The 235,936-nt window shown below is 44.1% G+C and overlaps 3 protein-coding genes across 12 annotated transcripts; all 3 read left to right on the top strand.

Moving 5' to 3' along the window:
* Positions 1-36,886: 36,886 nt before the first annotated feature.
* FAR2 (fatty acyl-CoA reductase 2) lies at positions 36,887-160,312 on the top strand. Of its 4 annotated transcripts, none has more exons than XM_039570903.1 (12): positions 36,887-36,985; positions 97,260-97,485; positions 131,125-131,300; positions 134,157-134,336; positions 138,989-139,166; positions 140,290-140,334; positions 145,045-145,163; positions 146,224-146,291; positions 149,604-149,775; positions 153,598-153,727; positions 154,587-154,714; positions 155,689-160,312. In XM_039570903.1, the coding sequence occupies exons 2-12, from the start codon at positions 97,297-97,299 to the stop codon at positions 155,849-155,851; spliced, it is 1,548 nt and encodes a 515-aa protein (XP_039426837.1). In that variant the 5' UTR covers positions 36,887-36,985; positions 97,260-97,296; the 3' UTR covers positions 155,852-160,312. The 4 variants fall into 4 exon arrangements, with proteins under 4 accessions (XP_039426837.1, XP_039426839.1, XP_039426838.1 ...); XM_039570905.1 differs by lacking the exon at positions 36,887-36,985 and adding an exon at positions 37,387-37,453; XM_039570904.1 differs by lacking the exon at positions 36,887-36,985 and adding an exon at positions 37,597-37,618.
* Positions 160,313-168,894: 8,582 nt separating this feature from the next.
* Positions 168,895-175,895, top strand: LOC104696466 (zinc finger protein 572-like). 3 transcript variants are annotated; one of them, XM_019292402.3, is made up of 5 exons: positions 168,895-169,082; positions 169,230-169,302; positions 171,050-171,676; positions 173,109-173,210; positions 173,286-175,894. In XM_019292402.3, exons 2-5 carry the CDS (start codon positions 169,230-169,232, stop codon positions 173,624-173,626), a joined length of 1,143 nt encoding a protein of 380 aa, XP_019147947.1. In that variant the 5' UTR covers positions 168,895-169,082; the 3' UTR covers positions 173,627-175,894. The 3 variants fall into 3 exon arrangements, with proteins under 3 accessions (XP_019147947.1, XP_019147946.1, XP_019147945.1); XM_019292401.3 differs by having other exon boundaries at positions 168,895-169,302; XM_019292400.3 differs by lacking the exons at positions 168,895-169,082; positions 169,230-169,302 and adding an exon at positions 169,318-169,528 and having other exon boundaries at positions 173,286-175,895.
* A 23,831-nt stretch (positions 175,896-199,726) lies between these two features.
* Positions 199,727-233,210, top strand: ARHGEF5 (Rho guanine nucleotide exchange factor 5). Of its 5 annotated transcripts, XM_010410247.4 has the most exons (16): positions 200,867-201,497; positions 218,521-221,394; positions 221,698-222,064; positions 223,406-223,487; positions 223,854-223,918; positions 224,198-224,457; positions 225,367-225,527; positions 226,391-226,543; positions 227,189-227,318; positions 228,268-228,342; positions 229,152-229,241; positions 229,544-229,698; positions 230,374-230,535; positions 230,917-230,987; positions 231,317-231,421; positions 231,627-233,210. In XM_010410247.4, exons 1-16 carry the CDS (start codon positions 201,495-201,497, stop codon positions 231,779-231,781), a joined length of 4,908 nt encoding a protein of 1,635 aa, XP_010408549.3. In that variant the 5' UTR covers positions 200,867-201,494; the 3' UTR covers positions 231,782-233,210. The 5 variants fall into 5 exon arrangements, with proteins under 5 accessions (XP_039426268.1, XP_039426269.1, XP_010408547.3 ...); XM_039570334.1 differs by lacking the exon at positions 200,867-201,497 and adding an exon at positions 199,727-199,817 and having other exon boundaries at positions 218,521-222,064; XM_039570335.1 differs by lacking the exon at positions 200,867-201,497 and adding an exon at positions 199,728-199,817 and having other exon boundaries at positions 218,524-222,064.
* The last annotated feature ends 2,726 nt before the right edge of the window (positions 233,211-235,936 follow it).

The following is a 235,936-nucleotide window of genomic DNA, read 5'->3' as shown; positions in this document are numbered from 1 at the left end:
GCATCGCAAGGGACTCGCTGGGAGAGCAAAGATCACTCAAGGCATTTGATGTGATTTTTGCCAACTTTATTTTGTTTTACCTTGTTTTACCTTGTTTTACTGTGTTTTACCTTGTTTTACCGTGTTTTACCGTGTTTTACCTTGTTTTACCGTGTTTTACCGTGTTTTACCTTGTTTTACCGTGTTTTACCTTGTTTTACCGTGTTTTACCTTGTTTTACCGTGTTTTACCTTGTTTTACTGTGTTTTACCGTTGTTTTACCGTGTTTTACCGTGTTTTACCTTGTTTTACCTTGTTTTACCGTGTTTTACCTTGTTTTACCGTTTTACCTTGTTGTGTTTACCTTGTTTTACTTGTTTTACCGTTTTTACCTTGTTTTGTTCCTTGTTTACCTTGTTTACTGTGTTTTACCTTGTTTACCTTGTTTTTACTGTTTTACCTTGTTTTACCTTGTTTTACCGTGTTCCATGTTTTACCTTGTTTTACCATTGTTTCCGTGTTTTACCTTGTTTTACCGTGTTTACCTGTTTTACCTGTTTACCTTGTTTTACCTTTGGCAGGCTGCGGTGCCCGAACTCACTGGGTCTGGACCGCAGCTGAGGCCCTGCCACCGCCGCCGCCTTATATAGGCAGCCTAAGCCCCGCCCCCTGGCGGCAGCCAATGGGAATCGAGCGCCAAGGTTCCACATTGTGAGGAAACAATGAGGGGCGGGGCCAGAAACGTAGCGGAGCGATCTGATTGGTCGAGAGGCAGTGGGTCAATGACATCACACCCCGGGCATTACCAAAACTCAGCGACCCTATCAAATATAAAAATTAAATAAAAAACGCCACCGGTGTGGCATTCAGCAGTGGCCGCTCTTGATTGGGGCCAGGTGACCAGGGATTTCTCCTGAATCCTCTGTGCCGAGGGCTCCAAAGCTCCTGTTCACACGCTGTGCTTTGCATCCTTTTGCATTGATATCATTCGATTCAACGCTGCCCTTAACTCCCCTGGCGCTGCAAAGAGCGGTCTCAGAGCTCCGACAGCCCTCGGCTCTCGAGTGGTTATTCGGAAGCGTTGTCACCGGGAACCTCACGGAACCCAGCGTCCATTGTGACCCAGCGCGGCCTCGACAAAGCAAATATCAGCCAAGGCATTTAGTGTGCTGTTACGTTTGATTTCTGCCACTTTTATTGTGTCCAGGCACCCGGGGGACACTCGAGGGGTGTCCGTCCTCTCGCCCTGGGAAATGCTGTGGGCCTGGGGGCCAGGGGGTCTCTGTCCCTCTCAGCCCTGGGGACCACCCCGAGCATCCCCCGGCATGACAGGGACAGAGATCCCCCACTCCCGATCGTTCCCCGACAGGAGAGGCCTGAAGACACCACAGGACCGCCGAGGACGGGAGGGACGGAGACAGTCCCGGGCCATGCGTGCTCCTCCCCCAGCTGGGGCCGGGGGGCTCCGGCCTCCCCCCCATGGCGGAGGCGGGGGCTTTGGGATTTGTTTGCATCGCAAGGGACTCGCTGGGAGAGCAAAGATCACTCAAGGCATTTGATGTGATTTTTGCCAACTTTATTTTGTTTTACCTTGTTTTACCTTGTTTTACCTTGTTTTACCGTGTTTTACCTTGTTTTACCGTGTTTTACCGTGTTTTACCTTGTTTTACCTTGTTTACCTTGTTTTACCTTTGGCAGGCTGCGGATGGTGCCCGAACTCACTGGGTCTGGACCGCAGCTGAGGCCCTGCCACCGCCGCCGCCTTATATAGGCAGCCTAAGCCCCGCCCCCGGGCGGCAGCCAATGGGAATCGAGCGCCAAGGTTCCACATTGTGAGGAAACAATGAGGGGCGGGGCCAGAACGTAGCGGAGCGATCTGATTGGTCGAGAGGCGTGGGTCAATGACATCACACCCGGGCATTACCAAAACTCAGCGACAATGGAACCCTATCAAATATAAAAATTAAATAAAAACGCCACCGGAGTGTGGCATTCAGCAGTGGCCGCTCTTGACTTGGGCCAGGTGCACCAGGGCATTTCTCCTCCGAAATATCCTGCCTGCCCAGGGCACCAAAGCTCCTGTTCACACGCTGTGCTTTGCATCCTTTTGCATTGATATCATTCGATTCAACGCTGCCCTTAACTCCCCGCTGGACGCTGCAAAGAGCGGTCTCAGAGCTCCGACAGCCCTCGGCTCTCGAGTGGTTATTCGGAAGCGTTGTCACCCAAGGGGAACCTCACGGAACCCAGCGTCCATTGTGACCCAGCGCGGCCTCGACAAAGCAAATATCAGCCAAGGCATTTAGTGTGCTGTTACGTTTGATTTCTGCCACTTTTATTGTGTCCAGGCACCCGGGGGACACTCGAGGGGTGTCCGTCCCTCTCGCCCTGGGAAATGCGTGTGGGGCCTGGGGGCCAGGGGGTCTCTGTCCCTCTCAGCCCTGGGCTGACCACCCCGAGCATCCCCCGGCATGACAGGGACAGAGATCCCCCACTCCCGATCGTTCCCCGACAGGAGAGGCCTGAAGACACCACAGGACCGCCGAGGACGGGGAGGGACGGAGACAGTCCCGGGCCATGCGTGCTCCTCGCCCCAGCTGGGGCCGGGGGGGCTCCGGCCTCCTCCCCCATGGCGGAGGGCGGGGGCTTTGGGATTTGTTTGCATCGCAAGGGACTCGCTGGGAGAGCAAAGATCACTCAAGGCATTTGATGTGATTTTTGCCAACTTTATTTTGTTTTACCTTGTTTTACCTTGTTTTACCGTGTTTTACCTTGTTTTACCGTGTTTTACCGTGTTTTACCGTGTTTTACCTTGTTTACCTTGTTTTACCTTTGGCAGGCTGCGGATGGTGCCCGAACTCACTGGGTCTGGACCGCAGCTGAGGCCCTGCCACCGCCGCCGCCTTATATAGGCAGCCTAAGCCCCGCCCCCCTGGGCGGCAGCCAATGGGAATCGAGCGCCAAGGTTCCACATTGTGAGGAAACAATGAGGGGCGGGGCCAGAACGTAGCGGAGCGATCTGATTGGTCGAGAGGCGGTGGGTCAATGACATCACACCCCGGGCATTACCAAAACTCAGCGACAATGGAACCCTATCAAATATAAAAATTAAATAAAAAACGCCACCGGAGTGTGGCATTCAGCAGTGGCCGCTCTTGATTGGGGCCAGGTGAACCAGGGGATTTCTCCTCTGAAATCTCCTCTGTGCCGAGGGCTCCAAAGCTCCTGTTCACACGCTGTGCTTTGCATCCTTTTGCATTGATATCATTCGATTCAACGCTGCCCTTAACTCCCCGCTGGACGCTGCAAAGAGCGGTCTCAGAGCTCCGACAGCCCTCGGCTCTCGAGTGGTTATTCGGAAGCGTTGTCACCCAAGGGGAACCTCACGGAACCCAGCGTCCATTGTGACCCAGCGCGGCCTCGACAAAGCAAATATCAGCCAAGGCATTTAGTGTGCTGTTACGTTTGATTTCTGCCACTTTTATTGTGTCCAGGCACCCGGGGGACACTCGAGGGGTGTCCGTCCCTCTCGCCCTGGGAAATGCGTGTGGGGCCTGGGGGCCAGGGGGTCTCTGTCCCTCTCAGCCCTGGGGGGACCACCCCGAGCATCCCCCGGCATGACAGGGACAGAGATCCCCCCACTCCCGATCGTTCCCCGACAGGAGAGGCCTGAAGACACCACAGGACCGCCGAGGACGGGGAGGGACGGAGACAGTCCCGGGCCATGCGTGCTCCTCGCCCCAGCTGGGGCCGGGGGGCTCCGGCCTCCTCCCCCATGGCGGAGGGCGGGGGCTTTGGGATTTGTTTGCATCGCAAGGGACTCGCTGGGAGAGCAAAGATCACTCAAGGCATTTGATGTGATTTTTGCCAACTTTATTTTGTTTTACCTTGTTTTACCTTGTTTTACTGTTTTACCTTGTTTTACCGTGTTTTACCGTGTTTTACCTGTTTTACCTTGTTTTACCGTGTTTTACCTTGTTTTACCGTTTTACCTTGTTTTACCGTGTTTTACCTTGTTTTACCTGTGTTTTACCGTGTTTTACCTTGTTTTACCTGTTTTACCTTGTTTTACCTGTTTTACTGTGTTTTACCTTGTTTTACCTTGTTTTACCTTGTTTTACCTGTTTTACCTTGTTTTACCGTGTTTTACCTTTTTACCTTGTTTTACCTTGTTTGTTTTACCTGTTTTACCTTGTTTTTTTACCTTGTTGTTTACCTTGTTTTACCTTTGGCAGGCTGCGGATGGTGCCCGAACTCACTGGGTCTGGACCGCAGCTGAGGCCCTGCCGCCGCCGCCTTATATAGGCAGCCTAAGCCCCGCCCCCCTGGGCGGCAGCCAATGGGAATCGAGCGCCAAGGTTCCACATTGTGAGGAAACAATGAGGGGCGGGGCCAGAACGTAGCGGAGCGATCTGATTGGTCGAGAGGCAGTGGGTCAATGACATCACACCCCGGGCATTACCAAAACTCAGCGACAATGGAACCCTATCAAATATAAAAATTAAATAAAAAACGCCACCGGAGTGTGGCATTCAGCAGTGGCCGCTCTTGATTGGGGCCAGGTGAACCAGGGGATTTCTCCTCTGAAATCTCCTCTGTGCCGAGGGCTCCAAAGCTCCTGTTCACACGCTGTGCTTTGCATCCTTTTGCATTGATATCATTCGATTCAACGCTGCCCTTAACTCCCCGCTGGACGCTGCAAAGAGTCTCAGAGCTCCGACAGCCCTCGGCTCTCGAGTGGTTATTCGGAAGCGTTGTCACCCAAGGGGAACCTCACGGAACCCAGCGTCCATTGTGACCCAGCGCGGCCTCGACAAAGCAAATATCAGCCAAGGCATTTAGTGTGCTGTTACGTTTGATTTCTGCCACTTTTATTGTGTCCAGGCACCCGGGGGACACTCGAGGGGTGTCCGTCCCTCTCGCCCTGGGAAATGCGTGTGGGGCCTGGGGGCCAGGGGTCTCTGTCCCTCTCAGCCCTGGGGACCACCCCGAGCATCCCCCGGCATGACAGGGACAGAGATCCCCCCACTCCCGATCGTTCCCCGACAGGAGAGGCCTGAAGACACCACAGGACCGCCGAGGACGGGGAGGACGGAGACAGTCCCGGGCCATGCGTGCTCCTCGCCCCAGCTGGGGCCGGGGGGGCTCCGGCCTCCTCCCCCATGGCGGAGGGCGGGGGCTTTGGGATTTGTTTGCATCGCAAGGGACTCGCTGGGAGAGCAAAGATCACTCAAGGCATTTGATGTGATTTTTGCCAACTTTATTTTTTGTTTTTTACCTTGTTTTACCTTGTTTACCGTGTTTTACCTTGTTTTACCGTGTTTTACCGTGTTTTACCTTGTTTTACCTGTTTACCTGTTTTACCGTGTTTTACCTTGTTTTACCTGTTTTACCTTGTTTTACCTTGTTTTACCTTGTTTTACCTGTTTACCTTGTTTTACCTTGTTTTACCTGTTTACCTTTTTTTACCTCGTTTACCTTGTTTTACCTTTGGCAGGCTGCGGATGGTGCCCGAACTCACTGGTCTGGACCGCAGCTGAGGCCCTGCCACCGCCGCCGCCTTATATAGGCAGCCTAAGCCCCGCCCCCTGGGCGGCAGCCAATGGGAATCGAGCGCCAAGGTTCCACATTGTGAGGAAACAATGAGGGGGGGCCAGAACGTAGCGGAGCGATCTGATTGGTCGAGAGGCAGTGGGTCAATGACATCACACCCCGGGCATTACCAAAACTCAGCGACAATGGAACCCTATCAAATATAAAAATTAAATAAAAAACGCCACCGGAGTGTGGCATTCAGCAGTGGCCGCTCTTGATTGGGGCCAGTGAACCAGGGGATTTCTCCTCTGAAATCTCCTCTGTGCCGAGGGCTCCAAAGCTCCTGTTCACACGCTGTGCTTTGCATCCTTTTGCATTGATATCATTCGATTCAACGCTGCCCTTAAACTCCCCGCTGGACGCTGCAAAGAGCGGTCTCAGAGCTCCGACAGCCCTCGGCTCTCGAGTGGTTATTCGGAAGCGTTGTCACCCAAGGGGAACCTCACGGAACCCAGCGTCCATTGTGACCCAGCGCGGCCTCGACAAAGCAAATATCAGCCAAGGCATTTAGTGTGCTGTTACGTTTGATTTCTGCCACTTTTATTGTCCAGGCACCCGGGGGACACTCGAGGGGTGTCCGTCCCTCTCGCCCTGGGAAATGCGTGTGGGCCTGGGCCAGGGGGTCTCTGTCCCTCTCAGCCCTGGGCTGACCACCCCGAGCATCCCCCGGCATGACAGGGACAGAGATCCCCCCACTCCCGATCGTTCCCCGACAGGAGAGGCCTGAAGACACCACAGGACCGCCGAGGACGGGGAGGGACGGAGACAGTCCCGGGCCTGCGTGCTCTCGCCCCAGCTGGGCCGGGGGGGCCTCCGGCCTCCTCCCGCATGGCGGAGGGCGGGGGCTTTGGGATTTGTTTGCATCGCAAGGGACTCGCTGGGAGAGCAAAGATCACTCAAGGCATTTGATGTGATTTTTGCCAACTTTATTTGTTTTTACCTTGTTTTACCCTTGTTTTACGTTTTTACCGTTGTTTTACCTGTTTTACCGTGTTTTACCGTTTTTACCGTGTTTTACCTTGTTTTACCTGTTTTACCTTTTTACCTTGTTTTACCGTTTGTTTTACCTGTTTACCTTGCTTTACCTGTTTTACTCTGTTTTACCGTGTTTTACCTTGTTTTACCAGTGTTTTTACCTTGTTTTACCTTGTTTTACCTTGTTTACCTTGTTTTACCTTTGGCAGGCTGCGGATGGTGCCCGAACTCACTAGGTCTGGACCGCAGCTGAGGCCCTGCCACCGCCGCCGCCTTATATAGGCAGCCTAAGCCCCGCCCCCCTGGGCGGCAGCCAATGGGAATCGAGCGCCAAGGTTCCACATTGTGAGGAAACAATGAGGGGCGGGGCCAGAACGTAGCGGAGCGATCTGATTGGTCGAGAGGCGGTGGGTCAATGACATCACACCCCGGGCATTACCAAAACTCAGCGACAATGGAACCCTATCAAATATAAAAATTAAATAAAAAACGCCACCGGAGTGTGGCATTCAGCAAGTGGCCGCTCTTGATTGGGGCCAGGTGAACCAGGGGATTTCTCCTCTGAAATCTCCTCTGTGCCGAGGGCTCCAAAGCTCCTGTTCACACCGCTGTGCTTTGCATCCTTTTGCATTGATATCATTCGATTCAACGCTGCCCTTAACTCCCCGCTGGACGCCTGCAAAGAGCGGTCCTCAGAGCTTCCGACAGCCCTCGGCTCTCGAGTGGTTATTCGAAGCGTTGTCACCCAAGGGAACCTCACGGAACCCCAGCGTCCATTGTGACCCCAGCGCGGCCTCGACAAAGCAAATATCAGCCAAGGCATTTAGTGTGCTGTTACGTTTGATTTCTGCCACTTTTATTGTGTCCAGGCACCCGGGGGACACTCGAGGGGTGTCCGTCCCTCTCGCCCTGGGAAATGCGTGTGGGGCCTGGGGGCCGGGGGGTCTCTGTCCCTCTCAGCCCTGGGCTGACCACCCCGAGCATCCCGCGGCATGACAGGGACAGAGATCCCCCCACCCCTGATCGTTCCCTGACAGGAGAGGCATGAAAACTCCCCAGGGCCCCCCAGGATCCCCAAGGACGGAGAGGGATGGAGACAGTCCCGGGCCATGCGTGCTCCTCACCCCAGCTGAGGCTGGGGGAGCTCCAGCCTCCTCTCCCACGGGGAGGGCGGGGGCTTTGGGATTTGTTTGCATCGCAAGCGACTCGCTGGGAAAGCAAAGATCACTCAAGGCATTTGATGTAATTTTTGCCAATTTTATTTTGGTTTACCCTGTTTTACCTTTTGCGGGCTGTGGGTGTTGTCCAAACTCTTCCGATTTATTCCCGCATTGCCCCAGCGCTGCTCAGGCCCTACCTTTGCTGAGCCGGGGTTGCTGTCCCTCGTTGCCCCGGAGCTGCTCGGGCCCTACCTTAACCCCGGAAAGTGCTGCCACCGAACCAAACGGGGGTTGCTGTCCCACGCGGCCGCGCTGCGTTAAACAAGTGTCCTCCAGCCCCTCCGTGCCCTGCCTCCCACAGCTGCAGGGCAGCGCTTAGCGCTGGCCACCGCAGGGCCACGTCCAGCTGCTGCCAAGTCTCTGGCCACTGCTGAGTGTACTAGTTTGAAAACAAACCAGTGGGAGGCACCAAGTCAGAATAACAATTTAATGGAAATTAAAGAAAAGGGAAAAAAATGGTAAAAGAAAACACTGTCAAACTGACAGAGTCAAGGTACAACCTGACACCCTGTTAGGCAGGGTGGTGGTAGCAGTCTGGTAGAATGGTGGCTGCAGTCCTCTGAAGCAGTGATCCTGTAGTAAAAGAGTCTGCTCTTCCTCAGAAAGTCCAATGGTGGCTGTGTAGCTCCTGTCCTCTGGAAATCCAGTGGGAAGGGGTGTCTCTGGTGGTCAGAGTCCCAGATTTATATCCACGATGGGATGCTTGGTTCCTCCCTCTGGGTGGAGCATCTCACAATGGGGTAATGAGTCATGAGGCAAAGTGTTGATTAGGCTCATTAACAGAAGATAGTCCGGAGGGAGTTACCTCTGAGTCAGGCGGCAGGACAATGATGGGCAATAAACAGAAAGGTAGTCTGGGGGGAGGAGGCAAGGAAACACTACCCCACCTGGTTTCAACAGCTCCTGAGGATGGTAATAGAATATACTGCAACCCAGGACACTGAGCCGCTACGAGCAGGCCTCCTGTGACCATGCCTGGCAGTGCTGGCCACAAAGTTTCTGTGAAAACAGAGCGTCCTGCAGCTGTATCCAACGCGCCTGCACAGCCATCACAAAAACGCTCGCCCAAGGCAGACACGCTATCACAGGCGGCCGATCCACGCCTAAGCATCATGCCTGGAAATAGCGGCTGGCCAGGAAGTGCTAATGTCGCCACTGCCACAGCAGCAGCAGCAGACACACCGCTATTAGCGGGGCTGGAGCTGTCCCCAGCTTGTATAACAACAAAGGACGCGAGAGAGACCAGAAGAGAGACCCAGAGCCGTCGCTCCCCTTCGGAACACCGCAATATCGTCACCGTCCCTACACTGCTGACCGCCCTGCCTGGACGGCCCCACAACCAGACACACTTGCACAAGCCAAAGCCTTGCACGCCTTCTTCCATCAAGGTGTTGGAGCTCTAAGTTTCCCATGGTTCTAAAGTTTCCCGTTCCTAGAGTTAAGTGGTTAAGTTGTAACTTTTAAGTTAAGAAGCCTGCCGCATGCCACTTTGAGAGTTTGGATCGCTGGTAATCCCATTTGACAGCTTTTGGATAGGATTGTTACATCGCCAATGATACAATGGGATCCATCTCTGGCTGAAAGGGCCTCGGCCTGTTGGGCTGTGTTTGTAAGCCTGTCTCCAAGGGCCCTGCAGACAGGATGACAGATGCTGCTTTCATATTTAAAAAAAAAGGGGGGATTTTTGTGGTGGTCAGCAGCTGGCCTGAAGGCCTCACAATAAGAATTAATCCCATTTTATAACTCCCTGTTTTATAACTGAAATAATTAAGACAGAACTGAAATCTTAGCGTTGCAGTTGCGGCTGGCTTTGGCCTTTGAGCTCACCGTGGCATTTGGTTTAGGGCTGAGCAGTTAGGAAGGGGCTGGAATTGGGACTGGCCTCGGCGTTAGGGCTGGGTTTTACATTAGAGCTGCCATTGGCGTGAAGGCTAAATGTGGCATTTGCCTTCGGCCCGGCCTTGGCATTGGGTCTGAAGCTGCACGGGTCTGCCACTGGCATGGGATGAAATCCGGGGCTGTGAGCGTGTCTAAACATGGAGTGAGACTGAGATCAGGATGGGCGTGCCGTTTGGGACCGAGCGCACGTCCAGCAGAACAGGGGAGACGTCACTGCGGGATGTCCCTGGCATCGTCCCCGCCCTGCTCAGGCACCACCAAACCTGGCGGCAGCTGGCTGGGCCAAGATGCAGGTGCTGCCAGCTCTGGCTGCTCCCGGTGCCGGGTTCTCCCGCTTCCGGGTGCTCCCAGCCCCCCTCCAGCTCTGCGGGAGCCCCTTTAGGCACTGCAAGGGTGATTGGCCCCAAACCAAGCCAAGAGACACTTCTGAGACAAAGTCCAAGAAGCGGGTATTTGCTGTATTCAGCGCGCGGGCCGTGCGGGGATGGCTCCTCCGAACACGCACGCACCCCAGGCACGCAGCAGTTTGCAAGATATGGTTGCAATTTATGCATCTTCATCCTTTTCCCCAGAAAAGGTGTGGTTATGCAAACTATGTCTTAGAACTTGTTATCAGCACTAGCATAGGCGGAGCGCAGGCGCGCTGCTCCCTGGTGCTCGCGCTGAGGAAGGCTCGGTGCTGGTTTGGATGAAGGCTGAACGTCTTCCTCGCTTTGCGCTTTCCACCTTTCTTTCCTGGGCATGCGCAGTCTCTTGCTACCTGTTTCAGCGTTTTCTTCACTGGATCTAGCAAGCTTCTGTTCCCTATCTTTTGCCAAGTTCTTCAGCGAGCTTCTACACTGCTTCCAGTGTATCTAATTCTAGCCTCAGGATACTAAAGCATGCCTAAGTTTTAACCCTTTCACCCGTGACCCAGGGTCCATCTTCAGTGTAGCCTTTTGACTGCCCAGTGTGTACCTTTGAAGGGCCTTCAAATAAATACATCCTTTCATTCTCTTATTCTTGTCTAGTCTCTGTGGTTTAGGTGGCCCCCTCTGGCATCACCCCTGCCACAGCTGGGCAGAGGAGAGAAAAATTTAATGAAGACTTCCTTAGTTGAGATAAGGACTGGGAAAAAATACTCCAAGGGCAAAGCAGGCTCAACTTAGAAGTAGAAAGTGAATTTATTACTAAGAAAATCAGAGGAGGATAATGAGAAGAAAAAGAAGCCCTTAAAATCACCTTTTTTTTCCCACAACCCTTTCCTCTTTCCAACCGACAGTGCAGGGAGTCAGGGCATGGGAGTTTGTTGGCTGTTCGTCACCCGAGATCTTCCTCCACTGTTCAGGGAGAGAAGTCCTTCCCCTGCTGTCCCGTGAGGTCCCTCCCACAGGAGACAGTTCTCTGTTAGTTTTATTTCTCCTGAATTTATTATCAATCAAATCAGATTAGGATAATGACAAAACCAAATTTTCTAAACACCTTACTCCCACCCCTCCCTTCTTCCCTGGCTCAGTGACTCCTGATCTTCTCTAGCTCCTTGGCTGCCGCAGTATAGGGAGATGAGGAAAGAACATTGTGGTTAGTCCATCACATGGTTGTCTCTGCCACTCCTTCCTCCTCAGGGCAAGGATTCCTCACACTCTTCCTCTGCTCCAGTGCAAGGGAGAAGACTGTGTCCCAAGGGAGACAGTCCTCCAGGAAATTCTCCAATGTGAGTCCTTCCCAATGGTTGCAGTTCTACACAAACTGCTTCAGTGTGGGTCTCTTCCACAGGGTCAGTCCCTCAGGAACAGGCTGCTCCAGAGTGGGTCCCTCACAGGGTCACAAGTCCTGCCAACAAACCTGCTCCAGTGTGGGCTCCTCTCTCTACAGGAGTCTACTCCAGTGTGGGCTTCACACACGGTCACAGCATCCTTTGGGCATTCACCTGCTCCAGTCTGGGTTCCTCCATGGGCTGCAGGTGGATCTCTGCACCCCTGTGCCCTCCATGGACTGCAGGGACACAGCTGCCTCACCATGGGCTGCCCCGCAGGCAGAAACTCAGCTATTGCGCCTGGAGCAACTCCTGCCCCTCCTTCTGCCCAGACCTGGGTGTCTGCAGGGCTGCTCCTCTCACATGTTCTCACTCCTCTTTCTGGCTGCAATTGATGTTGCACAGCAACTTCTTTCTCCTTCTAAGTGCGTCATCACACCATCCCTGATGGGCTCAGCCTTGGCTAGCGGTGGGTCCATCCTGGAGCCAGCTGAAATTGACTCTGCTGGACAAGCAGCTCCACACAGAAGCCACCGCTGCAGTCTCACTGCTACCAAAACCTGGCCACGCAAACCCAATGCAATACATCATAAAAGCATCAGTTTTCTTTGGCAAATTGGGTGCCCCAGCTGAGTGCTATCAGTTGGAGTTGAGTCTCTGCTCATGCTGTGCAAAGAGTGTGTCTCCCCTGAGCTGGACGCACACCTCTACCCTGATGGCTCTTGTGGAGATCTGTTTAACCACTGCTTTTCTGATCCCATACTGTTCCCCCCACTTTCCCCTGCCCCTAGCCCTGGCCACTCCCTTGGGCTCTCCCTATTGGTTCCTGTACCCCAACTCTGCCCATGTGTTAGGGACCGAGTCCGGAGAGCTGGCCAGATAAACGACACGTACACCGATACAATTAAGCACCGTTCTCCCTTTATTGTTCAACTATGCAAGCTTATATCTACTTTTGCAAAGATTCATGCCCAGTCCCGCTAGATGGCCTCTAATCAACGGGGGAGGTGACCAGTGTATACCTTGCAAAGGACTCTCAGGGCTGCCTGCAGCCAGGTGCTTTCCAAGCCTGCCTGTAGCCAGGGGCCTGTTCAGGGGCTTTTCCTCAGCAACCCTGGGTTGTCCAATCTTTCCAGGGGTATCATATGCCCCTATTCCATAAGGAATCCCTCTACACCCATGTACCGCCCCTGAGCAAACCCCCTGCGCCTGAATCAGGAGGTCTGTCTGCCTCTGGAGATCATCAGGATGGGATGTAACCTTTAAAGGTCCTCTGAAACCCTCAGGGAGGGACCCTTCTTGCCTCCTTCGCCATCACTGTGTTGTAGAGCTGATAGCTGGCCGGACCAAAAGTGCAGGGCCATCCGAAAAGGACTCCTGGAGGACAGAATGGCTGCCCTGCCCTAAGCAGCCCCGCTGAGCTCCCAGGGAAAGCTGCAGCTTGCTAAACTGAACCTAGCACTGCAACAAATGGCATCCCAAAGTGAGGCATCTGAGAAGAAGTGCCCTGGAGAGCCTAGTCACATTTGGGAAGCCATTTCCCCGACATGAAGCTTGCGTTTCAGTGAGACAACCGAAGGGACAGCTGGTAGCCCCTTGAGAAAAGTAGTGCTTTTAAAAAGGGGTCAGCTGGACAGTGACGGATCACACCAAGTGCCTTAAGTTGATTCCCCATTCTGGAAAGCCCTGAAGAGGAGCCTGGCAGGACTGGTAAGAGAGTGGGAGACTCTTTGTGCTGGTAAGCCTCAAAAGGGAGCCGGGAAAGGCCTGGTTCGGAGGATGGTTTTTTTCTTTTTAGTTTTATCCTTTTGCCTCGGTTTGGGTGGAGGGTTGGGGGTGGGTTCTTGTCGAGGTGAAGGAGGTCGCGCCTCATGTGAAGCCCCTGGCAAGAAAAAAACCCATCCCTAACAAGAGAAGATGCAAATTCAGTGCCCCCAGTTTGGGTTTTTTAAGATTAGCAGTGCGTGGGAGGCCCTTGCGCGCGAGAGATAAAAAGAACTAACCTTTGTTTTGTTTCACTCAGTCATCTGGAAACAGAAACCTCTGGTTCTCTCCCTCTGACCCTCAGGAGAGATCGGGAAATGTTCTGACCCTTCTCTATCTCCCCTGTCCCCTCACCGAGCTACGGCTGATCACCCCGGCCCGGGAGCCCTCCCTAAACCCTTATCCCGACCTCCCAAACTCCTGCCGTGTCGACTCTAAACAGAAGCCAGGATGGTGGCAACACATAGCAAGCCACGCCACGCTTCTTTCTTCTTGTACTCCGTATCTTCCCGTGCGTGCGAAAACCCTTGGCCCCTCCTTAGCCCTGCCCCATGTGTCGCTCGGTGTTCCTGCGTCGGTCTCCTTCCCGCCCAAGACGCAGAGTCCCCTCCCCGGAGCGGTGTGTGTGCCCCCGGAAGCCCCTCCCCCCGTCACTGGGTTTCCCATTCTGACCGCGGCCCCCCCTCCTTCCCCGGGCCGCCCGGGCTGCCGTGGAAGCCTCTTCCCTGCCAGCAGCAGGCAGCGCCCATGTTTACGCCCCTGTTCACCCGCGAGCCCTTCCCGTTCCATCCCTATCTCAGCCCCTCCCTCCCATATCCGCTGGTTTCCTCACTTCCCGAACCTGGAAGTGCGTGTGGCGCTGGCCCGGCGCGAGACCCCCTGGCCCCCGCTGGCACTGCTCCGCCAGGGCCGTGCAGCCTGCTGCAGTCCTGCCCCGGGCCACCCTCCCTCCCCCTCTGCTGGCCAGCTCGGGACTGTGGCACAAGAGCAGCGCCAGCGCCGAAAGTAAGGAAAAAAAAAAGTGGCAGTGGCTTGGCGAGAGATGCCCCAGCCTGCCTCCCTGCCGGCCCCGGCCCCAGGACTGCGGACTGCGCGGGGCGGGCCCAGCCACAAGGAGTAAGTATTGGTGCGGGAGCGGCGGCTGCGCCAGGGAAAAGGGCCTGGCCTGGGGACCGTGCGACCCAGCCTTCCCCGAGGATCAGCATGGACCAGAAGTGAAACAAAGAGAAACCAAAAAGATGCCGCCCCAGCAGAAGAAAGAACGCAATAAGCTACAAAAGCAGCTGCTGTGTGAGAACTCAACCAGCACCAATCTCCAAAGTCAACAATAACCAGCCGCCTCATCATTTTAAATTTAACTATTTTGCATTGTTTTACCATTTTTTCTGTTGTATAAAAATTATGCCTTTCCCTTTTCAATTTAATATGAAAGGGGGAGATGTGGTGATCTGTTTACCCACTGCTTTTCTCATCCCATATTGTTCCCCCCACTTTCCCCTGCCCCTAGCCCTGGCCACTCCCTTGGGCTCTCCCTACTGTTCCTGTACCCCAACTCCGCCCATGTACCACCCCTGAGCCCCTGAGCAAACCCCCTGCGCCTGAATCAGGAGGTCTCTCTGCCTTTGGGGATCACCAGGATGGGATGTAACCTTTAAAGGTCCTCTGAAACCCTCAGGGAGGGACCCTTCTTGCCTCCTTCACCATCACTGGGTTGTAGAGCTGATAGCTGGCCAGAGCAAAAGTGCGGGGCCATCCAAAAATGAAAAGGACAGAATGGCTGCCCTGCCCTAAGCAGCCCCGCTGAGCTCCCAGGGAAAGCTGCAGCTTGCTAAACTAAACCTAGCACTGCTCCAGGCTCTGGAAATGAAGGACAACTGCAGAAGAACAAGGTCTTTGAGAGAGAGAGACGTTTAAACACTCAAAGAGAGATGCAGGGACTTTTATTGTTTATGGTAGTTGACAGCAGTGATGATGTGTTGGCTTATCCAACAGAGTGCCAGGTTGAGTGACATAAAGAGACTGTAAAAATCTCTGGCTGAACATATGGATTTCATCAGGTTTTGTGGCTTCTTGTTTCATGTCTTAGTCTTTTTCTTTTTTTTTCAAGTACCATTACTAGGCTATGAATTAATGACAGATGTACTTGGTTTTGCAGATTCTGATGATTATTTAGTGTTTATTATTTTTATAGCTCCTCGAGGCATCAGGGTCAGGCCTCTTCTTTCACTTACACATGACTTTAAGGAATAGTATTTCACCCACTGGTTACACTGGAATCATATCTAAAAGGAATAATTTCATGCTCAAATTAGAATTTCTATGATTTTTTTTCTCCAGAAAATGAGTGTGTTGCTTAGTGTTTCAGCAGGCAGCACTTTAGTTATTTACAATCATCGGGGATTTAATTTTCCATTTCCATTTATAAGATTAGTATTTGAATCAATTGACTCTGATTGCCAGTGGCAGGGAAACTGAGATGGTTTTGCAGAAACAAGGATACTTGAAGCAGGAAAGTCTTTATCTCACATTTTTTTGTAGTGGTTTGGCCCAAAATACTCATTACTGTTTATCTTCTGTGGGATAAGAATTAGGAGAAATGCAAAGCAGGCACCAACTTTGCAAGAATGTAAAGAAGTTTATTAACAGACCTAAAAGAAGGGAAAAAAAAAAATTATACCACACCTTCAGAACTCTCCTCCTCCCCCAACCTTCCTCTCTTCGCCCACTGACAATGTAAAAAGACAACCCTTAAGATGTTCAGTCTGTTTACCACTTCCATAATAACCTTGTTCAGTCCATTTAGAAAGATAAGTCTCTTCTTGCTCGTGCTATGAAAACAGTATCACAACGAGACAGCCGCCCACTTCCAAATATTGTTCAGTCCATTTAGGAAGAGGAGTCTCTCTGCCTGCGTGTGAGTCCCTTCCCCCGACTTGCAGCTTTTCCCGCAACTGCTTTCAAGGGTCCACTCTTGAAGGTTTTTGGGGTACAATTTTAAGGTTGAGCCGTTCAGAAACAAAAACAGAGGCCCTTCTCCTTCCCTGGGAGCAAAGGGTCTTCCTCATCTTCATCTTTAGGACTATCTCTGGGAGCATCTCTAGGAACTGATGTTTCTCCTTTCCCATTTGGAGCAAAAGTCCTCATCTGGTCCATCTCTCCCAGTCCAAACTTCTCATGAAATTACAGCTGTGTCAGCATCTGCCTATCTCAGCACAGGTACTTTTGCTTGCGAGTTGAACACTCTACCCCCCATATCTTCATGAAATTATAATGGGATATTCTGATATATCATAGCTTCACAACAGAATTTCAGCCTTAAGCATCTCCTCTTTCTCTTCCCTCAGGTTTTCAGCTCTTCACAGCAATAAAAGGGTTAATCTCACCTCGGCCTTGCAGCTGTGTGGCTTATCGCTGTTGGTCACCTGACCTCTGCTGGACAGAGGTGCCGCTTTGCTGAAATCTTGGCCGCAGTGGAGGGGTCATCCTGGAGCTGTGGCCTGAGCAGGGCCTAGCCTGAGCAGGGCCTGGCCGGGCCCGCTGGCCCCCGCTCGGGCCCCGCAGCCACCTGTCCCAGCGCCGGAAACGAGAGAGAGCTGTGGGGGGTTTGTCTATTCTCAAGTGTGTATCACAGAGGCGGTCACAACTTTAAGTGGCTTAAAGAATTGTCCATATTCAAACTGGCCAGCTGATAGGTTCTATCAGGTCCCAGAGGAAGCTCATCAAGGACATCCCTTCCGGGACTATGCTTGCTAACCTATGACATCATTTAGCAGCTTTTTGTTTCTCACACCTCCTTGTTTTTTTCTCCCCCCTTTTTCTGACAAGGGAGTTCATGCAATCTTCAGCATGACTCTGTTGTGCTTGCCCTGGCATCTGCATTTCAGAGCTACTTATCCCTTGCAAGGAGAAGGTTGTTCCTGGGTACCTTTCCAAGGAAACGCATGCTGAAGCTATTCTGAGAGCAGCTGGCACTTTTTGGCTTTCGGCTCTGTGTCAGGGCTTGTCTGTTAGCATCCACCAGGGATGTGCAAATCATCACTGATGTAATTGTGTTGGTTTCACTTCCAGAGCTTTTACAGGTGATTATTGTAAGAGGTGGTGCCTGTTACTCATCTTGTTCATCACTTGTTACATGGTGGGGTAGGGGTGGGTGTGGAACACTGTTATTAAAAGCAGATCTAGATCTGTCACTGAAATTTCACTAGTTGTCCAGTTTCTTTCAGTTAATACTGCAGCTTGGACTTTTTATAACAAAGGGTAAAAGTAATATCTGTCTTTGTTTAATGTACATCTTTTGCTTTACATAAGCACAAGCCTAATGTTTATTTCTGCTGTATTGGCTTAGACTATTTTTCTAATATTCCCAAAAGCACGAAGATAAAGAATAGCCATCTAATTATCAGACTAATGAGCTCAAAACTCACTTTTATGCTCCAATATGTTTCTTTCCATACTATTTGGTGGTATAAAATTTTATTTTGTCTTCTGTATATCTATAAACTAAACAGAAGAAGATAGTACACTACATGATACTACTAATTTCCATTAAAAAACCCCAAACAAACATATCTTTTTTTTATTGTTGTTCCAAAGGCAATTTTAGGAGTCTTCCTGTAAAAGCAAGGTCCCGTATGTATCTCCACAGATCTGGAAGTTGTTGTGTACTAGACACTTGTGCCAAGACAGCAGACCTGGCATTCTCCAGCCTTGCAGTTGAAAACATTACCTGTCTGCTGCCAGCATGGTTTTATTTCAATCACTGCACTGAGGTTGTGCAGAGGAAGTGTGACTTACTCTGGAGTACAAGCTGGCTTTCTTTGAGACTTATTCCCCGCTGTTAATTCACCTGGCCTGAGGGTCAGGCAGGTCCTGAATGTCAAGGTTCACTCAGCAGGAATCCTGGTTTTTCTCCTGCCCCCACCTTCTGTGCAGTTCCTCTTCCAGGGCTTCGTTCCGACTCTAGACCTTTCCTGAACTAGGAAAAGTGCCGTGGTGCCCTTTCTTCTTGCAGTCCCTCACTGGGTGACAATTTCTTTGGTCAGCATCACACTCTATTGCTCCTGCCCTAAAACTGCATCAGGATCCTCTTGTATTTTTCTAGCCCCTCTACAGCTCATGGACAGTGGCCATATGAAAATATTCTCTCAGCTTTCCAGTGATCTCAGGTCAACACCTTATAGGCCTACAGAGAGATCAGGAAGCCACTTTCTCCCAAGATGAGGTGTGCTGGTTTGGCCAAATTTAGAAATATATCCTCCGAGAGAAGGCACAACCACCCCTCCCCCACCAGGTTCAGGAAAAAAAAAGAAACTTTTTCCTCGAAGGAAAGCAAAAGAGATAAAAACTATTTATTTAACAAACACACGGGAAAAGGATAATAATGCTAAATAATAAAACCTGTCACTGTGGAGAAAAACCTGGGAAAATGTTAGAGTCCTCCCTTTGGTCTCCCTCCTCCTCGAAGCTGGGGCTTGGCCCAGGGCCAGGCCCTCTGTGCTCGGTGGAAAGTCCTCCCGATGTGCTCTGATATTGAAACAATCCAGCAGAAAAAGGGAAAAAATCTGAAATTCCGGGAAAAACAAAGTTCAACTCTGGAGGGAGAAAAACCCAAAAAAATGGCTGAACAAGCAAGCAGGGTGCTTTCTCCACTCCCGCTCTCCCAGCGGCAGAATGCAGAAGCAAAAAAAAATTGCAGAGACCGAGAGTGTGTTATCTCTGTCTGCAACCTTGAGGGTTTTTTTCTTCTCTCTCCACTCAGGCTCAGTTTAAAAGCATAGAAAGGTGTATATACTAATTTCTGGGCATAGTGCAGCGATAGGGAATACAACATCAAGTCACCCCAAGACATGAGGGCACTGAGGAACATCTGGAGGCGCCTCTGGGATCTGGCCAGGATCTGTCTCTGTGCTCTGCATTGGAATCGCTCATCTGATCCACCTTCTGAGCATCTGTTGAGCTGCCAGAAAGTCCTAAACCTGGCGCATTCCATGTCCGTCTCCAGCCCTGGACTCCAAAGGCAGCTCTGGAGAAAGGCTGTGGAGCTCCTGTGGCTCTGGGGACCCCCAGGAGCAAAGTAGAGATCCTGCAGTGAGGGATAAAAGTCTAATGAGATCTGACAGCAGCACTTGTGCATTAGTCAGCCACCTGTGGTGTGACCTGATGCAGGAGAAGAGAGACCACAGCACATCCCTTACAGAACACCTTTTCTTGTGTGTCAGCTTTTCCTTCACAGGTTGCATGGAGTCTGCGTGTTGTGCAACACTCTCCTCCTGCCAGTCCCTGGGCAATTCATGCTTGTTAACCATCTTCCCTTTTCCTGTTTCGCTGAGGGCTTTTCTGGATGCTTTGTGGGGCTTTTCTGTCTTTATAATTTTGTGGGCTTTTTGTCATTCCCTCTTTCCTCCTCTTGCCCTCCTCACACACAAATCCTATAAAGAAGCTGGTCATGTCTGTCTTCTTTTATGCTGCACGTACGACGCTCAAATCAGGAAAGTAAAGAAGTTCATCAGCCTACTGAGATGTCTGAGAGCTTTCTTTCTGGAACTCCCTCCGGAGTCTATTGTGGGATATCACCAACCAGGGTGATACAACAGGTCTAGATGATGACAAGCATCCTCTTTGCACAGAATGTCCCTGCTAAGAAAGGAACATACCAGATAAACTGAAACTACTGATTTAAGTAAGCTAAAAAAAAAAAGGTTGGAAGGGAGAGTACCCTTTACACCCCTTCCTAAAATAATTTTTTAACTCTTCAAGTTCCTTGTCACTCAAAGCCAGTCATTTCAAAACCAGTTACTTGTCATTGGTGCTGCTTAGTGATAGCATGCATCAAATCCATTCCTGGTAATCATAAAACAGGCAATACAGCCAGCACATGTGATACAGCTCTCTTGCTATTCCTGTTCTTTAGACTGAGAGTTATTGTTGAAAAAAACTACAGACTCCTGAATATCATTTTAGAGAACTGATAAGAGGCACAACCTCCTCTCTCACCAGCCATCAACCACATCAAATTGATTATGACAGCTCAAGCTTTTAACCCCTGATAAAACAGGAGTTGCCTGATCCCCATCATTTAACATGAGCTGGCTACTAAGCCATGGAGCATGAACACCTCCTGTTTCTGTTTGGGGCTGTTTTTTGGTTGGGTGGATGGTTTCTCAAGCAGCCATACCCTGAAACACTCATTCATCCTCTTGCCTGCACAGAACAAGCCACAGCCACCATGCAGGGCTGTTCTGATATGCTTGGTGTTCTGCAAACACACACCCAGCAAGGGGAAAGGTGCCTTTGTTTCCTCGACTGATGTATTTTGTTACAGCTTAATCAGAGCTCACTGCAAAAACTGGCAGAGCCAGCTGTGCTGCTGATGGATGAGTGAGCTGGAAGGTTGCTGATCTGTCTGGGCTGGGACTGAGTTAACCAGAGTCAGGGAGTTGTTACACCCTTTTCATCCCTCATTAGCATTTCCTGGGTGCACCTTCAGCACCTCAGGATGGAGAAAGCAGTTCACTGGTGAATCCCTTGCCTACACTGTGTCTCCACTCCTCCCTGGTGAATAAGGTGACTTAACCCCTCTGATATATTTTCCTTAGCTTCAGGAAGAAATAGAGATCTTGACATGCACAGACATTCTCCTTCATTATCAACAAAATAAATTTGAATACGCAACAAAGCAAAATGGAAAATAAATCTCCCCAAACCCAACTGCAGAACACCACTATAAATTGTCATAGATTTCAAAGGTGCTGTGCCCTGCTCCAGGACTTTCCAAAACCCCTTTCTGATGAACTATGCAGCAGCAGTATGGTCACCTCAGTGTTCTGCTGAAAGAATTTGACTGTCATTAAAAGATGTTCAAGAAAAGAAAAAGAACAGAGAAATACCTCATACAGTTGCTTTGCACCTTACTCAAGTGAAGGTTGAGTGTTACTATTCTGCTTCAGTAGCATTTTGTGCTGCTGTGATTGACTGTGCCAAGTAGATGGCAGCAAAGAACCCTTTCGAAAGGAGAAATAAAAGGAGACAATGTGCCAAAGCAGTGCAGGGCAATAAGCTGAAATCAGAGTACAGAGTAAGGCATTGGTAATTGGGTGCATCCTAGAACTGCTATGTAAGTGTGTCAGACCACGCAGTGCAATGCTGCAGGAAGATCTAAGCTTTCACAGAGCTAATTCAGTGGATTAAATCTCACATGTTTGCACAGCTTTGAAAATGGAAAACAGCATATAACGCTTTTTCACAGCAGCTAACTTTAGATCCACAAGGACAATCTTATTAGGCTGCATCTAGAGCAGTGATTTTCAATTTCTTTTTGTTGCAGTGCTTAAAAATTTCTTACTGCAGGTGAAAAATCCTGTAAGCAGAATTCAAATACACTGTGAAAAGGTTTGCTGCTCTGAGGTAAACCTTGCAGCACCCTTAGAGGTACCCGTGCATTACAGGATAAGATTATTGCTGTATGTTTGAGGAGGAATGGAGAAGTTGTCCCAGTGTGCCTTTCAGGACTGAAGGGATGCGCTGTGCCAGCCTCTGGACAAGCCTCCCTCTTTTCAGGGACTGCAGAAGGGCTCTGTGAAGACAGGTCTGCTCTGGCTGAAGCTGCCCACTGGAGAAGGAGGAAGCCTAACTATATTAATTACTGTCCTAATCATTCACTCTAATCACGATGTGAACTTCACAGAAATTTAATAGACACACACACCCCCTACTGCCCCCATCCTTCTCCTTTCCTGAGAATGAACAACATGCTCACAGATTATCTCAGTGCAAATTCTTATTTATCTAATTAATACTGGCAGAGATGAGGGCTATCCTACCCTGTTTTTCTCATTTGTTTGTTCTCTTTCATCTGGCCTTACTCAGATCAGACACAGGACACCACAATCACCACATGAGCTGTTCTCTGGACTCATCATCTTTTGTAACACACTTTAAGCACCTCTGAACTCTGAACTATGTGTAGTTAAAGTGACCTTGCTGTTTCCTCAGTGCTCTGTAAGTGACAAATTTATTTCCTTATGAAGTCAGTGTGTGTTAAGAGGCATCAGGAGTGGCTGAAGGGAAATGTGGAGATGAGATCAGGTGGCTGCAGATGGAGGCCAGGACTCCAACTCATGTTACTGCTTCCTTACTTGGAAGACACATTTGGCAATTGTGTGAATCCAGGTGAGAATGCCATGCACCCCAGCTAAAGAAACTTTCTGAGCTAGGAGTGAAAGGGATGAATGATCAGTGTCTTTCAAGAGGATTGGGAAGATCACATAAAGAGGAAAAGTGTTTATTTCAAAAGTTGTCTATAAATAGCTTCGGGGCTTATGCATGGGGTTTTATTTTTTGCATGATTTGTATCTTCATGATGTATTGCATCATTTCAGTGTCTTCTTACAATACTGAAATATTCCTTTTCTTCACAAGATAATTATATACAGTAGCTAATTTGTACCAGGTAAAATATCCCCTCCTCAAAAACTTTAACATTTATGCTGTAGTAATACAAGTAACACTCAGTCTAATATACTAAAGAAGGTATCTCAATTATCATTAAGAAACAACTGTCCATAATACTTTAAAAACCCTCGAATGTTTTATTTCATACTAAAGTAGACTACTGGCAATATTATTACTCTAATGTTACTGTTACTAATGAAAAATCATTAAAGAATAACTTTTTTTAAAAAAAATGCAAAGTTCTGGTTGACACTTCATATTTCAAAGTACAATTTAAAAATGGCAAATTCCCTAAAGCAATTTTCTTCAGTGACATTTTATGAGCTCTGCAAAACAAAACCAAAGGAAAACTGGTTTCCACAAACTGATTTTCATTCGTCTTTTAACCAAAGACAAATTTCAAAACTTAACCAAAAAATAGGAATAAAAACTTCAATCAGCTCTACTAATGAATCTCTGCTCTATTTTATAGCTAGATTATATAACAGAAACATATTCTATTGGAAGGGACCTTAAAGCTCACCTTGTTCCAACCATCTCCCTGCCATGGGCAGGGACATCTTCCATTTTCCCAGGTTGCTCAGAGCCCCATCCAACCTGGCCTGCAACACTTCCAGGGATGGGGCAGCCACAGCTTCTCTGGGCAAAAGAAGCAGACAGGATGGGATCCCTTCTGGCTTTTTTGTAAAAGAAGGGCTGCAATAACTTTATCATTTATAAAATGTTCCTGTGCTGGAATTTATTATGATAAGAGATAAAGTACAAGCCACCTTTAGAAACTTAATAACAGCCACAGAGTTTGTATAAATTGCTTTAAATATCTGAAAATTTTATCACCTCTTCCCTCTCTGCTGAGGAAATTGAAACAGCAGGGAGTGCTAGGAGAATGACAGAGCTGGGCACAGAGAGCAGGCATCATAACTTCCAGGTCTTTGTGTTCCTTGGCCCAGTGGTTAAAGTACAGGTAGTAAAATGAAATGGACCATGAGGAAGCTTTTATTTAAACACAATAGCTCAAGAAATGAATAGGAAACATATTCCAATTTAGAGAAGGTGCTTTAGAGTTGAATTGATTCAGGAGCGATGCACGTGAAATCTTTTCTCTTTAAAAAGATTTGTGTTCATGGTATTGAGCTTTTAGAACTCATGTCACAGTACTAATAACCCTGACTGGGATCCAAGGCTTTAGTGGTAAAAATAAACTGTGTTCAACACAGTGCCATGAAACCATTTGTTAGATGAACAAGGGGAAAAAAAATAGAGCTAAATCAAGCAGACATTAATCTGGCATTTAAAGCACGTCAGACAAAGCAATGCATTTTATTTTTATATTTTATTCATGCTACTTCCTTCCCCTCTCTCCACCTCTGTTTAGAATATACAAATGATTAAATCACACAAATTTTGCTTCCAGGCAATCTAACTCACAGCAACAAGCAGAACAATTAGGAAAAAAGCCATTAAGATATTAATCTAGAGTAGGAGAGTGCCCTTCTTACAGAATCCAGAAGAATGGGGCTCCAAGGACAGAAGATGCCCCAGCACAAAATATTAAATTAGACTCTGAGAATGTGATGCAGTTTGTGGTAGCTGGAAGTTGCCAAAATGTATGGCTAAATATCACCCCTCAAGTGGTGTGTTTAATTTGCTCTGCTAACTGTTCCTTTGAACTCACAGCAACATTTCAAAATCATCTTTATCTGGTACTTCCTTTTGGGGCCTGTTTCAAGACATTTGGGCATCTTGAGCCCAATGATGCTTTTTCAAGCCTCTTTAAAAAAATTTATTTAAATGATGTACATATTTTTTTCCTTGATCCCTTTAATAATGAGTTTGAAGCAGATTTTACGAGCTCCTTTTTCAAGCTGCCAAAGCTACCACTAGGCAGAGATGTCAAAGTCCTAGTTTTAAAAATCATGTTCAAGATTTAATTAATATTTTAGTTAAGATAAATATTTAGTTAAGATTTTGTTAATATTTCCACTGAAATCATAAGACCATTTTTATGTAGCTTTACTTAGAGCCCTGCTGGGACGTGCATGTCCACAAAGGTGTACTGTCTCCTGGGGAAATTCCTTGGAGTTTCAGAAAGAATGATGTAAAAAAGATATTTCACACTTTTTGCAAAATGCTGAAAATCTGCTTGGTCAGGTATATGCACAGATCTACTTCTTACAAAATGGAGGGAGTCTTGCTTATTTATAGCAACACCTGTTTTCAAAAAGAATGTGGACCTTGATTGAACAGACCTTTAAATCCTCATGATTTAAATTGTACCCAGGTGTGCAGTTTTAGCTAATACACTGGTAAAGGCTCACAGTTTTTATTTGTCAGGAAAAGTGCACATCAGAAAAATGTCTGCAAGCCTTCATGTATATTTTTACATCATTCCTGAAGTGCTATGGCTTTAGTAAATACAGCTAAGAAAACAAACTTTGAGGGACTATATTCACACATTGAGAGTATTTTTAGAATTTTCATCTGCTTTAAATGATCTGCAACTTTAAAAAAGTTTCTGAAAAGCTGGAGCAACATATTTGAAAAATGGTAGGCAGCTGAAGAAGAAAAACGTTTCTGGAAGTAAACAGTTTCAAAAACTCCTAGTCTCTCAGGATTCTTGTAAAATCAGATTGATTAGTCCTCCTGCCACATTTATGAGGATGATATATTTTAATATATTCATTTTCCATTGGGAGAAACTGAGGTTTGACTAAAACAAAGTGAAGAGATCATAGTTAATGTACAACAGTCAAAAATAAACAACTGGGTACTTTACCTCATCATTCACCACATAAAAGATTCTTCAGCACTCAAGAATGATCAAAGCTCTGGCTAATAGTCAGAAAATACATATGAGGAGCAATTAATTATGTGAGCACACTAACCCCCAAAGGTATATTTTCATCACAGCACAAAGTCAGTGTCACTTTGCAGCCCCCAACATTGGCAGCACATCACCTGAGAAAGACATGCTCCATCCCCTGTAAGAAGTGCTGCTTTGGAAACAGCAGAAAGCTTGAGAGGTGTATCTCCCCCAGAGAACTGATGCTGGCAGAACCCTTACTAAACAGAGTTAATGCTGCACCACCTGATGCACAATTGCAAGCCAGTGTTGTGTACATGCATTTTTGCTTTTCTGTAGAACAATGAATAATGCTCTTTTATATGCAGAAGGTTTTACATCTCTTTTTCATACGTCTTGGAACTTTGCAGTGATTAATAGACAGCATATATTTTCACTACAGTTCAAAGTCATGGCAGGAGTGCTTTTTTTTTTCCCCTCAGAAGTCGCAGGAGCATTATGTTAGTTTTTCCTTCCTTTCCTCCTCGGGCTGCAATATTCCATATATGTCCCCTGAACGCTGACATTTTTACTGAAGCAAAGGTAGTAATAAGTGTTTAGCAGTGGGATCGTTTCTTGCATGTGAATTCAATCTTGAAAGTAGTAAGAACGAGGGAAGACAAATTCCATTCTAAACATTTTAACAGCCTTCCTCTCAGTTACCCATGTCTTCCATTGTCAGCATGATACTAATTCTCTAGTCCTCCACATTAACATTTCAAGATGCTAGGATAATCTTTTAGTAAAGTAGATAAAGACACTTTTTAAATATAAAATCTAGAGCTATTTTTATTGTTTGATTTTTGTTTTATTCCTTTCTGTTTTCGCCAGGAGTTCAATTGTTCAATTTCTTTTTTTTTTATTTTCCCCAGTTCCCTTCAGAAAAATCTTATTAACACTCATAAAAAAACCCCAATAACATGCCACAGAAGCCATATGAAATTCTGCTGAAGAAAATGTCATGCTAGGAATACAGTGAATAATGATGACTGGAGGTTTCAAAGCCAGATGACTGGTATGGATGAGGATTGCAAGGAGTTCAGGAAAAGAGAGGCTCCTGCTGCCAAGTAAATCTCCCCCTCAGGGTGGAAAGCTGTCATCCTGCCTCCATTAGGACTTCCCTTCTCTTCTGCCTAACGTTGATGAGCGCTCAAACAATGCTTTTTAAACAACTTTGCAGGTCCACTAATTGTCAGACATTTGCATTTGTCCTGAAGACTCAGAACTCGCTGCTACAAGCAGGGTTTGAATGACACCTGTGGGGCTGCTCAATACCCATTTTTCTTTTCTTCAGTGTCGCTGCCTTCAGATCCAAACTGCTCTAAACAGGGAGGCTGAATCATGCAATGCATTTTCCATCTGAAGGGGAGGGCAATTGTTTTCTCCAGCTTCTTTCAAAGCTGGATGATAAATAACCCTCCTTTTTGCATCAGAACTCCTAACTTCAGCAAGGAGAGCGCTCGGCCTCCTGCATTGCAGATTTCAAGGGGGGCAATTTCTAAGCCATGTATTGCAAAGCTTAGCCTAGGTGTTGTTTGAGAAAGGAGTGGATAGAGATGGGATGCTCTGTCCACATCGGATAATCCACAAATCCACCAGCCATCCCCGGTGTTGTCTAGCATCTTCTATGGGTCTCTCCCCCCATTAAATCATTTAATTAAACTAAGCCTTTGCCTTTCCTACTCCACACTCAAACAGTGTTTCCTGGGGGTGTTGGTGATACTTTTTTTCTCCCTGCATCCTTTTAGACATGATGGAATAATTCAGCTCACGTACTGTCTCTCTTCCCAAAATTTGTACACATATTCATCGTTGCTATGAAATCTGATCTTCTTACCAAACTTAATTCAGAAGTAGGAAAAGTAATCCTTCAAAAAGCCTGGATTGCTGAAACTACTTCTGGTGTCCAGAATCCATTATATAAGGACTTCTAAACTCAAAAAGAGCTGCAAATAGCAACAAATCTTCTTCAAGTGTAATTTCAAATATAATTTTTCTTTATAATTTTGTTTAACCACATGAGTAGTGAAATCAGTAGAAGATTATGACTTTGTTAGTTTCATTGCTTTCTATACTTGTTATTTGTAATTTCTGAAAGTTAATTTCCTCTCTCTGTTTTTCTGTCTAATGATAGACAAGCAAATTTACCATTCTCTCAAGCTTTCTTTCTTTTCCACACTAACAAATAACTTTTTATATGAGAAAAATGAGCATTCGCAGTGACCAATCACAAAATCGCACAGGCAGCTTGGAGTTCCTTTTTGTTTTATTTTGCTTTGATTTTTTTTTTTTTTTAACATTTTTAAGTGCTAAAACTCAATCCAAATTCACCCACTCAGAAACCTCCTGAGGGCCGTGCTTGCAGGGCCAAAATGGTAGAGCCTGACAAGCACCACAATTATCAGTGAAGGTGTTTCCAGTTGTGCAAGAGGCCAACATACTGATTGTCCAAAAAGCACTTGCTAAGAGAGTATTTATGCATAGAGGAGGTTGATGCATTTCTCTTCTCTTGCCTTATGAAAATGGCTTTATGGAAGTACCTTGCTGTATTGCCCACAAGATTTAACTGGATGTGCCATCCTATCAGCTTCTGTTGTAGCAGAACATTTCAACACAGGGTAGTGAAAATGAGGGCTTGAGAAACAAAGGTCATCACAAATCTGATCACATCACTGGAAGCTGAAGAGGTGGAAGGATTTAGTAGACAATGGAATTACTGAAAATCCATGCACACACATGACCTTCTCAGGTATTTTGGGCTCAATGCTCTGTTACTTCATGTGTGCACATGGCAGCCTGAGATGGAAATGAATAACATCATCTCATGCTTCAATAAATTGTTATTGTTTATTCCAAATGCAGTATTACCCCAGGTAATGCCATTCTGTAGTAATTAAATACAGTGGCATAGAAGAGAATGAAGCAGCTTGTTGGAAATGAACTATCACTGTAAGCTATCAGTGAGATTTTCTGAAGGCAAAATAATGATTTGTTGATATGATATTTTTCTGGTTTGGCCAAATTTAGAAATACGTCCTCTGAGAGAAGGCAGGCTACAACCACCCCTCCCCCACCAGGTTTGGGGGCAAAAAAATTTTCCTCGAAGGAAAGTGAAAGAGATAAAAACTATTTATTTAACAAACACACAGGAAAAGGATGATAATGCTAAATGATAAAACCTCCCGCTCTGCTGAGAGAAACCTGGGGAAAAATTCAGAGTCCTTCCGTAGATCTCTCTCTCCCTCCTTGGAGCTGGGACGAGGTGGTGGGCCCACCTCCAGGGCCAAGGCCTCGGTGGAAAGTCCTCCCAATGTATTCTGATGTTGAAAGAGTCCAGCAGATAGAAAAGAAAAAAACCCGAAGTCCCAGGAAAACAAAAGTTCAAGTCTCCGGAGGAAAAGGAGCTGGGGAAAAAAAAACTGCCGAAAGCTGGCTGGAAAGGAACCAAGCCGGGTGCTTCCCTTCCCTCTCACTCTCCTCCCGCAGCTGGAAAAAAAAGGTCTCTATCTCTGTGTGACCTTGAACAAGCTGCAAACTGCTTTGAAAAAGTTTTGCTCATGTTTTTCCTCTCCCCTCTCAGGCTCAGTTTAAAGGCATAGAAAGGCACAACATTAATTCTTGGGCATAGGGCAGCGATATGGGATATATATCACAAAGTCACCCCAAGACATTCCACCCCTTATCCCATATTGTTGGCTCAATGCCCGAACTAATATATTCTAACTCTACACACACACATCAATACATACATATATATATACACAGCTATGTACAAACAGTGACACTCAGCAAGCGGGGGTATACAAGCATTTCACACTACAGATGGTTTTCACACAACAATCAGATCTCCCTGTGGTCACAACGTGTTGTTCCATCTTTCTGCATCACCCACCATGTGCAACCAGGTCCCTGAGCAAAGACAACCCCACGGATGGGTTTGTCTGTACTCGAGGCAGAATTCATCCACACAGTCTTTCCTAACAGACCCCTGGCATGCACTACTGGGACCTTATCTCCATCTACTGTATGCAGGGATTCACATTGGGCTGGACCAGCTCTATTGGTGGAACCTCGGGTGTTAACTAACCAGGTGGCCTTTGCTAGATGCTGTTCCCAATTTTTGAAAGTTCCCCCACCCAGTGCCTTCAGGGTGGTTTTCAACAATCCATTGCACCGTTCCACTTTGCCTGCAGCTGGTGCATGGTAAGGGATATGGTACACCCACTCAACGCCATGTTCTCTAGCCCAGGTATTAATAAGGTTATTCTTAAAATGAGTCCCATTGTCAGACTCAGTTCTCTCAGGGGTGCCATGCCTCCAAAGGACTTGCTTTTCAAGGCCCAGGATGGTGTTCCGGGCAGTAGCGTGAGGCACAGGGTAGGTCTCCAGCCACCCAGTGGTGGCTTCTACCATTGTGAGCACATAGCGCTTGCCTTGGCGGGTTTGAGGCAGTGTGATGTAATCAATCTGCCAGGCCTCCCCATACTTGTATTTGGACCATCGCCCGCCATACCACAGAGGCTTCACCCGCTTGGCCTGCTTGATCGCAGCGCATGTCTCACAATCATGGATCACCTGGGAGATACTGTCCATGGTTAGATCCACCCCTCGGTCTCGGGCCCACCTATAGGTGGCATCTCTGCCCTGATGGCCTGAGGCACCATGGGCCCATCGAGCTAGGAACAACTCCCCCTTGTGTTTCCAGTCCAAGTCTACCTGTGACACTTCTATCTTTGCAGCCTGATCTACCTGCTTGTTGTTTTGGTGTTCCTCATTAGCCCTACTCTTGGGGACATGGGCATCTACATGGCAGACTCTCACAACCAGCTTTCTTACTCGGGCAGCGATGTTTTTCCATTCTTCAGCAGCCCAGATTGGTTTTCCCCTACGCTGCCAATTAGCTTTTTCCCACTTTTCCAGCCATCCCCACAGAGCATTGGCTACCATCCATGAATCAGTGTAGAGGTAGAGCTTTGCCCACTTCTCTGTTTCAGCAATGTCCAGGGCTAGTTGAACAGCTTTGAGTTCAGTGAGTTGGCTTGATCCACCTTCTCCTTCAGTAGCTTCTGCAACCTGTCGTGTGGGACTTCATACGGCTGCTTTCCACTTTCGTTTCATCCCTACGATGGGACAAGAACCGTCGGTGAAAAGAGCGTAGCGTGTGTCTTCTGATGGCAGTTGGCTGTATTCCTACCAGACTGAAAGAAAATAGATCCTGGGTCAAATGTGAGAAATAAATATTAATATCTAGCTATTGTCCCTTTGTACTTAGAAGGTCGTGTCTGTGTTTAAATGTTTTTACATACATATTTTCTCTGTGTTGCTGTTATGTGGTAGTTAACAGGACAGAACAAAACCATCCAGTCATCTTTCAACATCTTAGTCCAACTGCCTAGATTACCACAGGTACTTGAACTCTTTGATCTTTGTCTCAGTTGCACTATTGATTGGATGTGGTGTCTTCTTCTTGTTGTGGTTCTCATTTTTATTTTTGCCAGCTCACAATCAGAGGTCTTTGAAAGAGGAATAGCTAAAATAGCTGAGAATTGAAAACTGAAAAACCTTTGGTCTCGATTTCTTCTGACCATTCATTTCTGCAGTCCTGCATAATTAGTAATGTAAGGTTCATTTTTGTTGAACTATGGCTATCTTAATTCAGCTGTGTTTACTGTGATCTGCATAAGGATTGAGTATCTTCCTGCAGTGAAAACAATGCATGAAGGGAGCTCATCAGGGCAATTCAGGCTGCCCAAAAATTTGATTCCTTAGGTTGAATCATTTGCTATTAAAGGGTTCTATTTTGTTAAATTCTCCACACAGCCTGAGGATTTGACTGTTGGGAAGTGCAGCTTTCATAAAACATAAACCACACATCTTTTCACTCATTTAGATTACTTTTAAACAAAAGGATGATGATCTGCTCAAAGATGCTCCTTTCTTCTTACTGATGAATTAGATTGGGCAAATGCTGGGAATAGAGATCTCCAGAGGCAAAGGAATCCTATAGATCTTCTTGAGAAGGCTACCCCACAGGTTCTGCCTTTCCTAAAAGCCTGCCACCCCCATGCACACAGATCTTGGGCCTGCTGGCTAGGCAGCTGGCAATCCATTGGGAAACTATTGCCCTGTGCTATTTAAACAGGATCATCCTAATTCTTGCTGAGTTGACTTCTGACTTTACAATGTTATAGCTTGAGGTTATTTTCCATGTTGTTATTTTTAATCTTGATCCTCTTTTTCGCTTGTTGTCGCTGTCTCAATTTCACTTCAGTCTTTTCTTACATTGTGCGAGATGTAACAAAAGCTCAGCAAAAAAAATCTTTCAGAGCTAAGCCCCTCTACAGTAAATCATGGCACAGTCATTTGTTCTGGAACTTTGTGTTTTGGAGCCCAAAATTTAATAATTAATTAATAATATTTAGCAGCTGTTTGAGGTTTAAGTCTGCTTCTAATGATCTACTAAAAGTTTGTCACACTGAATGTTTTGCTGAAATGGTGAAACTTCCTACTCATGCAAAGACAGTCTATGGCAAGGATTATCTCAGGAAGAAATGTCAGTAAGGAATTGAAAATATATGAAGGAAGAGCCTGTGCTATCAAACTGCAGAAAGAAAAAACATCTGCACTTGTAAAAAATTAATACTACCAAATGAGACACAGAAATGAGAATCAGAATATTGTAGCTGATATTATGATGATACAGTTCTGTAGTAATTTTATTAATAAACTGGGTTTGTACTTTCTTTAGAGGGGTTGCCAAGGTGTCTGCACTCTCTCTAGTACTCTCAAGGAATATCTGGAATATCATAGACCAGACATCAGTAGGGAATAATGGATAGCATGATCTCATACAAAAAAAAAAATTGAGTGCCTTCAGAAAATGTAGTGTAAATTTCTGACTGTCTGCAAAACACCACTAGGTATTCTACCATAGTAATATTTCTTTAATTAATTTCTTGTATTTAATTTAATTTCTTGTATTCAGGGATGGGAAAATCCAGTAAAATGAAAAAGTCTTGTAAGTGCATACCCCAGAATTGGTTTTTGCCCTGACTTCTGAAAGGAAGCTCAGTTTCATATCTGAAACACAGGAAATACTGGGACATTGTCAGCTCACATTTCTGTCCTGATTTCCAGATCCAACTGTTTTGGATACAGATCAAAATAACAAAAAATTTGTCATAGCAGCAAACTGCTCACACACATAGATTTACAGGTTTAGAGATCAGCCAATCAGGAAATAACCAATCTACCTTTGGATTCCTATTAAAAAGTTGCAAGATTACAGTACAAACATTGTAAGGTCTCTGGTTAAAAAAGCAAGATTAAGGCTCGTGTGACAAGGAGCCTATTTTGTGCCTGGCATCAATCACTTAATGCAAAGTGGCTTGGCATTTTGTGATGTGAGGCACTTCAGACATGCACAGACTGTTATTTGTTTAGGCATAATTCGACCTGAAAACGTGAGGTATTTAATTAATTATTTGCAGCACTATGACATTTCACTGCTGGTTACTCATCACTCAGTGCTGCCACTAAATCGGTGAAAAGCAGCAACGAATTTCAAACCACAGAATTATGGAACTGGTTTGGATGGGAAGGACCTGTAAGATCACCAAGTCCAACCCTTAACCCAGCACTACCAAGTCCACCACTAACCCACGTCCTCAAGTGCCACATCTACATGTTTTTTAACACTCCCAGGGATGGTGACTCCACCACGGCCCCAGGCAGCCTGTGCCAATGCTCGATAACCATTTCAGTGAAGAAATTTTCCCTACTATCCAATCTAAACCTCCCCTGGTGCAGCTGGAGGCTGTCTCCTCTTGCCTGTCCCTTGTTCCCTGGGGGCAGAGCACGACCCCCTCTGTGCACTGCAGTTCTTGCACACGTAGGATCCTTTTTAAAAAAAATCAACATCTGTAGGTTTTTTTTTTTATTTGCACTCAACAACTTGCCGCCTTCTCTTTCTCCTCAGGTATTATGTCCAGGAAGCTGTAAGCGGGTTAAATTACTGTTATTTAAGAAATCAACCTGTCCAAAGTCTCTTTGGCAGCTTTTCATGCATAGCCGTTATTTTCCTTCATCATAAACACCAGGTTTGAATACAACTCAATCAGGCTGAAAGGTGACAAGATCTGTTAATAACATCTTCTTCCTTTTAAACATCAATTGCATTAATTGTAGGCTTAATTTTTAAATTTTCTTCTCAGAGTCCCTAATCTTCACCTGTACTTTGGCTGAAGGCTAACACATCATTGGAAAAAAGTGAAAGTGAGAAATGCGAATTCCTTGTATTAAGAAAATAAAAATAACATTACTTAAATTAATTAATTCCCTCCCTCTCACAAGGAAAAAGAAATAAATATATATCAGTAGCAATAGGATTTTTCAAAACATGTTTACAATATGTGGCAATTAATATTCTGTTCACCATTTGACTCCTTTGTGACTCTTCAACACATGTTACTCCATTAATCAGAATTTTAGCAGTTGTCTAATAGATGATTTGAAAATCATCAACATCTTCCATTATGTTTCAGTTTGCTTCACTTGGTCTGTATTACAGAATCATGGAATCATTTAGTCCGGGCTGTCTAAAAACTGCAGAAGGTAGACCCTTTCCAAATCCCAAGTAACAATCAAGTTGGAGAAAAGTTTAGAGGGCAAGCTGACTTGCTAAATCAGAAATATAAGAAGTGTGTACTGGGAGCCATAGAGATAACAGGTGTCCATTTAACATTTTGTTGCTAAATAAGCATTATGTAAAAAAGATTTCAATTCAACCCCTCAGATCATTTAAGCTGGAGTGAATGGCAGGTAAAAATTATTTTAATAGAGACATGATTTTTTAAAAATAAACTTAATAGTTATTGCATTTGTCTTTTGCTTTTTTTTTTGGTCAGCCTTGAAGCAACACAAATATCATAGGTCAAGGTGCTACTTTGTAAAGCTACAGGTAGAAATTTCTGGGGGAAAAACCAAGGTTAATTACTTTTGCACGTTTTCTGTTATACTTCTTTTCCCCTCTGGATGCTTAATGGAAAAATGATTGCTTTGCTCAGAGTGAGTACCTCACCAAGATTGAATCGCTTGCATTGGCAAGAATTTAGAGAAAAACTGACATCTGGGAAGGAGCCAAGGAAAGCTTATCTTTTAATTAAATGAAATAAAAGCAACCAAAAAAAATAGATGCTCCAGAGTGAGTTTTGAGGACCTGTAGCATATTTTCCAGTGTATCAAACTACTTGCAGTCCTCTTTAGAGGAAACTGCAGATGTTTTGACTCCGTTCTGTTCTCACGCAGTTCATCCTTGTCCATCTCATTCCAAAAAAGCATGTAACACTTTTTTCCTACACTTTCCCACAAGACTTCAGACAGATTATTATTGCTTCTCGAGCTGAAGCCTCCACATTCTCCCCAGGCCTTGACACATTTGAGATCTTCAAATGCTACCTTCAACTCCTGGGTTCAAAGGGCAGCCTCCTCTGGTTGGCACAATTCCCTGTTGTTTCATCATCTCCTTAATAAAATTATGCTCTCAGCATTTTCTTTCTAGAGATTTCTGGGAAGCTCTCATGACCTGACTCTGACACGCGAGCAATTTAATGTCCTAATTGGTTCTTACTTGGGAACAGTTCTTCTAGCCTGCCTGCTTTTTGGAAACTTCCCAAAGGAATTTTGCTAAGTTTGCAGATTTGTATGTCTCCTATACAATGTCTCTTGGAAGAGTTTCTGCAGGAACTGATGCTTACCAAGCTCTCTATTCAATGTCCTGAAAGATAATACTAGCAATAGCTCTCTCTCATTCTGTGCTTCTGAAAAACTTTCCTTCTGGTTAGTTTTCAAACTGCAAGATCATGGTCTTTGAACAAGCCACCCCTCACTGACTATTCTATTAATTCACTTCCTTGTCTACTTGTTCCTCATTTTGGTGTCAAACAGTCATCATCAGTTCAGGTATGGCTTTCTCAGTTTAGACAGAGGCCGGGCCAGCCTGTCAAGGCAGATGGTTATGTTAAAGAATATGCCTGTGATGGAGACAACCAAACCCCTGTTTACTCAGAATCATCCCAGCAACCATCAGTCACTTTCTGCAGACAGCTGGGGCCTCCTCTGGTAGAATCACTTCCTGTGGTTTCTTTCCTTGCAAGTTTCCTCCTGCTACATTTCCAGTGAATGAATCTGAAACTCCTTTGCTGGAATCACAGAATCACTGAGGTTGGAAAAGACCCTTAGGATCACCAAGTCAAACCGTAAAGGAAGTTGTAGATTGTTTTAAATGCAAAAATGAAATTGAAACAAAGCTTCCACTCTTCTGTTGACCATTGTGACAACACCTGGGTATTGGAGAAGGCAGCAGCTTTTCTTCCATCTCTATGAATTATGAAGGCAAGGTGCTCTGCATCCCACCCATTTCTGGGGGATGAATTGCCTGCACAACTCTGTATAACCTTACTCCAATCCCATCGGTGTAATGTAGAGAGCAGTTGACAGAGATCTTGTGTCCTGGGCAATTTGGATTTTTATGGTCCACCTGGGTCTTAGAGCCCTGTGCCCTGTGTCCACATGAAGGGGAGTGGCACGTGTACTGCAAGGACACCTAGCAGATGAGGAAATGGGAAGGTTTTGGAGACTCCTCCTAGACTTAGATCGTGCTGAGATGTGCCAAGAGGCACTGGTAGGTCTCATGTGGAAGTGGCAGGCACCTGTAGCCTATAAGCTCCCCAAGGAAGGAGCTAGAGGTGGGAGAGCTGTAGCTGTGGGTGCAGTACCTAATCCCTTTGTGTGGGGTGTTCTGCTGACAGCTCTCATACCGATTCAGTCATCAGTGGGCAGCCTACCCAATCTCTCTGGGGCTGGCTTTTCCCCAGCACTAATAAACTGAGGCAATAATGAGATAAATGCAACCTTGTAAAATTAATTAATGCTCATACATGCTGTAAGTGTAATAAGAGGATATAAAAATGTCACGTCTTGCTGATTCTGATCTTGAGTTGAAAAGGTCTGAGGGTGTATCTTCTATTGCCAAAGTGAGAAAATTAATATTGGTGGAAAAGGTAGATATTCCTGGCTGAGTAGGTATGTTGCATATCTCGGGTTTCCCCTAACGCTTGTAAGACAAATTACGCAATTAACTTAATATGCCTATTTTATAACTCTGTTTCTGTGCACGATATTCTTCCTGATCATTTTAATCGCAGCCGTTAATTTTGCTGTAAACTGAAGACAGTAAGGAGGTGGAATAACCTTGGAGGACACTCGAGAGACCACTCGCCCTGCCCCTTTGCCACGCATTTAGGAGCTTTCGGGCCCCCCCCTCCCCTGAATGCCTGGGGGGGCTCCAGCACAGCCCGGCCCGCTTCCCGCATTCCCGGCCACCGGCTTACGCCGGCGCAGGCGGAGCGGGGGAGGACGAGGGTGGGGAAGGGGCTCGGGGAGGCGCTGAGGAGGAGCCGCCGCCGCCGCCGCCACTCGCCCCGGCCCCAGCAAACCCGGAGGCGGCAGAAGAGCCCCGGCAGCCCGGTAAGGAGGGGAGACCTCGGGGAGGGAGGAGGGAAGGGAGAAAGGGAGCCTTTTCTCTCCTGCCCTGCTGGTTCCTGCAGGGCTGGCGTGGCGTGGCGTGCCCGCAACCCCTGCGGCACGGCCACGGCGGGGAGCGGCCGGGCCGCCGAAAGCGCCGGTGCCCCACAGCTGAGGGGCGATGCTGGCAGCGGCGAGGGCTGCGGAGGAAGGGGCGTGAGCCTGCGGCGGGGGTTCACGGGCACACGCGGGGCTGAGTGCTGCCGGGGGTGGCCCGCTCTCCCGCCCCGGCGGTGCCCGGCGGCTCCTGCTGCAGAGCCCGCGGCGCTCAGCCGGCCGGCCCCGGCCCGCACCCCGGGCGGGCGCGCATCCTCCCCCGGTCCGGGCTCGGAGCGGCGGGGCAGGCGCTGCTGCTCCCCGCCTCCCTCCCCCGGCCGGATACACACTGGCACACCCGGAGAGCCACGAGAGGTTTGTTAATTTTATTTGGTTGGGTTTTGTTTTTTTTTTTTTTTCTCCCTTGCTTTTTCTCTTTTCCTCCTTCTCCTTTTCTTTGCCGGGAGTTGCTTGCGTGCTGGGGAGGGTGGGGGGCAGCGCTTTGGAAACAGGAATTGGTCGGAAAAGCGGCGATTGAAGGTAACAACCCGCTAGGGCACGGCGGAGGGAAGCAAAGGAAAAAAACCCCACACCATCCAAAAAGCACCCAGGAAGGTGGTGTGGGGGCGAGGGAGAGGAGCAGGCGACGCTGGAGAGGGAGGATGCGCGGGAGGCGGCGGGGCCGGGCCGGCTGCAGCGGCTGCCGCGGGGCCGTGAGGCTCCGGCGGGGCCGTGCCGGGCAGGTACCGCGGCCGGGGAGCCGCGAGCGGCCGGGGCGGGCCCCTGGCACCGCGCGGTGGCCCGGGGGCAGCGGCGGACCCGGCCCCGCCGGCGCTTCGGCTCTTCCTTGGTGAGTTGAAGCCGGGGTGCGACCCTGCGAACCAGGAGAGGATGTGGCGAGCGGCTCCCGCCCTGCCTCACCGCAGGGTTGGCTCCGGGTACGGGTAAATCATCAGTGCGATGCTATTGAAAATAAAGGAAGATCTGATCTAATTGTAGGGGAGGGTTGCCTTTTTGTTTTCCTGCTGTTAGGCCCATACGTTGTTTTTGGTTTCTTTAATAGAAGTGTGCTATTAGACAGCAATAGAGTTTTAATCATATGAGGAAAGTGCCTTACTCGGAGCCTTGGTGCTGTTTTCTGTCTCTTGACCGGGAAATGACTGGATATCCCTACTGCCCCGCACCCGCAGGGCACCACAAAGATTTAACGCAAATTTTGGTACAGGATCTTGCGAGGATATCCTCAGTTCTCTGGAAACTAGACACATGTGACCTTGCCTTGTCTTATATAGTCCTTTACAGTAATGTTGTTACTCAGAACAATTTGCTTTTACGTGTTTGCCTCGGAGCCTTTTAAGGGCATAACTAGGGAAACAACTAATGACAGACCATTATCTTGCGGGGGGATGCAATAAAACTAAATTTCTGTGTTTTCACCCAGAACTATTGCGCTATAAATTCAGTCAAAAGGCTAGTTTTGCATCTTTATTTAGACTGACAGTTTGCTATCTCTGAAGGTCATTACTAGGCTAGAAAAATGTGTTTCAAAATCCGTATCATCTCTAATGCTGGTTCACTTGAATTTGGAATTTGTATTAAAACAAGTGTATGTATTCGATGATCCCAGAAACATAACAAAATTAAAGGCCTCTCAGAAGCTTCCCATACCAAAGCTCACGCTATCTCGGCTTGTTAGTTTGGAGTGTAACTTTCTGTGTGTGCTGGCATTCTGGGAACCTTCATCCCCACTTGTTAAGAAGCTGGTGGCACAGAGATCTGCTACTGGAGTTTGTTTTGATTTGCACTGCAGTATCAAAAACATCATTGCTTCCTGCTTACCTGTAATGTTCTTGACTAGAAAAGTGCAAGTTCTGTTCATTACTGAGTTAGGTACTCATCTTCTGTTTGAAGGAACTGCATAGTTAAAAAATTGTACTGATAATTGACGTAGTAAAGTTATAAAATCCTTGTTGCAATTGAGTGCTTTAATCTCTACATCTATTGTTTTGTTCTGACAACTTGTTTCTGCATAACTATAGTGTTTTAAAACACTTCCTCTGTGTTTTGGGGTGTTTGTCTAAGTGAAAGCCACCATCAGTTTCAGTACATAGGTGATAAGAGCCGGGGATAATAAAACTGGGGGGATGGGGATGCATTCACGCAAAGGTATCTGAATTAAACATGAAGCAATAGCAGATTTAGGCCAGCCTTCTACTCTATTTAGAGTATGTTTGAGGATGCATCTGATATTGTAACAAAGCTGCAAATTCTCCAGTTCTTCCAATTCAGGATTCAAGTCTAATCCCTAGGCTTGTTTAAATTATTGGTCGGGAAATGTAGTTTTAAAACATCTTGAAGACCATGTGAGAAAAGGCTGAGTAAATTGAACCCATAGGTTGTCATTTGGGAAAAAAAAAAAAGGAGAAAAAATAAAGAAGAATAATCTAGATATCAACTGCTAGAAAAGTAATAGGAAGTGGACTGTTAACAGAGCACAAAGTTTGTGGCTCTGTTACAGGAGGCAGCTTTGACTGATCAACTTCCTATACCTTCCCCAAAGTCAGTTCAGATCTAACAAACCTGAATCTTGGGGAGTTGGGTGAGTGGGTGATTTGGGAAGGTGTGGGAGTGCTGGCAGGGAGAACATGGATGATGACAGGGCAGAAGGATTGGGACAGGGACTGTTGGCAATAGGACCAAGGGCACAGAAACTGTCATTTGTCTGCATGGTGCAGTACAGAAGATGAACAAGTGGATACTTCTGGATACTGATGATTTCAAGTCAGTGGCAGAGTGTAGATCCTTGCTCCAGAGGAGCGGTCTGCAGAATTAGACTGTCACTGGAAAAAAACTTTTCTGTTTTGGTTTTTTTCCCCCTACATTTCACGTAGAAAGCTCCTAATTCTGAAGAGTTTGCCAGGTTTTTCCCCAATAGCAAGTCATTTTGACCTATACAAGGGACACAGACCATGTGAATAACTCAGTGAGGTGGAGAAAACTGTACTGAGTACCTGACTCATCTCGGGACTATTGCTTATCTTACTGTGTTTTTTGGTTTTGCTGTTTTTGGAAGAAAAGATTGGGAATAACAGCTGCAGGGAATAATGTTAGCATTGTCCCATAGTTGCATTATTTCCCATTATTACTATGAGAAATTACAGCATTCTGTTTACCTGAGGGTCCTGAGTCCACAAAGGAGGCTTAAGAAATGGAAGTTTGAATATTGTCCAATGAGATTAACATGATCTAAATTACTAGGAGTAGTAGTAGAAAGAGACAGGCATCACCAGATGTACCTGGAAATAAGGATAATCTGAAGGACGTTTACTTGCCTGGCTCAGGCAGCTGTTTCACAAAGGCAGCCCTTGTTTTGTGAGCTCTTCACCTGTGCTCATGTGGAGCAGCTAAATGTGGGCTCCTGCCTGACCAGGGGGTCAGCCTGCCTGCCTGCCTCACCTCTGGCTACGCATTCCCGACCTCCTGCTTAGGATGGGACTGTCACTCCTGGCCGAATGGAAATCTGCTCTTGTTGTTGCTCTTGGCCTGGTTTTCAGTTGGATGAGTTCCTGGGTCTGACTCAACGCCTGACTAAAACGCGCCGAGGAATCAGCGGAGATCGTGCACTTGGGGGAAGAGCGGGCTGCTCCCCCTCGCAGCGGGGGATGTTCAGCCTCACGAGCTTGCTTGGTGCTGTGCTGATGCTTCTGCACGGCCTCCAGATTTCATTTGGCTCCTGTGTGGCCAATTTGGAGAGGGAGGTGCGGTGCCTGCCTGTCTCCAGTCACCTGTGTAGACATACCCTTCAAGGGTCTGATGAGCTGAGTCAAAGAGGAAAGTGTATGTCCTTCAAGATAGAACTACAGCAGATGCTTTTTCTTTTTTCTTTACTACAGTTCTTTTCCATTTAGTTTTTGAATGGTAAGCCTCTCTTTCCCATTTTTTAACGCCATCTGAGGTAGACTGCCTGTGGTGTTTTTTGTATTTCTTTTTAAATTCTTTTTCGTAGTTCTTTAAGGCTTTCTTTAGAAAATGGAGCTGTCTTTGAGTGACATGCAGCATTAAAATTGCAGCTAACTAGATCTTTACATAACGAAATAGTAATAGTAGGCATGTAATTAATGTTCTGTTGATAATTATTGAAAACTTTCTCCCTCAAATCTGTGGCTACATTTGTTGTTAAAGCATGAGGCATATTGAAGGTTTGGCAAAAATACCTGTAATTCAGCTATAATTGTGTTCTGTTCCAAGCTTATATTAGCTGTGTTTTGCAAGAGTTGCTTGAATGTGTTTCTCTTTGTGTGTACCTCTGCTTAGGCAGTTTTAAGTGGCTGGAAATTATATGGGGCTCTGTTCTTCCACCCATGCTCACAGAAAAAGGTATCTTGTGCCTCAAAAATGCGCTGTTGTGTTTGACTCCCAAAGTCTTCTCCCTCCCAAATGTAATTGTGGTGCAGCTCTGCCCATAAAACGTGTATAATAGGTTTTCCTCATACTTCATTTAATTTTTAGCCTTTATACCAGTATCCATCTTCCAAATCTGCTCTGAGAAGCAGGTGCTTGTCCTCTGTGGTTAACAGAACAAATACAAAGCTTGAGGACTGGTTAATGCATTCAAGAATGGCAGCACTGGTTGCACACCTGGATACTTGCAATGTGATTTCTAAAGCCATCTTTTGGCCTTGCCTTAATCCAAGCCCAGATCCGTGTTTTATTGTGTCCAAAGGTAAGAGGCAGTTTTACCATGGGGTGTTCTCTGGAAACAAATACAAGGTTTTGATTCCAGTTTTGAATGGCCTGTGTTTACCCTTGTAGCAGACTGCTGTTTCTGCAGTGCTGTATGAAATTGGGACTGGCTGGACTGACAGGTCCTTTTTTTGTTTTTTATTTGTTTGTTTTCTGTTTTAGCTTCCTGAAAGAAACGATAAACCTAATTGTTTAAAGGAAAGAAAGATTCCCTATTTCATGTAAAGAATAGGGATTTATTTCGCTGTAGATAGTTCAAAAGGACCTTTTCTTATTCAGGGGATGCTGAATATAATTACACTGTAGTGTTACAACCCTCTCTAGAATATTCCTTCAAAAACTACCTTGATAGTGTGAGTGAAATTATAAAAATGTTAATTGACTGCAATTTTGTAAGCAGTGCAATAGATAACAAGAGAAAGGTTCTTACAAAGCTATGCAGTTGTACTGTTTACAGAAATGTAAAACAAGAATAAGTGTTATGTTGATATTGAGTTAATCACTCCTGTTTCTGAGGAAAATCTGAAAAATGGAGATGCTGTGTAGGAAAAGTACCAGCCCTTTTCAGGAGTGTAGCTCCTACCCTACACTTCAGTAAATCCTGAAAGAGGGATTCTTAATTTACTCACAAAATGTGTGGGTATTAACAGAGCAGAGCAGTGTTCTGAAAGGTTCTTTGGAATGGATGTACTGTGGAGTTAATGGCTAAGGTGGTTATAGGTGGTTTTGACAGTAGCCAGAGGTGGCACCATGTAATGATTCATTGGCAGAATAAGAAGTTGTCTGAGTCATCTTTATAGGTGTGCAGTGATAACTCAGAGGAGAGTTACAGCTGACTGGAGCTGGTGCTGTGCTCCAGCTGAGGCAGCATCCCCAAAATGACAGCATGACGCTCGTGGTGTCTCTTTGTCATTAGTGGGTCCTTGCTTCCTGAGCATAAATAGCAATAACTTGGAGAAGGTTGTATCTGTAGAAATCAACATTGCTTTGGCCAAACACACAACACTCATTGGAATTATATTTTTCTGTTACTGCTGTTGTTTACACAAGAAATAATGGTTTTTTGCCCACTTTCTCTGTTTTGAGATGTAATGTGTGTGGTTACGCTTCCCTGAGCTTTGCTCCCATTGCAGTATCGCTCTATGATTAATTGACAGGAAGTTATTCACCATTTGTCAAAGTTTGGCTGGGCAGGGTTGCAGCATCTGAGATGCCTCCTTCATCACTAGGGCCTTCAGAAACAGGTGCTGGTGCTTTGAGCAGAGCTCTGGCCTGCAGGCAGGTGTGCATGCCGGGGTTCAGCATTGGAGCGTGCTGCGATGCTCTCTCTTAGGTACCATCCTCCGGTGTGGTCAGAAGCAAAGTGGTTGTGGTCTGTGGTGAGTGACTGCAAAACCCAGGAGCTCTGCCCACTCTGGTCCTGGCTGGGACCAGCAAACATGGGGGTGGGTTATATCTCGTGTCAGATGGGCACCTGGCTGCTCAGCCTAGTTCTACCGCTTGCGTTCAGCTGGGCTTCTGCAGAGAGGCAAAACCAGTTTGGAGGTGGGACAAAGAACATGAGTGAGTGAGTTTTGCCTGTCCTTTCCTGCCTTTGTGGCAACCAGTGAGATCAGCTGCTGGTTTTCTGGAGTAAGGAAAGAAAAGGAAGGGAACAACTTCTTCTGCCAGTAGCCTGTGGAGCTCCTAGGATGGTGGAGCCAGGGACTGCCGCAAATCTTTTCAAAACCATCTGCTTTTACCACCTGTCACTGCTTATTCACTAACTCGTGGTCATATTGGGCATTAGTATTAAAAATGGTTCTCTGTAAGTACAGAAATTAATAGGTTTCTTCTACAGTCCCCTACTTGGGCTATGGATATATAATGGAGGAGTTTCAGAAGTGCTCTGTTGTGAGGGAGAGTGGTGGGAGAAAAAGATAAAAGGACTTGCCTGCCTGACATAAAGCACTTTCTGATGTAGTACATGCACACAGAGCTCTTTTATTTTTGTTATCAGTTGGTCTGAAATCCATGGCATGATTCTGTTTAAACCCAATTTTAAGGACAATTTTGAGGGTGAAATTTTGTTACAGAAGGAGCCCTTAGCAAAACTATTGCATATACTGACATCAGCTTATTCATTGCTTCTAGCTTTAAGTTAAGGAGAACATCAGAGTCCAGGACTGCTTCTAGATTTCCTTTGGCTATTGAATTAAATGTCGTTGCTGTTAAGGACCCAACTCCTTTGTTGGACAAAAAATTTTTGAAGAGGCTGAGGCTATTGGTCCCCAGGCCATTAATAAGACACCCAAACTCTCATGTATTCACTTTCCTAAATTGAATGTGACAGACAGAATTATACCCTTAGTTAACCCTCAACTCATCCTCGGTGCTTTACTTGTGACCCTGCAGACTGCAAAGAAGCAACCTGCTTGCTTTTCTGATAAAAGATCTGTATAAGCAGCCTTGGAGCTCTGATAGCCATGCAGTATGTGCAGTAGATTCTTCTTTATTCCTGTGACTGCAGCTGGAACTTCTCAGCCTAGCTCTTTACATGCCCTGTGATCCTTTCTCCAGTAATGTACATTATTACTTTGATGTAGTTCTGCTTCTACTTCCCTGTGGAGCCCTGCTGCAGGAAGAAATGAAATCTCAGGTCAAGATGTTACAGACACTGAATGACGCTGGCTTCTACCAGTGACCTCCTTTGAGTCCTCATTGCTGGTATCTTCATTAGATACTCCAGAGCAATACATTCCTAGTACGGAACAAAATGTCAGTGATCCCCTCTGCACTTCTTTGTGCCTTTCTTTGCATCTGAAATAAAGTTGATGACACTTGCAGAGAGGAGAGGGCGAAGAGCCCAGGGGGTACCAGGGTGTTTATGTCATGCTCTGTTGTGTGTAGCAAAGCAACCATCAAATCTTGCACCTAGATGTGCTCAAACCTTCCAGCTCAGTGGAAAACCTCTGTGGTTTTGCAGATAACCAGTAACATTTGCCATGATACTGTCTAGCTATGGTTTTAATTTTTCCGTATTCTTACATTTATGTTCAGTGGCTACTGCCTTGTCCTGTGCATCCTCAAAGCAGCCAGTGGGTTTCTGCTATACTTGAATTCAAGGTTTCAAGGTACCCCAAACAATACATTGATTTGAAGGGAAATTCTGGATCTTGATTCATTTCTCAGTTAATATTTTTTTTCATTTCCCCTGTTTCCTAATCTCTGTGTCCTTTCTCAGGCATTTTGTTTTGTTCCTTTGCCTAGTTCTGCTATCACTTTACTCAGCTGAGAGAGCTCAGACTGTGTCCACAAAGACTCATTTCCTGCCTGAGATGTATCCCTTCACCTTTGTTTTGGCCTATTCCTGACCCCTCATTCTTCTGTAGTGTCAAGCAGACTGCTAGCTGTGTATTAATCTCTTTGGCTCAGTGTAGAATTGAACCCATCTCCACCGAGTTCTAAAGCTCTCTGTATTTACACTAAAATAAGTGCTTTACAGGCTCCTGTCTCAAATCCTGCTGTTTGCTACAGGGTCCAAATCAAGAGATGGTGAGATGTTGAGTTCCTGGTACTAGAATGCTCCATACATGGGGCCTCAGGTGTTTTGGCCCAGCATTTTTTTTTCTGCTGGATGTTTGTATTGGCCCATATACAGCTGAGATTGTTTTTCTGCCACTGGAAGCACTGAATTTTCCACTGAGAGAAAGCCTATCGCTTTAGTTGGCTTAGGGGTTTTCAAGAACTGATTAGGCATTGCTTGCTGCTGATGAACTTGTCCACAGAGAGTTCCCAGCAAGCAGATCGAGGAGAAGGTGGAAGTGTGTGCTTCCAAGATGATGTGATGACAACCCACCCATATTTTAAAGATGAGATCTCTGGACTCTGCCAACACAGTAATACTGTTGAACCAACCACATACGCAAAGCTAAACTGTGATCTGGCAGCAAGTCAGTCACAGCCTACAGATGCATTCGCTGCTCATACTATTCCACTTGGACAGGGGGTGTGTGTCTTAATTCTCAGGTTCCTCTTGGAAACCTTTGCCTGTCAATGCTACATTTACTGCAGCATTGGTTTTCAAGTAATGAATATTTGTGCTTCAGTAGTCACCCCTCTGCTGGTGAATCATCAACAGGCTGAAATTGCATTAATACTGAACACATTTCTGTCACCTTTTCTGGAAGGATATACACAGGAGGACCGATTGCTTTGTTCTTGAAGTTCAATATGATTTTAAACTTCCAGTCTTAAAGGTTATAGGTTGGTACATTTAGCTGTTGGTATTTAACCTTAAAAATTAGATAAGCTTGTTGAAAAAAAGAAAAAAAATAATATGCAATGCCAGAGATTCCATTGCTGGCAATAGATTGCATCTTTAAAGATGGGGAAGTTCTTGCCTTCTGAAGTGACATAATCTGCATTTATCAAAACCCAACTCCTCTGCTTGTCACTAACATTTAATTTCCCTGGCAGCCTAGGTAAGTCTTGTTCTGGGAGATGAAGTAAGGTGATCTGGAGTCCTTCATAGGAACTTGTTTCTGATCTGAGATTCGTGTGTTCAAAATGTTAGAACAGTCACAATACTGTCTTTCGTTAAATGACAGGGTGCCTTCAAAGAGAGTAGTTCTCTTATTTTTCTACATACGCCTACACTGAGTGTGACTAATGTGATTGTGACTGTGAGCCCTTAAATAAAAAGTGGAATTCTAGAAGTAGGTCTCATAGCATTCCTAGATACAGAGCAGGAAACTTGTGCCTTGTCTCCTGGGTAAGAAGAGTAAGCTGAATTTATTACATCTGATTGTTGGAATTTAAGACAGTAGGATTTGGGTTTGTGAGATGCATGCAAGTCCTCATGTGGATTTTTACTCTAAACGTATCATTTTCAGTGTGTTGTCTGTATTATCACTCTAGAGTAGCATTGGTAGCATTTGGTGCTTTGCTCCATGCAGCTTTGTAAAAATATCACCCAGTACTGCTGACTCATTTATAAAATAAAACGGGCACGTCCTTGCACTTATTTTTTCTTTTTTTCTGTCTTTCAGACTTCAAAAATCTTACCTGCTATGTGCAACCTTATGTCCTTTCCATGCAAAATATAGTGCCCAAAATATCCTGTGTGAGATGCTTTTTATCTAAAGTGCTCATAATTGCTAGCAGTAGCTTCCTTTAAATCATGTACAGAGTTTTCACTGGAGTGTCCCATAGGTAGATGGGTTTTTATTCTCTACAGTGCTGTGCAAAAATCTTAGAAAACAAGAAAGTTCCACTTGCACTAATAGAGATATTGCATCTCTTTGGTAATTGTTATGAAAATTCAGGAAGATTAAGGCCAGGAAAATACAGTAAGGATAACTAATTTCGTGATGAAAAGGTCATACTTCATTGCCTTACCTTTTTAAAATGCCATGTTTTTCATACTTTATGGAAATTTACCTTCGTTCCTTTAAAAAGCAAATTCTGATGGAATCTGAGTGCACTAGTAGGATAAAATATATAAATTTTCTATTTTCATTGTCCTCCTATTCGTAAGTTGTAAACCTACAACTGTAGAACTCTTTTTTTTTTTTTTTTTTTGTTGCCTGTGTTTAGTGTTTCTTCTTTGATTAAATAATTTCTTTAATAATAAATATCTGGTGTAGTGTTAGCAAGGGAACATATGTTCTGATGTTTTAGCATAAACATGAAAGTTCTACTAATATTTCTCCACCAGAACTTCATGCTACAAGAACAAGATATGCTGGGCCACGGGTGCCGTGGTCTCTATCCTCTTGAGAATGTTTTCTGCCAGAACGCGGTGATTTTACTGGTCCAGTAAGTCTGCACTTCTTGTTTACTCATACACTCGTTGGAGATGTGCATTTTCTGCATAAGAGTGTGGCATTAGTACTTGAAAGCAAAGGGAACATAGCAAAGCACACGAGTGATGCTCCGTGGTACAAAGTATGTGGAAATTAGGTAAATGTGGTAGATTTGAAATCAGATACCAAGGTCTGCCAGTGTGCCACAGGCTGAATGAAGAGGAGCAGGGTAGTGCTTTGTGCTTGTGTTTTCCACTTCACTGTTAACAAAGAACATGAAATTAACTCTGCTCTGCCCTGTGATGCACATCTCCGATGCTGTGTGCAGTTCTGGGCTCCTGGAGCGGGGCCAGCAGAGGCTGAGGAGATGATTTAGGGCCTGGAGCATCCCTGACAGGGAAAGGCTGAGGGAGCTGGGGCTGTCCAGCCTGGAGAGGAGCCCCAGCTGAGAGGGGCCCTCAGCCCTGGGTGTCCCTGTGTGCAGGGAGGGCTCCGAGCAGGGCCCAGGCTCTGCTCCGTGGGGCCCAGCCATGGCACCAGAGGAACGGGCAGGGACTGATGCCCAGGAAATTCCACCTGGACAGGAGGCAGAACTTCTTCCCTGGGCAGTGACTGAGCCCTGAACAGAGACCAGAGAGGGTGTGGAGTCTCCTCACTGGGGATATTCCAGACCCCTCTGGACACAATCCTGTGCTGTGTGCTCTGGGATGGCCCTGCTGGAGCAGGGAGGTGGGACCAGCTGCCCCTCTGTGGTCCGTTCCAGCCTGACCCATCCTGGGATTCTGTAACAGAGTATATGGAGTAGGGAGCAGTGTTCAAAAACTGTATACGGTGGAAATGGCTTCCCTCCTTTTGTTCTGAATGCTGAGAATTGGCAATAGCACAGTGGGCTTTGTCTGAAGAGCTCTGGAAATGCTGCCATTAGACAGCATTTGGGTCCTCTTGTTTCTCAACTCAGAAACAAGTAGTGACAAGTCTGCAGCAGATTGTAGGTCCCTGATAGAGTCAGAGGAAAGGGTAGGTAGCAGTCTTGCACTGAGCATTCAGGAAGGTAACCTGGCTGATCTGTCAAGACAGCAGTGAGATTCTTTAATGTCAGTGAAGGGGAGTCTCACTGGGTCTCCATTGTTCCCCTGGAGGAACCACATCCTAGCAGAATCCATATGGAATCTAGTAATTTTAATCCTGTTAAGTAAGTATAAGGTCATGTGTCAGAAAGGTGAGTTACTCTTTTTCTTCATTCCTTCAGTTACTTTGGAGATACTATGAAGGGAAGGGTTGAAAATTTTCTTTGTCCTGTGGGCATTTCTCAGCTCTCTGTTCTTCTCCCTTAATCAGTGTTTGGAGGCCTAGTACTCTGAATGTTTAGGTTCTCTTCTTTTTCATATCACTGGCTACTTGTGAGAAGCACTTTTTGGTAGATGGCTGCTCATGGAGCTTGAGGGTAGAGCCCTTCCCTGTTTTATAAGGGTGAGGTGAGTATAAATATTGTGTCCTCAGAGCCCAAGCAGTGTGGGATTGAGCTCATGGGCAAGAGGTGGCCTGTCTTGCAATTTGACCCACCAAGCAAGAGGCATGATATGTTCTTATTCCAAATACGGTTTTGTACAAAAGCGAAGATTGACTAGGAGATCTTAAATAAGCAGTGCAGCACAGGAAACAGAATATTTTATTGCTCAGAACTGCTTTAAAAAGCTGGTTATGTTCAAATCCATCAGGCTGGATGGGATTGATGCCAGGGTGCTGGAAGACATAGGTGATGCAGTTGCAATTCTGCAGTTGCAATTCTCTATGAAAATAAATCAGAGAGGTCCCTGAAAACTAGGGAAAGGCTCTATTATTACACCCATCTTTAAGAAGAGAAAGAAGGGTAGTTCAGGGATAGTCAGCCTTCCACGATCCCTGGAAATATTATGTATCATGTCTTCTGGGAATTTGTTTCCAAATATGAGAAGAATGAGAAGGTAGTCAAGAATAGTTGACCCAGGTGTACCAGGCACAAGAAGTATTTGACAAACCTGAATGCCTTTTGTAATTAAATGACCAAATATGTAGATATGGGCATATTGGTCGCTAAATTCTTTGCTGTGAGGGTGGTGAGGCACTGGCATGGGTTGCCCAGAGAAGTTATGGATGCCCCATCCCAGGGATGGAACTCTAGCAACCTGGTCTAGGGGAAGGTGTCCCTGCCCATGGCAGGGGGGTTTGGAACTAGCTGATCTTTAAGGGCCTTCCAAACCAAACTATTCTGTGACTCCAGTGAGGTTTTTGTTATCATCTCTCATTGAGGAAGCTGTGCAAGTATATGGATTGTTAGATTAATTGAAAATTGTGTGGGTATCAGAGTTCAAGGTGTAGTCTCCAATGGCTCAGTGTCTCATTGGAGACAAATAGCAAGTGGCCTGTGAGGGATTGGGCTAGCAATGTCACCTCTCTGTTAATTATCTAGATGGTGAGATGGAATGCGAAGAGAAAAGTCACAGATCACATTAAATTGGCAGGAGAGAGAGTTCAGTACACCAAGTGGTAGAAATGCAATTCAGCTGGATCTTGGGAAGCCTGAGATTTGGCCAACAGAAACCTATTGAAGTTCAGTGAGGATAAACATGAAGTTCTGTGCCCATGCAGATCATCTCCTTGCAGCAACATAGTCTGGGAAGCAACTGGCTGAACAGAACATTTGTGGGAAAGCTATGGGATATGATGATTGCTGCCAAGTTGGAAACGAGTTAGTGATGGATTTTCATTGCAAATAAGGCAAACAGCATAGTGGTCTCCGTGGCCAGCAGGTTAGGGCAAGTAATTGTCCTTCCCAGCACTGCTGAGTACTCTGGTTCTTCAGTCAGTCAGTTCCTCAAATGAAAACACAATGTTTAGAAGATGGAGAAAGGACTACCAAGATGATTCTGAGCCATGGGAGCCATAAGTAATGAGGAGAGATTAGGGTCCTTGGGCTGTTTTAGTCTGGCAAAAAAAGAGGCAAAGGGGCAATCTTACAGAAGCCTGTAGCTTCTTGAAGACAAGTTCTGATGACTATGGAGCTTGTTAGTAGCAGATCGTAGAAACAAGGAACAACTGTCACAAATTGCAGCTCAGACTGGCCATTAGGAAAAAGTTTTTCACCACTGAGTAGCACAAGAGTTTTAACATGCTACCCAGACAGGTGGCAGAATCTTTCCTTTGAGGTTTTCAAAGACTCAGCTGGACCAAGCTGTGAGAGACCTCATGTAGCACTGATGAGAGTCCTTCTCCAAGCAGAGAACCTAACTGCTGATCTGCAAAGAATCACAGTGGGGGGTTTTGTGTTTTTCTATGATTCTGCCCAGGACATCAGGGCTGTGCAATGCAGAGGAAGAATTTTGTATGGCTGTGACGTTTCCTGTGTGCACAAGCGTGAATCTGGAATGGTGGACAATGGAAGTCCTTCTATAAAGATTTCCTCCTTACTGTCAGCTTGAAATGTGCCCATGTACTCTGAATGCACCCATGTGCTCATACAGAGTCCTTAAGTATGAGATGTGGGTTTATATTGCTTAGCCATTTTCAGATTTTCTGTTCTTTTGACATGCCTTGGGAATAAATACCACAATGTTCACATGACTATAGGAAGCCAGGTAATTTGTATTTAATCTGAATTATTTCATTTGAATTATTTATTGAGCGTTGCATTTATTGTAGTCGTTGCTTCTCTCTCTGTAGGTGTTCTAGGAGCTGTAGAAATGTATAGAAATCTGGTTTTGAAACTTAATTTGCCAAAAGTAAGAGAGAGAGACGTGAGAAAATCAGCTGTCAGAATCATAATAGATCTGTTTTTACAGATCAGTGTTGATGATTGAGTTGATCCTTGTTTTAAGGACTGACTGTGATTGATTGCAAGTGCTGCAAGATTTAATTGAAGAGGCCAACTCATGGAAAGGTGAAAAAGCAGTCAGCTAAAAGACAGGATAATTGGAAGCATGATTTTATCAGTAATCCAAGGTAGGAGAGGAGACAGACAGAATGGGGTCAACCTTTGACAAGCTAGAAAGAAACACCCAAAGTCCTGGTTCCCCAAACCCACAGCCCAAGTCCCATTGCCAGAAACCTGTGGGTGGGAATTCCCTCCCTTGAGGCTGGCCAGGAAAAAGGTGTTGCAATGGTATCTTGTTCACCCTTCGTGACTCTCAGATAAACACTGATGCCAGCTGCATCAGGGGTAGGAACATGTAAATGTGCCTGTATCACTTCAGGAATGATTCCAGTCCCAAACCAGTTTTATTGCTTTCACTTACTGCCTGAGCCAAGAAACCTTGCAGACCTAAGTCAAGCCAGTTTAAGGAGGATCAGATCTCATTTAGGTTGCTTGGGATTATATAGAGAACCAGGGGGGGAAAAAAAGCCAACCCCTAAATATTTAGTGTTCTGAATCCAGAAGTTGGCTTAGAAAATAAACTCTTGACTTCAGTTGACTTAAACTGAATGAAAGTAGTAAACTGAACAAAACCTTACTTGATGTGTGGTCATAATTTCCTCATTCAGGATATTTCTGTGAAATACTTTCCCAGACTATGTCTATGTGATTAAAATTGGTGTTACTCTTGATTTACTGCACTCATCTGTGCTAAAGGGCTGTGCTATAAAAATAATGCAATGTAGAAATGCTGCTCTGAGTAGATGTGGATTTCCTTCCTATGGTTGGTATTGCTATAGCAACATTTCCCTCCAAACCATGACTGTAATTACAAAAGTTGCCATTGGTCTTATATGTAGTAAATTATATCTGTATTTAGCAATGAACTCCTAATGTTAAATTAAATAAATACCTGCTTTTTCTATTCATCCCTCACCAAGCCTCAATTTTCAACAAAATAACTTTATTTTAGGAGTTCAGTTTTCCAGTAAGTTGTCTTTAGATGTGAACACAGTTTTTCAGTTTCTGGATTTCAGATGTTTATTGTAGCTGAATTTAAGCATCAGTGTTCACTGTGCCAGTTTTACTGGAAAGATTCTTGTTAGGAATGTCTCTGCCTCTGCTGGATGTATTGGGGGGATAATTACGACCTAATATAGATCTCAGAGGAGGCATACAAAAAAAAGGAAATTATTTACATGTGGAGTATCTTGATAATATATTTCAAACAGAAGATGTTCCTGATAAACATTTCTTGTGTAAATCACATTATTCATGTAATAGGAATATGTCTATGTTCATACTTCTGTTTCCAGTCTAGAAGTAGGAGCAGCAATCAGAAATAAGGGCATGCACAGCAAGGGGTGCCCAAGGAGACAGGATGGGAAGGTCTGTACCTATCTTCTTGGGTATGCTGCCTGAAAGTGAACTGTGTTTGACTGGAGCCAGCAAATCTCATTGTTAGACTACATGCATAAACCCACAAGCCCTTGGGAATTAGAATATACAAACCTGATTCTGGTTAAACCCTGTACATTATGCAAGAGCATTTGTGAAATGAACTTAAGAACTGCAGAATGACAGCAGCCAAGGTAAGAGTGCAATCAATCACGTGTAATCATACTTTGCTCAAGAAGCTGAGGGGTCATTGTTATGAAAACAAAAGCATAAATCAGTTTCAATACCTTGGATATGATCTGCTCTTTATTCTCTGAGCAGCCCAACTGGGAATTCTGAACTGAGTTTGCAGTTACATAGCTTTGAAATAAATTGTAGCTTTACCTGGATTTCTTGGTTCTGTTTGTCTTGTAGTAAGTGGCTTGTTCATTTTAAATTCTGCGTTGTGCTTAGACTTTAGACTGGGTTTTGAGAGATTCAGGGCTCTTGAGGTGTGGTATAAATACAGTTTACTGCAGGGCCTTTGTCTCCATGGAACAAGTGAGAAGTGTTTTTGGGCCCCTTGTACCAAAGTCATGGTATTAATATGATCCCACCCTTTTTGTTTTTCAGTGAGTTCTGAGAACAGGCTCATCTCTACCTCAGGCTGTAACTTGGTTGCCCCTCTCCTGAAATTGCCTGTGCAGAAGAGCCCTGCTAATACCTCTCTTTGGGTGGTTGGTGTCCTAAACTGAAAGGAATGAAGAGACTGTTGTTATGCCATAAAAATATGCAGGGTAGAGGTAAAAACACTTGTGTTGCTGGAGAGAAGGAGAGGGAGTGAAGGGTATGGCTAAAGGTTTATCATCAGGGAGCATCACATTGCACAGATGATTTTTTTGAACCTAGACACGTTTAAAACAAAGCTGGTTGATGTGTGACTACTGTCATCACCCTGTGTGGGCATCCAGGAGTTATTGGAAACACACCAGTGCCTCTAAATCTTGTAGTTAAGCTGGTTACAAGCTACTTTACCCAGGAGTCAGCATGAACTTTATACATACAACAAACATACAGTCTGTTCTGGTTTTGGAATGCTGTTCCTAGTGGAAATTTTATATGAACACCAGCATGAGATTACGAAGTATAACATGGTGTTTGTAGGCAAAACTTTTTCTGTTGCAAAGGGGTTCCAAAGGCTGTGAGCCACTTCTGGCACAGGCCTGTTGAGTCTCATGCTTCACATGTAAGATTCAGTCCATTGGCCTCTCTTCTCTAAAATTCTGTGTTTGTGGATGGTTTCTCCCTGGCTCCAAGCTGCTGCTGATGGTGAATTGGCCAGGTTGGGGAGGCACCATTACACAGGACAAGCCAGGTTTTGCATCCCAGCCAAGCCTACCTGTGAGATGTGGGGCATGGAATGCTCACTTTCTTCATGACCTGGAAGCATAACATGTGCCCTCAAGACGCTGATCTGTCACATCTTTCTGCTATGCTAGTGTGGAGTCTGTCTTTCCCATTGGTGCTGGAATAAGCTGGATGGTGTCATTTAATATTTTGGTGTTATTTTTAGATTATTATTATTACAGATTAGATCTGCAGTGGAAGTCCAGCAGAATGTGCATTGGTTTATGAAGATTTTGGTTTACTTTTGTTTACTTTTTTCATGATTAAAAAAGGTGTTTAAGTAAACTGGAGTTGCAGAGGACTTGGTAACCAGCAGAAGCCTTTTTTTGTGCATTGGTGCAGGATAACTTAGGGGAACAAAAAAGTGTCAGGGTTTGTTCTGATTTCCTACTAGGCAATACATTATTTGTAACCTTAATATCATGACTACAGCAGCTTTCTTTTTAAGGCTTAGCTGGTACTTCAAAAGATAGGGCTCTATATATAAGTTTTGCTCTGCTCACCACGTTTCTTGGTCATGAATTCTGACCTTGTCAAGTGGATTGTTTTCATAACTGCTAAGCAACAGCAAAAACCCAAACCACAAGGCATTACCAGAGCAGCAGTCTGCATTTCTGTGGCATCCTGCCATGGGATGGAGTCATGCTGCAAGTGCAACAAACTGCAGAAACACAGTTTGGCCAAGTTTGAAGGCAAAGCTTTCTCTAGTTTTCTGTGTTATGCCATCTTACTAAATCTCCTAATTGTGAAGGCATTCAGTTTTTATGAACCAGAGTAATTCAAAGGCTCAGTAAAGGGGCTGTACTGTCCTACATGGTAGTTACTTGGGTAGATCTAACGCCTCAAAACTGCCTTGTGTATCCTCCAAATGCCAGAGGGTATTAGTTCCTGTATGCTGCAGACTGAAAGGGAAATGCATTATAATGCTGAATGTAAGTTTATTAAATGACTCAAGTAAATGGTTTTCATTCAGGTATTAGGCTTGTTAACTGTATTAGTTTAGGGGTTTTTAAAGTTGTTGAAAATGCTTCATTTTCCTGCTAAAAAGTGTTATCAAATGCTGCGTACATACAACTGGGCAGTGAAGTGTCACTTTTCTTTTTAAATTTGCCCACTGTAAATTTAGTTTTGTTTAATGAAGCCTATAAACTGAGCAGATGAGTTGGCTGTGCGTAACCTTGGAACCCTTCCTCTGTGCCTGACTCATAGACATTTTGATTTAGCTTCAGGGATGATTCTCCTTAGATTCTGTTATCCTCAAATGGCACTAGTTTTGCCAAGCTTGCCTATTTAGGAAACATAAATCATGTCCTCAAAAACCATGAGAAAGCACTGAGTGAGAAAACAATCAGACAAATGAGCAAATCTATTTGAATTCATGAGCTTTAGTCTTCTCTCTGCAGTAATTGAGGCTAGAAGAGCAGAATTCACATGTAATCAGAGAGTCCAGGAGCCGGCTGTTCAACAAAAATATTACTGCAAGTATTGTTCTGGTATTGCTAAGGATGGGAATACTGTAATATGGGCATAGTCTGTAACAGATTTTAGCCACAGTTAAAACCAATATATGATGTGTTGAATGATGTCTACTGGTTCTTCCATATTCAACTTTTTTCCATAAGCTGTCAATTCATTTTGCTTACAGGCAGGGCAGTGTTTCTTTCTTTTACTTAGTTGAAGGCATAAGCCACTGAAATCACATAGGGGTTTATTTATGGCAAAAATTGTTGTGCTATGGGTACAAAACTTGCCAGAAAATGTAGCTGTTTTAATCTTCTCCATTCTTCTTGATGCGAAATATAAACACAGCTCACCCAAAAAGATCATGACAAGGTTTAGTTGAACTCTGTGTAGTTCTCCTTTTGATCTTTCTGGTTTGTTTGGTTTAGGGACATTTAAGCACCTTGTTTCCTTTGGGCACAGTGTGCTTTGCATCGATGGTGTCAGCTCAAAGCTTTTACCAGAATACCAAATTTTTGGTGATATGCAGTCCAGTTGCTCCCTAGACTTTGGGTGCTTGTATGTTAGAAGTAGAAAGGGATGAGGACTGGCTCATGCATGAGCAAGAATTTTAATTTATCAGTCATCTTACAACCCCTTGTTTTCCTCAGTTTTCATTTTGAGTTTGTCTTTTGATGTTGCTGAAGATAGAAAGGGAAATACAACAAGTTTTCCCTCAGCCTCATGTGGCAATCATCTGTAAACTTCAGATTTTAGTAGTATATGTCCAAAGAGTTTAGCAAATTTTGTCTGGGTAGTTAGCATTTCAAACGAGATTAACTTTATGTGGCTTTATGTGTGGGTTTGTGGGCATTGTGCAGTTTTATTATCTAATAAACACCATTTAACTGCTGGTGATTTAACCTTAATTAATGTTACAGCTCCTGGAATTGGGTTTCAACACAGTCATCGTGAACTTAAGTGAAGATCTAGCAGTCCTATACATAAGCATCTCCTAAGGGGTTTGTTTGGTTGGTTTTTGTTCTCTTGAGTAGGGAATGTTTATTGTCTCTGTTCCCAGGACTTCCACGTCTAATATGTAGCATTTTGATTTACAAAACAATTCACTTGCATTTGAATTTTCATTAAAAGGATCGTGGAGGGTAATGGTTTTTAGTTGCAAATTTGGACAGGCGTGTAGTGCTGTAATCTTTCTTTTGACTATTTGCCACAGCCCAAGTGAAATGAAATATTTTGGAACATCTTAATTTTGCTGTCTGACAAATTTCCTCTAAGTGAAAGCAGATGGGTGTTCTTCAGGAGGAAGGGAAAGGAAACATGGCATGCACAACAACAACAACAACCCAGTGAGTGTCTGTCTTTTCATGCAGACTTGTGCAGGTACTTACAGTCTGTATCTGATAGTGAAGTGAAAAGATCTGAAGTTCACTTAAGGTGTGAATTCTCATAGGAGTTAAAGACAGTGTTGTGTTCTATTTATTAATATTTTGCATTTCAGCATCTTGGACTTTTGGATATTTTTTCTGTGATTTGAATTCAGCTGAAGTCCTGTTATCTAAACAGGTACATGTAGTCCTAAACCTCTTTGAAGTGGTAACCTTTTAGAACATTGTAAGCTGTTTCCAGTTGAAAGAAACACTTCACATGCTGTCCTGAACCCGAACACTTTCCAAATTCATGGATTTAATGAGGTCAGCCTGTCTTATTCTTTACTATGTTATGGCATGCATTATGTCCTTGTAATTCTCTTACGAGCTCATTCATTATGAAACTCTTAACAATGATTTTTCGAATGAGGCCAATAAAATTAAGCCCATTTGTAATTTAAGAAATGTAGTCAAGCAAACAGAGTATGTTCCAAAAATGAGTGTTACGAAATTTCTCTGTAATTGTTTTGAAGAGGTTTCCTAACAACAGATTCATTTATGTAATGTTTTTTTAAACTCTTTATGCTCATAGAAAGCTTAAAAAATTATGCTCTAGCATGAATTCTAGATGTAAGAAATTCAGATTCATTGTTTCTTTTAAAAGAAATTAGTTCAGAAAATAGTACTTGAAGTGAAAAGCCATCCTGACAGTTAAGGAGCATTTACAGCAGGTGTAGGTAACATCACCTGTCTTATAGATTATTGTGGTCTGCCCAGAAATAATTAAAGGACATGCACTCCTAGGAGAAAGAAGGTAAAGCCAAGCTGACTTAGGGATGCTACAATTCTGGTGCAGCAGCTGTGGGAATTCAGTACTACTCAGAACATGGACCACCAAGGGCTTTATTCCCATATAAATGGCCTTATTTCCTCATCTTCTACTCATAAGAGCTTTTAATAGCGCTGAGCTTACGACTTCATGATGCACTTGGAAAAATCCTTGCACTTCATGCCCCAAGGCCTTCACCAGCCTGCCTGAGAGAAGCTTGCTGCTGCTCACCCCTTTGCTTCTGCAGGGATCTTCCAGTGGAAACAGAGTTAACCTGATGATATTTTTCTGGTTAGGTTTGGTTTTACTCTTAAGAAGTGGCATGTTCTTTGTTATGTAGGGTATGGCATGCTTGAATTACTTACAGGACTTGATTTGGTAGTTGGCAGATTTGGAAGACTTCTCAAAAAACCATTAATTTAGATGACGTATAAATGCATAATTTCTTTTCCTGTAATTGTGGTCAACAGTGTGCTTAAATAAAACCACAAAACAAAACCTATGTTTCACTCCAGGAGGGGTGATACACATTGCACCCTAAAGTACAGAAAACAGTGTCATTAATTACAAAATTAGGTATCTTGGGGAGTCTTTGGTGAACCATTGAATCTCCTCTCGAGTTGTGGCTATACTAAGTGCTGCTCACTTGTCCTTGCTAATTTGCAATTAAATCTAATTTTGGATGTGGTTGGCGTTTTGGTTGTTTATAGGGGTTTTTTTCCCCTTGCTAAGCAGTATGTTAAAGTAAAATCTCTTTTATCCCAGTCATGCTGAACATGCTTCAGTGTGATCTGAGTCAGACAAATACTTGACAACCAAGAGGAATTTTTGCTCCATGCTTGTGGGGCTGCTAAACTTCGGGTGCCACCGACCACATTGTGGAATGGTGTTAAAAGAAACCAGTTTCCACTGAGCATTTCCCTCTGAGGCCGAAGTTCTCACTGTGAGAAGATGCCTTCCAGTTGTGCCCTAAAAATCCTACCAGAGCACAAGTGGCTCTTCTCCTAAGCCACTGCAGATCTTTGCAGCTATTTCTGGATACTGCTCTGAGATGAGAGGAGCTGGGCGGGTCGAGAGCATCAGTTGCGCTCCTGTCAGCAGCGTCTTCTGTGGCTGGGTGCTGGAAGCTGAGCCTCAACCCAAAGTGGTTGGCAGGAAGCAGAGCAGCTTGTGGGGAGCTGCCTATGCCAAGAAGTGATTCTTTCTTTTGAGGTTTGGCTGGGGATGCAGCTCCTGGAGGGCAGTACTGCCAACACGGCGAATACTGAGCTGCTATTCAAAGCCGAACAGCTGATAAAAATGGGGGATGAGAGCGCAGCCCTCTGCAAAATCCATGTGCTTAACTCTCAAAGCTGTTTTTGAGAAGATAAGAAAACAGAGACTGAAGCTGCCACTTCCACTAAGCTGTATGTCTGTATCTTTTAGAAGTAAAGCTTCACTAGACTGTAATAGGCCCACAAGACCTGATAAATGTGCATTTGAAAATTGGAAAGGGCAGTACCATCTCCATGATTCCTAACTGGCTTTTGAGCTGAGCACTCCTGTATCATTTCTTTGATTCATGAGAACAGCTAAAACCTAATAACATTATGGAACATAGTCCTCTCTCTAACAGGCTTCCTTTCAGACAACTCAGAAGTTTTTTAAAGCTACTGTTAAAAATTCATTTCACAAGTCAGGCTCTGAATAGAGATGGAAAAGTTAGGAATTTGTATTTTGCTAATTCTGAGTGGAGCTGTGAAGAAGGAAAAATTCCTTGGGAAAGTAAATTTTCAGGCTTGCTTGAGAATATATTAACTTGGTTTGTCATGCTGTCTTTCTGATTTTTAACTCTGAACTGTTTCTGAATTTATGAACATCAGATAATTTTTTTGTCCTGCATTTCATCTGACCAAGACCTGCTCCCTGTAAGTGCCAGGGAGAATCAAAACAACCACCTTGTCACTGTTATTCAAAATTGTGTCTTTGAAACTGTTTCGACACTTGGCCAGGCACCCAGGCACTGGGTTTCACAGCCTCAGCCAATCCATTTACATATATGGCAAAAGGAGATCTGATAATCAGATCTAGTTGGAAAAATTCCAATACAACAACTTTTGCAAATGTTGTGCTCTGGGACATTTCTGCCTGCCTCTGAAGGATCTGCAGCATCCCAACACTGCTGCTCTGTGGGCAGTGCCTGGCCCAGGACAGTAGGCTGTTTGTCATGGAGAGGGAAAGGGATAAAACCCTGGGAGCCACAGCTCGTGGGAGGCTGTGACCTCAAGCCCTCAAGGTTCTCTGGAGCAGACAGCTGTGAGGGTCATTCCTGAGGATCCTTGACCTGTGTATTAAGATATTTGTGGGTTTTTTGTGGGAAGGGCATAGTGTCAAAAGCTGAAATAACAGGTTTTACAATCATTTAAGAAGTTTTTGTGGTTATTGTTGTCCTTTTTAAAATTATTTAAAAGGATTTTGGGGGTTGTTTTACTCCTGGTACAGTGTGTTAGTCTTCCTGGAAGGGTACTGCAGCCAAGAGCTGCTGGGTGTTTCCTACATCTTGCTGTGAATATACAGTAGCATCTTTGAATACCAGTACTGATAAAAATAGTAATTACAAATAATTTAAGAAGTTCCTAGGAATTACTGACTATCCACCTACAGCAGCACAGTAGTGCTGCAAACTTGAGTAGAGAATCTGGAGTCCCCAACACAGGGAGGACATGGACCTGTTGGTGCAAGTCCAGAGGAGGAACCAAGGTGACCAGAGGGATGGAGCAGCTCTGTTGTGAGGAAAGGCTGAGAGAATTGGGATTGTTGTGTGTGGAGAAGAGAGGGCTTTGGGGTGACCTTAGTGTGGCCTTGCAGTGTCTGAAGGGAGCCCACAGGAAAGATGGAGAGAGACTCTTGACAAGGGCCTGGAGTGACAGGACAAGGGGCAGTGGCTTCACACTGACAGAGAGGAGGGTTAGACTGGATATTGGGAAGAAATTCTTCCCTGTGAGGGTGCTGAGGCCGTGGCACAGGTTGCCCAGAGAAGCTGTGGCTGCCCCATCCCTGGAAGTGTTCCAGGCCAGGTTGGATGGGGCTCTGAGCAACCTGGGTTAGTGGAAGGTGTCCCTGCCCATGGCAGGGGGATGGAATGAGATGAGCTTTAAGGTCTCTTCCAACCCAAACCATTCTGTGAGTTTATGACCATACAGTGTGTATGTGTCCTGCATGTAAGATAAATACCTCTTTCCTGATTTGTCTAACATCTGTAAGAGGATGGAAGGTGGGGTTTTTTTCCATCCCTGCCATGGCACTAACCTTTTTTTTTTAAACTCTAAAGGTTTTTGTCTCAGTTGAACAGTTGTTCAAATTAATGATCTTTGGAATTAGGGGTAAATGTACTGCTTAACCACCGTGCAGTCATGACTCTGTGTGCAGGCTGACTTACTACGTTTGTCTTCTTTCACACATACTGCTTTGTCTTTCTTTTTAAAAATCCTGATAAAACTTTAATTGTCCCATTATCCTTCCACATGTTTTGCCCTCTAGCAGGTCTCAGGGATGGCAATATACTTGCTGCAAAGTCAAAGATTAATCAGCTAGGAAAGTTGTATACACATTTTTTCATTTGGGTTTGTTCCATATTTTTATATGTCATGTGTTTCATGAAACATTTTATTTATTTATTTAGGGGTTATCTTGTTAGTACTGGTAAGCGTAAGAAAAGATGATGATGAATGCCTTCTTTTGCCATCTTTTGAAGAATTTTCACCACAGAAAAGGAAAGAAGAGAAGGAATATCTTACTTTTTTTCTTGTATTCAAGTATTAGGCAGTAAGAACTGTCTTGGCTTCTACCTGACATGGTATTTTACCTTTCTGGTGGAAGGCAGTAGTTCTTAATGTGTATGCAGCATCCTAGCACGACGGGCTCAAAGAAAAGTACACCCCATGTGGCAACAGGAGCACCACAGGAACTTCATCTTGTGTCTCAGTGGTGCTAATATATCAAGGTTGTTGTGACCTCTCTGTCAGAGAGCCTAAACAGCTAACTGTGTTTATATTTATTGGTAGCTGTTTGTTTGGCTTTCTGGGGGGTTTTTCTTTCATCTTGAACTCTGTTTGATTTTATGTTTTTCTTTAAACTGTGTATCTACAAATATAGAAAAATTAGAATATTTTCTTTTTTTATTTATTACTAAATGCTGGCGTGAAAGCTTCAAGGGGTGAGGCTAGGTTTAGATAAGAGTATGTAGGAGTGGTAACGTGAGAGCAATCTTGAATTACAGCATCAAACCTAAGGGCAAAGACATGGAAAATTCAAATAAGTACCAGGACTTGTCATCTTCTCAATTTACTGACTGTTTTATGTATTTCATATTGCCCCAAGCTAGGATGATGTGGAAAACAGCAGAAGGTACCAGCATCTATAAAATCTTCAGCTTGGGACCTGATGTTCTGGGCCTTCCAGTCTGAGCACCTGGTGTGGTACACAGTATAAACTCCTTCCTTTCCCAAGCAGTAAATTGAGGGAATTGGCATAAGCAGTGTTTCTGAACCTTTTTTGATTTGTGGAAATTAAAATATATTTGTGGAAATTACAATATATTACCTGTATTACAATATATTTCTCTCTGTCTGTTCTACCTGCAGTGATTCAGAGACTCCCATAGGAGTCTTTGTGTGTGTGGCCACAGTCAGGGACCTGGATCAGTGGCAGGAAATCAAAGATGTCAGGAAAATATAATAGAGTTTGTTACCTGCTAATTTGATAGTGTCAGGCTGAGAACATCTTTATTGTAAACTAGGCAAAGAGTGATTTCCAGCAGAGAAAACTGAGCAGCTTCTCCTTTCCTGGCTCTCCTTCCTTCAAAGCCACTGATTTTGCAGGTCAGATGCTACTACCTGGAGTTTTATTATCATTCACGTGCAGTATGTGCAGCTACCAAGTCCCCTTGCTGGAGATGGTAAGAATTCAACTGTTTCTGTCACCTATCCTGTCTGCCCACCAGCAGGAAGGGAAAAGGAGTGAGGGCTTTTTAAACTTGAGAGAAAAACTAAGTTCCTTTTCCATAGTAGCTGGAAAGATGAAAACTAAAAAGCAGCCAGACAGGGACAGCTGGAGGCATTTGCTCAATGGTGTTTAAAGATGTTTCATAGAAATACCATGGAAGAGTGGGAAGCTTAATTAGAAGTTCTTAACAAGTCCTAAATCTTTCTTAAAAATAGCTCTTAATTTGGCTTCCTAGAAGCATTTCAAGGTATTTGAGAAATGGCAGGAATCCTGCTGCGATTGGCTTTTTATGTAATGCCACATTTTCCATAAATAAGATCTACAGAAAGTTTTTCCTTTGCTTCCCCCTCCACTCCAATATCCTAAAATAAGCAGAAGATGATATATTGTAGATTGCTAGTTTGTGCCTCTTTTTAAATTTTTGAACAGCAAATATTAGAACAGATTCTTCATTTCTGTGCATGTTTTCCTACTAGCAAAAGAAGATTACAAATACATGCATGAAATTTAGAGGTATGCTTCTTTTTTTTTTCCCCAGGTAGCTTATTATAAAAGCTCATGAGATCCTGTGTCACGCTGGGTGTGTCAGGTACACATAATTAATTACAAAACTGCCACACATAAATTATTGTTCCTGCCATACTGTGTTGAGCTAATTGGAATATATTTTCTTCCAGATATGCATACTTTCACTGTCAAAACTTCTTCCTTCCAGGTACTGCTTTAAACAGTTGGGCTTTTTTGGTCAAGAGCTGTTTCGTTGCTTTATGTTGGTGCAGACTTAAATGAGGAGTTCTGGGCCCATGGCTGCAATTTAGCTATGTCAATTGGAAAATGGGGTTTTCTGTAGCTTTCTGAACCAAGCAGATAAACTTTCTGAAATAGATTAACAGAATGAAAAACACTGTTTCTCTGATAAAAACCAGGTTGGTTTTTTTCTGCCAGCCCTGATGTCGCCTCCTTGTTTTTTAGATTTGCGTGGATTCTTAGACTGAGAATTGCACCTTTTCACACCTGGGAGGGATAGTTTTGCTCCTATAAATGTACCTATAAGGAAATTGCAGTCTTAAATCACACAGAGGAAATTACCTGATTCACTGTTATCTCCATTTGTTAGGCACTGAAGCCCAAATACCTACAGAATGCCAACCTGTAGGAATACCAAGGAGAACTTCTTAAATCACTGATAAAATTAGTAGCACCAAAGTTGGAACTGTAAGTCGTTCCTCTTTCTTCCAAGGAAGAGCTACAATTTAAAGGTCCTCACGGGGAAAAAGTACATTTATGTTTAACGAACTTTGTGTGCACTTAGTTTACATTTTTCCTGTTGTTTTCTTTGTCCTTTTTTTCTTAAAATATCAGTAGATATGTGTTAGTATAAAAACCTCTGCCTGCTGACTCTTTTTCTTCTTGCTTTCCAACGTGATCAATCTAATAGTAAGACTGTAATTAAAAATTAAGTTTGTAGGGGCTGTAAAGTGGGAAGGGCTATGCCTCTTGTATCAGAGATCTGTAATACATTCTTCCACCCTTTTTTTCCTCCTCCTGATGTCAGGCAACAGCAATAACAAACCCTTCATAATAAACCCTTCATCTTGTCATCCTCCGCCTTTGTTAAGATCTGATTATTAAGGTTCTTTTGAAATTCTTTTGCCCAAATTAAGGTGCAAACGAGACCATATGCCAGTGGCAATAGTAAGGGCTTTATTTGATGAGAGAGAGAGAGAGAGAGAGAGAGAGAGAAGAAGAGAAAGAAATAGAAAATAGGTGGGGAGGACAGAAAGAGAGTGAAGGAAAATATAAATATCACCACTCCATGGATCCCAATGATGTTCTGTTGATCCTCTCCAGCTGGTCTTCTTGGTGGTGAAGGTCCCCCCAAAAAGCATAGAATCCCATGGCTTAATATACCCTCGAGCCAGGTGGAAATGTCCAGGCATGTCCCCCTGGGGGAGGGGGCAGTCTCCTACAGCAGACTGGGGATCTGTTGCATCCGGTGGTGCAAAACCTCTGGGGAGCACTTTGGGGGGCTGTGACTCCCCCTCAGCTGTCTCTCACATGAAAGTCCCGTGGCCTGTGGGATTGGGGGGTTCCACAGCTGGGCTGGTGTGTGTAATTGGAGGATGGGTGTTTACTGCCTCTCACCGGAAGTTGTGCAATGCCCTCAAAACCTCCTCCCACCCCAAACTCAGCCGGGGACCATCAAAGCTGGTGGCATTGGCCCTTTGTGGATGCATACCTTTCCCTCAGCCTGAGATGACTGAACAATGCATTTCCCTTTATCTAACCAACGGTTTGACTTTCAGTCCAAAGTCCCAGTCTTCAGGGAAGCTTCTTTGGCTGTAGCTTCTTTATAATGAGCAAAACTTTATATCAGTGTTTGAGGCATGAAGCATTTTCAGTCTCTGACAGCCCTTCTGTAGGAATCACTGGTTGCTATGCATGCTCTTACCACTCTACGGCTTTGTCAGCTGCTATCATCACAGCCATTATATCAGCCTCAAAATGGTAATCTGCAGCTTTGATGTTGTACTGGTCGCTTATGTTTTCCATGGTACAGTGCCTTCCTTTTGCCAAGTGAATTCTGCAGTAGAATAGAGCTTGGTAGAATAGGTGAAGGTAAGAGCTGTTCTTGAGGCAAGAGCCCCAAGGCAGCTCTTGAATAGGAGCCACAATCCTTGTATGATGCAGGGGTTTGTTATCTTGCTTTTCCATGAAGAGAGAAAGTGATCTAGATGTAGCTGTCACAAAGAAACTGCTCATCCTTGCACACCAGCCAGACAAGGATGTCTTCACTGGGCAGTGCACTATAAACTACATTACAAAGATGCTGATGCATGGATTCAGTCCACCTTGGGATTGCTTGGAAAAAAAAAAATTACCTTTCCGTCTATCCACATTCTGTGGGTGCAGCAGCACACACCCATGATAAGGCAAAGTTCCTAACATAATTTGGGGCACTTGTGAAACACGGGAGGATGTAACAAATACTGCGAGATAGGTGCAGGCCAAACAAGTTACATGAACTGCAGGTGAGCTCTGGAGCACTCCCTGTGCCTCTCTGGGACTTTTGAGGGCAGTGTCACAATCATTCCCTTGCTCATGTAATGTGAAGGTTTCAACCATGTTTGTGTCAAAGGTGTGATGGCATGGGGAAGCAATGCAACCAGGGAACCTGCTTCCAGCAGCCCCTTTTTCCTGCAGCTTCCTGGGGAAACACTGCTTTTGTTACCAAATCTCGGTTGTGGAGTCCTGTATGCCAAGTGAGGAAAACTATTGGGAGAACTGTATCATTCTGAGGGTCTCTAGCCAGCCGTCTGCTCTGCTCAGCAGATGCTTCCCAGATGTTGGATATGGAATCATAGAATCCCAGAATGGTTTCAGCTGGAAGGGACCTTAAAGATCATCTTGTTCCAATCCCCTGCCGTGGGCAGGGGCACCTTCCACTAGACCAGGTTCTCCAAGCCCCACGAACATGGCCTTGAACATTTCCAGGGATAGAGCAGCTTCTCTTGACAACCTGTTCCAGGGCCTCACCACCTTCACAGGGAAGAATTTTTTCTTAATATCCAATATAAAACTCTTCTCTGTCAATTTGAAGCCATTCCCCCTTGTCCTGTCACTCCAGGCCCTTGTCAAGAGTCTCTCTCCATCTTTTCCTGTGGGCTCCTTCAGGTACCAGAAGCCTCCACTGAGGTCACCCCAAAGCCTTCCCTTCTCCAGGCTGAAAAATCCCAATTCTCCCAGCCTTTCCTCATAGGAGGCTAAGAGAATTTGAATAATATAACAGTTGGGAGCAGATAGTTCATCTTTCAACAGCCCTGTCAGTGAAAGATACATGAAAAATGAGTTTCTTCTGCGGCGTGTGCAGTCACGGGCTGCAGTGTAAAAGGCAAAATGAGTGTCTGTAGATAGGTACCTGTAGCACTTCATCTTGTTCCAGTGAAGGGAAGTCTTGTCCTTCTTTTCTCTGATTATTTATGTGCAGCAGGAAATGTCACTGAGGCTGTATTAATAATACTTAAGAATAATATTTTTGAAATCAAGAGGGTTTTTAAAATTATTACTAAAATGGTTGCATCCTTGGAGTCTCCATGGTCTTAAACTAGAGTTGAAGGCACATATGTAATATAAGCATGTTATTCCAAGAAACTAAAGTAGCAGAAGCAATAGTATCATTTCTAAATTTCCCATTGGTTAAAGGAATGTTCAATTGACATAGGACATACAGAAAGGGAGAGTCCTGCTCTTGATAGCATTTTGCAAAGATTGCAGAAAATAGCACATTTATTGAGTGTCCTCCACCTTGTTACACCACAACACATGCGCTGGCAGGTAAGAAAAGCCTGGAGATCAATGAAGAGGCTGCATTCCTTTATGGATTGGGAGGGAGAAGCTAGAGCCCGAGCAGTTACTCCACGTTTTGGTTTTTCACACCCATCTGGCGAGGGGGAGGAGGTAGCACATTGCAACTCAGATACTGAAAACATTTCTATCCCTCATTCTGGGCCAGCTTCCGCAGTTCTGCTCCTGAATTTTGTCTGTGCGTGCAGGTGGGAGCTGGGCAGAACAAAAAGAAACTCCTTATACAAGTTCTCCTTCTCTTTTCCTTTCCTAAGCAAGAATTAGTTGGTTTTCTACAATACTTTGAAACGTAAAATAAAACAAATCATCTCTGGGCATATTACACTGGTGAAGGTGCAGTTGTTGGATAAGGATTATTTGCCAATAGAATTCAGTGCTATCTCTGAAAAATCAGAGAGCAAAAATCACTGGTCTTTGAATTTGAGGAGGAAAACTGTTCTGGTTAAACTGTCCAGGTTGTCAACCCACCTTCCCCCAAGTGATAAACTGAAGTGATAATACTTAAAGCAAAGCTGTTTCACTTTTTAAATTTTGAAATAAAAGAGTTACTGTTCTCTGTCCTTTTGAAAATCCACTCATCACCCTGGAGTACTAAACCTATGACATATATATATATGTCATATTATATATGACATATAATTAAGATAGTTTTGAGAATATTTGTTCATTTTACAGAGATTGCAGTGACAGTTTAGGTGCTTTTCTGTCTTGGTTTTGCAAGTGAGATTGTGACTCTCTAAGATCTTCTCTGGTTTGCTTCTCAGTTTCTGCTCGAGGAGCAGATACCAAGCCTTGTGGGAGCATCATGTGTTGGGCTGTCTTCCTTCCACACCAGGACAATGCTGTGGCTGCTCGAGTAAACACATTTGCCCAGGTTTTGCATTAAATCAAGCCTGTAGACCTGACTCATCCTAGCAGGTAATAAGGAGCACCAGTTCTGTTCTTTGGTCAGTCCTGGAAAAGTTCTCACCTTAGGAGAGCTTCCTATATAGCCAGCTCCTTTTGAAACAGTCCTGAGCCTCAGGGCTGGAAACACGTTTGTCAGCCAGCTGGGAGTGGGAGCATATGTCTCACTTCCTGCACCTCAGTGATGTTTCATTACAGAGTGCCTTCCTGCATCACAGATGCCTCCCTGCTCCTACACTCTTTTTTCTTGCAAAACTTCATCTCCCTCTCACTTCTGCTTGGGATTCCTCCTGCTCTGTTGTTAGGAGAGCACTGGTTCCTGTTAAAGGAACCAATCTAGGAGGAAGGTCCTAGGTCCGTTTCAGTGAAGTATTAGTTTGCAATGGGTACAAAGCTCGTTAATCTCTGTAGCCAAAAGCAGATCAGACACAATAGCTGAGATACCTGTTTCCAGGTGGGTCAAGTTGGGGAGAGCCCTCAGGATGAGAGCTGACCTGTAATGACAAGCTTTACTTCCCCTTGTCACCGTGCCCTTGATAATACAGTAAATAGACATTATCTTAGGCTTAACACACTAACACTGCTCACACTGCTGCCAACTGGAATGCAGCCTTTAGGATGGGAAAACTCCCCCTAAGTATATATTCCAGTAATGAAACAAACCTTCTACCTTTCATTTTGTTATGAGAAAATCACCAAAATTCTAACAGATTTATCTAAAAATATCATAAACTTTGAAAAAGGAAATGGCAGGTTTTCCAAGACCCTTCAAGTATCAGCACTGAGTAAAACTCAATTGTTTGGCAATTTCTTATAATATTAATGCTATGGATTTGATCTTTTCTCCTGGTTGCATTTCTCCTAACCAAGCTGCATTTGTTCTCCTTGGGAGAATCTTATGTTGCTGTCCCATTGCCATGGTACCCATGTGGAAAGACTTCTAGTAGGCAGAATTTACTCCTGTAGTCACACACTCTTCCTCATCAGAACATTGATTCAAATAAAGTTGTGACAAAGCAAAAAGAAGTATTGTTATTTAAACTTTCTCTGAATTGCTGACAAAATCTGTTCTGACAATGCAAAGAGGAGAAAACACACACCACCCCCTCCCCCCCTCTTATTGGCTTGGCAAGTTCCTGGCAGAATCTGACAAGTTTTGGGGTGTTTTTCTGGTGTGTGTTAGTGGGTTTTTGAGCTGTCCTCACAGAACTCTGCTCTTTGGTGTTGCTGGTGCATAGGTCAAGCTGACAATCAACAGGTAGGCACAGGAAAAGGCAGAGGCATGAATTCTGATTTGAAACCTTCATCCTGTAACAGCTTCATCTAGTCAAAATACGGTTTGACTGATTAAAAATTAAGAGTCTTCCTGGTGAGGAAGAGGAATTGTCTCCCTGTTGCAAAGACCCATTGCCCTGAATGTAAAATGGTCAAAATACGAAGGTACTGCCCACAGCTCTGAAGTCTTTTGCAGCCCTAAACATTCACATTTGTGTTTTCCCTTTCAAATCACATAGGGTTCTTCTTCACGCAGATCCAAAATGACTGCCCCAGCATTCAACTCCACTGCTCCGCTTGACTTCGGGCAAGCAGCGGGATCAGTTTGCTCCAAGCCTATTACTTTTGCTGGGTGAGGTGCTGCCTTTCCCTTCTTCAAGGAGATTGCTGTTAGATGGAGATGTTAAAAGAAAGAGGGCCAAGAGGTTGTGTTAGCTAAGGGCACGTGTGTGCTGCGCCTCGTCTGGCAGCGCCGTGGCACCGTGTGAGCTGAGAGCTTCAAAGGGACATCCAAAGTGTCAGCTGGCACATGGCTTAAACAAGCAGTGTTAATTAATTGAGGAACAGTGCTGTCTGGAGTGGATTTTAGCGCTCCTGGTGCTGGAAGCAGCTTGATCACAGTTAGACCAGGTTATCCCTGCAGTCCTCTGCTGCTGCAGGGTAATTTCAGGATGTTCTCCCCTTGGCTGGTGGTTTGGATGCTAAAAGTGAAAGGGTTTGGTAAACACATCTCTGTCTGTTCTGCTTTGGTGAGTGTATCATGTCTTTAGAGCACTAACAATGTTGGAATTGCCTTTGGGCATTTTTGTTGTGTTGTGGGAAGAAGGGATTGTTTTTTTGATTTGGTCTGTTGTTTTCTTACACTGCTGTTTTGTTTTTTTATTAGTAAAAACAAAGGATCTGGTTTTTGTGTGTGACAGAAGAGCATTGTGTGAAGAATGCTATTAAGGATGGTAGTTGCCTTTTATTGTTTTGAAAACAAACATGCCCCTCCTCTCTAGCTGCAATCTGCTGATTCAGTTGAAGAAGCAAGGTCAGTTTTTATCTCTCTCTGTTCCTTTCTTCCTATAATCTAGAAATACTTTAGAATATTCATTGTTCAGTGCCAGAGAGCTTTGTGCTTTCCTTCTTAGCTCTGCAGTCATCCAGGACTCCTGCGTGCTTCCTGCTGCTTCGGCTCCACACCCCACCACATTTTGAGCTGAAGCAGATAAAAAAAGCCTGATAGCTGGGAGAGAAGGAGGAAGGTTACAGGTATCTAGTCAGAAGAGGCAGGAATGCCAGCAGCAAGGGGACAGATTGAATTAATTTGTATTTGTGTGAAAGATTTTAAAACTGGCCAGTGGCCCAATGGTGGACATGACGGTCACTCCCATGCAGTGACACGGGACTTGCCTTACCCTGCTCTGGGAGGGACCGCAGAGATTCACGGCAGAGAATGGCAGCAATTCAGTCATTTTTGGTGACCTCAGATTTCTGAAGAGCGCAGCTGGTGCTCGGCAAAACAAGTGCGTCCTCTGACAGGAAGAGTCAAAGACGTGCGTGGAGGGAAGGCCACTGTCCCCTGGACCAAGGAGGGAGATGAAGGTGTTACCTTCTTTTGATGAAGAGAAGGAGGTAATGCCTTCCATACCACATAGCTGTCTTGGGCAACAAAGATTTCAATTCCTTTCCCAATTAGATGACTGTTGCAATTGAAAACAGGCAAATCCACGCCTTTTTTTCCCAGCCTATTATGAAAAAATGAGGAGGTGTTTCTGATGGTGATAGGATGGTCAGGTGGCTTGGAGATACAGCCTGAATCCTTGGTTCTGTTGGAAGGAGCTGTCCTTCACCAGTGTCTGCATTGGTGACAGGATTTGGGGCGTTTTGTGTATTTTACCATCCGTTAATCTCGGGAGCGGACTGGGAAAGAAAGCATCGCTGATATTTGCAGTTACAGCTGAGAATTGCCAATGAGCAGCTGTAAAATAAGAACAATTTTCCCTCATGAACTTCCTGGTCGTTTGCAGCTTTGGTGGCAGGTTACGGATGGCAGTGTAGCTGTTAGGGCAGCCAGACAGACGAGCAAATGGGGAAAGCCGCCCTGCCGGAACAGACGTTCCTTTGCACAAACAAGTTTGGAAAGATCCTCTGACTGGAGTGTATAACTAGATCACCGTGTTTAATGGCTCTGACTTCCATGTCAGAGAAATCAATAATTTTGAGAATGGAAAACTTCTTAAAGTTACTTTTACTGTTGTTCTAATTTAATCAATTAGAAATACAAAAAGCACCCTACTATGAAATAATTAAAAGTGACAGGCCTGTCATAGGATTTTATTCTATTTCTGTCTCTTTCAAGATACAGCAAGAAGATTATTTTAATGAAGTAATGAGTATTTTACTTTGTAGTGATGTTTGGAATAGAAAAGTTCAATGAAAGATTGAGAATATATGCTCAAGTGAAATTGAAATGATAAATATTGCACCATTATGAAATAAGTCAATTTTTAAGCTTTCCAACCTTTGACGTATTTCTTTAAAAGCTGATTTTTTTTTGTCTCTGAAAGTAGTTGTAAAGGCAGTACCTCACTAGCTTGAACATGCTGTTGCCACCCGAACCCTTGCAGTGAATTCTAACTCCAGCTGTCATCCTCTGCATCCCACGGGTGTCTGTGTGTGGGTTTAACCTCTGCTGATGTGCATGTCTATTGCTCTCTTTGAATGTGCTTGCTAAACACCTGGCCTGTGGAGGAGTTCCTTTGTTTTCTTAGGAATGAGCACAGAATTTTGTAATTTCTGTTGCTGCCTTTGGTAGATGCTAAGCTTGAGAGCAGAGGAGCAAGGTCCAAAGGATTTACTTAAGGATTAAATATTTATATTGTATCAGGTTTTTCAAAGAGCTCCCTACTTAACTGTTCCCATATAAAACAATAAACGAACCTGGCCTTAAAGAAAACATGTTCCCTTAACACTGCCAAAAGATTAAAACCAGTATTTTTAGTATATACTTGGTGACAGAGAAAAAGCCTGGCTCCTCAGCATGTGTGAAGACAGTCTGAGGCTTGTACAGGTTCTGCCAGTGGTTATCCAGCAAATTTTATTTCTAAATAGATGCCTTTCTGACTTGTGAATTAGAGGAACTGTAAGTCTAGGCTTGGATTAGTTGGACTGATTGACTCAGAACTGTTCCTAGGCCTGCCTGGAGCTTAGCTCTGGGTGGAGTTTGGTGCCTCCAGAGCAGCTTCACTGACAGTAAACGTCAGGCTTTTCAACCTTCTTGAGCTTCCAGGTGAATGCTGTTAACCACCCTTATTTTCTGTCTGTTGTGTGTCTCCTCAGCATGTATCCTGTGTTCCCCACCCTTCCATGCTTCCTGCCCCTCCCTGGCTTTAATGCAGTATCAGTGCTTAATTCTGCACAGTGCAGCAAGCTTCCCTTCCCAATGCCCAGCCAAATTCATCCCATCACCCCTCACTGAAGAGAGAGGCAGCCTAAGAACAGATTTGATGCTGCGTGAGGGATTTGAAGGAAACATCACTCTGGTGTTACTGTGCTTTAATATTATTTTTAAGATGTACAGATTTTTCTTTTGCCACTCTTAAGCTGGGTGAAATCTGTGTACCAGCTCTCTGGGAGTAGCAACAGCCAAGAAGCCGGAGGTAAGGGCTTTTTTTGATGGCTTTAAGTGTGCCTTAACCAGGACAGGTGAGGAAGTCCTGTTTCAGATGATAATGATGAAGTGTAGATTGCACTTTAACAGTGATTTCTATTACCTTTCTAAATTAACTGTGGTTTTGGAGAAAGAATGGACAAACCAGTTCACACTGTGTGCAGCTGCACTGGCAATTTTGGCTGCTTCAGTTTTGGAGTTGGAAGAAGGTGTTTACACAAGTCTCAGCCACTACAGCTACAGAATTGTCATACCTAATAGTGGAAAGTCATGAGTCTTATTATCATCCTCTTCCATTTTTCTGCTTCCAAAGAGATCTAACACTTTTAGAAGCTGGGTGCTTAGTGATGTCCTTTGAGCTTATTAAGTTTGCAGGACAGGCTCTTTTAAGTGGTCATTCTGGTACAATTAGAAAATCAGTACTTTGAGTGCACAGAAAAATGCTTTTTTTTCTGAAGACCCCTCAGAGGTCAGTGCCTTTACTTGTCCTCTCTTAACCCACGAGCTCCTTTTAGTACTCAGCAAGCTCTGGCTGCACTTGTAGTCACCCTCTCTTTTCCTCTCCGCTCACCATGTGGCCTCCTGCACTCTGTTCACAAGTTTCCTGGAGGACACAGCTGGTGTGTTAAACTGTCTGCTTGGTTAACAATGCCTTGTCCTCTGTTTCTCACTCCAGATTTGTTCCTCCTTCAGTCTTCTCTGGAATCCCTCCTTAGAACCATAGAATTGTAGAATATCCGAAGTTGGAAGGGACCCACAAGGATCATTGAGTCCAGCTCCTGGCTCTGCACAGACACCCCAGCAATCCCACCCTGTGCATCCCTGAGAGCGGTGTCCAAACACTCCTGGAGCTCTGGCAGCCTTGGGGCCGTGCCCATTCCCTGGGGAGCCTGTTCAGTGCCCCTGCACCCTCTGGGGAAAGAACCTTTTCTTGATGCCCAGCCTCACCCTCCCTGACACAGCTCCAGCCTGCAGGATGCAGTCTGATTTTTATTAATTGCCACAGCAACTTTACTCAGCAATTGCTCAGCATCTTCAGCAACTCCAACCGCTGCTTTCAGTTTCTCTATTTGAGCAGCTAAAAACAAGGTTTTTCTCATAGCTGGGCAGCAACTAGAATTGTTTTGCATATGGTTTGCTAGAAGTTTCTTGCCTTACAGTGTTCCTGTTATGTCAGAGGGAATGCACCCAAACCCAGGTGCATCCACATTCCAGCCTGAATTACTAAGCACTGAATGAACACTGTAGAAGAATGAAATCCACCAGAGTGGATTTTTTCTGCTCCTTTTTTCCCCCCATGTGATTTCTGACTGTCTCCTTTGATCAGAGTTCTTACTCTTTTATTAGATTAAGCAATCTAAATAAAATACAACACTATTTCTCTACCTTACAGTGATGCAGTGAGCTGGAAACTGCTGTGTATGGCTTGGATTAGAAAAGAATAAAAGGCAGGAGAAGTTAGTAAAAATCATAAAGCTTTTTTGGGTTTGACTTTGTGGAAGGTTGTCCAGAAAGAGTGCAATGACTAGAAATAGAGTCCAGTTGTTGTTGGGTGTATTGTTGTTGGGTCTAGTCTACCAGAGGCCATTCTTGAACTAAAAGCCCTATCATGAAGTTAAATTAATTATTATAGTGCATATTGTAATAAATACTGCCAGCTGCCTTGCACCTTTAACAGTTCTGAAAGTAGATGGACGTACTGTCCCTTATTCCTTAACTGTGCTTTTATGTAGGAAAGTCAGAGGATGAAAATCAAAAGCTGCAGGGTGATATGAAATAACTTTCTTAGCAGCAAAGATGCATTTTGTACATTTTAAAGTAAATTAATTCAAATCTACCATAGCTATTCAGGCAGCTATATTATGGTACAATTTCTCTGCAGTCTTTTACAGAGAACCCAAGAATTCTGAGTTTTAGCTATGCAGGTTTCCCACTTCACAGGGCTTTTAAATATTGCGTGTTTTCTAGTTTGATTTCATGAAGAAAAGTAAAAAAAGGCTAGATCAGGCGGATTACCCAGGAAGCAGCATTGCCTTGAAAGTCCTTTACAGCTGCCTCTGGGAATGCTCTAGGGAAGCAGCAGTTCCTCTATATTTATTTTAAAAGTGAAGTATTTCAGAGCTAAGGGAAAAAGCACTCAGGAGAGGGAAAGAGATCTGCAGAGGAGGAGAAAAAAGCCCAGAGCAGCATGAGTGTGATGGAAAGACAGAGAATGATCGAGACAAGTAATATTTCACAAAACAAAGACAAAATTTATTTTTATTTATCTTTTGGTGGTCAGGAAAATATTTTCCCTTAAAGAACTTTTCAAAACACCCTCTCAAAAACCAATTTGCTAACCAATGCCTTTTTATTTTTGTTTTGTTGACACACCAGAATATCTTCAATTAAACAGTCTTTTCTTTATATGGTATGTATTTGAAACTCTCATTCATCTCTTATCTAGGTGCTGATTTATTTCTTACTTTGTGTACTCTTTCCTTTTCACTTTTTGGCCCTTTTGGGGCTAGTGTCAGTAACAGTAAAGTAGTATTACATAGTCACTCTGCTCTTGCATTTGAGACCTCAGAGCTAAGGGCCAAATACTTCTTGCTCCTCATGTTTTCAGTGGGCAGAGGGAGGAGTGTCCAACAAGGAGAGTCGGAGTCTCTTTCCATTGTTTTTTTGCTGTCTTATTTTTCTTTTTTTTTTTTTTGTATTTTGGGCTCTCCCCATTACTGACTTTGAGTGACAGCAGCAGCCAAAAGGAAGAGCACTTGGCTGTGCATGGGAAAGAGCCACTTCTCATCCTGGTTTCCCACAGAAACCTTCATGGAAGTATCACTGGAGTGGTTAGGTTACATTTGGGGTTTTCATTCTGATAAAACAACACTTCAAAAAGATGTAAAAGTCTGCTCCCAGGGTGAAAGGAATAGAGCAAGCCAGCTCACAGGCTGTGGCTTCCAGAGAGCAGAGACAAAGCCTTTTTTTCTGAATCAGTCTCCCTGCTCGGACACTCCCTGGTTTTAGTCATTCAGTAGCTATTTGGAGGCTTTCCCAATGCTGGAAAGATAAAAATACTTGGTTTTGGTTGTCATTAAGCAGGCAGTGTTCCCTTGATGAAAAGGAATTGTTTTCTGGGGAGCAGGTTGAGGCAGGAGACTGAGACATCTCAGGAAAGCCTTTCTGGCCAAAATAATTATTGGGCTTCATGGTAATCTACTGTTCAAAACCAGGAATTGTCATACTCAGAATCTAGGTGTTCGATTAGTACACCAAAAAAAACCACTATAAAGAAGTTGCATAACTCCATGAAACTCAGTGGTCTTGTAAGTACTTTTTATTTCTTTCTGGATAGAGTTCTTTATATAGCTTGGAAAAATTAGCTACATGGAAAAATTAGCTGTATTTGTGTGTCTGTAATGTCTAAGTTGCTTTTGCCTAAGCTACAGGATGATTTGTATTGAGTTTTGATTAATTTTTTTTCATCATCTTCATTAGTGCTAATGAAGGCTGTTTTTTGGGGATATTTGCCAGAGGCCAGCACATCATTTATAGCAAGCAAAACTAAATGCCAGCCCAGCAAAGAAACTAAAGTTCAGCTCTCCTTTCCCCTTTTATGTGTTTGTTTTCTTCTTCCTTGTCTTTTTCAAAGGAAAAATGCCATGAAATGTGGTTACAATCAGAGTAGTATGAAACACAAAATTACAGAAATACAGAATGGTTCATCTTCCACCTCTGGAAATTTCTTTCTTCTTGCCCATCCTGAAGATGGTCTCGACATTTGCCTTTTATCATCCATGGGTCTGTTCTCAGTCTCCATGGTGTTCCCAAAAGACCAGATTGTTTACTTCCAGTGACATCAGCAAATTCATTCAGGCCCCTTGGATGCTTCCCATCCAGTGCCACACTCCATCTTTCTGTACCAGAGGTACCACTTTGCTCCCTCAGATTCCTCTATGAGACACAGGCACCTGAGAGGTCTTGAGCCCAGACTTGCAGATTCATATTTTCTACACAGATGTAGCAGAAATTAAGAGAATTTCCTCTACTGAAGTTACAGTTTCTGTCCAAATACCTGTGAATGGACATCAGGACTTAGGTAATTTTGCAAGAAAACAAAGAAGTGATGGAACCCCGGTTTTCTCGCATCTCATGCATCAGTGTTTGGCATTTTTGCAAATAATGACTTATTCCCCTCAAACTGGGCAAAACCAGTTGTTACTTCATCAGATTTTTTCAAGGGTCTCATTATACTGTAGTATGATAAGTGATTTGCCACAGTGCATAAGCAAAGGGGAGCAGAAGGTAAAATTGAGAAAAAACAAAAGAATGATAATTAGAAAAAGAAGACCTATTTCAAGTACTTTCACATACTGTATAAAAATACACAATTTTAAATACACTTCCATGTGGAGTTGATCTAAAGCAGCTTGAAAAACGGAGAGTTTCGTTTGACCTTTAGGTTGCAGGAAACCTGAAGTGGTTTTAAAAAGCTCGTGAAGTTTTGGTTGGTTGTTTTTTGGGTTTTTTTTCACTTCCAAGGTGAAGACTTTTACCTTAATCTCTCTTTGCAGTTCTGACTGCTTTTCTTTCTATGATTGTGCTATGCCAGGAGAGTGCAGTGCCTGGAGCATGTTCTGCCCTGGGATTCTCCAGCCTCTGTAACTCGTGATGCCCCACTGACGGAATGAGCAGTGGATTTTATGAGCAATCTAAAACAATTTTTACTTTCTGCACAGGCACTCCAAGGAAATTAGGCGTTCACAGAGGGTAATAAAATGAAGTCCACCATTTGTGGCATGATGGTGAGAAGGAGGGAGGAGGAGGGCTGAGAAAAAGGCAGATGCTGCTCTGTGGTAAACGGGCAGGAGAAGCCTCCAAGCTGCTGAAACATGAAATGGAGGTGAACCCAATAAAGTTTCATGTATTTAGACAAAGGTGTTGTGATGCTTCCCTGTGAGGGAGGACTGTAATTCCGTACCTCATCTCGCTCTGATAACAGTCAGCAAATCAGAGAGAGCTTTTAAAGAACAGCTTCTAAACAAAATGATTTGACTGGGAAAGATATATGAGGAACAGTTTAATAGTAGAAGGCATAGCAAGCACTGATTGAGAAGAAATGAGGAGGAGGAATAACTAGAGCTGATTTAAAACTTGGCATTTCCTTCCCTCAGGGAATTCTCCTAACTTCAGCATTAATCTTTATGTTGGACAGGAATAAAAAATATAAATTGTATTTTCTGTGCTGAGATGGAGGATTATGAAAATTTTGGTTTTGAAAAGGGTGGTAAGGGGGTTTTTTTAGAAGACCAACTTGACATTTTGTCTTCCCCCACCACTTTGAATGAGTCCTGGGAATGGCAATTCAGAGATCTCTTCATTGATCACTGTGAGCTGGGGTCACTGACCAAGCATTTTGCCCTGGTGAGTGGTATTGATGCACCTCCTGCTCTGCATCCAGAGGGCTCTGGCAGAGTGGAGGTCACAGCACACGCCAGGATTTTACATGAGAGTGTCTCTGTTGGGAGATACAGCCTGTCAAGAGGCACAACTGATAGTGATAATGGATTGTAGGTTGTGACAAGGGGGAACATTTCCATGTTGTTGTGTGTAAGAAATGGAGGAAGGTGGTATGTGCTCTCAAAGGAAAACCATGACACATGTGGTGTTCTAGGTAGAAAAGGGAAAGTAAAATACATCGTTTATGGAAGCTTACTGAGATGACAAGTAGGTTTTATAATAAGAGAGAAAAGCAGGACATTTATGCAATCCTTTATAAAGTTCATGTTTAATTCAGCTTTGCCATGACGAACTCCAGATCAGCAGGTGTGCTTCATCCACTGGCTATACAGCAGCCATCAGCTGTTAATCTGCAACAGATACTTCTGTGAAAGGGGAATTTATTCATGTGGAATAGGATTTAATTGGGATGCTCTTTATGTAATTTTTTAGGGAGAAAAGGCCTCCATAGGAGCTCACAGAAATTTCTCTCTTCATTGAGAGTCTATGAAACACCTGCCCTAGGAGTCACAATAACAGGGGGAAAAAAACCCCCAGTTAGCTCATTTGAGGCGTCATTCTCCAAAGATAATCAAACTTGACTAGTTTGATTAGTTACATGACTAGTTTTTAGCCTGTGGGCTAAAGTGACTCCTGCAGGGGAAATGGAAGTTCCAGTGGATAGGGAATAATGAAGTGCCAGGAGCTCGGGGCTGCTCCCTCCATCCACAGCTGTGTTTGGGTGGTCCGGCATTCCAGCAGATCTTGGGACCCTCGTTGGAAACAAGGGCCCTTTCCTGGGCCTTGGGGTGAGGAGGTTCCCTGTGCTGATGCCAACAGATGGGAGACACAGGGTGGAGATCACTGATCTTTCTTTCCAAGGTGTTTCATGCCCTTCTCTCCCACCTTCCTCCCTACAACAATGCCCTGGTAGTCAAGGGAGGCTGGTTTCCATAGGAGGTTAGAAGCTGCTCAGTCTGTTTGCTTAGGATTGTGGATTAAGGTCCTTACAGTAACAGCAGCAAACTCTTCTTGTATGACTTGACTGTGTCAATATTGTCCTTTGTAAGTGGGAGGGCAAGTTGCATGAGTAAAACATACATATTTTCACTTGGACTTTACAATGCTTTTTGAAAAAATATGTTGGATACTGCTGAGATAAGTGTATTCCCTATGGGGAGAGAAAGGAATTTTTATTTTTATCCTGTGTTTCTTCTGCTTTCTTGCTGAACTGAATGATTTTGCTTTATGATAGGGCACAGGAAAGACAGCCTGAGATCTGTTCGCTCTGATATGTGGAGAAGAACATGAAAGCATGATACTAGGCTATTTCAGTGAAAACAAAGATATAATAAACTCTGGAATAAAGGGGCTGTTTTTCCTAGGCATTAGGAAAGCAGTGTCAAATTGTCTTAATAGATTATGTTGTGCACAGTAGGTCTGCTCTCAGAGGCTGAAACCTGAGCTATGCTGGAGCTGTTCTGTGATAAAGTGACTTACCTTTCAATTCAACTGAAAATGAAAAACGCTAAACGCATTGTGGAAAGAGCAGGGTACGTCTTCTAGAAATAGCTGTCAAACAAAAAGCTCACCTAGGCTGCAGCGTCAACTTGTCTGTAGCTGTTGCAATTCTTTTTGTGTGCTTCATGGTGTGCCATGACTGCATGTGTCCTTAGAGCTGTTTTATTTCCTAATACCTAATGTCTTCTACTGCAAACCTTACAGTACCTCCCTCATGACAAACAGAAAGGAGGGGCTAGCTGATCCCCACACTATGCAGTAAATGTTCCCATGTTTTCTGAGAGTTTGGCTGACTTTCTGGACCAAACTAACTGCTTGTAACTTTGGTAATAGCTGATATTTTCAGGTGACTCATGTTCCTAAATCCTTGCCCTGTAAGTGGTATTAGACCTTCTCTTCAATGTTGGGCTCGGATGTTCTCTTTTAAGTGATCCTTGGTCCTCACTTTCCCACTTCTGGCTGTGACTCTCTCATAGAAGTGATTGATTAAGGCTGATGGTGGCTCTCAGGGATTTCTTTTATTCCTTCTTGCTTTGTGGCCATAGAGGATCTGTTCCTACCATAAGTTTCCCTGTTCGGAAGACAAAAGTGCAAGTTGGACTTAAAGGTCTTTTCCATTCTAAACAAAGTTATGATTCTATAAATAGAAAGAAAAGAAGGTCTTTGAAGGAGAATTAGTAGAGTATTGGCAGAACATCCACAAGGAGATAGAGAGGTAGTCTGAAATTATTTGAGGCATCACACAAATCCTGGGGAAAGTTGTTGTAACTAACGATTGTTAAATAGTAAAACTGGAGTACTTGCTGAAAAATGGTAGATGAAATGTTCCTGCTGAGAGGCCAGTGTTTCACTGTGGGAAAGCTTTGGCAGTGATACAGGACCAGCCAGTTCTTGCTCTTTCCTGCCCCTGCTTCTCATCCCACTGCTGCTTCACAACACCCTCAGCAGTGCTGACACAACTCTTTCTCAAGCCACATCATAAATCAGTCTGGTGTATTTGTTCAGTTCACAACATGATCCCACAAGATTTCTTCCTGCATGTGTAAGGGGACAGGAAAAATGTGGCCTGAGTTGCTAAAGGTAAAAACTTCTGGAAAACCTTAAAGCTACTGCCAAACCCTCTGTGTTTAGGCACAGTACATTTTGAGTTTCATAAAAGAGAGCAGCAGAGGATTGGGGTGATTTTACATCATCCTGTGAATACACTGCATTGATTATCTTAGGCTTGCTGTCAGACTTGAAGAGTGGTGAAATTAAGGCTTACGAATGTACCCATTTAGTAAATTAATTGGCCCAGCCTCTGTCTTGGAGTTAAACTACAGGTGGTGTAAATCTGAAAGAATCAACCGGCTATAAGAAAACTTCACTGTAGTGTGAAGATGATCTAAGAATTTCAGTATCACCTGTGGCCAGTGCTGTTCTGTACAGTGATTAGTGCTGCTAATAGCTTTTATGGAGTGTTTGGCACCTGGCAAGCCTGACATCCCACAGCCAGCTGGGAAGCCTGGCAGTGCAAAGGTGTCATTCTTCTACTTTCCCTTGAGTTCACCATTTGACTTCTAGATCACTAGATAACATTTTTCATCTTCTGTCACTGTTTCTAAGATGATGTACTTGTTCTATGAAAGACTTAGATTATGTTCTTTCTGGCCTACTGAACACTGTGACTTTCTAACCTGAATTTGGACCCAGAAGTTTTCCGAAGGGCTTGAAAATCTACAAAAATGCCTGAGTTGAATTTGTAAGAAGCAGATCATTCCATCATCTTAAACTTGATCTCTTTATATTTGAAGTTGGGGTACGCAGGATCACTGTATTGCATTTATTCTTCAGCCCCTCAACTTGTATGTCTTGACAGCAACTAGTTTATCCTCTGTGTTTCTAGGAGTTTCAACTAGATGAAATAATTCCCGAGTAAGTATCATCTGAACAAGATTTTTTTTCTCCCAGCACAAATCACCTACCATCTCCCTCCTGTATCTATGCTTAAACTTCCTTCTGTCAAAAGGCTCACACTGCATTCTCAGGCATGATTTCTTTCCCTTATGGTTGTTAAGGACTGTCTCTCTTGCAGGACATCTCTGCCATTCAGTTGTTATAATCCAGGTTTATTGGCATGCATTCAAGTACAAGATCAGAGAGGAGGGATGTGGTGGCAAAAGCTATGATGGATGTGGTGGCAATCTCCCAAAACCTACACTGGCTTCCAGTGCAAATTAAGGCCACCTTGGTGCACTGTTTACTGTGGTTTCAAGCACCCTTCTGATAAAACAGGCATCCTTGGGTTCTACTGTTTCTATGACTGCCACCTTTTTTCTCTTTTCATCCTGTTGGAAAGGGGTCAAGAAAAAGAGACTTGGCAACCATTTTAACAGAGAATCTCTGTAGGGTGTGAGTACTCAGCCAGGAAAAATTTTCAGGAAGCCAAATATACTGAGTTTCAGGTTGTTTTGCAGTGCCAGTGGGGGGGAAAATATGTTTTCCCTAAAATAGCATTTTGTGCTACAGAGATTTCAAGAACTAAAATTTTGAGCAGAGTGAAACACCTCTCCTGCTTTTTCTTTGCTCTCACAACAACAGAGAAGTTGTTTTATGCTATTAAACTGTAGAAAAAATATTGGTGCTGCTACCATGTACTAACATCTACTACTTTCCTAAGAGGTGTAGTTGAGTGGGAGCCCTAATCTATGTGCTAATTTTACTAAATATTTCTGTACTGCACTAAGTATCCTGCCTCAAAGACTGCTCTTTGGCAAGGTCAGTGTATGTTTTGGCTGTTTTTTCTTTCTTGGGGCAAGCCTAGTGGGGCTACATGCTACTTATTATGTCCCTGCCCAACTGAGTTGTGTATTTTGGCAGCCACTTTCCAGCCTGGCAATCCGCGTGTACGTCACGTCAGCCCTTCCTAATAGGACTCTTATCTGGACCTAAGATTAGCAGGAAGAAATCCAAAGGGAGGGATAGCCAACAGATGTCACAAGGCTTGGAGGTGAATAATACATGCTTGAAGAATGTGGACAATAATTCAGTGGTGACACCAGCAAGAGAACCCGGTGCCTTTTGGCTGCTGTTCAGAGAAGCAGGGATTTGTAAAAGTTTAGTTGCTACACCAAGTCGCTTGGTGTTTGTTTTCACAGCATCTCCAGGGTTTGAGACTGATCCTGTGATTGCACAGATCCAGGGAGCTAAGAGACCTGGCTTAAGATGCAGATCTTTTGTATTTCTGCGTGATGCAAATTAATTAAGAGAGGGAGATGTGGCTTGTTCTGAATATCAAAATTTAAAATACACAAAACAGAGAGGTTTAAGATAGAATGTGCCTGCTTTGCATGTCTTAGTGTGATGGAGTGAAAAGTGCCAAAGCAGCTTGGTAGTGCTTCAGAACTAGTAACATTGGCTTGATATTTCTGTCTTCAGACTGTGGGCTTTGTCTCCAAGGTCATGAAGTCATACAAAAGTTAAAGACAGCATCATTTCTTGGAAAAATAAAATAAAAAATTATTATCAAAAATTGAGTAATAAGTTATTTTTTCTCAAATGATACGGATAAATCCTGCCTTTTAGATGGATCCTAAATACCTTCACTGTGGTACATAGCAATTTGTGTCCCTACAAGAATGGAAAAGGCTTAAAAAAGAGAGTAATTAGGAGGCATATTTATTTCTGTACCTCTCTGTGCTCCATGCAGCTATGCTAATATACCAACTTCTTGTGGTCCTGTGTGTTCTCAGGGCACATGTAGTCCATCCAGAGGCACTACCACTAGACAGGCTGCAGGGATTGGCATTGGATTGTTCCATGGAGTTGGGCTTCCTGAGGTCTGTCAAGTCAGCACACATACCTCATTTTCAGGTTTAAAATTAATTCAGAATTTAAACTGAGTTGACTTTAAGAGGACTGTGTGGGATTCCCTAGAAATAAGAAGGATTTCTTTATTTTATTTTATTTTATTTTATTTTATTTATTCTTTATTTTACAGATCATGCTAAGATGAGATTGAGGGGTGGGTGAGCCAGCATTGCAAACTTTGTGGGTATTTTTCTTTATCAAATAATTAAGATATTGTTAAATAAATTTAAAAGTAATTTAAAAACTTTATTCTCTATAGGAACATGGAAATTCTGAATGCAGAGCTTCTTAAGGGTGAGAAGGAAGTGTGTGGTAAGGAAAACATGTACACTAGCTTGAATCTGGCACTGATTACAACAGGATTATTCAAGTACTTTAAACTTAATTCAAAGTTTTCTCAGATGTTTAGAACCAAATCATCATGGAATTTCATCTTTCCATTCCCTGTTTGAATGTCAGTGCACACAGAATGTGTTAGATGACATTGGTACAGTCTGACCATCCTTTTCTGATGCTGCACTTATGTTTTATTCAGTGCTGGATTTTTTTGAACTTCTGTAAATGTGCCTTGTCATCTCTCATCAGCTTGTCTTCTAAGTATCGGAGAGGAGGGGAAGAAAAAAATTGGTCCCTCTACGTGCAAAAGGAGGAAAAGTTTTCACTGTGCCAGTGTGTGCCAGCCAAGAGGCATTTTCTATTGACATTTTATTGTCTCTTCTTTCTGGAGAAGTGTGTTTCAAAGGCTCCCAGTGCTGCAAAGCTCTCTGCTGCCTCATTATTCAGAGCTGCTGATGTGAAGAGGAAAGTTCCTTAATGCAGCTTTCACTAACTCCAGGGAATTCTCTTTAGTTTTCTCTTCCTGCTCTTTTCCCTTTATCTGAAGAGTAAATGTTTGTGTTTCTTGGAGGACTTAGGGCAGAAGAATCTGCAGGCTGTGCTGCCTGTCTTCCACAGAAACCGAGGAGATTTTAGGGGTAGATTTTCCTTGCAGTTCGTGAAAAAATGTAATTTGGTAGGATATCATTTTGATCTTCTAGTTTGGCTTCTTCCGCATCTAATTATCAGTTTCCCTCCTGAATCCACAGTTTTGTCTTTTTGCTCTTGAGTGAGAGGAGTAACTGCATGGCAAAAAAAATCAAACAGCAAATGACAACCCACCAAGAACCAGAACAGCAACAACAAAATATGTTTTAAAATTAACATATGTACTCGATAATGATGAAATTGTAATACTGTAACAATGACTTTGATGAAATCAGTGTATCTTACAGCATATATGGTCTTGCTGGTGTGCTCTTTGGCTTGTGAAATGGAAGTTGCTTCTGATCCCTGTTGTAGTGTGACCTAAACAATCTCAAGGAATTAAACACAACTCTCCAGAAGACGACCAGGAAGGTGTTTGGTTGGCACTGCATCATTCACTCTAATTCATTACCAGCCCCTTGAATGGCCTTGTTTCTGATAATGGGAATAATAAAATACATGTTTACGTCTGGGCTATATCAGCGATCATTAATTAAGGTGTATAAAACAAGGATTGAACAAATACAGTACTGCATTAAAAACGTTTTGAGCAGCATGAGGGAGGGATAAACATTGCTGTGGTACTGGTGAAAGATTTTGTGAAAATGTTTGCAGTAGAATGAGTTCTGCTTACTTGTAACTGAGTTTCAAATAGGGGAAGAGCTGATGGGGGTAGAAAAAGAAGTGTTTAATACATTTCTAAGTGCAAGTAACACCATGACTTCTGTGTTTTCTTGATACCTTCTAAAGGTGCAAACTGCACCTATAAAATCTGTTACAAAATATTACGGCAGTGGCTGTCAGCTGCTGTGAAGTGAGATGCTCTAGGTCCATTTCCCATTTCTTGGTGAGCTGTGTCCTGCTTGACCAAAGCCTGCTTTGGTCAGCACCTGTGTTAGCAGACTGTGTTGCTAGCTATCCACAGCACGCCAATGGGCAAATGCCGTGAGAAGGATGAATTTTCCAAAGCATGGGAGGAGACCCTTATAGGTGGTTTTTAATTTCTTTCCTCTATCGGTCTTGGTGTTTAGGAAACTGTTTTCTGGAAGAGTTCAGTTTTTGCTTCATCAGTGTTGCAGATTGCCAGGATATCTTCCAGGAGTAATTTGGCTCCGTGTGTTTAGAGATCTCAGAACTATTTGAAGTTTGAAGCTGCTGTGGGTAACTGTGGGTGTAGCATGGTGAGGAGATCTCTTGGACTGGCATTCTCAGTTCACTGTGAGGTGCATCCTGGTACAAGCTGAATGGAAAGTCCTCCACAAACACACTGATTCAGATACTAATCACAGAGTCCTACAAACTCTGCTTTTTTGCTCTCTTATTTTTTCTTACAAAGGTACATTTTGCAATCACAGCATCCAAGACACGTTCACCCTGTCCATGCTCAGTGGGTTTTTTTCAGTTTTCCACTTTGATCAAACAGTGCTTTACTCTGTCTTTACTCTGGAAATCCTAGCAGCTACCGTGGAGCTTCATATTAATACCTGGCTTGCTTCCATATGGCTACTGAAGGTTCTGGGTTAGCTGGGCTGCTTCTGTGTTCCCTGTCAGAGTTTCCAGAGAAGAAGGCCTGCCTGCTGGGCTTGAGATATCAAGGAAAAAGAAAACTGCAGACTCTTAGGATAACATTTGCTGTTGGAAGGGGCCAAGGCAAAACCAGTAGTCTCTCTGGGCACATGTCACCTCTTAAGCTTTCATTCCCTGTCCCTGAGCTATCCCACATCCTCAGGAGGAGCAGCAGGGATCACCTGTGGATGTAACTCCATGTTTCTCTTGCTAGAAGCACTAGATTGAGGATTAAAGAGGTTGGGAACGCATCCAGACAGGGGCAGTCAGACAAAGCAGTGGGAAAAGTCTACCCAGAATGGAGAGGTGAAATGGGAGGCAGAAACACACGGAATCTGGGAAGTGCCTTCTGTCTCGCTGGCTCATATCTTAAGAACTTCTACACTTGATAATTTTTCTACATTGTACATATAAAGTCTAATTTTTTGCTGCTGCCTTTTCCTCATCCTCTGTCCAGAAGCCCACAAGCCCCGTACCAGTGTCTCCATTGCCCCTTCCCAGCACTCCACCTATGGATCCTTGGAGGAGGAGGCAGCCTCCTAGGTTCTCCTCACTGTGGCTTCTTGCTTTTCCGAAGGGGGAACGAGCTGTTTGTCAGTCCATCACATCTGCACAGTGAGAGTCATGACATGGCAGCAACCAGGCTGGACCTGCCTCAGGTCTGCTGCTGGAGCTGCCCTAGTCTCTGCACCTTGTGCTGCCTTATCATCTCAGTGCCAAGGACTTCCAGCAGCAAATCTGTCAGTGTGTCATGGTTCTGATTCCAGTAGTGCCAGAATTGTCTTCAACAAAATGGGATGCAGGGAATTACTGGAGAGCTGGTCACAGGTGCTGATTTCCCGGCTTGCTGCAGAATAAGCCAGCTAGCAGTGTGCAATAACCAGTGTAAAATTCCCTGTGGACTTCCTGGAATCAAATAGTCTTTGGTCACACTTCTTCCCTACTTCTGAAGGGTTTGATCCTGCTTTGGACAGAACAACTTTGCCAGGTGCCATCAAATACTCTAAGCCTGAAAGATAGAGAAATACAGGGAAAATGAAAAAAATAAATGCTTTTTCTTTGATGAGGGGAAAGGCAAAGCTGTGGTCTTTCCATTGATAATGTTCTCTTTCAGGTTTCAGTTAAAAAATCCCAGCCTGCGGGTATCTTAAATCCTTGGGTTTGAAAATAAATGTCTATATGTATGCTTTGCTATTAAATTAATAGTACAGACTCTCATATGCATCTGGTCATCCTTTTAAGACTCTTCTCGGTGGGAAATATTTCAAGCATTTTTGTCTTTCAGCTCCAACCAAGACAAGAGTACGGTTCTGGACTGCACTTCTCAATAAAACCCCAATATAAAACTACTCAGACTGCTGAGCTTGGCTTCCTATTGGAAAGAAAAATAATTACTGTTACTTAGTTAACCTTAAATCTATGTCTGAACACAGAAGGTAATTTTGTCCACTCTGTTAGATCTGAGATCTAAAGTGTGAAATTTCATTTCAACTTGCTGCCACAGGACTGCTAAACTTCTTAGTGCAGTCACCACAGCTACTGTATTATCTGAACTCATCAAGACATTTCCCTCACAACATGTCAAGAGCTTCTCAGCTGATAAGTGGTTTCCTCTGTCTTAAAAGGAGGGTACAAACAAATTCAGATGTTATGGAAGGATAGAGGAAAAGTAATATTTACCCTGTTAGAGCTTATAAAAGTTCACAGTGTGAGGTATTCTGTGGCCACTGCCATCATGGTCTTGATGATCCAAAAATGGATGAGACTCAAGGAAGAAAGCAGTTGGCAGAGTTTTCTGTCTTCAACATAAACCCAGTTTTCTGTGCGTGCACTGCACAAGTACACATGTATTCATTCCTAAAGAAAAGTCTCCAGTGAAAAAGCCTTTATGCTCTGGGAAATCCAGACAGACTGAATCGGGACTCTGTGGTCATTAGAAACTGGGAATGGTAAATACATGTTGTATCTTTGAATCCCTACAGCTGTCTTGCTTTCTTTAAGCTTGTGCTATTCAGCCAATTATTAATTATTTTGCATTTGTTTTGAAGCTTAATACAAACAAAAATACACATTTATAGTGATAAATCTGCACAGGATTGTGTTTTCTATTTACATATTCCACTGGACATAGCTGTGGGGAAAAAGTAGTAAAAATAGAAAGGTAGCATGACTTAGATAATTGGTTTTTTGAAAGCATGGTCATTAGGGGGTCATCACTTTGTGTTCCTGCACATTGTCCTCAGTTTCTTTTGTTGTTTTCTGCAGGGCTTTTTTTTAAGGTTTTCGTACGAAAACACAGAAATTCGGTTTCATTTGATTTCATTAAGACTTTGGAGCGTTGTGCTTAGATATTTACCTGACCAGGAGCACTGGATGGAGTGGCAGTAGAAAAAAGGAAGGCAGTCTCGGGAAGGCAGTCTCTCCATCATTCCATGGCATAGATTTACTTACTAGATAATGATCAGTGATATTGATTTACTTGGATCAATATTGCTGTTGACTCTAAATCTTGAGTAAAGACCATTCTTCTTCATGACATGACAGTGCCTTTGTGAAGAATGTGGTTGCTGTAATCACAAAAGTATTTGCATTGCTGCTGTCAACAATCACCACTTCATTTCCATTTGTTACAGAAATGTACGCAGTTTTTAGTTACCCAGTCCTTTTTGGGGCCACTATTGGGATAGTCTTCTGTGAGTGCTGGAATGTGGAAATTGCTGGGGAGGTGGCAATCCTGCAGCTGCTGTCCTTCGGAGCAGCTGTGGTAGTTGGACTGTTCCAAAAGTGGGGCTTGAGAAAAAACACCAAAACACGTCAGCCACTGGTTACCCTCAAACTGTATGTGAGTATCTTAAACTGGCTCAGACAGAGAATCATTTAGGCTGAAAAAGACCTTAAAGATCACTGGGGAGAGAGACCTGGAGGGTGTTGTTGGTGGCTGCAGAGCTCGATGTGTCTCTGCAGTGTGTGAGTAGGTAGTGACCCCACCCCTGTGCTGGGCCGAGCCCCCAGCGTGGGCAGCAGGGGAGGGAAGGGGGGTATTCTGCCCCTCTGCCCCCCTCTGCCGAGACCCCCTTGCAGGGCTGCATCCAGCCCTGGGATCCCAGCACAGGAAGGACAGGGAGCTGCTGGAGCCAGTCCAGAGCAGGGACGCCAAGATGATCAGAGGAATGGAGCAGCTCTGCTGTGAGGAAAGGCTGAGAGAACTGGGATTCCTCAGCCTGGAGAAGGGAAGGCTCTGGAGTGACCTTAAAGCCACTTTCGAGTGAAGGGGGCCTACAAGAAGCTTGGAGAGGGACTTTTCACATGGGTAGATAGTGACAGGACAAGGGGAAATGGCCTTAGGCTGACAGAGAGTAGGTTTAGATGGGATATTAGGAAGATAGGGTGCTGTGAGGGTGCTGAGGCCCTGGCACAGGTTTCCCAGAGGAGCTGTGGCTGCCCCATCCTTGAAAGTGTTCAAGGTCAGGCTGGATGGGGCTCTGAGCAACCTGGTCTAGTGGAAGGTGTCCCTGCCCATGGCAGAGGGTTGGAACTGGATGATCCTTAAGGTCCCACCCCAAGCCATTCTATGATTCTAACTCTAACTCTTCTAGCTTCTAACTCTGTCAAGTCCACCACTTAACCATGTCCTCAAATCCCACATCTACACATCTTTAAATAACTCCAGGGTTGGTGACTCCACCACTTCCCTGGGAAGCCTGTTCCAATGCTTGATAACTGCTTCAGGGGAAAAACAATGTCATAAAAGCTGGTGCCACTATTTTTGACGGGGAACAAGGACGAGTAGTGAAAAAGGACAGAAAATCTTTGTTAATACATTAGCTGCTGCATGCTAATAAGAAGTTATCAACTGAGATGTCTAAAATAAAATAAATGTGCCAGACAGGCCTGTTATCATGCAGAGTTAACTCTTGACTTCACTGAGACCTCCCTTCTGCAGTGCTGGGGTGCAGAGTGATTGGTGTGCAGTGGGTATGGCAGGGATTTTGATTTAGGGTTTTGGGAGAGGACTGCTGGTTGTACAGATCACTGGAGAAAGAGCAAGGGGAAAATGTCTGTGAAGAGTGAATTGGGGAAATAAGAAGGGGAAGGATTGCCTGCAGAAGAGCTTTTAAGACCAAGAAGAGTCTTAAAAGGATGATCAGATGTCTGCATTTAATTGTGCTGGGGCAGAGCAAAAACTCTCTTCTAGTCCTGATCTATGCTTTGATCCTGTAACCTGCTCAATGGCTTTGCAACAACTAGCTCTAAAAAAATGGGAGAGCTCTCCGAAAAAAGAAAGTGGGCACAGATGTTGGACTATGTGATGCAAAAGGAGCCTGCAGAAGCTGCACCTTTGAAGGCTCTGGTAGCTGCTGTTCTTACCAAGTGAATAATTAAATAGGGTTGAGGCAGAATACATTGATATTTGAGCTACTGAGAAATATTTGTTCTTTGAAATCCCACATGAGACACGTACGTATGTCCTCAGCACCATTGCCTCGTCTCAACTCTAAAATGTTTACAGGCTTGTTTTCCTTAATTTTGGAGAGAACAGAGTGAGACTGAGTGAGACTATCAGGTTTCATTAAAAAATCAAAGGCTCCTCCTGGGCTGTGTTGCATTAGTGGCCCTTCTGCTTCCTTCTTTCTTCTCTAGTCCTTCATGGTGGTCAAACAGTTTGTACTGCTCAGGAGAGTGTAGGGAATGCTTAAGCAATGTGGAAATTCCAGCTTTTGCCCACATCTGTCCTGGGGGCAGGTCTTTGGCCCAGCAGCCACAATTCCCAGAGTTTCTGTGTCTGTCTGCCTGTCTTGTTCAGCAGTTTGCAGGATCCAGCTGTGCACGCTGCTTGTTGTCTCCAGCTCTTAATTATGCTGTCACACTTCCCTGTCTCTTTAGATTTAATTGCTATAAATTAAAATGGATTGCAAACCTGGTGTGGATTTTCAAGGCAGGAAGGGTTTCCTGGAAACCCTTGCATGGGAGCAGTGAATTTCTCTTTGCGTGTTGCTACTTGGGGATGCTGTTATGGATTTGAATTGCTACTGTTGGCAAACAAAAAATGATTTGAAATGTATTAGCTGGAGAAAAGTGATGTAACCTTCAGGCTTCTAATAACAACATTTATATTTGGTGTAAATTGCTCGGAGCAAAATCTCTTTCTCAAAGAGGATTATCATCAGGAGTTCAGTCTGGCTCTAAATGTGCCCATCTTTGAATCACAGGATTTTATTTCTTTATGCTGCATTAGCTTCTATAGTGCCTGTACAAAGGGTGGATTATGACCTTCCTTTTAATTCTGTAACTGAACGAGAGGAGGTTTATCTGTTGTTGCTGTTAGGTGATGTTAAACAGCAGTGGAAGTTCAACAAAGTGTAAGGAACTTCTAATTTTTCTGTAGAACAGCCATTTTATCATCCTCCTCGCTTCATTTTCTGTCATCAGTAAAATCTCCCTGACTTCATAGGCTACACAAATCTTTCTGTGCCTGAAGACCTTTGGAAATACATTATGTAACTTCAGTGCCTCCTTGGTGGTACTTTCTGCTTGTTTGTGTCAGCAGCGCTGTTGTCACAAATGGTGTGCAGTGTTGAACTACAGCCATTTTCTGCTCTGATTCACTGTTGCTTATTACTGAAAGTGCAGAAAGTATTTTAAATCCGAAGGATCAAATCTAAGCTAATTCACGTTAATCCCAGTTGAAATGTTGGTCATTGCAGTGGAACTTCCCTGGTCGTGAGTTTGGGCCCAGAAAATGAAATCAAAGGAGCTGAGTGACCTTCTCCTGGTGTTATTGAGCAGCCAGGAGTTAAGTCAGTATTATGTAAAACAAGTCACAATCTCAGCTATTTCCGGCATGCACGGTGTGTCTTTGTTTTCTGATGATTAAACTAGCAACAAATGCTTTCAGGCAAAAAACATGTATTAGAAATAATTGCTTTTATGTATTATAATTACTTGCCTTCTTTGGAGAGTCTCTGTAGTACATCCTGGGACAAAATGTAAAAGAGAAAATAATTATATGAAGATGTATTGTTCAGGCATCCCCAGTGTTCAGTCCATTTAAAACTCATAAAATAATTAATAGACTGAAGAAATAAATTGATGAGACAGAAATAGTCTGTGACCACTTTATATTGCTTTTTCTGACCTCAGCTATACAAGTTCTCTGAAGCAAAAGAGGAATTTTTCTTTCTCTGCATGTTCCAGATTAATTATAACTCTTCCAGAATCCTGATGAAAGAAAACTGTCTTATGTATGATTGGATATTTTCACCCAAGATTAAAAATTTATTGTCAGAAAGTGGCCAAGAATTATTTTGTCTTCCAGGACTCTTGTTGTCTGTGGCTTTGTTTCAAAAACTATTGCTTGTTGTTAAGTGTAATTTCGGTTGAAGCTGGTTTATTACATTTAGTTTGATGTCTGAAAGACTCACCTGAACAGGCCAACCCTCTTGTTTATGGAAATTACATCCCTGCATAAAGCTGTGTAAGAAAAATCTCATCAAAACCAGTCTAAGTACAAGGAGATGAGAGAGAGGCCATTTTTGAATCTAGATGTACATTTGCAGGCATATGGTCCTTCGCTCTTGCACAAAACAATGGGTTTTTTTCATTTTATGCTGTTGAGTTGAAAAGACAAGTATCTCAACAGATAAGCTTCTCAAATGGCTGCTGTCCTGGTTGAGTAGGGCAGTGATCCAAACCATACTGAAATACTCACCTCTTCCAGTCCACCTTCACTGCTCATCCTCCCTTTTGCCGTCCCTCCTTGACCCCCTGCAGCCATGGAGCTGCTGTGGGCAGTGGCAGCAGTCAGTGAGGTTCAGATCCACATTTCCCTTCCCACCATTCTGGCTCTGATAGCAGCCAAACTCTCTGCATTACACCATTGCAAGCTGGATGCAGATTTGGCATCACTGAAATATGTGAAAGATGAGGACAGTGTAGCAGTTGTTCTGTTAAATATCAGCTCAGTAGTATCTGCTCTCAGGAGGGGGAACATCTGTGCTATTCTACTGAGGATACAATGATTTTATTTTGCAGGAGGGAAGTATTAGGTTGGTAGGATTAGGATTCCCACCTTTCCCTTTGCTTGTCCTGTGGCACAAGATCACGGCTTTGTTTGTAACGCAGTGCTGCCGCTCGTCCTCTCTGTTTGATCCAGAGGAGACTCTGAGAGGCAGCAGTACCATCAGAGCAGCTTGTGCACTTGTGTCTGCAGAGATGCTCAGTGGGACTCCTGGCTCAGTGGGGTTCCTGGCTCATGGTTTTTTCATGCTCTGGCTGGAGATGAGTCAGCATCAGAGAGATTTGTGCTGCTGCAAAGATGCTGCACTCAGAAATTCACGTGGCATCAGTGATTGCTTTCCTTCTTCGATTAATGCCTAAAATATCTGAGTTGCCTGTAATTACTCACTTGAATTGGGCTTTTCTCCACAATTCAGCGGCTTTCTCATCTTCAGTCAGATTTGGAAGAGCCAGGAACCTCAGCCTATATGAAATAGTGTTTATCCTTCTTTACCTCACTAAGGGGTCAGCTCACTGCAGCTTCTGGCCATAGTTCAAATGGTCCTACCAGGCACTTAATCCCTTGTAGTTTAATTGACTGGAAAATAGGCAGTGCTCAGTATTGACTATTTATTCCTTAAAATGCAAGGCCATGTATAACCTTCTGCAGCTAACAATTCGAGTGTAAAAAGCCAAAAGGCATGCATATCTTTCTCTCTGATTTGAAGTAGGCCTCCAAAGGGTCAGGTCAGCAGGCATTACTTGGGTCACACCCTTTGACCTCAGAAATCCTCTGGTTCCCTAAAGTCTCCATACGTTCCTTAGTAATCGCTTTACAAAGGCCAAGCAAAATCAATAAAAACAGAGAAAAATCAGTAACACTCTTAAAAATATTTTAAAAACCCAAAGATAGTTTTACAAAATAAAAAGATCAAGACTAAGTTGAAAGGAAAATATCTTAGCAATCTGGAATATAAACTGGAATCTGCCTTTGAACTTGGAATGTAATAAAAGCCGCTTTAAATTTGCTTGAACAGTGGAGATTCAGGGGTCTGTCTGAACATACCAAATTGCAGCATTCCAGCTTTTGTGTCATGATCTCAAAACATGGATTTGTTTGTGTGCATTAAACAAATCCACAGATTTTCTTTCTTGGTAATTAGCATGGCGTCAGATGGGTACAAGATTTTTGTATTTTTTTCTGAAACTCACTTAGGAAATAGAAACATAAATGTACTGCAAGAAGACACAAATCTGATCCCATAACACCATCTCATTCTTTGTGGCTTTTTATTGTGGATGAGGTCCTGAGCAACTGGATGCAACCCTGAAATTGGCCCTACTAACTCTAGGCTGCCTAACTTGGACTGCTTTATTATGGAAAATAGAAAGGATGTGATTTTTCTTCCCTTTTAACCCTAGGAGGTTAAGCCAGTAATCCAGAGTAACAGCAGATTGCCTTGGAAGTTTGTTTTTTCAGTAGCTGTGTTTGGTACTTCCATTTTCATCATACCAGAATGGCTTGGAAGATTAAATTTTTGGATTTTTTTGGAATCAAACGTTCAAAATGGTCTCAGACTAGATGGCGAAGAACTGTCAGTTATGTGCACATAGTCCTTGTCAGAAATACTTCATGAAACGTGGCTGCACGGTTAATTATAGGGACGCTTCAAAGTAGTGTGATTTATTTATTTTACTATTCTAGCAGGCATTGAACATCTGGCCAAAACAAATGTAGCCCCTTTTAGATAACTGAAGCAGGGAACCCAAATGAAACAACATAATCAATTGAGGTCCGCACATGGAAGCCTTTCACAGTTATTTGTGCCGTAGTCTGCAGCTATAAAGCAAAGCTGTAGTGCTTGGTGGTGCAGGTTGGAAATGCTCTCCACTCCTGAAGTGTGGGAAGGAGAGTAACTCCTCTGGTAATCTCCCAAGTTTATGGTGCAAAGTACTCTTTGTGCAGATAGGATCTTCTGAATACAAGTTCAAAGCAAGTATCCAGTGGCTGGAAGTGGTCCTTATAATTTATCTTTCTGTTTCCTGTTGTTCAGTGGGATTTATATGGCTTCTAGTGACTAAGGCCTTCTCTCCTTCATTTTTCTACATTGCAGGGCATGTCATGCCAAATTTCTGAGGTCTTTTGTTTCCATCTGGCTAAACTATTGCCTTCTTCTGGCCCTATACACCTTTCACACACTTACAGGCTCTGCAAGTTCCTATCTTGCAATATGAGTCAGTTTTTCCGAACTGGAACGAGAGGTGACATTTTATTATAAATAAGTTAATTATCCAGTAGTTTAACCTGTTGGTTTAACTTCCCAAGTGGCCAGCTCTTTAATAAGAACAGGTTTTTAATAGGCCTAGATGAGCCTTCTGCATTCATCTAAGTTACAATCTGGACGACATCTGAAAGTAGGGTAATAACCAAATTCACTGAGCCAGAATACCCACAGCTATTAGTTTGTAGAATAGCATCCCTGAGAAGTTACTCTGCTTGACCCACTTTCTAAACTGGATTCTACACCTGATGATTTGTTGTGGATAAAGAAATTTGGGGATTTTCATTTGTTTGATGCTAAGTATTGTGGTCCCAGGAAGCACTGGGAAAGAAGAGTAATATTTTGTCAGGCTTGACTCCCTGTTTTGTGTCTCTGAAGCTTCTGCTAGAGGAAGAGAAGTTTTTCTGGGATACTTCAAGATCATTGTTCTGGTTCTTGAATATGTGATTGACAGCATTATAGTATTCTTGTTTCTTTTTGTGTCAAATTCAGTAGGCTTTTTTCAAAACATTTACTGGTATTTTTCATGAGCCTTTCCCTTGCAGTGTGTGTTTTGTGCTTGCTGTGGTCTGCCCCACTTCAAAGATTGTTGTTTTACTTCCGTTAGATTAGTAGGGGAAGAGGGGCTTTTCTAAGAGGATTCAGTCCAAGCCTTGTTTGCATTTAATCAACTTAAAGAGTTTGAATCAGGATGGCTGGGGACATTCAGGCCTGAAACCATTGCATCTAATTAAAATACTTAACTGGGACACATCATGTCAGTGGGTCTCCAGAGGGGAGTTCAGACAACTGAAACTCTCCAGAGGGAGCCTATCACATCTGCACTCCTTAGAGTGAAGTGGGTTGAATTCTGGCCCTAACAGCTCATAAAGGGTGGTGACCTGCGTGTGGTATCGCAGTTCTGCAGAGCAAGGTGATTGCACTGTATCTTTCATGAAGAAAAGCTTTCTTCATGGTGTCATTCCAAGCCAAGGCAACAGCAAAGACTGAGCACGTCGATGAGTGATGGCTGACAAGGAATGCCATAGGCACAGTGGAATTGAAGTGGAAAACACAGCAGTGTTTGTGAGGAAATCTCTTTCTCCTTTGTCTTGTAGGGATAGCTGCATATCTTCATGGCTGCCACTTAACAGTAGCAGATAAACACGGTTCAGCACTGCAGTGAGCATCTCCTGCTGGGAGCCTTGGACAGCACAAGCTGTGTTTGACCTCTGTGTGCAGCTGTGGTGTCATATGGAGGATAAGGCTGAGCTTGATTTTTTTTTAAGCTTCTCAGATTTTTGTGGTTTATTTTTGCAATAAAGACTTTTTTAAAAAATCATTTTTTAAATTGCCATTGACTGAACTGATTTGAGTTGACGTAGGTGACTAAAAAGGTTATCCCAAAAGCCTTTAAAGCTTTATTTCTGCATCTTCTCAGGTACCTGCTGCAGGAAGGGAAGGAACAAGAAAGCACCATGTCTTCAGTCTCAGCTTATTACAATGGAAAGACTGTACTTATCACAGGAGCTACAGGTTTCATGGGCAAAGTACTGGTGGAAAAACTTCTGCGCTCCAGCCCTGAAGTGAAAGCAGTTTATATTCTTGTCAGGCCAAAGGCTGGTCAGTCAATGCAAGAGAGAGTGGCCAACATGTTGAAATGTAAGGTAAGTTCACATGGTTTATTCTGGAATCTAATCTGAAAGCCATTTAGGTGAGTGAAGCAAAGGGCTTCTGTTTTACTCCATTCATGAAGAACAAAAGGCTGACTTCTGCTGTAACAGCTGTATATTTTTGCTATGTCTAGGACAGCCAAAAGAATTGAACGAACCTGTGTCTGTCTGATAGGTGCCACAGCATTTTACACTGTAACAATGTAATCCTTTTACTTCCCTTTTGCATGACCTCCACCCATGTGGCTTGATCCTGCTTAGTTTGCCATCCCAGTGAGGAAATCCGCATCTCTAGTAGCAAGAAGGATGTCAAAGCCCTTTGCTGTATTTAATGTAAAAATTTGTAAGGAGACACTGACTTGGCCTGAGGCCCTCAAGAGTCTCTTGAGGTTCTTAAGCCAGTGGTGAGGTTGTGAACTCGCTCAGAATGCTCCAGCTATGATAAATGCCAGAGTTCAAGCTCATGCTTAATGCTAGTGTGAATTTGTACATAGCTGATGTGAAATGAGAGGAAGGGACAGATCTGGCCCTACCAGGCAAGGAATAACTTGGAATTAATCTGAGAATGTCAACATAGCTATAGAGTATTGGTCTAAAATAAAAGTTTGAACAAGACTTGACTGGAAGAATCCTCCTCCTTCTACAGAAGTTAAGGTAAAATAGGTGACTTTGAGAGAAGTAAGTCTGGCAGAAAATGTGCTTTTTTCCTTTTAATGTTTTGAGGCATTAAGCTAGAAAAATCTGATGTATGTCCAAGAACAGAGTTTGTTTGGTTTTGATGTGGTTTTGACAGAGAGTAGATTGTTTTCATATTCAGGAAAAATTGTGAGTGATACAAAAGAAAACAATCCCATTGGTTGCCTTTTGCAGGTCTGTCGTAGAATGATTTAGGTTGGAAGAGATCCTCAAGGTCTTTGAGTCCAGCCCTTAACCTCACACTGCCAAGTCCACCCTCAGCTTTCATCACTGTGGATAATGATTTTCATCATCAACCAACAAAATCCCAAATGTGGTGTGTTTTGCATATGTTTTTGCCTCTTGTGTTTTAAAACACTGAGGCAATGATAAACCTAGGTACTTATCAAGACTTGTGTAAGCTCTGTTTGCATTTTATGTGTAAATACTACTGGCTTATCTCTTCAGTTGGCCAGCACAGCTTGGAGGTGTTTTAGCTCTAGGTGGGGTTCCCTAGTAGCTGTTTTATTGTTGCAGCGGTATTAGATGTACCCATTTTTCTTCCTAGCATGTGTCAGCAGTTTTAGACGTGCCAACAGCAAGCAGGACCTGATAACCTCTCCTTGAACCTTTGGTAGCCTGCTCCAACGTGTTCCAAATGAACAAAAGGAGCAGGCAGGGCTCTAAGTTAGGCTGCTGCAGCCTTGGGAAGAAAAAACTCTCACAAGTCATCCAGGTCCTCTCAAGGAAGAAGGTGTCTTTTTGATGCTGATCATTTTAAAATTACTGAAAAATCCTTGCCTAAGGCAGAAACCTTACTCCTTGAAGGTGTTTGCCATGTTCAAATGTTGACAGCCTTGGAGATTTTTTTTTTTCCTAGGAATGAAACTGTGAATTCCACTAGCTATTAATTTAATGACAGATGAGGAGGGCAGGAAACATTATTCTTAACATTTTTACAGATCTTTTCCAGTTGATCACAATCTAGAGACTGCTCTTTCATTTACGGTTGAGCTTTGCATCCTCTAGTTTGCGAAATTCCTGAGGTATATAACAAATAAAAATGCAGCAAAACTATGTTCCAAATCTTCAGACAGCATTCACATTTGAAATTTCTGATCATAATCTCTGACGAGATATTTTGGAGTAAGCACAGGAAAATTCAGAATAAAATTCTTTCTGTTATTTATGTGTGCTGTTTCTGTGTACCTTTATAATTTCTAAACTCTAGTGCATAATTATTCCTTTCCCCCCAAACTACTGGATTTAATGTAGAACAGTGCTTGTATCTGGGTTTAGGAGAAAACACTTTATTTCTTCTTTCATATCTTACCCTATGTAATCTTCTCTACTGATCCATGACACATTCACTTTGCAAGTAACTCTTTTTTCTTTTGTATTTAGCTGTGACCTAGTATTGTCCTTTGGATTTTCTTGTTTGCACATCCAGAAAGGAACTATTCCAGGAAGCAAAGGAGCAGAGAGAAACAGGTTGCCAACTTCCAAATATTCTAAACAAAGAGATAAAATTTATTTGAGATGAAGTAAGATCAAAGTGAAGCAGATTGGTTAGAATTAGTTGCATAATGTTTAGGTTCTTCAGGTAAGGTCCTCTGGGGACTCCTGATTTTTGGTAGTACTTAGAAATATTTTGAAAGAACTTGCCTAGACTTTTGATCCTTCTTCATATATCTCTGTGAAATTTGTGTGGCTTTTATCATTATATCTACAGGGTTTAAACACTGAGGTGTCATGTTTGTAACCTGTCTGGGTCACTGTGTGTACATGTGAATACACTGGAAGATGACTCCTGTTAAATAGAAGAGCAGCTGTGAGTTTCAAAAGGGTGATACAATGTGAACGGGCAAAATAGCTTAGTTTGTGCTTTTCAACAGTTGGTTACTTGGAATTTTTCAACTTCTGAATCCAACATGGAAAGGAAAATACAGAAAATAGTTTATGCATAAATCAGAGTTCTTTGACTGCATTCTGTAGCTGAATAGGCGTTGACATGAAGCTGCTTTCCTCAGGTCTAGTAAAATTAGTTTTACATGCAGTTGCGTTAGTGCATTAATATGCAATGTATAATGAACAGATACTCAATTATCTCAGCATCAAATCCAAAACAAGCATTGTGACCTTGCCTATTTATGAAAGGAGATGTTCTATTTTCCAGCAGCAAGTCCCTAAGGGAATCAAGCTATTACCCTGTGCTTTATGAAATGCCACGTCTGCCTTGCACAGAGCACAGCTGTTACACAAAACCCCCTAAATTTCAATATTGGCTGCAGCCTGGATGTGTCCAGAGATGCGGATCACGAGGCAAAGCTTGACAGGGATGTATCATCGTTCGTTGATGGCAGGTGTGTGTTTATCAGAGGTAGGGAATTGTCTCAAGGAGCGCTTTTGCTGTCTGATCCCTCTGTGCACAGAGCTAGGCAGGAATGCTTGGAGGGGTTGTCTTGGATTCCCTGGAGAGCAGTTACTGGGCTAATGCTGAGTCACCGATTGTAGCTTTCCCGTTGTCCGTGGGAGAGAAGAGCATTTTCCATGCCCTGCATGCAGTGAACCAAGGCTGCTTGCTGCTGCCAGGCTGTTTCTCAGATATATTTGTTCAGTGTTCCTAATTAGAAAGATCGGGCAAAGTGGGGAGTGGAAAAGGCTCTTATTAATGTCTCTGATAATTCAGAGAGAAAATGGGGAGGCTGCCTAAAATGGAGAATTAGGTGTGACTGTAAAATGCTGCTGCTTTTTCCTGTCGTCCATCCACAGTTAACCCTTATAGTTACAGTGGATGCTACAGACAGGCCTTCTCTTCCCTGCAAAGCTTTGTCTGGAGCTGCACATTGCGATGGGCCTGGCCACTGCAAAAAGCAGATGCTCAATGCTGTCAGACAGCTTTGCCTCTTCAGTATTTCCTTGTGAAGTGTGCTGTGTTTATCAGCAAACATCCAGCAAGGTCCTGTATATTTCAGCAAATCATTTCAGATTTATCTTTCCCCACCTCCTATGACTATCCCTGTCTTTGCCCCCTCACTCATCACCATAAGCAATAAAAGTTCTCCTTGCCAAACTGGTGCCCTGTCACTCCATCTGGAACAGCATTCCTGAAATCTGCTGTGACCACTGCAGAGCGGTGTGTACCTGGATCAGGGCTAATGAGGCTTTTAGGTTGATGGAACATGGTGGTGTTAGACTCGATGCTCTCAGAGATCTTTTCCAACCTAACTGATTCTCTGATTCTATAAGTGCCCCATCCCTGGAAGTGTTCAAGGCCAAGACTGAAATAATATTTTTTCTATCTCTGTGTGTTTGAAGAACAAATGAGTTATAGAGTCATAGAATCAGTTATCCTGGAAAAAAACTCTTAAGATCATGGAGTCCAGGTGCTAACCCAGCACTGCCAAGTCCACCACTAAACCAAGTCCTTAAGCATCACATCTTCACATCTTTTAAATACCTCCAGGAGTGGTGACTCAACCACTCCCTTTGGCAGCCTATTCCAATGCTCGAAAACCCTTTTGGTGAAGAAGTTTTTCCTGGCATCCAATCTAAACCTTCCCTGACACATCTTGAGACCATTTCCTTTTCATTCTATCACTTGCTACCTGGGAGAGGAGGCTGACCCCTACTTTGTTAAAACCTCCTTTCAGGTAGTTGTAGAGAGCAATGAGGTACCCCCTGAGCCTTCTTTTGTCCCAGCTAAACAACCCCAGCTCCCTAAGCCACTCCTCCTAACACTTGTGCTCTAGACCCTTCCCGAAGGCATCCGACTGCAAGAAGCTGTGTCCCTTATTACGTGGCTTCTCCCTGTACTCCTGCATGACTCTCTACCTGAAACATCAGTCTCTGATCACTTAGAGATGCAGTTCTGTGGTGTTATCAGCATGGTTCCTGTGGATCTTGCCTCTTAAAAGCGGAACTTGCAGTACTGGAAGCTCTAGGAAGGATTATGAGCTAATAGTGTGATACGTTGTCTTTTATTAAAAAAAGCAGTGCTGCTGAAACCCAGACAAGGCTTGGGGATGCCATTTGTCTCCAGGTCACAAGCTCTGCCAGATGGTACAGAATTCAAACCTCAGTTTTATCACTGTCAAGAAGACGTCACAGTGTAATACTCCATCTTTGCAAACTGTCTTCAGTCCTTCTGCTCCTGCAGGTATTCACAGTGGGTGAAGTCAACTCTTTTAAAATAAAATAGACTGCAGTTTTCAATTTCCTCCAGTTGTACAAAGGTACACAGTAAATCAAAATGAAATTAAGAATGTTTAAATGACATAAGATTCTAAATGGAAAACAAGAACACAGTGCGATATGAAACTGTAGAAACAAGGTAAATTATTCTGAAATTAGTAAATCTTTGAAATCAAAAATGCTTCTCAGTTAATTTCAAGTGTGTTTGTCATTCTGTGAATAAAAATGTTTTGGTGTCAAAACCTGACACATCAGTTTCCTCATCTTCCACTGAAAAGAGAAACCCAGCATGAATCAGGGTGGTCCAACATCAACCAGGGGACACTGGCCTGGCAGCAGCTGCCACCTCAGCAGAGTCTTGATCCTTGCAAGGTGTGTGTACAGAAAATTTGCCCTGTGTGAAGGGTAGAGCAAGATCTTTTTGTGCAGCTCGGCTTTCTCTGTGCCTGCCTGCTGAGCTGCAACAGCAAGGGGGTTAATGGTTTCTGTCTTCATGTCATTCTACACACATACCCACCACCTGCAGAACAATCTGTAAAAGCTGTCCCTCACTTTTATCTTTACTTCTTCTTTTCTTGCAATTTTTTGTGGCCTGGTCTGGAATCGCAAGAAATCATCAGATTTCAGAAGGATTTTTTTGTTTGGTTGGGATTTTTCTCCTTAAAATCATTTTGTGATGTCAAGTAGATCGTGATGTAAACAGCAACACCTCCAGGGGAGAATACAGAGCCTCAAATAGAGGCATTACAGAAAAATCCCTTTAGCCAATTGTATGCTAATGCATGTGTTGCTCATGCAGTAAAGTTAAAAAAAAAACTGAAAACAAAGGAGAATTTTCTCAGTTTCACGTAAGATATCTAACAAGAGACATGCACATGTTTAAATATTAATATTCAGTTATTCTGCTCAATCTGTAAAGATATCATGGCTGGTAGTGTGCTCTGAGAACTCTGATGGTCAGAGACCTCATTTTGTCCAAGGAATGTTACAGACAAGCTTTTTACGCAGCCAGCACAAAACTCTGCTCTGCAGCCCAATTAGACACACATGCACACATGCATGATGGCACTCTCTTTCAAGCTAGCCGTTTTTGTTTTATTTAGTGGCAGGTATCCCAAGGGGTTTGTGTGTTAGTGAAGATTCTGCAGTGAAGATTCTACCAGCTGATAAATGACAAAATAAAAGTTCAGCCCTTGAAGCAAATGAGCAGGCAGTACCTTGAGAATGATGCAATTAAAAAAAATATCAACAATAAGACTTTCTCTTGCCAGTAACAGCATGGAGGTCGCAGTTAGGCTGCATTTGCTGTCGTCTGTAAAATGAAACACATTTTTAGTGCTCCATAAGCAGTGATACTTTGGTACACTTACAGCCTGTAACTTCACAGTATTTTTTCTTTAATGTGCAAGGGTGTCATACAGAAGAAAGAGGGAATCTCATAAGGAAGTTAGCAAACTAAGATTGCAGTTGGGTCCTTTAAAGGATCTTCATAACGTTGCTTGAATTTGCATTTATGCCTACATACTTTCTGGTTTGCAGCCAAGGCCCAGTTCCTGGAATCAGTAGAATTTCTCTTGGTACCTTCATTTAGCTTTGGTTGAGTATCTCGTGAAGGGTAGATTTCAGAGAGGTGATGGCCCCAAATAAGTAGCCCAAACAAGTCATTCTTTCAATTCTGTGGCATTCTGGTGGATTTTCTTTTTGTTCTGGATAATTACAAGCATGAGTTTGATTTCCCTGCCAGTATTTCAACTTCAGATGATAACGATTTAAACATGGGTAAAAGTGTTTGGTACAGAGATGAAAATGCAGTTAATCACTCTTCTAAATGTGGAAAACCAACACTGTCTGATTCCAGCCTTGGAGCATAAGCAAGCTAGACAGTTTCTGGGTTTGGAAGCTAACAAACCCAAGAAGTAATTGTTTTATTGGTACTGCTGACTCTCATTTTCCCATGTGATTTCCCACCTCTTTTCCCATGTGATTGCTTCTGAACTTGACCTTGTGTGTTAAGTTGGAGATGGAAATAGTATCCTAATGTTAGATTTTTTTTTCAAGTGACTAAACGGAAGCTTTAGATTCTCTAATCCACAAAATTTACTTTTGTGCCAGTCAGAGATCTCTCCATCCAGAACGTTGTGCCTTTCCAGGTCTCCTTGCCAGGAGAAAACTTTCAGCATCACCACCACTGCTGTCTACATGTCCTAAAGGAAAAAGTCGAGGAAGTGGGAGAGTGTGCGTTAGAGGGATGGAGGAGTCCAGCATGGCATTTTCAAAGAGGATGGGAAAAGAACAAAGAGCATTGAAGAGGAAAAACTTTCCTACACAGGCTTGAGAGTTTTACACCAGTAACAGAAGTCAGAGCCATTTCCTGGCAGCTTTTGCTGGCAGCAAGGCCATGGAGCAACATCATTAGAGAAGTCCTGTTGGGCATCCTTTGTAAGCTGCCGATTTCTCCTGGATCCTGGTTTTGCTCAGGCACATGGGAGAGCTGAGCTTTTAGGCAGCTGCACAGCATGCCTTGTGTTCACAGTTTTGCCAAGTGACCCGTTCACCAACAAGGCCTTCAGCAAACATGTTTTTAAACAATGTTTGTCATTTTGCTGGAGCCCGGGACTTGGCTCTTGATGTGTGCGAGTTGGCACAATTCCTTTTTGGGCTGTTGCACTTCAGAACTGCTCTGGACACCGACGGAGCTGCTCCTGTACCACAGCTCATCTGCAGGCATGGGTTCTCATCTTGGAATTGGGGCTGAATGAGGACAACTAACCTCAAACAACCTCTGAGGGCCTGCAAATCTTAGTTAAGAAAATACAGGCTCATCTTTTTCTGGAATGGGTTGGCAATGGAGCCATCAGTCAGCACCCAAAAAGCAGAATTTGCTATTTGGTCATTCAGCACAGTGTAAAGTTGACTCATGTTTTGTTCTTTGTGCCTGATTTTATTCCATTCCATCCTCAGCTATTTCTTCAATGTTTTTTTTTCTTAAAGGAAGCTTTTCTGTTTTCCTAAATTGAACTCTGGCCTTCCAAGACCCTGCAAAGAAATAAAGTTTGTTGTGAACAAAACACAGCAGTTTAAGAAGAAATCCTAAATATAGTGGGGCAGAATCTTTAACCTTCTGTTTTGACTTCCCTGTAAAAACCTGATCCCTGACTAGCACATGGATAAACAAATTTGTGGAAATACTGGGGAGAAGGGAGGGGAATACTCTGAGCCTTTGGGCCTTTGAGAGAGCTCCCGCTTGTGACACAGTGGTGCATCTTGATATTCACAATCCAGAACTTTTGATCTTCTGGGTGTCCTACAATTGATCCCAAAATCCATCCTCCAGAGGATCACACAGCTTTAAAGTTGTCTGAAGGTCACCTTTGACTGCAGTTTACTCTGGCAAATCCAACCTGCTGTTTTTATTATGTTTACCAGACCTATAAGAGCTGCCAAATACTAGGGAGATTGCTTTAAAAAACTGTGAAGTTCTGACTCGCGTTGTTGCGTACACAAATCGAAATGTCTGAATTGTGCCAAGGAACCCAAGCCTGAAAATTGGGCTTTGGTAATTTTCTGGGGGCTTGTATTAGGCCTTTTGTTTTCTTTTAAGGGATCTGGGAGTGAGAGTATTATTGGTGTTGTAAATTAATTTTGCTTCTTGAAGCGAAACAGCTCTTCCATTCATAGTTAAATATGAACGATGGTGTGACTGTGAACAGCACAAACTAACTGCAGCCAGACTCCCAGAACGAGCTGGTCTGACTGCAGAGGGAAATCCTATTAATTCTGGCAACAGGGATGATTCACTGCTGCACTCTGGTCTGTGGAGGTGGTTGTCCAGAGCCTGCTGTTCTGGCCTGATTTGTGTTTGATCTGGAGTTGACAGAGGGAAAGGGTTGCTAATCTAGCTAAATATTTTTAAAATCAGGGCATGCTTTATTCATTCTATCAAAAATTATCATTAGACTGATTTTTGACCCTATATATGTTCAGTTACTATATGCTTTCACTTGTTATTGGAGAATGTTGATGTGTCTTCAGTGGTGCATCAGTCTTGTGCTACAGTTTGGGTCTGTTTTATCCAAAATTCAAGGTGGTTGTGCCAAAGTGGCTGCCCCAGAAACTTGCCTTGTGTTGGTACAATCTGAATTGGTTTTGCCAAGTGTGTGGCTTATTATTTATGGGCATGATTTAGATGAGAGAGAAAACTTGGAGTGATCTCCTTCTCATACATGAAGCTTTGGGATAGTCAGTGTGATTGCATCAAGATTTAAAAGGAGGGACTGACCATGGGATGCCTGGATGGGACTTCTGGGCACTGCTGCAGTAGAAATAACAAATATGAATAACAAAAACAAGCACTGACTTGTGGCTTGTTTAAAAACCAAACAAACCTTTGATACTAACTAACTGTGTGTGTACTTTTGATCTCTATTATTGTGTGCCTTCTTCTTGTCTTCCTTGTCAACTCTGCCGGTTGTCTCCTTGTGTTGCCATCTCATCTTAAAAGTGGGATTTCATAGCTTAGTTTAGGGAAAAAGGTCTTTTATTTTGGTTTTGTAGCTGCAAAACACTAAAATGTGTTTTAAAGCCTTCAATCTGGTGAGCTCAGCAAAACAGAAGCCTGGATCTGGCTCCAAGCTGGGTGTTATTGCGATTACAGTTGTGTATAAAACTACAGGTACTTCATCTGTATAATAAAAGTTTACAATGAACAGTCAGTACCTTCCTAGTTGGGAGTGGAAAAAAAATGCCTCCCAAATGTTTTTTGGCAAAGAAAATATGGGTAAGGACAGGCAAAATGGACTTTTTCCTTGAATTACCTTGATTGCTGTGGTAGAGCTCCAACCCCAGGGCCCTAAAAAAACCCCAAATGCCAAAATATTTTTAGGTGATCTCTTCCAAAGTAACAACTTGTTTTTAATTATTTCATTTTTTATTTTTATAATGGCAGAACTAGAGCTCTAAATTACAGCAAAATTTTGTATTAAGTTGACAGTTTTTTCCACTACATTGAAAATTTCCCTGTTGGATGAAGCCAGAATAAGTTATTTAGGTTCTCTTTTTGTTAGTGAATGCATCTTTAAAAATTAGGGTGTCCAGAGGGCTCTGAACTTGTCTGAAGTTTATATTAATGTTTTATTTATTAAAGATATATCAAAATCTGCTAAGACACACACACACTGTAAGTATGGGTAATTACACCTTCACTCAAATGTTTCATGATCCTTTCTGTAACAGCTCTCAGTCTGACCTCTTTAAACCTTTTTTAGAAGTACCTCACTCATTATTCAAGGTGTTCAAGTATAAAGCAGGCTGTGAGAACACAACAATAGAGATGCAGGAGGGTAAGAAAAGGGTTTATCATTCTTCAAGTGATAAGCTCATGTTTCAGAAGACCAGGTGAATACAACTGTGCCACTTCTGGCATTGCATGTGTGCCCACACCCAAGGAATTAACCACCTGAACTGTCCACCCACAAATAATTTCAGCACTGGGAAGGGCATTTCCATACAAAGTGTGACAAAATTGTCAGTGGTGGAGGAGGGAAAAACATTTTTATGGGTAGATTTCTGCTTGGGGAGGTTGCTTGCAGAAAGGCAATAACCTGTTCAAAAAGCTAATGTGTTCTTTGCTGTGCTGTATCCATGCCTGGAGGCACGCTGTCTCCCTGATGGTTGACTCCCTGTTGGATGTGGGCAGTTCCCAAGCTGCTGCCCTTGCTTTGATCTCCAGGAAGCTGACTTTAGTAGAACTCTATGTGGAGGTATGTTTTGCAGCAAATTTCTTTCCCAGGGCTGTAAAGAGAGCATGAAGGACTATGTATTCCATTTCTTTCAGAAGCCTCCAGGATTTCTACATTCTAGAGGACACTTATGGCTGGAAAAAAGGGCAAATGCTTCACCCATTGTCAGAAAGGGCAAGAGGGACAACTCAGGCAGCTGCAGCTTCAGGCAGTTTCGCTTCTGTCCCTGAAAAAAAAAAATCACAGAGTGAATTTTCTTGACATTTCTGGGTACATGAAGGAAAAGGGAGTGACTTGAAGGGTCAGCGTGGATTTGGAAAAGAGAAGGTGACCTAATTGCAGCCTTCCAGTACCTGAAGGCAGCCTGCAAGAAAGATGGAGAGACACTATTGACAAGGGCCTAGGGTGACAGGACAAGGGGAACAGTTTTAAACTGAAACAGAGAAGGTTTAGATTGGATATTGAGAAGAAATTCTTCCCTGTGAGGGTGCTGAGGCCCTGGCACAGGTTGCCCAGAGAAGCTGTGGCTGCCCCACCCCTGATCTTTAAAGTCGCTTCCATGATTCTGTGATTGACCCTTGATATGTTTAGCTGGACCAATCTGGTCCTGTTCTGTGATAAAATGACTGAATCTGTGGATGAGGGAAAGCTGTGGATATCATTTACCTTGACAAAAGCAAAGCTGTCAGCATTGTCTCCATCAGATTGCCAACATGCAGATAAAGGTGTTATGGTCAAGGTGAGGAAAAGAAACCTGGCTGGACATTCAGACTGCAAGAGTTTAATGGTTCATGCTTTGCCTGGAGGTCACTTATAAGCAGAATTCCCTAAGAGTTTATCTGGGAACTTACCTTGTTTAGCACCTTAAAAAAACAAAAACCCCAAACCGAGCAAAAAACCCAAACCTCCAGGTTGTAGTGCATTCTTTATGCCACTATGTCTCTACTGACACCTGGCAGTGCTAAGAAATATCTAACTTAGGAAGCTGGAGAAGGGAAACAGGCTCTGGATCTCTGAGCTCCTGAGTTCTGGTAGCTTTCCTAGTCTTTTTATACATCCTTTGGCTTTTACTCTCCTGCCTCTGCCGGGCAGTGTTCATTACAAAGAAGTTTCGGTGTTCCAGAGGTCAGTCCCTAAACAAACCTTAGTGAGCGAAGCGCTTCAGCTGTCTCAGCATGTCCTGGCAGGGTGTTCTAAGTCCCAGGAATTACTGCACTTGGTGATAGTGAAGCAAGTGAGTGGCTGGCAGCAAAGGGATTAAAACAGAGGCAGTGCCATTAACAGCACTTAATATTCACATCCACAATCCCTGGTCCTCATGGGGGATTTCAACCACCCAGGGAGCAGATTAGGAAGGACAAAGCCCTTCCAGTGCCTAAAGGAGGCCTATGAAGAATCTGAAGAAGGACTTGAGAAGATGTGAGATACATCAAAGCTTCATATTATTCCTTCAGAACAACTGTTTAAATATCTAGATTAATCACTTACCCCTTCTGTCAAATAAATGAAAATCGTTTTCCCTCTTTAATGTGGGGTGAACCAGATGTGTGGCTTCCTGATGCAGTGTGTCAAAAGCTCATAGGAAACTTGCAGTGAGTTCCCATTTCAATGGCCATGCTTTAAATAAAATACCTGCTTAGGCATTTTCCTGGAGCAAGGTTTATTTGCTCTGTGTCAGCAGAAAGCAAGCAAGGAGCTTGTGTCTCATGAGTTCTGGTTTTTTTAACCCAAAGGCTTGTAAGAGCAGGGTTCACCTTCCCTAGGTAGAATACTTAAGCTATGAAATCTGTTCTCATGCTGTGGGTAGAAGTTCTAGCACAGCCACAGAATTCCACGTTGCACTGCCAGAGATACCCAGAATGTGTTTGAGAGCTCATTCATGTGGCTGCTTGTTCAAATACGCTCTTGCCAGCTGGTTTCTCTACCAAACTTCGTGCCCAAGGTGCAGCTCAGCTTTCCAGGTACACTATCCAAGTTACCCGAGTTTCTAAGAACACGGAGGTGGGGCTTGTAACTTCTTCTTGTAAAATGTCATTTTCACTGGACTACTTCCCATGTCACATTCTCTCCACATATATGTATCAGGAAAGTGATGCATCTTTTTGAAAGGTAAGGCCTAATCCCACAACATGCCTTCTCTGAGATACCCAAGGGCTTCCTCTGTGAAAATAGGGTTTGCTATTTTATTGTTTTCAAGGTAGTAGAAAAGCTGAGATAGGTTTGGGGTTTTTTGTTTGTTTGTTTTGTTTCGAGGGGGTTGGTTGTTTGTGTTTTTGTTTTGTTTTGTTTTCCAGAAAGGGCAGAGAGCAGTAAATACATGTACATGTAACTATTAATGTCGTAAAGAGTGTGGTGAAACATAGAAATAGCCTGCGGAGAAAACCTGTATTGTAGATAAGAATTTGAAGAGGGATGTGTAACATCACTGGGTGTATCCAGAAAGATAAGCAGGGAAAATACAGACTTGCTCAAAGGACTGAGACACAAGACTCTTTTGTTCTTCTGCAATCCTTTTGGATTCATCCATCTCCTGCATGTTGTCACCATACACATCCCTCAAGGACGGGATTTTCTCTGCATGGGGCTCTTTCGTTGTCCACTGAAGAAAGGACAGTCAGGTTTTGATTTCTGTCTTTCCATCAATTTAAAGTTCTAGTCCTTACATTTCGTATCAATTAGCAAAATAAATGGCCATCCTTTATTATATCTGCATAGAAAAAATAGAAGATCTTAATCACTTCATAAACAACTGCCAAAATACTGCTTTGGCATCTCTTCCTAGCATCAAATAAGTGGTTCTTTAAATATAATCCGTTAAAAGGATTTACACTAAGAAAGGATGCACAAGAGATCGAGGCATAGAAGTTCAGAGGGAGGGAAAATTCTTGTACATGAAGGCTTATATGTGCTAAAAATATGTTGTGGCACGTAGATATGAGTCTCATTCTAATGTTTTTAACCCATTAAACCTGATCCTTTAAAAGATTCATGTCTCCACAAATTCTGAGTGCTGATTTTGCTTGTTTCTGTTTCATGCTGGGCAGGAATACAAACTGATCAAAGGCAATGGGCTGGGTTCTGTTGTAATGTCTAAAGGGCATCCGGACTCTGCACTGCAGCCTGAACAGGAAAAGAATACAGAATAAATCAAGTTTGCTGCAATTCAGAATTGTTAATGTAGTGCCTGTATGATTTTGATGGAGTTTTATCAATGGAGGATCTCTGAGCCTTTAGGGAATGGTAATTAGATTCTTCCCTGTCAAATTTTTTATGTGCCCAGTACATTGAGTGAGAGGACAGTAACCATTCTTAGCAGCATGGAGACCTTGAGCTTCCATAGGGCATGGAAGCAGTAAATCATTTTGTCATCCTTCCAGAATTCTACCCTTCAGCCCTTCCTTTTGAAGCTTGGAAGATGATCATTCTTTCTGCCCTTCCCCTATTATTTCTTCCATTTCTTTCTGACAGACAGGATTTGCTGCCCTGGGGCCTAGCAACCCATTTCCCCACTTTCCACTAGCCCCAGAAACCTCCAGGGAAGGTTTTGATCAGAGCATCACTCAGTCATCAGCAATTCCAGCTGCACCTTTTCCAGGTCAGCTCTGACCCAAATCCATTGTGCAGCTCTACTGCTCCTTTCTGTTTCATGATCTGCAGATCCTTACAGCCATGACCTGCTTGATCCCATCTTCATATACCTCCTTCAGCTCCCAGAATTGTCCAGTCACCTGTCCCTCCCATGTTCCTCAGCAACTACAGTCAACAGTAAGTAAATTCTTTGCCATTTTAGCACATCATCTCAGATGCAGAAAGGGGAAAAACCAGAGGTGAATTTGCTGAGATTCAGGACCTGATAACTATGTGTTCCAGTTAAAATGGATCACCACCACATTTGGGTGGTGGCCAACAGTGCTTCCTGATCCTCTTTCCTCACCAACATGTACCTCCACAGCTCCCCTTTCCCAGTTTCAGATGTCACCTTTTAAGCAGGGTGGTAGAGCTGCACTCTTTTCCTACCAGCAATCTGGACTTTAGGTGTAGTCAAAGAAAGCTGAAAATGAGATTACATCTTGTATCTTGGATTTGGGCTGGCCTGTGCTGCACAGTTGATAGTCTGATAGCTGATAGGATGTTCAGAAGGAAAGCCATAGAGTCATCATGGCATGGTTTGGGTAGGAAAGGACCTTCAAGCTCATCTCATTCCAGCCCTCTGCCATGCAGGGACACCCTTCACTAGACCAGGTGATCTTAAAGGCCATCTCCCTTTAGGAAGCAAAGTCCTTTATTCCATACCCCTCTGTATATCCTTTCTTCCTCTCAGCATAATACAAACCTCTTATTCCTTTTTCCTTCCTGAAAAGTCTGCCCTTTTCCCAAATGGGATTAACTATATATTCTCTTTTTCTTGTGTTTTCTGTGTGCCTCTCTTCAAGTTCCTAGCTGAGGTGCACTGCAGGAATATTAGCCATGCCAGCCCATGGATACCAACCAGAAAAATGCTCTGTGGTTTGGGATTTGTCCACCTGGGAGGACTTGCCAGCAGAACTTCCTCATATCAGTGTCTTGATATGCTGAGCTAATGCCACGTTTGCTTGTATCTTACTGAAGTGGTTTGGGTGGTATCTCTATCTCCATAATGAGAAGTTGTAGTCATAAAGATACAGATCAGTTATTGAGTTGCTTGGTGGAGACAGTTCTCAGTTTTTACATGAGGCAGCTGATATGTTTCAAAGGTTATCACTTTACTGGGAGCCTTGAAAGGGAAGGTGTTGGCCTCAGATTGTTATCTTATCAAATAGGAACGTATTTAATGTTTATTGCTGTGAAATATTAACCATAAATAAACACTGGAATTTGCTGATGGACATTCATCTCCTGAGGTACACTACAAATACATTCACACCCCTGGATAGAAGGTGTGTCATGCTGAGAACTGAAATGCATAAAATAAATGAACCTTTGTAATGTTCCCTATCAACTAGGCGAGTTTTGCTGCAGGCTCTAAGTGAATGACAGCTTTTTATTTCTCCAACAATTTCAGTGTTGATTAGTATCAAACGATTACACTGCTCTTGTGCTACCCACAGTTTTTTCGTAACAGTGTGATATCTCCAGGTAGTTTAGCTCAGGAGAGAAGGGCGAGCCCTTTCAGTGCTCTGGCATTCCTGTTTCAATGGCATGATTGGAAAAGTTTCACTTTTATCCTCATAATCCAAAATCATGGACATCTAAAGGGAAAATTCACGGACCAAGCGTTGCTCTGTGGGAATCAAGGAGGCCATTTCACAAGGGCAGGTTCAGCTCGTAGCAGCAGCGGTGTTTGTGCTTTCTACACAAGCAGGGCAGGTCTTGCTCCAGTTCTGAGGTTATTAGGCCTGGGTCATCACCCAGTTATTAACATAAAGCACTGTCTTTAATCTCTGCTCCTGATTGCCTTAATCATTACTGGGTGCATGAGCTGAAGGAGTCCCGTAAAGTACGACGGAAGGACACTGGAAATGTTGTCTGTTAAACAAAAAAAAACCCCACAAAAGCAATACCTGCTTGTATGCCCATTTTTTATGACTGAAACAGCTGAGGAGGGAGACCGGGTATCGTGGGCATAAAGGGAATAGCTCTTAGAAATTTTCTCTAGTCTGAAGGATGTTATTAATAGCATCCTTAAAAAGACCCATACCAACCTGCCACTACAGTGGGTTTGGAACAGGTAGAAGAGCTGCAAAAATACTGCAGTCTGAGCTCATGTGAATGTCCTGGGAAGAAGGGAGGGGTCCAGTCTCCTCCCACCAGGGAAGAGGAAGGGAACCACCAGAGTTGCCCATATTTTTCCCTACCAAAGCACAAAGAAAGAGCGAGCAGAAACACGAGTCACAACAGAAGTGGAAACAGAAGCAGTGATATATCTTTGAGTCTGCATGACTTCATTAAGCACTGCAAGCAAGGGTTTATTTCTGTTCTGCCTTCTCTTTCTCTGGAGCAATCACTTTTTTTGGTAAGAGACAAAGCCAGGAAGGTTCCAGACCAAGGCACCGTGCCCAGGTCAGTGCCTGTCTGTGAGGCTGGGACCTGTTTTCTCTCCTGTAGATACACTCCAGTGTGTTTTCCCTCTTGTCTTCAAAGAGCAGTGACACTGGGGATTGATTTTTTACAGTGCTCGTTGTCTGTAATGCTTTAATTGTAGAACATGCAGGTGTTCTAAAGGGTAATAAAATCTCACCTAAGTACAGGACATTCAGTTAAAAACCTGTGCACATATTTCTGAATTCTTCCTTGTTTCGTTTTTGTTTTCAGAATGTGTTTATGCTGTTGTAAATGGCAATGCAGAAGCCCATCTGTTTGTTAGGGATAAATAGTAAAATTGTAGATTATCTCTAGCAGATATTTATCAACACTGTGCAGACTCAAACATATACAAATCTGGATATCACGTTTTAAATTAATTCAAATAACTTCATTTCATTTGTTCTTCTTTAATCACTGCTGCTGCTTTGTGTCTCTCTTTTGGGGAGGCTGTTTGGGAAATACTGATTATTTTGCATGTGTTAAGAAACCCTTCCCCCTATATTAGATGTATTTCAGTAGGGAAGACCAGATGATAAAAGAAATCAAGCTGATGGACTGGGAACAAAGGAAATAGTGGGCTTGACAGTCAACCTGTAGCCTCCACCAATAGTAGCTGGAAATGTTTCCTAGGAAACCGCGCTGAAAACCAAATTCTCTCATGTTAAATTTTCAATTTAACTGAGAAGCCTGCTGTGTGCGATATTAACTCTCCATGTGTGCCATTGTGTATTTTAAATAGTGGGGCATAACCTGAAGTAGGTGCACATGGGGTATGTTTCTGTGTTCCTGTGAATCTGTACATTGGTTTGATTCAAAGGTGAACATTTCTCCAGTAACAGTGGGAGAAAGCAAATAATTCAGGTAGAAGTCCCAACTTTTACACAGAAATACATGCTGTGAAATTACCCTTTGTGCTGGACAGAATCAGTTGCAGAAGAAATTCACTGGTATGTAAATTGTCAAAATAAAGTGTAATGTTAGTTTCCCTGGAAGGATCCAGATTTTAGAGAATGTGATGGGTTCATTATTTGGAGTAAGAGCAGGGGATGGCTGAGCAACTATTGTAAGACCAAACATTTTTTGTGCCAGAGGCTCAGAGGTGTGGCTAAACTGAAGCCTTGCTTATGTCTGTGATAAAAATTAACCTGCTGCTGAAGTGGACATGGAAAAACAAGCAGCAGCAATCCCGAGGCGTTGCTCCCCTGCTGCTGTTCATAGCGGTGGTGTACATTTAACCTCACCCAGTTGTGTGCTACCCATCCATCTGCACAAAACAGACTCTCTGAAAAGCTCTGGAATAGGTGCTTTTGAGATCTGGGACTGTTCCTGTCAGAGTTTTTCATGTACCATTTCAGCACTGATTTGGGGTCTGTGCTGCATCAAACGAGAGTTGGTGCAGCTGCCTCTGTGCTCATCAGTGCATTGCAGAGAAGATTCTTTTGATTTTCTACCTTAGTTGCTGTCCATCAGTTTTTCCCATTTACCACCCTCTGCTTTGGTCACACATCACTCACTCTTCAGATGTGTCCTCTGAGGACAGTTTTTATTGCTTTCCTTTGGTTTAGATAAAACCCCTGGATCACCAAATGGCAATTTCTGTTTCCTATCCATGTTAACTCTGTGGACACATCAAGATTGCTACCTCTGGGCAGCTTTCCTCCAGATGAATGTTAGCTCCTGATTACAATGGGTCAAAAGCAGTTTATGGTGGGTAGGAAAGGCATCAAGAGCAAAGCAGTTATGTTTGTATCCTCCTTTGTAAGCTTGGAGCTGGAAAGAGTGATGTTCCCAGCCTGCTTGGAGGCAAGAGGCATTCTCCAGTTCATCTTTTCCCAGGGTTGGTACTCTCTGAGGCTGGCATTCCTCTGCCTCACCTGTGTGCTTCTCCCTTCCTTCTCCCTGGGGACCTGTACTCTCCCAGCACAGGACTGTAAAGCAATGAACAATGTCAGAGGAGAGCACATGGACCCTACCACCTCTGGAAAAAAAAAGCAGATTTTTCCACAAGCCTGTTACCCAGTTTTTTACTATTCACCCCAATGAATCTTGCCTTTATTAAACACATTTTCTTATGATCCAGTTACAGAGAGATAATATTCCCAAGACTAAATGTGTGCTGTATTTTTTTTTTTTTAAACATAGATTAGGCTTTGAGTCAGTGCCAAAATTTTGATGTTAATTTGGCCCTCAAAAGGCAGCTCTCAGGAAAGAAGCACTTGGTTAAGGAAGGCATATTGCCTTCTAAAGGGCTTTAAAACAGCTAGGTTCTTCTTCCACTTGTGTGACCTTGGGTAAGTCACTTCAAATCTGTGTGTCTGTTTTCTCATGTGAAAAATTACATGCCTCTTCTTTATTGAAGAACTTACTGATGAAGAAGGCTATGCAATAGTTAGGTATTAATGGAATATTTAATAAAAAAACCCTGATTCAAAATCCAAAATACATGTCTGTAGACCTTTAGTTACCCTTCTCTCCCTTCTGCCTAATATCTAATCTGGAAGGTTGAGGGACATTTAATCAGTGTCATTCCCTGGTCAGTGCTATAACTTTGAGTCCATCCTCTTCCAGTTTGCTTCCCATGCGCAGCCATGGAAGCAGTGAGTTCCTTGGAGTGCTGGTGCTCTCTAGGAAAGCAGTCAGCTTTGTGTCTGCAGATTGTTTGGGTACTAATAGATGTTCAAATCCCTGGCATCAGGGGAATCAGCAGAACATGAAACCAGAGTGGTGAGAGACATCTGTGCTAAAAATAAAGAAACCCGAAGTAAGATAAGCTCAGTGTCCAGGAAAGGGAACGTTCAGTGAAAGTAATTCAGCACTGAAGAAGGAAAGAGTATTTTACTAAATAATAGCTAGATTTTAAAATTAATTACGTATGATGTTTAGTCAATGAAATGAGGCTTTAAGCTGTCCTAACATTTGTATGGCTAAAAATACATATTTTAAATATAGAGGATAATGTTGTAAATGAAACACTTAAACCACTCCCTTCCTCCTATAAACCATGATGAGACCTGACTGGGGCGATGTAATTTGCTGAATTATGTCTTTCTTTGCAACATTTCTTGTAGCTCGTGTCAGATGGTGGCTCAAATCAAATACATCCTTGCTCTGCTCTTGCGTGGTAGTTCTTATGCCCCTGGATAATTTCTTTGCCTACACCTGCTTTTGTTCTCCCATTCTCTGACAGGAGCTGTATTTAATTAACTCACTGGTCCTTTTCACTTCTTTTCGTTAGTTTTTATTCTGCCAGCAAGGCTAGATGGATTCCAGCTCCAAGGGCACAGCCGAGCCCGTGCACTGGGAAGGTGCCAGGACTTCTGAGCTGTAGCACTGAAAAGAGGAAGTGGCAAGAAAAGCCATTTCTGTTCTGAAAAGATGAACCTTTTGTTAAAAGAGATGAGCAGCATGCCTCCAGGGAGTTGGTTCAGCAGGTCGCTTCAGGGACTGAGGGAAAATGTTGTATAGGTGAGAGGGAAGAGAAGTGTTGTCTTTAACCTGAAACGAGCAATTCCCTTTCTCAGTCCTTCCCAGGAGAGAGTCTTTTCTGTGGAAGGCAAGGTGTGTATTTACTTGCTCTCTCCTCCTGCAATTTGGCAATTTGGCTGCTTGCTTGAGTGACAGAAGTGAAGGTGACAGCTACCCAGGGTGCACTTGATTCTGGTCTTGGAATGCCTGGCACAGGCTACAGTCCAGTTTCTGCCTGTCTGCTTCCTGCACTTGGGATGAGGCTCCCACTGCATTGCTGTTATTTGGCAGATGTCATGGATTTGATGTGGGGTGATCAGTTAGCTCGTTCAGTTTAACCTGATTAAACTCTCCCAGACACCTACTTAGGTAGGGTAGATGGGATGAGTTGGAGTCAGAAAGATTAGGAGACGTCTGCATGATCATGAAAGGGTTGGAGGCAGAGGAAGGAATTTGAGGAGCATCACCCCTAACTTGCACATAAACACACTCCATGAAATCGGGGCCCAGGCTGTGGAAGGGAAAGAAGGGCTGCCACAGCATCATCCAGTCTCTCCCCATTCCCATTTCTTGGACAGGTCGTGACCTTTTGGTACTGCAGCAAGAGAGTGGGAGGGAAGGGGTAGACAGGTTCACTTACCCTCCAGAGTCAGTCCTTGAGTAATGGGTACTGCTTTATAATAACGATGAACAAAGTTACAGGTTCTTGTGTTGTCTCCTGGGGGACTCATGTCACCCAGATTGTTACAGGCGTTTCTTTCCTAATAGGAGAAACTGGTTGTAGGCGTGATTCTGCCATGGTGTGTGGGAGGGAAATCTTGGGGAACAGATGGTTCTTGGTGAACAGACTCCAGTGACTAAGACCGACTCTCAGAAAAGAATTAATCTATCAAGCTGATTTGCTGATGAATAGAAATAGGAAAAATAACCATAATACAAACACAAAAATGAACGATGAAGCAAGGCTGCCTGTTGTATGCTTGACAGCAGTATTTCTCCCTGGTAAAGAAATTGCTTTTTAATAGCTCTCTTATGGAGGGGATTCTCTAAGCTAGTTCTTTTTCAAATGCTAATGTATTTATCATTGAGCACAAAAGGGCAGAAAACCAGGCACTCAAAACTCAGAATGAAATAAAAATGTAAAACTTTCGGTCTGTCTGCTTGAAGATAGGAACCATTAAGGATGGAAGACCCACCAATATGTACAGTTGGAAGGGACAAATTCTTCACTTAAGCTCATTTCAGTCCACTAGTGTTTATAAAAACACACCCCTAAAAGGTCATGGTTTAGTTGTTGGTGCTGATAACGACTTTCATGACCAATACAGAACAATTTCTGGGTAGGTGGATTAAAGTCTCTCCCCATGAAAACAGGTTTTCCTCTACAAAAGAAGTACCCAGCTCTGTGGACTACTGCTCAGTCATGAATAATCTCTTAAGAGCTCCTTGTCAGCCATTTGATATGCTGATGTTTCATTTTCAGGGTGTTTAACAGTCCCACCAGCTGGGAGTTAGCATCTCAATTTTACCAGCATGACAACTGAAAGTGGTTCGATGAAGAGGCCCTTTCTTATGTGGCAGTATTTTTTCAGCACTCATTTGATAGCTATATTGACTGAAATGTGATTTTAGGTCTGTTTGGCCTGCAGACCCACCACAGCTCAAGGGAGATGATTTAAGAGTCCATGTGTATGGCAGACTTTTCAGTTCAGGGCTGACTGCAATGTAGTAGGGAATTCCCAACCTCTTATGGTAACCAGTAGTCTGGGACACTCTGCTACTGCTACTAAAAATGTAGCAGACAAGGCAGAGTTTCACTTGGGTTTAATAGAAGCAGTCCTAAGCAGTCTGAGACTTAAATTCTCCTTCCCTTTGGCATTACAGTAAAAACGTCCATTTTAAAAATAAATGACTGTACATGCTCTGAACCATTCTTAGCTACAATAACTGATATTAAACTGTAGGGCTATGAGCTATCCAATACAAAACATCCTGCAGTAATGTTTCAGAAATGGAATCTGTCCTGGTAAAATCATACCTAAATTGGTAAGGGCTTTTGAGCAATGTGCAAGGAAATGCAGATTTCCATGGCTGCAATCGTAAATGTAGATTAGCATCCCTTTGAAATTGGGCTTTAATCTTGGAGATGATCTCCTGAGCTGCTGTTTGTATGTTGGCACATCACTGATCTTCATACCCTATAGGGCACAGATGGCTCTAGCATTGTATATTAGTTGTTATTTCTCTTGGTTCAGAGAGGGATGACCATACATTATTACATAAATTGAACCTTTTCAGGTGATGCTTTTAGGCATGTGGGAGGGAAGGAGTTTTGGAGGAAGGTGTTTTGGAGAGTCATCTCTTCCAGTGTAAAAGGGAAGAAGATATTCTTGGTTTAGTATGTTTTTGCACTCTTTTAATTAGACAAAATTAAAATGCTGTGAGTGATGAATTGGGCAAATGATGGGGAGATAATAGCTGTGCTATTACCCCCCGAGAGAAGATGCCAAATCTGAATGCCTTTCATTTGAAAGGGGTGAGTTGCCATGTTCCACATAAGGAAAACTGCATGGACTAGGATTTTCCTTGTCTTTTCCTCATAGTTCTGCTGACCTGGTGAGCTAAAAGCTTTTTGCTGTAAAAATGAGTCTGAAAGCAGCGTATCTCTGAAGTTAGAGGAATCTGTGTGTGAGGTACTTGGCCATTAACCCGGATACTACTGGAGAATACAAGACACAGGTTCACCAGTGGGGCATGTGCCACTTCAGAGATCATTTTCTGCAGCTGCAGCACAGAAATATTTCTCCTTTCCTGCTTGGGCACCCCATACAGCTGCTCGGGGGACCCTGACTGGTGGGTGGTACAAAGGGTCCCAAAGAGGTGGAGATTCAGTGATATGGCAATACCAAAAAAATGTTCTGCAAAAGAAAAGCACAGAGGAAGGTGGAGGACCAGTGGGGTACAAGAGTCCTCCCATCACAGTTACAGCTTCAGTGGTGAAGATCTATTCATGCTGTTGTTCCCTCAGACTGACAGGGATGACACCAGGAAACAATTCCAGAATCTCTCTTAGATCAAAACACACCAGTGGACTTGTCATTTTCCTGTGCAAGTGTGAGAAGCAGAAATGTCATGAGCTGAGCGCAGAACATCCGAGAACACCAAGATCAGTGTTTTCTCATTCTGTTGCAAGTGCTTTGGAATTACAGGTGTCATTTGGTGGGAGGATGGAGACAGAGACTGGCTGGGTGTGAGGCTGAGCATCCATCTGGATTTGGGTTGAAGGCTGTCCCTGTTGATTGAAGGATAGAGCTGGTCTTTCAGGCTGGTAAGCCAAAGCAGGTAGCCATAGGTTACTTTATGAGCCTGACTCTCCCCTTCAGGGTCCAGGCTTGAGACATAAACCTGAATTAAGAGATTATGATGATTTTAAATTAAGTAATACACTGCTAAGAGACTAATAAAGCGATTAAATGATAGCTAATCTAAAAGCACACACAACTATAAAGCTGCTAATTATCATTATAATTATTATGAATCACATCTAACTTCTGTTGAGTTATAAATCTATCTTCCTTCCCACTTCAAGTCAATCCCCCCCTTTCTCCACTGTCTCACACCAAGTCTTTTCAGATGAAGACGTGATGGGAGCTCCAGCAGGTTATCCAATAGGGGTCCTTTCAACATCACTGTGGACTTGGATTCATCACCATCTGTAGGTGTCCCCACTCTCACTGACAAAAAAAACCCTGTCCTCTTTTATTCTGTACCTGATTTTATATCTTCCTGTTTTCTATTTTCGGATGTTTGGATTTTGGACCACCTTGCACCTCATTTTCTCTATCCAAACTCCTCTCCAGTAAACAGTCTGTCCCCAGTTACATTTTTTTCCTAGTTTGTCCCATTTCTGCTGCATTCATTCTCAGATTTGGTGGATTTTTTCAGTGCTGTTACTCAGGCAGTCTTGATTTGTTTTATGTGTTTTATTCTTGATAGTTTTATTTACATGGTTGCCTGGGTACAGATGACTTTGGAAGACTTTGCACCACAAAACTCCTCTACCAGTATCATACTGGCATCATATTGTTTACCATATTCACTCACTAAGAAAATTTCATTTTAGTCTTGACTCTTCTACCCAGTTCTAATTAAGCACAAGCTGTTTCTCCTCTTGTGCATAGCCTGCATAACACAGCACCAGAGTAACCCGTTTTTCACACTCTGGTTTTGTGCTCATGCAGGTTGTTGTCCTTGAGCTGTTTTAATTGCTTTCCTCATTCCCAGCAGCAGCATTTCTTGGTGCTCCATCAGGACCTCCTGCATACACCTTATCACACTGTGGTAGCTGTACTGTTTGCCCTAGAGATCCTAACTTTACAATCACGTAGTTTGGGGCAGATCTTTAACTACTGGGTTGGTTTTTTTCCCCAGGGAATCTGGGAAACCCTTGGGCTGTCTCCACTGACTGTAGCAGGACAGGTGGAGAAATGAGTTGTACTTCCCTCAGTTAAATATGTAGTTAGGATGTATAGTATAGCCTCATGCAAGCAGTATTTGCAGAACACTGTGTATTCTTATTTGTGTGGGGTGAGAGGTGCATTTCTGTACCTCAGGATGGTGAGTTGGGGTATGTTCTGTTTGTTTCTCCTCCACTCCTTCTGCCAGGGTTTTTTCACTGGTAGATTAAAGCATTAAAGGAATTTATAACTTCATGGGACCAGGGCGAAGGACACAGGCTCATCACTGGTAATCCCTGCTCAGACAGATGGGGAGGCTTTTGTGTACGAACAACTTCTTGTTGTTCATAGAATCATAGAATTGTAGAATAACCTGAGTTGGAAAGGGCCTGCAAGGATCATCCAATCCAACTCCTGGCCCTGCACAGTTTAACCTAGTTGGAAATGTTGCTTATTCTGGTGACACATGGGCAAGTGATTTGTTACACCTGAAGCATACTTAGCCCAAGTGCTCACTTTTCTCCCTTGTATGGACTGGGTAACATAAAATTAATTGGTTCAATCTAGAGCTGGAAGCTAAAGGCAGCAAACATGAATTCCAGCTCAGCTTATGTGGATTATCCTCTTTGGTCTCCCTTGGAAGCAGCATGAGTGTAAAGTATACCTGCAGAGAAAAGTAACTTTTCTCTTTATAGATGTATTGAAAACTGCATGTCAGTGTGAAAGATGTCTTGAGCCACAAATCCTGTGCTCAGAAAGTTCTAACATTCTGGCTTTAGGTAGAAGAATTAGTAGAGTGTCAGAGACGATAAGTGCGGCTTGTTGATTACCCTTCAACACTCTCTGAGATGCCAGGGCAAGCTAAAACCTGAGCCTGGCTTAAGGACACTTGATACGGCTTTCTTGATCCTGTTTAAAATGTGTGCGTGTTTCTTTCCATACTAAAATACCTGAATTTCTCTGTTGTTTAAAAAAACCAAAACAAAACCCCAAAAGAACCCACCAAACAAACAAACAAACCTCAAAATAACAAAACACAGATAAACTCCTACCTGACTGCAAACAAAACTCATCTTTCCCTGCCTTAAAGAAGAACAGTCTTGCAGGGTGTGTGAAATATCATCTGACTTGTCTTTTACCATCAGGCCTGTCAGAACATTCTACTGGGGTGCAACTGCAATGGCAGGAGAGGGAGAAACATTTCAGAGGGTGTAGCTGAGCCATCTGTGGCAACACTCTGATCTTTGTACAGGGAAGTGAGCGACATCTGCTCCTGGCAGACGTGTTACTATGGCAGGCTGACGGGAAATGGCCCTCCTGACAACAGGTATCTTTGTTGTGAAATAAGACAACACCTCCTGCTTGATGAGACCCAAGCGACTGGAAAAGGGAGTCTGCATGCCAAAAGGCTGCTGCAGACTTCCTGGGACAAATCTGCCTTTCCTTTACATCCACATAATTTGACAAAGTTCAGTGGAATTAGTTTTTTTTATAACTTTGTTGTTGTTGTTTTTACCCATGGCCAGGAATTGGTGAATTTTAAGAATGTTCATTATGGGCAGAACTAATTGAGCCAAGCATTATTAAAAAGGAGTCCATGTTTTGAATAACATGCAAAGAGGTTGGATTCAGAGAGAAGGTTTGAGCTGTGATTCCAGAGGGGCTTTTGCAACCATATCCAAAAGGTTTCTATGGATTCTTCTGAGAACTGGCCATAATAAGAGGCATTGATTACAGTTTGTCTCCAGTAGCAGGGGCACTGGAGAGCCAGACTGTGCTGTAAGTAGCTGACACTATTTGGACAGATGGTTCTATCTTCTTAAAGAAGTTTTAATTTCCCTAAGCTGAAGGCTCCTTGGATGGAAATCAAGGATTACTTGTAACTTGCTGCTTCCTTGCTTGCTTGGAATAGTGACACTACAGAAAATCGGTTTACAGTGGTTAAGACATCCATTCTTAGATGTTTTCTTAGAATATCAACTGTTTTCTTCTTCACTGGATTGGTCTCTTGTTTGCAAGGGCTCTCACTTCTAGTAGTGTCCCTGCTCTTCCTGTTGGTCTTCTAAATTGCATTAGCTTCTGATAATCTCCCAGTTTGTTTTCTCACTGTGTGTGCTGCCTGTAGCCTGACTGTGGGAATATGCTCCTAATTAAGTGCTTTTCCTAAGCAAGGAAAAAAGGCAGGTATTTAAAAGGCTGGGGTACCCCAACTTAGGGCTTTTAAGCACCACTCAAAAAATTACGTTGCCATAATGAAGATAACAAAAATATATGTGGGATGACATCAGAAGGTCAAAATATTTGTGTCAGATGTGAGCACAAAAGAAAAATGCTGAAATGAGAAATTGTCCTAGGCCAATGATAAAATCATCAAATGGTTTAGGTTGGAAGGGACCTTAAAGCTCATCTCATTCCAACCCCCTGCCATGGGCAGGGACACCTTGCACTATCCCAGCTTGCTCCAAGCCCCATCCAACCTGGCCTGGAACACTTCCAGGGATGGGGCAGCCACAGCTTCTCTGGGCAACCTGTGCCAGGGCCTCAGCACCCTCACAGGGAGGAATTTCCAAGAATAGTCAATCTGATATGTTGATGAGAGCAACAGGTTGCTGAGAATAAGGTCTGGCACAGCACCTCTCCTCACTGACTCCTCTGTCATTTGGAGAAGGAAGTTCTCATCAACACATTCCGGGAACCTCCTGCAAAACTTCTATCTTTAATTGATTGTACTGTTTGACACATCCATAAATTGAATATTCTTGGCATGAATTTCAGTCCCTGAGACCAGCTGGCAGGAAATGGCTCGCACTCATGCCAGAAAGCTTTCTTATCTTCCAAGACATCATGGCCACAGGTGGTGCATCTATTGGGAAAAGCCCCTGTTCCAGGCTAACTCCTCACATGTGACCAGTGACTTGTTCTTTCTGTTAATCTTCTAGCGCAGTTCATGCTAAAAGAGTGAATTATTGTTCTGTTGTACTCGTTTTGCACATGTTCAGCTCTCTACACTTGAGTGCCCTCTCCCTGCAATGTTTGAAGAATCTCTGTCTTTTATTTGAGTAGCTCCGAATGTTTGATGTGTTTGTCTTGATCTGTTCAACTTCTGCTGTGTGTGACATCAAAGGATTTTTACCTCCCTTTACCCTTTCAATTAAGGTGCACTTTGGTGCCCACATTACTCGTGATCCTCTTCATGATCACATTCTCTGCTTTCTGCCTCAGAAGGAGGACAGGGTGAGTATGGAAGCACAGGACACTCACCCTAGGTTGCCATTCCTTTGGAAGAGCTCTTTGGAGGGACACAAGTTCAGAGGAGTGCATGTACTTGTAGGAGCTGAATGGTCCAGATGTTTTGTCCTTGAAACAAAACTTGGAATTCCATCCCAGCACTGTGTTTTATACAGTGCTGCCTCCTCTGTGTCTGTGTGACAGCCAATATGCTCTCAAGTGGGAAAGTAATTTTTGGTAATTTCTTTAAATATCTTTTCAGGTCTTTCTTGGTCATATCTAACAACATCTCCAAGAGTCTGTGTTTGACACAGCCCTTAGTCCTGGCTGGTTATCCTCAGGAAGTCATCAAACACTCCTGAAGTTCCCTGGTATCCAAGAGAATCTGGCAGTGAAACGTCAAAGATCTGTGATTAAGGCAATGGGTATGGAAAAGCAGATAAAGATCCCATGTCTGGATAACTTTATACTTACTGACATTTCCAAGTCCATTCAGTGATTCTCAAAGCCAGTGGTAATTAATTCTGCAAGGCAGGAACTGAGGAAGGGGACAGGGATCTGACTCCGGTTGTGACTGCTGACATCCTTTGGGAATTGACTCCTATTGACCTATGGCCTCGCTGGGGCATAGTTATGGAGAAGGATGAGAAGGAAAACAATCCTGGAAAATGTGTGGGAAGAAACATTTTCAGTGGTTCCTGTAGGAAAAGCTCCAAGTGTTGCCGTCCTTCTTCTCTGCACTTACATTCTTCCCCATCAAACACTGATCCTGATCTCGAAGTACCACCCAGGGGCACCAGGAACATCTGTGATAAACATCAGAAAGCTCCATCTTCTATCCATGACTTGTCCACCCACCTATAAGATGGCACTAGAAACCATGGAAAGCTTTTCCATGTCTCTCAAATCCCTCATACTCCTGTCTATGGCATCTGACTTGGAAAGTGTTCCAGATTCACTGGCGTGTAATTTGAGTATTCTTGCTAGAAAACAGCAGGCTTGGTCAGCAGCCAATTTTCAAGGAAACTGGCTATTCAAAACCACATCCCAAATAGCTGGATATACATATTAGTCTTAGCTGACCTGTACTGAGTCTGTCTCTCTGTTTCTGTAGTCTTCATCTTTAAATAATCAGCTGCTTTGTTTACTAGATGTTGGTGGTGGGTCCTGTATTTCTACTACATTAGCTCTGCTCAGGGGAAGGTAATAGCTCTGAATTGAAGCATAAGCCATTTGTTTTTCTGTAATGAGGAATGCTCTGCTGCCTGCTTTCCAACTGATGAGATGAATTACGCTTTATTTGCCTTGAGAAGAACTGTGCTTAAAAGCAATTTTCTGAAGAGGAAATGAGGCAAAGAGTGCAAAAAGGGGGGGGAAAAAGCTCTATTCCAATTAAAGCTTCCTGACCTGCATTTTCACACATTTCTTGACTGAATAATCCTGGTGTTTATTGCTGGAAATCTACCAGGCTGAAGATTAATTGCTGGCTAATTACTGTATGTCAAGAAGCTGCCCAGGTCTATCTCAAATTTGCTACAATGGCAATTCTAAAATAGGCGTGTACCTTCCTTTCTTAAATGTATTGGAGGATTTTATCAACAGCAAACACAAGTTTATCAGACTTGATAAACCCTTTCAGCAGGACTAAACTGCAGACATCAGGTGGTTTTTTTAGAGTTGTTTTCATGACTTTGGTACCTTCAGTAGTGTAAATTTGTGATGATCACTTGTATATTTATGATGCTGTCATTGAAATCACTGAGGGATAGATGCACACCCTGGGGGTTGTTATTTTGTGTATTTATATATAGGCTGTTCCCCTGCATTTGTACACCAATGCTCTGTTCAGAAGAGGGATTTCAAACACCTGGGTTTAAAATTGTTCCACACAGCCAGTGAATGCCTTTTTCTTGCCACAATATTTTACCCCTTGGCCTGTGTCTCTCTTAGGATAAATTATGTATTTCCTTTGCAGGGAGCAATTCTTGCCTATAATCTCCTGAATCATGCTAAGCAGTCCCTTCCATTTCTATCTGAGAGGTGGAAGCTTTTTACCTTTTTTCTTTCTTTTTTTTTTTTTTTAATTGAGCTCCCTCAACCTTAATATTCTCATTGGTTTGTCATATAGGAGTTCCATTTTGTGGGAATTCTCTGGATTTTCTCCATTTTAAAGGTTGTCATACAGTAGTGCCTTGCAATGTTCATGTTATAATGTAAGTTACATCAATCCTCCTAGATTGTAAGTTACAATCCTCCTAGAGAAGCCTGATTTCCTGGCACCTATTAAACACACCTGAGGAAAAAAGGTTGCCTTTCTTGGCCACACTTAAAAACTTGATGCTTTCTGGGTCGGTCACCAGTGCCTGATGGGGTAGGGGGAGATCCAGGAGTGCTGTCCAAGAAAGAAAGGACTACCCAGGCCTTTGAAAGGCTTTTACAAGACCAGACTTGTGCAAGTTCCTTTTTTAAAGTGGGCCATGGCTTAGGCACTCTGCTTTTCATTAGTTTGTATTTGCTTCACTGAAAATGCCGCCTGAGGAAGATGCGAAGCCGTTGGCATTTTGCTCTGTTCAGTGCTTCCTTTATTTTTCAGCTGTGCTGTTCCATAGATGTGCAATTTGCCCTTTCTTTGAGGTTTTTGTATCTTTGTGGCATGGAAAAATTTCTGATTGAAGGGATGGTAGGCAGAAACCTCTCTGAATTATTATGTGCTTTAAGGCAAGAGCAGGGAACACCAAGAGCTGCAGATGTCCTTTGGAAAGGGAGGTCAGAGCTTAGGAGGGCAGGAATAGGGAAAGTGTCCATCAAACACACTCAACTAGAATGTTGGGAGAAATCCCAGACGTCCTGTTTTCACATTTTTGACAGAGTAAAGTGAAAACACAGAGATTTGACTAGTATTCTAAATGGGAATTGCCTGATTATAAAATGAGAAATAAGAAATTCTCCTCTCTGTTGAGGGACAGCACAGCCCATGCTGAACTTGGATCCTATTTTGAGGTTAAAAATGAGAATAGCAGCTACTAGATTCATTTGTTGGTTTGGGAAAGGCAGCAGTGCTGTCCCTGCAATGCATTAGGATGCTCAGTAATGTTATTACTGATTTCCCTCCATTTCATTAATACTGGACAACTTGAAGTCAAAGCCCTTTCCTTTCTCTTCACTGTAATTTTGTGGCAATTCCTGTATCCCTGCTGACCTGGCCAGTGTTTTCATGTAATTCCAACATCAGGCCAGTGCACTGACTGTATTTTATATTGGCAGATGGCTTCTAAAAAGAAAAGACAGAACAATCCTTAGGCCTCACACAGTTACTGGGGATTTATTATTTATGTTCTTGGTGAGTTCATCAGAATTTAGAGATGCAATTACAGTTCACCTTCAGACTAAGCATCATCTTTATGTTAAGTACTCCTTGAACTGCAGGAAGCAGTATAAAATAAGCTGCATTTGTTTTCCCTTTAAATCTTCCTTCATTTCCCTGTAAAGCACTGACAAGTCTGAAACCTTCAGCTTCCATAAAAGAAGCAGCAGACTTTGATTAAACAGCTGCTCCCGTTATCTGATTTAATGTTGACAATGTACTGAATGTTCCTGTGGTGCAGAAGGTTTCCAAAGCAATGTGCTGACTTGTGAGCTTGCATTTAGAAATTGCCTTCATCCTTCAGAGGAATGCAGTGAATCATTGGAGGGGATGAAAAACTGCAGCAGCTGAGTGGCACGTGGTAGCAGCAGGCACAGAAGCTGAAGGGGACATTATCTGCAGAGGGAATGTCAGGAGGAGATGTAGGAAGAATTTAGCTGTCCAAGGCTGGCACTGCAGAAATACTACTCTTACTTTATAAGCCGTGACTGAAAAGTAAAGGGCTGATTCATTCTTTCTCTGCCTTTGCATTATTTATACCAAACAAGTAGAAAATAACTCCCATTTTGTGTCATTTTGCACTCTCTTTGCAACAAACAAACAAATACAAACTAATATTCCTGAGAATCCCACAAGATAGCTCATGTGGGTTCTCTGAGAAACCTTTCCATTTTGTGTCCCATCAGGGTTTGCTGGCATGTGATCCCTCATGAGATGATGCATATTTGGAGAGCCAGTGTAGTATCTTGTTAAAAAAACAGCTTTTGCAGACATTAAGGCTGTTGGTGCCTGGGAATTCAGTTCCTGCAGTCCAGCTAGCTCTCACCAACACCTTTGCCCATGAATAACTCTCTGTCTACAGATCTGTTTTCTGGCCTAGCCACACTGATGAAAAATGTGTGCACTCAGGTGCAGCTGAGAACAGTGAAATGGCTTTGTCTTGTCCTAACTTGGGCTAAAATTTCAGGTTTCTGAAGGATGTGCAGCTGTGTGGCAATTTAAAATAAGTACAGAGTATGGTGCATAATGGGGAAGGCTAATGATTCTCTTGTCACCTCTTATCCCTAAGAATCTCAAGGTTTATCTAGATATGCTGCTTGTCAGATAAGCAGAAAGATGGTAATCCCTTAGTCCAGAAAAAAAAAAAATACTGCTATTGGGATCAATTTAATCTTTCATGTGTCTCTTAGTGTGTTTAGTTTATGTCAGACAATTTCTGCTCGTATGTAAGCACTGGGCACATCAGAGGCAGAAGAATCTCTAGGAAAACAAGAGGCCATGGTAGCAAAGATATTTCCAAACTCGGTGTTATGGGTGAGTAGGCTACAGAGGGGAAACACCCCAAAAACACAGAGCTACTGAAAAATCAGCTGGTCCATCCTCCTGCCCCAAGGCAGGTTCAGCTGTTCCCTGCCTTTCCTGTCACTGCTTGCTTAGACAGCTCTTAAAGGTGTCCAAAGGTGGTGTGATGTGTCCTTTGCATCCCTCAGTAATCTCTCCCAGTATTAGGTGTTCCTGTCACTAGACTTGTTACTTTGGAGGTGTGATTATCCTTTGGAATCTAGATTATACCTCTTCAGATCCCACAGCCTTTCTAGTCTATTGATTCTTTCTACCTTTTGTGTTGTCACTCTGCTCCACCCTCCCCCCCCCCCCCCCCCAAAAAAAGAAAAGGGAAGGATCTTTTTTTGGACTTAACAGTTTCTATTAATTCAGCTGAAATGGCTCAAATATAATAATGCTGTGCAGAAATATGTCTTGGAAAGAGCTGTGGCTCATATTAGTAGGAAAAAAAGGGCTGGAAAGATGGCTTGAGAGGCCAGCCGGCTGCATACATGTTCAGTGCAGCAAAACTGCTGGTGGCACTCAACAGCTTCAGCAGTGGGGCTTACTGAGATGCCCCATCCTTCCATCCCAAAAGCAGGTCCCCCACTGGACTCCTCTGACAGGAGCAGAGTGACAGTAGACAAGGAGCTGCAAAGGAAGAGGAGGAGGAGCAAGAATGTGTCCAATTCTCCTCCTCTCTGCAAGTCCTTTGTAGAACCATCTGGCTTGAGTGTAATGCTGCACAGGCTTTCCTGCTCTGTACTCTGCCCTCCTGCTCTTTAGCTCCTGTTTTGGTCCTACAGGCAGTCCTCAAGGTCAAGTAGCAAGTGGTTGCAGGAAATATGGACATAGAGGAATTTCGATGGCTGTCCAAGGAAATGAGTGGTGGCAGAGAAGATTGATTAATCTCTTCAGAGCAATGCATTTACCCCCTATATTTTTGTTCTGTTTCTCCTGGGAGGGAACAAGTGAATGGACTATTTTATCATGTCACCTGTGTCCTCCCAGTCAGGAATTCTCTTTTGTGCCAGTTGCATTGATTGATGTAATCAGACTGGCTGCTAATCAAAGCGATCTCAGCAGCCTAATTCTGTCCCTGATCTCTCTCTGTTTGTGCTTCAAGGTCTTTGACAGGGTCCGAGAAGATTGCCCTAATTTCCACGAGAAGATTAAGCCTATTAATGCTGAACTCACTCAGCCCAAGCTGGCCATCAGTGCTGAAGACGAGGAAGAGCTTCTGACCCGGGTCAATGTTGTCTTCCACTGTGCAGCCACAGTTCGCTTTGACGAACCCCTCAAGTACGTCCTGCTTCCCTGTGTTTGCTGACCGTGATCCAGGATGCACCATGGCACTGCTCAGAGCATCCCCTCGCATGTCTGCAGTGCTAATTCCCCACTTCCATGTTCATGCTCCACATGGTTCTGCACTGAACATGCAGGGGGAGTGCCCCGAAAATGTCGTGTGCGTGTGCACATCAAACTGTCTTGGCACATTCCCATGGGAACAGAGGGAGGAACTGCAGGATTGGCTTGTAATACTGTAAGGGAGTTAAGTATGACCTAAAACTGGGGTGGGGAAGAGGGTGGTTTAGGTCAACAGGGAGATGTTTTAGCAGAGCTGGAGACAGCTTGAAGTGAAATTGTGTCTGTCTCTAAAGTTGGTGTTGTTAATGGCCTTTCTTTGTCACTGGGTAGCTGGAGAAGGAAATGAGCTGTGGTTTGAGAAAACAGCCCATCACAACCTTTAAAACACCCAGCTCTCACTGTAATTAAGTGTTTACAATAAGTGCTCAGTTTCTGAAGGAGTTCCCTTGGGAGTGCCTGTCCAGGCAGGCTTTTCCCATTAAGAAAAACCAGCAGAAATAAGCCCCTGAAACAAGATTAGATCTGTAAGTGCTTCTGTGCAGATTGTCCAGTTCAACAAACCAAGGTGGATGATCTGCATTGCCAGATCCTCAGAGTTCTTTTGAAAAACATTAAATCTGCGATAGTAGAAAACACAATTCATGATATCAATCTTTATTTGCTCATAGGCTAAATAGATATCCACTATGTCAACCGTAAATGTCTGCTTTTTAGAACAACTAATTAGAGAAACACCAGAAAGGAAGCAGCTCTTGATGTAATCTTGAGCCAATACATAAGTAGCCGTAAATGTTCTTAAATCAATGCACAAATGAACCCACTTTAAAAATAAGTCTCAGTGGCATGAAACATCAAAGGGAAACCACATTTTTAATAAGGAGGATAGCTAGTAAGAAGTTTAAAAGGTCATCAGCTTTCAGGCAGTGTAGAAACTATTTAAGGACTGATTGTATGTGATCGGTCAAAATCTCTCTAACAGAACAAGGAAAATGATGATTAGAAGGCAAAATATGAGAAGTTCTTCAAATCAAATTATTCCTGAGTGAATAATAAAATATATCAGATGGGTAAAAGTTTTAACAAGTTAAATGTGAAAGCACAATATTGCTGCTTAGTTAAGAATTTCGAGCAGCAACTTGATGATTACACAAATAAAATTATTTTTTCAACATGGCAGAAGCTCAAAGATTACAACAGAATATGTAAAGCCAATAGATAAGGAAGGGGCAAAAGCATTGCTGTGAAGATACTGGAAAAGCAGCAATGGAGACACTAAATGAATTCTTGGCATCAACATGCAGCACATTTAGGGAGTTCTCCAGATGGAACTCTGGAGGGCAGAAATCTCAGAAGTTGTGTTACACTGAAATATTAATACATGCTGTTTTAATAGAAATAGAAAAAAATAAAGGATGACAAAACAAATAACAAACCACCAGGGTTAGATGATATTTCCTTTGAAGGCTAAAGGAGCTCTGAGCAACTCAGCAGAAATCTGTGCTAGGCCCAAATTATGAGGACAGTTCTCATCACCACTTCTCAGAAGGGATGCAGTCAAACAGAAGTGTGCATGGAAAGGTAACTCTTGTCTGAAGGGTAGCTCAGTAGAAGTATTCATCCTGCTAGAAGGGCAGGAGGAAATAGAAATCTACAGAAAATGCTATTCTTTAATAGCAGCATGTAATGAGAAAAGTATCTCTAGGTTTAGATACTGTGATGCAGATACAGATCCTACTCTAGCTGATGTTTTCATTCCTTTGGACTATTTACAATTTCTCTTCAACATAATTAAGGTTTTTTAGTGTACACTGTGCTTGGTGGCATAATTCCTATCATTGTACATGTCTTTGAAAGCTTCTACTCCTGGGCTGAGCAGATTGCATATTCCTGAGCCTTTTCCCTTCTGTGCAGGAAAGTGGTTTTTTGACAGTACAAAGCATGCAACAGAGTCTGCTGGCTGAGATCTGTTGCAGATTGTCTCTAGGACAACTTCTAGCTATGCTGGGTGCTTGAAGGTCAGCCTTGCTAACCAGGGTATTCTTTCTCTTATGCTTATTAGTTCTTGTCTCCATTCCTTGGGAATTTAGGCTGTTATCTCTAATCGTGTCTTCTTTGATTATGAATAGCTTCAAACTGAATGAGAGTGGGTTTAGATTAAATATTAGGAGGAAATTCCTTACTGTAAGGGTCCTGAGGCCCTGGCACAGGTTGCCCAGAGAAGCTGTGGCTGCCCCATCCCTGGAAGTGTCCAAGGCCAGGTTGGATGGAGTTCTGAGCAACCTCGTTTGGTGGAAGGTGTCCCTGTCCATGGCTGGATAATCGTTAAGGTCCCTTCCAAGCCAGGCCATTCTTTGAGGCTATGAATCTGTTTTTCTGGGCCCGAGGACCCTTTCTCGCTTTCTGAAACCATGTGTTCATCTGATTTAGCAGTGGTCCCTCCAGAGAACACTGAGTGGGTACCATAGGAACCACAGTGCCTCAATGGTTAGAAATACATGTTCCAGGGAGGGGTGGCCAATGTGTCACATTTAGAGATGGTATTGAAGAGTTACTTGTAACCCTTCAAAATGAGTAAAAATATTTGAGAGACATTCAGTGTTCAGAACAGTGAATCCAACAGGATTGCTCTGAAAGTTGGTTTCACACTTGCATTTCACTGACACTTTCTGCTCCACCATGTCCCCTGCCCTTCCCTGCCTTCCCTTTCCATGATGAGGTTTGGCTAAGACTCAGCCTTCATACATTCTTCCCAGTGAAATGCCTTTTGCTTGTTTTCTCTGCGTTCCTTAGACATGCCCTGCAGCTGAACGTGATGGGCACGCAGCGGCTCCTCGAGCTGGCCCGGCAGATGCGGAACCTCGAGGCCTTCATCCACATCTCCACTGCCTATGCAAACTGCGTCCGGAAATGCATCGAGGAGATCATCTACCCACCCCCAGCCGAGCCCCAGAAGCTCTTTGATTTAGTAGAGTAAGTAAGAACTGCATTGCCCCTTCCAGTGTTGGCTTCCCTTCATCCTGTGGTAGACCTGGGAGCTGTTCACAGAACGGGGTGGGATTTCTGTTCAGAGTTGCTGTTACTGCTGTTTGTGTTCTTTTAAAGACACTGATTTCATGAGAGTCCAGTATTAAGTTCTGCAGCAGTGTATTTTCTGCCAGGAGTGGAGTTGCTGGTTTCTGTAACACTCAGTTCCGCTGCTGCCTTAGGAAGAACTCACTTTGTTCATATGCCTTATTTCTTTCCTCTCTTCAGCTTTCCAATGTTGTTTCCACTTCTTTCAGAAATCCTGTGGTATTTAGCTGTAGTTATATGGGGATGAGTAAGAAACATGCTTTTTTAGACAGTTGGATGTGAATCATTTAGGTTGGAAAAGACCTCTAAGATGACCAAGTCCAAACTTTGACTGATCACCACCTTGTCAACTAAACCAGAGCACTGAGTGCCACGTCCTGTTCGGTTTTGAACAGTTACAGGGTTGGTGACTCCACCATGTCCCTGGGCAGCCCCTTCCAATGCCTGACCACCTTTTCAGTGAAGAAAATCTTTCTGATTTCCACCTGAACCTCTCCTGGCACAGAATGAGGCTATGTCCTCTCAACGCAGACAGGAATACAGGGCTCTGATGAAACAACAAAGAAAGCTTGGTTAACTGAATTTACTAAAACAAAGAGTAATTAGAAAGAATAACAAAATCAGCTGATAAAGGCCTCAGGTAACATTCTCCTTAGGAGAATTTTCCTACAACTGTTAATGTGTTTTTATTCATTTTCTAGTGGTTAATATAAGCAACTGATCTGTGAACTATTAACCCAAAGAGCTGGTATAAAATCCTTCATCTTCTTGATTTAGGGTAATGGAAGATGAAAGCAATTAATGCCCACTAAGAGAACTGCTGATTTTTTATTTAAAAAAAAAAAAAAGTTTGTCTTAAGAAACAATTTAACTGTCTAAACACTACTCCAGAAAAGTTAGTACAAACTGGTATTTTCTGTTTGAATTTCTCTAGTAGCTCATATTCTTGGATATGTTTACTTCCAGCTAGTAGTCATCAATCATTTATCATTTATTCAGTAAGTGGAGCATGATAAAAACTTGAGAAATGTCTTAGTGCATTAACGCAATGGGCTGCCTGGCCCAATATCTTGCCCTCAAGAGTGTCACTGGGAGATGCTATTTAGGGTAACTGCACCAGCCTGGATACTCTTTTCTGTTCCCCTCACAGAAACCTGAAGAGTCTCAGCCTTTTTACTGTTTCCTCATGTGCTGATGGATGTGTCTTTGTGGTGATTTTAGTTGTCCTTCCTCTCTACCTGTTCTTTAAGTCTACTCCCTCCCTGAGGTGTGGGGGTCAGACAGAACTTCATGCAGTACTCAAGGTGTGGTCACTCAAAGTTCTATTTAAGTAGCTTCCAAATTACACCGCTGGTCTCGTTCTCAGTACCTGATGATGTGCAGCATTTCATTGATTTTTTTTTTTTTTTTTTTTTGTCTGCTGCTACTCACTGACATGGAGATTTCAGAGCTGTCAGCTGTGATTCAAGAGCTTTTGCTGAGCTACAGTTGCCAGTTCTGAGCTCAGCAAACTCTAACACCCGTTCTGATAGACTGCTTTTCCCTAAAAGTGAAGCTGCTCTGTCACCTTTTTGCCCACTGACTCAGTTTTATAATGTCCTTTGGAGTTCATCACTGTCAAGACTCCATTTCACTGTCCCAAAAAGCTTACCATCACTTGCAACTCTGAAAACAATTAGTGTTGATGGCTCAAATTGAAAAAAAGACTGCAGCACAGTCTGTACAGTCACAGATTGCTAATCAGAAGTGTGGAGAAGGGCCTGGCCACCTCAGGGGTTGTTATTTCAGCTGCTTCATATAAAACACTAAGAATTTATGTATCATAGCTTGAAAATGCAGCAGAGGGGATGATACTTGAGATGCACCTTTAATATTTGCCATCTAAGTGAAAGAAATAGTGTGTGGATATCAGGGTACAGAAGGTTTCAGAGAGAGGGGAGTAACAGGTAACAGGTATCAGAATTTTACCTTCAAAGGGGGAGGGAGGGGAAGCAGACAAGGAAATACAAACTGCCTTCAAAAATGGGGAGAAATGCAGGTTATGTTTTGCATCAGCCAGCTGTGGATGATTCTGTTCACAACCAACCCTTGTCTTAAAGTGCTGCTCTGCAAATGCTTTAAGAGGGATAATCGAACAACTGGACACAATAACATTTAACAGTGCTTTTGGCCATGCACTTGATATATGCTTATGATTACTTATTCACCTGAAATCTCAAGGAGGACTCCCAGCTGTTTCTTTTTCTGTTCTTATCCTTCTGTTACATCTTCCTGTTTCAGTATTCTGATATTTAACCTGCAAGTAAACCCTGAGGCTTAAGCTGCGTAAACCAAAAGTCACACTTCTAAGTGCTGCCAGGCCAATAGGGGAAACATATAATCTGCTGCATCAAGTATGGTTTGCCTTAATCTGAAGCTGAAGGAAATCAGCTTTGAAGGGTGTGCTGAGGTAAGGAACACAGCACACGGCGAAGCCTCAGCTGAAGCTGCAGTTTGGTTGCTGCAGAAAATAGAGATTCATCATTGCTTACAAGAAAGGTTCTTACTAATGCAAAGCCATTAACACAAAAAGTTGTGTTTTCCTGTAGCAGAGTAATTTGGTGCATATAATGGAGAAGTTATTAATTGTTTAATTTGCATCATTTGCTAGGAAGGGGCAACTGCAGCAGTGAGCAGAAGCAGCAGCTTTTGTGAGTTAGCATTCCAGAATCTTCCAAGTAGGTCACAGAGCAGTTCTCCTTGCTGAACTGTCAGCGCAGCTCCCCTGATGGGAATGTTGGTCAATCAAATCACCTGGCAGGCTGTACCCTTGGGACAGGTCCTTAGGTAATACAGAGACCTCTCTGGAAGGATGAGGGCGTGGGGAAATTGCCTCTGTACTTCTACACCTGGCTTTGCTTTGTGAGAATGCAAACTTGCATCCCCTATTATGAAAAGAAAAAAAAACAAAAGAGAAGGGGAAAAAAGCTTGCACACAGCTTAACCCAAGTTCCCAAATGAACTTAGTCTTCCTCCAGGCTCTGCAGAAATAGCCCTCTCCTTTTGGTAGGCTCGTAATTAGCTACAGATTCAAACAACAGCAGTTTAGCTGAGACCCTGAGGTTCAATGGCTGCCTAAGCAGGCTTTGCAAATTATGTCAATATTATGTGCTGCTTGAAACCTCTGCATAGTTCATATTTTATGTTTAAATGTTTTCTTCTGCCTTGTTTCTGCAGCTTTGGACCAGACTTGCAAAGGAAGGTGTTTGTGCCTCCATAGGGCTTTTTTATTTAAAGAAAAAAATTCTGTATACTACAAATTGTCAGATTTTTAATGCATTCTAAAACTGAGAGATTTGCTGCATCCAGCCCTCTCCTGTGAATCAGTGTTTTCTCACACAACAATTTTCCATCTGTGCCCAATGAGAGCCATCTGAAAAGTGCTGTGCCACCTGAGCCACCAGGTCTTTGCAGGGTTGACAGGATCAAGCAATTCCTCAGGTGTGAGTCAGCATCATATTTCTCTCCCCTTGACCTCTGCCTTGTTCTGAAATGCAAGACAGGGAGGGGTGAAGTGAGGATCTGCAGGAAGCAGTATCCTTGCAGTGCCCCCAGGAAGAATCCCCACGTTCAGACTGAGCTGTAAGTCTGTTGACTTAATTACAAATTGGATCATAGGAGCTAATCTTCGATTCCGTGGTGTAACGCCAGGCTGCTGAGAGCCTGTCAGGGACTGGCAGTGGTGTGCGAGGGCTCTGGAAGCACAGCCAGTTCCTGTCCTTCAGACAGAGCTGCTGGCAGGACCTGTGAGGTCCTGTTGCTGTGCCAGGGAAGAGCCTTTGGGCTTTAGGCCCTTCCTGCAGCTCCATGGTGGGTAAGGGCTTCTTTTTGAAAGCTATCTGCATAACTGCTTCTGGTGGATTAGGTACTTGAATACCTTAAAAATAAAAAACAACTTGGCAGAGGTCTTTGGGGTTTTTTTGGTGGTTTGGTTTTGGTTGGTTTTTTTAAAGCACCAACAGTTTCCTGTGTGAACAAACTTGTGGAAAGCCTGCTAGAAGGAGCATCTAACACTGTAAATGATGGAAATCCACTGCTGGAATAATATCCCTTTAGGATGTTGTTCCAGCTTTTGAGACCTTTGTATTGTTACATGACTTGCTAACTCAAGGTTACCCAGAATATCCAGGACCATGTTTGGGTGTATACAGGGACTGTGTTGGCTGAGGATGAGCACTGCCTAGTGGGATTCCAGGCTCTGGACCATGGCAATATTTATGTAACAGATTGCAGTGAAGCATTAACCATGCAAGAGATTGCTCTAAAGTGAGTTTGCAGAGGTACCTGAATTGGAGCCAGGCATTTTAGCATGAAGCTCACCAGGGTTTATTTTGCACCTCAAAGACAAAAGTAACCTTCTCCCACAGAGCTGTTATAAATCCAAACCTTAAATAGCTTTGACTGGCTTATCCTCTGTTTCAGGTGAGGATTCCTGTCTCACTGGTTTGCTTTGTCCGAGTCTTTTTCTCTCCCTGCACGGTGGATGATGATGTTCTCCTTGTTTCTTGTAGGTGGTTGGATGAATCCATCATTCAAGACATCACACCCAAGCTGCTTGGGGAGTGGCCCAACACTTACACCTACACCAAAGCCTTGTCAGAGTACCTGATTCAGCAAGAGAAAGGAAACTTGAACATTGCTATCATCAGGCCATCCATCGTGGGAGCCAGCTGGCATGAGCCTTTCCCAGTAAGCATGAATACACAATTCCCTACTGAGAGCCTTTGGATGCAGTTGGAGCTGTGGTAGTCAGGAGCCTGTCCCTCCTTGTAGCAGTGTCTTGAGAAACTGGTGTCCAGTTCATAGGAAAGTGTGTGGAAGAGGTGGAGAACCTGTGCTGGAGTAGAACAGAAAGCCTTCTTCAGCATCTTCAGGAAGAATTCCTGTGTAAAGACCACATTTAAGCAATAATAACAAGAGTTGGGATGGTTACGGTGCAAAATGCTGGGCTTGCACCTGATTGTCCATTCAGGCACACCAGGGGAGTTTCTGTGCTCAAAACATGGGATCTGAGGGTCAGTCATACTCTGGTGCATTCTGGTTAAAGTAAAAATGTCAGGCACTCAGTAATTAAATGCAGCTGTACTTTGCAGTGAGATAATTCATTAAGCTAAATATACTGGTAGGAATAATGTGCCCTAATATTGCAGCCAAATTGGAAAGGCAACACAAAGTCACCTTTGGCTTTCGTGCAGCCTGAAGTGTGCCAGAGATGGCTGAGATACAGCCAAGGCTCTGGGCCAAGATCCCCATCTTGGAAAGACAAAGAGCTCTGTTTGGTGTCACAACTTGTTCCAGGTCAAACAGCTCATCACTGCTCTGAACTCCAGCTCCCACAAGTGGCAGATTCCCTCACCTGAAGTAGGATGGGATTCAAAAGGAGTGGTGTGGTTTGGTTTGGTTTTGGGTTTTTTTTCTTTCTTGCTGTAGAAATTAGTTGGAGTGATCAAATCACTCTCGGTGACAGCTGCATGTTGTCTGTCAAGGGTAAATATCGCTCCAGCTGTTTTCAGCAAGTGTGGCAGCACTGAGGCACTGTGGTGTTTAAAGCCAGATTTTATCCCTGAGGCCAGGGAATAGGAAAGAAGTGGTTTCTAAGAACAAACTTAGATTCTGTTGTTGACGAGTAAATTGCAGGCAGTGCATCCCCTGGTACTGGCTGGCGTCCTGGCAGCTGTCCCAGATGGGCTGGCATCCATCTAAACTGGTGTCTCCTTCCTTCTTTGTGTACACCACACCACTGTCATCATTTCAAAGCCTGTGTAAGCAACATATCTTTGAAGGGAACACTAATGATTCTTCTTTTCTACAGGGTTGGATTGACAACTTCAATGGGACCAGCGGAATATTTATTGCGGTACGTCTGGTTACTATTTAAGCTCCCCTTAAAGCAGAGTGAGTTACTAGAGTAGCAATTCTGATGTTACTCTACAGCCCCCCTTAGAAACTGTGTGCAGTAAAGGGCCACAGGAGTTTTCTAAGTCTGGGAGAAAGATGTCACACACTTGCCACGCACCTGTCAGCTGGTAGGATCCAGAGGATGGTCGGTTTGTGCTGAGCTCAGAAAAGGACACTGTGAGAGTATTCCTGTTGCTGGTTCACTAAATGTGAATTGCAGTTTCTAAAAACTCTGAAAACAAACTAAAGGTTTGGACACATTTGGCCAAATTTTCAAAGAAAAGGCAGAAGATGTATCCTTGAAATGGGGGTAATTCATGGGTGTCACAGCTTGAATCTTTTAACACAACTTTATTTTTCAGGCCAGGTTACCACTCTGTCAATACAAGGCAGCAGTATTTATCCTTTCATTTGGCTCTGTGCTTATTGTTTCTAAATCCACTGCTATAACTTGTTATCCCTCCACAATACCAAAGATTCTGGCTTCCACTTGCCACTGCTTTGTACAGGATTTCTCCCTGTACAGACTACACCTAAATAATGTGTGTGATTGATTCAGACTCTGCCAGTCACATGGATAATTCACTATATTTTTTTCTAACACTGGTGTAAATAATAAATAGTAACTTGATAAAATGTTTCCTGTAAGGTAAAAATAATCATTACAATTAATACATGAAAAGAATAAAGTTGCATACCTTTTCTCCTGCCTTGTATTTTTTTTTTCTGAACTAAAATCACTGCCTTAGGTCTCTTTGTCGATCCATAATGCTGTATAGCTCTGGGCAGATATTTATGTTCATGTATGAGTTGGCCAACTTCATTATTTTGTCAAAACTATGTTGAAATCAGCCTGGTGCAGTGTATAAAAGGATTAGTGGTCTGCAATCATGGAGAGCAGAATAAAATCCAAATATCGTCTTGTTAAAAAAGCTTATTTGTATCTGAAGTAGAGCATAAATAGAAGCCATTACAGTTATGGAATGCACAGGACAAGTAGTGTGTATATCCCAGATAATGCTTTCATCTGAACCCCACCTGTACATTTCAGAGGAATTCAATATTTGTTCACAAATTATTGACTTCTAATTATGTCACAGTTTCTTAAAAAAAAAGCCTTCTATTCCTTGGTGATGACTCAAGAAGCTTGTACTGCCTCTCTGCTCTGGTCCCAGCATCTTGTGCTGGTTTCTGGGTTCTTTCATGATGGTATCAAGATCAAGGAATGTTTTGCATTTCCTTAATTTTGCATTTCCATTCCTTACATTTTCATGTGTCAGGTTTTAACTTATTATAATGACACAATTTTCTGTTGTTGTTTGCTTGTTGTTTGTTTGTTTGTTGTTTTGGTTTGGTTTTGGTTTTGTTGTTTATTTTTTTTAATCATAACTTTTGATGTTGTCTGTCACAAAATTTATCCAGAACTGGTTTGCAAGAAACCTTGGGCCAGGTTTTGTATGCAGATGCAGCCTGTATCTTTAGATCCAAGTTAGGTCCATGGAAAGCAAAGATTAGGAGATTCTAGGGTCACTGTGGGAAGTAGCTTCTCTTTTTATATAAAAGATGAGACTTGCACTGAGATTTGAAAAAGAGATGGCATTTTTTGGTCCAGGATTGAAGCTCTGAGGTTTTTCAGTATTCATGTCATCTACACTGAGCTCTTGGGTGATGAAATGTGGTCTGTAACTACATTGAGAGTTAGCCAAGAAAAAGACAGAAAACAATGACAATGGATGCAGGGTGTAGAGACAAAGTTGTTTGGGATGTTTTCCAGAAGGGGAAAGTGTTTGTTATTAGGGACCCAAGAGACTTTTTTCTTCTGGAGGGGGGGAATTAATAAGTACATGAATTAATGTGCTTGAATGTGGTGAGTTGTTTGAAACTGAACCCTTGAACATCTGAGTGATGCATTAGTTTGATTTCATGTCAGTACAACCAGCTCTCCTGGCCAAATGTATTTTAAACTGTGATTATTAGATGAGTAGCTTTACTTGCTTTAATTAAGTGTTGAAAAAGCAAAAGGGAAGTGGTTTTGGTGGTTTGGTTTTGGGCATTTGAAGTGTCCCTCTGTACCAAAATACTCACTTTGGACTTCTAACCAAGCTCATCCTATAGGGAGAACATCCCCCAGAGTCAGACTTGGTTCAGATGATCTTTGATGTCACTTGGGCAGAATTTGGACTCCAAACCTTGCAAAGACTTTTTCTTCAGTCGCAGTGTTTGATCATTTCATTCCATAAATAGACACATTTCTTTTAAATATTCATTAAATATGGGAGTCCAAGTTGTTCTTGGTGATCTAATTATGTTTCTTTTGCCTACAGTTGCTCCAGCTGCTGTGGGGAGCTGTGTTTGTTGATTGAGGAACAAAATGAAATTAATTACATTTCTGCTGGAGTGTAATTAAGGCATTTTGTCTCACTGTTCCCTATTACAAGCAAAGACCTTCCTCCCTGCAAGGCAGTGAAGCTGTAGGGCACAACTGGTTTCATTTGTGGTCTGGACAAGTGATTGGCCCCAAAGCACCTCAGCTGAAAGGCTGTCCAGAAACATCAGACTCTGAGCAGGAAATTATTTTGGAGGCTTCACTTTGCTGTAGCTTCTATTTCACTAAAGAGAAAAATGTCAGCATCTATAGATAGAAACCAAGCCATACCTGATGAAAGTACCACTGAACCATTTTCAATGTAATAAGTAACCTACAAAAAATTAAACCTGAAGCCTTTGTTAAATACAAAACATAGGAAATCTTGAAATCATCCATGTGTGTATGACCATCACATGCTGCTCTGAATACATTTTGCAGCAGATCCATCAAACATCCTCATTTTGAAGTCCTCCAAAAGGTCTTTAGTATACCTGTGAAAATGTGATAGTTGATCACACAGTGGTCTCTAGTGGGCATGTGTTCACAGCAGTGGAAAATTCAGAGCTGAGCTTGGTTGCCTCTTTTGTTTCTTTCTGACATTTTCTTTTTCCCCCCTTGGAAAAAACCTGGTAGTGAGAACCCACAGAAAATCATAGTGATGTTGCAAGTTAAATTTTAATGTCTGAGCCTAACCATGGCAGCAGAAGTTAATGCATGACGCAGGTTTGAGGGGGATTGAGTGAGCCATGTGGGAATCTTGCACTGTTGTCTGTGTCAGAGTCTGTGATCCCTCTGCCAGATGCACCAAGGATGAGATGGGACTGCTCAGAAGTCTTAGTTCCTGAAAATTAAATCAGTCAGAAGTGGTATTCCCTTACTTGCAATCTGTGAAGTGTAGCAAACACATCTTACTGCAGAAGGGGAAAGGATGGAGGAGGACAGCCAACCAAAAAGACCCCAAGAGATAAACACCTCCCAAAGAGCAGATACAGTGTCCCTTAAAATCCACCAATGACCACTAGCCAATGGCATGTGCTTTACAAGTTAATAGCAAGTCTTAAATGCTTTTTAATGACATTTTCTGTCTCCTCAGACTTCAGGCAAGAGGTTTTCCACAGCTAGGTACTTCCTGTTTCGTTGCTGCAGAAAAACTTAATCTATTTTAAAATGAAATTGGAGTTTCAGATTGTATGAAAATAATTTAAGAAAAGCTGTAACGTTTCCTTTGCCCTAACTTTTAAATATTGATGGATCTGTAGCAGATGTTCTTTTGCTCCTTTACTCAGTCTGTCCCTCTGCTTTTGCACAGATCTAAATTACAGGAGTGTTTTTCCTTCCTTGCTGCACCAGCACTTTTATCCTCTCAGGTTTTTCCCTGAGAGGAAAGCTTTTTCGTCAGCTTCACTGCATTGTTTCCCATGTGAGAAATAACTTGATTGCAACCTTGACTCTGCCACGTGGGGTTTCTTAGGTGCTCTGTTCAGCCCTCATCCCTGATACACCAAGTAAAGTTCCTTCACCCCATTTCACCCCCATATTTCTGTATTTTGCCTTGGCCTCTCTGATCCAGTCTGCCATGCTGTTGCCATGTCTCTCCTGTGGAACCTCCAAAGCCTGATTGGTCATCACGGAAACCCCTTGATAAGCATTCAGGTTAAATGTATATTATTTTGGGGAGACTGATCCCCTGACAAATGCACTTCCAACCAAACCAAGGTGAACATTTTTTGTTCTTGCCTATTTCTTCTTTTTGGTTGTTAGTATTTTCACTGATTCCTTTTACTGACTTTTGGTGGGTGATGTGCCCTTCAAGGCAGGGGCCATCTTTTGACTGTATCTTTGTGCTTAAGCTATGGAAAAGAGCAGAATGTGAATACATCCAAAGGAAAGGTAACCAACTTTTCAAAAGGCCCACTGGTGTCATTTCCAAAGTGACTGCAGTCTCTGAGGGACACTCAGGTGCCTGTAACTTTCAGGCATCACTGGGAATTTCACATCAGCAAATTCAGATACATTTCTTTCATAACGTATTTCTTTCATAATGAGTTAAATTAAGAGCCCCAGCTTTTCTTACTGTACACAGCACAGGCATCATCATGTTCCCAGGCTTCCTCTGACAGTGCAGGACAGCGGAATCCGCAGGAGATCCTTCTTTGTTGTCACAGAAACCAAATAATCGGCAGCAGAAAAAACTGCTACCATGCTGGCCTGTCCCCAGTGCACGCTGCTGGAGTCCTGCCAGTTGAATCACAGCCCAGCCTGAAGTGGGTGACTGTTTCCCTGTCTCCCTGTGTCCCACAGGCAGGCAAGGGGATCCTGAGGACCGTCATTGCCAACAACGAAGCAGTGGCAGACATGATTCCCGTTGACGTCGCCATCAACCTGACGCTGGCAGCCGGGTGGTACACGGCTGTGCACAGGTGGGAGGGCATCCCTCTGCGTGGCATTCCTGTTTGGCCACACACCTGGAATGTTTGGTCCCTTCACCAGCACTTTAAAGGGAACCAGGAGCTGATTAAAAACCCATGCAAGAGGCTGGTTGATTAATTTTCTGGTTGGCATTTCCTCCCTGTGGGTGGGCAAGGACTGAAAGTGTAGAAGAAGCAATAAAGGCAGGGTTTGGAGTTAGGAAATCTTTAAAGCTATGGGTGAGAACCTGTTTCTTGCCTCTCAGAAGTCACTCCTCTGAAGGCCAAGAGCTTTGCAGCAGTGGTTTTTTGGGCCTCCTTTTCACTGAGTTGCTTTTCAAGAGTCTTCAGGAGTTTTCTTGGTAAAAAAGCTCTGCGTGTTTTCCTTTGGAAACACTGCACAATATAAATATATTATGGGCTTACAGGTTATATGATCTAAAAAAATATCCCTTCTTTGCATTGTTGAGAAGGGTATGCAGAAGTGACATTAAGGATTTAGGCTCTTTTCCTGTCCTGTGAACCTCTGGCCTGGTCTTTAATCATTAGGTAGGAGTACAGAGAATAAACCACATTCATTATTCTGGAGGTTTATGCAACTCTTGAGAGATCAAACCCAGGCAAATAAAAGGCAGAAGTGTTTTACTTTGAAAGACAGAGTACGCCCTCTGAGCTGAGAGTAGAGCTACATCCAGTAAGCTAAATAAGGATCCTAAAAGGACCTTGAAAAGCAGCTCACCAGCTTTCCCCTCAAAGCATTATTAAGAAAACCACCAAATTAAAACTGTGCAGTTTTCAAGTATACAGTAAGAAAAATGCTGTATTGATGTCATCACTTGACACCCTTGGCAAGGCAGGCTTAGGTCAAGAAAACTGTTTGATTAATTCTTGACTTACGTTGAAGAAAGAAATAAAACCAGTGTGATCCATGTTTAGTTCCACACCACAAAACCCAGACTTTGTTTGGTATTAAACTGGGAATTTTCTTGAAATTGATTGATTTTGTAATCCCTTCCCTAAGAAATGGACTTTTTCTTCACTTCTCAAAATAATACTTCTTTCTGTTTTCCAGACCAAAAAACTTGTTGGTGTACAACTGCACAACAGGGGGAATCAACCCTTTCTTCTGGGGAGAAATGGGTAAGGTCTCATTTAAATGGAGAACATCCACAGTGTTCCTTGCACTGTCAGATATCAAACAGGCTTTGAAGAATTGTTTCCACTGTTTAGGTGGCATTCAGTGTCTGCCATTCAAACTGCATTTTGGGGGACCCAGCTGCTGTGGATGAGGGTCCTGTGAGGAAAAGGGCACTTACAAACCAAACCACTCTAGGATTCTGTGATATTATGGAGGCGAAGTGGTCTTTCTTGCCCATCAGAAAATTCTGAACAGAAATAACAGGTGTGCACTTGAGGAGGAAAACACTGAGATAACACGTGGGCTTCAAGAACAGTTTGTATTTTGATTGTGAGTTTTGTCAGTGGAAAAAAAATCAAATTATTTTCATGGCTGACTTTTCTTCAAGGGAGGCAGGGGTGAAAGAAAGGGAGACAGATTCTGACACCCTTGCAGAGAAAAACTCATGCTGAAGCCAAGCAGCAGAATTTGTTTCAGCTGTATACTGTGAAATACTGTGTACAGTCAATACATTCATGGACAGATGTACAGGGCCTAGTTTACTTTCTATTGCCCCCGCATTCATATCTTTGTGCTTTAAATACTCCATCTCTCAGCCTTGGCTTTGCTTTTCCCCTTGCATTATTTACATGGCGAACTAAGTCAGCAGAGAATCAGACCATAATTGCATTTACAGAATAATTGTCTTAACCATGGTATTTGATCAAGTGGCCTAGCAGGGAGGAGGTTTCAGCAATTGGCTGAGTGCTGAGAACATCACACCCAGTTCCTGGCTTTTTTTTTTTTTTTAATGAGAGATAAAATGTGGTTAGTCACAAATCTTCTGTGGCTTTTTCACAGGAGTGGGTGCAAAGCTCTTCAGCTGCTACTTCAGCAAAAGCCACCATAGCACCACTCTCTGAGGTTTGCCTTTCTTAACCCTTTTTCAGTGTAAATTTACTGATGAAAACAGCAATGTATTAGTGCATTGTCTTTGATTTTATTCTGTTCCTCTGCTTATAACTGTGAATTTAGCCATGAAATCACCTGGGTGCAGCAGCAGCAGCTTCCACGAGCAGCTCAGCTGTGTGATGGGACTGAAGGCAAAATTTTCTCCTTGGGTGACACTATGAAGCTCTTTCTACCACATGTTGTAGCCATGGTTTTCCTGAGAGCAGCATGCTGCAGAGAATTAGGAGGGAGTATTAAAGAGAAAAATTTTGCCTTTAGAGATGTTGCATGGCTGAAGAAATGAGTTTGGGAAAGATTTACTGCGTCACAATGTTACAACTGCAGTCATCCAGTCTGAATCCTCAATTCAGTCTCCTACCAACTTCTTTTTGGGAATAGACATAATTCTGTTCAAGGAGTCAGGGTGTGTGACTGGTCACCAGGGTAGAGGGTCCTGCGTGTCTGGAAGCTGCTGAGAAACCAGGGAGGGGAATGGGAGTCAGCTGGCACGGGACTGAGCATTTTAATGCAAAGCAAACATGGGGTTTGCAGAGGGGAGTGCCTGGGCTACCTGGTTAGGCCAGGTGACACCAGGACCTGCTGTAGGAGTCACAGGTGGACACAACAGAGTAGGGATTTTTCATGGGGAGAAGGATCAAACAGAGAAATTGAGGCTGGATTGGGCTGAGGATACCGAGGGTTGGGAACAGAAGTGACTGAGATGGTGACGCTTTGAGTACCAAGGTGATGAGCTTGGAGGGAGGGAGGGAAGAGAAAGATACCTAGAAGAGAGTTTATACCTAAACATTCATTGCAAGGCAGTTCCTTCTAAAGCTCTCCAGACACAAATAAAAACTCCTAGTGTTAAAAGGAGCCTTAACTGATTTCTTTTCCAAATAATGCTATGCCTTGGGCTTTTTTTTTTCCTTACTTTCTTATTACTTTCCCTGCTGTTACAAAGATGTGGTCAAACAACTAAATTTTAATTTGAAGAAGCACATTCTGCTTTGCTGCAGTGTGAATCTGGTTAGTCTGACTTTGTGAAGTACTTCTTGCAGTTTCTCCTCAAAACGAAACCCTAAAACAGGCTGGAAAATGGTGTTCAGTGTGGCAAAAATGAGGTTCAATTTATTCTTGATAGTCTAACTGAGTGAGACCTGTGTCTGATTCTCCCCCCTGCAGAACCTGCCTTTGAGCTGTAGGATTTGCTGCTGCATTTTTGTGTTGAGGTTGGAGGGGAAAGACCACCCACCCACTAAGTTGTTGCAGTAGCTTCTAGAGGTGACAAAGTTCTGGTTTGGGGTTCTTAGAAGAAGTCACTACCTGAAGTGCAGTAATGAGCTGACCACAGACACTGGAGAGTCCTGCCTGAATGTTATGATAGGAATCTGCTTATCTGAGGATGATCTGGATGTTTCTTGTGGCTTGCAAATTCTCATCTGATTTTCTATTTGTAACATAAGCTTAGAGACTAAACTATAATATGAGCACAGACTTATGTCGTTAACTCTCAAATCAATTTTTTAAAAAGTGAAAAAAGCCCACATACTCTTCTTTCTTGAGCTCACTGGTGCTCAGGAATAGGAGCACCATCTGTTTATCAGTCCCTAGGATGACAGTCTTATACTTATCTACTGCAGTTCTATTAAGCCTCTGCAATATGCAAATGCCCCAGATATGCACGTCTAGATGACAATTTGTGGCACTCTGCCATTGGCAGAGCTCAGACCCAGCATATTTTGTGCCTTAACATGCAAAGGGAATGGGAGATTCCCACCCTATCGTTTGTTTTCAAGTTAAGAATGCCAGACAGTTTGCTGCCTTAGAGCATCCAGAGGTCTTCTGAAAACAGGGAGACTTGGTGGTGGTTCAGACGTGGTCTGAAAGGATGTAATGAAGTCTTTTTAAAGGTATCACCCTGTGTGTGTAAGCCACAGACTAACTCAGACATCAGCCCTTTGGAAAATCTGATTGAAAATTAGAAATGTCATTTTTATTCTATGCTAGCAGATCAAAGTTTGCTTTCAGTGATCTAAAGAAATGTTAGCGCTTACCAATTTCTTTAACATCTGCTGCAGGTGAAAGAAGAACTGCAGCTCCTTGAAGCTCCTAGAGCTGCCTGCTTTTCCTCCTTTATGTTTTGGTGCTTTGGCAAGGTTTTTCTCTGCCACTGTTACATCTGGAGCAGGATTGGGTTTCAAATAGACAATAGATGGAGCCATCAATTGTCGTGGCAGAAGGGACAAAAGCATGTCCAAGCTCTGGTGACACAGTTCAGAGAGCTATGGGCTGGAGGTGTGAAGTGCAATAACTTGGGCTGTGCTGCACCGTGGTTGTGGCCAGCTGGAAGTGATTGCCAGTGAGAAATGCCTGTTCCCTTGCAGGGCAGTACGTCATGTCCACGTTCAAAAGAAACCCTCTGGAGCAGGCCTTCCGAACACCCAACGCTCACATGACCTCCAGCTACTTGATAAACCAGTACTGGATCACTGTCAGCCACAAGGCACCTGCCATCCTCTACGACCTGTACATGAGGCTCACGGGGAGAAAGCCCAGGTAAGGAATGGTGCCCTCAGCCTCCTGCACTCCTGTGGAGAGCAGAGCTTGAACCAGCAATGAGAGCTGGAATCCTTGAGCTTCTTCCCGTTCCCTTGTCTTGAGGAAAATGAGGAAAATGCATAGCTGTAGCTAAGCACAGCCTAGGGCTTGCGCCCTTCCCACCACCTGGAGAACAGAACATCTTTTGAACTCAGTTTTACACACTTCATAGCTTCCCAAGGCAGAGGAGGACTGGTAGTCCTCTGTCTTCTCTGTATCCAGATCTCTACCACTTCAGCTTTCCAGTGGGATCACCCCTATTTGGCATGAGCTTGCATAAGGACTTGAGACTGGCAAGGTTTAGAACATACCAGTTAGTATTTTTTCCCCCATAAATCAGATGCCTAAGTAGCTGTTTCCAGCCCTGAAATCTAGGAAGCAGTTGTTTCTGAGTATGATCAAATTCTAATTGTGTTTAGGAGGGCAGTTCACTGTTACAGGGGGTATTTGAGCCCTGGCAGTGGTATGGCTTGGAGGAACACCAATATCCATGTCCCATGTAGAAGGAATCCTCTTGTAAGTAACATTACTCCAGACATTGTCCTCCTTTACTCCCTGCCACCACAGAGCAGGATTTATTGTGCAATGTGAGAACAGGATGCCAGCACCGTGTGGATGTCAGCTGCTCTTGTGCTCCTCTGCTAGCTAGAAAGCTGGTTTCAGCGTTTGCAAGGAAATCCCTGGCATTGCTCTGATTTATCCCTGACATTCTGCTACGGAGGCAGATTGGTCCATTAAAAGACTTCCAGTTATCCAGGAGGAAAGAATTACCCTAGAAACAGAGGTAAACTGAAAATGAAGCTGGAATATCCAGTCTTTGTTGAAATGGGCAGCAGTAAGGTCTTGGCACTGCCATTAAAATTGACATTTCTTTTCATGAAGTTGATAGGCATAATTAACCAGTGGACACTGCCTGCAATGCTGTAGTTAAATGTCAAACAGACCTCAGCATGATCTTCTGAACTTTTAAGATTTGCAACCTCAGCAGAAGTGACTCACCAATGAAGTTGTGAGTTTTCCAAGTTTTTGGTTTGTTTTTTTTTTTAATGTAATTGTCCTTTTCTTTTTACACACTACTTCAGCTCATCCAGGTATTGCGGCAGTGTGGTAGAAAGCACAGTAGTAGCTCATTGTTTCTTCTTTTCTCAGCTGCCTGATTATCAGACCTTTATGGTCCAAGGGCAGTAAACCACATCAAATAATAAAAAGAGAGACTTATTTAGGTGTAAACTCGTTTCACATAAATTACCAGATGTCAAGCAAAACTGCCCTAAATGGTTTCTGTGAGTGCTGCACATCCATCCATGACTGTGAGCATAATGTGGTTTATGTCCTTAGTAGTCTCCTGGGGCAGTCCTGTCTCACCTGAGGATCTGCTTGTGCAAGGCTCTGTATGGGAGCAAATACAGAAATCATTGCTGTAAACAGTTTTCTGGAAGACAAAATGCACGTCTGAAGTGTGGTTACAGTGAGAGCTAATACTCATAAATTTATTCCTCTCAGTTCCTCCACAGCAGAGGATGAGGCTTTCTGTAAGAAATCTTTGCCATGTTTCTACTCAGTCGATGTTTTTCAGAAGACCTTTCCTTCGCACTAATTATTAGTCAGTGTTTGGAAAGCGGTCACAACATTTGAGCTCAGGCAGTTGACATGAAACACTGTTTTTACACACACCTCTTCAGATCATAGAGTCACAGACTGCTTTAGATGGGAATGAACCTTAAAAGATCATCCAGTTCCACCCCTGCCCCGGGCAGGGACACCTTCCACTATCCCAGCTTGCTCAGAGCCCCATCCAACCTGGCCTTGGGCACTTCCAGGGATGGGGCAGCCACAGCTTCTCTGGGCAACCTGTGCCAGGGCCTCAGCACCCTCACAGGGAAGAATTTTTTCCAGATACCTTAAAGAGTTGATTCTCTTATCCTTTCTTTTTTTGGCAGTTTCCATTAGTCCTAAACACTTTAAAGATTTTGGGGAATCAGCTTGAGGGGCAGCTTCAGATCTTTGCAATCTAGCTGCATACTTTTTTTCCCAAGTTCCTAAAATGTATTAAAATATTCACAAAGCTTTGCCCCATGGTGCTTGCCCTACACAGGAAGATTAATCTGAAATAATTTTAAAGCAGTTCAGATAAACTGCATTCAGTCAACATGCACATAATTATTCAGAATGAAGGTTCCTTTAATCTGATGGTCTGCTTTGCTTCTAAAATGAAAGCCACTTTAAGAAGGAGTGCCTATCTAAGGTTTTAGTGCTCTTTCCAGTTGCTTTGGGTGAGTTGCACAGTTCTGCTCTGAGCTGATGAACTCATTGTGTCTTTCTGTGCTCTGCTGAGGGCTTATTGCCGTGGCAGTCACGTCTGCGTGGGGAGAGGCCAGCCTGGCACCATTCTCCCCCAGACTGCTGCCTTTTATTTGTCACAGCAACTGTGTTACCCTCTGGACAGCTCAAAATTTCGCATGAAAACAGCTCTGTTTTCCACAAAAATCAGCCTTTTAATGCTTTCTCTTGCCCTTACCCAGTGTGAGAGGATGTGGTGTCCTCTTAAAATTGACTGAGCCCTGTACATCACACTTTAAAACAACTGCCAGAGGCCTTTTGTACTCATGACCACTAGGACAACTAAAATAATCCTGCAGGGTAGGACAGCATTACTGTCATCCACTTTTATATAAAAAAATTAGTAAGAAAAGGCCAAGATACATGAGAGGACCTGAACCTACATTTCCAAGTCCTTAAGCAGTTATGTCCCTGAAGCAAGCCACCAAAGACCTGGAGCTGTTGGAGTGGGTCCAGAGGAGGGCCTTAATAAAGATGATCAAGAGGGCTGGAGCACCTCTCCTCTGAGGACAGGTTGAGAGAGCCAGGACCATTGAGCGTGGAAAGAGAAGGCACCAGGGAAACCTAACAACAGTTTTTCAGTACTTACAAAGCAGACCAGTGGGAAAAAAGACTCTATAATGGATCATAATCATAGGATGAGGGGTAATGGTTTCAAACTGAAAGAAAGTACATTTAGATTAGATAGGAGGAAATTCTTCCCTCTGAGGGTGCTGAGGCCCTGGCACAGGTTGCCCAGAGAAGCTGTGGCTGCCCCATCCCTGGCAGTGTCCAAGGACAGGTTGGATGGGGCTTAGAGCAACCTGGGATAGTGGAAGGTGTTCCTGCCTGTGGCAGGGGTTGAAACGAGATTATCTTTAACATCCCTTCCAACCCAAACCATTCTGTGATTCTTTGGTTCTGTCTGAAAACCAAAGCTGAGCAAATGACTTCTGACCTCAGTGTCCATACTGCGGATGTGGTCACTGCTGTACTGGAGCTAATGCCAAAAATCAGAGCCTTGCTTCGGTACACAACTCAAGCTTGGGAGCAGAAGAGCATTCCTGTGGCTGAAAGAGAAGTATCCACCTTGGGAACAGAAGCACTGCACCTTTGTGGTGCAGACTTCATCCTAGCTCACACAGGCTCTTCCCTCCACAGTGGTACATGAGGTAGATGCAGCTTCCAGCCCTTGTTTAGGTCAGACCATTGAGTTGGACATCAGTGGCAAACAAATTTGCACCCGTGTTGGAGCCAACAATAGAAGCTGGGTAGCTGTAGGCTGGAGAGCTCAGCTGGAGTAGTTCAGACTTGCTGAGCAAGTTCTCAGCCGAGTGAGCAGCAGGGCAGTGCTCAGGAGGAATTGCAGTGCTTATTCACCTGGACTGGTGAAAATGCAAATGAACAGCTTCTGCATAAGGTCAGACTTCTGCTCACCTCTGCTGCTCCCCCTTGTTTCAGAATGATGAAGATCATCAATCGGCTGCACAAGTCTATGACACTCCTGCAGTATTTCTCCACCCAGTCCTGGAACTGGTCTTCAGATAATATGAATATGCTAATGAGTCACCTTAACACAGAGGACAAAAAGGTAGATATGTCTTGAATATGGGTTGCTAATCTCAGATTCTGTTCATCTGCAGCAATTGTTTTTGGGGTATTGTTGAGCTTTTAAATGATATCTAGATGATTGGAATTGATTTTAAGCTGAAATAATTTATTTCAGTAGCTTTCTGTTTATTACAGGAGAATGTTTTCAGGTCCCTTCCAACCCAACCTACTCTGTGAAAACTTCTCCTCTCTACAAAGCCTTTCTTTGCTGTAAGAGGCAGACAGATGCCTGAGAGCTTGCTAACAATTTGTCCAGTATGAGCACCTAAAATGAACTGGGGTAGTTGGCTCTGCAACAAGTTTGTGTTTATGTCAAACACCAAAGTGACCCATTTCCTGGACTTCTGTTGATCTAGCTGCCAAAAGAAAATGCAGCACAGCTGAGAGTAACAGTAATGAAGAGGCACCTGTTGACTCAATGTCCAGTTAATTTATTTACACATAATTCTAGTGACACGTTAAAATTGTGGAAGTTTTAATTTGAATCTGTTTGCCTGTGTGGAATGCCATTTTTCTTCCATGATTCTATGTGTGTGTGTGTGTGTGTGTGTGTGCGCAAATACATGTATTTATAGAAAAGTTGCTACCTGTAAAATAAACACCTTTATTTTCTGCCAACTACCACTACATTTCTGCTTGCTTTGCCCAGATTCCCAGCTGGGTGGGACATTAATCAGCAGCTGTGAAACACAGTCTGGCAGTGCTTGGGAACTCGGTGGCTTTGAGAATCTCAGAGAGAGGGCCTTGTCAGGAAAAGAGATCAATGAAGAATTGATGCTTCAAGTGAACTGGTTTTGAACTCTGGTGTTCAACTTTTGCTCTTTGTCTTTAAATCCCAGTTATACAACTTCGATGTTCGCCAGCTGCACTGGTCAGAGTACATCGAGAGCTACTGCATAGGTGCTAAGAAGTACTTGCTAAATGAGGACATGGCTGGCATTCCAGCAGCAAAGCAGCATCTACGGAAGTAAGTCACACCCAGGGACAAGGTTAGGAGCTCCTGGCTACCTTTGGGGAAAATAATTCTAGCTATGTTAGTATTGGTTAAAATGGAGATAAATAACTTATTTCTTATCGCAGCGGTTTGTCAGTATTTACAAATGTAGACTAAGGGAATAGTTTGCCATAGCAAGGAATCCTAAACAAATTCCTCGCTCATGGATCATTTTTAGGAGGTTTATAAGGACCTCAGGAATGGACTACTAACTGCCTCAGATGGTGTGCTGTGGTGCAGTGATAAAAAGGGCTCTCATAAAAATGAAACAAATCTTGAGGTCTTTAGGTGTCTTTTTTCCCTTGGTCAAGCACTGGGAACATGAGAATTAGAGAACTGCAGAAACTTCTGCTTTACAGAAAGAAGATAGGATCATGAGGATCTGAAAAACTCAGTAGTACCACTGAAATTGATGCTGTAAACTAACCCACTCCCCCCCCAAAAAATAAAAAATGCCAGTGCTGCAGTGTTGCAACAGTGAAGGCCATTTATGATTGTTAAGTAATTTCACAGCTCTAAAGACAAGGTTTCACCCAAATATGAGAACCTTGCTCATCAACTCCTGTGAAGTTGTCTCTAGCCTGCCCCAAATCCTGCAAAGTGAGAAATAGCCAATATAGGAAACCAAAGCAGAAAGTATTGGACACAGACTGTCCTAAAGAAAAACCTCTCCACGTGACTTTGCTCTGGTTTGAAATTGCGTGTACAGAAAAAGAAAGAATTCCAGTACAGCTATTCCACCTGTCCCATGAACTATTCCCTGTGCGCCAGCTTCAGAACAGTCCTTGGCAAGACCAAGGACTCCTGCACAGTGTCTCTGCTAAAACAGGAATGGCAAAAAGCCCAAGGGCCACTTGTGTATAGGATTTGTTCCCGAATTTCACTGTAGGAAATGGAGGGGGCTGGTTGTTGTTTGTGTGTTTCTTGATAAGATTCCTCTTTCCCAGGCTGAGGAACATCCGATACGCGTTCAACACCACCCTCCTCGTGATCATCTGGCGCATCTTCATCGCGAGGTCTCAGATGGCTCGAAACATCTGGTACTTTGTGGTCAGCCTCTGCTACAAGTTCCTGTCCTACTTCAGGGCATCCAGCACCCTCAGGCACTGAAGCCATCCGTCAGCAACCAGCCTCTTCAGAAGGACCTCCATCTCCTCTAATCAGCAACTGTGGGCATTGGGGTCTGAAAGTAGCAGAAAAATCCACTCCCTCCAACAGCAGCTGTCATTTATTGTGCACTGTTACATGCTCACCTTTTTAATTTAACTAATGCTTTAATACATGGTGGTCTTTTCTTCCATAGGACCAGGCCGATTTTTAAAGCCATAACTGAAGCTTTAGGAACAGGTCAAGCTGGGACCCCCCATCTAGAGTCTGATGTGCAGGAGTAAGGATTAACCAAAGTTATTGTCTTCCCACGTACTACTCCTTAGGCTATCTTAATCCCATCTTCTTCCTCAAAAGAGGCAAATTTAAAGCATGACCTTGAAAGAAAAGGATGCCACCAGAGAAGACCCAGCCAAGGAAATTAACCTGTAAGTGGTCTTCCTAAAGCAGCTGCTCCTTCATTCTCATTCAGTGAAATGGTACCTTACTGAAAAAACAAATTGCACCTTCTCAGTTTTTCAAAACTTAGGAGGGGGAAAGATCAGTCACATGAGGCCAGTGAACACATGGAACAGTTTTCAGATCTTGTCTTGTATTGCTGCTGAGGACTGATGCTTTCAAGCCATACCTGAAGACACACATAGAATTCATGCGCCTGTGTTAACTCTGCTCACTCACAAGCTGCTTTCTTACAGAGAGGTCTTCTTTTCTCCCTGTGGTTAACGTTTCAGTCTATTAAGAAATTCCTGGTCTTGCATTTATCACATTTACTTGGAACATTTTTGGGATCTTGAAAAATGCTGTATTAACCCTGAGAATGAAGAGAAGACTTCTTAAAAATTGGAAGAAGAATACAGAAACTCTTCATTACTTTTGAGGCATAGGTCTTTTTTTCCCCTGCAGGAAATCTCTCTCCCTGTAGCTCAAAACTGATACTGAGCTTTCATTAAAGCTAAATCACTTTGCAGTTGATCATTTCCACTGGCAAAGAAAGTGTAAAGACACACATGGAAGAAACATCATTTGGCCTGTTCTGCTGCCACTCCTGTCAGGAGGCATTAAAAAGTCTGAAACTTGTTTTTGTTAAGAATAGGTTAAATTTTGGAGTTGATGATCTTAAAGGTCTTTTCTGACCTAAACAGCTCTGTGATTCTTTGACTTCTCCATCAGAACAGTCATGCACTATGACAGTAACACACTTTTTTCTGCAATTTAGATTTTTCAGAATTTAATTTTTCAGAATTTTAGAATTAAATTGCGATTTAGAAAGGAAGCCAAGGACCTTCCCAGTGCTCATGGCTGTTGGAGATCCTTGTTTCTTGTAGTGAATTATAAATTCCTGTGGGGGCAGAGAGAAAGAGACTTCTTCAAAGTAGCTGGTGCAACAACAGCAACAAATTACTGTGTTGTCAGATTTTCAGATTTTTGTTAGATTTTTTCAAATCTAACCCTGAAATATTTTTTATTCAGATAACAGTGAATAAGCACTTTTAAGATGATCAGTCTTCAAAGCAGCTAGATTTTGAAACAATGCAGCACCCAGTTTTTCTAGTCTTGTGTCATGCCAGCTGTCTGAAAAAGTAATGCTACACGAAAAACACAACAAAGTGACACAGTTGCTCTTTTGTGAGCTGGGAAAAGCAGAATATTTACAAACCTGGCATTCCTCAAAAATTATACTTGGTTTTGGCAGTGAAGGCAAGAGCAAATTATGACAGTGTATTTATATCTGAGGCCTTCAAGCTGGTTCAGAAATCTTTTTAAACGTGCAAGGAATTAATCTTCCCCCGTATGCCCCAGAGGTCTTGTTCCAAGCAATTGCTAAAGGATGCCTGCAGCAGAACCTGACCAGAAGTATGGCATCCAGGATGGCAGGGCTCTGGCACTGCCTGCCACAGACCTCTGTGTTTGTCACACACGACTGACTTTCGATCTGTGCTTATATGGATCAAGCACCCAGTTTACAAAGATGCAAATTTCTGAAGCTCTTGCCTTGGAAATGTGCTTCCTTAGTGAAACTGGTCGTTAAGTGTTCCTTTTTCAGCTTCAGGGCGTGCTCTTCGAGGTGTCACCGTCTGGGAAACCTGGAGCTGTCCGTTCAGGGGCTGGGAACCAATGCTCCCTGTCCAGTGCTGCCACAGCAACATTTTGGTGAAGGTTTTGGCATTGTACTTCGCTACCTTGGTGGAGCTGAGGCAGGTTGCTGCAGGGATTCTTCCAGGAAGAGTGCATTTCCTCAGTTACATAATCAGGTCATCAGGCAGCTTGCAGTCCTCCCATAGGAAAGGCTAAAAAAAAGCAAACCAAAACTGTAGATCACTTGGAAGCTAACTTCCACTCAAACATTAGGAAATACTTTCAACTCATATCCTGAAAAGTCTTTTCAAGTGCCTGCCTTATGGATAAAGGGAAGCAACAGTAAAGGGGATCGTAAGTTTTGGGCTGTGCACGTGACAGACAAAAGTTCGGGTCTCAGAAAAGTCAAAGGTTCAGAGCTGCTACACCTACATCAGTCAGCTCTCCTGAGAATAAAGTGTCCCACCTTTCCTTCCCCTTCCCTACTTGTGCCAGGCATTCCTGACAATATGCCTGTAGGCATTCACAATTGTGTGCACAGGCTGTATTGTCCCAACAAGTCTGAGGTGTATTTTTTGCTCCGCTGAGCATATCCAGATGTGGTCTTCTGAACACACAAACAGGTGCTTCACTCAGAACAATGGTGGTGTGGCATTTTAAGGCTCTTCAGCATTTTGCTGAAAGAAACAGCCACAGAAAAGCAGCTACTCAGTCCTGAAAAACCAGCAGGAGCTGCTTGGGTTGGAAAAACAGAGCTGTTGCAGATGGTGTCTGCTCTTCTGGAGACCTTTCGTAGCCCACACAGCATTGCCAGCAGCTGGCTCCAGAGCTCTGGCCTTGCCTGGGGTGGATCAAGCTGTTAACTTAACACACATGTAACATGCAGGGGAACTTGAATCTTTAATCCATTTTCTTGTGGCTTGAGATATTTCCAGGTGATTGTCTGAAGCACAGACATATTTCAGAAAGCCTCAGTGTGGGGGCTGATGTGTGGCAGTCGCCCTTCAGTGCCAGTTGTGACTGTCAGCACAGGGAGCTGGGCATAAAAACTTGTTCTCACCTCAAGCAGTGGCTGATGTTTGATGGTTTACTTTGTGCTCCTCAGTGGATTTGTTTGTGCTCTGAAGAAACCCAGGCCTTGGGGAAAACATCTGAAAGAAAACACTGAGTATCATTTCACTGTCAGCAATGGGCAGAAGCTTGCAATTAACAAGTATCTTTTTTTAATTAACAGCGATAACAAACAAACCACAGCAAATCCCTACAATTAATCCATGTTTTAGCTGCCTTTTGAGTGACAACCAAAGCTGTTTATCTCCAGCATGTCTGTTACTTATAAAATAAAATTTCTTACCCCTCCACCCTCCTCTGTTCCTTGTTAAGAAACAATTCTTCCACAGTAGGGAGGGAGGGGTAACAGACACACTGATAAATCACAGGTTGTTGGCCCATTACCCACCTCCTGCAGAAACGTTCTTTTACATTTTCTAAGGAAACATGAGTACATCTGCCTGTGTGTACAGCTGCATCTTCCAGCACCAGACAACAGATGGGGTAAAAGCAGTGGAGCTCATCCTGAAATGCCAGGCTGTGCTTGTTTGGCGTGCCCTGTTCCACTTCAGTTCACAACAAAGCAATTAAAACATACCCTCATTTCCAGTGTAAAGGGAACCTAACCTGTAGTTGTTAATGGAGTCATTATCATGAATAAGCAACTGGGAAAAGAGGGAGGGGGGCATCCTTTTGTTTGTAAATAAGCTACAGCTTCATGGTTGAAAGCATGCTGTTGCTCTTCCAGCGTTGACGTTCTACCGCTGAAAGCAAGGATGAACTTTCTGTACAATTCTAGTACAATTGGACCCCTTATTCTAGCACAGAGCAAATAACATTCCCCAGAAGGTAAGTAGTGAACACCCCATTACATGGTGCTAAATACTGGTATGAAAGTGGTACAGATTTACTTAAGAGCAGTAAAATCCAAAAAGTAAAGCATATTTGGGGAATAATTAAAGATGTACTATCCCACTTTTCTCTATTGCATAAAAGCCAACTATGAATTGTTTTTTCAGATGAACATGAAGCCACTTACAAAAGGTTTCTTGTCCTTACATGATCTTGGCAGACCCCAGTTTATAGTAAAATGTGTACTCTTCCACTGTCCAGAGTTTCTACGGTTCTATCTGCTATTTCTATCCTCTTGTTAGCTATGAGACAACTTCCTGTTAAAAATCTTAATTACAGAGTTTCTAATGTTAAGGCGTAATCTTTTGAGCTCTCAAATCAGTTAAAATTATCAAACCACAAATTACATGAACCTCAGCCATAAAATTGTTAATATGATGTTTATGTTATTTGAAACATTTAATAAAACAAAATATTTTAAAGCTATGGTCACTTTGCACTGCTTGGTGTGCTAGAGGAGGTGGTTACTTGCTGGCCATCGCAGCTGAGCAGAGGCTGCCTCTCCAGCACATCTGCTCACATCTGCAGCACCGCTGTCGGTGGAACGGCAGCCCCACCTACAGGAGGGAAACCCAAGTTTTGAAAGTTGTGACAATGAGACTTTTTAACCCAGATACAGAAGACTGGAAAGGTCCTGCTGTGGTGAGTGTCCTGTGGAAGCTCACAGGGACAGGTCTGCAGCAAAGGAAAATTGGGAGTAACCCAGCCAGCTTCCCTGAACAACATCCCATTTGTACCTGAGTATGTTACCCCAAATTTTTAGTTTTTAAGTATAGAGACCTCACCTCATTCTGTTAGTTTCCTGTCAAGCAGGAGTAGATAATGTCTAGTAATTATCTCTCACTTCCTTGCAATATAGCAGACTTTAAGGAGAGGAAAAGACACAGCATTATCATGACCCTTTCCTTAATGAAAATTATTTCCAATCCTGAAATCCAGGGCATACATCAAAGATGTAACTTCCATTTTGTTAGCAAATCTTTTCTTAAAATATCATTTTCCCTTTTTTATATGTAAGTGTGATCTTTATGGAGAAAAAAAATCAATTTTCCATTAAGGTGCATCAATGAATTAAAGCCATCAGCAAGAAATTTGGAGTTCTTTCCAAAGAACAGACATAAAGGGCAACCTGCAGACTTCAATATTTAAAGTTTTTCTTCTGACATTTTAATTGCACAGTATTATCAAGGCAAATAATCTATTAAATAAATGAGGGAAAATGCATTAATCTTCATTTTTTAAAGGAAGCAAAAAGGGAGGGGGGGGGGAGTTATGTAATGTAGGACAAGTCCTTAGCTGATAGACCGTAGGTCACACAACAGAATAAGCACCAGCTCTCAAGGGAAGGCATCCCAGCCAATTTTCAATTTTCCCCATCTCCCTCATCTAAGGACAACTGGTGTTCATTAAGAACTGACCCCACAGGTCCTACTTCATAACTCCCAGGATTATTTGGCTGTGAAATGTGCTGTGGAACAGTGATAAATTGGATTTCTGGACTCAGGCCCTACCTATGGAATGGATACCACAGCAAAGGAGGCTGAATTAACCCAGAGCCCATCCAGAGCCAGGAGAGGGGCACACACTTGTCTCTTGCCGCAAGTGCCTCGATGATACAAATTCCTGCAGCTGCCTTCACTGTAGTCGCAGAGGTGACTTGCTCCTCCTGGGGAAGCAGCACATAACACCCAGCCCCAGATGTAAAAGCCACAGCAAAAGTACTGAGTAAGAAATGCATCTTCTATAAATATTAGGCAAGAGGGGATCAAGGCAATAGCTCCGAAGCTGCCAGTGTGATCCACCTTTTCCCAGTTTTTCTTGAACAAGGTAAGCAGAGGGCTTTCAAACAGGAACTCCCACCTCAGCTTGTGCCCTGACCTCTGCATTTCTGATTCAGTTCTCACTGCAAGCTCCTCCTCTCCAACTGGGGCTCATAACCACTCCAGAGAATACAAACCCTTGAGAACCACTGGGTTAACCTGGGAAAAGCTGCTGCAAGAAATGAAACACTGGATTAAATGTATAGAAACTGACCAGAGAAATCAGGGCTGGTGAAAACGCCAGCAAAAATGTTTGTAGAAAGAGGTTGGAACTGTATTTGGATCAGTAAACAGGCAAGATTTGAGGCGCACACAGTTTTGCTGCTGATAGCACAGGTCCACTGCCACTGTCATTTGTCACTGAGTATGTGCTGTGCAAGACACTGAAGAGCCCCCAAAATTCAGACAAGTACCCCAGTGCCTCTGGCAGTTAGGTTTTGACCTAAAGTAATAGAAAGTTTATAGTATGGCAAAGTCTTCCAGCAAAAGGCAGGTGAATTAAAATTTGTCTTTCTCTTTGCCTCAGGCTTTTAAAAATGGAGGCATCATGGAACTTGAGGAATCAATGAAAAATTTACAGCTGTATAAAGTAAAAACACAATTGTAATTGTAGAGTAATAAATAAAACTGGCTACTTGAAAGTGTAAACAGCATTAACTTGCTCAACAATGACTGTGTTTATGCAACACTGAGTTTAAGGGGAAATTGTGTCCTCTCTTCACAATCCATGATTATTGATCATTTTAGCACATTTTGTTACTCCCCTCCCAGATGAGGCTGATGTGACAATTGGTCTGGGGAAAGAGAAATGTCAGCTGCCCATGGAGGTCTCTGGGAAGTTTGCTACCACTTTAACACCTCTGGGGAAGCTTTATTGATAAATAAAGGGCCGCCACAGAGGATATGCCAGAAAAACTAAGCTTTAGCAAGGGCAAATTCATCAGTGAGGCAGACTAATGAGGTAAATTAGCTTGAAAAGGCAAGTGAGGCTCAAGTTTGCCACTCTGCAGTCAGAAATGCTGGACGCATGCATGGTAGGTACAGCAATCCCTGCCTGTGAAGCTCGCTCCAGGGAGAGCTGTGCTCCCTGTTTTCTGCATGGAGAAGATGTGCCAGGTGAGGCCAGAGCTGGAGCAGGGCTGAGCTGGCCCAGGTACGGGCTGACTGGTGAAGAGAATCCTTCCTGTGGTTTTTTGGGGGGTCATTCCTGAGGTCAGGTCCTCATGAAGGTGGGAGAAATCCTCAGAAGCCATGTAGGATCTCATGTAAGACCTGGTAAAGTGAAATATTAGAGGATTATTTTACTTCAGTAATTGACACAATTTCTCTTTCAGAGGCTTTCAACCATAAGAAAGTGAATTCTTAAAGGTCTGTAAGTTAAGATGTATTTAGGAAAAAAGTGAGAGATAAGATGAAACTAAGAAAGTTGTGGTATTTTCCTGCATTGTGACCAAGCAGCTCCTCCTTTGTCAAGATTTTGAAAAGCTTTAATGAGTAACAATGAAAGGAAGCAAAAAGCTGGGAGAGAGGATGTGAGTTTAGGCATCTGATAGATGACAATCTCAGTGATGAGATAATAAAAGCAAGAGTTACATTATTTTATCCATTCTTTAATCTTTGGCGTTAGGGTGAGATTAATACTTCCAGGGGAAAAAAAAAATTAGTTTTTTTCCTAGGCTTCATTTGCATAATTACAATATGGAACGTGAAAGCAAGCACAAGAATTAGCTAGAATTTAATATGCAGTAAATTCCAGCTAGTTTCTAGTAGTATTTCTTCTAATTAAGATACTGTTTAGCCTTAGCATAAAATCAGTCAATGAGCAATACAAAGTAGTAAATATGTTTTGGTATGCAAAGCAAGAATTTATCAGCTGTTAAGTTGTTCTTTACAGCTTGCTCTATTACAGCATTGGGCATTTTATTTGGCAGTGCTGTGGCCTGTGATAAATACGGATTTGAAACATTGAAAAGTTTTGCTTATTTCCTTGGAGGTCTTTTCCAACATCAGTGATCCTGTGATAACTGTGAAATACAAGGATTTTGCCTTATCAGAAGTGAGACAAAATACTGAGAGAAAAGATCTCAGACAATGTCACTGCCCCAGGGCACAAAAAGCAAGTCAAAATCCTGTTCCTCACTTCTGCTGAAGAGATGGTGAGAACTGGATACCCACCAAGAAGGAAAGGACTGTATTTCCAGAAATTAGGTATCTGCAGTCTCAGAGAACCAGCAATAAGATACCAAGGCAGGTAAATCCCTGGAGAACAGCTAGTGGGAAGATGTGCACTTAAATGTATTTTAAGAAACTGCTAAAGAATGTACTGTCTTGAACTAGAGAAAGGAAAAAAAAAAGGTTAATCTGACAAGCCACAGATTTCCCTACTGGTCTGAAATCATGAACAGGAATGGCACAGGAGGTGACAAATTGGTTGGATTACATAAAATAATGTATTTAAAAAAAAATAAAAATAAAAGAAAGCACAGCCAAGCAACAAAGTAACCAGAACATAGAACAGTCCAAAAACATTCTCTAATATTAGTGATTGGAAGACAGCAGAAAAAAACCCACCAAAATCTGTATCTTTGCTGGAAAGATTAGCAGAAATTACATAATAAACACAGTATCAGGGTAAGAACTCAGAGCAGACAGAGAAGAGGTTACAGAGGTTACAGAGGTTACAGGTTACTTAATTTAGATTTTTTAATGTCACCTGTAGGCCGGAGTAAACTGAGGTAGGCTGGTAGATATCCTGGAGAGCTCAGGAACGATGGACAAGATTGGAGAAGACAGAGGAAATACAAGAGGACAAGAACCTGGGAGCTATTTTCAATGAGCCTGACTTCAATACAAGAACAGTACTTAGCAGTCACACAGCAGTTAAAAAGGAAAAGAATAATAGATAGTGTGGAATTCCAAAGCCAAATTATGTCACATCAAATTTTCTCTTACAATAGAGTGAGAGGCATTGTTAAAAGCAGAGGAGTTGAAGATGGCATACAGTCGGTGCTCTAAAAGGTTTTTATCTCACGTGATCGTTCTCATGAATAAGCTGAGGCAAGAATACTACAAAATTAGTGCAGAACGTGACAGAAAATCACAATACTTATTTGCAATTCAGTGCTAACCTGGGAAATTACGTGTTACCCCAGATGAGAGGATTCAACAGATTCATTAAGGATCTGAATGCTGGGTGCAGGGAAGGCTCTTTAAAACCTTGACCTCAAGGGGCAAAGGCTGTAAGCAGTGCAGGGGACAGGGCTCGTTAGAACTCAGAATATTCCTGTTAAATTGAAACCCAAGGCTCCTACTTAAGCTAGTGAAAATGATGTCTTTCAAATTAAAAATACTTGGACGGACATCAAATATGGACTTACTTGTTTAATTTGAAATACAGTCTTGAAATGATTTTATATAAATGAACATTCTTACTTTCCCAGACTCAAGAATTTAAAATGATAAAAAGCCATAGCAATGTTTGCTAACCCACTGATGTATTATGACAGGCTCTTTTATTACTTATACACTATTTTTGCATGAAGGGTCACTGCTTTCTTTAGTGAACTTGAGAGATGAGTGAAAAGACTCCTCAAAATATTTTTTGCAGCTCTGTTACCTGGTGGTCTTACAAGCTATTATGCTACACAGTTCAAGTTCTGCTAGGCCAGGAAAACCATTCATTACTTTATTCATTTTTCTAGGACACTCATCACTTCAATATCTATAGATCAGATTCATTTAGATACCATGAATATTAATCCTTTCACCAACTTCCAGTATGTTGAAGTTAGTTAATCTAGGCTTCCCTTTCTTCCCTTCCAGGGGAAGAACAGACCTTGCTAGAATGTGATTTATAAGGATGCTGCATAAAGGTCTACTGACAACCAACAGCACCTAATGCAATGAGCTTATTAACAGCTGTATCATGGACTATGAAGTCCAAGGAAAAGAATCCTGTTATTGCAAAACACTGGCTGTTACTGTGGATGGGATACCGTGATCCTTCAAAGCACGCAACTGCAGAATGGGAAATGCTCAACCAGTGAGCAGCACCTGAGACTGCCATAAAACCAAGTCACACCAGTGAATCACAGAATATCCTGAGCTGGGAGGGACCTGCAAGGATCATGGAGTCCAACTCTTCCCAAACCAAACTTAATCCTGACAAATATGGGAAAACACCCTGAAAAACAGAAGTTAAAATAATCACCTTAGTTTAGAGCAGCACCAAGGAGTGGCTACTACTGAAAGCAGATGGGACTTAAACCTGTGCCCTCAGCTGCAGGGTATCACTGTCACAGTGCTGCACTGTGTCCCTGGTTTGTGCATGAACAGAGAGAAGGTCTGCAAGGAGCAGCCATGATCCCACAGGGCAGAAAAGGGCTGGCACAGCCAAGGAGGGCTTCTGGAACTGGGAAATACGGAGTCTCTCCACAATCCTTTATTAACAATTACAATGAGCCATCAAGACAGAGCTGGAAAGCCAGCACCAGCCCAGGGGTCTTGTTGAAATGTATTTCAGTACACCTTAGTGGTTTCTTACCTCTAAGAGTCCCCAGCATCTGTTAATTACCCAGACATTTAATATTCCCTAAACACATTTAAAGCACCTCTCCTATGAGAAACCACTGAGAGAATTGGGATTGTTCAGCCCGGAGGAGAGAAGCTTCAGGGTGACCTCATTGTGGCCTTCAGTACCTGAAGGGAGCCCACAGGAAAAATGGGAGAGAGACTCTTGACAAGGGCCTGGAGTGACAGGGCAAGGGGCAATGGCTTCACACTGACAGAGAGCAGGGTTAGATTGGATATTAGGAAGAAATTGCTCCCTGTGAGGGTGGGGAGGCCCTGGCACAGGTTGCCCAGAGAAGCTGTGGCTGCCCAATCTGTAAAAGTTCAGGGCCAGGCTGGATGGGGCTCTGAGCAACCTGGTCTGGTGGAAGGTGTCCCTGTTCATGGCAGGGGAATTGGAATGATGTATCTTTAAGGTCCCTTCCAACTCAAGCCATTCTCTAATTCTCTGATGATGTTCAGCCTCTTGGGTTAGCACTGCACCATCCCCCAGCACAGAAGAGAAAAGGTTTATGCTCCTCTTTGGGGTGGCTAGATCAGTCAGGATTTTCTGTAGCCCACAGCATTTCCAGCAATAGCCCCTGATTTATTACATCCCTTTCCAGGTCTGGGCAATGATCCTCTGTTATAGGGATCCAGCACCAGGAAAGGTTGTGTCAGCACTAGTTTAGTAGATCACTGCAGTAGCTCCTCTCCACTCACAGAATTCAGAGTTTGCATAATGTCTTCTCCAAGTTTATTTTGCAGAGGTTCCCAAGATACTTTGATAATGGATATACCATAGCTATCAGGTGAGGAGTTCCCATTCTGTTTCACAGACTCACAAAACCAGTCAGGTGGGAAAGGACCCCAGGAGGTTTCTGGTTCAAGCTCCTACTCAAGGCAGGGTCAATATGGAATTCAAACAAGGTTGCGCAGAGCTTTATCAAGCGAGGTCTTAAAAACTTCAAAGGATGGAGATTTCATTACCTCTCTGGGCATCGCACTCCTGTGCTTTTTTATCACACTGGGGAGATATTAATTTCATGGCATATGGTAGGAATGTCCCCTGTATTGACTGATGATCACTGTCCCTTGCTTCATCTTCTCAATGCACTGTCCGTAGCATAAGGCTGTGATTAGGGCTCTTCTATGCCTTCCTTAAAGGTATCCCTTCCCCCAGTTCAACAATTTCAGGTCTTACCACCTCTCAAGGAAACCTCCCTTTTACTCCAAAAAGTAGTATTAATATACTTGTACTGGGGGCACAGAATCACAGGATGGGTCGGGCTAAAGGGACCACAGTGGCTCATCTGCTCCTGCAGGCCCATCCCAGATCACAAGGCACAGGATTGTATCCAGAGGGGTCAGGAATATCTCCAGTGAGGGAGACTCCACACCCTCTCTGGTCTCTGTTCAGTGCTCAGTCACTGTCCAGGGAAGAAGTTCTGCCTCATGTCCAGGGGAAACTTCTTGGGCATCAGTTCCTGCCCATTCCCTGGTGCCATTGCTGGGCCCCACGGAGCAGAGCTTGGGCCCTCCATAGCTCCAGACTGTCCTGGTCAGATGGGTTGTGGTTACTGTGGTGCCAGTGCCACACCACAGGGGGAAGGGAACGGGAGACTGGAACTGGTCCTGGCAGCTTCCCTGGGGGCTTATCAGGAAGGGCGGTGTATAGAGGAGAAACCGGAGCATAAATCTGTGGATTTCTACCCAACTACGATTTTATTACTGTCATTGTAGTAGTTGGCTCAGCTCCACAGTACAAGAGGGATGAGGAGCTCGTGGAGCAGTTCTAGCAGAGACCAGTCAAGGGTCTGGAGCATCCCTGACAGGGAAAGGCTGAGGGAGCTGGGGCTGTCCAGCCTGGAGAGGAGCCCCAGCTGAGAGGGGCCCTCAGCCCTGTGTGTCCCTGTGTGCAGGGAGGGCTCCGAGCAGGGCCCAGGCTCTGCTCCGTGGGGCCCAGCCATGGCACCAGAGGAACGGGCAGGGACTGATGCCCAGGAAGTTCCACCTGGACAGGAGGCAGAACTTCTTCCCATGGCAATCAGGGGAACAGATTGTCCAGAGAGGATGTGGAGTCCCCCTCACTGGAACTATTCCGGAACCATTCGGACTCAGTCCTGTGCCGTGTGCTCTGGGATGGCGCTGCTTGAGCACGGCGGGTAGGACGATGACCCATTCCGTGACTCACCAGGCCGAGCTGCACCCCGTGCCAGCTCAGCCCTGTCCGTGCCCAGCGGGGACACGGAGCCCCGCGGACGCTCCGTGCGGGGGAGTCCAGCGAGCGAGCGTGGTCGGAGGACGGGGATATAGTACAGCGCGGGGCAGCGAAGGAAGAGCTCCCGCCGGATTTCCAGGAGGTGTCGACGCCCAAAGGCGAACCCGAGGAGCGCCCGGTTCTCCCGCCGCCCACGGGCTGAGGGGAGCGGCACTGAACCCCCTCCCCCACCCGGGCGGGTCTTGGCCCCCGGGCAGGAGCGCTGGGCTGTGCCGGGCAGGAGCGCTGGGCTGTGCCGGGAAGAGCCGGCGGCGCTGGGGAGCAGCAGGCCCGGGGCGAAGCCAAGGCCCGGCAGAGCAGGCACGTGAGCGAGGCCCGGAGCCCGCCCGGGGCTCGGAGAGGGCGGAGCGGCCCCGCGGGAGGGCAGAGCGCCCGCGGGCCGGCATTAAAGCGTGCCGGAAAGCAGGAGGGAGGTGTTGAGGGTGAGAGGGGAGTGGGGCCCGCTGCCCGAGGGCCGGTCGGTGCTTCCCAGGGAGACTGAGCTTAGGAAAAGGCGCTTCTTATCACGCGGGGCTCTGGATGAAGCTCACGAGTCACCCAACTTCAGGTCTTTGTGGAGGGCTGCCCTTTCTGTCCCGGGTTTGCCCCTCTTAGGCCAGGCACAGCCAAAGTGTGCTGTACCAGCGTCTGTTCCTCCCCTTCTGCTCCCGTCTGCTGGAAAAGGCTTCACGCTCCGTGTCCTCTCCTCTTCTAGATGGAGCCGCCAATGGAGTCCATATTTTCCATTTTCCAGAGCCCCGGGAGGAGTGATCCTGCAGGATATCCAGGTGAGATGTAAACTCTTGGTGGTTCAATCCCGCGGGGAAGCGTGGTGCCGGCATTCCATCCCCGGGATGCCAGGATGGGGCCGGATGCCATGCCAGGCCGAGGCAAGGTTTGCGGTGGTGTTCTGGGTTTCTTTCTGCTGCGGTTTTCCACCTCCTCTTTTAAAATCAGCCAGTCCAGTTCATTGGGAGCGACGGGCAGCCAGCACACTTCCAGGATTTCTGACAGGTGAGGAGGGTCTGAGGGAGTTGCTGAGCTGCATCCAGAGTGTGTGAGTGCCCGGCTCTGGCTGTGGGTGGGAGTGGAGGGTTCTGCATGTCCCTGTCAGAGACCTGCAAGGCTCTCGGGGAACAATCAGCCTCGTGGCTGTAGCGTGAGGAGTGAGTGCTCCTGCCACAGAGAGCCTTCCTCGTCCCTCTGGGAGAAAGCTCCCTCTTGGGTTTAATTCCTTGATGTAAGAGAGAGGATGCCCTCTCTCAGCAACTTTGCTTATTTTATTGCTGCTAGTTAGGTGTTGGTTGCCACATCCATGTAAACAGAGAGCGTTTTGCATTTTGCCTCTTCAAGGACATGTTACTCAAGAATTTTATTCCTTGGTATCATAGAGGTAGGACTGAAATTGCCCTGCAGAGTTTTATCTTGAATGTAGAAAGCCTGGTTTGGTTTGGTTTTGTTAGTGGATCAAACAAACTTTTTTTGTTAAATGTGTGAGTACTATTTTAGTTCTAGATCAGAGATGCTAATTGCTAAATCTTCTGCTTGAATTAATAGTAAACATCTGAAGTTGCTTGCAAAAATCAACCTTGTCTAAGTGTTCATTAGGTGATCCTCATGATTCTTTTAATGCTGAACTGCTGTAAATATAAGATCTAGCCATCAGAATAACATACCTAGAGCTTACTGTGGGGTGTGTGATGGTGCATATTCACTTGTGAAATAAACAGGTTGCATTCTTTAGGAAAGACAGGGATATGTTTGAATGTTTCTGGTGAGTTTCTTCAGAATGCAATTTATTTAGCTTGTCGTTGCAAGGAAAGTAAATGTTGTGTTAGGTCTAGCTATGAAAAGAGATTCTAATAGTTAATTGGGAATTAGTTAATTTTTTTAATCAATACAGAGCCTTTTTACTTCTGATGCACAAATATACAGTGTCCTTATAGTACTTACATTTGTTGTTGTGGTAGAGAAAAAAAGCCTGGTGTGCCAACCTGCAAAAGACATAATTTAACTTTTTTTCGGTAAATACAAACTAGCACAAGTGAGAAACAACCTAAATCTCCCTGCTGGTTTTGTCTAAGGAAGGCTAAGTGGGCTCTTCTGTGCTGAAAGATCCCCACCCAAATGCCCAGCTTTGAAACAGCGTGTTAATGCTAATTTACAGCCTGGAAAGCTTTTGAAATAAGTCTGCGGGAACAAATAGCTAAAAGTAGGTATTTGGGATGGGTGAGATGCTTCAGCCTGTTCCTTTCCTTCCTTCATCTTGACAGTCTTCGTTTTGCCATTCTCTGAAGGGAAGAAATACAAGGAAATGGGGAGAGGAAGGAAGAGAAGAGGAACATTTCTTACCTGTCTCTTCTCTTTGCACTTTTCTCCCCCTTCTTGTCTCAATTTTCAGAATTTCCCTTCCTCTTTGGGAAAGGGGAATCTGGTTTAAGCTGAAGGTAGGCCTAAGAAATTGAGTTATTTTACAAGGAGCAGCTTATCTGCCTCAGGGAAAAGAGTGTTAAGATGAGTCTCTTACTCCATCAGGGGACTGCGTTTTGGGGGACAATGAGGACGAGAAAGGCTTCCCTGAAGACCTTAAGCAAGAGGAACTGCCTCAGGTACGTGAAGCCCAGAGCCCAGAGAGGAGGGCAGCCTGTGATGATTCCCCTCACAAAAAAAGAGACTCCAGGAAACACATCCTCAGCACTGATGGCAAGAAACTGCGCTGGGAAGAGAAACCCTTCAAGTGTCCAGAATGCGGGAAGGCCTTCAAGGGCCACTGCAGGCTCCTGACCCACCTGCAAATCCATTCAAGAGAAAAGGTGTTTGTGTGTGCAGAATGTGGGAAGAGCTTCAGCAGGAAGGCCAACCTGGTGGTCCACCAGAGAGTCCATACAGGGGAGACGCCCTACAAGTGCAAGGAATGTGAGAAAACCTTCAGCCGTGCCTCGACCCTCCTTGCTCACCACAAAACCCATCTGAAAAAGAAAACCTTCTCCTGCACCACGTGCAGAAAGAGCTTCAGTAGGAACACAGCTCTGCTGCAGCATCAGAGAGTCCACGCAGATGAGAAACCCCATAGGCGTTCAGAGCATGGAAATAGCTTCAGTGTGAGCTCAAACACCATCAAACACCAACAGCTGAGAGACAGGCCCAGTGAACACACAGCAGGTGACTGATTTGTGTTTATTTCAAGTTATGCAGAATCTTGGGGGATATATGAAATATTCCTAAACACTTCTCCCTCCTTGCTCTGGATATGAGTGTTGGGGGTTGGTTGGTTGGTTTGGTTTTGTTACTTTTTTTTTCCCCCGTCTCTGATATAATAAATTTATCTCTGCCATTTGAGGAAGTTACTTGAAAAAACTGAAGGTGAAATGTAGGTGTTACCATGGAGGTTGCTTGGCACCTTAGACTCCTCAAAGCTCTCAGATCTCACTGATTCCTCACTAATAATAAAGATCTTACTAATTCCTGCTTCGTAGTGTTGCCTGATGTCTAGCCTTAGATCTTCAGAAGTGCTCAGCTATCAAAATGATAAGCTTAGGAAGATGCAAGGAATTTTGACTGTAAACACTGCCTTGGTAATTTCTAGCAGCTAATTTTTGTTATATGTGGATATTGAATCTTAGCTTGTTGTCTGCAGTGGGAAGTCTCTGGAATAGTCTTAGAAAACAGAACAGTCTGTCAGACAAAGGGATTGTTTCAAGTAGGCAGTTTTCTGGATTTTGCAATATTTCATGTTCTAGTAGTGACCAGAAACTCAGGGATAAAAACTGGCATTGTGGGGTTTTTTCCCTGTTTTTGTACCTTTACATGGACAGTCCCTTTATCCTTGGTCAAAAATGTTTTAAGTTTTCATCTTGAATCTTGCCTAGACACCCACAGAATTGTTCTGGGTGTTGGCATGAGAAGCAGGTGTTTTGTGTGTGAGGTTTTTCTTTGGTTTTTGTGGTTTGTTTGTTTGTTTGTTTGTAGTTGTTTTACTTGTGTTTGTTTGTTTCTTCTGGGGAAAAAAAAAGAAGAGCCTTTCACCTTAACAATGGGAATAATGATGCAGTTATTATCAAGTTGGTAATGGAATGGCAAAACTGAGTTCTTAATGTAGGGTTTGAGGCCTCTCAGTCCACAGATACAGAGAGGTGGCCTAGGAACTCTGCCAGTGAGCCCTAAGCATGGAACCTTACACTCCTAAACCTTGTTTTGTTCTTCATGGCTTTTGCAGGATACAAGAGTTTATAATTCCTGAAGAAAAGTCTCATTTTTTGCTCTGTTGGACACTAAGTAGTATCAGATTAGTCTAACACTATATCTGCTTATAAAGAAAGTGTGCAAATACAAACCCATTTTTACTTAATCTCAGCTGCCCTTTTCCTCAACAGATCCCTTGCCCCAGCTTTGCTTTCTCATTTTGCCCCCTCAAAAAAACCCCAAAACCCCTGTATCAGCCTAATCTTTGGTTTTGGTTTAGTTTGGACCACTGTGTGACTTGAACAAAGTTTGAATTTTAAGGCGTGGGTGAGAGGAAGGAAGGGTTGTTGCTGAGCTGCCATGTTTGGAATGCAGACCTTGCAACTCTTGACTTGCATTGTCTTCCTTTTAGATGCAAACCAACCTGAATTTACATCTCTTCGGCAGAAGGAAGAGCAAAGGTGTGGTGCAGAGGAAAGCCAGATGGATCACTGGAATCTTGTTTCTGAAGAGTGTAAGTATAAAAAGGCTTCTAAACTGCCTTGTGATTTTACATAGCAGGCATTAACATTCCCTTCTCTTTGTACAGTGAAGAAAATGAGGGCAAATATGGATATGCTTCTCCTGAATCAGCAAAGTCAACTGCAGGTGCTTCAGGAAATTCAGAAGCAATTAAATACACTGCTCCCAGGCAATGCTCTCCTGAATTCCAACGTTTATGGCTTAGGACTCCTGCTAGGACAGCAGATGGCTGCTGCAGCATCTATTTCTTGCCCCCTTCTTAATCCCAGCAGTCTCCTCTCCTATGAAGGTGCCAGTGCCTTATCCCTTTCATCTGCCTCTGGAGCTCTGCCTGCACCTCAGCTCCCAATCTCTCAAGATTCTGTGACTGCTGCAGCCTGCTCAGCTTTGTGCTGTAAGCGCGTGTGACTGTTCTGGACCATTCTGCCACTCAGGGCAGGTGACCCCTGGGCTGTGGTGTTGCAGTTGTTGTAGCTGTGGAGGTGCTGACTGTACACTCAGATGCATCAGCAAGCAGCAGCTGATCAAATCCCTGCCCTGTAGCCTGCAGGGATTTTTGCCAGGAATGACCTTTGTCGAGGCAGCTCAAGAGATCATTATCGCTGGGGTGCAGTGACTTGAAACATTCATTCACAAGATAATGCATCAAACTTGAATGTATTTTTTTACCTGATACATCTTTCAGCATGGATTTGGGCAATTGTACCTCTCCTAACGACCTGAATCCAATGATAAAGTCCTCAGGGACGTTTCACACATCTCCTGTTAAGTCTGATTTATATAGAGGGACGCAAGATGCTTATGTAAAGATGTTCAGTTTACAGCACCCCTATTCCCAGCATCCATTTCAAAAGCTTCTTTCCTTTAGGAAGTCTTTAAATCAGGTGTCCTTGACTTAGCTGATTCTTAGGCCAGCAGCACTGCTCAAACTAGAAAAAAATACTTTCTGCTTTTTGTTTAAAACAAACATACTCCCCCTCTTCCCCCAAAAAACCCAACTGAAAATACAAACCAAAAAACCCTCAACAAAATACCACCTTTCAATTCTACCTTGCTTACCAAGAGTTCATGAGGAAAAGCCAAACTGGTTTATAGGGCAGTTGTTCTTTTGCTCAAAGATGAGCTCAGCTGAGCCTGGGTTTAGATACTCTGTCATGTCCTGTTTGGATTATTACATGGTTTTGGCTGTTAGGTATTAATTAGGGGTAGGAGTGGGGTAAATAATTACTGCTTGAGGAGGAACACTGAGAGGCTCAGGTGCATCATCTTGTGAAAACAGCAGAGGAAACAATTTTTTTTCTTTTCTTTTCTTTTTTTTTTTTTTTCCAGTAGGACTCTGACATTGGGTCTGTCAGGGTTAGAGAGTGCAGAGTTTTAAGACACATTGGTCTGATCTACCTCATTGTTTCCATCAGTGTCAGGCTTGGGGCAGCATCAGAGCCTTTAAGCTTCAAAAGTGCAAAAAAGCTCATTTACCTTTCAACTGGGATAAAGAAACTTTGGGGCTTGTGCCAAAAAGTTTTTCTCTTGAACTGATGCTGTGTTTGTGCATGGTTGGTTTTTTGGTTTGTAGTTGTGATTTTAATGTTACCTTGTTAAAAGGATGCACTCTTAGTAATTAATAAAATAAAGTCTAGATTTTAAGAATGGGAAACACTGTTTCTCTTAACAAGCCTTCTTCTTGTTGACAGACTGTCACATTCTGTCCCAAAGCTAAAACTGTGGGACCAAGTGTGACACATCTGCTGTGTGACTACAGACTGTGAAAATGACACACTCGTTCCTACTGTGTGGGATTTTTGGATTAGTCTTAACTTGTTGGGATATTATTTAAGCCAAATTGAGAGGTCTTAAAGGACATCCCTTCAATGTGATCTTGTACTGGTATCTTTGAGGTGTAATTTCCATCAGTTGAGCATTTCAGAGTCCTTTGTCTCCAGGCTTCAGAGCTTCAGTAAGAGTTGCTACTATTCCATGGAAACTCAGGGGTACTGTTAATAACTTTTTTTTTTGATGTTTGATGTCATTCTTCTTAAAGCAGAATCTCCTAATGAAATCAGTGGTTAAAGTTTGTATTTCAGTTGCTTTTATGATGTTCCTTATTAAAACGTTCCTTTTCTGTTAGAAATGAATCTTTGGGGAGCTTTTGTCCTTTGTAAAAGGGTTACATAGAGGTGGCCCTGGGAGCCAAGGCCACCCAGAGCTGTCGGTCCTGGCAGCTTTTGTCTGGGTTTTCCCTTTCTCTGCTGATCAGAAATCTGGAGGTCTCCTGGCTAGAAAGAGGATGGGCTGATCCACTTTCACTGCCCACAGCACACGAGCTGCTCTCTGCAGAAACCCACAGCCTGCGTGTGCTGTGGATGTTTGGGGAGATCTCACTGACTCTGGACCTGCTCATGCATAAATAGGCCAGGGGACTTGGCCATTAACTTTTCTTTTTATCCCTCAGCCAGCTCCATTTTCTTTTCTCTGTATAATAATAATAATAACAGCAGAATGGTATAAGTGTAAGAAATAATGATGTGAAAATGCAGGAAATTGAGGGCAATTTTTTGAGAAGCAGCTGGAATTGCAGATCTGTAAAATTGGCACTAGTTTTCCCAATTTTGCTTTTAACCTGTCAGTCTTCAGAAGCATTTTATTTTCTTCAGAGGAAAATAAAATAACTCAGGAAGTTGTTACTAAGCTGACACCAGGAGAGAACTTGGAAAAAGTTTGCTGATTAAAGTGCATCTGAAGAAATTATGCATTCAGGCAGATAATTGAGGTGTTTCTGTTGTGAATGGAAGTCGACAACTAGAATAATAAAAAAAGAACTAACAGCCCCATATCACACCTTAATCACGCAATTTATTATGGCAAGTTAACTCTGCAAAAAGAGAGACAGCCAATGTAGAATATTAATCCTGGGGACCTGGACGACATCTAGGAGGTCTTAATGTGGATCCATGAATTTAAAGATTGATGTGGATGTTGGCCCAGCAGTCTTTGAAGGTATTTAGCCTTATTAATCTGGATTGGATCCTGATTTCTTAATCATGTGAAACAAGGATAATCATTTCAGCTAAGTTACATTGTGGGTTTTGTAATGCGGTTGCATAGAAGACATTATTCCTTCATTATATTCTAAAAGTTACAAAGGTCTTGGAGGCCTTGCCCAAGATTTTTCAGGGCTGAAAATGATCATTCATTAGTGGGGATGGGGAAGACACCTCCACTCTGCATCAGTTAACTTTTGAGGTTTTTTGGTACTCTGCAGAAAAAAAAAAAGGCAAGTTTTGCCTCGATCCACAGCTGTGGAAAGGAATTAGGTTTTCAACACTCCCAAAAGTGAGATGAAAACACAAATGAGGTTAAATGTTGGGATCCAAAGTGATCATTCAACTTAATGTTTCAGAGAGCTTAACAAGAGAAGGGGATGATGCATTAGGACCAAGGCTACCTAAAGAAACAACAACATATCCACTCTCTGAATTAGAATCCCTGTGTAACCAGCTGGATAAAGTGCCAGTTCCACAACAACCTGTTGTTAAAACTGAATAGGGGAGTGAGGGTTTGGAAGATGAGACAACCTCAAATTGCCATAAAAATATCCAATACACAGCTACTGAATTGGCTAAACTGGAAAGGGAATCTAGCTGGGAATATGCTGAATTTATCTGGAACTGAGTGTTGCCTTACCATCCATAGTGCCTCATCCTCCACTGAGGAGGCACAAGCTAAGATGAAAGAAATAAATGATCAAGCTAGAGAATTATTTCAGTCTATGCAACCACGAGCCTGGTTTGATGGATTAGAACCTGGGTCATGGGTTACTACCCTCCTAAAGCCTTTAGGGCTTACAGGATGGAGGAAATGGTTAGCACAAGTTGGAATTGCAGTTGTCACTGGATTTGTATTTTTAATGGTTGACATTAGCCTTGTTAGGTGCCTGATAACATGCTTATTTATCCTTGGCATTTTCTACTTTTCTTTTTTCGCTCTTTATTTTCTCCTTCATGCAGAAAAATAGAGCCAAATCATAAAACTTGAAACAGCAGCAAGGGAGAGGCCTGTGCATTTGCCCTTCACTTACACAGAGCTTAGATAGAGGACAGAGACAAGGCTGTGTTGCAACTCATTATCTTCCCTGATGAAGGATTCCTACCTATGGCAGGATCCAGATGATATTTGAGGTCCCTTCCAACCCAGGCCAAACTGGTTGCTTTTCCATCTCAGCAGAGCTATTTGGAATGTGCAGGTGCCCAAGAGCTCAGTGGCATGGTCACCAGAGGATAACAAATTTATCAGCTTGAGTATTATATGCAGTTCTTTTTTTCCTTAACAAGCAGGAATTATGGCCAAAATTAATTTTTCCTCTCAAAATCAGGGGTTGTCTAATTTTGGCAGCAATATATGAAAAACCCAGCAGATGGGGATCTACAACTGTGTTTTATTTTTACAACAGTAGCTTCTTTCAACCTTGAACTGGGCAGAGACACAACTGTACTTGATATTGTACAAATACAAAATGAAATGGTGTTTCCTGCCACAAACTACTTTCAGTCTAGAGCAGCATTAATGCAATTCCCTCAAATGGGAAGCACTTTCATAGAGAATAAACTCCAGTGTGATTTATTGCATGGTTTTGCCTTTTTGTAATTGAATACGGCCCAAATTTCAGCTTTCCAAAATCTCCAGGACAAAAAAAGAGCCCACCACCTTCCCAAGGAAACAAAGGAATTGCACAAAGCATAGCTACACACAGTATGGCTGTTCGAATGAATGCTTCCTGGAAACACTTGAAAAATTGTGATGAACAAACAATTGGAAAAGCATCAAAGGGGTCTAAAACTAGGATTAAAGCTTGATTTACCACGTTTATTTTTACTCCATGCATTTTGGTTTGAGTAGTATATTGTAGATGCATTCTGCACTTTGGCAGGCTCCCTGGTTTTGAGGATTTTCTTGTTTTTCAAGGAAGAATAATGAAGTGAATTTTTCAAAGGCAGAGGATTTAATTTTCTGTGATGGTAGACCACGCTTGCAGGAATGGACAATCTATCATGGGAAGCACAGACTTGGGAAAAGGCTTTAAAAGCCATAGTGAATATTAGCACAACATGAGCTCCAGTGGTGATGCTGGGATGCCCACAGGCGCAAAAACCAGGGAACACTGCACAAACCCAAAGAGACTCAAAATATTCACCCTGTATTTGTCATTCAGGAAAATTTGTATAGCAGTCACAGATTAGCTGGTGGGTTTGAAGAAAGAACTAAAACCATGAAGTTCCTTGGCATGTATGAAAACAAGAAACCAAACTACCACAGGCATCCTCTGTGCCCACCCTCCCTCTGGCACCCCCTTAAAGTCTATGGAAATATTAATAAATACTGTGGGGTTTTTGCATGGTAGAGCAGGCACAGGAATTAAACCCACACACAGATGCTTTAAATCAATAGCACTTAATTAGTTTAAATAAGCAGACAAAATCATAAATAGCCTTTCCCCAACAAGTCTAGTCAATAAAGTTTGATTTAACAGAAATTGAATAAGAACAGCAGATAGCAGATAACTTGAGTTTAGGGACTAATTATACTTGAAAGCAGAGATTTTCCATTTTTAATGGAAGCCATTTAAATGGCTTCAGAGGTATGAAAAAGTAACAATTTCGTCTTTAACCCATGTAGGAACAGTTCAGTTCCATTGCAAAACAGATTGAAAGGACTGATTTAATATACTCTAAATCTGCCACCACTTAGGTACTCAAATGCAGGCAGACATTCCTCACAGTCTTGCTAGGGCTGGCTGGCAGAATAAAACACACTGAAGCCATGGGATAAGTCCAAAATGTCCCACCTGAAAAGACAGAGGGTTCTTAAACATTGGCAAATTCTGAAAAGCAGGTAAGATTTACCCTGTGCTGTACCTGAAGGGAGCCTACAAGAAAGATGGAGAGGAAACTATATTGAAAGACCACAATAAGGTCTCCCCAGAGCCTTCTCTTTTTTTCTGGAGGTGGAATGAAGAAATATGAGGGAGGAATCAGAGACAATTGTGATACAAAGAGATGGTGGGGAGTGTCAGGTGAAGAGAACAACAGAAAAATGTGGCAATGCAAGCTAGGGAATTTGTGAAGGCTGCAGGACAGCCCTGTTCTTGGCACTGGTGAGGCCAGACCTCAAATCCTGTGTCCAGTTCTGGGCCTGTCACTGCAAGATAGACATTGAGCATGTCCAGCAAAGGGAACAGAGCTGGGGAAGGGGCTGGAGCAGCAGGAGGGGCTGAGGGAGCTGGGAAAGGGGCTCAGCCTGGAGCAAAGGAGGCTCAGGGGGGACCTTCTGGCTCTGCACAACTCCCTGACAGGAGGGGGCAGCCAGGGCGGGTGAGGCTCTGCTCCCAGGGAACAAGGGACAGGACAGGAGGAAACAGCCTCAAGCTGCACCAGGGGAAGTCCAAGCTGGACATCAGGAGGAATTTCTTCACAGAAAGAGTGATTAGACACTGGAACGGGCTGCCCAGGGAGGAGGGGGAGTCCCTGTCCCTGGAGGTGTTTAAGGAAAGCCTGGTTTCCAGTGGGATGGGCCGGGGGCAGCAGAGCTCTACAGGGACTTTCTCATGAGGGCAGCTTCTCCAAACTGTGACAGGGACATGTCCCTTCTCCCAGAGACCCGGTCCCAGAAGGCTTTGGAGGAGCAGGGATGCTGCTGTGCAGCAGCGAGCCTTCGTGGGGGAGCAGCCCTATGGCTGCATCGAGTGCGGGCAGAGCTGCAGCCACAGCTCCGACCTGGTCGGCCACCAGCGCACCCACAGCCGTGCCCAGGGTGGGACCAGCTTCAGTGACAGCTCTGCCCTCACCCACTCAGGGGAGAAACCTTTCAAGTGCTGCCACTGTGGGCAGAGCTTCAGTCACAACTGCTCCTTATGTCACACCAGCGGGGCACTGGTGGTAGGCAGCGTCCCTCAATGTGGTCTGGGCATGATCCAAGGTGCAGCTCCTGGTCCGGGCCTGAGGTACAAGGAGGTGGACAAGGGTGTGACTACACCAGGTCCCCTGGATTACAGACAGCTGGATGTAGTGATGCCTTTGGCCCACATTGCCCTTTCCAGTCATCTCTTCCCAACACACACCAAGCGTGGATTGGAATTGTGCAGAGGACTCCAGTGGGTAGTTCTGCATCCCAAAGCCCCGTTATTCTCTTTCCCTGGTACTACAATCAGATGCCATTTGCCACATGGCCACGGTGCACGTGTTTTCTCACCCTTCCTCATGAGAGGTGTCTGCCCCTTCACAGCAACCCTCAGGGCATTCATTTTCCTTTCTCCGTGCTTTGTGAAGTGCTGTGTATATTTAGAAATGCTCTATAAATGATAAAGGATTGACATGGATTTATTTCTTAGATCTTTATTAATTTATTTTAAACTATGCCAAGTCGAAGTGGCCTTAGGGTTCCCAGCTGTTCCCTAGCAGCTAGGATGGGATTGCTCACCAGTGTAAGCACATAACTGAAGTTCCTTTCCACAGCCACTGTTTGTTTTGCCTGCTCAGTGTCACTTCCCCTGGCCTTTTTGCCCTTTACTTTTTGTGGTCATGTAGCTGGAGAGGAGAATCTGGATACCAACCCTTCCTTTGCAGAAGCTGCCGGGTATGGTCCTCTTCTTCCAGGGATTTAACTACTTTGTGGGCAGCATGAACTCACGAGCCAAATTCAGATGGCATGGGGGATGTGCAAAAACAAAAGAACCAGGAGGTTCACTTTGACAGCAGCCTCCTCACTGCCTTCTCTACCAGCCAGCTCCTCCCTCAGGGTCATAGTGGGAGGCTACTGGAAAAAGCAAATTAGTTACTCTAATTCCAGCAGAGCATCCCTAGCACGCTCCATCCCAGACCTGTGGTCACCAGCTGGTGCCCAAATGCTCCTGCCAGCTGTGGGATGTAGAATACTGTAAATTTCTGTTGTGCTAACAGTGCTCAGATCCTGCAGCACTGCGGCACTTCAGAAATACCTAAGAGAGACAAATGGATGAATGACATCTCTGAAATAAAATCTATCACCCTGGTGTTGTTATCCCGACTCGCTCCCTCTCTCTCTCCCTTCTCTTCTTTTTCTCTTTCCCTTCCCTCCCTTCCCTTTCTTTCTTCCTCCCCAGAGTGAGTTCCCCATCAGTTTCTCGGCCCAAGAATCTGGAGTTGAGGGAAATTCTTAAAATTGGTCTTAATTTTCTCACATTTCTGCAAGAATCTGAAAAGCCAGAGGAGGGCACTTGGGTGCTCACCATTCCTTTATGAGATAAAATGGTTTGTCTTTTTGACTCTGCAGTGACACACCATCCTACTGGTTCTGAGGAGATTGTTTTCCCAGTGCCACCTGGGTTATATTGGATCCAGTTTTCCATACTCCTGCTGGGAAAAAAATATATGTAATAGTGATGACTGAAATAAGAGCTTTCTACACTCTTTGCTTCATTGTGACTGGAAAAACAGATCTCTTTTGATCTTGTCCAAGAAGTGTGCTTAATAATTTTTTAAAGTATTTTGTGTGTAATCTCTAAAACATTTTTTGAGATGTATCAAGCAAACAAAAGTGTCCCTGCATGCACAGGAGACTTCTCTTTCAGGCTCTGTTTCTTCTTTACCTCAACAACACTGGTCTGAATAGCCAGAGACACAACAGCAGGAGTCTCCATCTCTGAAAATGAAAGGAAATAGAGGAAATTTCAGGAAATTGAGCAAAGGGAGGCCAGAAGAGGCAACAGAGCCAAAGTGAAGGTGTCTCACAGCATTTTGCCATTGCCGAGGTGAATGGCTGAACCAGGCCACCACATGAGGGGAAGGGAGAGCGGAATGGATTGGGATGGGATGAACAGCTAGGAAGGAAGACTCGGGGGGAAGGGGGGGTGGGCGTTGGACTTCGTGAAGCTGCTGGGAAGGTGTGATTTGGGGGCGATAACAGCTGCATGGGAGAAGGGTCACCACTCTCCAGACCCCCCAAGTAACTGATCCCTCATACCCAGACTTGCTTTTTTTTTTTCTTTCCGGAGCTCTTGCAGTTGCCCTGATGCTCATGTGTTGCCTTGGGCCATTTTCTGCTGTCTCTTCCTCCAGCTGACCTTCCCCACAACCCTGCTGAACTCTGCCTGACTGTGGCTGAGGTGTTTTTGCTTTCCCATCTCCAAGCATGGAACCACAGAGGAGACTCCTCTGTGTCAGGCCCTGTTCTGTCAGCGTTTCCCCTCACAAAAGGGAAGCCTTGCCTTGCTTACCCCAGAGCATCTCCAAGCACACAGAATGTGCCCCTGCCTTTACAAATGGCAGAGCTTTTGACAGGCCCGTGTGTGTCCTTCCATTTCCCTTTTTCCAGCCTTAGCAGATCTTTTCAAGTACAGGGACTGGGAAGTTTCTTCCCACAGCTCTGCACGTGGCTGTTGTGCTTAAGGTGCCTCTTTGCTGGTCAATTGCTTTCTTTTCTTGCCTGATTTCTTTAACAGATGACCTTTGGATTTCTCCTGATGCCTTCAGGCAGAAATACCAAGCAAAACAGGAAAAACAGAGTTTACATATAGTATGCATTAGAGGGATTTCAGGCATCTTCCCCATTCTTTGGACCTATGATCAAGCCTTTATGTGAACGTACAGTGAAACAGGAACCACAAGATGCTTTATTGAAAAAAAAAAGAATTTTAACAATTATTGGGAGAAGGGAAGCAGCGATGGGAATGCAGGGAGCAAGGGGATGAAAGAGAACATTTTTCCTGTGTCGAGAGAAGGAAGAATTAAGATCAACGAACACAACTCCTCATATTCTTAGAGAGGTGAAAGAAGATGACAAAACATGATGGTATTTGGTCTGGACCCTTGAATCCATGTTCCCTGGCACAGTCAGCACTCATGTTACTTGTCAGGGCTGTCCTGAGGACAGGGGTTGGTGTGAAAGCACTCAGGGTTTACCTCAGGGCAGCCACATCCTGCCCTAAGCTTCAGGCACTTAGACCTTTGGTTAATTTGGTATGTAGCTGCCAAAGTTTTCACCTGCATCTTCTACCTCGCTGTGACCAGAGCCACTAATGCATGTGGCGAGAAAGTAAATTCCTTTCTCTAGAAATGTAACCTGAGAAGATCCTGAAACTCCTCAGGCTCTGAGTCTCTGGATTCACCACCTTTGCCATCAGTGCTCAAGTCAGTCACCTCCCAGCAGCAGCATTCCTGGGGAGAGAAGCAGTGAAGTGCCAAGTCAGAAGCAGGAGGGAGAGAAAAAGGAAATGACTGGTACTTAAAAATACTCAGCCCAGGAGGGATGAACCATGAACTGAAGAGAGATGCCAGAAGAAAACCAGACAGGGCTTGGAATACAAGAGAGGATGACTAATTACAGATGCTTCCTCCAAGGTGAAAGTGATGTCACTGCTGCTGTGATCATGTAGGTTAGTGCTGGTGCATCACAGTGGCATTGTCTCTCTAGAGCAAAGAAGAGGAATACATCCTCTTCTGGAATGCATCCACAAATTATTACTTCACTCTGTACCATGAAGCTATGTCTGTCAAGAAGGCTCTTTTATTCCCTTTCTTGGTGATGGCACAGCCCCCATATCTGCAGTACCCTTCCAGCCTTTAAAAATCCTGGTAGCTTTCTCCCTAATCCACAGAATAAAGAACATCCATCAGTGGAACAGCACACACTGCCACTAACCTTTGTTCCAAAAGGATCATGTGAAGGACTGGTAAAGCAAAGCCTGTGTGAAGGTGTTTTGTGCTGCCACCTGAGCACAGTGAGGTTTGCTCTCATGTCCCTTATGAACATAGGCAAAGGATTCCTGCCTCCTCATTCCCAAGGCTCCTTCACTGGCTGAAAGGTTCATATTCCTTGTATTAAATAGGTATCTCTGAGGCTGGGCTTTCGTGACATCCTGCAATGGCAAACAGCTCTCGCTGATTTGTGACTGCAGCTTATCCTGGATTGCTAAAGCTCTTGCCACCCCCAGCCACCCCGCTGGGTTATTTTTAATTTGGATTGCTTCCCTGATCCAGTGCTCCACACAGCTCCACAAACAGCAGGCCTCGCACAAGTCAGGGAAAATTGCAGTCTGGGGCAAGTGGTAACAAACATCCTTAGAGCTCCACGGTTCCTTAAGTTGGTATTGCCACCATGCCATCCATGCCATCAAACAGGAACCTGGGGGGAGCAGCAGGGAGTTAAGAGAAAGCAGAACAAAGGCATTAAGCAGAAATGTGCCCCTTTTTTGCACACGAGGAATATCTGCAGAGGAGGTTCAGTTTGGGAATCTTTTCCAAGGGGACGTCACACAGCTGGAATCGGTGCTCATCTCTTGCTAAGTACCTCTGAGGAGTGGAGCTTCCAGGTTTGTACTACTCTGCTCATCCCATTGGAGCTCTGCTTCCACCTCCTTTTCTTCCAAAAGCCTCATCTCCTCTTCTGTGTGTCCTTGTGGTCACTTCTTCCTGAGCTCTACTTGTGGTGCCAGTGCAGCTCTGTGTGCAGCTGCAGCATGATGCAGATTGAAATTTCAGTGGCTGAAAAGTAAGAGTTTCCCACTCTACCCTTGGTTATTTTTAGCTGGATCAGTTCCTGATCCAATCCACTGTACAGACATACAAACAGCTGTGTCAGTGTGACAGGAGGAAAATGTTTGAGGGAAGCAAAGGAGAGGCTTAGCTAAGTTTAATCATCACTGGTACCAAATGGGAAACCACAGTCATGAATGATTGCTCTAAATGCCTGGCAGCAGTTATTTAAACTTCTCCACAGCTCCCTGTCTTACTTCTTACGTAAGAAACAGAGCCTAGGGAACTTCCCAAGTCTGTGCCACAGAAAGGAACTGGCACTGTGTCTGGTTTAGCTGCATCTTTCTGCATGAATCAAGGCAAGCTGAATGCAGGGAGCCTGAACCAGTCTGCTGGCAGGGAAAGAAGCCAGGATTCCTCACAGCTCCCTGACCTGTTGTGGTTTGGCCAGCCTGTACATTTAAAGGTCAAGTCATGCAGAGACCAAAATTTGCCAGGACACCAGCCATGAGCAGCTACCCAGAAGTGTGCAAAAAGTGTTTATGGTGGTCAAAAACCATTCCTGAGACACATGCTAAATACTGGCCACTACCAAAAGACAGTGATTCTGACACGTAATTTAAAGATGGAAAGTATAATTAAAAATGTAGACATTTATTCAGAAGCAAAAAAAAATCTATTTAGTCAATTGAAATAACTTACTGAGGCATATGACATGCTCCTTCTCTGGGGTGCCTGACCAACTGCCACTGTGGGCAGGGAATAGTGGGGATATTTTCCATGAAAACTTTGCTCCATCCAAAGGCAGAAGTACAGAAGGGATTTATAGATTTATAGAATCATAGAATGGTTTGGGTTGGAAGGAACCTTTAATGGTCATCTGCTTCCAAGCTCCCTACTGTAGACAGGAACACCTTCCACTCGACCACGTTGTCCAGAGCCCCATCCAACCTGGCCTGGAACACTTCCAGGGATGGGGCAGCCACAGCTGCTCTGGGCAACCTGTGCCAGGGCCTCAGCACCCTCACAGGGGAGAATTTGTTCCTAGTATCCCATCTAAACCTGCTCTGTGTCAGAGTGAAGCCATTGCCCCTTGTCCTGTCACTCCAGGCCCTTGTCAAGAGTCTCTCTCCATCTTTCCTGTGGGCTCCCTTCAGGGACTGGAAGGCTAGAATGAGGTCAAATAAAACTACTCAGAATCTTTTAGGTTGGAAAGGACCTTTAAGGTCATCAAGTCCAACCACAAACCATCTTACTTTGCATGGTTCATTTGTGTGTTTTCCTTTTTTTATGATAATTGTGACTGCAGCAGCACTCTGAAAACATGGACAAAGACACGGCTTATTTTGGGGTTGTCCCAGGAAATTACAAAGCTGTGCAAATACTGGCTTTTTTTTTTTTAATCGCAGAATTGTATCTAGGGATGACAAGCAGCAGTTTCATTTAAGAAATTTTTAAAAGCCTGTCAATCTTTCAGGTTATTACACCTACAGGTTTTCTACATGAGCAAGAAGAAACACAAGGAAAGGGGTAAGCACAAGGACATGTTTTCCCAGGATGACACACATCATCATGGCAACCTCCCTCCTGCACAGTCACTTGAAGTTTCACAGCTCTGGTTCAGATTAAATACCAATGACCTGATTCATTCTTCCACTGAATTTCACCTTAAATAATTGTAAAAAGCACATTTAGTGCCATGACTCAGTAGGCAAAGTATCTTCTGCTCCTCCTGGCTGAAGTTTGCTGTGCCCCACACCCAACTCCAGGAAAGGCTGTCCATAAATGGCCCCATGGCTCCATAACCAGGCTCCTGACACTCACTTTTCACAATGATTAATGTCTGAGCTTCCAGGGGAATTTGTCATCAGTACCTGCAACAAAGAAAGCCCCCACAATTATGTTAGGCTTTAAAATAGCATCCCATACCTCCCAAAACTGAAGTCAGCACAGACACAATGCAAATTCCCAATTTACAAGCCGCTGACTTTTTTGGGGAGGGCATTAAGACAAGTACTGAGTGATCTGTGAGAGGTCACAAAGGAAAGCAAAGGTTTATTAGTAGGCCTGCATGTACAGCAGTTGACTGGAAGTGTTCAGGGGGTCTGGAACTGAAAAAAAACCTCCTCACATTAAAGCCACTTTTGTAGCTCTGAGATCAAAATCACAGAAAATAAAACGAGAGACCACGTTGTTATCAAATCTTTAATTCCTGGGAGTCCCAAGTGGTCAGCATTACATAAAACTTCTATGAAAAATGAATGCCATTCCATGAATAACCTGCATGTATTATGTAAAATATTTATTGAAGACAAATGCCATTCCATGAATAGCTTGGATGCTGCTTACTTGCATAACAGCGTGTTCATCTACTGTAAATGAAGTTCTGTCTTCTGCCCAACTAAATTACTTTAATACCTCAGTCTATCACCTTTTTCATAAGTAAAGTTTATGAACACGTTTCTACTTTTAAATACAGCTTTCATAAGAGCCTACCCGTGGAAAAGGACACTGAATGCAGATCATTAGTTGCTCTCGACAAAGGCTCAGTGGGACGGAAAAGCAAACACAACTGAGAGAATAAAATGTGTGTGATGAAGAACTTCTAAACCTGGCCTAGGCATGGGAGACAACCACAGGACCACGACTTAAAGCTCAGGTCTATGTCCCACTAAGTTAATCTGTACATTAGGGGAGTTAGGGGACCATCCCTAACTGTTTCTTAGCTATACAAAGGGTTAGAGATGCAACTTTAAACAGCTGGATCGCTGGACATAAGAAAAAATTATTTATTCCACCACTTTCCTACACATGCCCTTTTCTGTCAAGCTGCTCTGCACATAAATTTGGAGTCCACCACAGTACACACACACACATATAAAATCTATAACAGTATATCCTGGCATTATATAATAGCTAATATAATGATATTGGATAGTGTGTGCAATAAATTAATCTGCCTTTTTTATATACAGTTAGTAAAACTACAGCTATGCATACACAAATACTCTTTCCCTCTAACTGAGCAAACAAGCTTTTTAGAGAAACCACATCATCTGTGTTTCCTGTGTTGTCTCAGATTCTGACTTGCTTACCTTTTTCCCCTCTGGGCTTCTGTCTTCTTTGGTCTTACTACTTCACTGTTTCTATTCCACACATCCCTTCCAGAAGACAAACTGCAAAATCACAGGAGTGAAACTGCTGATTTTTTGAAACCACAGTTCTCAGAGATGTATTATCAGCCCATCCTCGTTCTGAGCAAAGATTAACTCTGTATTGAAATTTAAAATAATTTTAAAGCATTGTAAATAATAACAGACTGAGAACAGGTCATCAAACAAACTAAGAAAAGCCCCTTTTTCAAATATTGAAGCAGCATTTCTAGGGCATGATTCACCTATTCCTAAGGTAGACACCTAAAACTGGTCAGATGAATCACCACCTAACAGTGTCCATTTCTCCCCAGAAGTTTCAAAATCAAAGACAGTTCAGAAGCTCTCTTTGATTTTATTAATACATATTTTCAGATTTGGAGATTATTTTCATGGTGTACTTTTGATAGGCTTAGGGAGGTTTTTTCTTCTAGTTTCTGAAGGAAATACAGCTTTTTTATCCCACTGTCAAGCCCCCATTAGGAACCAACTGTCTCACTTCAATCAAATAAAAGCACGTAGAGGAATCAGATGAGCAGGTTCCTATATCCAGGGATCAATGCTCCTACAGCCAGGGATCAGTGGCCACGTGCAGCAGAGAGCTCTTACTGGCATCCCCATGGCAGGATCAGCAGGGAGACTGCCTTGTCCATGCTCTTAGGCATTTTATGCAGTATCTTGTCCAGACAGGATGATAAAAGACTTGGTTTGGGGTCACTGAGTCTGTTGGAAACATGGGAATGATACAAGGATTATTTGGGGGGGAGGGGTATTGGGAAGAGAGTGAAATAAATGGCAGCAGAATGTGCCAATTTTATAATAAAGTATTCATCAGAATATTGGTAATAATGAAGTCTCTAGATAACTGTTTGGGCTCTTTAGACTGGAAGGATTTGGTTTGTAACACTGCACATGCCCATGATTTTCACTGAAGCAGCTGATACAAGGTTACATGACTCCAACTGATCCTGGAAGCTGGTGCTCCTAAAATGAAGGAGAGGACTTACACCTGTTCTTTGGCAGCCCTTCCTCCTTAGGAGTTCCTGAACTGCTCACACTCCTTAGAAGATGGGAACCTCTTCCCCCTAAGACAATCCCCAAAGCAGATTACCAGAAATCAATCAGAAATTAATTAACTTCTCCTATGAGGACAGGCCTAGAGAGTTGGGGTTGTTCAGCCTGGAGAAGGCTCCGGGGAGACCTTATGTGGCCTTTCAAAATGCGGAGGGGTCTTACAAGAAATATGGAGACAATTTACAAGGGCCTGGAGGGCCAGGATGAGGGGGAGTGGCTTCAAACTGACAGAGGGTAGATTTAGATTAGGTATCAGGAAGAAATTCTTTATTGTGAGGGTGGTGAGGCCCTGGCACAGAAACTGTGGCTCCCCCATCCCTGGAAGTGTCCAAGGCCAGGTTGGATGGGGCTCTGAGCAACCTGGTCTGGTGGAAGGTGTCCCTGGCCAGGGCAGGGGGATGGAATGAGATGAGCTTTAAGGTCCCTTCCAACCCAAACCATTCTTTGATTCTGTGATCTGGGAGCCCCCCGAGGAGAGAGCTGGTGAGTTTCCTGAACCTGGGAATTGAGGATAAAGCCCTGGAGTCCCACGGGGACTCTGGTTTCCTGGCAGGGCTGGGATGCAGGAGGAGTGAGCTGCACATGCCGGTTCCTGCGCTCGGCAGGGCCTGGGGGCCTGGCACCTGCTCCCAGCACCTGGCCCGGCAGGGCCCCCCACGCCCACGCAGGAATCCCGGCCAACCCCACCGCGGGAAGCCACCGGGAACAGGGAAGGGGGTGTAGCAGCACATGGCCGGGGAGAAGCAAGAAGCCATCACTGGCACGGGACAGGGAACAGCAAACAGCCAGGCTGGTCCAGGCTGGGTGTGGGAGCACATCTGCAGCGATAAGAGGTTTGCAAAATAACCTCTGGGAAGAAACCAGGGAACTGGGTTTATTGAGTCTAGAGGAGAAGGCTGGAAATAGGGCAGGACACGATAGTGCAGTTGCAGTACATGAGAGGTTGCTATTAAGAGCAGCAGCGATTACACTGCTGGATAAGAGATAAGATCTAACCAACTTAATATCCAGGAAAGAAAAGAAGACAGGGGAAAAGAAAAAGACTAGATGTTGCAAAAACTTTCTCTGCGTAAGCCAGAGCTGGAGAAGATTATCTGGGAGGTTGTGAAACCCCCTGCACCAGAAGTTAACCAGACATCACTGTGCTCTCAGTAGAGGATGGACTGCCAAGCTATCCCTCAGCCTTTGGAAAGCAAAAATCCATCTACTCTTCTCAAATATAAACTAAAAACCATCCATGTATGTCACATGGATCATTAAACATATGGGTGATGAATAAAAAGTTTCACATTTGGATAACAAAGCTACTATAGATTTACAAAACCTGATTTCAATGCAGGCATTTAAATTCAAAATTTTATTTGGATAGAAAACTTTGATCCTTCCTTTCAAAGAAACTGCCTTGCAGTTGTTGAGCAGGTAAATGCTGGCAAGGCCTTTAGTGCTATTTCTGTCACATGGCACCTCCTTCCTGCAACCAACCTTTCTCCTCCGTTATCTCCTGCTCCCATGTAGAGAAGCAGCTGCCACTTTATATTCTTTGGGGCACTTTTATTCCAGTTGAAATGCTTGTGGGCTGGGCCAGTCTCATAGCAAGATTGTAGAGTCATCTCTCCACCATCTGATGATAAGATACCTCAGGCACTGGAAAAAACCCCCGGGCCGTACGGTTCTTTTGGGATCCACTGCAGAGAATGCTCCCAAGACAGAGAAGCATTCCAACCTTTCCAGTCCACCAGGAGTAATTAAAGCCACCAGGACATCTTATTGTAATGGAGTACCTAAAGGACATAGAGTTAGGGGTTTTTTGAGTTGTTGAATGGGTATCTAAGCTGAAACAATCTAGGCATATTCCCATAGGGCATATATGTGGAAAGGGTTTTGGTGGGAGTTCTGACTAGACTCAGGATCAGCTGGTTGACACCAAAGAAAAGCCTGATCTGTTTGGTCCTTGTGAGAAGAGCTGGAGCCAGGATTCACCCCTTCCTTACTCAGTATCAGTGAAAGCACCTCAGCAGGGGATCAGCTCCTGAATGGAATGTGCTCACTGTGAGTCCTGCCAGGAAGGCATTCCAGCACCAGAGGTGGGATACAGGCAAAGATGTCCAAGCCACTGCTGAGTCCTGCAGGGAATATGAGGCACAACCCCCAAAATTACAGAGAACAATCTGACAATGCTCCAGGGCACAGGGGTAGCAGGGGGTTGGATGTGAGTACCCTACTAAGGTGATGGGCCTTGGGAAGCCATGTGGGTTTTCTGAGAATCACTAACAAGGGAGGGGGAGGTCCCAGGAATGGAACATCAAACATCTACTTACAGTTCTGACACGGCAACTCCTAAACAGCCTTCTGGTCTTTGTTTCTTTATTCTCTGATTCCTTGGGGACTGCAACTCGTGTCTCAGGAGGTGTAAAAATGTCAGAAGAGAGAGAAGAGTCTGTGACTAATTCATGTTGACCACAGGACAAGGATGTGGCCCCTACCACAGCCACTTTACACCCTGAGCCTCTACAGTAATGCAGCAAGGTTTTTTCTGAGGCAGAAACCCCACTCTTTTTATAGGGTCATTCTGCTTTTATGTTTTATTTCCAGGATTATTTTTGTGCCGTTCTTAACTAAATGCAAAGAAAACTAAAAATATCACACATTGTGAATCACAAAAAGGCCCTTTTTGTGTGTTAAGAACAAAAGCTCAATTCATGAAAAATGTGCCTTTGCTCATAGGAAACAATCATGCTTCAGTCTGCCCTTCCAGCAACAGCATCAGAGCTCCAAAAAAACAATACTTCCCCACCCTGGGTGCATGACTGTATTTCTCTGCAAGCTCACATCCATCTTTACAGTCCGTCCTATGGGAAAGGTTGCTTTTTCCAGAACTGAGGGAGTGAGGGGCGCAGGGAATCCTCTCTCAGTATACAACAGGCCAACATTATGGAGGTGATTCAGGAATATGGTGCTCATTTTTCTATTATGAGATTGGTTATCTATTACAGGACTCATGTCCTGTAAACAACGTAAGTTTAGGGCTTCCAGGAAAGCCACCATGGGTGGCTAAAATCACAGAGATTTTATTTTTTAAAAAGCTGAAACTACAATAAAATGGAGGATGTTTCTTGAACACTTACAGAAAGCCTGAACAGTAATCCAGTGCTAACAAAAACTACCTGAGGGAGGAAAAGGGAAGTTGCTCTTTCAACCTGCTGGTGTGACAACAACCAACACAGAGGAGCAGGTACAGCAAACAGAATGGTGTTTGGGCTCATGTTCTCTCACCTGGATGCAGCCAGGAATCAGAGTCAGGAACAGCTTCCCATGAGGGGGCACTACACTATCAGATATCCAGGCTTGTAGATCTCCACCTTCAGGACTCATGCAAAGACACTGAACAGAGAGGGCAGCACATTTCAGCTTTGTTTATCCTCCTCTGCAAAAACTAAGATGATGAAAAATTAATGTGTTTATCTGGTAAAAAGCTACACTACTATGTGTAATTCCATCCACCAAGAGGACCAAAACAAAATCCCAAACACTGTATCTGGAATGCAGGGAGAATTTGTGACTTCTGAACTTTTAAGTGCTTGATTTCACAGCTATTCAAGAGGACCTAAATACAAACTAAGGACTTCTGTGTGCAATTTTTTAACGAACAGGGGATCCTCTTTATTGGTGAATGGGACAGATTAATTTGTGGGCTGGATTTTGTGTCTAGCCAGCAAGAGGAAGGAAAGTGAAGGGCTGGTCTGAGTCATTACTACTGACCTACACCACAAGCAACAACACTTATATGGACATTATCATATGAGGATCTCAGCTAGGAAGAAGCAACTTCCTGGCACAGTGGTTTCCGAGTGTGGAGGGATGGGCAGGATGGGGTTGGGGCAGAGGCAGCTGTTCTGAGCATGGGGAAAAGCTGCTGAGTGTCATCCTCCCACCTGGCTGCACACACTCAGGTGCTGCAGCTGCCTGCATGAGGAAAAACCTGCACACGTGCAGCTCTTGAACAGCCACATCCTCCCTTTCAGCTGGAACCAGAGGAATATTTGGCAAGCCCCTTGAAGGCAGCATGCTGCTTTCATTTCTGCTCTCCATGCTCAGTTTTGTAGCGGTCCCAACTATTTCTAGCTCTGAACTAGAATAAGAGTACCTGCAGTGGTGTGACTTTGTCCATATTCCACCTTTCCCTTACAGTAATTTATTTCTAGAGCTCACAGCTGGAGCAGAAAGCCTGAAGAAATGACCACAGGTTAAGTGGCCTACCTGAATCTGAAGGAAACAGAAAGGCAGAATGAAATGTTCTAGATGTTCTGGTAGTGAACTGATTGGTTTGTTCAGAATCATTTCTACAGAAGCCTTTAGTGTCACCCCCCCACCCCAACGTAAGGTATTGCCACCAACACCCATATATATGAGGAAAGTACAGAGGAAGACTCTGATGAAGCTCTTGCTTTAGTATTTCCAAATGGAGTGGAAGTATTTTAAGAGTCCCAGTAACTTTCTCCTGGACTTCTCAAAGGGGAAAAGGAGAAAATGCTCATTATCCTGGATCCTCTCCCTTTAGGCTTTTTCTCACACCTAAGGAAGGAGGGGAAACATCAGTGTGTGAGGTGCAGGTAAAGGGCAAGGCTGAGACTCCAATCCAGCAATTACCTGCACGTGGATGTGAAAGGTGGCGTGGCCTGGGAAACAATTTCCTGCAGCATGAGGGCTCTGCTTCAGATTTGCAAAAGGATTTAGCTGCAAGAGAAGGATCACAGAAGGATTTGGGGGAAAATCCAGCTTTTTGCAGAGTTTAGAATTACACAACTCGGAAATGGAAAACGCCACAGGAAACCAAGAGCTGCCTCCCAGCTGCAACTGGGGATTTCAGTCTGGGAGAGGCACCTGCCAGGAACAAACAACTTGGGGTATCTTTTGCATGGAGCATCTCAGAATGGAAAAAGGATAAGCCCAAAGACTTCCTTAAAATTGTACCTGAGCTTGGAATTGCCTATATGGACTGCTGTAAAAGAACAGCTGTTTGGAAACGTTTGCATAACCAGTTCTCATTAATATTTTCCAAAATTTGTGTGTGGTATTTTTGGATATATCAATGTTGTGATCCTGGATTACCAAAAATTAAAATTTTGGATGATGGAGAAGAGGCAAAACCCACTAAAAACTTTCCTATCTTCCTCTTTTATCTGACTACTCATTCCCCCAGTAGACATTTTTTCTCTCCATAATTTCTTTCTGTCCTTTTGGAGGCATCTTAATAGTATGAAACACTGAGGGTTTTCAACCTGCTTTTATTTCTGGATCCTTGTTCACAGATATTGCCTTGTATTTCCTGGGTATCTCTTGTGGATCTTCCTCAGGTAGCCCATGGACCTCCTGACGTGTGTGAACTCCAGGCCAGAAATTACTGCAATAATTTTATTCAGTAAAAGACACTGCTGACATTCAGTGTAAAGTACCGAAAAATACCCTCCTTAATGTTCTTGGTCATAAACCATCCTTTTCCTGCACTATATATTTTGGAAAAAAAACCCTTTTAATTCAAGCTCGTGTTTTTTACCTGCATGGACACTTCCACATAAATCTCTATATATTAATCAGGTGGGAATAGGGCTTAAAAAAACATGTATTCAACAGGAAGAAAAGAATGTGATGTTATACTGCATTAGGTATATCAAATGTAATTTTTGCAAGTTTGGCTGAGGGAAATCCTCCTAAAAATGTAAGAGCTTACTACTATTCCACTGAAAATTCCATCACTGAGTTGCCAAATGCTACTGGTGAGCAGGAAACAGGTTGCTTTAACCACAGTATGTATCCTTAAAGGTTAGTTAACTGCTTCAGAGAATATAACCCCTTTAGTATAGCTCCTTTTTTCCCCAATATTTATTCAAAGGAGCTTCTTGCTTATGCAAGAAATCTGTATTTTATTAATCCCAAATAGAAGGATTTTAATGGAATTGAACTAACTTTTAAGCTATTTCCTTCTGTCTTTTGAAAAACAGTATATAAGCAAATAGATGTGAAGCTTTGAGTCATGTTTTGCTGCAGATATTCATGTGAAATCTTGAGCAGGAGATACATTGTCGAGATTTTTTTCTTCTTCGTTCTTTGGTTTGTAGCTAATGTCATGAACAGTAGTTTGTCTTGCCTTTTGCTCAGCTGACATTATTTACACCCTCAGTGAAACTAAAGTAACATCCGAGGCAGTCTTGCCTGCTTTTGCTGTTTGAGACTGGCCATTCCTACCCTCAAATTCCATCAAAATCAGGGAAGGTCAAGGAAACCACCACTGACATGTGTGAAGCCCACACCTTTCTGAAGCTGTGGCATGAGCAGTCATTTTCCTTGACACCAGTCTGGATTGCAGCTGTAAACTGAGCTGGGAAAGCCCACCAGCTTCCCCCAGGCCCACATCCAAAAGTTCAGAACCACCTCATCCCTAGAACAGGCAGGAGTTTATAATCAAGTGAACTGTTAGGCAATGTCAGGCTACAGGATGTGGGTAAATAAAAATATTATTTTACCACCTTTCATGGCTGACAGGCAGGGACTCTCCAGACCTTCCCTTACCCTCGTGCCTCTAACAGCAGTCTTTGTCTCAAGACAGTCTGTAGCCTTGTCCATTTGTTTGAATTTTCCTGGCAGACCCTGTAAAAAAGGGGGAATTTAGCTGTGTAGGACAATGGCCTGACTTGCACATCAGGCCAGGCACTGCAGTTACTTTGGAAAAAATCTGTACAACACACTAAATGGGCAATTCACACTTAATCCATCCAGTGTAGACCTTCACTGGAACTGGTACATAATTCATCATGACAAAAAACTATCCCTCCATGGCTCATATGCAGGTATCCATTTGTACAAAGAGTTCTTACTGCTTTTTTTATGAAAAAAAAAAAAAGTGGATGAGGTTGAATAAGGATTATAAAGATACATCATTTAACTGGATTATTTTGCTCCTGGTTTTACTCCTTAAGAGCAAACACAGCATTGTGTCTAGGTCACTTGCTGGCTGCAGGTTATTTGGGATTCCCAGGAGAAGGCACTTGAGAAGGAAATGGGGGAAGCCTGTTTTGGTCTGTGCTTCTCTTGCGATGTTCATGCTCTTTGACAATATGAGTTTTGTCCCAGAGCTACTGTTATTAGCCCAGGTTATGTCAGCAGTGTGGATTTATAATGCAGAAAAGCATTTCTAGCCATACCACTTGAAGGAATTTTTCAGTTCCGTATTTTCCTAAACTTTCCTGCCACAGCCACCTGGACATCTCCTTGAAGAAATTTCAGGAAAGATCCCAGAAATCAGTATTTGTCTGTGTGAAGCCCATAGTTTCTTGAACACCTGGGATAAATGATGGCTCTGCCATACAACAGCAGCAGTTCACCCTTATAACTGCATCCACAACTGGCACTGAAGCACATTCTCAGACTAAGACAGACCCAAGCTCGCTTCCACAAATGAAGAACTTCCTGTAAACAAACCAAGAAACAAAAGCTAAAAATACTCCTCCTCCCTAGCTGCTGTCATGTGGGGAAATCAGAGCATGAGATGCACCTTAATCTGAAGCAGGGAAGCTCCAAGCCCTATCTCCGAGGGATAATTTGCACACTTAAAACAACGTAATATCCCACTGCATCCCTTCTGCCCTACTGGACCGAATCCAAAGGCGTGGCTGTAGGAGTATAGAACCTCTGTCAATCATACAGCTGCATTCAAGATTTTTAAAAAAATTTTTCTTAAAAAATATTGTGCAACTGTGACACTTTTTCCTCTCTTACCTCAGCACCTGCTGTATCTCAAGGTGCTGGCACCCACAAAAGCAACAAGAGCACTGCGGTACCAAAGGTGAACTGAGGCCAGGGGAGGGTCTGCACTCCTCTCAGCCTGCTGCAGTGAAAATGCAGTGCTGGAGGCTGGGACACTGCTCCCTGCTGAGGAAAAGCTGTAAACAAGGGGCAGGAAAGGAGACGAGTGGATTTCAGAAGGGCTGTTACCACTGGATGTTCACAGCGAGCCTTGGAGGAAATGAAGGAAACGGCCAGGACTGACTCACCGGGGATGGGTGTTTTACTTGCTGCTTGTGTAAACTTACTGTGCTGCAGCTTCCAAGCTCTCTCCTCTTCTCCCTTCCATTATTACCAAGGTTTTTCATGCCATATACACAGGTTTGCATCTGCTTGGATTAAGGTTCAGCTGCTGAACATGCCTAGGGAAGCAAACTGGCTTTCCAAGGAGAGTTCAAGCAGATGATTTTAATTTTAAGAAGATCCTTAAACAACTCTCCTCCTCTGCAGGATTTGTGATAAGTCAGCAGCTGAACCAAGTTACTGCCAGGTTCTGTCCTGCTGCCTGCCTAGATTTTGGCATGCCCAGCTGTGTGCTCTGCATATAGAACTAAACCCAGAATAGTGTCTGCTGCAGAGCAAGAGGATGTGACAGCACAGGACTTGAGCGGGACGGGATGTTTATGAGGAGGATGTCGGAGTGGGAGGAGTGGGAGGTTAATGTCCCAGCTGCCCCTCAGCATGACGATAGCACAAGGCACTGCAGGAAGCAGGAGCACTTCAGGGTACAGGGCCCTGCTCTTGGTGCTGCTGGGCCTCTTTGCAGGGAGGGGACATAAATCCAGGGATATATATATATCTACACCCCAAGGAGGTATGTCCTTGAAGGGAAAGGGGCATACCAGGCACTCAGCTGCTGCAGGCCAGACTTTGGTGGGCTAAGAGACAGTGCAGTCCAACCCACCTGGGATACTCACAGCATGGGACAGGACTTCTCCTGCTCCCCCTGTGCAGGGTTCCAGATGTGTTTAGGCACTCAAACTCTCTGTGCAGTGGGCAGAGAACGCAAGGTATCTCAAGACATGATTCAAAAAACCAGACAGAAAACTGCCTCTGCAGCTGCTGGTGGTGCCAGGGACAGGGGGAGAGGTTAATCCCACCTCAGGCAATGAGTTGCCCTTTTCTGGATAGAAGAGCAGCAGTTTTCCAGTCAGGATGACCAACTCCAGCTTGCTGCCAGCTGCTAGGAACTTAGAAAATGCAGTGGGAAGAAGCATTGGCTATTTATGTCATGTCCCAGAGGTCTCACACCAACCTAAGAGAGACATGATCCAGAGTCCGCTTCCGGGAATTTGAGGCATCCCTTTCCTCGCTGCTGACTGTAAATGCAGTGATGTGGAATGGGAATCTCAGCTGCAGGAGCTGATCCACTCTGCTGAAAAAAGGCACCCACACAAACAAATTAAAGGAGTAACTGAATCAGAAGGCAGCAGCAGCAAGCATGAGGATGATTCTGTAGCTGGCTGGGGAGAGCTCTCCGTGTGCCACATCTGAGGGGAGTTTTCCTCCCCTGGGTCTCGCAGGGAAGGGAGGGTTCCGGATTGCCTGGGTGTGGGCTGCAGGGTTTCTCTGGTGGTTGAGCCAAGCTCCCTCTTTCTTATTTGCTGAAATCTTCAGAGCACATCCTGGAGGATACACACCTGCAAGCCTCAGGAAATGATTCGGGGAAAAAAAAAAAAAGACTTAGCAAAGAGACAACTCTGGATATCAATTTGAGGAGACAGAATATATAAAATAGGTAATGCCTTCCTTAGCCACCTGCCTAAAATAATTCTTTGCACACTTCGCAATTTTAGTGAGCAAAGATCTATATATACACCATGGCAAAGTGCACCCTCACACAAATCCTGTATCCCTTTAAGCACCTGTGTACCTACGAGAGACGGAATGCCCAGGAACTGTAGCTGTGCAGTCAGCTTTTTAATGCAGCCCCCAGAGTTTTTCTACCCATGTCCTGATCAATTTCTTATGCATTCAGGTGTTTCATTGATTTACATTTAATTGATGATCTTGAATGTAATCTTGCCTGTAATCCTGTAAAGCCTGGGACAACCCAATACTTTTCCTTAAACCCCTGGCTGCCTGTTGGGAGGAAACACAGAGGTCAAGTTAAGGAGTGGGAAAACAAGAGACTAGGGTAATGAAGGAAGCTTAAAGAATAAAAAGCACCTCTGATTCTTAAACTGGTTCAGACACCTGGGCTGGTGGGTCAGGTGCACTCCAGAAGCAAAGCAAACAAGTGCTATGTCCAAACCTGAGAGGAACACAGTTATTACAAAATCACTGGTGAAAGGGACCCACAAGGATCATCCAGTCCTGGCCCTTGCACAGCACACCGCAACAATCCCACCCTGTGCCCGAGAGCGGTGTCCAAACACTCCTGGAGCTCTGGCAGCCTTGGGGCTGTGACCACTGCCCAGGGGAGCCTGTTCAGTGCCCGACCACCCTCTGGGAGAAGAAAATTTCCTAAAATCCGACCTAACCCTCCCCTGACACAGCTCCAGCCGTTCCCTCGGGTCCTGTCCCTGGTCACACAGAGCAGAGAGCAGTGCCTGCCCCTCCTCCTTCCCTCCTAAGGAAGCTGCAGAACTGCTGTGAGCTCTGACCTCAGATTTCTCCAGGCTGAACAAACCCAGCGACTTCAGCCGCTCCTCTAGGACCTTCACCCATATTGTTACTGTTGAATTAAAAAAAAAAAAAAAAATTGAGGAAAATACCTTCCGCTCGGACGTGTCGGGGGGCTGTGGCCGGCCGGGGCCAGGAGCGAGGCCAGAGCCGCCGTGTCCGCCGCGGCCCCTCAGCCGCCCTGCCCTGCCCTGCCCCGCCGCGGTGCCGTCGGAGCGCGGCCGCCGGCCCCGCACGCCAATCAGGGCGGCCCGCCTGCCTTCCTGTAGGTGTGCCCGGCTCACCTGGAGCCGCGCTCGGCACTCATGACATACCTGCGGCCCCGCGCAGGGCGGCGGCGAGGCGGTGGCCGAGGGGCGCCGGGAGGGGCTGCGCTGGCCCCGGCCCCACGATGTGAGCCCGGCGCAGGTAAGGGCGGCCGCCGGGGGCGGCGTTGCCGTATTCCCGGGAGAGGCGTTGCTGTATTCCCGGGATCGCCGTTGCCGTATTCCCGGGAGAGGCGCGGGCCTGGCGCCGGATCCCCGCGGAGCCCGGGCCGGGACGGACGGAGGGGCGGCTGCCCCGCGGGGCCGGGGCGGGGGCGACGGGCGGGCTCCGGGAGCGCGGGGCGGGAGGGTGGGGGGGACGGGACAAGGGGGAGAAGGAAGGGAGGGAGGGCGGCCGACCCACCATTTTAGGACCCGAGGGGGACGGGAGGAGGGATCTCCGGGGAACGAGAGCTCGCTCCTCCCGCGGCGGGCCCGGTGCGGGTGCGCGGTGCGGGCGCCATCGGGGCGCGGAGCCTCCCGGGGTCGCGGCCGCCGCGGGGGCGCTGCGGGAGTCCCGGTGCCCTCTGAGGGGGCGGCGAAGGGGGCTCCGGTCCGCCCGGCCCGGGGCAGCCCCTGGGGGCCGCATCCTTGGCGGGGGCTCCGCGCCCCGACGGCAGCGCCCGTCCCGCCCGCCGGCCCCCGCTCCCCTGCCCGCTGCCGTCAGCAGGGAGGGCCCGGAGCGCAGGCCCGGTCCCAGGCTTGGCTGCCAAGCGGCAGCAGGAGCCTCTTCCCGCAGAAATGGTGCCTCCCACGCAGGAGCGAGATCCCACGGTGTTCGCCGGGTTTTCAGCTCCCGCCGGGAGCTGCGGCCCGGGAGTCGCGGGGGTGCTGTGCTTGAACTCTGGACACCTCCTTGTTTTCTTCCTTGCCTCGTGACTTTTATGGCCTGTCACGGAGGGAAGGCAGAGGAACGAAAGGCGAGATCCCTGCCTGCTGCTCGCTTCCTGCCTCCTTCCTGCAGCCCCGGCCACCGCAGCAGCTCTGATGGCAACCCCAGCGCCACAACCAGCCTGCCAGGGGGGGAATCCGAGCTCCCACGGCTCTCACCTGACCCATCGTCCTCCCAGCACCCATGTTTGTCCTTGCTTGATGCTTCGTTTATTCCCAGATATTGGCTAAGACTGCATCAAACCTGGTAGGAATTATGGGGTCAGAGATCTGAGCTCAGCTCATCAGTGTTGACTTGTTGCAGATTTTACCAGGGTGCTGCTGGATGTGAATGCCAATGCTGGCTTCTGGAGCTGGGTGCCTGTTCCTCCTGGACCAAGCCACATGTGTAATGTGTTGTTGGAAGTTTTGTGACCTGATTCCTTGGTGTTTTGGAGTTTCTCATAACCTAAACGACTTGGAGATGGCTTGGATAAGGGCAGAGTCCTTTTAAAGGGTTGCACCTGAGGGAGGTGGCTTGGTTTGGAGGAATAATGTATGGGTGACCCAGATTTCAGAATTGCACCTGAATTGGACGAGGAGGAGGGATCCGTAAATCAGGCTTGAAGTTGTAACAAATCTGAACTCTTCTTAGTTTTTGTTAATGTTAGGAGCAGCTCAGCTGGCTTCTGTGTAGAACCTCGTTTTGCCAGCTGGTGATTTGAGGGTGGCATTTGTCCCATCCTGCCTGTATAGCAGCCTCATGGTCTCGCTAAATCTCAGTGGGGTTGTACGGTCCAGTCACTCGTGACAGCAGGCGACTGGGCTTGAGATTGGTGCTCCTGTTCTCTGAAATAGTGGGACACAAATACTTCCTCTGGGAACCTCTTGTGCATCCTGATAGATTTTGATGGTAAGAGTCTGTTCCATGGGCCTTTTTTTTTTTTTTTTCCATTTCATCCTGCTAACTTTAGATGGATGTTATTGCGCTTGTTCTGTTGAGTCTTATCCTTTCTTATGGTTCACTTATTTCATGTGCTTTATAGCAGGAAAGAGCCAAATTATGCTGTAGTTTTTGATGGTTTTTTCCTTCTTTTTTTCTCTTTAATGTATTCTACTTTGGAGTCTTGTTTAAAGTGGGCTGTTTTATTTAATTAGTTTGTATTCATATAACATTCACTCTCCATAGTCATTCCAGGCAAAATTTAAGAAACAGCCCGCAAGGGATTTCAAATTCTTAATTGGAATCACATTTTTTTCCAAGGATGTTTGATTCTAAAAGTTTACTGTGCTTTCCGTCATCTGGTATCTTTCCAGTTGATGTTGTTTGCTTAGTTACTGTTTGGCTAAATTATCCACAGCTAGTTTATTTCAGTAGTCATGCCTGGGAAGTTTTGCAATTCCTTTCCGCTTTGCAGCTCCTCACTGAACTCCCGTTGAATCTTTTAATGAAGTACTCAGAAGTGGCTTCAGTGCAAATGCAGTTGTGCTGTATTGTTTTGGCACTTGGGCTCTACAGAGAGGTTATTTCCCTCTTTCCTGAGGTAATCACATAGTTGATGCTCAGAGTATCAGCCAATTGGAGACAGATACCTTCACCTGACCCCTGGCAGGTATTTACATTCCCAGCTGGTTATCACTGCATCGAATCCCAAATTCTACTAGAAAAGTACCCAGTCTTGATTTCAAGATATCAAGTGATAGGCTGCACTGGTTCCCCAGGTAAATTATTCCAATGGCTGATTACCCTCGCTAATTTCTTATCTCCATCTGTTCGGCCTGGCTCCTAACCATGAAGTCTTGATGCAAGTTTTCCTGCCAGATGACGGAGCCTGTTGCTGCCAGAATGACACGTTCCAGCTAAAAGATGGCCTGCTGTACTGCAAGTCCATGGCTGTTAGCTGTGCTGACCTCTTCCTTCTGGGAAGAGGCAGCTGTGGAGCTGGAGTCTACGTGATCGGTGTGGTTTAGAGCAGCAGTGGAGGGTGCTTGGCCTGATGTTTGTGGCCAGGCAGGGCTTCCCAGGAATTGTGATTGAATAACTTGTGTTGCTTGGAGTTGGGCTTCACTTGATGAGCAGCCCAGCAGAACAACAGGCTGCTGCTGAAGGAACGATCCAGTTCTCATCCAGTCGTGACTGCAAGCTCCTGCTGCTTCCCTAGGGTCGGCTCTAGTGACCCAGTGGCCTCAAATCAGTCCAGTCACTGCTCCAACTGAATGTTAACCCCCTTCCCTAAACAAAAAAATATGGAAGTTGGATCAGCCAGAGAGATTGCTGAAGAAGTGTAGCATGACACTGGGCATGAGAAACATGGTGAGGGACCACTTCTTCCAACAGCAGGATTAGGTGCCAGAGGGAATCACACATTTAGTTCCTACATTTCTGGGCTTGGATAAACAGGCTGTGGTTGCACAAATCCTCTCAGCTGGCACTGCTGTTGAAAGAAGCCGTTGTGCCTGCCTGTTGTCATCCCTGCTGGTTCCCTGTTGCGGTTTGTTGTGAGACCACACATAAACCTATGCCACCAGAAGAGAAAGAGCAGAGGATGGAACTCCTTTTGGCAAGCTGAAGAGTTGGTGAAACTAAGAGTTGTCACAAGCACACCTTACCTTAAATCTTCATGGAAGGTGATGTATCTTTTCGCCTTCCCTCTGCAGCATATGTGTGAGAGCAGCTGCCCTGATTTACTCAGTAGTGCAGGTTAACTCTGTTGCATGGCTTGGGAGAACTGGGTTTAACCAGGACTGGGTTTAGATCAGCGGCTTTTATGTCTTTGGTCAAGAAATGTGTGTTGAAATTTGTTGTGTGGGAAAGCGCATTTAACGTAAGAAAAGGAGGTCTAAGCCTTGGCTGTGACACGCTGCCACCTATGAAAGGTTCAGTGGTGCAGAAAAGTTCCAAGTTAATGCATTCATGCATTCTACATGTGAGTTCTCAGTGGTGCTCAGTGCTGAGCAAGGTGGGGTGCCCTTTTGGGAAAGCTTCATTAATCTTGTCTCTTCCATTAACAAGGGACTCCAGCTTCCTTGCTCTTTCAGTAGAATTGATTTGCTGAGACAAAACCCATTCCCCATTTATTATTTGAAACACCATTCCTTCAAGTCCCAGGCAGAACACTGCAGGATGAGGAACAGAGCCTGTGGTGGGGACTTGTTTTGACCTCATGTTAGGGGGGTTGGATTAAAAGTGAGATGAAGTCAAAGAAGAAATTCCCATGACTTTAGTACAAGTTCAGTGCAAGGTCAGGGGGAGGGCTATTGGTTTTGATAGTGGAAAAAATTTAGAAGAGGGAAAGTTATTATCATGACGTATACAAATTTATGTAGATAAACAGACACATATGTAAATGTGTACAAAATAGAGGATGTTCTGATGCTGGGAGAGGTTGAGGAGGAGTGGCTGAAGAAACTGTAATAGGATAGCACACAAGGAAGGAACTGAGGTGGGAGGAAGCACAGGACCCTGCTGCCGGGAGAATACTGCATTAAAGCAGAGCTGGCCATAAATTCCCTTCCTGAAAACATATCCTATTTTCAGTGTCACGGAGAAGTGTGTGACATTTGGACACCAAGCCACCTTTTTGTGATCTCAAATTGAACACCCAGGTGCAGGCAGGGGCTCAGTGTGTGAGGTTCACTGCCCATGGCCTCGCTGGTGCTCAGAGTCATTAAGCACTGGGGTTCCTGGTGCTGATCATACACAGAAAGTCGCAAACCTTTACCTGGGCCAGGCTGGGGTGGTGCCCAGTGGGACCCACGAGCTGGGTGATCCCCTCCATGGGCAGAGCGGAGGTGTGCACTGGTAGCAGACCCAGCCTTGCACAGGGTGTGACTGGAGGAGGAGAGGGGAGGGACAGCTCCTGCTTCGTCAACAAATCCAGCAGCAGAGTTTATGAATCTCTTCAGGTTGTGGAAGCCCAGGGATAATCAGGGGACGCAAGTGTGAGTTACAAGCAGACCTGTAACTAGTTGGACATGGTCCCTGTTCCCATCTGCCACAAAGTGGCTGCCATGGCTACACTTGCATATTCACTTGGTAATAGAAATTGATGCACAAAGCAGCATTAAGCTAACACAAAGGCCACTAGTGGGATGAGTAGAAGAAGAAGATGCTTTGCCCATGACCTTGCTGGGCAGCTGCAAAAAATCAAGATGTGTAAGCTATGTGGTATGTGTGTTTACACTCACATTTACAGGTGTAATGATCAAAAATGCCTACACAAATTGTTTGAATACCTTAACTCTTACCTGGGCCCTTAAATCTTCACTACAGATTGCTGTCCTGTGATGAGAGGCTCGTGGAAACTTGGAAAGAGTACATGGGAAGAGTATAGCTTTCACAGCAAAAGAAAAGATGCCATACCAGTGCCTAGAAAAGCTCTGCTACTGTAGCAGCAGATATCTTTAGTGGGTCTGGGCTCCAGACAAAATCCTTGTATTAAGCCTGAGTTTAGATGCAGAAGTTTTGCTGTAGGTATTCCGTAGTGCAGGCGACCAAGGGTAACTCTAGACCTGTGAAATGTAATCCAGCTGCAACATTTGAGTCACTTTCCTTTCTGAGGTACTCTGAGATCGCTGTCTGGTTTTACAGGTGAGGGCTGCCAGGCTGCTTGTGAAGTTGAGAAGGTGCAGTGTGTATCTGTTTCTGTTCTGTTGCTGGATTTAGGGGAGCAGGGATGTTCTGAGTATGCTGCCAGCTCTGCAGGACAGGAACAGTGTCTCAGTGCACAGTATTTAGAACAGTGAGGATTCAGTCCTGATGGTTGGTATGGCTCAAGTAACCCTTCTCATTGTTAGTGCTCTTCTTCTGTGACTTGCTTTGCACATGAAGATGTTTCAGGCTTGAGTCCAGATACAACAGAGCTGATAGAGTGCTTTGAGAATGATGCACTTTTCTCTCCTTTCTCCACCCCTGCCCACAAGACTGTAGAATATCCTGAGTTGGAAGGCACCCACAAGGATCAATGAAGTCCAACTCCTAGGCAAGGTGTTTTCTCCTGGAAAGGCATGTCCCAGGTATAGGCAAGCAGAATCCCAGGATGGGCAGTGGGAATAGCACTGGCAAGGCTGCAGTACAACACACAACCCTGTCATGGCTCTATGCTGTGACAAGCCCTGGGGCAGAGAGAGAATGCTGTGGGGAGACAGGCAAAAGGAAGTGGGACTATCCCACTATTTTTACAGCAAATTATGGGTTGTGGCATGTTTTCTTAAGTGTGCAAGTGATTGAGGGAGATGGGTTTGCCCCTCAAGTCACCCAGTAATTTCTTAATAACTACTGGTGCTGTGTATGGGAAATACATGACTGCACTGTCACTCTCTTCTCATCCCTGGGCACAGCTGGGAAGAGGGAATGTTCTGTCAGGGCATCGTGGGGAAGGCTGAAAGGGAAGCTGTAAGGTGTTGCTGTAGGCACGGGGTGAACACTGCTTGTTTTGGTGCCATCTGGGAAGGCAGTTGTCCTCTGACACCACTCCTACAGTTCACCTTGTCTTCCTGCCCCTGCACAATGAGTAAACTGAGCTGTTTCATTTCGGAGAGGGGAGAGAGAGGAAGGTGAGCGATTTGGAGGTATGCTGGAGCAATGAAATGTGCCTTATCCTGGAAGAGCAAGGCCAGGCATGCAAATTATGTCATTGTAGTGTGTGCTCTGTCACAAGGGAGGGTCAGGGCCATGAAAAGCAGCTAAAAATTGTGTCTGTGTCTATAGAAGAATCACGACAGCTGAGTTGCCCAGTGTCTGAGTTGTACCAGACACACCACAGGCATTTTTCCTTCATTCCATACCAGTGTCATTTTTACCTATCCAGCTGCTGAGGGTGTGATAGCGTTGATATCAGACATGAAAATACACATCCAAGTGTAAAAGGGAAAAGATGGATTGATTCTGGCTCTGGTAGTTCTAGCAAAATGGCTTTAGAAGAGACCAGAACAAGAAAAGGTGAGATGCATTGCCTTGCGTGTGCAGTGAAAACTGGCATGGTCAGAAATCTCATGTTCAGTGAGGCAGTATGGAAGCAAATCTACCCTGAAATGTATTATAATTGTGTTTTACTAGGATTTTGCCTTTGAAAGCTTAATTTAAAAGGTGGCATTGTAAAAGGTTTTGTTGTGACTGCTAAAAGAGTGAAGAAAGTGCACTGAAAGGGGAAAAAAGGTATTAACTGATGTGGGAGACAAATACAGAAGTGTCAAGGAAAGCATGTACAAGAACACCAGCTTGGTTTTAACTATGTTTTGGTAGAGAAATACAGTTTTGTATTTAGTGGGAGCAAGACATACCTGATGCTATATGTCCCAAGTTCATAAAATTGATAGAATTGGAGAAAGGGTCTACCCTGAATGTTGGCACAGTGAGAAATAGACAACTGTGAATATCTGACATGTGTGAGGTTATGGGAGTGGGGCTTTCACTGACTGGGCAGTGAGATCCCTCCAGTACAAGTGTGATACCAGAATGAGCCAAAACAACTACATTGTGTGAAAGATCTCTATTATTTGTAGTAAACAACTTTACAGCACAAAAGGAAAACATCTTAGTAATGTGTTTTGTTATCTGGAAGAACTTGGAGGCAAAAAGACACGGAAGGAAAGAACAGAGTGAGCAGTTGATATATTTTTGTTGGGGAAGGGATTGCTTAAATAAGACTTTGCTTATGGTTGCAATCAGATACGGGGTTTATAACAGGGCTTTGCATATTCAGTACACTGAGCAGCCACTCCCTGCCTAATCCTTAGAGTATGGCTGTGAGGTAGGAGGTACTATTACCCCAGCTGCACCGATGACCCTCAGACAGGCAGAAACTGCTGCAAACAGCTAGAATTAGGAACTGGAAATTCTGCTGGATGAGGGCACCATTCTTGGTTGCCTTAAAAATGCCCAAAAACTAGTTACAATCTAAGTCTTCTGTAGAGATTCCTTTTAATGAATGGCTGCAGCAGGGCACTGAAGTATCCTAATGTGTGTTCTTCCAGCCTGGATTATGTTACTGGTGATAACAGCTATCCTTTGTGGGCCCCGCTGGCTTGAAATTTCTGCACCCGTGTTTAACTGCTCATAGGCCATAGCTGTGAGGAGAGGCAAGACTTAAAACAGCAGGGTGCATCTTTGTCACCTTCTGTTAGGGCAAGTGCAGGAATAGGCAAAATGGGGTGTTGCCCATGTTTGCATCAAAAGCAGCCATGCTGTGTGTCCTTCTGTGGGTATAGCTGTAATTGCTGTACCTCCTAATTCACTGGCACACATGGAAAAGGTGAGGTGCTGGCTTCAGTAACAGGCAGCAAACATCTGTGCTGAAAGCTGTGTTCCTCAGGTGCATCAATCTGGCAGAGGTAAGACCAAATTTTCCATACAGGAAGGTGTTTGGGAAGAGGACTCCAAGAAGGAGAGCTCTGGCTCTTCCCTCCTTTTTGGGCATGGTCCACTGGCAATCCCAACCCTTCCCCTTGAGGCGCTCTGTTGCTCTTAGCTTTCCCAAACTACAGTGGTCACACCACATTGTACTCTTTGCTGTTATGTTGTGATTTTTAAGCACAGCAAAGCATTTTGCCCCGTGCCAAGTCCAACGAACTCGTTTAGGTGAGGTTGGGCAGTGTCAGAAGGTACAGCTGAGAGCTGCCTGTGAGGCTGCACTGGCAGAACTCTGCTACATCTCACTGACCTTGGCAGAGATGGGACATTTTCGTGTTTATTTATGCCCCGCTGATCAAAGCACGTTGCAGGTAATGGGAAGGCAAAGGAGCCAAGTCTCTGATTTCATTTGCCTGGTGCCTATGGCTTCCCATGGGAAGTCTCTCATGGATGGGAAAGTATGCACCAGTCCAATTAGAATATACCATGCACGCCTGCGTAGGCCAGGGGACGCGAGGACTTTGCATTCCTCAGCCAGAGCTGTCGTTTTGTGACCGTGTCATAAAAGAGGTGAAGGAAATTGTATCAGCTCGATTTTCCAGTGTTACTCATGGCCACTGTTAAGTTGCCTCATCCTCTAATTTCTCACCAGCACACTGAAGTCAGGAGCTTGGGGTGAATTTGAGGCACACAGACCTTATTTTACGCCTCGTCATCGCCATCTGATAAGGTGGGACCTGGGAGGGGAAAGAGAGATGTGGTTTTACATGCCACAGGGCTGAGGAAAAGGAAAGCCGTAGGCCAGTCGAGAAGAGTCAGAGTTGATGTCTTCAAAGACTACCAAAGGGCAGTCTTAGGATCCTGATTGCTCAGCTAATATCTGAAGAGCCATGCAGCCATCAAGGACTGCTATTTTAGGAAATCTAGAAGGGTGGTGGTGGGAAGCAGACTCTGCCCCCTCATTCGTATACAGAAAAATTAAAATGGAGGAGGGAAGGATTAAAATATCTCTAATAGTTCCTTATGCATTGAAACTTGTTTAATTATTAAAGTGGGAAAAATATTTTAATTAATGCATCATAGAAATGCTTGTGATATTTCTGAGCTGGTATAAAGTTAATGCTTTAAAGTAATCTACACTTGGAGGTGTACTGCACATGAAAGTACGTGGACATAATTTTTGCCCATTGACAAAGAAGGGGAAATAATACTGAAATAGGGAATATCAGTATTGTTCATCTGTGTGTGCTGTTTCTTAATTTTTTTTTAAGATTCTACCTGCAGGGCTCTACTTTTTCTTTTTAAATTTTTATCATATGCTGTGTTAATGACAGTATTAGGAACTAATGCTAAATCTTAACTAAACATCTATGTAACTACTGTAATTACTACTATAAACTTTGAAATAAGGTTGTAGTAATTGGTAAAGCTGGTTATAAAAAGCATTTTCTGAGATTGATGTATATCAGTTACAGCATTTAAACCGCTGATTTATACAACTTTTCATAGCTTGAGCTGAAAGACAAGGTCACAAGAATGTCTTCCCTTCCCCTTCCCTTTGGAGTGTTTCCATGCTAGACTTTGCAGGTTTGAGGAGGTTTCCAGGGCTTTTCCTAGGATCTCCTTCATGTTACTTGTTTTCAGAGTTGCTCACAGGGGCTGTCTCCTAATTCATCTCAATTTCATGCAATATCCCCTCAGAGCCAGCCTTTTCCTACAGGGAGAAGGCTGGCTGTGGGTTCACCAGAACAGCAGTCAGCGGCAATAATGAGACAAGGAAACATTAAACCATAAAAACAATGGCTCATTTGGAAATGGTTGTAAATCCAATTAGAATATCCTGGTTCCCTGGTGCCCACTTCTCACCTGGGAGGGCAGCAGGCGTGTTCCTAGCAGAGGGCCAGGACTGAGGGTGTAAAACCCCCCTGCTCTGCTGCTGTTGGTGTGTGTGGGCTGCCGAGGGAGCACCTGGCTCTGTGTGTGGAGTGCTTGGCAGTCACACATGGAGAGACACCTACGCTGGAGCGTCAGGGACTGGCCTGTGGATCCTGGGTGTGGTTTCACCAGAACACAGGGCTAAGTCCAGGTTTCTGCTTTCCTGCTCCTGCTTTGCTGCCCAGCCCAGTGTTCTTGTCCTCTCATGCAGCTTGTACAGCTGCTCTGAGGTCAGCACAGGGAGGACATGGACCTGCTGGAGCCAGTCCAGAGGAGGTCACCAGGATGGTCTGAGGGGGGAAGCAGCTCTGCTGTGAGGAAAGGCTGAGGGAACTGGGATTGTTCAGCCTGGAGAAGAGAAGGATTTGGGGTGACCTCACTGTGGCCTTGCAGTGCCTGAAGGGAGCCCACAGGAAAGATGGAGAGAGACTCTTGACAAGGGCCTGGAGTGACAGGACAAGGGGCAATGGCTTCACACTGTCAGAGAGGTTTACATTGGGAAGAAATTGTTCCCTGTGAGGGTGGTGAGGCCCTGGCACAGGTTGCCCAGAGCAGCTGTGGCTGCCCCATCCCTGGAAGTGTCCTAGGCCAGGCTGGATGTGGCTCTGAGCAACCTGGGATAGCGGAAGGTGTCCCTTCCTGTGGCAAGGGATTGGAAAGAGATGGTCTTTAAAGATCCTTCCAACCTGAACCATTCTGTGATTCCATATACAACTGCTGCAGGGAGCTGTCAGGTTTATCTTTACTTACTTACCTTTTCTCCTGTGTCACATCTTTATGGCTGCTCACATCACTCTGCTCCTGGGTTGTTTTTTTTTGGCTCGACAACTCCCTGGGATGGCTCATACATGGTCATGTGTGCACTGGCACGAGAGAGATGTTGGCAGCAACCTGGATGCATAGTAAATTGGTCTGTTCTGGATTTTCAGGGTTCCACATCAAGTCTTAGTTGAAATTTATTAAGAACTGATTCCAGGTGGTGCGGGATAGTTTGTACAGTCAGCAGCAGAAGGCATTTTTCTTTTAAGGAATGGAATATAAATAAATGAACTTTGCAGAATATCTGCAAATATCTACATTGGGCCTGACAAATTTGATCATTCATCTTTGTTAACCCAATTATATCACAGTGTATTTCACTGCCCTTTTTTTAGTTTCTGGTAGCTCATGTAGCTCACTGTATCAGACCTAAATATTCTGCACTGTCATCAGTCCCAACCTTTGAAAAAACAGGGATCAGGCAGAGAGGGGAGGGGGAGTTGCCCTTCCTTTCCTTAGTCACAAATTAAGGTTTAGGATTAAGAAATTAAGATAAACCCAGACAGCGAGATCTAATTTTTGAGTCATACGTAGTTTTTCAGGCCTTTTCCACGCCCATTAAAGGCCATACATCCATTTTTTCTTAATTGTAAGCCAAAACTCTCACATAACCACATGATTCTAGGAAGTGGGACTGTATGAGAAACAGAAAATGTTGTGATGTGCACAATAAACCTGTGCCGGTTGGCCACACAAGCCTTAGACCATGAGTAACAACAAGTTTTCCGTGTGTTTGCATTAGTACCTTCCTATTCAGCACCCACACAATTCCTGTGGCTTTGGGTGTGTGAAGCTATTTTTCCACAAGGGAGAGGGAAGGGGTCCCCGCTGGTGTTTTCCCACATTTACATTTCTTATAACATTTTATTTATATCTGATACTTTTTGCTTCCAATAGCAAACTTGTCTCATTGTAGCTTCTTCGATCTAAGGATACCAGTTAAATTTCCAAGAAAAAAATGGTTTGTTCCCTGAGAAGCTGGGTTAGGGGAGGGTTGTACCAAAACCTGTTTTTCCCACACACATCCCTACATCCCTTTTGGATGGATTTTCTTTTTTCTTTCTTTAGATGCAGTTTTCAATACAAAGTTCCATCACTGTTACAGTATTGCCAAGTATTTTTCATTATGATACAAATCTCATCACTTTTTCAAACAAATCTCAGTGCTGGAGTCATAAGGTAATTAAAACTGGTATGGGGAGCTAAGGCTGAAAGCATGCATTCTGAGGGCACAACACAAGGATAAATGTGTGATTTTGTTGTTGTGGTTGCTATCTCATGGGATTCTGAATCCAACAATTTTTTATTGTTCTCTCAATTGGTGGTGCAATATTGAAGGCAGAGCATGACACAGTTTTCTGCTGTTGTTAAGGCTGATGACATTGTGCTGTCACTACCATGGAATGATATACAACTGCAAGTTTATGGGTATTTTAGCATTTCTTTTTAGTTGCATAGGATGTAGTTTATCTATTGTACAAAAGCAGGATTTTGCCAGTATATTTCTGGCTGGGTATATATCGGTGTTTAGCTTGTCAATTATCCCACAGTGCTAAAATGCTCCAGCTTTATATTCTGTGGGGCTCTGACAGCTACCAGAAATCTGACAATTTTCAAGGTGGAACTTGATCTGGCTGTGAAAGAGGTTATATTACGTGTTTGCCTCAGACAGGATAACTTTGGAGGCCCTCTCTGCAGGGCAGGACAGTTTGTCACAGTTCAGTTTGCTGAATATTGTTCATCCTTATCTGCTGTAGCTTAACTGTGCTCGGGATGGGTACAGGTAACGTGACAACAGCTGTGCTCACAAATGGTTCCACTGTGCAGGCTGGGCAAGGCCAAGCTTTCAAGTGTGTTTCCAGGTCCTTTGATGTTTCAAGGGCATTTGCATCTGTCAGAATGGTTTGGTGCAAACATGAGTGTTCTTTAATCTGAGACTCAAAAACAGCAGCGTGGGATTCTTGCTCATGCGTCTGTAGCATAGTAGGAGACTCCGAGATTTCTGCTGCTAACTGGAGAATCTCTCCCATGAAGGTCCTGAATCATCCTGCTCAAAGAGCAACCGGGAACTCCTTGAGTTTGTGACAAATATGCCATCTAGGAATGTGTACAGCAAGCTGCTAGCAGACACTTCTGCATAAAATGTCGTAGGGGAAGTAATTGGGGAAGTTCTTGCTGCCTTTTGTGCTCCAGATGTTTCTGTCAGTTGTGTCTCCATCCCCAGAGTTTGTAGAGAGACCGGCACAGAGCAACTTGCAGTGACTCAATACATTACTTTCACTGTGGGAGTTCTGCTGCTCTCCAAGTAGTGCCAATAATCTTTCTACTGAGCTCCAGCAGTGAGAATCATACACTATTTTTGTTTATTCTCATATTAGAAGACTGCTTATATATCAAGGCATACCCATTACTTTTATGAATATAAACTTAACCTCTGCTTAGAGTGAACTGAGTTTTTTGCTGTACAGGTGACCCCATTTTATCTTAAGAGTGAATCACTTTTATTGCATCTCTGGGAGGTGCAATGTACAATCCAAGCTGTGTTCTTCACTTGCTGTTTGCCAAATGTTCAGTAGCAATTTCCAAGATGAAATTTTGTTCAACCCAAAATCATATTTCTCTGACACTTTTTTTGTTAGCATTAAGTATTATAATCTAGTTCAGTAGAAACCAATGTAAGAAAAGTATGGAAAAGTATCCTTTTATTTTTTTCCCCCTCAGGTGGTGAGTCATTAGATAATTAATAGGCTCAGTGTATCTTGAGTGTGCCTACCATGAGTGAAAGCTGGTGAGATGCAACTGGGTGTGTTAAAACTTGGGCAAACTCTCTGCACTGGTATGACTGGGAGGTCTCACTCGTGTTTCTCAAGCTTCAGTAGCAGCTCAGATGCATTTTCCAGGAGGTCAGGTACTATTGGCAGCTCCTGATTCCCAGAACATTACCAGCACTGTGTAGCACCACAGTAGACTCTACATTATTTTGCTTTTTTAAACCACCTTTCTTACTAAGTCCTTTCCTTCAGCAAAGCTCCTTCTACTCTCCATGCCCTCAAAGCTGACTCCACGAAACATTGTTTCCCTCCTTCCTTCTTATCTCTAGCACCCTGTGTTATCTCTTCCTGAGCTCAAGAGTTTTGACCCCCCTCCTTCACCTCCCTTGATGGGTTGTACAGCGATAGAGCAGCCTGGGATGGTGTGTGAAGATTGGTGACTGTTTCTTTGCAGGGGAATATGTACAGTGGGAATCTCTCACGTAGAGGGACACGCAGCTGAGGAAGCCAGCCTAAGCATGGCAGGACTAGCTGAGGAAATACAAAAATTGAGGTTTGTGGCAGGGCAGGCTTTGTGTTCAGTTTCGTGGGTGTCTCATCAAACTGAAATCCAGTGTGTGGCTTCCTGGGAGAAATGGTGCTGTCCTGCACACTGAGCTCTGGATTTTGTAAGGAGGAAGGCTGGCTCTGAGCTGATTCAAATCATAGAATGTTAAGGAATTGGAAGCGACCTTAAAGATCATCTAGTCCCAAACCCATCTGCTGTGGGCAGGGACACCTTCCACCAGACCAGGTTGCTCAGAATCCCATCCAACCTGGCCTTGAACACCGCCAGGGATGGGGCAGCCACAGCTTCTCTGGGCAACCTGTGCCAGGGCCTCAGCACCCTCACAGGAAAGAATTCTTTCCTAATATCTAACCTAAATTTCTGCTCTTTCAGCTCCTTGTAAAGTGTACCTGAACTATGTGACCAAGATGATTAAACCAAGCTGAGGTAGCAGGAAAAGGCTCGGGGCAGCCTTGTTGTTTTTTGGCTGGGTGTTAGAGCCAAACATGGAGCTCTCTCCTGCCTGAGCTACAGCCCTTAAAGCCATCTTTAGCATTTTTACGCCAGGTTGTGGCTGCACCAGCAGGAATAAGCCCAAACTAGGGACTACTTGGGAAAGCCTTTGTTTCAATAAGAAAATGGGTGTCCTTGCCCACGCCTCTCAGACGATGTCGTGAACAGGTTTCTCCCCTTGCTGCCAGAAGCTCACGGCTGCAACTGGGCCGGAGCAGCTCCATGCCCGCATGGCAGGGCAGGACTTTCTCTGCTGGGAGCGTGTTTGCGGCAGCCTGGGCGTGTGGGCTGTCCCATGGCCCCGCGGCAGGGGAGCAGGATGGGGAGCAGGGCTGAGGGCGGCCGGGCGGCAGCCGGCACCTCGCAGGGAGGGCCAAGGTGGCAGGCGGAAAGCTCTGTCTCTTCCTACTTCTGGGGGAGGAGGATCTCAGGGCTCCACTTGTGTGTAGCCTTGCTTCCTGGCTAGCTGAAGGGCTTGTCTGTGCTTGACAGCACTTGTTATTGCTCCTTTCTTGTTTGTTGGAGGAAGGGGGGAGGGAAGCTGAGGTACTTTCTATTTAAAACCAGAAGTGTTTGTCATCTCTGTCCAGGTGAATTAACCCACAGTGGAAGGAAGTACGACATTGATGTTGCCTTTCGTAATCTGGGAAAGCTGTGGATGGATTGTGCCCTCATGCTTTCACTGCTGTCCTGTTCTGCTCACCAGGCCACCTTCTGCACCCTTCCCCTCTCAGATTTTGTGACTGCAGCAGGACCAAGCATCACCCCTCTGTTTTCATGCTAGCATGTGGCCAGCTGCTCCCTCTCACTGTTCCAGCTTGGAGGGGTTCTGTGCACTTGCAAGCACCTACAAGCTGGGTGCATGGTAGCTGAAGTCCTGGTTTTCCAGGCCCTCTTGGGAAAAAAGCATGACTGGCTTTATCTCGACAGGGAGCATCAATTTACCTTGTTTCATAGAGCATATGAGGGAGTGATGGCCAGCCCAACATCCGATCCAGTGAGAGATGTGAAAGATCAGTAAGCCCCAAAAAGGGAAACCTTTGAGAGTTTGCATATCCTGCCTAGTGGCAGATGCTAGATAGGTCCTGTGTGCTGCTCTGTCATGTTATTGGCCCTGCTGAAAATGATAATTGAAAGTTTGGTTTGGGTAGCTGAGCTCCTGGGGGTCTCATGGGCCCTCTGCTGATGGAGCAGACCTGCATTGGGAGTTTAACATGGCAGTGCTCCACAGGCACTCTCTTCTGGTAATTACTGGGCTCTTGTACGTAGCTGCTCTGCATGTAAAGGCTACAGGTGCTGTCAGTCTTGTTTCATTATTTCCTATTCCATCTCCATGAAATCCTTATTGCAGACACCTGTCTTCTACTATGGTGCACCCAGCCTTTGACCAGGAGCTTAACAGTTTCCCTGGTGAGATGCATAAGCCCTCCCCTCCTGTCTCTGCAGAAAGTTTGCCTGCTCCTTCTCCTGCCTCACTTCCCAAAGCTCCTCTCTTGCTCTCCCTGAGGTGTGCAAAACACCTGGCAGTAATATGATGAGACAAATCTCACTTGGCAGCTTCCAGTGTTGATGTGCTGTGCACCTCCCTCTACCCTGCCTCCCAGTATCATCATGGAACTGCTCCAAATGCAGCTTTAAACTCGTCCTTTCACCTGTCCAAATCCTTGCAACAGAGCCATGGAAATGGAAACTGGGGTTTTGAGCTTAATAAGAGGAAATTCAGTGCTGTGTACGTCTGTGAAACAGCACAGTGAGCAAGAGTTCTTCTTCCCCTGACAAAATGTGGGCTTGAGTTTGAGGACCTTACTATTCAGACCTTTATGAGCCATCCTATCTTTAGTAATAGTAAACCTTCCTTAGGCAGCAGCTTGTGTCTCCCTGAACAGTCTCTCTGCTCCTGGGGGGCCTGTTTTTGAAAACTGTCTGTATTAGGTATGAGAAGTAGTACTTTTCTAGGCCTCGAGCTGAGGAGATTCAGGTGGGGTAGCTAGGAGAGCCAAGAGCAGTGTAGCACAAGAGTGATGTGATGTGGAACCTTTGAAAAGACAGTTTAGCAGCATCCAGGTGGTTTAGTAGCAGCTGACAGCAGCAAGACCTGGTGAAAACCCCATGGGAACTCCATGAATGGACACATCTCTTTGAAACATACAGTTTGTTGAAATTGTAACTATTACAACTGCTCACTGCTTGGGAGGGAAAATCCAAATTGCTGAAAATCCCTGGTTTTGGCCTGGTTTTGTAAGAAAACTGTCTTTTCACTATAAACAAAAACTAAAGATTACATGAGAAAAAATACACAGGAAGAAGTTAACTGATAAGTTAACTCAATTGGCTAACTCAGTTATTTTCCTCATATTTTTTTAGAATTGAGGTTGTTCAGCCTGGAGAAGGGAAGGCTCCAGCGAGAGCTCATTTCAGCCTTCCAGTACTTAAAAGGGGCATATAGAAATAGGGAGAGCTACTTTTTACATGGGCAGGTAGTCATGGGACAAGGGGGATCTGTTTTAAACCACAAAAGGAGAGTTTTAGATTTGACATTCAAAAGAAGCTCTTTAATATGAGGGTGGCAAGGCACTAGCCCAGGTTGCCCAGAGCAGCTGTGGCTACCCCATCACTGGAAGTATTCTAGGCCAGGTTTTGCTCAGGGGCTCTGAGGAACCTGGGATAGTGGAAGGTGTCCCTTCCCATGGCAGGGTGTTGGAACTGGATGATCTTTAATTCCTCTTCCAACTCAAACCATTCTATGATTCTGTGATGACAATACCCATGATGAAGGTGTATAAAGTGCTTCAGTTCTAACCCCAGAGCATGCGCTCCTTGCCTTCAGAGCAGGTGTTTTGTTTCACTTGACGCAAGGGAAAATAGAAGCTAAACCAGCTTTCAGGCCAGGTGTGCCCTGGCCGTGGAGCTAACTAGGACAATTAGTTCAGATGTTAATTATGCCCTTACTTCTTTTACTTTGTGTGGGATCAGAAGTTGGTACTTGTGACTACAGAGCCACTCTAGCACAAGGAAATCACCACAGAAGAAAAGGGAGGGAGCCACAGTGGTTTGTCTCTTTCTCAGGTTTTTTCCAGGTAGAGATTGTGGGTCACAGTAGAAGCCAGAAAGATAAAAGTGGTGAATCAGATTCTTCCGTCCTTTCACAGACATATCCCAAATGTGCATTCCCTAGTGCTTTGTCATGTCTGAACTTCAAATGCAATAGTGGATGGGAAATTCCACTATATCCTTTGGGAAACTGTCCAACAATCCTGAGATGGCTTTTTTTGGTTTTTTTCTTTCCCCCTCCCTAAAAGAGGGATGACGTAGTTTCTCTTTATAGTCTGTAGACTAGTCCACACACACCAGAGCTACTCCTCTCAACCCATGTGGTTTACAGCCTTCAAATATCTTGTGTCATGTGTCATGTCCTCATTACCTGTTAATCAAATTCTTACGTTCCTGTGTCTTGTTAATTAATTTCTGTGATCATTTGCAATGAGGTCCAGACCTACACAGAGATCTGTAAAGAGAGCCATCAGCTCCAAAGAACAAGCAAAAAATCAGAGAGAACTTGAAGACTCAGCTAGAAGAGGCCAGGAGTATTTGTCCATCATGCCCCAGGAAAATTAATGGAGATTTTTGATAGTTTTCTTGTTCTCTGGATGCCTTCTGGTACCCCCTTTTGGGTCTGAGGTAACCAGCCATGGCCACCACTTTTCATAAGCTGCCCTGCAGCTATTGCAGAGAGCTCAGCACCTCTGCTCTTCGACCAAAGTCACTTTGCATGTGAAACTAAAAAGACACCAGTGGGTTTGTTTTGGTGTTACTCTCATACTGCAAGCTTACATCTGGTGTTTGCCTATTCTTAGTCTTTGTGTTTGTTTCCCAGCTCTTATCACCTACTAGGTATGTGGTGTTGGTTTTGTTTTTGGTTTTTACCAGCTGCAGTAGAAGCAGTGAATTAGATCCATTGTATCATTGTGAAGTAGTAACAGAAAAATGCATTTTTCTTCAGCAGGATGTGTCACTGATGGAGTCTGAAGAAACCAGTGAGGGAGGTACCACTCCCCCACGAGCCAGCAGTACCACTGGGGAAGCCTGGGATTCTTCAGCCGTGGAAGGAGAGCATCATGCCACTCACACAGCAGCCGAAATGAGCACCTGTCCATGTAACTCTGCAAAGGGAGCAGAGCTCAGCACGCCCAAGGACTGCCTTGCTGCTCCAGGGAAAGCAGCAGAGATGCTGGGCAGACCCTCTAACTCTATGCAAAAAGTGCCAGCAGGACTGGAACAAGGCCAAGGGGATACAGAGCCTCAAAAGGGACTCTCAGAATTGGAAGGAGAAATGCTTTTAGAGGAGGGTGGACTGGATTATTCTCTGAAACTTAGGCAATTGGAACTGGTTGACCTGGAAAGCAACCAGGACCCTTCCTCTCACAGCAGAGTCCAGGACGAGCCAGTCCCTGGCAGCCCCATCCTGCAGGCTATGAACCTCAACACTGTGTTTCCTCAGTGCCAGGCAGAACTGGCTTTTCATGGCTCAGACCCTCAGGCCCAGCAAACAAAATCCCCTTTGGCTGATGCCATTTCCTCTCAGAGAGAGACACCCAAGTGCTTTTTGGTCTGTAAAACTGTTTCAGAAGGGCATTATAAGGCTGAACCCTTTCTGGATAACATCTCTAAGGATTCTTTGCAGGAGGTTGATGCTGGTGCAGAGAAGGAGCAAAGCACCCAAAAGGTGGCACCAGCACCTGATGAGCAGCCTACCTCAGAGGGGGCTGTAGAAGACACAGCTAAACCTTACACTTCTGAAGATGTTCAGGAAAGCTTAAGAGCACCTCAGGGTTTGGAAGAGAATACAGACTCTTCCTATCAGTTGCCTTCCACCTTAAGACGTGACAGCCAAATGAGTTCACTACAAGCAGAAGGAAACACCCCAGCTGGTGAAACAGGGAATACCAGCACGGTCAAAGACCAGGGAATGGCTCCTAAAGAGAACTCATCTGCTTCCAAATGCCTTCATCTAGAAGATGATCACAGAAAAACTGAGGGCAGACCTGCCCCTTCAGCAGAGAGTGCTTTCCAAGGAAAGAGTACTGATAAAAGGACGGAGGAAGTGAATGCTTCACAGCATAAGGAGCCAGCTCAGGAGGAGGCAGTGTCTGAACTTCAGCAGGAAGAGGAGGAGGAAGAGTGCAAAGAGCAGAATCTGCCAGAAGGCGGCAAACCTTTGGAGCTTAAAGGTCAGAAAAACAAGGAACAAAAGGAGCAGGAGCAACTGCAGAGGGAAGAGCTCAGACTGGAGGAAGAGCTCAAACTAGAGGCTCTATCATCAGCTTTTGGGCCAGAGATACCTTCTGTTCCCAGGCATACTGTGGATGTGTGTGGTTTGGAGTATGCTTCATTGTCTGAGCAAACAGGATCAGCATTTCCTCCTGGGGAATCTGTCTCTGTGGATCAGCATCCTGGTGAGGACGTGCTGCTGAAAGCCAGTGTCACAGAAGCAGGTTCTGGATGTCAGCCACCTGCTGTCGGCCCTCTGTCCTCAAATCACCTGAAGCCAGGGGGGGAAGCTCCACACATGTGCCATGTCTCTGACCAGGCAGAAGACCTGGAGGACTCTGGCCGCTTTTCCATCGGTGGTCAGGATATTGGAGAAGCTCATTGGGATGATAAGACACGACTGGGCAGGGAGAATGAGCACAGTGATGGTCATGGAAAAGCTGTCCAGAGGTTTGATAAAAGAGAGGCACCACTCTGTGGAAGGGTGACAGCACCTTTCAGCTCAGAGAACCCAGAGGTTCCTCTTCCAGCACACCCTTCCTCTGGTACCAGTAACTTGGAGCCACCTGATCCCATAGATCTTCATCCCATTACAGGAAAAGCTGAGCTTTGGAACTTCATTCCAGCTTCCCCCTCAGAGCTCACCTCAGCAGCGTCAGCATCTGTCTCAGAGCAGGAGGGTGCCAGAACAGCCTCTGTGACCCCCGAGCACTGTCCTGGCACCCTCCTGAACGAGCTGCCAGACTCTGCAGGAAAGCCACCCAACCAAGCTGCTCCTGCACAAGGGTGGGACCCAACACCAGCAGAAACTGCTGTTGTAAGGACAGATGGAGGGGAGGCCAAGACTTCCCATGAGCTCCTTACTTCTGAGGAAGGCTTTCATGAGGACCTTAGTGGCCCAAATTCTTTCTCTGTGATGTACACAAGCTCCCTTCCTCTACAAGGGAGCCTTCCTGGGGATAGGCGGTCTGTGGCTAGTATTGCAGGGCCTCTGGAACCATCCCAAACACCAGGAAGGACTTCCACTCCCCTGAGCCACCCAGAGACAATTCAGCAAAACTCCCCTGAAAAAAGTGCCATTATCCAAGGAAAAGAAACGGGAACAAATGTGGATCATAAAGCACAACAAGTGCCTTTATTTGCTGAGCCTGACTGCAGTTTCTTCCAAAAAGAGCCTGGATCCAGAATTTCCAGTGTCCTGAGCACCCTAACTTGGCCCTCTGAAGACAATACGGTCCTTGCTGAGAACCAGCAAGGACAACCTCTGTCCCCTGTGTCCCACTCAAGCCTACCTCTGGTGTCTGAGCCTGATGCCAAACAGCTTCGTCATCCTCCTTCCCATGTCCAAAGGCCCAGTCAACCTCAGGCCCCTGCACTCCATGCAAATCACCTTGTTCCACCTCCAGCCCTCGAAGGTTACCAGCCACTGGCCCCTAGACTACACTCCAGGCCCCCCCTCAGCTCTGGAATGGATGATGATAAGCTGGGAGCCATTCACCCTGCTCTAAGCCATCCTCTCCGGACTGCCACCTCTGCATCCGATTCCAACTCTGTGGCCTCTGCTTCTGATGGAGAAAGTCTAGCAGAGAGAGATGACCTTGTTCCAGTAAGTGGAGAGTGGGATCTCAGTGACTCAGGTCCCCATGATACAGAGACTTCTGATGACTCAGGGGTCAGTTTGCTGACCAAAAGTTTTTCGGCTCTTGGAAGCGAAATGTTGGTTGGCTGCTCTGACACCAACCCTGAAACAGCGGATCACCACATGGATATAGAGAGTGGAAAATCCTCACCTGACCACCCTTCTTGGCCCTCATTGGAAGGCTTGATAACATCCCCAGACTCCAAGAGCAGAGACTCTGCACAGCTCCTTCCAATGCTTGCATTCACCAATCCAATCCATTTCTTCCAGCTCAGCCCTCCATCGCCGCCAACCACCAGAACAACCTGCCAGGATGAGGAGCTGCGATGGGAGCAGCCTGCAGGCAGCTTTGGTGCGGACAGAAAGAACATCCAGGCTCCACTGGCAGTCACAGAGAAAACAGAAGGTGAGAGGAGGGTCAGACAAAGGCTGGAAGGAGAACACCAGCCAAAGGAAGAAATGGCCAAACATGCACCCTTGGGAAAATCATCAAGTTGGCCAGACAAAAAAAATATTGGGGTAGCTGTGCAGGAGCCAGCAGCCAATCAAGAAAACCCAATTAAAAGCCGAGTAAAAACCAAGGACTGGCACCGTCAGGGCCTGAAGAGGATGTCAGTACCACCGGACATCTTGCAGCGTGAGTCCTCTCTTCCATTTCCCTTCTTCCTTCCCCCCTCCAATTTGGTGCAGTTATCAAAAAGTAGGATTAAATTAAATAGACAATGTGATGGAGAGGCATGAGAGCTGAGAGCTTAGCACGGCTCTTGTGCCTTTCTGGTGATATTACTTGCTCCAGCCCTCTTCTATCCTGCCCTAAGCTTCCCTTTCCAGCTGTCCCCTCCCTCCTCTCTGCTGCCCTGTGCATCCTTGAGTAGGGATGCATGCTGGGGCTCAGTCCCCCCCATTCCACGTTAATACCTGCAACAATAAACTCATGGATCCCTGAGGCAGTAAGGAAGAACCATGCACACATGCTCAGTAGCCCATATCTCTTATCACTTGTTTATTTGCTGCCTCCCCTTATTTTGCAACTGGCACTTTTAGGTTCCCACTTGACCTTCTAAAAAAGATGATTTTCCTGTGAGCACAGGATTTGAGAGTACCGATAAGAATGCAAATTTGTCAAACCCAAGGTCCCAGCTTGCACAGAAGTCAAATCACTGATGTCACAAGTTGAAAACATGCATCTTCTGTAACACAGCTCATTCAGCAGTACTTGCTGTCAGGATGTATGTCTGTTCTTTACTATATCTTACATGTACTTTAAATAATTGCTTCTTTTCAGCTCTTACTTTACTTTGAAGCTCTGCAACGTGCTGGATTTTTGGCACAGAGGAAAAGGAGGGGTTGTGGAGGGGTGTAAAAGGTTTAGCAGAACTTGAATCAAGATTTGTTCATATATTTGACCTGTAAATTCTTGGTTCCAAATTTTAAAACATTAAAGGCAACAGAACTGTCTTTCCCCTTACCCATAACTGCAGCTCAGTCTTTGGGCTTTCGTCCTTTTTCTGCTTCCAGTTATTTCAGATTTAGAATTTCATCACACCTTATTTGATTAAATCCCTCACAAACCAAAAGGCAAAACTACGCTTTCTCAATTTTTACACTTTTGCTCCCCTGATCTCCTGATGCCTGGCCCAAGTAGCTGAAAGTGTAAGGACTGCACCAAAAAGGGCACATAGGCAGTACACACTGGAGAGGGAAGCTCTTAGAGTTACTGTCGTTCCCTAAAATGTCAGCCTTTTTCTTTGTGTGAAAAGTAAATGTGGCTAACAGATGTAAATTGTAAGTAATGTCAAGGATTATTAAAACTAGAATGTTTCTGACCCAGAAATAAATGTCATGAGGGCACCTGTACTCCAACTCAAGACTGCCCCTTAGGTGGCGTATAGGTAAGTGGTATCTGTGTATCATTTGGATTGTAGCTTGACTCTAAAAATGGACTGATGTGTTTACTTTCCAATTGTCTTCTATGCAGAGGTTTCTTCTGTTCCTTCAGAGGAAGAAGCTCCCAAGGCACACAGGGAACCATCAGTCAGTTCAGAAACAGTTATAATGCGGTGAGTCTTTCAAAGACCCTGAGAATTTGCCCTGACCTCTATGCAGCACAGACACCTCCACTGTTTCTGAGTTACCAAAGATGATGATAAGGAGTGGCAAATTATAATTAAATGCCCTAGGCCTGTGTTTCAGTCTCTGCTCTCTTGAAGAGGACCCTACTGCAACAGAGGTATTTCTGTGCCTTCAGGACAGCCTCTCCATTAAGCCAAACTTTGCCCTTTGTCAAGTAAAGCTTGTGGAGCTTGAGCTTGTTGAAAAAGGAGAGGTCCCTGGTGTGACAGAGCAGTTCCTAAGGTTTCGATGAACCATTTCTGGTGCTGTGCCCTTCGTTCACTCTGTGTTTTGAAATCCTTATTCCCTGGCAGAGAGAAGAAATCTGCAGACACAACGGAGAACTTCAAGCGCCGGCACTCCAAACTGATCAACTCCTGTAAGTGCCTCCTGCCTGGGGTGTGTGGCAGCCCCCTCTCCCCGCTCCTCTCTGACCCTTGCAGTGAGCACAAAGGAGAGGGACTCCTGTCACATGGTGGTAGTGAGGATGGAGTGTTAGAGAGCAGGGAAAGCAGCTGGAGCCCTGCAGTACACTTGGGCAGCTGAGGAGCTTTGCCTGAATTTGGCTGTTCCAAGCCGGGGCAGAGTTTTCTCCAGGTTGAAGCAGAGGGTGAGTTGCTACTACAGAAAAGATAAATATATGTGTCTTTCTTCACAGCAAGACTGCTGTATCAGGAGTACAGTGATGTGGTTCTGAACAAGGCCATCCAAAGCCAGAAGAGAGTGGATTATCCAGAGGATATAGAATCAAGTTTCCCAAGTTCCCCGAGGCTACGGAGGAAAGTGCTGTCTCCCCAGGACTCATATTTGCAACGTCTGTCAGTCTCATCTAATGCATCCCTCTGGCAGGACATCCCCATGATACGGGGCAGCAGAATGCTGCTCAACATGTCCCGTGAGGAGCAGAGGCTGCAAGAGGTAAGGGACAGATGTGACATAGTAAATGGGTGGTCTGTGGTCAAGAAAGTGTGTCTGGAAGTGGGGTTAAAGCAGAGAGCAAGAACTGATGTGGGAATGCAGGTGGTTGAAGCAGAGGTCACCTCTACCCCTGAAAGCAGCATGGGGTATGAAGTAGAGCAGTGCTGAAGCGCTGAATTTTAGAGAAAAGCAGCACTGAAGGACAGACTCTGCACCATATCAGTAACTCCATGAAAACAGGCATAGGGAAAAGGAGGAACAAGATAAAGAGTTATGAGTATGCTCAATGAAAAAGGGAGTATAAAAGTAGAAGACTTGCAGCATTCTCCCACACATAAGCTTGTGAGAGATGCTAATAAAACCACAGTAAATTGTATTTTCTGTGGTAGAATGTGCTAAACTCACACAGATTGACCTGTGTGAGTTTAGCAAATTGACCTGTGTGAGCTGCAGGGCTGAGAGGAGACAGGGAGATGTATGGATTCAGCACAATGGCACAGAGAAACTGGGTAAGGAAAATGAGAGGATCTGAGAAGTGGACAGGAGGACCCAGAGAAAGGTGAAAACAGCAGCATGGGAAACATGATGAAGGAGAAAAAGGTGCATGGTGCAGATGCTGGACTTTATGGGAGCTTGTAAAATGGGGAGCCTTGTGAAAGGTGTTGAGAGGAAATAAAAAATAAAATGAGAGCAAGTAGCTGTTTTTAAGTCATACCACAAGTCCATCTTCTAAAGAAAGTCTGTAATAGCATGCTCGCCCTTCATTTCTAAACCCTCTCTTCTGTAATTACACCCTACTTGCATCATGTGCTGGGAGGTTTTCCTGCTTTGCCCTGTCTCCTCTCCGTAAGATTTCTCACAGACTCGTGCAGTGTGGTGATGCTGTGCTGCCTTGTTTTCTCTCTCAAGGCCAAGTTTGAGTTGATAATATCTGAGGCGTCCTACCTGCGCAGTTTGAACGTGGCAGTGGATCACTTCCAGCGCTCGGCAGAGCTCCAGGCGATGCTCACCAACCAGGAGCGCCAGTGGCTCTTCTCCCGCCTCTCCGATGTGCGCGATGTCAGTGCCAGGTGAGATGCGGCCCTTTGCTTCCAGGACTGACACGCACGTGGTGCTTCCATGAGGAGCATTTCTCACTACTCTTCTGCGTGCTCACTGTTCAAGGCAGATGCAGCACTTAGTGATGGCACACCAACACTGCCTGGAAAGGAATATTTGCCTTTTTAGGTGACAGGGCAATGTAAATTTTGGTGTTAAATCCCAGATATTATGGCTCAGTTGTACACAGAGCTCATTGCAGGGGATCAAAATGTTCCAAATGGTAATGTAGCCTTGTGCCGCTGCTTTCAACTACAATTAAACTTGACTAACTGGATGCCAACCCAAACCAGCTCCTGCCAAATACAAGACAAAAGGGGCAACTGCATGAGCCCTGACAAAAAGGGGGGGGTGGGGGGGGGGGGGGGAAGGGAAAAAAAGTAAGTTACAACCATCACTTGACAGAAACTAATGTGAATCGTTAGAGCATAAGTCATGAAACGTGGACATGACCCCACATGCAAGGAATCCTATATGTGTTGTAGGATTCTGTTCTGCTTTTCCTCCTGCAAGGCTTGGCTACATAAATCACTAAGCTGGTAGGGTTTGCTGCTACCTTTTCCATTTATACCAGCGGGATTGTTCTGGTGAGGTCTTAGTTCCCAGCTGTTTCCTGACCATGCCTGTAGAAGCGTGACCTCTCAAGAATAGAGGTCTTTTGCCTCTGCTTTTTCCTTGCTGACACCAAGCCCTAAATTGTTATTGTCCAGACATTACACTCTCTCTAGAAATAAAGATCTGTCTTGTGCTTATATGTGGGCTGTCACAGTTTTAGAAGACTAAATGACGCTGATATTTCCCTCTTCTTTTATGGCACCACATCCATGTGCTGCAGTTTCCTCTTTGACTTGGAGGAGAAATTTGAAGAGGACATGTTCAACTTCCATGTGTGTGACGTGGCTCTGAAACACGCCCCTGATTTCCGCCGGGTGTATCTGCCATATGTGACAAACCAGACATACCAGGAGCAAACCTTCCAGAGGTTACTGTAAGTTTTTCTCATTTGTTACACCCTTTTCCCTCATACTTCCTCGAATATTGACCCTTTCAAACAATGGGGAATGCTGCAGGAATTGGCTGTTAAACAGTGCTCTCGCTATGCTGCCAGAATAACTTTCCTCAGTTCAGTGGCATTTGGGACAGCAGGACAGAGTTCCTTCAGGCTTCTCTCCCTTACTGTTGGAGAGGAAAAGAACACTTAATATCTGACCTTGTTGCAGACTGTTCTCTGTCTGCCCTCTACTGAAGAGAGCAAAAATGACTGTGCTGGAAGATGGTTTTTCAGGCCACCAAGAACCAGAGTGCAAACCACCACAAAACCACCACCATGTCCCCATGAGAGGAGCATTACTGACAGAGGGGGTTGAAATGTAGATGTTACTTCTGGCTTTTACTCCAGAGGGCTGTGGAAAGAGGAGAGAGATCATAACAGCTGTACTGCCATCCTGTAGCTGTTAGAAACCCATATTTGCTCTTCAGCAGCAGAGTGGTGCAGTTTCTTGACACCTCTTGCCCCAGGGACAAAACCTGACTGTTGGGAGTACTCCAACATTCCCTGAAATCTGATACTAGGAAGGTTATTTATTTACTCTGATGCCTGGATGTCTTTTTTTTTCCTTTGCCACTCCCACAGAAATGGAAATGCAGGGTTCCAGCAAGTCCTGGAGAGACTGGAAAGTGATCCACTATGCCAGCGCCTCTCACTTAAATCCTTCCTCATCCTCCCCTTCCAGCGCATCACTCGACTCAAGCTCCTCCTACAGGTAACTGTGGTGATTCTCTGCTTTCCCTCAAGTTTCCCTCAAGCTGTGTCTAGGAGCAGCTGAGGGAGCTGGGGGGGCTCAGCCTGGAGCAAAGGAGGCTCAGGGGGAACCTTTGTGCTCTGCACAACTCCCTGATAGGAGGGGGCAGGTCGGGGGGGTGTCGGGCTCTGCTCCCAGGGAACAAGGGACAGGACAGGAGGAAACGGCCTCAAGTTGTGCCAGGGGAGGTTCTGGTTGGACATCATGAGGAATTTCTTCCCACAAGGGGTTGGCAGGCATTGGAATGGGCTGCCCAGTGACATGATGGAGTACCCATCCCTGGAGGTGTGCAGGAAATGATGGATGTGGCACTGCGTGAGGCAATGCTGTTTGTGAATCATTTAGGGCTTTGTTGTGACACTACTTTAATTCTTCTCCAATAAAGAACTTACGGAGTCTTCTCAGAGCATGCTGATTTACATTTTATTGAACTTTTTGACTTCCTGCTAGGAGAAGAAAGCAAGGATTCCTTGGCTGCCCTCTGTAAGGCAGCCTGTATCTACTCTATGCCTGCAATGTTGACTAATAAGAAACCTTCCAGACAGGGAACCAGCCAGTCCTTAATGAATTAATTTTGAGCTCTTTCTATGAAATTCTTCTTTTTGATTATTTGAGCCTCTTTTTAATAGGAGAAAAGGACAATTCTATTCTGTTCATAAACCCATTTATGTTTTAGCTAGTGGTTGCTTCCTATGCCATGTAACTTCTATGTGATAATTAATACAATTTTGATTTTCAAGAATGTCCTAATCAGTGTAACTTATCAGTGACGTTCTGCATCTCAAATTTTTGGCCTTGTTGTCTCCACATGTCATCATCTACTTCTGTTTTATTATTTCTCCTACTCTTCAGTGGTGGTGGTGTCCACCTTTCCCTGTTTGCATCATGAAAATCATCTTTTCTCATGCAGAATATCCTGAAAAGAACTGGGCCTGGGTCTGAGGAGGAAGTGCAAGCAACACAGGCCTATGATGCACTTGAAAAGGTAAAGCTGCCAATCCTTTCTGCAGTCTCACCTTTGTCTCTAATTAATCATCAATTCCCACCCTTGCCCCTGCAAGAAAATCTTGCTTTAAAAAACCCCACAGCATTATTCTATTGCTTCCCTTCCTCTTATCCTGTTTATTATAGAGGCAAGGTTTGAAGTTTTCTGGGACAAATTGCTACCTAAAATTTGTACAGCCTCATAAGGTGGATTGTTCTGTCTAGTGATGATTGGACCTTCCAAAGGAGGGCCACCAGGATGGTGAAGGGCCTGGAGGTGAAGACACAAAAGGAGTGGCTGATGTCACTTGGTCTGTTCAGATGGAGGAGACTGAGGCCCGAGCTCACAGCAGTTCTGCAGCTTCCTCACAAGGAGGGGCAGGCTCTGAGCTCTGCTCTCTGGGACCAGGGACAGGACCCAGGGAACAGCTGGAGCTGTGTCAGGGAGGGTGAGGCTGGGTATCAGGGAAAGGTTCTTCCCCCAGAGGGTGCTGGGGCACTGAACAGGCTCCCCGGGGAATGGGCACGGCCCCAAGGCTGCCAGAGCTCCAGGAGTGTTTGGACACTGCTCTCAGGGATGCACAGGGTGGGATTGCTGGGGTGTCTGTGCAGGGCCGGGAGCTGGACTCAATGATCCTTTTGGGTCCCTTCCAACTCAGAATATTCTCTGATTGTAATACATACTTTTTTTGCAGGAGAATGCCTAAGGAATTGTAACTTATGCTGACTCCTGAGGGGCTCCTAGGAGTACTACTGATCCCACCAGGCAGTTCTGCTCCCACCTCACTGATCATCTGTTTTCCTCTGCAGCTCATCAAGGACTGCAATGAGAATGTCCAGCGCATGAAGAGCACTGAAGAGCTGATCTACCTCAGCCAGAAGATTGAATTTGAGTGTAAGGTGAGCTCATCCATTCCCTCTAGCCTAATGTATTTTCTGTCTTTCCCCACAAAGCCACTTTTTGTTCTCTCCAATATACACAGAGCTGCTGAATCAGAACATCATCCACAGGCCAGCTCTTCATCAGTGCTTCCCTTGCCCAATCATTCATGCCACCCTTCACATGAAGGTGCCTACCATAGCTTACACCTCTCCAGCTGGAGAACTGAAAGCACAGATCCTCTAGAGAAAGGCAAAAATGCAAATCCCAAACTCAGAGGGACTCATTTTCTTGTGCATAAATACTTACTTTTGTCTTGCAGATATTCCCACTCATCTCACAGTCAAGGCGACTTGTGAAGTGTGGCGAGTTGACAGCACTGGACTTCAACAACCTGAGTCCAAAATGGAAAGTCACCACCCGGCCCATCTACCTGCACCTTTTCAATGACTGTCTGCTCCTGTCTCGGCCCAAGGAGTGAGTGCTTCAACTCAGTTATTGCTGCCCCTTCTAAAATACCTGTCTCTTTCGGGGTCTGTGCTTTGGTGACAGAGTCCTTTCCCTCTGCCTGCCAGCAAGTGGCAGCCTTTGTCAAGTCACTCTTCTGTCCTGACCTGAAGTGAGTATCATGCAAGTATGTGGAAATTGATAGTCCAAACTCTTCATTACGTATCATAATATAGAAAGATATCTTGTGGTCCCTAGTACAACACTTCTATTCTGCCTTTGCATCTCTACAATGTGAAACATTGAACAATAACCATTTATTCTACTTTTACTTGGTAAATAATTTCTTCCTAAAGCGCACTATGAGGACTAGTGAATGTGCAAATCACTGGTTTGTCAAGAAAGTTGTTGGTTGGTTTGTGTTGGGGTTTTAGGAGTGGTGGGTTTGTTTTTAAGATGTAAGCTACCAAATAAAATTCTGACAGGACAGAGATTAGTATTTCTAGCCTTTTCATTAAATCCCTTCTCTCTCTTCTCTGGCCTTCTGAAACTTCTAACAAGAGCACTGCTTAGGATGTCTGAAGCAGATGAAGTCTCATCAAGAGCTTTTTGCTTTCCTGACATCAGCAGACAACATGGACTCACTTTGTAACCATCATCACCTTAAAACTCATACCTTGTTTTGTTCCTCCTCTTCACCTGCAGGGGTGGACGTTTTGTTGTGTTCGACCACGCTGCTTTTTCGGATGTGCGTGGGGAGAAGTGCGAGATGAAACTCCATGGGGCAAACAAAAACCTCTTCCGTCTCTTCCTGCTTCAGAATTACCAGGGAAAGAGAGTGGAGTTCTTGTTTCGGACAGAGACACAGTAAGAGCTCAAGTTTACCCTTGGTATATCCTGTTACCACAACCAGACACCTCCTAGGAACCTGATGGTCGTCCCTCAGCTACTCAAATGCTGAAATGCCAAATGCAGCTGCTGAGCAGAAGTCTTGAAAAACATCCTCTTGCTGTAACTATTTCCTTGTGAACCACCTTCCTCCTCTCTCATCATAGCTGCTCGTACAATACTACCACATTATGTCATACCATCAGCCTCCAAAAATGGGAATTTTTGCCTTTTCTCACCTCCTTTCTCTGCTTCCCTTTGTGTGAGCAAACACCCCCACACCCCATTCCACCTCATTTCAGTCACCAGACTGCTGTCCCTCGCACTGAATGCTGACACCTATCCTGTGCTGTTTTCCAGCAGTGAGAAGCTGAGGTGGATCTCTGCTTTGGCTCCTCCACGGGGAGAGCTGGATCTCCTGGAATGCCCTGGTGAGACTGCTCTGCTGCTGCAGCAATGGGGGTGGGCTGGCTCACAGGAGTCACAGGCACTGTGAGCTGGGACACCCCAGAATGATTCCAAGGCAGAATACTCTGGGTTTTGTAGATAAAGAAGATACTCGTGGGCTTTCCCTCAGTGCCAGGTTCTGCCAGTTATTTTACCTATTTTAACTCCTCGTTTAGATGAAGACCTGTAGTGTCCCTTCCAGTTCTCTGCTTTTTATTTGGGCAGCTCCTTAGTCTCCAGCTCCTCTGCAGCTGATGCCCACAGGTTTACTGTTGCTTTCTAGTATATCAGTGTGATCTTTCCTCCCCTTCAGATGCACCACAGGTTCAGTGCATAAAGACTTACAAGGCTCGGGAAAACGATGAGCTGGCTTTGGAGAAGGCAGATATCATCATGGTTATGCAGTACAGCAATGATGGTGAGTAGAATGAACAATGCCTGTCTTAAACTGTTGGATTGAGAGGACAAAGGGATTCTTCATCTCTTTAGGACACTTTATTTGGAAGCTGATAGGGGATCTTTTCCTTTGCTCTTAGGGTCTTTTTGGAGGGGGCTTTTTTTTGGGAAACAATGGAAAAACCACATGACTTTTGCTTCATCTTGTGCTTTTCCCCTCACCACAGGGTGGATGGAAGGAGTAAAACTCTCAGACCGGGAGAGAGGCTGGTTCCCCTCAGAACATGTGGAAAACATCTCCAGCAAACACGTGCGGCAGAAGAACCTGAAGGAGGAGCAACGGGTGAAGAATGCCAAGCAGCAGGTCTTCTGCAGGAAATAAGATTCTGTTTGGACCTGTACAGTCTCCCTACCATGGGGAAACCACGGCTTTTCTATCGTGCCTCAGAAGAAATGCCTCTGCGAAGAGCATAATACACAGCACTTTGACAGGACCAGGTGCTTTTTGCCAAAGAAAGCGGGAATTCAATCAGGAAAATCTTCCTCTGTGTCAGCAGGACTACGGCAGCAAGAGGAGGAATAAAGGTTGCATGTATTGCTTGCTTTGTGGTAGTAGGGAGTGACTTAAATCAGACAGAGGTCTGGGGTCTGGACTTCTGCAAACATATTCCTGGTTTTGCCACTGACAAGTTGCGGGACCTTATGCAAGTCACTTCAGAGTTCTGCCTCAGTTTTGCCATCTGCAAAATGGGGGTAAACTTACCTACCTCACCGCATGTTGTGAGGCTAAATTCACTAGTATTAGCAAACTGAGAGCTTCGAGTTCCTGAGAAGGAAGGTGCTAAGTGCAAAGCACAACAGAGCTGAGGAGAATGTTCTGTTTGAATATCCTCTGGATACCTTCATGGCATTGATCTCCATAGTGTAATTTCCATTTAGAGCAATTTACATATTAGATCATGCAAGTCTACTGGGGTCTAAATAGGCAAATATTCCATTGTACCCAAAATCCACGGAATTATCCATTGTACAAAATCCACCGGAATTAAGGAAAGTTTTCAGAGGCCACTGTGATGATTTCCCCCACATAAGAGGTATCATGCTGAGGAATCTGCTTCACAAAGGTCACCTCTCTTCTGAACAAGCATCCTATTAAGCCATCTGAACTGATCCTTTTCTGCCTCCCCCTGGAAGTAGATCAGTGACTTTTGACAAAGATTTGTATTTTGTGTTGGTACATGCCCCGTACAAAATAACCAGGACTAGGCAAATGCAATGAAGTGGCACTTTCCTGATGCTCTTACTCTGATTGCTGATGTGGTATTGCATGCACCATTTTGCACACTTACGGAGAACACTGAGATATTTAGCCACTGTAGATAAAGTCAAAATATGCACCAGGGTCTTTGTTCTTTTTTAGAACTCTCTGGTTTTTAAGTTCAGTTTACATGCATTTGTGCAGAACCTGTCTTTTTGAGGATTGCCTTCAACTGTAAAATACTGTTTCTGTGTTAAAGTGTTCAGCTCAGTCAATGCAAGATCGAGTTTAAGAATCAATTACACCAAAGAAAGCCACGTGTAGCCTTCTTGCATTTAATATATTTGAAGAATTAGTTACTTTCGTATCTCCAGCTTTCTGGCTCTGTAACATTCTGCCTTTAAATCCCATTTACATTGTATCTAGATTAGCTTATTGCAGCCTATTTATATCAATAATTTTAGCTGGATTAAAAGAAAAAAAGAGTTGCTTTTAGTCCTAATAAACTCATGCACTTCTCCAGTTAAAATAAAAAACTCTGCTTTCCTTGTTACTTAGGTTTTCCTCTCAAATGTAAGTAATTTAATTTACTGAATACACATGCAGTATTTTTTTTTGCTTTCCTTTAACTTTCCTTTTTAACTTTCCTTTCTGAGTGACTGGTAAGTACAATGAGCTCCTTAGGGAGAGGCAGTGAGGAAAGTTTGGTTTATCTTCATACCTTAAGGTTCTTCAGTGTTATCCCCAGCCCTGGAGAGCTGATGCTGCAGGTTCCACAGTGGTGTTAGTCATCCATAACTCAAGGTAAACTGAAGGGATGAACTACAGAAAATGGGAGTGCAGCCCACTAGAGCAGAAAGACAGGACCCAGTTATTCAACTTTTAATCTATGGTCAGACTAGATCTGCTAACACCCTTTTTCCCCTGGAAGAACTGAAGCTGGTCCTGAGCTAAGAGCCACAGCAAAGCCCTACCTCAGACTCACACAAGAAGGGTTATAATCCTCCACAAGACCCAGAATGTTCAGATATCCCAAGTGCCTGCTTGTCCCAGGCTGTCATGAATTTATGCAGTTCCCAAGTCCCCAGGATTCTCAATGTCTCAGCTGGGACACAGGGTACTGCCATGGGATCAATTTAGCATGTCTGTGTAAGGTCATCTCACACAGGCAGTCGAGGCATCCCACATCCACTTCAGCTTCATCCAGGAGGAGCCAGCCATACATATTCCCATTCTAAATCAGAAGTCATCTGAACATCATTCAACACCTGAAGTCAAGAGTTCTTTACTCTTTCAACTGCTGCTCTCAAAAGCAAGCAGGCAGATTGTTCATTAGAGCCTCCCAAGGTGGTTTCTGTGTTACATTCCGTATGTTGTTAAAATTCCAGTTGACATAGGAAACTTCAAGGGTACTGTTGTCATGATTGACAGCACTTCTATGCTCTTTAACTAGTTGGACCAAAGGTTAACTTGTCCCTGTCACAGGTACAGCCTGTATTGCCTGATGTCAGGCCTTTGTATGTTGAGGAGCATTTAAAGGTCAGCTTATGCCTCTAAGAACAAGTGCTTATACACCGAGTTACTTTGATTTCTTACACTTCAGATAGACCTCAACTTCTGACTATTTAGTTAAACTTTTAGCCCCAGCACCATCCTGCCACCAAAATCCATAAACAAATCTGCACTGAAGTGCTTTTTGACATCTCTTTGATTTGTACAAGCTTATTCAAACTAGTACAATATCCCTGAAAACTGCACATTCACAATGCAGGAATCAAGTTAATGGAGTGCTTCCTGTGTGTCCTGTGACAGTCTTAATTATAAATCAGGATTTCTCCCTACATTATCTAATGTAGATAAGCTGATTTCCCAGAAAATCAGTATTAAACAGAAGCACAGGGTTTGTCATGCAAATCTCAACACTTACACTTTTCTACTATTCCCAAAGACTCTGTGAGAGGTGCCACTGTATCTTCCCCACGAACCTGTGGAGACTGATACAAAGTGTATCTGGACTAAAGAAATTCAGGATTTCTACACTGAAAAAAGAAATCATGAACGACAACCCTCATAGGGCAGTTACACTGATTTCTTTTTGTGACAAGGACAGCAATGAAGTACAAGTATGAGCTGCATTTAAAAAGTTTTGTGGAGAAGCTGAGAAAGTAATGGTGTATGTCTGAAAATCAATTTTTATGATTGCTGTCATTTTTCATATTTTTCATATAAAGTAGTTTAATATACATAAGTATATATGTAAGTGTATATAGTGTATATATATGTGTGTGTATATATATATATATATATATATGACTCTAAAGAACCCAAAAACTCCCAGTGCTGGAGACCTGTGTTGGTCCCTCCTCAAGGAAAAGACATGAAAGCATTCTCCAGACTTCTTATTACTTTCACAAAAAAGGGTGACATTAGGACCAGAGTTCAGTAAATATACACAACCTTGCTCAGAAACAACTTTTAAAGCAGATAGGGATTTTTATATTGGCACTTTTTCTAATATTGAACAGGTCCCATCCCCTCCAAGATCGCTGTGTTTTGTCAGCTGACTGCTGTTAACAAATGCCATTTTAGCCCCAACTTCTTGCAGCTGATAGCTGAACCAGGTGCACTGTTAGACCAATTCTACTGCTCTAAAATGTTGGCACAGATGTTTCAGCTTACACTCGTTTAACCTGATGAAACGACTCTCAGGTGAAAGCATGTGTTGAAACAAGGCCTTAGAAGCTAAAAGTGAACCTTGAAATAAAGACAGGAGGTATGAGGAAACCCTCAGGAGAACAGTGCCGTGCCAGCAACAAGATGGTGAGCCAATAAAGAGGAGCAGGATGAAGGATGTTCTATTTTGGTGCATGAGAACACAATTAAGTGAGTCTTATTCTTCATGCAAGCATTACCTGCTCTGTTAAGAGCCTTCTTTTTACTAAGAATTGTTAAGCATCGAAAGGACACAAATTACAGCACCCAAAAGTCAAGAAGTGCCATTTATTCCTTGCAACCCCCAGTTATTGGAGAACCAGAAGCTGCTGAACACGTGGCACATGTTAAAAAACAAACGTCTTCCTGCGAGGCCATAGGAAGATCACAGAATTACAGAATCCTTAGGGTTGGGCAGCACCTCTAGAAATGCTCTAGTCAGGGTCACCCAGAGCAGGTGACACAGGAACGTGTCCAGGTGGGTTTGGAATGTCCCCAGAGAGGGAGACTCCATTCCCTCCCTGGGCAGCTGTTCCAGTGCTCTGCCACCCTCTATGGAAAGAAATT

The sequence above is a fragment of the Corvus cornix genome, chromosome 1A (genome assembly GCF_000738735.6).
Source record: "Corvus cornix cornix isolate S_Up_H32 chromosome 1A, ASM73873v5, whole genome shotgun sequence".
NCBI lineage: Eukaryota > Metazoa > Chordata > Aves > Passeriformes > Corvidae > Corvus > Corvus cornix.
The sequence above is the reverse complement of the archived record's forward strand: the minus strand, read 5'-3'. Positions and strand labels throughout refer to the sequence as shown.

Bases quoted from the DNA above. Each gene is read 5' to 3' on its own strand.
- FAR2 (XM_039570903.1), top strand. From the start codon at position 97,297: ATGTCTTCAGTCTCAGCTTATTACAATGGAAAGACTGTACTTATCACA. The intron at 145,164-146,223 runs GTGGGAGGGCAT...TCTGTTTTCCAG, and splicing joins TGGTACACGGCTGTGCACAG to ACCAAAAAACTTGTTGGTGT. The intron at 149,776-153,597 runs GTAAGGAATGGT...CCCTTGTTTCAG, and splicing joins CTCACGGGGAGAAAGCCCAG to AATGATGAAGATCATCAATC.
- LOC104696466 (XM_019292400.3), top strand. From the start codon at position 169,369: ATGCCAGGATGGGGCCGGATGCCATGCCAGGCCGAGGCAAGGTTTGCG. The intron at 169,529-171,049 runs GTGAGGAGGGTC...TTACTCCATCAG, and splicing joins ACTTCCAGGATTTCTGACAG to GGGACTGCGTTTTGGGGGAC. The intron at 173,211-173,285 runs GTAAGTATAAAA...CTCTTTGTACAG, and splicing joins GAATCTTGTTTCTGAAGAGT to TGAAGAAAATGAGGGCAAAT.
- ARHGEF5 (XM_010410243.4), top strand. The intron at 228,343-229,151 runs GTAAAGCTGCCA...TTTCCTCTGCAG, and splicing joins CCTATGATGCACTTGAAAAG to CTCATCAAGGACTGCAATGA. The intron at 229,242-229,543 runs GTGAGCTCATCC...TTTGTCTTGCAG, and splicing joins AGATTGAATTTGAGTGTAAG to ATATTCCCACTCATCTCACA.